At 51.7% G+C, this 282007-nt stretch overlaps 7 protein-coding genes and 2 long non-coding RNA genes across 27 annotated transcripts; 4 read left to right on the plus strand and 5 right to left on the minus strand.

Moving 5' to 3' along the window:
- Nucleotides 1-11277: 11277 nt before the first annotated feature.
- Nucleotides 11278-20451, minus strand: LOC120384390. Of its 9 annotated transcripts, XR_005588830.1 has the most exons (7): nt 20434-20444; nt 20005-20044; nt 19875-19942; nt 12913-13002; nt 12633-12707; nt 12281-12396; nt 11278-11997 (listed from the first exon to the last, which is right to left on the minus strand). It is a non-coding gene; the product is annotated as an uncharacterized LOC120384390 (long non-coding RNA). The 9 variants fall into 9 exon arrangements; XR_005588829.1 differs by having other exon boundaries at nt 19875-20044; nt 20434-20451; XR_005588833.1 differs by lacking the exons at nt 19875-19942; nt 20005-20044; nt 20434-20444 and adding exons at nt 15149-15318; nt 15709-15745.
- On the minus strand, nt 15764-19316 carry LOC120384405. Its single transcript, XR_005588860.1, has 4 exons — nt 19239-19316; nt 18894-19030; nt 15918-16307; nt 15764-15788 (listed from the first exon to the last, which is right to left on the minus strand). It is a non-coding gene; the product is annotated as an uncharacterized LOC120384405 (long non-coding RNA).
- A 42752-nt stretch (nt 20452-63203) lies between the features above and the next one.
- On the plus strand, nt 63204-68229 carry LOC120384376 (neural cell adhesion molecule L1.1-like). 2 transcript variants are annotated; one of them, XM_039503055.1, is made up of 6 exons: nt 63204-63464; nt 63836-63907; nt 65213-65527; nt 66235-66306; nt 66977-67081; nt 68146-68229. In XM_039503055.1, exons 2-6 carry the CDS (start codon nt 63865-63867, stop codon nt 68166-68168), a joined length of 558 nt encoding a protein of 185 aa, XP_039358989.1. In that variant the 5' UTR covers nt 63204-63464; nt 63836-63864; the 3' UTR covers nt 68169-68229. The 2 variants fall into 2 exon arrangements, with proteins under 2 accessions (XP_039358989.1, XP_039358988.1); XM_039503054.1 differs by lacking the exon at nt 63204-63464 and having other exon boundaries at nt 63675-63907.
- A 7447-nt stretch (nt 68230-75676) lies between these two features.
- LOC120384657 lies at nt 75677-88988 on the plus strand. The gene is made up of 7 exons (XM_039503638.1): nt 75677-75740; nt 76593-76907; nt 78906-78974; nt 84616-84702; nt 85060-85125; nt 85594-85685; nt 88776-88988. Exons 1-7 carry the CDS (start codon nt 75677-75679, stop codon nt 88926-88928), a joined length of 846 nt encoding a protein of 281 aa, XP_039359572.1. The 3' UTR covers nt 88929-88988.
- A 9709-nt stretch (nt 88989-98697) lies between these two features.
- CIAPIN1 (cytokine induced apoptosis inhibitor 1) lies at nt 98698-116383 on the minus strand. Of its 2 annotated transcripts, none has more exons than XM_039503052.1 (9): nt 116253-116383; nt 109046-109221; nt 108172-108324; nt 107083-107159; nt 103626-103794; nt 102705-102778; nt 102304-102419; nt 101141-101213; nt 98698-100157 (listed from the first exon to the last, which is right to left on the minus strand). In XM_039503052.1, the coding sequence occupies exons 2-9, from the start codon at nt 109200-109202 to the stop codon at nt 100047-100049; spliced, it is 930 nt and encodes a 309-aa protein (XP_039358986.1). In that variant the 5' UTR covers nt 109203-109221; nt 116253-116383; the 3' UTR covers nt 98698-100046. The 2 variants fall into 2 exon arrangements, with proteins under 2 accessions (XP_039358986.1, XP_039358985.1); XM_039503051.1 differs by having other exon boundaries at nt 116211-116315.
- Nucleotides 116313-131311, plus strand: COQ9 (coenzyme Q9). Of its 2 annotated transcripts, none has more exons than XM_039503043.1 (9): nt 116313-116464; nt 120129-120300; nt 120916-121051; nt 121701-121843; nt 122140-122224; nt 123210-123314; nt 126655-126810; nt 127621-127674; nt 130376-131311. In XM_039503043.1, the coding sequence occupies exons 1-9, from the start codon at nt 116395-116397 to the stop codon at nt 130409-130411; spliced, it is 957 nt and encodes a 318-aa protein (XP_039358977.1). In that variant the 5' UTR covers nt 116313-116394; the 3' UTR covers nt 130412-131311. The 2 variants fall into 2 exon arrangements, with proteins under 2 accessions (XP_039358977.1, XP_039358976.1); XM_039503042.1 differs by lacking the exon at nt 116313-116464 and adding an exon at nt 119815-119998.
- Nucleotides 131312-131561: 250 nt separating this feature from the next.
- POLR2C (RNA polymerase II subunit C) lies at nt 131562-142762 on the plus strand. The gene is made up of 9 exons (XM_039503053.1): nt 131562-131714; nt 134715-134764; nt 135397-135465; nt 136712-136764; nt 136899-137027; nt 138230-138281; nt 138848-139016; nt 140742-140816; nt 142145-142762. The coding sequence occupies exons 1-9, from the start codon at nt 131629-131631 to the stop codon at nt 142287-142289; spliced, it is 828 nt and encodes a 275-aa protein (XP_039358987.1). The 5' UTR covers nt 131562-131628; the 3' UTR covers nt 142290-142762.
- Nucleotides 142763-144695: 1933 nt separating this feature from the next.
- On the minus strand, nt 144696-189109 carry DOK4 (docking protein 4). Of its 4 annotated transcripts, XR_005588769.1 has the most exons (10): nt 188917-189107; nt 175534-175800; nt 158682-158789; nt 157631-157745; nt 154913-155032; nt 154415-154604; nt 151633-151774; nt 147720-147843; nt 146733-147311; nt 144696-145371 (listed from the first exon to the last, which is right to left on the minus strand). XR_005588769.1 is itself a non-coding variant. In XM_039503046.1 (9 exons), exons 2-9 carry the CDS (start codon nt 175597-175599, stop codon nt 145361-145363), a joined length of 876 nt encoding a protein of 291 aa, XP_039358980.1. In that variant the 5' UTR covers nt 175600-175800; nt 188917-189109; the 3' UTR covers nt 144696-145360. The 4 variants fall into 4 exon arrangements, 3 of the variants coding, with proteins under 3 accessions (XP_039358980.1, XP_039358979.1, XP_039358978.1); XM_039503046.1 differs by lacking the exon at nt 146733-147311 and having other exon boundaries at nt 188917-189109; XM_039503045.1 differs by having other exon boundaries at nt 144696-147311; nt 151633-151771.
- An 11771-nt stretch (nt 189110-200880) lies between these two features.
- CCDC102A (coiled-coil domain containing 102A) lies at nt 200881-256541 on the minus strand. Of its 5 annotated transcripts, none has more exons than XM_039503003.1 (10): nt 232841-232857; nt 230751-231782; nt 225394-225611; nt 224201-224309; nt 223405-223521; nt 218517-218726; nt 216555-216725; nt 216394-216445; nt 213911-214132; nt 200881-202099 (listed from the first exon to the last, which is right to left on the minus strand). In XM_039503003.1, exons 2-10 carry the CDS (start codon nt 231345-231347, stop codon nt 201690-201692), a joined length of 2106 nt encoding a protein of 701 aa, XP_039358937.1. In that variant the 5' UTR covers nt 231348-231782; nt 232841-232857; the 3' UTR covers nt 200881-201689. The 5 variants fall into 5 exon arrangements, with proteins under 5 accessions (XP_039358937.1, XP_039358942.1, XP_039358938.1 ...); XM_039503004.1 differs by lacking the exons at nt 216394-216445; nt 232841-232857 and adding exons at nt 254290-254380; nt 256437-256541 and having other exon boundaries at nt 201829-202099; nt 213911-214014; XM_039503007.1 differs by lacking the exons at nt 200881-202099; nt 232841-232857 and adding exons at nt 254290-254380; nt 256437-256541 and having other exon boundaries at nt 213911-214014.
- Nucleotides 256542-282007: the final 25466 nt, after the last annotated feature.

A 282007-nucleotide genomic window follows, 5' to 3' on the forward strand; every position in this document is an offset into this window, starting at 1 on the left:
TTTGTATGGCTTCATTCATATTTCACTGTGTGGTACTGGAATGGGGGAATGGGTTTGATAGTGAAGGTTCATTTATCTAGGCTTTAGAGGTTTTTAGAGGGCAGTCCTGGACAAGATAGTGGGGTGAGTGGTTTTTGGGTAGTTGGTGGGGTTGGTCCTAGGGTGTAGGTCTGGTCCTCTGGTCTTCTCTCTTTCATCCCTGATATTCTGTGATTCTGTGATTGGGATATTGTGGAATAATGACCACACCACACACATAATAATGAAATAATAGTGAAATATAAAGCGAGACTGTGTTCTGGAAATAAAAGCAATGTTTGAATTCGAAACAAAATATTCAAAAGCTGAAAGTTGATTTCAACTGCCTTGAAAGATTGTATCAAATTGTGTCATTCAACAAACACCTAACGCCAACCAATAACTCTGCCCAATAACGGTTTCACTGACCTGGTGGTGTCATTGATCCATTGCTGCTATCTATGGCTTTTTTTTGACCTCCAGCTGATCAGCTTCCTTAAGCCCCTGTGCCAGTCAGTCAGTAGTGCTAAAGCCAGCAAAGTGAGCTGGATTCTGGAGTTTATTTTGGTTTCTTTACTACGTTACTACAAATAACAAAGAGATCCGTCTCTTCCTTTCCTTCCTTCCAAAAAACCAAACTGACCAAACCTGGCTCTGGCTGTATTATGCTGACATAGCTGAGCTATTTGCTGTTTTACCCCTACCTCTCCTCTCCTCCCCCCTCTCCTCTCTGCCACACCCTAGCTCCCCTTAGACTCCATCACTCCCATGCACCCCACCCCCTGTGCACCACAGCTTCTCCCTTCCCTCCCCTGTCTCTCCTAATGGACTCATTTCCTCCATTGTCTCCCTGCTCTGAGAGATTTGTTGCCCTTCCTCCCCCCATCTTTCTCAGATAGAGTCAATGATGCCCTGCCCTGCCCGCTTTGTACTGCTGTGCTCTGGTCCCCCAGACCCTGCCTTAATCTGCCTGTGCCGGCCCAGCTCCACTGGGAAAGCGCAATGCTTTGCTTTCCAGCTCGGGGGCGCTTTGCAGCTCCAGGCCCTGAGGCTGTGTCTGCCCTGGGGATTTCCATGTTAGACAGACTCCAGTGAGCTGGAGTGCAACAGTGGCCGCCCATGGCGGGTGAATTGCTGTGACCTCTCCGTGTAGACAGAGCCCAGGGATTGACTATGCCATGTAAGGATGGAGCTAACCTAAGCCTTGTCTGCATCTGAAACGTCCTGTTTGACAGCCCCTGAGCTGCTCTGCGTATGTCTGCACCCATGCTCGGATCAGCCATCATGCGCCTCACCGAGATGGCTGATCATCTCCTCAGCCTGGGGGCTGGGTGAGGCCGTGCAGATGCAGCTGTGGATCAGATGCTGGTTTTCTATACATTAAAATAACAATCAGCCACACCTAATCAGGTTATGGATCAGCAATGTTCTCTGCCTGTTCCCATAAAGGTTCACAGGCAGGCTCTACCCATTCTCCTCCTAGTTGTTTCTGTCACCAATTCACCATTGTCTTCCTGACCAGATTCTCCCTTCCCTGTCATGTTCCCATCGGCTATAAACAAGGCGTTCTATATTCGACAGTGGGCTTGACCTCAATATCGCAGCAAGATCCCTGTGGAGAGTTGGCTGGATGTGACCGAGTGAGCATCATATGAGTGCAAGGCAGCAAAAAAACCACGAACATCCCCAGCAGCTGTAGACAATAGACTACCCCAAACATGAGAAGTAGGGCATGGTCCTGTGGCTCCAGTTAACCACCAACTTTCTCAGAGGCTGCTGGGGTGGAGGCAGAGGTCTGGGACCTATGTCAGACCCCACTCACTCCATTGCTGGAAGCAAAAGCCGTGCTAAAGAGCTACAGACGGTACTAGCAGAGTGTCAGGAGCTGTACTAAAGACAGCATCAGATCAGTGTCTGACCAAGTCACCCCTTGGAAAAGAACATACTGACGTTGGGGAAGCTCGGTGAACTCAAGGACAATGGGACAATAGGGGGGGGTGATGATGATGATAAGATAAATACTACTGCAGTCCTGTCTAAATGAATTGCTACATTCTCTGGCTTTCCTGCCACTCTCATCCCCCTGCTGCCCCCCGGTAAATAAATCCTGTGGTGGTCAAAGTCACCCTGGCCCACCAGGCAGGCACTGGTGACACTGGGAGTTTTTCCCCACAAAAAACTCTGCTGAAAACTGTTTATTCTTTCTGTATGACACATTTTTAAATGGACACTCTGACAAAATGGAAACTTTTTCAAACAAGCAATGTTCTGTATGAAATGTCTTGATGGGGAAATGCGAGTGAGCTTTGAAATGCTGCACGCTGAGGAGCTTGCAATAGCTATGGCTGTTTTAACAGGGGATTCTTTTTAATTATATCAATGATTAATAAGGTCAGTACAGTATCCCTTGTGCTGTTGCATTTTACTGTTTTTATGCTGTTTCTCAAATTATAATTGATTGTCCAGCACAGTTTAGTATTAAAAATGCAAATGAAAATTGGGGAATTTTCTCACTAGTTCCCATTTGTGAGATAAAAACACTGGTTGGCTGTTAAAATACTCAGCAATGAAATAGTTAATGTAGACATTCACAATATGGTACAGAATTAACACTTCTGTTAAGATGCACTGAGCAGTTCACATCTCTGAGCTATTGTTTCTGCCTGCCTGCAGGCTCAGGATGGCAGCTCTGCAGTAGGAAGGGCTTTTTCTGACACCACAAAGGCTAGAACCGTAGGCTGGGATTGTTGAAGGCTCCTGGGAGAACTGTGACCAGGTGCCATCGGTGGCACTGTGGTGGCAGTGGCAGTGTTCAGTGCTGTCTGTTTCAGAAGTGAAATTGCAGTGAAGTCACCAACTGGGCCAAAGTAAATCCTAGGGCTGTGGAACAAAGGGCAGAAGGTGGCTGTCCTGCTCACAGAACTTCTTCCCATTCCCCATGGTGGCTCCTCCTCTGCTTTTCTCCCCACACGCCTGCCCTGCACATGCCAATGCGGTTTCTGAGTGTCACTAACCTGGGTTTCCCAGACTCACCATTGCTGGGAAATGGTGAGTCTCCCTGGGACCAGACTGTGTTGCTGTCATTCCCCTGCTGTATCTCCTGTGATGCAATATTGGGGGACAAGCTGCTGCCATCACAGGACTGAGTCATTATTTCTTGGGACATGGTAGCTCTGGGGCAGGAGGGTCCCCTCTGAAATCCAGGTCTCAACCGGTGACTGACGTCAGCATAAGGAACACAAGCATCAAGGGAGGCAGGGCTCCCTATTGGTTAGGACTCCAGGATCCCATTCCTGGCTCTCTGCTAGACTCTCTGTGGCTTTGGGCAAGTCACTTCTCCTTTCTGTGTCTCAGATTCTCCCATCTGTAAAATGGGGCTAATACTAGTGCCTCCTCTGTGCCCCCTTAGTACACGGCTTTCCGCTCCTGTGACAGGACGTGGGGCTGGTGGGAGTGTTCTTAGCAGGGTTCACTTGTGCTGGGACCTCACTGTGCTATGAGCCCATTTTCACGTCAAATGCCCTCACGAATGTGCAGGTGGACATGGGGTGGGGCTTCTTTACAATAGATGGAGACCCTGCTGGGAAGAGCAGTGACCCACCGAGCTGCCTTCAGGATCTTCAGTGGCTGGTCAAGCTGTGATCTTGGCTGCATGGCCCTTGCACGTGAGAACTTCCCTGGAGAGAACAGAAGCACTTGTGGCACCTTGGAGACTGGAGAGGGATTTCAAGGAAGTTCAGTTTGGGGAGAACCAAAGCAGAAACTTCCAGCTTCCAGGCTTCCCTCAGGGAAGGGTCTTGTCAATTCGTGTGAGCCCCTCCCCCACCTATCCCCGCTAGAGTGATCTCAGCTGTACGGGTGCTGTGTCGGGGCCCCTCACCAGAGTTCACTTCCCTCCACTGCAGCTTCAGCCAAGATCCCCCTCAATGCCGCCTCTTGCCGGGAAGTCTCCTCAGTGCCCCCTCTTTGCAAAGCCCTCTGTGGAGAGGGTGACAGGACCCCTGAGCGGAGTTCTTGCCACCAGGTAGGAGCCTTGTTCCTCTCAGTCTTGTTCTCTCTGTTCAGTCCATTATCTGACTGTAAGGGTCCGGTGTGGGGGCTCGGCTCTCTCAGGTGCAGCTGGGAGCCAGGCCGCCTCACTACAGGGGGCAACAAGCGACAGTTTAGGGCTTAGACCCGCAGGCAGGGGCTGAGTAAACAGTTCAGTAATTTAAGCCCAAACCCTAGGCCAGGGCGGGGCAACCAGCAGTAGTTCTGGGCTCAGACCCTCAGGCAGGGGCTGAGCAAACAAACAGTATATAAGTCCAGGCCCTGGGTCAGGGCAGGGCAGCAAGCAGTTCACTAAGGTAAGTCCAGGCTCCTACGCCTGAGCGTCGGGGCGAGGGGGAGATGCCACCCGTGAGTGGGGTGGCAGGGGGGACCCAGGCCCACCCACTCCACTGTGTCCCAGCCCGGGGCCCTAACAGTGGCAGTCAGTCTGCTGCTGTGTCAGTGGGGATCCTGGCCGCAACACGCTGACATTGGCTCGGGCTCGGCTGCAGCCAGACTGGGGTCGGCTACTCCCGGGCTACTTCCCATCTTCCCCTCCATTGGTACCTGTACATCCCCAGCGTCCTCCGCCGCATCCCACACCATGGGCTCCTCAGGATACTGAGCGCTGGGTAGGTCGGGCTGCTCCTCAGGACACTGGGCGAGGGGAAGCTCAGGCAGCTCCTCAGGGTACCGGGCTCGGGGAAGGCCCGGCCAGTCCTCCTCAGGGTACCGGGCCCGGGGCAGGCTCGGCCAGTCCTCCTCAGGGTACCGGGCCCGGGACAGGCTCGGCCAGTCCTCCTCAGGGTACCGGGCCCGGGACAGGCTCGGCCCAGCGGGAGCTCGGGCCCCAGCGTCTGTCCTCTCCAGCGGCCAGCGGTCAACTGAGCACTGGGGCCGGGCTTTTAGACTTCCTGTCCCGCCCCTTGACTTCCGGGGGCGGGGACAGGCAGCGATGGCTCCACCCACTTCGGCGGCTGTTCTGGCTCGGCCCTCTCAGGTGCGGCTGGGAGCCAGGCCGCCTCACTACACTGACCAACTTGGGGCTCGTGTATAGTCCTGGTGAGGACCCAAAATGTCACGGAGGGTTTCAGGGAGAAAGCTTAGGCCAGGGGTCGGCAACCTCTCAGAAGTGCTGTGCCGAGTCTTCATTTAGTCACTCTCATTTAAGGTTTCGCGTGCCAGTCATACATTTTAACATTCTTAGAAGGTCTCTTTCTATAAGTCTATAATATATAACTAAACTATTGTTGTATGTAAAGTAAATAAGGTTTGTAAAAAGTTTAAGAAGCTTCATTTAAAATTAAATAAAATACACAGCCCTCTGGACCAGAGGCCAGGATCCAAGCAGCATGAGTGCCACTGAAAATAAGCTTGCGTGCCAGCTTCTGCACCCGTGCCATAGGTTGCCTACCCCTGGCTTAGGCACTGAGTTCTCTAGCTGTACTTCCCCTGTTTGCTGACAGAGGGCAGCAGAGTTCCTTCTCTGAGCAGTTTCTGTGTATGGAGTTCTGGGTAAACAGCTGGTGGAGCAGCTATTGGCTGCTCTTTCCCCTCTTCACCAGTGGATGGTGGCGATGAGCCACATAACATCTGTGGTTCAGGCTGCCAGGCTCACACAATGCCTGGGCTGGGAGCTGGGAGCTCTGCTACCAGCTCCAGAGTTCCAGTGCCCTGGTGACTGACACTTGTAAAACAGGTTTCAGAGTAGCAATCCTGTTAGTCTGTATCTGCAAAAAGCACAGGAATACTTGTGGCACCTTAGAGACTAATACATTTATTTGAGCATCAGCTTTCGTGGGATGCATCCGAAGAAGTGGGCTGTAGCCCACGAAAGCTTATGCTCAAATAAATTTGTTACTCTCTAAGGTGCCACAAGTACTTCTGTTCTTTTTACTCATAAAACAGACAAGGTGGGTGAGGCAGGTAATCTCATACTGAACCAACTTTTCTGGCTTTCAAGAGCCAGAGAGCTCCTCAGGGCACAAGACGCTCCAAAGCTTGTCTCTTCCACCATCAGAACTTGATCCAGTAAAAGAGATTACCTCACGCATCTTGTCTGTCTGCTCCTGGGACCAACACAGCTACAACAACTCTCCTGAACTGAGCAAGTTAGATTCTGTTACAGTGGCTGGATCTGAGGTAGAAGCCAAACTCGAACAGCTTAATGGGACAAAATCGGAGGGCCCAGATAATCTTCATCCAAGAATATTAAAGAACTGGCGCATGAAATTGCAAGCCCATTAGCAAGAATTTTTAATGAATCGGTAAACTCAGGGTTTGTACCGTACGACTGGAGAATTGCTAACATAGTTCCTATTTTTAAGAAAGGGAAAAAAGTGATCCGAGTAACTATAGGCCTGTTAGTTTGACATCTGTAGTATATAAGGTCTTGGAAAAAATTTTGAAGGAGAAAGTAGTTAAGGACATCGAGGTCAATGGTAATTGGGACAAATTACAACATGGTTTCACAAAAGGTAGATCATGCCAAACCAACCTGATCTCCTTCTTTGAGAAGGTAACAGATTATTTAGACAAAGGAAATGCAGTAGATCTAATTTACCTCGATTTCAGTAAGGCATTTGACACGGTTCCACATGGGGAATTATTAGTTAAATTGGATAAGATGGGGATCAATATGAAAATTGAAAGGTGGATAAGGATCTGGTTAAAGGGGAGACTACAACGGGTCGTACTGAAGGGTGAACTGTAAGGCTGGAAGGAGGTTACTAGTGGAGTTCCTCAGGGATCAGTTTTGGGACCAATCTTATTTAACCTTTTTATTACTGACCTTGGCACAAAAAGCAGGAATGTGCTAATAAAGTTTGTGGATGACACAAATCTGGGAGGTATTGCTAACACAGAGAAGGACTGGGATATCATACAGGAAGATCTGGATGACCTTGTAAACTGGGGTAATAGTAATAGGATGAAATTTAATAGTGAAAAGTGCAAGGTCATGCATTTAGGGATTAATAATAAGAATTTTAGTTATAAATTGGGACACATCAGTTGGAAGTAACAAAGGAGGAGAAGGACCTCGGAGTATTGGTTGATCACAGGAAGACTATGAGCCTCCAATGTGATATGGCCGTTAAAAAAGCTAATGCGGTTTTAGGATGCATCAGGCGAGGTATTTCCAGCAAAGATAAGGAGGTGTTAGTACCATTATATAAGGCACTGGTGAGACCTCATCTGGAATACTGTGTGCAGTTCTGGTCTCCCATGTTTAAGAAGGATGAATTCAAACTGGAACAGGTGCAGAGACGGGCTACTAGGATGATCCGAGGAATGGAAAACCTGTCTTATGAAAGGAGACTCAAAGAGCTTGGCTTGTTTAGCCTAACCAAAAGAAGGTTGAGGGGGGATATGCTGGCTCTTTATAAATATATCAGAGGGATTAATAGTAGGGAGGGAGAGGAATTATTTAAACTTAGTACCAATGTGGACACAAGAACAAATGGGTATAAACTGGACACTAGGAAGTTTAGACTTGAAATTAGATGAAGGTTTCTAACCATTAGAGGAGTGAAGTTCTGGAACAGCCTTCCAAGGGGAGTAGTGGGGGCAAAAGACATATCTGGCTTTAAGACTAAGCTTGATAAGTTTATGGAAGGGATGGTATGATGGGACAGCCTAATTTTGGCAATTGATCTTTGATTATCAGCAGATAAGTATGCCCAGTGGTCTGTGATGGGATGTTAGATGGGATGGGATCTGAGTTACTGCAGAGAATTCTTTCCTGGGTGCTGGCGGATGAGTCTTGCCCACATGCTCAAGGTTTAACTGATCACCATATTTCGGATCGGGAAGGAATTTTCCTCCAGGGCAGATTGGCAGAGGCCCTGGAGGTTTTTCGCCTTCCTTTCATGGGGCACGGGTCACTTGCTGGAGGATTCTCTGCAGCTTGAGGTCTTCAAACCACAATTTGAAGATTTCAATAACTCAGACATAGTTTAGGGGTTTGTTATAGAAGTGGGTGGGTGAGATTCTGTGGCCTGCTTTGTGCAGGAGGTCAAACTAGATGATCATAATGGTCCCTTCTGACCTTAAAGTCTATGAGTTTATGAATCTATTGGTGCAGACAGCCTGAAAGAAAATTGTACAGGGACTTTTTGGGCTAGACCTGGTCAGAAACTGTTAAATATTTTCCACAAACTTTTAAAGGAACAAATGACTTTCTGAGAAATCTTTAGTTTTTATTTTTTTAAAAAATTCCCTAAACTTTTCAGTTTTCAAAAAATTGAAATGTTTGGTTCTTGCAATTCATTTAAAATGCAACACCTTACTGACATGTTTCCAAAGTAACTTTCATCAGAAAATTTTTGAACAAAGTTTGACCAGCTCCACTGGAGATCAGGGTTCCCTCCTGCCTCACTTGAGCACTGGACCTCTTGCAGCTTGGTGCTTGGTCTATTGTGAGGTCACTGGACCAGATCCACCAAGATATTTAGACTCCTAATTCCCAGGGATTTCCACAGGCGTTCAGGGCCTAAATACCTCTTGAGGCTACAGACTGTCCCACTCTGATTCTTCAGTCCTCCAAAGTGCTCTGCCAAAACCAGGGTAGGAAAAATCTGCTATTTCAAGAGTGAAATGCAAGCAAGAAAACCTTGTCCCAGGTCACAAACCCTATTCTGTTCCCTCTTCAGGTGAGCTCACAATGCCCCAGTGATGTAGGACAGTGCAGTTAATCCTAGGTAACAGGCTGGGAAATGGACAGTGTTAAGGCTGATGGGGGAAACGGACATTGTATCTCTAGTAACTTATCAGTATCTTAAGATGCAGAAGACTGGTTCCAGTGTCAGTCATGGGAGGCAGTGATCTGCCAGCAACAATTCTGCCTGTGGTCAAAGGTGGCAGCTATTAAATGCCCAGTGATGTTATGGGCTGAAGTGTCACCACCTGGAATCTGCTCCCCTCCCATGTGGTTGTGTTACATCCCAGCAGCAATCACAGGCCAGGGGTTAACTGACTTGGGCTCTAAGGTTGGCCAGTCAGAGAGTGATGTGACTCTCTCCTGAAGCTATTGAAGGGAGGCTGACACAGCCCATGCAGAAGAGTTTTAGCAACAAGCAGGCTGTGGAACAGAGACCCTGGAGGACTCTGCAGCACAAATGGCATTTGTAGCTGCTGCTGGTGGTACCTCTTGTGGGGGGGAGAGGCAGAAGTGATGGACTTTCCCTGTGCTGAATTCAGGAAGGATCAGGGACTGGCCAATAAAAAGGGCTATTAGTTGAATTTCCCAGAATGTCTCTGAAAAACCAGTTCTGTCCTGTCTCCAGAGGACCGTGCTTAATACTTCTGAAGTTTATTCAGGATTCATGAAAAGGGGTTCCCTGACCCAGGCGGCGCTCAGGGCTCTGTGCGGGGGGCATGGGGACTCAGGTGGAGTCTCCAGGGCCAAGGTGAAAGCCGTGATCCTCTGCAGAACAGGAAATGGGACACCTGTTTTATGGTTCCCGTCCTGAGGACTGGAGATGCCCCAGAATGACAGGAGGCTGCAGGATGGTTGCTGATGATTCAGTGACAGAAGGAGCAGGAGGGTGCCCAGCCTCTGTCTGTCCTGTGCCTTTGTACCGTGAGCCCCACACTCTGCTCGGAGTCCAGTGGTGTTTGACCCTGGCTAATACTTGGGGATGAAGTGTGTGTGGAAGCCGGATGCACAGTTAAGTTCTGCCCTTCTCCATGAAGGGAGGGAGCAGACTGTGTTGTGGGTGGGGCTGTGATCACCAGCACTGCAGAATGTGTCACATGTTGGGATCTGGGATTTTAATGTTGGTTTTATACCCCTGCAGCCAGCTCCTCCTAGGCAGGGTGTGTACAGACCATGGTGCAGTGTTCAGGCTAGGCTGAGATGGGCCGGAACCATCCTTCCACCTCTCTATGATCTCGGGGCGGTTATGAGAAAATAAAACCCTGATCTGACCTTCCTCTCCCACTACCCTTGGTTTGGGTTCATTTTGCCAAATAGAAGCTGAAATGAGATTGTTGCAAAACCAGGACCACGGCCTTCCCCATTTTGCTCTTCTCTAGTGTTAGGTCCCCTCCTGCACCACTGTTTGTGAGTGACACCAGTTCACGTGGTATCTTTGCACAGGATATCGCATTCTCCCCCAACCGTCTTCCCAAGGTATGAGTCACTTGTATTGTCTTCACCTTGGAGATGCTGTCTCCCTGCAGGGAGAATCGGGCCCCGGTGGCTTTCAGGCGGCTGGGTTTATAGAGGTTTGAGACCCCACAACAACGTTTTGGGCATTGCCCTGTGGTTTAGGTTCAGCGTGCGGCTGGGAAGCTGATTGGGGAGGGGCAGGAAGTGGATGCAGAAGTAACATGTTGCTGGCCCCTCTCCCTCTTCTCATCCCCTCCAGCCACGTGCTGCTAATACTGATCCTGTCCTGTGTCCCCTGGTCGTGCTCCCAGTCCCCTGAGGCAGATCATGGAGACCTGATTTCCCAGAATGCCTGCAATGAGATCTATGGACCCCATGCTGGGCAATACAGGGGGAATGAGCTCTTGAAGCCCAACCCGGCACCACCCTGAGAGGTGCCAGACTTGGAGGGTGGGTTAGAAGAGAAGAGGGCACAGCTGGAGCAGACTGCAGAGGGCACCAGGCTTCCAGCCCCCAGCACCTGGGAAAGGGCTGGCTGAAGGCAAGAGCTTCCTGGATACCCAATGGCCCTTCTGGAGCGAGGAGCAGCCAGAACGGAACCCGCCCTGGGGGACTATTCCCTGCTAGCCTGTGAGCCCAGTTCAGGTGCCCAGGGAGCGGTGGCCCCACCATGCCAATGGAAGAGTTGCTCTGGGGTCATTGACCTCCCCTTTCTGAGCTGCTCTTTGAGGGGCTCTTACGACCAGAGCAGCGGGGCAGAGCGCTTGGATGTGGCCGACCAAAGGCCTTGGCCTGGCCCCTGGGGGCATCCTGGGAGAGGAACATGGTAACAGTGCCGCTGTGCTTCCTGCTTTCCCCTCGACCGGTGCACCTGGCCATGTCCCCTCCCCATCCCTGGAGGCCATGCACACGGCTTTTCCCTCTCTGGGACGGTGGGCTGATCTCTCCTGTGCTGGGTCCCTGCTGGAGTGGGACAGTGACATGGGGGCCATGCTGGCACGGATGGGGGAGCAGTGCACCTGGGAGAGACTCTGCCCTGCTGCAGGGCTGGGACCATGGGCATGGCCGGGGGGCACAGGACGGGTTTATAGAAAATTCAAAAAACAAAGGGAGACAAGTTCTCTCTGATGGATTTTATTATGTCTGTTCCTAAATGGCCCTAAGGGCTGGTCCCTGCTCGATGCCCCAGAGGAAGGCGAAAAACCTCCAGGGTCTCTGGCCAATCTGCCCTGGAGGAAAATTCCTTCCTGACCCCAAACATGGCGATCGGTTTCACCCTGTGCATGCGAGCCAGGACCACAGTGGGGAAAGAACCCACTGGTCACTATGGTTACACACCCTGTCCCAGGCCCCTCCAGGATAGTGCCTGTGTCCCAGCACTAACCCGTCTCCAGGGCTTTCTTCTTTGCTTCCATCCCAGCAGCAACTTTTGAACATTGTGTCTTGAATATTGTCCACGCTGGCTCTTTCCTTCATCAAGCAAAACCAAAGCCACTGATGTCACTCAGAAGTGACAAGCAGGTTCACCACCTCCTAATAAAGACGAATCCCCTGACATCTGCCATCCCCCTCACATCCTCTTAGCTCCTGAGATGTCTGATCAGCTGTAACAAACCCTTTGGCACAACATAAGTTACAATCAGCGCTACAAAATTGCTATGCTCATTTCTTAGACTTCCCAAATGCTGCTTACCTCTCCTCAGAGCCAATCCTGTTGCTTTATTGAATGAAGGGACTTTCATATTTTGAGATCCAATCGTCCTTTAAGGTGTTGAATCTGTTCAGCTCCATTCCTATTCCTTTGTACTCAAATCCTGAGCATCTGTAACTCTCTCCTCCTGAAAAGACAAATCCATTTGGTAATAAGAGAATCCTAAATGCTCACCTCCTTGTCAGTGATGGTCTGCTGCATTGTGGGTTTGAAACGTGAAGGTGATAAGTGATTGTCTTCCCATTCTAGACAAGGAATGCAACTTTTTGCAGGTCTGGCAACATGCGTTTGTTTGTTCTGCAGTAATATGACTGCTTATAATCCTCCCAGGAGATCAGATCAGCTGCATTTCTTTCACCTGAAGGGAAACCAGATCCATCAATTTCTCCATTATGAGGTGAGTTCCTTACCTCTTGGTAACAGGGATGAGTTTTGCTTGTTTCCTTTCTGTAGATATCCCAGATCTTCTAGCAACTTCCTCCAGTTTTCACACCCTCAATGTTCAACTCATCTGAATTTCTCTCATCTGAAAGTATGAGAATCTATTCATTTCCACTTGAATGTTAAAGAAAGGTGCTTTATTTTCCCTCTTACCAACTGACATGCCTGGTTCAGCTAGTGGGATTTGCATTAATCCCTTCTAGAACACAACAGCCCTCTGGTATCCTTCCATCTGGAGATGCAATGTGAGCTAGTTTTTTGGTCTGCAAGTGTTGCTTTAGCACCAGATTCATTTAGAACCAGGGAAACTTAAATGCTTACCTCCATGTCTGTGATGTTCTGCTGACTTGATTCAGATTTGCGACTAGCTGAACTATTTGAAGTGGCTTTTTTTGTCTGTTATTTCAAGGGAATAAAAAAAGCATTTTGTCACTGGAGTCCTCAATGGATTGAGCAGCTGGCAAGTCCATGTTGCTTTGTCTTGAGTCTGCTTTTGACACTCTCCCCATGACAAGTAAGGTCATCCACAGTTTTTCTCCCTGAAAGCAAAATCCACACCACTTCATGTACACATGGATGTTTGGAGACTGGTATTTCTTACCTCCTTGCCCAGGACAGCCATGCCACTGAGCCTCACTTCTCCTTAGTAGGAATGACCACCTGGTCTCTTCATATCTCAGAAGAGCAAAACCTGCAATCAATGTTTGACAGATTTATTTATTATTACTCATTGCCAGCATTGAAGAGTCATCAATGGAGAAGGTTCCTTAGCATCCAAATCATTAGGCTTCTAGAGACCTTTCAGTGCTCACCTACTTGTCAGTCATGTTCCACCGCAAGGCTTTGATTCTTAGCGGTACAGCCAGCTACGCTGGTTAAAACCTAAAGCTTATAAATGGCTGCTTGCCTTTTTCTGAACTAGAAGTAAAAGTAAAAGAAGCTTTTCTTTCCTCTGGCCAGGGATCCTTACCTGTCTTTTTTTCTTAAATTCAGCAGCCTCTTATCATCCTCCCTTGAATGGTAAGACCTTCATTTCCCCTGAAAATAGAAACAGAGCCTTTAAGTCCTGCCCCCGTGCTTTGAGGAGGTGCGTTCCTTACCTCTTGATAGAAATGATCAGTTCCACTTAATTCTTGACATCTGAAAAAGAAGCAACAATGATCAATTAGGCACAACTAGAATCAGCTGGACAACTCCTCTCTGCAAATGGAAGAGCAGGCTCAATGCTCATCTTCACACTCTGGTTAGTTGCACTTGTTCTTTGAAATAACATCCCTGTTACATCCTTTTAGGAACAACCAATGGCCTTCTCTGGGAAAGGAAAAAGGAACAAAGATCATCATCTTTGGTTAGAATTACCAACTACTTTCCTTTCATCTGAACAGGTAGCTCCCATTTTAGTGCTTTATTCAGTACAGCAACTTCTCATGCTCTTTAGAGAGATGAAGATTTCCTCAGTTACCTTCCTTCCACCTGAAAGGATGACCAGAACCATTGACTATTATGGGAATGGTGAATTGTATTTCTTACCTCCTTAAAAGGATGGATCCCCTAATTCCTTCCTGTAAACGACAGCCATGTGTCATCCTTGCATCTCGAAATATGACCTCCTGCAAAGATCAATGTTTGACAGACCATATTTTTGTCAGGCAACAAATGTAAATGAATTGTCATTGGATTCATTTTGTAACAGGGAGTATAAATGCACACCTTCTGGTGCATTCTATACCTCTTGATAAAAAGGGAAACTGTTCCTACTTCTGACGGACAAGCTGCATTTCTTTCACCTGAAGGGAAACCAGATCCATCAATTTCTCCATTATAAGGTGAGTTCCTTACCTCTTGGTAGCAGTGATGAGTTTCGCTTGTTTCCTTTCTGTAGATATCCCAGATCTTCTAGCAGCTTCCTCAAGTTTTCACACCCTCAATGTTCAACTCATCTGAATTTCTCTCATCTGAAAGTATGAGAATCTATTCATTTCCACTTGAATGTTAAAGAAAGGTGCTTTATTTTCCCTCTTACCAACTGACATGCCTGGTTCAGCTAGTGGGATTTGCATTAATCCCTTCTAGAACACAACAGCCCTCTGGTATCCTTCCATCTGGAGATGCAATGTGAGCTAGTTTTTTGGTCTGCAAGTGTTGCTTTAGCACCAGATTCATTTAGAACCAGGGAAACTTAAATGCTTACCTCCATGTCTGTGATGTTCTGCTGACTTGATTCAGATTTGCGACTAGCTGGAATATTTGAAGTGGCTTTTTTTGTCTGTTATTTCAAGGGAATAAAAAAAGCATTTTGTCACTGGAGTCCTCAATGGATTGAGCAGTTGGCAAGTCCATGTTGCTTTATCCTGTGTCTGCTTTTGACACTCTCCCCATGACAAGTAAGGTCATCCACAGTTTTTCTCCCTGAAAGCAAAATCCACACCACTTCATGTACACATGGATGTTTGGAGACTGGTATTTCTTACCTCCTTGCCCGGGACAGCCACGCCATTGAGCCTCACTTCTCCCTGATAGGAATGGCCAACTCGTCTGTTCATATCTCAGAGCAAAACCTGCAATCAATGTTTGACAGATTTATTTATTATTACTCATTGCCAGCATTGAAGAGTCATCAATGGAGAAGGTTCCTTAGCATCCAGATCATTGGGCTTCTAGAGACCTTTCAGTGCTCACCTACTTGTCAGTCATGTTCTACCGCAAGGCTTTGATTCTTAGCGGTACAGCCAGCTACACTGGTTAAAACCTAAAGCTTATAAATGGCTGCTTGCCTTTTTCTGAACTAGAAGTAAAAGTAAAAGAAGCTTTTCTTTCCTCTGGCCAGGGATCCTTACCTGTCTTTTTTTCTTAAATTCAGCAGCCTCTTATCATCCTCCCTTGAATGGTAAGACCTTCCTTTCACCTGAAAATAGAAACAGAGCCTTTAATTCCTGCCCCCATGCTGTGAGGAGGTGCATTCCTTACCTCTTCATAGAAATGATCAGTTCCACTCAGTTCTTGGCATCTGAAAAATAAGCAACAATGATCAATTAGGCACAAATAGAATCAGCTGGACAACTCCTCTCTGCAAATGGAAGAGCAGGCTCAATGCTCATCTTCACACTCTGGTTAGTTGCACTTGTTCTTTGAAATAACATCCCTCCTACATCCTTGTAGGAACAACCAATGGCCTTCTCTGGGAAGGAAAAAGGGACAAAGATCATCATCTTTGGTTAGAATTACCAACTACTTTCCTTTCATCTGAACAGGTAGCTCCCATTTTTAGTGCTTTATTCAGTACAGCAACTTCTCGTGCTCTTTAGAGAGATGAAGATTTCCTCAGTTACCTTCCTTCCACCTGAAAGGATGACCAGAACCATTGACTATTATGGGAATGGTGTATTGTATTTCTTACCTCCTTAAAAGGATGGATCCGCTAATTCCTTCCTGTAAAGTACAGCCATGTGTCATCCTTGCATCTCAAAATATGACCTCCTGCAAAGATCAATGTTTGACAGACCATATTTTGTCAGGCAACAAATGTACATGAATTGTCATTGGATTCATTTTGTAACAGGGAGTATAAATGCAGGGAGTAGGAACACCTTCTGATGCATTCCTTACCTCTTGATAGCAAGAGAAACTGTTCCTACTTCTGACGGACAAGCTGCATTTCTTTCACCTGAAGGGAAACCAGATCCATTGTCATTGGATTCATTTTGTAACAGGGAGTATAAATGCACATCTTCTGCATGATGAATTGCTGGATTGGTTTATCTCTCTCTCTCCATACAATCAGCTGTACTGCTAAAAATCTAGTAGGTATAAGTGGTTTCCTTATTCTTGATTGGAACAAGTCAATCCTTTTGTAACTTCAGAAGCTTTGGTTATGTATCTTGCTTTATTCTTATGAAACTGCTTGTAGCCTTTGACAGCAAAGGATAGATTCACTTCCTTCACCTGAAAACGCTCAGATTGGTTAAGTATCAGAGGGGTAGCCGTGTTAGTCTGGATCTGTAAAAGCAACAAAGAATCCTGTGGCACCTTATAGACTAACAGATTGGTTAGTTTCCACTCCATTGCTAGGAGAAGGTGCATTCCTATTACTTAACTGGTACAATATGAACTTCTGACCGACAAGCTGCAGTGATCAAATCAACAGGAATAAGACCAATTGCAATGTAATCTCTTGAAAGGTAAGAACCAAGCTGATGCCAGCTCTCAGCTATGGTCACTTGTACCCTTTCCTTTTTGAATTGTACAAATACCTGCATTGTTAACCCCTAGTAGTTACATCCTGACAAAGGCAATCGGGATTCTAACTGATGCTAAAGAAATCAGTCCAGGTTCTTACCCCCATCCACTTCTTCCATGCTTCTCCTTTCTCTTCTCTTCTAGCCTCTTTGCCCACTCCTTTTCCATGTCTCTCCCCTCACCCATTTCCCGTCCCTCTTTCTTCTCTGTACCTTCCTCAGTTCCCTGGTTCTTCTTTCTCACTAACTTCTTCCATTTCCCCCCACCCCCTCCCTTATCAGTACCTCCTCCCTCCCCCGCCCAGCCTTGTCCCTGCCTTGTTTCCTTCCTCCTTACAAGAATACTTTCCTTCATCCTTCTGTGTCTCACGTTCCCTTCTTTAGCAATGGAAGCAGATTGGTCCCAGAAGGCCCTGCTCCATCACTCTGGTCCCTGTACTCAGACCCACAAGCAGCAGCCATGTGCTCTGGGCGACAGCCTGGTGTGAAATGCTGCGGCCCCTGGGGGCTGACCCAACAATCTCTGCATCACAACAGAGTCGCGGGTCATCACCACCTTGTCATTTGGGCAAAGTGACCTGCCCCAGGGCCCTCCAGGGGAGCTGTAGGGGGAAGGCTCTTGGTGACTCTAAACTCTCAAATGAGTCAAATTACACTTCAGATCTGGAGTCACCAGCTGGGGCTGTTTGTGACAGTGAATTCCAGGGTCATGAACGGCTCCTTTCCCTGTGGTTTGGTTGGAGTGGGATTTATGCAGCCCTCACCTATGAAAACTTACATCCCTAGTTCCCCCTCCCTGTCCCCACCTCTGTTTTTCTAGGTTACCATCCCTACGGTGGAATGTTCCACTTCCATCACAATGGGCCAATTCTGAGCAGTGCTGAGCTACTGCAACTCCCTCTGAAACCAGTGAGAGCTGCAAGTGCCCAGCCCCTGTCAGGACTAACCCTGTTTGCTGCATTTCATGGCACCGGGCTGTCCTCCATCTTGTGGTCTAGGCTGATTGCTGCAGACCCACCCGGGGACTGACAGCCAGCGCCTCCTGTGCAGGGGAGTCCAGGCAGGGATTTCAGTGTTAGCTGGAGATGGGAGATACCAGAACCATCACTCCACCCTTCCATGATCGCTGGGGGCTCTGATAAAAGGACACCTGTTATTGGCTGTGTGGGCCCATACGTTGTCCTGGCTCTGGCCAGGTAGCTGGCCCAGCAGACCTCAGTCAAACTGCCCAAAACACAACAGACTCATTCGGTGGCAAAGGCGCTTGGCCGGGTTTGTTGTTGACAAAGCACTTGTACTAGCACCCCATAGACTCTGCATAGACACCAGCTCAGTCCGCAGTGGGACTCCCATTGGCCAGATGTACCTTCTGTGACCCTCTTTATACACTAATACAAACAAGTTGTGTATTACCCCTCTCATGTGCTTACTTACCACCCTACACCCTGGACCTGTTAGAACAATCGAGTCAAATAGGTAGCACTGTGTACACTTATTCTCGTATTTAGAGCTGTAGTCCTAGAACTGAAGGCCAGAAGGGACCACAGATCATCTAATCTGACCTTCTGGATATCACAGGCCACTAAACAGCACCCTGAACCCCCACACTTAGCTCTGGGCCAAGAAACAGAACCCCGGTCATAACCATAGTAACCTTGAAGATGAAGGATCTGGTGCTGTGCTTGTGCAAAGCACAAGGAGAACGTGCCAGGGCAGTTTCCCCCTTCCCTGGTTCACCTGCTTTAGGCTCCAAGCTCCAAGCTCCCAGCCATCACCACTGTTGGGGAGAGACTGTCTTCCCCTCACACACACTCCTCCTTGAGTTGGGTTTGGTCCTGCGTTGAGCAGGGGGTTGGACTAGATACCTCCTGAGGTCCCTTCCAACCCTGAGATTCTATGATTCTATGATTGACTGGCATGTTATGACTGCAAAGCCCCCTGATTTACACTTTGATATTCTCCACAACCCAGCCTCCTTTCTCTCACTAGGCTATGCCCAGGGTAGTGCCTGCACTTACAAGTTACCAAACAGCTCTTTCGAAGTAAGCGCCTATGAGCATTACAAAGAAAACATTAACAACACTAAAGGAACCAACCCCCATGCTAAGAGGTTTACCAGAGGTCATCCCACCTTCAGTCTTGGGCGCTGGTAGTGGCCAGTCCTTCCAAACCCACAACTGGGTTTTCCCCATGGAAGAGTGTGGGTGCGGGGGGTAGAGAGAAGGTGCATTCCTTACCTCTTGATAGCAAGAGAAACTGTTCCTACTTCTGACGGACAAGCTGCATTTCTTTCACCTGAAGGAAAACCAGATCCATCAATTTCTCCATTATAAGGTGAGTTCCTTACCTCTTGGTAGCAGTGATGAGTTTTGCTTCTTTCCTTTCTGTAGATATCCCAGATCTTCTAGCAACTTCCTGAAGTTTTCACACCCTCAACGTTCAAATCGGCTGCATTTCTCTCATCTGAGAATCTGTTCATTGCCACTTGAATGTTAAGAGGGGGAAAAAAGTGCATTTCTTTACCAACTGATATGCCTGGTTCAGCTAGTTGGATTTGCATTAATTCCTTCTAGAACACAACAGCCCTCTGGTCTCCTTCCATCTGGAGATGCAACGTGACCTATTTATTTGGTCTGCAAGTTTTGCTTTAGCACCAGATTCATTTGTCAACCAGGGAAACTTAAATGCTTACCTCCATGTCTGATGGTCTGCTGACTTGATTCAGATTTGCGACTAGCTGGAATATTTGAAGTGGCTTTTTTTGTTTGTGTATTTTTCCTTTAAAATAACAGCATCTTGTCACTGGAGTCCTCAATAGATCGAGCAGCTGGCAAGTCCATGTTATTTGTCCTGAGTCTGCTTTTGACACTCTCCCCATGACAAGTAAGGTCATCCACAGTTTCTCCCTGAAAGCAAAATCCACACCACTTCATGTACACATGGATGTTTGGAGACTGGTATTTCTTACCTCCTTGCCCGGGACAGCCACGCCACTTAGCCTCACTTCTCCCTGGTAGGAATGGCCACCTGGTCTGTTCATATCTTAGAGCAAAACCTGCAATCAATGTTTGACAGATTTATTTATTATTACTTATTACCAGCTATGAAGAGTCATCAGTGGAGAAGGTTCCTTAGCATCCAGATCATTAGGCTCCTAGAGACCTTTCAGTGCTCACCTACTTGTCAGTCATGTTCCACCGCAAGGCTTTGATTCTTAGCGGTACAGCCAGCTACACTGGTTAAAACCTGAAGCATATAAATGGCTGCTTGACTTTTTCTGAACTAGAAGTAAAAGATGCTTTTCTTTCCTCTGGCCAGGGATCCTTACCTGTCTTTTTTTCTTCAATTCAGCAGCCTCTTATCATCCTCCCTTGAATGGTAAGACCTTCATTTCCCCTGAAAATAGAAACAGAGCCTTTAAGTCCTGCCCCCGTGCTGTGAGGAGGTGCATTCCTTACCTCTTCATAGAAATGATCAGTTCCACTTAGTTCTTGACATCTGAAAAATAAGCAACAATGATCAATTAGGCACAACTAGAATCAGCTGGACAACTCCTCTCTGCAAATGCAAGAGCAGGCTCAATGCTCATCTTCACACTCTGGTTAGTTGCACTTGTTCTTTGAAATAACTTCCCTGTTCCATCCTTGTAGGAACAACCAATGGCCTTCTCTGGGAAGGAAAAAGGAACAAAGATCATCATCTTTGGTTAGAATTACCAACTACTTTCCTTTCATCTGAACAGGTAGCTCCCATTTTTAGTGCTTTATTCAGTACAGAAACTTCTCATGCTTTTAGAGAGATGAAAATTTCCTCAGTTACCTTCCTTCCACCTGAAAGTATGACCAGAACCATTGACTATTATGGGAATGGTGTATTGTATTACTTACCTCCTTAAAAGGATGGATCCGCTAATTCCTTCCTGTAAACTACAGCCATGTGTCATCCTCGAAATATGACCTCCTGCAAAGATCAATGTTTGACAGACCATATTTTTGTCAGGCAACAAATGTAAATGAATTGTCATTGGGATTCATTTTGTAACAGGGAGTATAAATGCACACCTTCTGCGTGATTAATTGCTGGATCGGTTTCTCTCTTTCTCTCCATACAATCAGCTGTACTGTTAAAAATCTAGTAGGTATAAGTGGTTTCCTTATTCTTCTTTGTAACAAGTCAATACTTCTGTAACCTCAGAAGCTTTGGTTATGTATCTTGCTTTATTCTTATGAAACTGCTTGTAGCCTTTGACAGCAAAGGCTAGATTCACTTCCTTCCCCTGAAAGTACACTCAGATTGGTTAGTTTCCACTCCATTGCTAGGAGAAGGTGCATTCCTTACCTCTTGATAGGAACAGGTTCTCTTACTACTTCTGACAGACAAGCTACAGTGATCAGATCAACAGAAATAAGAGATTACGTTGCATTTGGTCCTGAAAGGTAAGAGCCAAGCTGATGCCAGCTCTCAGCTATGGCGAATTGTACCCTTTCCATTTTGAATTGTACAAATCTCTGCATTGTTAACCCCTAGTAGTTACAACTGGCTGCTTTGACCATATCCTGACAAAGGCAATTGTGATTCTACCTGATGCTAAAGAAATCCGTCTGTGTTCTTACCCCATCCACTTCTGTGCTGCTTCTTTCTCTTCTCTATTAACTTCTTTGCCCACTCCTTTTTTGTCTCCTCTCCCATTCCCCTTAGTTCCCTGGTGTTTCTCACTAACTTCTTTGATTTCCCCCACACACACCCTCTCCTCCCTTATCAATACCTCATCCCTCCCCCCCGCCTTGTTTCCTTCCTCCTTACAAGAATACTTTCCTTTATCCTTCTGTGTCTCACGTTCCCTTCTTTAGCAATGGAATCCAGTTGGTCCCAGAAGGCCCTGGCCATCACCCTGATCCCTGTACTCAGACCCACAGGCAGCAGCCATGTGCTCTGGGCAACAGCCTGGTGTGAAATGCTGCAGCCCCTGGGGGCTGACCCAACAATCACTGCATCACAACAGTGTCACAGGTGGTCATCACCTTGTCATTTGGGCAAAGTGACCTGCTTCATCCCCTCCCCCCCCCCCCACCAGGGGAGCTGTAGTGGGAAGGCTCTGGCTGCTTCTAAACTCTCAAATGAGTCAAATTACACTCCAGATCTGGAGTCACCAGCTGGGGCTGTTTGTGACAGTGAATTCCAGGGTCATGAACGGCTCCTTTCCCTTACGCAGCCCTCACCTATAGGGTGACCCGATATCCCTATAAAATCGGGACAATCCTGATTTTTGGGTCTTTTTCTTATATAGGCTCCTATTTACCCCCCACCCCACTCCCTGTCCAATTCTTCACATTTGTTGTCTGGTCACCCTACTCACCTGTCTCCACCTCTCTGTCTAGGTCACCACGCCTACGGTGGAATGTTCCACTTCCATCACAATGAGCCAGTTCTGAACAGTGCTGAGCTCCTGCATCTCCCTCTGAAACCAGTGGGAGCTGCAGGTGGGGTGACCAGATGTCCTGATTTTTATAGGGAAAGTCCTGATTGTTGGGTCTTTTTCTTATATAGGCTCCTATTACCCCACCACACCCTGTCCCGATTTTTCTCACTTGCTGTCTGGTCACCCTAGCTGCAGGTGCCCAGCCTCTCTCAGGACTAACCCTGTTGGCTGCATTTCATGGCACCGTGCTGTCCTCCATCTTGTGTTCTAGGCTTATTGCTGCAGACCCACCTGGGGACTGACAGCCAGCGACTCCTGTGCAGGGGAGTCCAGGCAGGGATTTCAGTGTTAGCTGGAGATGGGCAGATACCAGAACCATCACTCCACCCTTCCATGGTCCCTGGGGGCCCTGATAAAAGGACACCTGTTATTGGCTGTGTGGGCCCATACGTTGTCCTGGCTCTGGCCAGGTAGCTGCCCCAGCAGACCTCAGTCAAACTGCCCAAAAGACAACAGACTCATTCGGTGTCAAAGGCTCTTGGCCAGGTTTGTTGTTGACAAAGCACTTGTACTAGCACCCCGTACACTCTGCATAGACACTAGGAGATGTACGCCCATGAGAATGGACCAGCTCAGTCAGCAGTGGGACTTTCCACTGCCCTCTTGGCCAGATGTACCTTCTGTGACCCCTCTTTTATACCCTGATACAAACAAGTTGTGTATTGCCCTTCTCATGTGCTTAGTTACCACCCTACACCCTGAACCTGTTGGTTCGAACCCTAGGAGGGGTCAGTGTGTCCATCTTCGGGGAGTGTATTTCTTCTATAACTCTGTAGCGAGATATTCTCGTACTACCCTTCTGGACTGTGTTTAGTGACTAGCTGGTGCCTAGTATTTATTAGGAGTGTCTCTGTTTTAGCAACACCTGCCCCATCCTTACCAAGTTCATGTACTGGACAATGATGTTGTAAGCAGGGCCTGACTCTGGCTGATGTTTGGTTCAGGCCTCATCTAGTACCAGGCTCTGTGTTTCAGGCTCTTTCTGCTACAACCCCCGTATCCAAACCACCCCAGGTTTGGCCTTGGTTTTCCCAGCAGATGAGTTTGCAAAACCAAGACCTGAACCATCTCCCCTTCTGTTCTGCTGTAGTGTTAGGGGCTCTGCAGCCTTGTTTGTGAGTGACCCCCCCACCACCCCACCCCTGTAACTTCAGTTGATCTGTTGTTCATCCTGACCTCCTGATTTCCACTTGGCGACACTCTTACCCTGCACTCAGCATCAAGCCCCAACCCTGCTGGCCTGAAGCTTTCAGGAGGTTGGGTTTATAGAGTTTGCCAGTGAGCAAAGAGTCAGAGCTGCAAATTAATTCCACTGCAACAGTTTGTACTTCACTGGGTGGTTTGGGTTCAGTCTGTGACGGTGTAAGAACAATGTCTGTGAGAAGTAGAGACGTGTCCACAGGAAGTGGAGATGAAATAGTTGTTTAGCCATGTTGTAGAGGGGAGGTTAATGAGAGCTAGAACTGAAGGGAAGGGAGAGGGGAAGACAGATCTCTCCATGGTCTCAGATTATCTCCCTCAGAAACATAATTCCATAAAACATAAGCAGGCAAGAAGACAGAATTTAGCAAAACACCACTTCTGCTAGTTCAGGATGTGCCCCAGTGTTCCTTATGACTGATTTATGGAAATATTGGACACTGAGGTTGATGCATGGGGCATATTTATATCGTTACCAAAATCCTTCATGCGGAAAAGCCATGAGTCACTGGAAGACCTGATGACTGTTGCATGAACAAGAAAGGAAGAGGGAAGACTGGACAAAGGAAGGGGTGGATAAAAGGAGGAAAAAAATAAAAATGACTCAATTTAAACTCTCACGGAAAACAACAATAAAACACATTCACAACTGTAACAGATTTTGGTTCTAGCACTTGTGTCAGGTGTCAGCCTGTAATGGTTGAACTGCAGCCAGCAGCTCTTAGCACCTTAGCTCTTCTCCCGTTCTCAGAGGCAGCTGGAGCTCAGAGAGACTAGAAAGGTGCAGAGGCTGAGCTCTGACATGGTGCTCAGTGGACTTGCCTAAGTCCCTTGTTACCTGGGGCTTACAACACTGGGCAGGTAGCAAATTGCTGGCATTGCCCAGGGATGGTCCCTTGGGTTCCCGTTCCTGTCCCAGACAGGTTCCTTGCTGTGATCCCCCCTCACACACGTAGGTTCCTGTGTCAGTTGTTTGCTTTCTTCAGAGATGTGAAACTCTCTTCCAACTATGGAGCAGCTGTGACCTAAGCCCCTTTCACTCATCAGCTCCTTTTCCTCCAGTTCCATTATGTTTGTGCCATTCCATGTCTCTGGGGTTTGGGATTTCCAGGGTCCTGAATCTCCACTCCCTGGTGAGATCTGACCCTTCCGAATCCCTGATCTTGGCTGGGCGCTGATTTAACATGAGGTCTGTAATGTCTGAATCCTGACGGAGACAGCAAGGAGAGGAAAGGGTGAACAGGCTTCCTTGAGAGGGAGGGAAAGTACCAGACGCATTCCAAAGGTTGGGGGGTGGGGGCAGGTGAGCTATCCATTCTAGGAGGAGAGATTGAAATCTGAGCATCACAGGGAAGCACACTATTGCCAACCCTTGGTTTTAAAAATCATGAATCCACCTCCCCAAAATCATGAGCTTTGTCTTCATGTTTTTGACCCTTTGCGGGGGGTCACATTTTCAAGCTTTCCTCTGCAACCATGAGGGCTAGAAACCATTTTTTGTAAACAAAAGCAGAGATTTGCATGTAAACCCGTGACTCTAGGGGCTGGGCCTCTCACTTCATCCTGTTTGAGCTCCTTCCCATTCATGGGGAGGACCAGCACTAGCTCCCATGAGCTGCATCCTGTCCCAGCTGGCTGCAGAATGAACTCAAACAATGGTTTTAGTCAGTTTCACTTGCAGCCTGTGGTGTACGTACCTGCAAGGCTGTCATCTGTCCTTTGCACCTTAAAAGAAAAGCAGTGGCCCCCTTAATCTCTCTGGGGTAGCCGTGTTAGTCTGGTTCTGTAGAAGCAGCAAAGAATCCTGTGGCACCTTATAGACTAACAGACGTTTTGCAGCATGAGCTTTCGTGGGTGAATACCCACTTCTTCGGATGCAAGAAGTGGATATTCACCCACGAAAGCTCATGCTGCAAAACGTCTGTTAGTCTATAAGGTGCCACAGGATTCTTTGCTGCTTAATCTCTCTGCCACTGTCTTCCCTGGGCGTTAGTTCAAATGCCTGTACCTACTGATTCACATGTTGTGATTCCCGCCGGGATGCTTTACCTTTGTTCGTTGTTGGTTTCCTCAAACTAAAATGGATCATTCAGACTGAAACACTCTCTGGGTTTTGAAAAAGTGACCCAGTCCCTGTGCAGGACCCAGAGCAGGAACTGGAGTGGCTCAGAGAGCCTGGGTATGTGCAAGAAACTTTGTTACAGAAACAATGTTTTTGTCTCTATTTCCCTCACACTCTCTCCTCTCCCTCTGTGTGTTACTGGGCATTGCACGTACCTTCTGGAGTCGGGATAGGAGATGCTAATTTTTTTCCTCTGTCATCAGCCCTTTGAACTCTCCCCCCTCGGAGAGCTGCACAGATACTACTTCAAACTGGATTCTCCAGGGGCTAATAGACAAAGGGTTTTTGGAGAAATAGCCTGGTTTTAAACTGGCTCAGGGCCTTCTTCCAGCCAATGGGCAGGACCCCGGATCCACAGAGGGCCCCAGCCCTGAGGGAAGGGTTGGAAGGACGGGGGGGCTTGTCCAGACCTGAAGCTGTGATGAACAAAGAAATCCCTGGGGTGGGGCCAGAGCCAGGGCCGCCGGGGGGGGGGGGAAGTGGGGCAATTTGCCCCAGGCCCCGGGTCCCGCAGGGGCCCCCACGAGAGTTTTTCGGGGCCCCTGGAGCGGGGTCCTTCACTTGCTCCGGGGGCCCTGGAAAACTCTAGCGGGGCCCGGGCCCCCGGAGCTTCTTCGCTCCCGGTCTTCGCTGGCGGGGGGTCCTTCCTCTCCGGGACAGAAGGACCCTCCCACCGCCGAATTACAGCCGAAGCGGGACCCACTGCCGGAGTGCAGCCAGGTCTTTGGTGGTAATTCGGCGGTGGGGGGGTCCTTCCATTCCGGGACCCGCCGCCGAAGTGCCCCAAAGACCCGCGGTGGGGGCTGCACTTCGGCGGTGGGTCCCGCTTCGGCGGGCGGCGGGGGGTTCCCGCTGTGGTTCTTTGGGGCACTTTGGAGGCTGGTCCCGGAACAGAAGGACCCCCCCGCCGCTGAATTACCACCGAAGCGGGGCCCCCCACCGCCGAAGACCCCGGGCCCCCAGAATCCTCTGGGCGGCCCTTGCCAGAGCCCATGTTAGGGTTGGGTGATCGCTGGGAAGCTCATTACCACGTGTGTTGGTTCTTTTGTTGTTTTTAATGGGTTTTTCCCTGGAGTGTTTTGATTTAAAAAGAAATAGACTTGCGTAGTTTGACTCCCCCTAGGGCACAAGCGGTGTCCCCGTCGCTCACTAGCCGGGAGACCTTTGACAGCGCTTTGCAAGTGAACAGTGAACCCCTCCAGGCTCTGTTCACTCTCAGCCACCAGCCTCCAAAGTGAGGCCCAGCTGAATCCACGAATGCTACACCCAGCTAGTCATGAATAGACACAGGGCGGCACCCGCACATCCCTCAGTCCCAGCCTTGCACCCCAGAGCTGTGCATCGTGTACGGCTCATGACCCCCCGACCCCTGAATGGTGTCAACTCATTAAAAGTCCATCGTTCCACCAAGGGGTGATGAACATGCCCCAGCCTTTAACGTGCGTAGAGATCCCCCGAACACTCCAGTCCAAAGCAAACTGGCTTAGAAAAACAATGAAACAAGCTTATTAACCAGCGAGAGATTTTAAGTGAGAGAGGCATAAAAGTCAGCACTGGTTAGAAAGGAAAAGATTGTGGTTGTATCCTAACTCCTAAACGTTACCAAGCTGAATAAGATTTGAAAGCAAAAAGGTCTCTCTCTCCCCGAAACTTTCCGCAGGCCGTTCTGACTGGGAGGCTTTTCGGCCAAGACCCCTTCCTCCCCCATCCCCTCCCACGCACACTTCAGTGATGGTTCTTTGTCTTTCTCACACTCCTGCCACCATGTGTTGAGATGGGGAGGCCAGGATGTGGGGAAGCCATTGCCTCTTATTTTATACCCTCCTCCTTTCGGTGAGGATGACCTGCACCCCAGCAAGGGGAGGAGACAATCAGCCTGTGGTTTATGGGAGATTCGAAGCATCTTCCAGGAGAACTGTAAATCTTTTGTTCACACTGTCTTTGTACGTGAGGGATGATATATGGAGATACGCCGATCTCACAGAGCTGGAAGGGACCCTGAAAGATTGTCGAGTCCAGCCCCCTGCCTTCACTAGCAGGACCAAGTACTGATTTTGCTCCAGATCTCTAAATGGCCCCCTCAAGCATTGAACTCACAACCCTGGGTTTAGCAGGCCAATGCTCAAACCACGGAGCGATCCCTGCAGAGGGGCTGTTTGGGGACGGCCCTGGGGAGCAGCGCACTGCAGAACCAGCATCACAGCAAGCGCCGGAACTGGAGCCGGAGCCTGGAAGTTTCTGCCGCTGTGTCTGCTGAGGCCAGTGCAGGGCCTCGCTGCAGGCCTGTCTGAGAGGAACGGTTAAGGGAACAGGGGGAGTGAGGGCTGCTCTCCTGTGGAGGAGGAACTCCCAGCAGAGAGGCTGGAGGGGTGGGCGGATGTTCCCCCTGGTTACCCTCCGGCTGGGGTGACTATCCAGGCCGAAGGACAGGAGAGGCCGGGTGTGGTGGCGATGCCAGAGCAGGATGTGTGCTATGTCACTAGACGAGATGGTGCGGGGTTTTAAGGACTGTGTGCCCTGGGGATGATAAATGGACCATGTGTTGGGGTGTTTGTTACAGGTCAATGCCCCATGTCTGTGATATAAACTGATCCCAAGGAGGGGGGCACTGAGGCCAGGGATCCTGTCGTGGAGTCCTTAGGCCAGTGGTCCCCAAACTGTACAGGACTGTTCGGGAGGTGGGGGGCACGGTGGGGCCAAGGCCAGCCCCCTTGGGGGTCAGGGAGGGAGCTCTCCCCAGCCGCACCAAGGGCCTGGCTGCGGGCCCACTCACAGCCCCGGTGGTGGGTCCACTCCTAGCCTCATCCCCAGCCGCAGCCCCGGTGCCAGCCCCCAACTCCTGCCCCCAACTCCCAGCCCTGCTCCTGGCTGCCGCCCTGGCCACAGCCACGGCTCCACACCCAGCCATGGCTCCGACCCCGGCCTCAGCTCCCGGCCCCGACTGCAGCTCGGCTCGCCGCTCCCAGCTGCAGCTCCCAACCACGGTTCCCGGAGAGGGCCCAGACACGTTCCATTATGGGTAAGAGGGTGTGATGGGAAAAGTTTGGGGACCCACCTTAGGGAGCTGGCAGGGGAAGTGGGATGAGAATCCTGCAGTTAGCTGCCAAAGGGGGCTGGGGCAAGGTGGAATCGTTCCCAATGGGGCTACTCAGCACGAGCAGGGGGGGCAGAATCTAGGGCGATCGTAAAACAGTTTCTTTATCAGCTTTGCTGACACGGCGGCCAACATCTCCACTGATTTGTTCCCACAGCCGGCAGTGGAGTTGTGCCAGCCGTGAATTCAGATCAGTCCATTGTTTTCTAAACTAGGACCTGGTCTGTGCTAGAAAAGCTTTGCTACTCTAACTACACCGGCAAACCCTCCTCGAGCAGACACAGCTCAGAGCAGGGGAACGGTGCTCTTGCTAGGACCGCGTCCACCAGCTCCTTCAGCACTATCAGCTACCCTGGCCACAGGACTTTCCGGCTGGTAGAGCATCTACACTGGGGCATTTGCTGATGCAGAACATCATAAAAATCACACCTCTCAGTGACAGCGCTGTGCCGGCAGGAGTTTCTAGTGCACACCTGGCATAAGAAGAAAATGCTGTAAATTGATTTTCAATGATGATGCTCAGATCAAAACCAATAACACAGTCGTTACCTCTCTACGCCCTTTAATTCCACAGAAAGATTTGTTACAGTTCCTCCCTCCTTCCCCCGAAACACTCGCTTCTCTGAAAGAGTCAAACCCCACAAACTCACCCATCCACGGAGACAGGAGAAGCGGCCAAAGCAGAGAGAGCCTTTCCAGCTGGGCTCTCATGGTCCTTAGAGAACCTTTCCCTGGGCAGCGCTGCCAGGGGCCCTAACTGAGGAGGTGTCAGATCTGCTGCTAAAACAGCCGGTGCTCTTAGTTCTTGCAGCTCATTGGCTGAGGTAACCCCAGAGCCATTGCTGCACTCTCTCTCCCCGTCCCCTTTCCGCACTGTCTCTTGGGAACGCTCCTCTGCTCGATGGTATTTTTATCTGCTGATTCTTTGTTCCATGTGTGAGCTTCCTGCCAGTATCCCCTGCCCAGTTCCCTAGTGTTTTCTCACATTCTGTCACACTGAAGGTTCTCAAATCACATGGGGAATTTAAAAATATTGCTGTTGAATTAATTTTTAAACTTCCTCTCTTCTCTATCAAATTCTACACTGACCCGGCCTTTCAAAGTTTGACAGGATCAGACCAGCAACGTCCCTGGCCCTGAATCTCCCTCTTCAAGGTGTGAGTCGTTTCTATTCCAGTTGTATCCTCTCAGAGGGGGCGTGGATCGGGGTCCAGAATAACAAATATACCATGTAAAATACAGGGGTCATTCCCAAAGAGTGGTGCAGTGGAGTTGTAGTACAAAGAGTGAGCAAAATGGAGGGGCTGTTTTAACTTTGCTTTGCCAAATCTCATCAGGTTCTATTCCCCTCTGCAAAACTAAACCCAAACCCAGCCATGGGTCACACCTGAGTCCTATTTTATCTGAGCCCCCACAGATCAGGAAGGGTTTGGCTGGGCAGTTCTGCTGTTGGCCCATCAGTCCCTCATACTGACATGCTGCCTGCATATGGAAGGCCTTGGTAGCTGCAGTATTAAATCTGTGATTAAGAATGAAAATCCCCAATTCCTGATACATGCTGCCACATCCAGGAGATGGCAGACCCAGGTGCACAGATGTGATGTCCCTTCATACAAAATGATGCCACTTAACTCTGCACAGGAAATGACCCACACCTGACAATCTAAGTTTAAAAAGAAGAGTGTGTTTTACTTACCAGAAGAGCAGTGCAGCGTCCATTGATAATAAGCAATGCCCCAGTGCAGGGTAAGCAAAGCAAGGAGCCACACCTGTGAAGGGAGGAAGAGAGCAGCTGTACCTGGTGTGATAAGGAATGTCCCTGGTGATCGTGTTTGGGAAGAAGGCAACACCATTGGCCATACACGTCTAGGTGTGAGCAATGCAACAGGTCTCAGCTGTCACGAGGGAGGCAAGGAAGTACGTCACACCTGCCAAGAGGAAGGCAATGCAGCTGGGCAAAAGGAAATCTCATGGTCCTTCAGCCAGACTAAGGCGAGATCTACACTAGTGGCTGTATTCTGTGTCTAGGCGAGTGGTTGTGCAATCACCCTCCATTGTCCCCCCAGAACTAAGTGTCTGCAGGCAAACAGAGAGCGAGGGAGCTAGGTCACCTGAGGGGTGCGATGTACATGCCTCCGGCTGTGGCCTGGCCCCGGCCCCGCTCTCATGCCAACTGGCAGCATGGACGGGATAAAGGGAGTGTACCAGGTTTCGAGTTTCAGTCGTCCTCCACTCCCAGTCCCACAATGTTCTGAATCCTTTTCTGCCTGGTCCTTCCCCAATCTGTAAAGGGCCGTGTCCCCCGTTTTCACCAGTAGACATGAACGGCGCTGACCACATCAGAACAGCTTTCCGCTGCGCTCTTACTACCCACTTACAAAGAGGCGCTGCACAGAACAGGGCTGGAGTCTGGGGGTTAGGTCCAGGGAGGGGAAGGGGACACTAGTTATCCAAGAAAAAGTTAGTCCCAGCAGTCTCATAGACTCATAGGCTTTAAGGTCAGAAGGGACCTTTATGATCATCTAGTCTGACCTCCTGCACAATGCAGGCCCCAGAATCTCACCCACCCACTCCTGTAACAAACCCCTAACCTATGTCTGAGTTATTGAAGTCCTCAAATTGTGGTTTGAAGACCTCAAGCTGCAGAGAATCCTCCAGCAAGTGACCCGTGACCCATGCTGCAGAGGAAGGCGAAAAACCTCCAGGGCCTCTGCCAATCTGCCCTGGAGGAAAATTCCTTCCCAACCCCAAATATGGCGATCAGTTAAACCCTGAGCATGTGGGCAAGACTCACCAGCCAGCACCCAGGAAAGAATTCACTGTAGTAACTCAGGCACTTAGCCTCAAAGCGCGCTGCCATGCTGCCGCTGCAGCTAGCGCTGCTGGAGCTGCTCTCCCTCGTCCGCACTCTGTCTCCTCCCTCCCTCCGGGAAAGGCGGACAGCGCTGGCCGCCGCGCTCTGGGGGGGGCACCACACACTGGGCGGCAGCGCGCGCAATTTTAGCGCCAGCCAGAGAGGTGTGTTTCACACTGCTGCCTGCTGCAAATTTGTAAGTGTAGCCAAGCCCTCAGATCCCACCCCATCTAACATCCCTTCTAACACTCCTCTCTCCTTTGGAAGATGACAAAATTCTCCTACCCCTGTCCCTCGGGTCTGGCTTCTCTCCGCACTGAGCCATGCTGCACAAGCTCAGAAATGAGGGTGCGTAAGGAAGCTGGTCTGGCAGTTGGATAAACACAGTGTAATGGCTTTTGCTATGGAGAGGTGAGGGGCTTGTGGTGCTGCTCTGAATCTCCAGGGAACCAGATAAAGGGGCAGTATCTCTTTCTTTCCCTGTACTTTTCCCTGTTGTTAGGCAGGCACAGAGGCAGGATTTTCTGGTGATGCTGGGGCAGGATGGGACAGGGGGTGGTCATAGCATGGAAACTCCATGTGCTTGATGAGGATATAGTCAATTTCTAGTCGAATTGCCTCCCAGGCCTGTGAGCACATTTCAACCAATTTGTGGTGTAGCAGAAGCTGAAGCTGGGTCTTGATGGTCAAGGGCAGTACATATCTGCTTAATCCACCTTCACAGCCGATCAAAGCCCTCCATTAAGTGACATGTGGAGGGGTGACCATTTGCAGAAACATCTCTCTGGCACAGAGTGCTGGATCTCCTCCACCGGCTTGGAAAGCCATGTCCTTGTTCCATGCTTGTACTTTGACAACCTCTATTTTCTCCAAATGTTGGCCGGCCTTTAAAGAAGAAATTGTGAGCTGGTAGCATTGCCCCTGGAATGAACGGCCCCTCCCCGGCCTTCTGAGAGTCTATGAAAAGTCTAAATTTTTAAAAAACCTTAATACATGTATCTTAGTACCAGTAGCCTCTGCTCCTTCCTCGTGGGCTGCGAAAGGTATCTGGGAACCAAGGATGGTCTAACAGTCACATTCCTGGAATGCTGAAAAGTATCAATATTGTGGCCTCCTTCAGCAAATTATGATAAGGGGGAAGATTTCTTGTTTTTTTTCCACCAAAAAAACCCATATAATGCTACCCTTGTCTTTGAAATGGCAGGGCCTTCAGCTTCCTGGAGGGAAACCATTCTGCTCGAAGGGCAGGAGCAGCACCCCAGAGACAGCAGAGGCAGACGGAGTCAGACTCTGTAGCACCTGGTTATTGGCATGCACAGGAGGAATCAGGAGCAGTTTGAGTTCCTCAGGGCATGGGAGGATCTGACTCTTCAGAAGCAAAAGACACCATGTGCAGGGGTGGACTACTCCAAGAGGCTGCTTGCTGGAGGCCTCAGTGTCCTTCCACATCTATCCCAGGAAAGGAGCAATAGAGGAGACCTCCAAGCAGCCTAGAGTGGCTGCAGGTGAAGCAGCCAATGAGGGCCCAGGAGGGCCCTGTAAAAAGGAGCTGCAGAGGCAGGACAGTCAGTTCCTTGCTGGAGCTAGAGGAGTGCACATTGCTCCTGGCTGGCCAAAGGGAACTGCAGCACCACAGACAGCTCAGTGCTGGCAGGGACTGGGGGAGCGAGAAAGGGCTCCTGGCTGGCTGCTGCACCTAAACTTAATCCTGGGCTAACCTTGCTGTAAAAGCTTTCGTTAATATTTAAAATCTGCTGGTGAAGCAATTCATATTCTTAAGTGGGTAGAATCCAGGGAAGCTTAATTCAAGCCCAGAAGGGACCGTCTAGTCTGATACAGGAACTCCTCACTTAAAGTCGTCCCGGTTAACGTTGTTACGTTGCTGATCAAGTAGGGAACATGCTTATTTAAAGTTGTGAAATGATCCCTTACAACATTGTTTGGCAGCCGCCTGCTTTGTCCACTGCTTGCAGAAAGAGCAGCCTGTTGTAGCGAGCTGGTGGGGGCCTGGAACCAGGCTGGACCGGCAGCCCCCCCATCAGCTCCCCACTCCCCTAAGTTCCCTGTGCAGCAGCCGCCCAGCAGGCTATCAGTGGCCGGCAGTTCAGCTGTCCCTTCCCCCACTGCCATGTGCTGCTCCAGCCCTCTGCCTTGGAGCTGCCTCTGGGAGCCTCCTGCTTGCTTTGTGGGGGGGAGTAGGGGGAAGAGGGGGGCTGTCAGGGTGTCCCCTCCCCCCTGCTCCTGCCCCCTGCTTACCCCATCTCCGGGGGGGGCAGAGAGAGGGGAGACATGACAGGCTCAGGATGGAGGGAGCTTGCTGGCGGCAGCTGCTGTCTCAACTTCCTGATCTACTTAAAAAGGCAATGTACTTAGAGTGGGGTCAGTGTATTTAAAGGGGCAATGCACATCGCTCTCTCTTTCACACACAGAGGTGAGAGTCTCTGTCTCTGTCTGCCATGCTGTCTCCCCTCCCTCCATTCGTGCTGCCTTGTAGATTGTGAGGCTACATTAACAACAATGGGTTAACGCTTTAGGGCTCAGCCAAGTGCTAGCTCATCATTTAGCAGCAAGGCATTCCCTGGGAAATAGCCCACCCTCTTCCACCCTCTGACTTCACCACCTCAACCAAGCTTCACAATCATCATTGCTGTGTACAGTATTACATTGTTTGTTTAAAACTTATACTCTGTGTGTGTGTGTGTGCATATATATATATAGATCTAGATTGATAGATGATAGTCTTTTGTCTGGTGAAAAAAATTTCCCTGCAACCTAACCTAATGGGGGGTATTTACATTAATTCTTATGGGGAAATTGGATTCGCTTAACATCGTTTCACTTAAAGTCACATTTTTCAGGACCAGAACTACAACGTTAAGCAAGGGGTTACTGTATTGAATTCCCTGTAAATATGGGTCCTTTTGTATAATACAAGATGGGTTATTGTGAACTATGCATATGTAAGGGGACTGTTGTCCCCTTATTAAAACTCAGTGGGGGTGTTTTGGTTGCTAGCTCCCAGTACCAAAAGGGGAGGGGTCGATGGGAAATCAGGACCCTGAGACTGACAGCCCCCAGGAACAATGGGGAGAGGCCAATGCTCCAGGTCAGCCTGATTGACAGGACGGGCAGACTAATCAGGGAGTCAGGAAGCCAGGGTGGGTCCCATCATCCCTGTGAGCTGGAATTGCCTGGGTCAGACAGAGAGAGTGGGGCTGAGCTAAGGAGAGAGCAGGGGCCCGAGCTGAGCTGGGCTGCAGAGCCAGGTCAGCCAGAGGGAGCCAGAAAAGCAGCCCAGGGAGCAGATCAGTGCTGGGAGCAGAGTCACAGAAGCAGCCTGCAGAGCAGACCTGTGCTGGGAGCAGAGCTGTAGCACCCAGAGCCAGAGGGGCCAGAGAAGCAGCCCAGGGAGCTGGAAGCAAAGCAGCAGCAGCCGTGCTGAGGCAGAGTGGAGCTGGAGCTGGAGCTGGGGCTGAGGCTGGAGCAGTCCGGAGCCGGGTGCGGTGAGCAGCTGGGGAGGGGAGGGGGACCTCGGGCGGCAGGTCTAGTGCAGGGAGACACCTCAGCCAAGAGGACCTGCAGGCCAGACTTGGAGGGGGATCGTAACCCCGGATGCTGGGAAGAAGGGTCCTGCCATCTAGAGCCTGAGGGTGTGTAGCCACCGCCAGAGCAAGTGTCCGACCCGCAGCGTCCCTGCAGCACAGCCAGGGCCTGGGCAGGAGGCCTGGGACGTGTGAGGAACAGACTGAACTTCCCTGATGTCCCCGTGCCACAGAGCGGGGTGACGGGTTTTCCTTTCACCTTTCCTGTGTTTTCCTTATTTTTTATAATTGATGGCTGTTTAATAATTGTATTTGCTTTGAACTGTATGTAATGACCAGTGGGTCAGGGAAGCATCCAGTGCAGAGAGCACCCAGGAGCATAGGCACCAACTTGCACCCCCTGCCCCTGGCCCTGCCTCACCCCCATTCTAACCTCTTCCTCAAAGTCCCCGCCCCCTCCCTGCCCCTACTGGACTCCTTCCCCAAATCCCCACCCCAGCCCTGCCTCTTCCCCAGGCGCACCGCGTTTCCCCTCCTCCCCCCTGCCTCCCAGCGCTTGCCACCGCAAAACAGCTGTTTCACGGCGGGAAGCTCTAGGAGCTAGAGGGAGAAGCGGCATGCTCAGGGGAGGAGGTGGAGGCGAGCTGGGGCGGGGGGGCCCCCTTCCAGCCCCGGAGCACCCATGGAGTCGGCGCCTATGCCCCGGAGTGGGGACATCCTAGCCCCTGCCCAAAATGATCACGATAAGGTTGGGGGGGGTCAAACCACCCAGGAACCCTGGGCCCAGCCTTGTTGGGGTTACGAGGTCTCTGCCACATGGGAGAGTAGAAGGGGAGTCCTCGAGGTCAGGCAGGCCTCTGGGTAAAGAAAGTGGGAGCAAGGACTCAGATCCTTTCGCTAGCCCATTTCACCGGATCAGTGTCTAGGACAGGAAAGTTCCCCACAATAGAGGGACCATTCCCCCGCTTCCTCATACATTCTTGCAGGAATAGTCCGTCTGCTCCCCTGATCTGTGAGTTGCCCCACTGCCCTGTCTCTCTGGGCTTTTAAAAAAGTATTTCTTCAAGACTCAAATAAAGACAGATTTAAAAGGATCGCCGTGAGATGCGTTCGTTTCACCTGCTTCTGATAAACGGAAGTAACAAGCCTTTCAAAATTAATTAACTTAAACTGTTTTTACTCTCAAGTCATGAGTGGAAAGCGGTGGCTTACATAATCACCCAAATAGGGTTTAAAAGAGAACTGAAAGCGCCTACACCCTGCTCAGTGTGGAGTTTGGGGTGCTGGGTTTCTCCTGCATGTTCTACTGTCCTTCCCCAGCCACCAGCAGTCTGTGGATGGGAGGTGCTTTAACACTATAAACTGATAAGAGTTTCCTCACATCTCACTTAAAGGATCGTATCCTCCACATAGCCCCAGTGCTGGTGGCATGTGAAACCCTCCCGTGCCGCGGCTAAGCCCCCTGTCATAGTTAATGCTGGCGGCTAGCTCCTCGGCTGGTGTAAAGCAGGGCAGCTCTATTGACCAGAATGAAGAAATATCAGTTTACACCTGAAGAGAATCCGACCCCTTGTGTCTTAATTTTACTGACCTAATGGTTTCTCCACCCTTAAAAAAAAAAGATTTAAATAGCAAGGTCACTGAAAATAAACGGCAGAGCCCTGGGAAAGGCTAAAAGCCTCGTATGTGACTGTGTGTTTGGGGCTGACACAGGAAGAGACCAGAATAGGACACAAACCAATGCAGAGGTGAACAAGCCCCTGCCTCTCAGGCTGGAGCTCCTAGGCGATGTGCTACAGGGTAGCTCTGCGGAGGTGGATGTGAAGGGTAGTCACCGGTTACGCTCAGCTCTATTAAAGGGAGTTGCGGCTGTGGCTAGACAGCTCTGGGCACAAGACTGCAGACCACACACTCAGTGATGTGCTCGGAGGGGAAAAAAGGGGAAGTGAGAGTTTAGAAGCTGTAAAAGCTGAGCAAGCAAAAGACTCCATCTATGTCTACCCAGCCGCCTATGTCAGCCTAACTTATGTCGCTCAGGGATGTGAATAAACCACCCCTTTGAGTGACACCAGTTACACCAACATAAGCCTTCGTGTGCACAGTCACCAAGCTTCTCCCGCTGTACACGGAGGTGATTTTTTCATGCCGACAGGAGAGCTCTCTCCCATCGGCCCAGAGCATCTTCACCAGGTGTGCAGCACCGGCGCAGTTACGTCGGTACAGCTGCGTCGCTGCAGCATTATACATGTAGACATGGCCTCGGTCTGATGTCAAAGTGCTGAAGAGAGAGTCAGTGACAGCAGCAGTGAGGGTGGGACTTGGAAAAGGGGCACGTCTTTCTTAGCGGCACTTCTTTGTGTGTGCGCAGGTAAGAGGTCTGCTGCATTCGCCTCTTCACTGCAGTCCTGGGCCCGGCGTCATGCTGTTTTAAGAGGCAAAATTCTCTCCTCTGAGTCATGTGACACATGGGAAAGGAACATCGAGATTGATTAATGTCAAAGTGTTACAACACTCCACACTAAAAAGTCACGAAACTGGGACTCAGGAGATCTGGATTCAATTCTCTGCTCACTGTGTGACCTTGGGCAAATCATTTTGGTGGAGGTGAACTAATTTTAATATGAACTGCGTGTCTAAACCTGCTAGCTACCTTTGAACATCTCAACCTTCATCTCTCTCGCTCAGATTTCACAAAGGGATGGGAGGCACAATTAGATTCCTTTTTCCTTCCAGGTGTCTGTCTTATTTCTCTAGATAGTACTGTAAGCTCTTTGGAGGCAGAGATGGATTGTCACTATATGTTTATACAGGGTCTAGAATAAGATGGCCCAGATCATAGAATATCAGGGTTGGAAGGGACCTCAGGAGGTCATCTAGTCCAACCCCACTGCTCAAAGCAGGACCAATCCCCAGACAGATTTTTACCCCAGATCCCTAAGTGGCCCCCTCAAGGATTGAACTCACAACCCTGGGTTTAGCAGGCCAATGCTCAAACCACTGAGTATTCCCCCCCGGTAGAAAGGTATAGATGTACTGTAATGGTAATATTAATCTCTTGCAAAACTAGTCAAAAACCACACACATTTTTGTTTCTATTTTGCAAGGTTCCAAGTTTTTGCAACACTTTTATCCATATTTTTTAAACTTTAGGCCAAATGTTTGAATTTGTTGGCAAACTCTGTACTGAACATGGCTTTTTTCATATATGCAAATGAAAGATTTTTAACTTGAGTTCACTGAAATTTCTGATTTCAAGAAATAGACAAAAATGTTGCAAAAACTGCAAAAAATATAATTTTCAAGATTTCAAAAATTATCACAAAAAGTTTTCTTTTCAATAAAGCCCCCCACTCCCCACCTTTTTTTAAAAAAAAGCAGAAAATATTTGTGCAAAAAAATGTGATTGGATCTAACAAATAACAATCAATAACACTGGGCAGCAGGGGATGCAGTCACATGCAAGTGTCACGATGACCCTCCCTGGGAGTGGAAAATAGTTTTCAGTGGCACAGTGTGGAAAAACCGCACAGTGCCCTGTTTTGTTTTTAAACTAAGCTCCCACACCATCCCTGTTTAATCTCTGGAGAAAGTCCAGAGAAGAACAACAAAAATGATTAAAGATCTAGAAAAACACGACCTATGGGGAAAGATTGAAGACATTGGGCTGTTTAATCTGGAGAAGAGAAGACTGAGAGGGGACACGATAACAGTTTTCAAGCACATAAAAGGTTGTTACAGGGAGGAGGGAGAAAAATTGTTCTTCTTAACCTCTGAGGATAGGACGCTATAGATATGCACAGGAGGCAACTCAGGCCAGTGAGAAGGGGCCATTTTTGTACAGTTACCTTTTAAGCTTAGAATTGCACTTTAAGAGTTAGATTTCAAAGTGATCCAGCCACTCCCAGTCCCTATTCCAGCCCAAATGAATGGTGTTAAGTTAGCAAATGAATTGTAGCTCTGCAGTTTCTCTTTGAAGTCTAGTTTTGAAGGGTGGCTACTTTTAAATCTGTTATTGAATGTCCAGGGAGATTGAAGTGTTCTCCTGCTGGCTTTTGTATCTTACCATTCCTGATGTCTGATTTGTGTTTAGATCGCAGGTGCTGTATGGCTGTCTATGAGTTCTGGTTTCTCATACCAGGCCCATCTGCATGGCACGAGCCCTTGCGTTAGACACCACCAGCGCGCTGACTATATGATATTGTTTAACATTTACACTGCGGCAGCAGTTAAAGACCTCAGTCAGGTTGTGCCCCATTGTACAAACATATAATAAAGAGCGTCCCTGCCCCCAAAGAGTCCTAAACACGTGTGGTAACACCAGTGCAGCAAGGAGGGGTGGGGGATTTGTGCCAGCCAACACTGAAGGTTCCCCTCACATCCTTACCTCACCAAAACCCCAAAGACACACTTAAACTGAAAACCCTAACTGAAAGGAACACTGGAAAAAACACTGACGGGGAAGAAAGACCAGTATGCTCCGTATTTAACCAGTAAAGAGTGCATGCTCTGGTTCAGGGAGGAGCTGAAAGACAAAATGAGTATTGAACAAACCTGACTGTCTAAACAGAAGGCGTGGCACTATAAAGATACTTGGAAACGCCTCCCTGTCACTAGACTTGCTGTCACTGTTAAGTCTCATAATACAGAGTTTGTTGCTCGTGGTAAACCTGATGAGAGAGAATTTGGTACTGATGGTAAATCCCATGAAAAGGTGTAACATGCACAATTTTTGGAAAAAGCTTTTAAACATGCTGGGAGTAGTATCAAGGAAGCCCTAGAAGGATACTGCTTCTCAGCTAATACCTGTAAATAGGCTTAGAGTTTGACACAGCAGGGCAACCATAACAAACCTAGCCTGCTGTGTGGAAAGGGAAACTGAGGCACACTGCCTCATGGCATCGGTGGCTAAATGCCAAGACACCTACACTCTAAAACCACAGTTCTCAAAGTTAGCAACCCAAGGACCCCCATTTTGATTTACATTTTTTTCACAGACCCCCAAGCCTCCTGCTCAGCCTCAGACCCTGCCCCCACTCCTCCCCTTCCCCCAAGGTCCCATCCCCACCCCACCTCTACCTGCCCTGCTCCACCCCTGCCCCTCCTCTTCCCCACCTCTTTCTGCCCCCTCCCCCGAGCGTGCCCTGTCACCGCTCCTCCTCTTCCCTCTCAGCGCCTCCTGCAAGCCACGGATCAGCTGTTCTCAGGCATGCAGGAGGCACTGGGAGGGAGGGGGAGCAGTTGCTCAGTGGGGTCAGTGGCCCCAGACATGATTCGGCTTCCTCCCCTGAGCACACTCCATCCCCGCTCCTCTCCCTCCCTCCCAGCGCCTCCTGCACACCGCGGAACAGCTGTTCCCCCGTGGGCAGGAGGTGCTGGGAGGAATTGAGGGAGGGGGAGGAGTTGATCAGCAGGGCCGCCGACCCCCTGGAGTACCTTCACAGACCCCCAGGGGTTCACGGACCCCGGTTTGAGAAACGCTGCTCTAAAAGAGTTGGCTATCTGCATTATGTTAACAATGTTACATTGCGGGCCACATGGAAAATGGAAGACAGAACTTTGCAAGAACACCTGTGAGTGACACTACAATGTTTGGTAACACTTGGAAGTTGTAAAGCCAAAACCTGAAGGGAACCTTAGGCAAACAGCCCCCGCATTAATCAGTGACTGACCCTCTGGCAGTAAACTAAGCAGGGAGGCGTGACACTGCACCCCATATCCTTCGTGGTTGATTATGATTATGGCATAATTATGATGCATTTTGTACAAAATGGGTCATGTCAGATGTCCCACTGATCATATCCCCCACATACATCATATCCCCAGGCCATAAGGAGGGGGTCGTGTTATGACCCTGGGCCCTTAGCTTTGGCTAAGACACTTGTCACACTTAAAATCTTGTTCCAGATCCTCATCCGCTGTAAATTGGTGTCGCTCCGTTGAACCCAATGGAGTGGTACCAGCTTACACCCAAGGAGGCTCTGGCTCTTCATTTTACTGCCCACATGGCTTGTCCAAACACAGTCTCAAAAAGCCTTAGACTAACAGGGATATCTGAGTGGAGCCAGACAGAGCCCTGGGAAAGGCTAAAGGCCTCTGTAAGAGACCACAGTCTGGAGCAACACAGGCAGATACCAAGACAGGAAACAAACCACGGCAAATAAGAACAAGCCCCTTTCTCGTAGGCGATGTGTTCCATGGTAGCTCTGCAGAGATAGATGTGAAAGAGAACTCACCGCTTACACACCGAGAACTATTTAAGGGATTTCCGGGTGTGGCTAAACAGAGTTCTGACTACAGGCAGCGAGATCACACACAGTCACACACTCGGAGGGGGAAAGTGGAAGTGAGCACTCAGAGGCTGTAAAACTGAACAAGAGAAAATCTCCCCCTCATGTCACCGCTCTGAAGAGACAGAGTCAGCCACAGCGGCGGCGGCGAGGGTGGGAAAGGGGCACTTCAGCCATGGAGAGAACATCGTTCTTAACAGCACTTCTTTGCCTTTGCTCGGGTAAGAGGCCTGCTCCATTCTCCTCCTCGGTGCAGTCCTGGGCTTGGGGTGGTGCTGTGTTAAGGGGCCAGATTCTCTCCTCTAAGTCACTTTGCCTGTGGGAAGGGAACACCAAGATTTAGTAACTTTAAAGGGCTCCACCTTTCGCTGTGAAACATTACGTCCAAGGCACTAGACTGGGACTCAGAAGATATTGGTTCAATTCCCTGCTCACTCTATGGCCTTGAGCCAGTCATTTGGGTTCAGATTAATTACATTTTATGGGGGTTAAATCTCTGAATCCTCTAGTCAGCTTTGAAAATCCCAACCTTGATCTCTCTGTGCCTCAGGTGCCTATCTGCACATCAGGAATGAGATCTCCTGTGTCCTACCCGTTGCTGTCTTGTCTCTCTTGATTGTTCAGGGCAGGGATTGTCTCATCTCGGATGATCTGTTTGCACAGTGCTAGAATAATGTGCCCCGGAGCTTGGTTGGAGCCTCTAGTTGATTCTGTACTAGTCCTAATAAATATTATTGGTCAAAGACTGAAAGCTGTTTAGAAACGTTGCACAAATCTGTTTTCCATTTTGCAGGGTTCACAATGGGCCTGTTTTCCATGTATTGTGAAGTCATTCTTCATTTTTGTTTAACCAAATATGTGGGTTTTGATCGAGAAAGTTGTGTTTGAAGTGGTTATCAAAACACTGTTGACCGTTTAACCATTTGTTTCACTTTTAACTGGAAAAACCGTGTGTCAAAAATTTCACCCGGCTCCAATAAACAAGAGCAGGCAGCTGGTGCGGCTTCCACATAGGCAAAGTCACCCAGCAAGCCCACCGAGGAGTGGAGAAAGCCGATCTGTGAGTTGTTCTGGTTTATGAACCAAGCCCCCAGACCAACCAGGATTTCCTGGGTACAGAAAGCTTGAACCATGGTCAGTTTGGTCTTCAGAATTAGTTGCCGGCATTACTAGACTCATAGATTTTAAGTCAGAGGGGGCCATCGCCATCATTTAGTCTGACCTTCTGCATGGTACAGTCCACAGAATTTCACCCAACAACCTCTGCGTGAGGCCCATATCTTGTAGCTGAGCTAACGCGTAACTTGATTTAAAGCAATGGAGAAACCACCACGTCCCAGGGGCGAATTCTTCCAATGGCGGTTTGCGCTGCTGCAGCTGGTGGGAAGATGGGGTTGAGAACACAGGAACCACCTTGAAAATCTAACCCTTAAAGGGCAGTTCTATCGTCCAAAGAGTGACTGGGTAAAAATGGTGAGTTGTCACTGGGCTGACGTGCCCCCCGGGTGTATTGAGAGGCCTACCTGGGGGGCACGGAACTAAACTGGATGTTGGGTGCACTTTACTCCTGGAAGCCCAGCATCAAGTCCATGATGTCACCTTTACAGAGAGACCTTTCAGAGCCGAGCAGCGATATAGAGTGCACCAGTGAGGTCTGTACATTGAAAGGGTTACAGAATAACCCCTCCGCAAGACACTGTGGAGCCGCATGGTGCATATCCAGCCAGGATAGGCCTTTAGTGCCCATCTCCACCATATCTAAGCACTGTTGACCACTTTTACTCCTGCATATAGGAAGACAGGATTACTGGAACTGCCAGAATGGATTGTACCAATATCAATCTAGTTCAGAGTCCTCTCTCCAGGAGGGGCCAACACCTGGCACAGAGGAAGGTGGAGGAATCCCACGATAGGATAATTCTGGAATAAAAATATTAAATAGTGTAGAGCCAAGAACCAATTCCTGGGGGACTCCGCTAGGAACTGACCCACTCAGTGAAGGATTCCCATTTACAGTTGCATTTTGGGACCCATCGGTTAGCCAGTTTTTAATCTAGTTCACATGTGCCCTGTTGATTTGGTATCATTCTAGTTTATTAATCGAAGTGCCATGTGTTTCCAAGTCAAATGCCGGACAGAAGTCAAAAATTAGATTAGAATCAGGACTCCTGAATCTGCCTAGTGCCCCATCCACTGCACCACAGAGCCCTCCTCCATAGCATAGTCGGGGTTACTGGTTATACAGTTGGGAATAGTTATCAGTCCGCAAGCAAATACTGCAATGTCCAGCCACCTAGGCCAGGCAGGATTGACAGGACATTATTAAAGATGATGGGGTTTTGTTTTCCTCCTTTCAGTTTCTAAGGACCTTGCTGCCCTGGATGTATATCAGACCCCGCTCTGCATCTCTGCGGCTGTGGGGACGGAGCCCAGTATGGAGTGCAGTTTCCCTCCCATGGAGGCAAGTGAAATAGTTTTTATCTCATGGTACAAAGAGGGGGAGACACTAAACTTATCAGACAGCCGCCTCCTACGGTCTGTAAACCTCACAGCAGGGTCTGGTACTCTCAGGATATCCTATGTGCAGGCTCAGGATGCTGGAGTCTATACCTGTGAGATGGGGAACAGGACCCACAGCTCTACCGGGAATGGCACAAAACTGGAAGTCCACGGTAAGTGGGTCCCACCCTGAGCAGTGAGTTCCCTTCTCTCATTTTTCCTCCCTTTGCTTTACTTCCCCTCCCGCTGGAACAGAGAGTTCATGGTGAGCAGGTGTCAGACTTTTCAGTGACTTTCCCCTGCTAGTGATGGGCTCCAGGACAGACTGATAACACTCATGGTACTGGTGAGAATACACTATACAGGTTCACGGTGTCGATCACAGGGGGCCCAGGGCATGAATGGCCTCATTGGCCAGGGAGTACTGCATTTCACTCGGTTTGATTATGCAACACAAACTCCTATTGGGTGGAAGGGATGCCATTTAATTAAGCAGCCAATAGAGGACATCCCTTCCACCCAATCAGCACTTGAGGGTAGGAATTTAAACACCCTCCCCCCCAGACCTCAAGCCAGACCTCAAGCTATGAGGACAGCAGAGTTTTCTGTGCTGCCACTCAAGACCTCGGCATATGCTCCTGCTACCAGCTCCCTTTTCCTCTCCAATGAGAAACACCGTCTCTCTAGGTGCCCATTTCTCATGAGTGCCCCTCCCCCAGCAGTTTCGCCTACCTCCCCTTCCACATGGCAGCTCGGGTCCCCCCACTACATTCTCTCCCCAGGAGTCAGCTGCACCCCAGCTGGAGCCCAGCACTTAGGAAGGTCTATCAGCTGGTGCTGTGAGGTCTTTGTGGTTCCCAATATAGCAACAGAGCAGTAGCCCTAATGCACCGGATCCAAGCTCCATTTTGTCTAGTATCCTGTCTCTGTCAGTGGCCAGCATAGTGGGCAGTTGGTCTCTGTCAGTGGCCCACAGTCGGCAGATTGAGATAATCTGCCACCATGAAGGACTCATCCTAATTACTCATTAGTAGGGCTACTATTTAGTCACAGATATTTTTAGTAAAAGTCATGGACAAATCACGGGCAATAAACAAAAATTCATGGCCTGTGACCTGTCCATGACATACTGTAAATACCTCTGACTAAATCTTTGGGGTGGGGGCACTGCAGGGGGGTGGGGTATCTGGGGGGGCCGCTGCTGGGGGACAGGGCCAGCAGCACCACCTGCTGGGGGCAGCTGAGCAGCGGCTGCTCTGGCTGCTACCGGGACCACTGTTCAGGTGGTCCCTGGGGCCAGCAGCCGTGGCTGCTGCTCGGGTGGTTCTCGGGGCTGCCAGAGCAGCGGTGGGTGTGGCTGGCCCTGTGGCCACTCCAGCAATGCCTGCTCCGGTGGCCCCTGGACCACTGCTCAGGTGGTCCCAGGACCAGCTGCCCAGGGCTGCCTGAGCAGCAGCTGGTGCGGTTGACCCTGGGGCAGCTCCAGCAGCAGCTGGTGTGACTGGCTGCGGGGGCCGCCCAAGTGCCTGGATCAGTCACACTGGCTGCCGCAGAAGTCACAGAGGTCACGGAAAGTCACAAAATCTGTGACTTCCACAACCTCCGGGACAAACACAGAGCCCTACTCATTGGAGATTTGTGTGAGCCCTGTCGCATATGAGTTTCCATTCCTTCCCAACACTCTCATGCTGTTCACTAGGGCTACTGGCTACCCGGGCTGTGTCAGTGACCATATGGTGTCACATCTGCTCCGTGTCTCGGTGGCTAAAGCAGTTGATAAGTGAATAGCTAGTAATGCTCTGTCACTATGAAGGGGGAAACCCCTAGAATTCATGAACATCCCCATGGATGCTGCTGTCTGGCTGAATATGGCCCTTTCCAGTGCAAACCAATGGGAGAAACTACTTGTCTGTTATACAACAGAATACCAGGGTTGGAAGGGACCTCAGGAAGTATCTAGTCTAATCCCCTGCTCAAAGCAGGACCAATCCCCAGACAGATTTTTGCCCCAGACCCCTAAATGGCCCCCTTAAGGACTGAACTCACAACCCTGGGTTCAACAAGCCACTGCTCAAAGCACTGAGCTATCCCTCCCCCAATTCAGTTCAAGGAGAGCTGAGACCTCTGCCAGGGGGCTCATGCTTAGTGACAGCATTTGTCTTCAGGCAGTAAAATCCCTATATCTGTGGGGGCATCAACCAAGTCATTCCAGCCCCTCTGATCCCCAGCAGTGGCACAAAGAGGGCTGGAAGCCATCAGACCTCCCCAGCGGATGGTTCAGCCTACACGGGATGGGGGAGATCCCAGACAGCCTAGAGCCAGCATGGCCAGCTCCTGTGCCATCCCCCTTGTTGCCTGTGGCATAATGGGCAAGCTGAGGCTCTGGAGATGCAGGAGGGTATTTGTGGAGATTATAGGAAGGGAGACTTTGTTGATTTATGTTCCAGGTTCAACCCCACCTAGGAATCAATCTGCAATGGAAGGATGTGTTCACGTTACTGCACCTCAGGAAGAGAAAGGTAATAGCTTTAGTGTCAGGAAAAGCCTTTTCCTGTCTTGAAAGATCAAGGGCCTCTTGTGTTTTAAGACAAATTGAAATACGTTCATTTTCAGCTCTTTCACAGACTGTTCCTCACATGCAGCCTCTGCCCTTAGCAGAGTGTCATCTCAGGGGGACACTAGCGGCGTGTGCTATTTCCTTACACTGTCCCCATCACCAGCCCATTGCACACTGTTGTGAACACCACCACTGCAGTGACTAGTTATCGATGCTTAAACATTTCTGCTGAGGAAGCACCTAACGGGCTCAATCAGTTAGGCCCCATGGTGCTAGGTGCTGTGCAAACAGACTAGAGGAGAGTCCTGCCCCAGAGAATTTAGTGTCTAAAATGAACCGTAAGCGAGTATGGCAAGACCAACAGAGTCAGCAATAGCTCCTGCTCAGCCCTACCCATCTGTCAGCTTTTGTGAGAAGGAATGTTTGCCCCCATAGTGGAGTCATTCCTTACAGCTTTCCAGATGCGTCGGGGGATGTTTATATTCCACTTGGACAAGCATCAGAGGTGGCACATGGGCTGTGGTTGAAGGACTCACCTAGCGATGGGCTTTGTATTGCGGTGTCTGCAGTACCTCACTAAGCATGAGCCCCTGGCAGAGATTGCAGCCTCCCTGGATTGAATTGCAACTATTGGCAGTTGAAGTTTGGCTGAGACATTGTCCCCTGGAGGTGGTAGGGAGCCAATTCTAAGGAAACTCATTTCCCCAGGGCTCAAGTTTCTTTCAGTTTGCTCCCAGTCTATCAGGAATCCAAATGTTAAAACAATTTCTTCCCATCTTCTGTATATTTCAGTGGTAACATCTGTAGGCATTAATATTCTGCTTCTCAGAAACGTCGCTGGAGGGCAGCTCTTGTTGACTCTAGTGCTTGCGGTCGTCATCGTCCATTTCATGTCAGGTAGAGTTCAATCGGCTCGTGTTCTCACATATACATTAAAATGTGGCTGCTTCCTCGCCTCTTACTCCTTGGTCACAGGTGGGGAAGTACATTTTAAAACTTTTGACTTGTGGCTCAAGGAAAGATCAACCGGATGTGTGGACAGGACCGTAGATAACAGTTTTCACTAGCTATAGAACTGCTTCACTCTTAGGGGTTAACAGAGCAGCATTCATTGTCCTTGTTCGACATCAGTGTAAAGAAACTGAGAGGATCAAAGATGGGAGGGAAAGTGTGGCTAGACGACTGGTAGCCAGAAATCCTGGGGTCTCTTCCGGACTCTGACACTGACTAGCTGTGGGACCTTGGGTATCCCCATGAGCAAGATAGGGACAGCGATATCTATCTACCTAACAGGGGGTTGGAGAGACTCCATTCTTCTCCAGAGCACTGGGCTCCTTGGATAATAAGAACATAAGAATGGCCACTCTGGGTCAGACCAAAGGTCCATCTAGCCCAGTATCTGTCTACCGACAGTGGCCAATGCCAGGTGCCCCAGAGGGAATGAACAGAACAGGGAATCATCAAGTGACCCATCTCCTGTCGCTCATTCCCAACTTCTGTTACAGAGCATGGGTTATTAAAGCATTGCCTTTAATACGGGCTCTGTAACTCCTTAGAGGAGGAGCAGTCCCCAGCCAGCCACCGAACCACCAAGTGGAAGCACCAAGTCTCTCTCACCTTTTTATCACAACCTGGGGGGAGAGTTGGGATTCCAGAGCACCCAGCTAGGGGGAGCTGGCCTACACTGTCACGGGGTAACCTGACTAATGACATTGCTTATAAAGGCAGCCAGCGTGAAAGCTGGAACTAAGCCGCTGAGCCTCACCTAGACAGGCAGTTCAGAGACAGGCAGGGCCCTTGGCTGACGTCGGAGACAGGTGATGAGGAAGATCAGTGTGAAGGGAAGAAGCTGGTGCCGAGTGGACGGCTCTCGCTGGTGGTCCAGAACACGGTTCATTTGATGCACATTTCCCTTGTTCCCAGGTCTCACTGGATACTCAGAATAACCCGGCCTGCTGGACGCATCAGGACAGCGAAAGGAACAAACTCTTTGCTCTGCTCCGCCCAAAATCAGCAGTGCCCTAGACAGTATTGACCTGCCAATCTTGTCCCACTAATGAGAAAGGAAAACCCAACCTTCCCTTCCCCTCCCCCTCCAGAGCACCTGGTCACCAGCAGCTCCTGGCCATTCACCAGCAGGTGTCTCTCCTAGACTACAGCTACAATGTCATTTTCCCTGAAGAGAAGACACCACCAGGTTCATTAGTTGGAAGCCAATTCCCAGCTGCCTCAGAAACTCACACTCCTGCTGAAGCTTAAGTAGCTCCCAGCTCTTCCTGGCATCCAGTCTGCAACCTGCGCCGAAATCCACAGGATCCCCCCTATGGAGCCATACCAGGGACACCATGGTTACCCCGTTACTCCTCCCAAAATGTTCTGATTTTTCCAAAAGCTCTTTCCAGCTAGCTGGATTCCCGGGCAGTAAATAACTGTCAGTAACACAGAGAGCATCACTATTCCCTGCGCCCAGTCTGTGACCAGCGCTGAGCAGAACAAGCAATGGTTAGTATTGCACGTAGGCTTCCTACCCTATGTCTCGATCTTTCCCCTTTCCACATTCAATTTGGTTTTAAATGGCTCAGTCTTGCACACAGTCTCTGGATAAATAGGATTCCAGGACAGTGATGATGGGGAAACTGACATTAGCTGAGACAAAAAGCGGGAGGGAAGAGTTATATTGGGCCTCATTATCTTTTGGAGCAGGAGTGGAAGGGCTGGTCCCAGCCAGCACTTCTCTGGGCCCCTCACACCAAATTCCCTGTGAATATGAGTCCTGTCATGCAATAGAAAATGATGATTATTAACACAGAAGGGTCTATCAACCAGTGTATGTGTTACTCAGCTGCTCAGTGGATTAAAATTATTTGTATTTCTCTCTTCCTTCAAGAGTCAAATAAAGACAGAGCTGATGGGAGCCCGGTCAGGTTTCTCTGGTTGACCTCCAGCCCCTGGTTATTCCCTGCTTTGGGCTGGCATGACCTGACCACCATAGAAGAAGAGGTGAGGAGGGAAGAAACGAAGCAAGCCAGGCTATCTAGCAGTACTTACAACAAAGACATATTGGATTTATTTTACTAGTGTTTTTACACCCATTTTACTTTTAGACCCGAACCCTGTAAGTTCTGCATACCCTGCATTTCTCAAAGGAATTAGTCTCCCCCCCCCCCCAGCAATCTGAAGTTAAATTATTTCACAGGCGAGAGGCCCAACCTCTCCCTGATTCGGTACCTTCCTTTCCAAGCTCTGTCACGTTCTCACTGCTCCTTGCTTGGACTTCTCCCTGGCCTTGCTGGGTTACTCACCAGCCTCCACACTCCAGCTTTCAGCCACTTCTCCCTCATGCACCAAACACCCCACCCTCTTTTTGGAGTTTACTCTCCTCCTCCTGCGGTGGGCCTGATTTCTATAGGCTCCACCCCTCCCTGCTACCAGCAGATCTGCTGGGGTTAGAGGTTAATTAGAGTCAGCTGGACAACACTCACTTCTCATTGCCTGGGGTATTCTATGACCTGGCTACAACTGTTTCTCAGAGGAGTTGGGGACCATTTGTTTTCTTTACCCCCAGTGACCAGTTACCTTGTTACAATATCCCTACATTCAAACCAAACTTCAGATAATTAACTTATAAACGGGTTTGACCTCCACAATCATGAGCAGAAATCGCATGTGGGGGCCTAACAAGAAGAAAAGAACACCAGTGTTTGCAAGACCAGCAAAAAGAGCCTTGTCCGGTGCACCCAGAGGAGAGTTCAGGATCCTGTGTTTCCCATACATATTCCACTCTCCTCTCCCAACCTTTGGCAGGCTCCAGCTGCCGTGGCCTTTGGGATCACAGGGTCTCTTTGGGGCTTGTCCCATTAATAGTACAGTCTGCAGGCAGGACTCTCTTTAGAAATATAAACTGATTAAAGTTCCCTCACATCCCACTTAACTAATGGCCACATCCTCCACATACAACAACCGTGTCATGTTAAACCTTCCAGTGCCGTGGCTATGACTCCTGTTGCAGTTAATGCAGGGGCTAGATTCTCAGCTGGGGTGAATTGGGGTTACTTTATTGAGTCTAATGGAGTCCTACCAGTTTACACCTGAAGAGGGTCTGGCCCTGGTGTATTAATTTTACTGACCAAATGGTTTTCTCCAAATGCTCACAGCTTTAAAGAATGATTTAAATAGCATGCACGGATATCTGGCAGTAGACAGAGCCCTGGGAAGGGCTAAAGGCCTCTGTCCATAATCGTGTTTGTTGGGTCAATGTACGACGGTACCAATATAGAAAACAAACCAGTGAAAAGAAGAACAAGCCCCTGTCTCTGAGGCCGGAGCTTCTAGGCAATGTGTTACGTGGTAGCTCTGCAGAGATGGGTGTAAAGGGTAATCACTGGTCACGCTCAGCTCTATTACAGGGATTTGTATGGCTGTGGCTAAACAGAGCTCTGGGCACAGGACTGCAGACCACACGCTCAGTAATGCAGAGCCTGGGGGAAGTGAGAGTTTAGAACCTGAATAAGCAAAAAGCTCCTCGTGCCGCAGCGCGGGTGGGAAAGGGGCACTTCAGCCATGGAGAGAGCAGCCGTCTTAGCAGCACTTCTTTGCCTTTGCTCAGGTAAGAGGCCTGCTCCATTCTCCTCCTCAGTGCAGTCCTGGGCTTCGTTTTGTGCTATTTCAGCGGGTGAGATTCTCCCTGTGACGGTCGTCCTACAGGGTGCTTGATAGGAGAGCGTTGCCTACTGGTCAGGGTTTAGGCCCATGACATGCAGAGGGGTTGTTGGCGGGGCCGGTGCAACCATTTAGGCGACTGGGCACTAGGATTTGGGGGGGCGCCATTTTCTTCGGCAGCGACCATGTTGGCCGGATCTTTGGCTGCCCCAGTTGCCGCTGGCATTTAGGCGGAGGGAGCTGGGGCAGGGGAGCGCAGGGAGGGCCGCCTGCAGCAAGTAAGGGGGGAGGGGGGCACACAGGGGAACTCCCCGCCCCAGCTCACCCCTGCCCCACCTCCTCCCCGAGCGCGCTGTGGCCGCTTCACTTCTCCCACCTCCCAGGCTTGCAGCACCTAAGCTGATTGGCGCCGCAAGCCTGATGGCAGGAGAAGTGAAGCAGCCACGGCGTGCTCAGGGAGGAGGCGGAGCAGGGGTGAGCTGGGGCTGGGGGGTGCCTCAGGGCGGAGGGGGGGAGCTGCCGTAAGGGGGGTGCCTCAGGGCGGAGGGGGGGGAGCTGCTGTGGGGGTGGGGTGCCTCAGGGTGGGAGTGCAGGGGGAGGCGCAAGGTGGAAGTTTCCCATAGGGCATGAAACATCCTTGCACCGGCCCTGGTTGTTGGTAGTGGAGCACAGGCCTGCCTGCTCCACCAGGCTCCAACCCAGGGCCTTTTAAGGGCTTAGTGATCAGACAGCCCGGGACGCTTATGGCTGCCCTCGCTGGGCCATTTCCTACCCTCCCCCCCCTCCGCGACTTTCCCAAGCCGCTGTCCAGGTTAAGGCGGCGTGAGGGATGTCTGCTCACCACAAGGCACTCTCTGGGGCTGCATGTAGCAATGTCGCTCCCATACTCTCTCAGGAGGCTACTGCTTCCTCCAGCAGCATGGCCCACCCTCCTGAGTCCTAGGGCTTTGCCCCATGCCCCAGGGTAGTGCGAACCAAAATAAAGGAAATTAACCAAGTCTGGAGTCTGTATGAGAGGGAGAGGGGCAAGCCTTACATAAGAACGGCCGTGCCGGGTCAGACCAAAGGTCCATCTAGCCCAGTATCTGTCTACCGACAGTGGCCAACGCCAGGTGCCCCAGAGGGAGTGAACCTAACAGGCAATGATCAAGTGATCTCTCTCCTGCCATCCATCTCCATCCTCTGACGAACAGAGGCTAGGGACACCATTCTTACCCATCCTAGCTAATAGCCATTTATGGACTTAGCCACCATGAGTTTATCCAGTCCCCTTTTAAACATTGTTATAGTCCTAGCCTTCACAACCTCCTCAGGTAAGGAGTTCCACAAGTTGACTGTGCGCTGCGTGAAGAAGAACTTCCTTTTATTTGTTTTAAACCTGCTGCCTATTAATTTCATTTGGTGACCCCTAGTTCTTGTATTATGGGAATAAGTAAATAACTTTTCCTTATCCACTTTCTCAACATCACTCATGATTTTATATACCTCTATCATGTCCCCCCTTAGTCTTCTCTTTTCCAAGCTGAAGAGTCCTAGCCTCTTTAATCTTTCCTCGTATGGGACCCTCTCTAAACCCCTAATCATTTTAGTTGCCCTTTTCTGAACCTTTTCTAGTGTTAGAATATCTGTTTTGAGGTGAGGAGACCACATCTGTACACAGTATTCGAGATGTGGGCGTACCATGGATTTATATAAGGGCAATAATATATTCTCAGTCTTATTCTCTATCCCCTTTTTAATGATTCCTAACATCCTGTTTGCTTTTTGGACCGCCTCTGCACACTGCGTGGACATCTTCAGAGAACTATCCACGATGACACCAAGATCTTTTTCCTGACTCGTTGTACCTAAATTAGCCCCCATCATGTTGTATGTATAGTTGGGGTTATTTTTTCCAGTGTGCATTACTTTACATTTATCCACATTAAGCCTTTCTGCAGCAGGCCCTCCCTTGCCTCAGGGAGGGACCTTTGCGCTGTTATTTAGGGAGAGATTCTACCTTCCCTCTGTTCTCCTCCCCTAGAGCTGCAGGTCACACATCTGCTCTTCCCTCATCTGCCCCCAAACAAGCTGCTCCCCTGCTTTGTCACTCCTCCTCCAGTTGGCGCATTAGCTACAGCTGTGGCAGAGCAGAGCTGGGCCCAGAGTAGTTCCTCATGCCCTTGTTTCCCGGTGTGGGGTTTGTGCACCCCATCACACTCCCCCCTCCCACTTTGTGTATGGAAGGGAGCACCAAATGTATTAACACTAAAATAGTCCACCATCCACAATCAAACTGATGGCTGGGATTCAGGAGACCTGCGCTCAATTCCCCACTCCACTATAGCCTCCCTGTGTAGCTTAGGGTGAAACTAATGTGGCCCAGATCTTGATCAGAACTTTGAGTTGCTGTCTCCTGCTGTTTTCAGGTATTTGTCCTAAAAACCCCAATCAATCTTTTTTGGATTTTGAAAACTGAAAATTTTGGACAGGTGGACAAAAATGGTTATCCTACCAGCTGAAACGTCTTCCACAGACCAGAAATTGCTTAGTTTCATCAGTCTCAACATTTTTTATACAAATGTATCCAGAAACAGGTCCAAATGTCTTCAGATTCATACAGTTTGCTCTTTATTTCACTAAACTATGTTTCCTTTGGCTGCTAACTCAGTCAAGCCATAATGTCACTGCTCTATTCAGGGCATAAGCGTACTTTTCCATTTTTTGTAAAGTCAGGCGCTTGGTGGTCCTTGCAGACCTTAATTAATTGATTAAACCCAGTTTACAAGGTAAATAACCTAAGATATCATTTCAGATGAAGTTTAGCTGCTGAAGGTGAGCACTATTTTAACTCATGTTCTCCTCTGTCCACAGCAGCCTGGCGTAGGATGCTCCCATAGCATATCCATCAGGGTTCCTTTTTTTTTTTTTTTTTTGCAGCACCAACATTTAAAACAGAATATTAAATCTGCCATTTAAAAGAAGCAAGTGTCAGCAGAGTGTGAGGATCAAGGCAGGGAAAGAAAGTATGGCTAGCAGTGAAAAAAAAAATTGGTAGTCAAGTCCCTCCTCCGCTCTGTGGCCCAGTTTCACAAAATGGAGGTACTAATACGCACCTACCTCGTAAGCCTGAGTCTCATTCAGAGAGCCAGTTAAGAACCCTGCAAGAACCTGGACTGACGTCCATGAGCCGCTGAGCAATCCCCTTACTATGATAAGAGGAGGAGCAGAGCAGACAGCAATCATTGATGGTGCGAGTGCTTCACTAGGTCCACTAAGGGTTTCAGATCATTGCACGTTTCCCTAGTTTTCTAGGATCTGTAACCCGACCTGCTGGAAGGATCAGGAGAAGGAGAGGAACAGACTCCCACTGCTTCACGTAGTGACCCAAGCCTTGCTCTGCTCACCCCAAGTATCAACCCTACTCCGCACAATACCGACTTGTCATTCTTGGCCTCACTAAAGAGAAAGGGAGAGACGCCCCTCAGGTGGTACATCTAGTAAATGACATGACACCGGGTACCTCAACAGCTTCTGGCCATTCACCAGCCACCATCCCTCTTGCACTACAGCACCTGCTCCAGCGGCCCTGAATGGAAGGTGCCTCTAGCATGAGCCCAGAGATGGAGCCCAGTTCCAGCCTCGTTGGTTCATGCCCCATGTCCCACGTCACTGAGCGGGAGGCAAAGCCCAGCTGCCCCAGATACCAACTGAAGCTCCAGCAGCTCCCAGCTTCCCCATTCCAGACCCTGTCCTCGAACCCTGACCATCCCCACAGAGCCAGCCCAGGGTTGCCATGGTTACCTCTGATGGCTCCTCCTGGATTATTCTGCTTCTTCCAATGATCCTTCCTGCCGGCCAAATTCCATTGCAGGAAATAATTGTCAGTAACACGGCGAATGTTCCCATCCCTGGGCCCTGCCTGTGACCAGCGGCTGAACAGCAATGAAGGAGAGGAAACCAAGAGCTAAGAAAGATGGCTTCTGGGTATTCTACGTTATGTGATGTTCTTCTCACCTCATTTCTCTTTCACACACACTTCACCCCTTTATAAAACATTCTCCTTATATCATCTTTTTAACAGTTCTCACTCTTACTCGCCTGCGCTCCTTGGTTAAATGACCTTCCAGTACAGAAATGACCAACTAAAAGAAACATCAGGAAGGAAGAGAATTCCAGTGGGATCAGATACATGGCTCATGATGTCTCACTCTCTATCTTGCCATTCTCCTCAGTACCACACTTCATTTTTTAAAATGGTTATTTGACATTTCTCTGCTTGTCTCTGATACCAAACATCCCCATTGAATAGGGGTTGTTTCATGCCACACAAGGAGGAGAATTGTTGTTTACAGACACTTTTGTGTCTAATCTGTGTGTTATGCAACTGCTTGGTGTTTGAGGTTTTCTGGTTTTTGTTTTTAAACTTGTTTCTTATTTTAAATCAAGGGTCAAAGAAATACAGAATTCACGGGATCACTAAGAGGTCTCTCATTCATCTGCCTCTATGAAACTGAACTAAAGAGATTTTCACAATTAATTGACTTATTAAACTGTTTGGGTCCCAATAAAATCACTTAAAGAAGAACTGAAAGAGTCTCTACCCTGCCCAGTGCAGTGCTCAGGTACTGGGTTTCTCCTGCATGTGCCACTCTCCTCTTCCACCTGCCAGCAGGGCTCCAGCCACTGTTTCATCTCAGATGGAAGGGTCTGTTGAGGACTTGTCCTACCCACAAGACTGTGGGTGGCATGTGCTTCAAAAAAATGAACCAATAAGAGTTTCCTCCCATCCCACTCAACATATGATCATATCATCCACATACAACACCCAGGCCATGTTAAAATCCTTGGCCTTGGTCAAGACTCTTGTTATACTTAAAGTCTTACTCCAAGACCCTCATCTGGTGTAAAGTGGCACAGCTCTATAGAACCCCACGGTCTGGAGTTACAAGGCGATCTTCACCTGGTGTAAAATGGCTTCTCCCAATCATCTTAGAAAGACTTTGGCTACCAGGGATATCTGCACATAGAGCCCTGGAAAGGGCAAAAAATCTCCATATATCATCAGGTTTGGGGCAACATAGGAAGATACCAAGACAGGAAACAAACCACTGCAAATGAGAACAAGCCCCTTCTTCTCAGGTTGGAGTGCTAGGTAATGGTAGCTCTGCAGAGATAGATGTGAAAGAGAACTCACCGCTTACACACCGAGAACTATTTAAGGGATTTCCGGGTGTGGCTAAACAGAGTTCTGACTACAGGCAGCAAGTTCACACACAGTCACGCACTCAGAGGGGGAAAGTGGAAGTGAGCACTCAGAAGCTGTAAAGAGGAATATCTCCCCCTCATGTCACCGCTCTGAAGAGACAGAGTCAGTGACAGCAGCGGCAGCGAGGGTGGGAAAGGGGCACTTCAGCCATGGAGAGAACATCGTTCTTAACAGCACTTCTTTGCCTTGGCTCGGGTAAGAGGCCTGCTCCATTCTCCTCCTCGGTGCAGTCCTGGGCTTCGGGTGGTGCTGTGTTAAGGGGCCAGATTCTCTCCTCTAAGTCACTTTGCCTGTGGGAAGGGAACACCATATCTATTAAGGTTAAAGGGTTCCACCACTGCATACTAAGCAGTAGGGCCAAGGCACTAGACTGGGACTCAGGAGATTTGCATTCAGTTCCCTGCTCACTCGAAGTGGCCAGTCATTTGGGTTCAGATTAAAAGTTTGTGTGGGAGTTTTGTCTATGAATCTCCTAGTCAGCTTTGAAAATCCCAGCCTTGATCTCTCTGTGCCTCCGGTGCCTATCTGCACATCAGGAATGAGATCTCCTGTGTCCTACCCATTGCTGTCTTGTCTCTCTTGACTGTTCAGGGCAGGGATTGTCTTGTCCCAGATTATCTGTTTGCCGGGCGCTACAATAAACATACCCTGGAGCTTGGCTGGAACCTCTCGTTGCTTCTGTGCCAGTGCTAATAAATATTATTGGTCAAAAACAGCAAACTCTTTAGAAACATTAAACAAATCTGTTTTCCACTTTGCAGTAAACATCACCCAAAAGAGCCACAGTGGTGTGAATTCATCGTTTCATTTATTATTTTTATATATATATTTGTTATTCTCACAGCAAAATGACTGACCAAATATTATTATTTTATCAGCTACAATTGGTTAATAACATAGGGAAAAGATCCTGATTGGTTAATAACTTAGGTTTAATTATTAATCAATCACAGTATTTTAATATAATATTCTTGGACAGCTCCCAATTATTATTCACATTGAAATGAATCATCAATGTTTTCAGCTTTGTGAAATCATAGAAATGTAGGACTGGAAGGGATCTCGATGTCCAGCCCCCTGCACTGAAGCAGGACAGAGTATACATATATCATCCCTGGAAGAGGTTTGTTGAATCTGTTTGTATCAGGGTGGACCCCTGCTCCTGCCCTGAAGGGCTGGCTGGAGAAAGCAGCCTCTAGGCTGGGCTGGTTGGGGAAGTGGCTGCAGCTGGGGCCATGCCCCAAACTGAGCCACAGGGCCGATAAGAAGGCCAGGGAAACCAGAAGCCAGATAGTCTCTCTCTGCCTGTAGAGAGAGATGGGCCTGGCTGTAGGGAGCTAGAGCGGGTACCTGAGTGGAGCAGGGCTGGGGAAAGGCAGAGGAGCTGGGGAGCTCCTGCCTGGAAGGCCCCAGGCTGCAGCCTAGCTTTAGGCCAAGAGGTACTGGGGTTGAAGGGGGCAACCCAGGGGTAGGCAAAGGCAGCAGGTCCAAACCCCTTTGCCTATGATGAGAGGCTGATACTGCAGTCTGCCCCAGTGAACAGGGGCTAGATGGAGACTGGGCAGTAGCCAATACTGAGGCAAAGTGGGGATAGTGGGGTGGGGGTTCCCTCGGGAGGGGGAGACCCAGTTAAAGGGGCACTGGGGTCCTGGGAGGGACATGGGGGGCCAGTAGCTGGAAGGCAGATCACTGGCCTGCAGAGGGCCCTCCAGAGCTGGAATGATTTAATTCCCCAGAGTCACCAGCAGGAGGCGCTGCAGGGGTGAATCCAACCCATTACACTATTCTTAAAAACTTCCAGTGCCAGAGATTCCACAATCTCCCCTTGGAAACCAGTTCTGGTTCTTAACTACCCTTCTGGTTAGAAAGTGTTTCCTAAAATCTAATCTAAATCTTCCTTGCCGCAAATTAAACCAATTACTTCTTGTCGTAGCTTAAGTATGCATGGTGAACAGTTTATCACTGTCCTCTTTACAACAGGCCTGAACATATTTGAAGACTGTTATCAGGTCCCTCCTCAGTTCTCCATCAAGCAGAAACATGCCCAGTTTTTTTAAAACCTTTTCATCAAATGTCAGGTTTTCTAAACCTCTGATCAGTTTTGTTGCCCTCCCTTGGATTCTCTCCAACTGGTTCAAATCTTTCCTAAAATTTGAAATTGCCCCTTTTAAACCATCAAATATATATTCTATAGGATTGAACTTTATTCTGTTTGCATGTCACAAATGTATGTCATGATCACTTGCACCTAAGCTACCACTAATGTTTAGGTCTGTGATCTATTCCTCTTTATCGACCACGGCGTGTTTCATTAGCAACCAGTATAGTCACCTCCTCCTGGGCTTCAGCAGGTAGGGTTATGACTCCACTGAGAACCAGCACTCCTTCTGGGAGCTCTCCCTCGGTTGGCTGCTCTACCACAGCTAATGTTCCCTTACTGCCTTTTAGGCGGGTACTCCTGACAATCACCTCCTTTTCTGACATTGCGGGCACCACTAAAGGGACCGGGCCCGCATACCTCAGTGCTCCCACTGGTAAATCAGGCATCACTTTTTTTGTGTCCTCAATTTTTCTGTAGGCCGCAGCACAGTGTATGTGTATCACCAAGGTATTTAGATATTGGTCTCCTGCTTGCTGTCTGCTGTAATCGGCAAGTATCCTAAAGAGGCTGGAGTTGGTCCCTATTAGCACGGACACATCAGAGGCTCCTTTGGGGTCAGGGCATATTAAAGCAGCAGTGTCCACCTCCTGTCTTACCCCAGCAATCTCTTCTGGGAATTCCAGGTGTACTATGACGTAGCCCTGATAGGGGTATTCATCCATGCTGAGGCCACACAAGCCAAGTCCTCTCAGGGGCCGTATAGGCAGATGCCCAAGCATCTTCTGGTAGAAAGACTGGAATATGATGGTCACCTGGGATCCCGTGTCAAGCACTGCTCTACATTCTGTTCCTTCAACCTTTACAGTGACCTCCGCTCGGGGTCCTATCAATCCTGGGGGGATTCGGGCTGCATGGTTCCTTCCAGGGGAGCCTCCACACCCTGGGGCCGTTTCCCGACTTTCCCCAGGTGGTCCTCAGCTTTTGATATACCAGCATGGGGTTCTCTGCATTCTGACACCTTGCAGCAATGTGCCCACCCTGGCCACACCGGTAGCAGAAGAAGGATTGTCCTTTCCCTTGCTGACGGGGTGGTGCAGAGGTTCTAAACGTAGTCCTCCAGACCGGGGTACCAGAGGGTTCCTTGCACCTCGAAGTCTTGGCTGAATCGAAGGTATTCTCTAGTTCAGTCACTTTCTGTGTCAGGGCCTGCACTTGCTGGGTAAGTTCCTCTTGAGGATTCACCATTAGTGCCTTGGGTGTCCGCATGGATGTTGTGCCAGTTGCCTGGTGTTGCTGCACCTCCCAAACCTCGCCAGCTGCCTGCCTCTCTTCTTCCTTTCGGACCTCTTTTATTAGGCAAGAGTAACTTGGTGGATTATCTTGCCATTCCCTTAATCGAAGGTGGAGAAGGATTGGGTTCTGATACTGAATTCCTCTCACAATCTGAGCCAATCTAGTCCGGTCCATTTGCTCAACTGCTACTGCTCCCCTCATGATGGCTCTCTGTAATAACTTCTCCAACCTCTGGATATAGGCAGAACCCTTCTCTCCCTTTTGTTGCCTTGCATTGAGGAACTTGCAATGAACATCCTCTGGACCCTCAGTTCTCCCAAAGGCGTGATCCAGGGCCTCCAGGCAGTCCTTCACCTTGACCCCTGGGTTACCGAGCTTTAGGGTGCAAATCACATCTAGGGCTGGCCCCCTGAGACACTCTACTAGTCGCCTTCTCTTTTCAGCATCAGGCACCGCCCACTCCTGCAGCATCTCAGTGGTGTGCTTCAACCAGGGCTCAAATGCTTCCTCCCCAGCTATTGGGGTGGGACCCCCCAGAAAACAACCTCAGCTTACGATAGGGGCTTGACTCAGGGTGGGGTGGCATAACTTTCTCTAATGCTCACCCCAAAGCCTTCACCCACTCATCAGGTGAAGGAGCAGGCTCCTGTTGTGGGGCTTCCAGCTTAAGGCCCAACAGACCCGCCATATCAGCCAAAGTTTTTCCCTCTTTCCCCAAAAAGGCCGACATTTTCTTTAAAAACTCTACATCAGGGGTAGGGGCTGGTGAGGGCTGGCTCCCAGTGGTTATTACCTTCCACTCACCATCTTCCATTGCTATCGTGCCTGGAACCTGTAGAGGGTCCACAGCCGAGGGCAGCTCACACAGTACAGCCAAAGCCCCCTCCTCCCTCACAAACATGCGCCCACGAATTTTGCACTTACGCAGGTACTCAGTGGATGACCTTAAGGTAGGTTCTATTGATCCCTCATCAACTGCCTCCAGCACCCCCGTTACCAGAAGACAGTTCCTGGGGTCAATATTCATCCCCTTGCACCAGTGCTCTAACAAGAGTAGGGCCATTATACAAACTCTAATCTGTTCCAAATACAACAGGTCAAAACAACAAGGTAATTTGGGGTTTTCCCAATTCAATGGATCACTCAAGATGTGCTTGCGAGGGGTACTGACCCAGGATCCCAGACGAGCCCCCAAAAATGTAACCCTTCTGCCAGGCCGAATTGATAGCAGCAAGGGCCGGGTTCAATATATAGGGGTCCCTTCCCTACAACGTAATGCAAAACCAGCTCGAGCCCCTACCCAGTGACCTGGGAAAATCTTATACACACCCCTGGGCGCCTCGAAGAGGGGGGCAATACTTCCCCTCTCGCAAGCACAGAGTCTCGGTGTAGCAGAAAAGGTTTAATTACATGAGAGAAACAAGAAGCATTAAATTGGGAAAACACCTCAACTAGAGTTCCTAGATTAAACCGTGAGCAAAGACCCACCCCAGGAAATTGGGCCATGTTCTTCTCCCTGGGCTCTTGAGTCCAGCAACCCCCAAATCACCCACACTCCCAAAAGTCCCACAATCCAAAAGTCTCTGTCCCGGGTCAGTGCAGCCCCAGAGTTTGAGAGTCTATCTGCAGAGGTCCCCCTCCCCAGCCTGGGTAGAAAGGGGCACCTTACGTGGTCCGGGGCCAACTGCCCTGCCTCTTCGTGGGGTTCTGCTTCCACCAGCCATCCCGTGATCCACTCCAGCCATCCATGCAAACTGCTCGGCTCCGCTTGCTCCGTGGGCCGCTCCACTCATCCCACAGCTGCTCCTCTCTGCCAGCTGCTCTGGTCCACCAGCTGTCCTGTGATTCACTCCAGCCATCCTCACAAACTGCTCGGCTCCACAAACTGCTCTGCTCCACAGTATTGCTTCAGGCTCCCCCACTAGTTAGCACAGTACTAGTGCTCTCAGCAATTCCAGTTCTTTAGTGATTTCAGCTCTTCGTGATTCCAGCTCACAGTAGGGGAGCCCCAGTGCCAGTGCACCATTAGCCCAAAGTGAGCTCAGCTCAGTAACCTGTATCTATATTCTTAAGGGAATCAAAAATTAACTCTAATATTCCACAGTGGAGAGAGGCATAGGTGGAACTGGTGCTTCTGGCTCACACAAGGAGCCTGCTCCACCAAGTACAGATACCTGCCCCCAGCCTCTCTCAATTCACTGGGTTTTGGAACCCATGTCCCTTGTCTAGCAAGTGCTATTTAGTTGATAATGAAACCTTTTATCATAAGACAGTTTTGTAGTTCCTCATTTACTTAATCAGGGTGACAACATTTTATTCCTCCTGCCCCAATAACAAAGAAATTGGGGATCCCACAGCTGTGAAAATAACCATCCCAGGCTGCTGTGAACTATGCTAAGTGGAGTGGGTTTGCCAATGCAAATGCCTGAAATTCCTTTTCCCACTCCCCATAATTTACCACCAGATGTCAGGGTAGAGCTCATCCTGACTCTGCTTACATGTCAATGTGAGGTTTAATAGAGAATTCCCCCAGCTAGATGCAACACTTCATGGATAATTGTCGTCTATCATATTTAGGAATTCCAAGGGCTTTTTCATACTGGCAGCATGAGACAGGTGTCACTCAGACTGAAGTCCCCAGTGCTCATGCAGCTCTTTTCCCTATACTATATAGGAAGCTGCTTAAGGAGCTAGACATCTCTAGTGTGATTGGCAGGCTACAGCACATACCAACTAGTACCTCATTTTGTGCTTTATCAGTTAGAACATAGATCCACAAACATTCAAGTTAATTTGCTTCCGAGTGGTCTATGAAAAATGGCTTTCCCAAGCCACTGAGTGCAGTGCTCCCTCTCCCCTTAGGCCCACTCCATCCATCCTAACGAGGGGATTTAAACACTCCAGCCATGCAAACGAGGGCCCCGTTGTGCTAGGTGCTGGGCAAGCACACAAGAGACAGTCCCTGCCATGAAGAGATTACAGGCTACATAATGAGACTGACAAAGGGTGGGAAAGGACAGAGAGGTCACGTAGCTCGCCCAAGGTCACACAGCAGGTCAGTGGCAGAGCCAGGATTAGAACCAGGTCTCCTGAATCTGCCTAGTGCCCCATCCTCCTCCACACCACACTCTCCTCCTCCATATTTGGGGGGGGGGCAGCTGGGTGTGCAGTTGGGAATAGTTATCAGTCCAGCAAGCAAATACTGCAATGTCCAGCTGCCCAGGCCAGGCGGGCCAGGCAGGATTGACAGGACATTATTAAAGATGATGGGGTTTTGTTTTCCTCCTTTCAGCTTCTAAGGACCATGCTGCCCTGGGCATCTATCAGACCCCGGTCTGCATCTCTGCGGCTGTGGGGACAGAGCCCATTATGGAGTGCAGGTTCCCTCCCATGGAAGCAAGTGAAATAGCTTTTGTCTCATGGTACAAAGAGGGGGAAACACTAAACTCATCAGACAGCCGCCTCCTACAGTCTGAAGTCCTTGCAGCAGGGTCTGGTACTCTCAGGATATCCCATGTGCAGGCTCAGGATGCTGGAGTCTATACCTGTGAGATGGGGAATATCACCCACAGCTCTACCGGGAATGGCACCAAACTGGAAGTCCATGGTAAGTGGGTCCCACACTGAGCAGTGAGTTCCCTTCTCTCATTTTTCCTCCTTTTGCTTTACTCCCCCTCAGCCAGCTCTTCCAAGAAGGAGATCCCAAAGGTGAGGAGCCCGAGAACTGGACACCTGGAAGAGGGATAATAGTGGGGAGAAACCCCTGCAAGAACAGGGCTCTACCTAGCCAGCTCCTGTGACCCTTGCACTGTGACCTCACCAAAGCCAGGCAGATATTTAGCTCAGAGATACACGACCCTCTGGCTGTGCCACCGATTTCCAGCCACACCGGAGAAAGAATCCAGGCTCTGATGGCTGTTGGGAAGCTGAGAGTGGATGGAACCAGGCTGCCTTTGCAGTGCTGACTTGCACCTGGAGGGCACGTAAGGGACAGTCAGGAAGTGCCGGGACAGTACGTGCGAATAGCTGCCATCACAATGTGTGATGCGCTTGCAACAGCATCTGTCTTCAGGCAATAAAATCCCTATATCCGTGGGGGCATCACACAAGTCATTCCAGCCCCTCAGATCCCCAGCAGTGGCACAAAGAGGGCTGGAAGCCTTCAGACCGCCCCAGTGGATGGTTCAGCCTACACGGGATGGGGGAGATCCCAGACAGCCTAGAGCCAGCATGGCCAGCTCCTGTGCCACCCCCATTCTTGCCTGTGGTATAATGGGCAAGTTGAGGCCCTGGAGATGCAGGAGGGTATTTGTGGAGATTATATGAAGGGAGACTTTGTTGGTTTATGTTCCAGGTTCAACCCCACCTAGGAATCAATCTGCAATGGAAGGATGTGTTCACGTTACTGCACCTCAGGGAGAGAAAGGTAATTGCTTTAGTGCCAGGAAAAGCCTTTCCTGTCTTGCAAGATCAAGGGCCTCTTATGTTTTAAGACAAATTGAAATACGTTCATTTTCAGCTCTTTCACAGACTGTTCCTCACATGCAGCCTCTGCCCTTAGCAGAGTGTCATCTCAGGGGGACACTAGCGGCGTGTGATATTTCCTTACACTGTCCCCGTCACTAGCCCATTGCACACTGTTGTGAACACCACCACTGCAGTGACTAGTTATCAATGCTTAAACATTTCTGCTGAGGAAGCACCTAAAGGGCTCAATCAGTTAGGCCCCATTGTGACAGACTAGAGGAGAGTCCTGCCCCAACGACCTTCCCAGCTAAAATGAACCGTAAGCGAGTACGGTAAGTCCAACAGAGTCAGCAACAGCTCCTGCTCAGCCCTACCCATCTGCCAGCTTTAGTGAGAGGGAATGTTTGCCCCCATAGTGGAGTCATTCCTTACGGCTTTCCAGATGCACCAAGGGATGTTTATATTCCACTTGGACAAGGACCAGAGGTGGCACATGGGCTGTGGTTGAAGGAATCACCTAGAGATGGGATTTGTATTGCAGTATCTCCAGTGCCTCACTAAGCATGAGACATTGTCCCCTGGAGGTGGTAGAATGGTATCCAGGGACGGCTCTAGGCACCAGCAAAGCAAGCACCTGCTTGGGGCAGCCCATTTGCAGGGGCGGCAGGGAAGCTGAGAACCAACAGGGGGCTCTGGGAGCTGTAGTTCCTTGGTTAGCTCCCTTCCTATAGAGCCAGCCTTGGAGCAGGGAAAGAACTACATTTCCCAGCATTCCCTTGGCCACTACCAACTGGAAAGGAAGGAGGGGGACCTCATGCGGCAGCGTGCTGTGAATGGTAGGGACACCACATTTTAACATTCAAAAAACAGGACACTCCAGGGGGAGGGAGGGCCCCGTTGTGCTAGGTGCTGGGCGAGCACACAAGAGACAGTCCCTGCCATGAAGAGATTACAGGCTACATAATGAGACTGACAAAGGGTGGGAAAGGACAGAGAGGTCACGTAGCTCACCCAAGGTCACACACAGCAGGTCAGTGGCAGAGCCAGGATTAGAACCAGGTCTCCTGAATCTGCCTAGTGCCCCATCCTCCGCACCACAGAGCCCTCCTCCATGGCATATTTGGGGACAGCTGGGTGTGCAGTTAGGAATAGTTATCAGTCCAGCAAGCAAATACTGCAATGTCCAGCTGCCCAGGTCAGGCGGGCCAGGCAGGATTGACAGGACGTTATTAAAGATGATGGGGTTTTGTTTTCCTCCTTTCAGCTTCTAAGGACCATGCTGCCCTGGGCATCTATCAGACCCCGGTCTGCATCTCTGTGGCTGTGGGGATGGAGCCCATTATGGAGTGCAGGTTCCCTCCCATGGAGGCAAGTGAAATAGTTTTTGTCTCATGGTACAAAGAGGGGGAGACACTAAACTCATCAGACAGCCGCCTCCTACAGTCTGAAGTCCTTGCAGCAGGGTCTGGTACTCTCAGGATATCCCATGTGCAGGCTCAGGATGCTGGAGTCTATACCTGTGAGATGGGGAATATCACCCACAGCTCTACCGGGAATGGCACAAAACTGGAAGTCCATGGTAAGTGGGTCCCACACTGAGCAGTGAGTTCCCTTTTCTCACTTTTCCTCCTTTTGCTTTACTCCCCCTCAGCCAGCTCTTCCAAGACAGAGACTCCAAAGGAGAGGAGCCCGAGAACTGGCCACCTGGAAGAGGGATAATAGTGGGGAGAAACCCCTGCAAGAACAGGGCTCTACCTACCCAGATTCTGTGACCCTTGCACTGTGACCTTACCAAAGCCAGGCAGATATTTAGCTCAGAGATACACGACCCTCTGGCTGTACCACTGATTTCCAGCCACACAAGGAAAAAGACTCAGGTCTCTGATGTCTGTTGGGAAGCTGAGAGGGGATGGAACCAGGCTGCCTTTGCAGTGCTGACTTGCACCTGGAGGGCAGGTAAGGGACAGTCAGGAAGTGCCGGGACAGTACGTGCGAATAGCTGCCATCACAATGTGTGATGCGCTTGCAACAGCATCTGTGTTCAGGCAGTAAAATCCCTATATCTGTGGGAAGCCCCTTCAGATACCCAGCAGTGGCACAAAGAGGGCTGGAAGCCATCAGACCGCCCCAGCGGATGGTTCAGCCTACATGGGATGGGGGAGATCCCAGACAGCCTAGCCACCCTCCTTGTTGCCTATGGCATAACGGGCAAGATGAGGCTCTGGAGATGCAGGAGGGTATTTGTGGAGATTATAGGAAGGGAGACTTTGTTGGTTTATGTTCCAGGTCCAACCCCACCTAGGAATCAATCTGCAATGGAAAGATGTGTTCACGTTACTGCTCCTCGGGAAGAGAAAGGTAATTGCTTTAGTGCCAGGAAAAGCCTTTCCTGTCTTGCCCTTAGCAGAGTGTCATCTCAGGGGGACACTAGCGGCGTGTGATATTTCCTTACACTGTCCCCGTCACCAGCCCATTGCACACTGTTGTGAACACCACCACTGCAGTGACTAGTTATCGATGCTTAAACATTTCTGCTGAGGAAGCACCTAACAGGCTCAATCAGTTAGGCCCCATGGTGCTAGGTGCTGCACAAACAACCTAGAGGAGAGTCCTGCCCCACAGAATTTAGTGTCTAAAATGAACCATAAGCGAGTATGGTAAGACCAACCGAGTCAGCAATAGCTCCTGCCCGGCCCTCCCCATCTGCCAACTTTAGTGAGAGAGAATGTTTGCCCCCATAGTGGAGTCATTTCTTACGGCTTTCCAGATGCGCCAGGGGATGTTTCTATTCCACTTGGACAAGCATCAGAGGTGGCACATGGGCTGTGGTTGAAGGACTCACCTAGCGATGGGCTTTGTATTGCAGTATCTCCAGTACCTCACTAAGCATGAGACTTTGTCCGCTGGAGGTGGTAGAATGGTATCCCTGAGAAAACTCGCACCCCAGGGACTCAAGTTCCTTCCAGTTTGCTCACAGTCTATCAGGAATTCAAAAATTAACAAATTCTTTCCATCTTTTATGTTTCAGTGGCAACATCTGTAGGCATCATTATTCTGCTTCTCAGAAACGTCATTGGAGCAGTGCTCTTATTGACTCTAGTGCTTGCGGTCGTCATCGTCCATTTCAAGTCAGGTAGAGTTCAATCGGCTCGTGTTCTCATACATCCATCAACAAAAACTGGGTCTGCTTCCTCGCCTCTTACTCCTTGGTCACAGGTGGGGAAGTACATTTTAAAACATTTGACCTGTGGCTCAAGGACTGATCAACCAGGTGTGTGGACAGGACCGTAGATAACAGTTTTCACTAGCTATAGAACTGCTTCACTCTTAGGGGTTAACACAGCTGCATTCATTGTCCTTGTTCAACATCAGTGTAAAGAAACTGGGAGGATCAGATTTGGGAGGGAAAGTGTGACTAGAAAATTGGTAGCCAGAAATCCTGGGGTCTCTTCCTGACTTTGACACTGACTAGCTGTGGGACCTTGGGTAAGTCACTTCTCCATGTGCCTTGGTATCCTCATGAGCAAAACATGGATAGTGACATCTACCTACCTCACAGGAGGTTGGAGAGAATCTGTTTTTCCCAAGAGCATTGGACTCCTTGGATAATGCTCTGTTACAGAGCACTGCTTACGACAATGGGCAAGGCATTGCCTTTAATAAGGGCTCTGTAACTCCTTAGAGGAGGAGCAGTCCCCAGCCAGCCACCGAACCACCAAGGGGAAGTCCTGTGTCTCCCTCACCTCTTCTTCACAACCTGGGGGGAGTGTTGTGGTTTCCAGAACACCGAGCTAGGGGGAGCTGGCCTGCACTGTCACGGGGTAACCAGATTAATGACATTGCTTATAAAGGCAGCCAGCATGAAAGCTGGAACTCAGCCGCTGAGTCTCACCCAGACCGGCAGTTCGGAGACAGGCTGGGACCCTTGACTGATGTCTGAGACAGGCACAGGTGCTGGAACGAGGGGTGCTGGGAGTGCTGCAGCACCCCCTGGCTGGAAGTGCTTTCCATTATATGCAGGGTTTACAGTTTGGGGCAATGGCTCTCAGCTCCCCCCACTATACACATTGTTCCAGCCCCCCTGGAGTCAGGTGATGAGTAAGACCAGTATGAAGGGGAGAAACTGGTGCAGAGTGGACGGCACTCGCTGGTGATCCAGAACGGGGTTAATTTCATTTCATTTCCCTTGGATTTCAGGTCCTAGTGGAGACTCAGAATAACCTGACCTTCTGCAAGGATGAGGACACCGAAAGGAACAAACTCTGTGTGACGTTGCACTCCATATGATTTTATGAAAATATGCTAATAAGTGTTAATATAATGTAACTGGAATATGCTTCATGCAAAAGGTCTCTTGTAATGTGTCATTACAAAGTATATAGTCTACTGAGTGTGTTCATCCTATTTTTATGAATGTATTATTCTTGTATCTTAAACTAGAAATATAAAATATAGCTCTGAGGTCCTACTGTAGTTGTGCAAAGTGTGGGCCATTAATGCAACATCACTATTCCCTGGGCCCAGCCTGTGACCAGCACTGAGCAGAAAGAGCAATGGTTAGCATTGCACGTAGGCTTCCTACCCTATGTCTCAATCTTTCCCCCTTCATTCAATTCTGTTTTAAATGGCTCAGCCTTGCACATGGTCTCTGGTTAAATAGGATTCCAGGACAGCAATGATGGGGAAAACTGACATTAGCTGAGACAAAAAGTGGGAGGGAAGAGTTATATTGGGCCTCATGATGTATCACTTTATAATCTTGAGGGTATTCGTTAGTGTTATCTTTTGGAGCAGGAGTGGAAGGGCTGGTCCCAGCCAGCACTTCTCTGGGTCCCTCACACCAAATTCCCTGTGAATATGGGTCCTGTCATGCAATACAAAATAGATGATTATTGACACGGAAAGGTCTATCAACCAGTGTGTGTGTTACTCGGCTGCTCAGTGGATTAAAATTATTTGTATTTCTCTTTTCCTTCAAGAGTCAAATAAAGACAGAGCTGATGGGAGCCGGGTCAGGTTTCTCTGGTTGACCTCCAGCCCCTGGTTATTCCCTGCTTTGGGCTGGCATGACCTGACCACCATAGAAGAAGTGGTGAGGAGGGAAGAAACGAAGCAAGCCAGGCTATATAGCAATACTTAGCGTTTTTACACCCATTTTACTTTTAGACCCAAACCCTCTAAGTTCTGCATAACCTGCATTTCTCAAAGGAATTAGTTTTCCCCCCGCCCCCGCCTCAGCAATCTGAAGTTCAAGTTATTCCACAGGAGACAGGCCCAACCTGGGCCAAACCTATCCCTGATTCAGTACCTTCCTTTCTAAGCTTTGTCACGTTCTCACTGCTCCATGCTTGGACTCCTCCCTGGCCTTGCTGGGTTACTCACCAGCCTCCACACTCCAGCTTTCACCCACTTCTCCCTCATGCACCAAACACCCCACCCCCTTTTTGGAGTTTACTCTCCTCCTTCTGAGGTGGGCAGGCTCCACCCCTGCCTGATCCCAGCAGCTCTGCCGGGATTAGTGGCCGAGCAATCCCCTTACCATGGTGAGAGGAGGTGCAGAGCAATCATTGGTGGTGTGTGCCTGTGTTCCCCCTCTATGATCCACAAAGGGGACCCACTTGGTGGTTTCTAGCTCCTCAGCCATCACCTTTCTTGGCCAGAGTCCGGTGTCTCTTTTCCTCCTGACCAGAGTGTTTAAGGCTGCACAGCTCCTGGCTGGGGTGATATCCCCAGCAAGCCAGACTGCCTAAAGGTCAGCACCTCTGCATTGCTTTCTTCCCTGAGGCTATGCCCACAGTTGTAAGTTACCACACAGCTCTTTCTAAGCAAGCACATTTATTCTTAAGGGGAAAGCATTACAGAGAAATCACATTAAAACAAAGAACCACCTATACGAATGCTAAGAAGCTTACCAGAGATCACCCCAAATCCAGCCTCTGGCTCTGGAATGTGTCAGTCCTCCAAAACCCAAACGTGGGTTTTTCCCTTAGTTACAGGTTCATAACGGTCTCAGATTCAGAACTGGAACTGATCCTGAGCAGATCAGCCTGTTTCTTTATACTCTGATTCTGTAGAGTAGGTGACCTCTGCTAAACCAGTAACAAAATACCGAACCCTGTCTGTGCATCTGTATTTCTGTTATGCTCATCGCTGGAATCCAGGCACCATGTACATAGATAAGTTGTATCTATTTCTGTCTGCAAGAGGACCTGGCACAAGGTGTTGCAATACAAACAAGACAGCCAAGTGCATGCACTAAAAGATTAACCATTTGATGATTACTCATTTGTAATAAATAATAACACTACTGTGCCTATGGAGGAACTTCCTGGGTATCATTTTGCTACTAATTACATCCCCTCAGAACTGCATCTTGGGTAAGAACTCAGTTCTCCCTGCACCAAAAGCACAGGCACATACCACAGGAGCCAAAGGAAACTCTCCACTAACTATGAGCAATATAGGGTCTGTGATACACAGTTGAGCAGTGCAGATGCCATCCAGGAGAAGACAATGGTGCAAATGCACAGTGACCAGCTCCTTAGAACAGTCCATTCCGAAACAAAATAACTCATCACTTATGCAGCACTTCACATTTTCAAGGCACTGCACAAATATGCACTATGACTTAATTACCTAGATATAAGGACTAATGTACAATTAATCTGATCAAACCACATCAACCACAGACACAAGTTACAAAAGCTTGTAAGTTAGATGTAAGTGGAGTGCATCTTCACCCCCATTACCGCCCCTGCAACTACAGGAGCTGGGGAAGGTGTCAATTAGTCAGCCTCACCTGTGTCTGGAAAGAGTCCCCATTCTCCTTTCAGTCCCCATAGTGTACATGTGATCAGATATTGTTTGTGTTTCGGAGAGTGTTCAGAATGTAGTGACTAGTGTGCAGTTGCAGGGAGGGGGAGTAGATAGTAGAATCTTACAAACAGAATTCCAGCGGGTTCGAAATCCTGTCAGTGCCCCTGGTGAAGAAAATGAGAAATAAGCCCACACGGACATAGCCACGAGAGGGAGCCCACACAGCACAATCAGTGTCAGAAACCATGAAACATTTAGGCTTTGTCTACACTAGCACTTTTGTCAGCAAAACTTTTGTCCATGAGGGGTGTGAAAAAAACACACGCCCCGACCGACATCAGTTTCACCGCCAAAAGCGCCAGTGTGGACAGCACGGTGTCAGCAGGAGAGCTCGTTGGGGGTAGTTTAATTAGGTCAGCCAGGGAGCTCTCTCCTGCTGGTGCAGGGCGGCTACACAGAAGACCTTACACCGGCGAAGCTGCAGTGGCACAGGTGTGCTGCTGTATGGTCCGTAGTGTAGACACGGCCTAAGCAGAAAAAGAAAGTTTATTTTCTAACACATTGCAAAGAGCGATGTAAATCTGACTCCATTTCAGTCAGGAGACGACCCATTTAATGGCTGTGCATTATTAAAATCACCACTTATTAGCATGCACCATAGTGAGAGGATCTGTCACAGAGGGTGAAGTTCCAGTATTTGGAGAAAATCCCAGATTTTACCATCAGATTTGCTCTAGTATGGATAGAAATGGCAGCACCTGTCAGAGAAAGCTGAAAATCACTACTAGGAAATCAAAGTGAGCTGGGCTCGAATCAATACCCTGGATCCCGACGCACAGAAATGTGTGTCTGAGTGAGAGAGAGACGTGTGATAAGTGTATGTGTAAAAATCCAAATCCAGATTTGTTCCACAATCTCACATGTAGGTGACCCCTATCTTCATAATGAACCAAATTAAAACCCCAGATCTACACAGCCCTGGGGGACTCTGGGGTGTTTGAAAACTGGATGCAAAATAACTTTAAGTTTAACACTAAGGTTCATACAACTGGCCAGCTCTCTCCTCCCCTATGGAAGACCAGGGCCCAATCCCAGTCCCAGCTTCTCACACCAAAGGTAAGTACAACAAGCAGCCAAGAAGAGGAACAGGTCTATGGATGGCAGTGAAGGAGAGGAATGTACCTGCCACACAGAGAGCCAGAAGAAGACAATGTACAACCAGTGCTGGGGTCGGGGAACAGGGAGCGAGTTACCTTTTCAATGGTAAAAGCATCCAATAGTGTTTGGCCGCTCAAATCCCTGCATGCACAATTGCTCCCTTGACAGAGCAGTTAGATTATAACCCATGTCAGGCCAGATCCTAGATGCACTGAGCATCTGAAGCCCCACACTGACTTCAGTGGCAATTGCTGGGCTATGGTTCCTCTCAGAAGTGGCCCAGGGGGGTCAGATACAGGCTTTCACGCAGACAAACCTAGGTGCTGATAAATATTTGCAGAAGCATTTTTAGGGCCCAGGAAAACATTGGATGTAAAGAAGAACATTTTCTAAAAAGCAAAGTTTTTTTTTTTTTAATGGTGACGAAGGAATAAGATTTAACGAAAGGAATTAAGCAACAGGGAACAGGGTTGGAGAAACAAGTTAGTAACTATAATGATTAAAGACTGACACTCAATTCTTGCTGCTTAACTCAGTAATTAGTTTTTATGAAAATCTCATTTTGGTAACAGTGCGTAGTGAATATTAATAGATCTCCTATTAATATTGCATTTTGATGGCGCAAGAAGGGTTATGTTAACTATAAATACACAGAGTAACTAGCTTTCACACTAAAGATCTTGCCTGCTGAATAAATCACAGAGGCTGATTCAAAATGAGCTAATTTGCCTCTGTTTCATGGTTCAGAGTCTAACTAAGAAGACACTGAGCATAAAACAAGCTTGGTAAGGAGGTATACGTGATCTGTGTTCTACTGTAGAACTTAGAGACCTAAAAAGCAGCTACTCAGAAGATCCAGACCCAGAAAGTGGTATGAGAAAGCATGATGTAGTGGTTAGAGCAGGAAGTCAATGCTTAGGGTTAGGGTTGTAATAAAGGTGCAAGACACAGGAGTGCTGGGGGGAGCGCGTGGGGGAGGGGGTCCCAGTCACCTGACATGGGCCAGGGTTACAAAAGGGTAATACCACCCTGACATGGCAAAGCTCAATATCCAGTAACTCCAGGTGTCTCTCTCCTTCTTGGGTCTCCAACCGAATGGTCTCACCTGGTTCATTGAAATGACAATGGGCCTTTTCCAAGTGACGTTGCCTGGGTCACAGCACTCTGGACATTTCTGCAGGCCTAGCTAGCCATTTGCGGTGCCCTTGCTCCCACAGGGACATGCTGTCGATCACCGGTGATTCCAGGCCTGGGGCAGTCTGGATGCTTTGGCCCTCTCAGATTTCTCTACTATGATCCTTGGCTCCAGGAGAGTCTGGAACGCTGCGGCCCCCTGCTTAGCTCTCTGCCAGGTTCCTGTCTGGACTGGGATTCAGGAGCCTCATTTGTTCCATTTTTGCTCCGAGGTGCAGTTTTCTCCTGGCACCATGTCATAAAGGATTGGTCTTTATTTCCTGGCCGCAATCACATGACACGAATGTTCACGTCAGTTACGGTCTTCACTGGCTGCTGTGGCTACTGTTACACAGACTGCTCTTCGGACTCTGCACTCCCCAACCCCAGCAAGATGCGGAGCTAATTCTGTACACCCACCGCATTGCCTGAGCTGCACCACAAACCACTGTCTCTCAAACCACCATCTCACAAGTGCTCCTTCCACATCTGCATCGCACTCTCAGACAGAAAGGAAGGTATTTCTTCCTCCTGCGGCCATGCTTAAAGCATCAGAGCTTAGATCACCATTGCATCTAGTCCGCCGCTGTCAGAGTGCAACCTGGTGGTTACTGGGCTTTATTCAAACCTCATGCAGCAGTGTCTTCATCCAACTGGAGGTCACTCCTGTGAGATATTGGCTTCAGACCAAGGGACAGGTCAGCTGCTGGTGTGAGTCAGTAAAACTCTGACAATTTACACTCGCTCAGAGTCTGTCTCTAAGCCCTTAATTCTCTCCTGTTACACCAAGCCTACACTTGGGTAACTCTGTAGAGTCACACAGCTGTAAAGCTGGTAACAACACAGCAGAAGATCAGACCTAAATGATTATCTGCTATAAGGTAACAGAGTTTTAAGAGTGTACGAGAAAATAGAGGGGAAATAAGACAAAGGATTCTGGGCCAAATCCTCAGGAAATGTAAACTGGCCTCCATGGAAACACGTCAGTTCACACTAGCTGAGGATCTGCCCCTTGCTCTCAAGCTCTGGCATTGAAGGGCTGGGAAACACAGCTCCAGGGCATAGCCCTGGCAGACTCCCCAGAGCAGAGTCTGGCAACCTGGACTTGACCTGTGTCCATACTGTAAAATGCTTGAGCTTTGAGCCATGTCATGGTGGGACTCGGGCTCGGACCCACCTGCCCTAGCAAGGTCTGCAAGAGTGAGTACAGAGCAGTTCCCCAGGTCAGACTAATTTCTGGATGGATGGATGGAAGGAAGCAGGGTTTCAGCTGAAGCTTGCGTCAGAGCCCGGGCTTAGTGTGCTGTGCAGCCAGACCCAAAGAAACCACCTCAGAAAATTCTACATGAGTAATCTGGCACACACTGGTCCGTCAAGGGTTCCTGACAGATTACAGTACAATGAAAGGCAAAGGCGTGGTCCAGGTAGCGGTCATGTGCATTACAGGAGATGTCAGCTTGTCTCCTGGTGAGCCTCAGATAGGACACACGTTAAATCTGTGAACAAGTTAAATCGTTCACTTACAAGGGGGTGACTGTGGAGTACTGCCCTGCCTTCTACTTCAGGAGCGTTACTCCAGAATTATGCCATAACTGAGAGCAGCCTTAACTGCTCCTCTTATAACAGGGGCCTTCAGGATTTCCATTCCCAGCATGCAACATTCCATCTTCATCCAAGTTCTGTGGAGAGGAACATGGAGCACTGCATGCTGGGAATGGTCGTCTCTGTAGGCTGCAGCTCCACACTGAAGTGTTATTCCAATAACGTGCCTCCTTCAGGCTTCTACCAAGTTGCCAATGTAGCCCTCCTGCTGGGCCAGCTTCGAGCCTGACCTTGAAGCTATTTGTAGAAGAGCTTCTACGGCTCATTCTCCATTGACTCGCACCCCGACTCCCAGGTAGCATCTGAACCAGGGGGACCTTTCTCTTGCTAGCCCGGTCATGAATCTAAAGGAACAATTTGTTTTAACAAACAAAGCAGTTAGATGTGAGCTTGCCCGTGTCCCCTCATTACAGAGATACTCTAACCTGCCCCTTATTATTATTTATAGTATAGTGTGCAAAGGTCTGAGCTGTGATCAGGGCCTCTGTTCGTGCTGTCTGCTGGATCACAGCCCAATTCCTCGACCTCAAGCCCAAACTACCTCCCCTCTGCTGCTTCTTGTTAGCAGAGCTCACAGAGGTTCTCTTCTTTAGTAAAGTCTTTGCTTGCCAGATGAGGCGTCTCACGCAGGGAGAGTCTAGCAGCGGCCGTACTATTTTGGTTGAGATTGGCCTTGGAGGCTATATATAAAGATACACACTCGCTGCTAGACGCACATGGACTACTGTCACCTTGCTCCTTCATGGCAGAAAGGCAGAGCGAGACATGCACCAGAACAAGTCACAGCCTTTGAAATAGCTCTGTTGTATTAAGGACACCACAGCCCAGGAGGAGCAAAAAAAAATTCTCATACGATACCACAGCTGGTTCTCTTAAAGGAACCGGTGAAGGAACTGAGAGTTTGGGACTGTAAAACTGAAAACTCCCCCAGAACCCTCTTTCAACAGAGAACCTGCTGAGGAGACAGCACACAGCCAGGATGAGCGAGGTGTCTGTCCTGGAGAAAACAACCTTCCTACTAGGACTGCTTTGCCTTTGTACAGGTAAGAGGCCTGTACCGTTCTCCTTATCAGCACTTCCATTTAGCCACCCCAGTCCAGTTATAGGGGGTTTGCTCCGGGTCTGACAACTCTGGAGGCTGGAATCTTCTGTTTATCACAGAGCAGGAGACAGCAGTGAAAACTTCCCCACTCCAGCCATGTGCATTAACCCTGCAGTGGAGGGACTCCCCTCTAGCAATGCCAAGGTACTTCGGCCTCTCCTCCCCATTCGTTCCATGTTCCTCCGCTACCTTTAGCTTTCAGCATCTTCCCTTCCCATCCCTCAGTCACTTTACTGTGAAAGGACCCAGCCACATTTACAGCCCTGGACAGTGCAAAGGCCTTTGATCTCAGCTAGAACCAAGGGATGATATTTTAAAGTACCCAAGTGACCACTAGCTGCTGAGCAGTATCAGTGGCGCACACTGTGCAAACGTAGACATGCTGCTGCAGGGGTGACTTTCCTGAAACTGGACCTCAAACAATCCCCCACAGCATTGCACTGATGTAGTTGCCTCATGCATTTAATTTGGGGTCCTGTGTTTTCCTTCCCCGATGCCCAAAACAAGCATCAGCTCATGAAGTTGTTGTGATGGACACGGTACTAAAAACACAGCTAGAGTAGGGATCTCTAACTTTCTGTATCCCTCTCCCCCTACTAGTGTGCCAGAACAAATTCATCCCATGCTCCAATCAGCTGCATGCTCCCTAGTGACACACCCAGCCCTGCCCCACTTAGGGGGTCCAGCTCCTGAGCTCATAACTAGAAACAGATTTAGAAAAACCTCAGTGGGCTTGGAAGATAAAGTGTTTCAGGACATTATTTTAAAGGATTATTTTCTCTTCCTCTTCTAGGCTCTGCAGATGCTGCTGCCCCCAGCGTGTATCAGTCCCCGCCCTGCATCTTTGCAGCTGTGGGGTCAGAGCCCATTATGGAGTGCAGCTCCCCTCTGATAGGGGAAAGTAAAATATTTTTTATCTCATGGTACAAAGAGGAGAGGAAACTGAGTCTCTCAGACAGGCGCTTCATGCGATCTGAAAACATTACAGCACGGTCTGGTTCTCTCTGGATACCCCGTGTGCAGACTAATGATGCTGGAGTCTATACCTGTGAGATAGGGACCACCACCCACAGCTTTAATGGGAGTGGAACAAAACTGGAAGTTCACGGTAAGCAGGTTCCAGCCTGAGCCAGGAGTTTCCTTTACTCATTTCTCCTTGCCAGCTGGTGAGCTGCAGAGTGGGAGTAGAGGGGGCATTGCAGGGAGGTAATGTGGGACAGCCTGATGGTGGGTGAACTATGGATGGGAGAAAGGGGAATATTGAGGGGGTGGGGGTGAAGGTGCATGCTGGGGGTCAGATAGGCAAGCTAAGGAGAGGCACTGGCTGAGGGAGCCACCTGCTCAGACAGATGTCATGTGACAGCCATCAGAGATCATAACCCAAACCTCAATCAGTCCATGGTGCCCAAGTGTGGATGTAATAGCAAACCTTATCCCAGCTGAGAGTGTGGACACACTCAGTGGCAGATGCAGCATCAGTATTTGAAGCACAACTGATTGACTGCTTTAGTGTAGACAAGCTCTTAGTGTTGATTCAGTCTCACTTGGATGATTCAGTGGTCAATTCGGTGCCTAATATGAGTTACCCAACATAGAAAATTGGGTCAAAGGTGGCAAATAGAGGAGCTGAGGACACACAGAGGGAGTAGGGCTCATTCTGTGCCAGTTAGGAAGGTTGGAAACCAGACCCTGAGTCAATTCCTCCTTAGCTGGGAGAAGAGACCCGCCTGCAGATCAAAGGTAAAAACCACAGACCATGCTTGAGATCTTAATTCTTTGAATGGGGAAAGGTAATTAAAGCTAATTCCAAATGCTGGCTACTGGGGAGAGCCCTGAGAGCCAGGGGGGCGTGTGTCCCACCTGCTTTTCACATGGTTGTTTTGGCCTCATTTCTAAACCAAACCTCCAGGGGCGGCTCTAGACACCAGCGCGCCAAGCAGGCGCTTGGGGCGGCCGTTTCCCGGGGGGGCGGCATTTGGCTCCGGTGGAGCTCCCGCCGGCATGACTGCGGCAGGTCCGCTCGTCCCGGGCTTCGGTGGACCTGCCGCAGGCATGCCGGCAGGAGCTCAAGCGGAGCCGCGGGAAGAGGGGACCCGCCGCGGGACCGGGGAAGGGCGGCGCAGCGCTCCGTGCTGCTTGGGGCAGCCCGATTTCTAGAGCCGCCCCTGCAAACCTCATAAGTCCCATCAGAAGCTCTTGTCCCCACTGAGGGCTCTGTCGAGGGCAATGTTTTGAGTCTGCAAAACTGGGGCTATTCATACGAGCAGGGGCCCTGAGCTTGACCATGTCAAAAGAAGCCCTTTAAATTATCTGAGGGCCAGGAGAAGCAGCTGAGAAGTGTTTTAGCTGGTGGCAGACACCTTCCTCTCTCCCTAAAGCTCAGGTAAGCCCAGAGCCCACCACTCACTGTTAGGGGTTAAGAAGAAACGACCCTGGGGACAGGTGTGAAGGGGTTACTCACTGGCCAGCATGCTCCCTTGTGGCCAAGTGTGGTACAGCAGGCTCTTCGCATCTGGTGCCCTTGCTCACAGCCCCTCTAGCCCTGTGGGTGTTTGCCCCATCTCACAGCTCAGCCCTCCGTCCAGGACACTGATCGTCCCAACCCTTCCAGGGTAGTAAAAAGCTCAGCCAAAGAAGAGTGTCATGACCTTATGCCAGGCCTTCAGCCCCCTGGGCTCAGCGTCCTTGTCCCCCTTGCACCAGAGGGGCTTAGACATCCCTTTCCTTGGTGGGTCAGTAGAAGAATGCAGGCCAGCCCGAGACCCTGTATTATGCAGCTAAGATCTGCTGCTACCTCAGCCTCACTGCTACTGTCCTGGGCTACTTCCTACCTTCATCTGCCTCCAGGCCTTTCACAGAGCAGCTCCCACCTCCATCTGCCTCCAGGCCTCTCACAGAGCAGCTCCCACCTCCATCTGCCTCCAGGCCTCTCACAGAGCAGCTCCCACCTCCATCTGCCTCCAGGCCTCTCACAGAGCAGTTTCCACCTCCACCCCTCTTCTTGGGCTGCTTCCTGCCAGTCTGTGACTGTGGCAGAGCCCACCGAAAGAGCTTTGAAAATCCCAGAATCCAAAGTGAGACTCTGTGTTGCTGATTTATGTTCTAGGTTCAGGTCAGAAACTGGAGAATCAAACTGCAGCAGAAGGGTGTGTTCATTTTACTGCGCCCCAGCAAGGTAATCACTGTTGGGAGGGCGTGGGTGTGGGGGAAGGGATACCTAACCTATTTCATTACCGAAGATGGTCAGTTTTAGAAAAATAAGAAACAAAATAGTGACACAAACAGATTTTCAGCCATATGAGGTGTCTAATTTGATCTTGCTCAACCAGATAACTACTTTGTGCACAAAATTATCCCTTGTGCATGTGTAGTAGTGATAACTGCACACGCACACACACACGCAAACACACAGACACAATCACATGCATGTTTTTCAGGTGCAGTTGCACATCAGGCCCTGAGGCTATACTTTTAAAGATGAGCTGGATTAATTGTATGGAACAAACAACAACCCTTCACTGAACACAGTTAAACACAGGCCGAGCTCTACAGCTAGTGTAAACTGATGTTGTTCCATGGACGTCAATAAAGCGACATCACTTTATAGCAGCTGAGAGTCTGGCATGTGAAATCAGTTCCTCCCTCCATCCTTGAACCCCGCACTCCTCCACCTCCCGAAACCTGAAATATGCTTCCACGAGTGAAATGTATGTAGTCAGCTCTGAAAATTCACTCTTCGTTCGTATTTGCCCCAGTATTAGTCATTCAGATACCAGAAGGCCGGATGGATGAACTCTTTCTATAGAACACTCACAGAAAACAAACACGGCCAAGGCTGTAAACACAGTCAAAGCAAATTAAAAATGTAAACTTGTATTTACAGAAATTATTTTGCAGTATTTAGCCAGCTCTTGAAATGACATCCTGTGCACTTAAACTCACCCTGCATTGTGTGTAGTGTTTTTATGCACTGTAAGACAGCTGTTGCATTCCACCTCAGAGGTGGCTGCATTTCAGTCATGCGCAAAGCTTCTCCAATAATTTACAGGGTATAATTTGAGCAGTCAGCCAGAAAAGCACTTTAGGTTTCATTTGGATGAAAGGTGCTACATAAATGAAAGAGCTTTTAATCCTGGGGAATTTCCCTAGTCAACATGAACCTTAGCGCTAAGCCTGGCCTTGTCTACACTACAAAGGTTGACATAGCCTCTTTACGTCAATCTAGCTGTGGATGCATCTGCATTTAAATTGGTCTCCCACAGATGTAAGTGCCTCATCATACTGACATAGTAGCACGACCTTCCCAACCAGGGCTGAGCCAAGGTCAATGTACAGAGGTTGACGCACTGCAAGTGTAGACACTGTGTTACTTATGGTGACCCTACCAGTCTTCCAGCAGGTGTCCCACAATGCCTGATGCTGACCGCTCTGGTCACAATTGTCAGCTTCGCTGCCCAGGGGTCACATAGCCTGGAAACCCCTCCCCCCGCTTTAAAGCCCTTGTGACTTTTTGAAATGACTTTTCCTGGTTGCCTAGAGCTTGGTGGACACACCTCTATCCACTCTCCGCTGCTGTGTACAACTGACCATGGCAGCTGCATGCTTCAGCCACGCTCCTCCCTAGATCAGACAAGAGGTACTGGGACTCCTGGCAGGGGCGGCTTTATATTTTTTGCTGCCTCAAGCACAGAAATCAGGTGGTCTTCACTGGCATGCCTGCGGGCAGTCCGCTTGTCACACGGATTTGGCGGCGTTTCTGTGGGTGATCTGACGGTCCCATGCCTTCGACACCCGTTGCTGAATTGCCGCCGAAGCCGCGGGACAGGTAGACCTCCCGCAGAAATGCCACCGAAGACTGCCTGACTCCCACCCTCACGACAACTGGCAGGCAGCCCCCCACAGCTTGCCGCCCCAGGCATATGCTTGCTGCGCTGGTGCCTGGAGCCGCCCCTGGCTCCTGGGCCTGTGCAGGCACAGAAACATTGACATCTACCAGCAGATTGCTTGGGGATGCAGGAGGAGGGGTACCACGGGGACCGGTGGCAGTGCAGCGTGAAAGCCAAGGAGCTGCAGCAGGCGTACCAGAAGACCAGAGGTCAACAATCAATCTGGTGCCAAGCTGCAAACCCGCTGCTTTTACAACAAGGCGCATGCCATCCTCAGCAGAGACATCCCCCGCACAGCACCAGATACCTCCAAGGAGCCCAAAGTCACAGGCCCCGGCTGTGAATAGTGGAACAGGAGGAAGTGGTGGAGGTAGAGGCGGCAGCATATGAGGGACGGGCAACTGGGAGATCCAGCTGTGCAACAAGCCACAACATTTTTGACTCCACCACAGTGTAATCAGTCTAGCACAAGTGAGCCCGATGCAGGGGAAGGAACCTCGGGTAAGTGTGTAAATAAATTCTCCATTACAGGGAAGCAGTAAAATAGCAGGACACAGCTTTGGACTTTAATTAATTTACTCTTGCTAGAAGAGGCAGTGGTACATCCAAGAGAGGCAGAGCTGATATCTGCTTTTTGTTCACGTCTAGAGTTACGAAGGGCGGTAGGGCATGCAGAGTGGTTTGTTTACGTACACAGGGATGTCCCTGGAACCCCTTTGAGAGATCTCCATGACCCTTTCATGGAGGTTCTCTGCAGTCCTCTGCTGAAAGTTTCTAGGGAGGGCAGCCTTATTTCTTCCTCCATGGTAGGACACCTCCCCACACCAGTCAATGATAACTTTGGCAGGCACTAATACAACACACAGGCTAGCAGCATATGGGCCTAGGGGGGCTTTGGGACCCCAGCAGCAGCTGTGCTGTCTGTGCCTTTGTTACTCTCAGAGTTGAGATATCAGCTAAAATTACCACCACCTGTGGAAAATGCTGTCAGTCTTCAGTGCCTTTTCCTTATACTCACAGTTTTATGCAATGGTGGGTGAATATTGCAGACTGTACGGAGAAGGAAAGACAGGGCAGTAGAAAGGCACAGGAGATGCTCCAGGACATAATGTAGCTTCTCTGACAGCAAACTCAGATGCTGCAGGGTTTTGTTGACCTCCAGGTTCAACAATCCCGGGCTCACCTCCCATTGCAGTCAGTGGAGAACTGCAGCATAGCTCCTCCCTACATGCCATCTCAGCTTTCCCCATGGCCTGAGGGCCTACCCCTACCACTCCACACTGGGGGAAAAGCATGGACAGCCACAGCTTCATCTACATTGACCTGTGAGAGCCACAGTTGATGTAGGTGTAGCTACAATGGACATCAATGCTCCTTCCTCTTGTTTATTTACTAAGGTTCCTCAATTTTGTAAGTTAAAATATATTTGCCTTGAAGTTGTATTATTTTTGGAGCTGTTTTTGTTAGTGAATAAAAAGGTTTTCTTTTGAAAGTAATGCATCATTATCAATTTACACAACAGAGTATATAATGCCTGCTGGCAGTGAAAAGAGTGTCTTGTACACTCACAACCCAATGGGTCAGTACCAAACACTATAGTTGTCATCAATGTACAGCAGACCCCGCCCCCCAACATTAATTAAGGCCCGGCTTGACAAAGCCCTGGCTGGGATGATTTAGTTGGGGAGTGGCCCTGCTCGGAGCAGGGGGTTGGACTAGATGACCTCCTGAGGTCCCTTCCAACCCTGATATTCTATGATTAATAGGTACTGGCACTGCTATATGCACAGATGTGCAGTAAGCACCTCACAGCTGCTAACAGCCTGTCATCAGCCTGGCACCCTAGGTTGAGCAGAGTATACCACAGCTTGCTGTTAACGTGCTCTTTCAAAGCCTCCATAAGTCATATAGCTCCTCACTGAGCTCTTCTGATAGCCCTTGTGTCTGGCTGTTCAAACTCAGCAGACAGCCACTTCATGTCCACTTCTGCTGCAAATTTTCCCCCTTCGCTTCACAAATATTATGCAGGACACAGCAGGCACCTATAACCACTGGGATATTTTTCACGCTGAGATCCAATCTGGTGATCAAACAGCACCAGCGCCCTTTCAATCTACCAAGAGCACATTAAACTGTCATTCTGCACCTGCTGAGCCTGTAGTTGAATCGCTCCTTGCTGCTGTCGAGGTGGCCAGTGTGTGGCTTCATGAGCCAGGGAAGTGAGAGGTTGGCTGGGTCCCCCAGGTTATTACTGGCATTCAGGGGCGCTCTAGGATTTTCGCCGCCCCAAGCAGGGTGGCACACCGCGGGGGACGCTCTAGCGGTCGCCGGTCCCGCGGCTCCGGTGGACCTCCCGCAGACGTGCCTGTGGAGGGTCCGCTGGCCCCGCGGCTCCGGTGGACCTCCCGCAGGCATGCCTGCGGATGCTCCACCGCAGCCACGGGACCAGCAGCCCCTCCGCAGGCACGTCTGCGGGAGGTCCACCAGCGCCACGGGACCAGCGGACCTTCCGCAGGCATGCCTGCAGGAGGTCCACCGCCTGCCGCCCTTCCGCTGGGATGCCGCCCCAAGCGCGCGCTTGGCGCGCTGGGGTCTGGAGCTGGCCCTGCTGGCATTTCAACATTGCCAGTGGTAATCTGCCGGTCGGAAAGAAGGTCCCTGCTTGTAGCTTTCTTAACACTTCAATGTTCTTAAAAGATGCAACTGTCATGCACCAACAGTGATGTCAGAGAAGCATCCCCAGGGATCCACCAGCACTTGCATAGCCATGGAAAAGAAGGTCAGTGCAGTTCTCACGTTGGTACCCCTGCGCTGGAAGAGTGGGGTGAGCGTAGTGCAGAGGATCCAGGAATGTGACCTTGCGCATCCAAAAATTATGCAGCCACTGCTCATCATCCCAAACCTGCATTATGATGTGATCCCACCGGTCAGTGCTCATTTCTTGGGCTCAGAAGCGGCACTCCACTGTTTGCAGCTGCTCTGTGAGCACCAACAACCACCTTAAATTGGTTCTCGCTATGTCCTATATTAAACCGACTGCCAGGAAATCATCATGTTCCCCGTGAGTCTTCTTCTGGCTCTGCAAATACTTGGAGGATCCTCCATCCTGTACTTGCAACGCTCATGACAACAGTGCAGAGCTGTGCAGGCTCCGGGCTTCTGTCAGAGATGGTGGACAGTGACGGGTCCCACACGGATTCATGGAAAAATCAAAAACAGGTGTGAAAATGATGGGAGAGAGAGATATTAGGGCTGGACAACATTGCATTATGGGAAGCAGACCTCTTGCTCCCAGCCACCACTGCATGAATCATTTCTGCCCCACCATGCATTCCCAAAAGACACTGCACTGGATGGTGGCAGATTGTTCACTGGGATAGCTACCCAGTGTGCACCACACTGTGCATCAACACAAGCACTCCTGGTGAGTACACACTTCACCAATGCAAGGAAACACGTGTGCACAGGCACAAGCGATGTACTTTCTGCAGCAGCTGTATGCCGACTTAACTTGTAGTGGCAAAACTTGATAGTGTAGACATGGCCTATTAGTCATTAGTAGAGCTGATCAGACAGAAATGGATATAAAATCATTGAAAAATGTTATGATTTTTTTCCCTGTTCTGGGGAGGTTTGGTTGCTTGGTTGGGTTGAGTTTGGTTTAATTTTATTTTCACTTTGAAATTTTAAATGAAATTGACCAAATATAACTAGACCAAAAATGTGGGAGAAAAAGTTGGCAAAATTATTAAAATATTTTTCCTTTAAGAAAAAGGTGAAAAATTGGAAGCAGTTTTGTTTTATTTTGATGACTGTTGTGCGTTATTACAAGCCCAGCCATGAAATAATTTTACCTCGTGTAGTTATTTGTTCTCACTTCATCAATGTGTTCTTGACATGAATACCGTCTCTCATCTCTGCCCGACACAGAACACGTGGCTTTGACAGTGGGTCTGCCTCTTCTGTTCCTGCTGACAGCGAGCGTGCTCATCATCTGCTACTTCAAACGGCCAAAATGTGAGTTTGCTCCTCCAAGCAAAATGCAGCCTATCCAATGAGAGCAACATGCTCACTTTGGATCTTCATCTTAGACCAGGTCCAGAGAGCGTAGGTAACATGTACCGCAGACTTTACAGCCAACATCAGAAATTGCTTTGCCAACAAAACTTACAGCCAGAAATCCACAGTCTCTGAGCAAACAAAATATGACCCTTACAGAGGACCCTACCAGTGAGGGCACTGGGGCTTATTTACACACACAAGTTGCACTGGTTTAACTTAAATCAGTTAATTATTATTCTTATTTATCTGTATGAATTTGTTGTTTCTATTTTGTGCTCCAGGACACTCAGTCTGCCCGTTGTTTGTTTGTAGGGTTCCCAGCTGAGGAAAGCTTTAGGAACCAATTGGATACGCACAGAGAGACGCCAACACAACAAGGCAAGAACTCACAAGAAATTGCTCCACTTTTTGTCCTCTTGAGGCCAGAGGAAGTCACTGTGGCCTCTTCTCTAGATGTGTTCAAGCAGTCAGGTGACACACACAGGAGTCAGGTATAGAGAATAATCCTGTGCTAATGATCCCAAGTGGTCACTTCCAGCCCTATTCCAGACAAAGCCAGTGATCCACAGAGGCTAAGGACTTCATTTCAGCAAGTCAGTTCCCTCAGCCCTGGACTCAGGAAGAGTTAAGGGGAGTCACAGGTGCTCAGCTCCATTGAAAATCAGGCCCTACATTGCTGTTCTACAAGATGCTGAATGCTTCCTAGGTGCTCAGGCTCCTTCAGGATCAGGCCCTACCTTAACCCCACTCTGTATCTCTGAGATAGGGGGCAGGGTTTCTTCGTGAAAAGGCCACAGTCACCATTCTGTGTAACTTACATACTAATTAGTGTTTGTTTGTTTTAAGAATTAACCACAGAAGTACCCCCCGACTTGTATCACATGCCAAAAAGCACCTCTAGACTCGCACACCAGAAGGAAAGACAACTGCAACCTCAGGTACAAAGCTGCTTTTCCCGTCCCACCGAGCATTACAACGTCAAGTACCCTGCTCAGCTTCCTGCCCCAAAGCAACTGTCCTGTGATCAAGGCTTTTCATGATCACTTTCCAGCAGCTGGGATGTAACAGAACCTGTGTTCCAGGAAGAGGAAACTGCAAGGGGAGTAGGTTGCTCTGGGTTTGCAGTAGGGCTCTGTTAGGTTTAGTTCTTTATTTTCTAACACTGAAACACTAACTTGCATTTAAAGGGGGGTTAAAGCTAGAGGGGGCCTGGATCAAAATTAAGTGTCCCCCAAAACTAGGTGATACTGGCTGGTGGATAAAACTCACCTCAACGTTCAAAACATGGGAGGGGAAACGGAAGGTAGTCACTATCTTGGGAACGCAAGACGTGCGTCTTCAGGGGTGCGGCCTTAACTGACCGATAGCTCCTTGGATAGCTAAGGCCTCTCTGTATTTGCTAAGCAGGAGAGGATCGTATGTCTCTGGCTAATGGACAGAGTCAGAAGTGACATGTGTGTGTGTGTGTGGGGGGGTAACTGCATATCAGTAAGCAGGGGTGAGTTGCAGGGAGCGGGGCCACCCAAAGGGGGGGCAAGTGGGGCAATTTGCCCCAGGCCCTGCAGGGGCCCCCACGAGAGTTTTTCGGGGCCCCTGAAGCAGGATTCTTCACTCACTCCGGGGGCCCTGGAAAACTCTTGCTGGGCCCGGGGCCCCGGAGCAGCTTCCGCAGCAATTCGGCAGCGGCAGGTCCTTCCCCTCCGGGACCCACCGCTGAAGTGCCCCGCAGAGGCGGGTCCCGGGGTGGAAGGACCCCCCGCCCCTGAAGACCCCAGGCCCCCTGAATCCTCGGGGCGGCCCTGGCAGGGAGTGGTAAATAACTCGTTGAAGGGGTGCTGGAAGATGGTATTAGTCACATTGAGGGCTTGTCTACACTACCGCGCGGGGTCGATCCAAGATACGCAACTTCAGCTACGTGAATAGTGTAGCTGAAGTCGATGTACTTAGATCTACTTACCGCGGTGCCTTCACTGTGGCAAGTCGACAGCTGACGCTCTCCCGTCGACTCCGCTTGTGCTCCTCATTCTGGTGGAGTACCAGAGTCGACAGGAGAGCACTCAGCACTCTATTTATCATGTCTATACCCCTGCTGGAGCGATTGCTACCTGCGTAGTGTAGACAAGCCCTGATATATACACACACATACTAAATTCTGAATTTCCCTTATGTCCTTTAACCCAGTCCAAAATGAACAGTGTGTGAAGCATTCATGCCTCCCATTCTATCCCATCTGAGAAATAATGACAAATAAGCGACTCAAGATCCACATGAAAGCTAAAACCAGCTCTTAGTTTTTATCAAAAGCCCCTGGCAGACTGCAGCCTGCCAGACACGGAACTGCCTGACTTCTGGCTCAGCCTCTCTCTCCTGGTCTTTCACATACCAAAGCCCCAAAGTTATGTTGATTCCCTCGCACATCTCTTCTGCTAAGAGTTCCTTGTAAACAAACCTTATTAAAAAGTCTCCTGCTGGGTTTGGAGTGTATCAGTGAAGCAGAGCTTGGTTCTTTAACCCTTTGAGATCATTCTCAAGAGCATCGATGACGACAAAAAGGCATATGAGATGGTTCCCACATTCCCACTGTGCTCTTAAAGCTGATCTCAGAGGTAATGCAGTGGGCTTTGTGTTCTGCCCCAAGAGCTGGGAAGGAGCCTCTAATTCAGACATTATTGCTCAGTCCTGAATAAAGAACCATCAGCTTTATTAAAACATATCCATCGCAGATAGCCACCCCTGTAGAGCTGGGCGGGATTCTTCTGGAGATGCTTCTGCTTCATTCATTCCGGGTTCCAGATCCAGAACCCCGAGATCAGGTTTCATGGAGTCTTAACTCACTGGGGCTGGAGGAGAAAGGGTGGATTAAAAAAAGCAGGTCTCCGTTATTCTTTCCTGGTTCTATGATAGCGAAGACCGCCATTATCGCACTCTGTTACTCCGAGCTGCCATTTTGCTCTCTTTTATTTCTCCAGCTCCTCCCTGCTAAGATTGAGCCATCTTCATTTTAGGGCCGCATCCTGAAAAGCGCTAAGCACCTCCTGCAAGGTGTGGAGCACCCTCAGCTCCCATTGAGGTCAATGGGTATTCAGTGCCTCTCAAGAGACGTTGATTTCAATTGATTCCTCTTGACTTCTCTGGGAGTCAGGCATCTAAATACCTTTCGGGAGCTGGGCCTGAGCACGCTGCAGTACTGGGCTTTCCACAACCAACCTGCTTTGGTGCTCAGCTCTTTTTTAAAAGGCCAAGTCTGAGAAACTGCTTTAAATTTAATACATGTCCTTTAAAAAAGCCGTGGGCTGATTTTGTGTTTGTAGACAGCGTCACAAAACTACATAGGCAGGCACGCTGCTTTAGGCACCAGCTAAACCAGGGGTCGGCAACCTTTCAGAAGTGGTGTCCCAAGTCTTCATTTATTCACTTTAATTTAAGGTTTCGCGTGCCAGTAATACATTAACATTTTTAGAAGGTCTCTTTCTATAAGTCTATAATATAGAACTAAACTATTGTTGTATGTAAAGTAAATAATGTTGTTTTTAAAATGTTTAAGAAGCTTAAGTTAAAATTAAATTAAAATGTAGAGCCCCCCCCGGACCGGTGGCCAGGACCTGGGCAACGTGAGTGCCACTGAAACCAGCTCACGTGGCGCCTTCGGCACCTGTGCCATAGGTTGCCTACCCCTGAGCTAAACCAACATCTGCAGGGACTAGCATCCTCCTATCCCAGCTCCCTCTCTGTGGTAGAAGCAAAGGAAAGTTTGCTAAGGGGCAGATTAGAAACTCAACAGTTACTATTGCCCTTCATCCAGGACCACGGCCTCTAACAAATCTCATGAGAAAAAAGCATTTCAAGACGGTTTTTCCTCATGAGATCTGAGGAGACTTTGATCAGCAGCCCTGTCTAATTAGCCTTTGCTTAAAGAACATTGGTGGAAGAAGGACTCAAGAGGCAAAGGCCAGCTCTGTATTTGCTGTCTTCATTCAATGTGATCCTCAGACCACAGTCATGTATGTGTTTTGTTTTGAATGTGCCAGACTCCCGCGAACCCAATCGAAGACGGCCTGAATTATAGCTCTATGTACTTCAGCCAGGAATATCCGGAGGCTGTACAAATGGATGAAGAGAGAACAGAACTATATGCACCAGTGAAGAAAAAGAAAAGTTCAGCCTCTTATGCAGCGTACTAACGTCATTAGACTAATCAGTGTGGTCCGAGTCACGCTGGGTGGCTTATCCCATTGGCAGACAAGCCCCAGTTTTGTCCTGTCTGCGCTTCAGATCTCACTTGACATAAAAGTGCTCGGCCTCCTATCAGGCCAATTTGCAATTCTCTGGGCAGAAACATGGGTTGCAATGGGACTGTTGTCTTTCTCGCTCCGATAATTCATTGACACAGAAGTGTACCCACAGTCAAATCACTTTTGAATCTCTGTCCATAGAGGCATAAAGATTTTCAAGCTTAATGTTCCTACTGTCTGAGGCTGAAGACGTGTGTGCAGGTTTTTTTATACTGGTCACAGCCACCAATAAACAGTAACAATTGCCAAAGTTTCATTTTAATTGTTGAGTGAAGTCCAGCTGTGTTCATATTCCATTCACAGAACTATCAGTAGTAGGAGTGGAATTATAAGAACACCTACAGGCCCTGCTGAGAACAGGCCTTCCTTGTGCTAGGGGCTGTACATGCACATAATTAGAGACACTCCTGGCCCCAAAGACCTTACCGGCTCAGGGGAGCAGGAAGCAAGCCATGGAGAGATTAAGGAATCTGCTCAAGCTCATAGATGTTAAGGGGACATTCGCTCACCAAAACTTTCCCAGTGCAAGGTGGGAAACTGAGGCAATGGACACTGCCCAACACACTGTGGGATCAGGTTTGCTTATGGTCACATGCTTTTGAATGTCGTGGTGGTGTTTTCCCAGATTAATGCTGGGTTCCCTTTCCCCTTTTTGATAAAGGTCCTCCTTTGCCACACACTGACTCAGTGCTTGCGAGTGGGGAAGTACGGCCCCTTGGAGGTGCCCAGGGGGGTGCTGGGTTTTCCCAGGTTACTGGATAGGGGCCTGAGCCAATTCTGTTTTGTATTGTCCATAGGAACCCCTAGATACTGAGCCCAGGCCTTGTTGCTGCCAACTCCAACCTGGAGGAAGGGTCACATTTTGGTGTTCACAGAGGTGCGTTCACCTTCCGCCCCAGGGGCGGAGGGGGGGTGGGGTAGGGAGAGACATTGAGAAATGTCTCTGCAACTAGCTCACAGCTGCCACCGCTTTTCTGCCATGGCTGGCTGCTGTCTCTCTGCTGCTGCCACTGGCCACCGTCTCTTTTCCATCACTGCTTCTCTGCCACCACAGCTGTTTCTCTTCCACTGCTCCTGCCATGGCTGGCCACTGCTGCTGCTGGCCACTGTCTCTACTGCCACAATGTCATGTTCTGCGGTTCCACTACTTAACCCAGCTCGTAATGATCTGAGCTCTCAATGATTTCAGTAGGGAGAGGGGGAACCTCACCCCCAGTGCAATCTCTCGGTTGTCTTTCACTATCCCCACACAAAGTCAAAAGCTTAGCTCCTAGACCTGCTCAGCAGTGCGGTCAGCTCTAGGAATCATGAACCAGAAACAAGGACTCTCAATTGACTCTAATCTGCTCTGTCATTAAACACCAGAGAGGGGCAAGTCAGATGGTGTCTAGGCAGAGTCCACACCACCAGGTAAGAAGCAAAACTTACCAATGACTTCTATTTTCTGAGCAAATGCAAGAAAACAAAACATCATGCCCAGAGCTCTGACCATCTACAACCCTCTGATCACTATGTACAATTCCCAATATGCTGAACAGCTCTGCAGAAGGACTTCAGAAAAACTGAGGAACCACTTACTGCACCTCACATATTCCAGGAGGGACCCCCTCAAACAAGAAATTATCACACGCTCCCACACACTGGAAGGAAAAAAAAAAAAATCAGGAAAGTTACCTGGATAACATGGAAGAAATCCAAACCAATGATGAAATATAAACCCTGCTGACAGACACCCACTCCAAAAACAAAAAAGGAACCAACTACAACTTCTTCACAACCCACAGAACACCACCTCCAGGAGAAACCATGGCTCCAGTACCCACCACATGAATAGACGAAGTTCAGGTATTGTGGAGTCACCATTACAACTACCCCTAACTGGAGATGAATTATCTGTACTCGCTAAGGGACTGTGTGATGGGATCCCTGGGGTGCAACTGGGACTATGGGACCACTGTGCCTCCTTAACTCACTAATCTGCGCTGTCTCTCACAAGGACTTTGGGTGACAAGCAGCAAACCCCTCCAGATGCTGTTACCACTCAGTATAACCACATGTGGAGCCTCACAACCAGCTAGATTGCATGAATGCTCCCAGAACCACCTCACAAATCACACAGAGAAAGGCACCAGCTAAATGCCCCCAGCTCCCAGCCTTGTACCTCAGGAATATACTGTCTTGCACTGCTCAAGACCCTTTCTTGAGCAATGCACGTCTATTAACTGGTTCACCATTTCATCTATGGAAAGTGGGCATACACCAGCCTTTGTGACCTAAGCAGATTTACCAAGCACTTCAGTCAAACTCACTGGTAAAGATAAACAGTAAAACAAGTTTATTGATTATAAAAAATAGATTTTAAGTGATTATATCTGCTAGGCAAAATGTCAAAGTGGTTACCAAAAAAAAAGCAAAATATAAACACAGTCTAACCTCTCAACCTATAGATGGGATAATATCTAGATTAAGCAGTTTTTCTCACCCCACTGGATATTACCGTCTTTCATATGCAGGCTTTCCCTCTTAGCCTCAGGATCAGTCTCTTCAGCACCAGCATTCTTGTTGCCTTCAGTGTAGGTGGGGGATAAGAGAAAGGACCAAGCATGAGGCCACTGTGTTCTGTTTTATACCCTTAGTCCATGTCTTGGAGAGCACCAGCCCAGGCATGTCTGGTGGGCATTGTTGAGGCAAGGTTGAGCAATTCCCCTGGTGTGGCCTTGTCCGAGTGAGTCATTGAATTGTAACTCCCTTGCTGGACAATGGCTGTTGATGATTGTTCGACACTCACCCGGGCATTGGTTAGCTCCCTTGTTCTTGTCTCTGGGAATCTAATATCTGGGCGATTCCCCAACTCACAGCATATTTTAGTGACAACCATACCACAACATCTCATAACTTCATATGCACTAATGATATGCACATTTAGATAGAACAATGGCTTTCAGTAGATCATAACCTTTCCCATAATACCTTACATGGCACACTTTATATGATATATCACAATTATATATAAATAAGGAATATGGGGTGCTCCCTGAGGTACAGAGTATCACAGACTCAGTTTCTGCCCACCACAGAGCCAGGTACCATACTAACTCGTGAAGAACTAAAAGAATTCTTCCACTGACTCTGCCTCAAGTAATTATTCCACAACAAAGATGACACCACTCACAATTACCACCGGCAATCATAAGAAAAAAGAATAATCTAATCCAGGGGTGGGCAAACTACGACCTGTGGGCCACATCCGGCCCACCAGCCGATTTAATCTGCCCCTCGAGCTCCCACTGGGGAGCGGGGTCTGGGGCTTGCACGACTACTGTGCTCCAGCTGAGGAGCTGGGTCAGGGCTGCTCCGCCTGGCTCCCGGAAGCAGCAGTATGTCCCCTTTGTGGCTCCTACATTTAGGGCCAGTCAGGGGGCTCCACACACTGCCCCTGCCCCAAGCGCTGCCCCCGCAGCTCCCACTGTCTGGGAACTGCGGCCAATGAGAGCCGAAGGGGCGGCACCTGCAGACAGGGCAGCGCACAGAGCCGCCTGGCCACGCCTCTACATAGGAGCTGGCGGGGGACATGCTGCTGCTTCCGGGAGCTGCGTGAGTGCCACCCAGAGCCTACACCCCTGAACCCCTCCCATGCCCCAAGCCCCTGCCCCAGCCCATATCCCCTCCCACCCTCCGAACCCCTCGATCCCAGCCTGGAGCACCCTCCTACACCCCAATCCCCTCATCCATAGCCGCATCCCAGAGCCCGCACACCTCCAGCTGGAGACCTCACCCCCCTCGCATCCCACCCCCCCGTGAGCATTCATGGCCTGCATACAGTTTCCATACCCAGATGTTTGCCCACCCCGATCTAACTGGACACCAAAGTGAAGATTAAACCATACTCTTGGTCATTCCATTGATTGCTTGAGGGGAAAAAATTGATTGTGAAATCCTCAACAGAAATCACATCACCACAATCTCTCCACCACCAAAAGGATGGTGGTACAGTCCCTAAAGTCAAACCACCAGATAGTGATCAAACCAGCGGACATACTGGGAACTATGATAGTCCTCAACCATAATGTCAAGTATCAGAGGGGTAGCGTGTTAGTCTGGATCTGTAAGAGGTGACCAAAAAAAAAAAAAAAGAGTCCTGGGGCACCTTATAGACTAACAGAAGTCATGTCATGCATCTGACGAAGTGGGTATTCACCCACAAAAGCTTATGCTCCAATACTTCTGTTAGTCTATAAGGTGTCACAGGACTCAGTCCTCAACCACGATTCATCCTTTAACGAGGCCAATCATCAACTCTCTGACACCACCTACTATGAAGAACTCCAGTTTGTCCAAGAATTTAAGGATAACATCAAATCCCTCCCCAAATCACTCCAAGAGAAACTCTACAAACTCATCCCACACAAACCTCCCCCAGGGATCTTCTACGTTTCCCAAGATACACAAATAAGGAACCCAGGCAGACATCATATCTGGCCCCAGCACTCTTACAGAAGGAATATTGGGATTCATAGAAACTATCCTCAAACTACTCACCACACCAAGGGCCAGGTGCCTCCAGGACACAAATGACTTCCTCCACAAAACTCCGCAACATTAACAGCTTGCCTCAAAACACCATCCTCGCCACCATGGATGTCACTTCCCTATACACCAACATCCCTCAAAATGACAGCATCGCTGCCTGCCTCAAATATTTACACAACAATGAACAACCCTCAGATATCCACCCCAAAACACATCGCTGGACTCATCCATTTCATCCTCATCCATAGCAATTTTACATTCAAACACTTTGTCCAAACCATGGGAACAACCATGGGTTCTAGGATGGCTCCCCAATATGCCAGCCTCTTCATGGGACACCTTGAAGAAGAATTTCTGGGCAAATGCACCACAAAAACCAATGATACACCTGAGATACATCAATGATATTTTCATCCTCTGGACAAACTCCCTCACATTTTTCACCACAACTTCAACCACCACCAGTCCACTAAATTCTCTCTAGGACACTCCCACACTAGCTTCAACTTCCTGGACACCACCATCAGCTTCACAGTGGGATCCTACAGACAACCCTAGACAAGAAACCCACAGACCACCACACCTCATGTCATAAACCCAGTAACCACCCCAAACAACCAAAGAAAATCTGTTATCTACAGCCAGGCACTCAGATACCACAGAATATGCTCTGAGAAGAAAGTCCGAAATATACACCTTAATACACCCAAAACCTCCTTCACAAGCAAGGACACTCCACCAGAGAAGTAGATCACATCATGGAATGGGTCCTCCCAAATACCCAGAAAGAACATGCTTGAATACACAAATAAACCCCCCTCTGACAGCTCACTGCTAGTTGTCACCTACCACCCCACACTGGAATCCATACAGGATATCTTCAAAATACAACCCATACTCGACAGGGACCCCATTCCGGGGGGGAAAAAAAAATCTTTCCTGAACCACTTCTGACCTTCAAACAAGCCCCCAACCTCATCATCTGAAGTAATCTCTCCACAGACCAGGACACACCAACTCAAAGTGGCACCAGACCCTGCCGTAACAACAAATGCAAATCCTGCATCCACTTCTGGACACCACACTTTAGGAAAGATGTGGACAAATGGGAGAGAGTATGGGGGACAGCAACAACACTGATACAAGGTTTAGAAAACTTGACCCATGAGGAAAGGTGAGAAAAACGGGGATGGGCTCCCTAGGGCTCTATTAACTCCTTGAGCCCATTATGGGGCACGTGACCCATCAGAGGGTACTACCAAATTCACAGTCCATTCTGAGCAATTTCATGGCCAGAGGGTTTTTTTAATTAGTCAATTTTATATTTTCAGATGTTTACATCTGAAATTTCAGGATGTTGTAACTGTCGGAGTCCCAACCCAAAAGGTACCTGGAGGTGGGCCTGATCTTCCCCCCGAGAGCAGCCATGCAGGTAAAGAGGAAGTCCTGTCCCTCCCCAGCCCAGCTGAGACTGGCAGCAAGGAGCCTCCAGCTGAGGTGCTCCCAGCTGCACAGGGGAGATCAGACCCATCTTCACCTCCGGGAACCTCCTCCGGCTGTAGGAAGCTCCATGGTGGCTACCTTCAGAGCCCCTTAGTCATTTCTTTTCCAAGCTGAATAGTCCCCGTCTTTTTAATCTCTCCTCATATGCTGTTACATACCCTTAATAATTCTTGTTGCCTGTCTCTGTAGCTTTTCCACTTCAAATATCTCTTTTTTGAGATGGGGCAACCAGACCTGCCCACAGTATGCAAGGTGTGAGCATACCATGGATTTATATAGTGGCACTGTGATATTTACTGTCTTCTCTCTCTCTTTCCTAATGGTTCCTAACATTGTTAGCTTTGACTGCTGCAGCACATTGAGTGGATGTTTGCAGAGAACTATCCACAATGACTCCAAGATCTCTTTCTTGAGTGTAGCAGCTAATTTAGATCCCATCATTTTGTATGTAGAGTTGGGATGATGTTTTCCGAAGTGCGTTACTTTGCATTTATCAAGGTTGAATTTCCTCTGCCATTTTGTTGCCCAGTCACCCAGTATTGCGAGCTCCTGTTATTACTCTTCATAGTCTCCTTTGGACTTAACTATCTTGAGAGACAAGGTGGGTGAGGTGATATCTTTCATTGGACCAACTTCTGGCGGCGAGAAACACAAGCTTTCGAGCTTACACAAAAGCTCTTCTTTGGGTCGAAAACTTCTCTCTCTCTCACCAACAGAAGTTGGTCCAACAAAAGATATTACCTCACCCACTGTCTCTCTCTAATGGCCTGGGAGGGACACAGCTACAACAACACTGCATTAACTATCTTGAGTAATTTTGTATCATCTGCAAACCTTGCCACCTCACTAGTTACCTCTTTTTCCAGATCATTTAACACCTCTCGAGATCCCTTTCAGCCCTATGTATCTATGATTATTGTAGTCACAAAGGCACAAATGTGCTTTTGCCAGTATAATTTATTTCACTGGGGGAACAGATAGAACCTATTCCACAGCACAAAAGCACTCTTTTGGCAGAGTAAGCTGTGTCTATACTGGCAAACCTTGCTAGTGTAAACCTGGTTCAAGTCACTTTTGAAAATAACAAAAGTTTCAACACAGAGACTTTTGAAAATTTTACCCTACACCAGAAAATGCCACCAGTGCAACAAACAATCTAGTTTGTTGTTTCTTTACCCCCCAACCCCATCACAATTTATTTCTTTATTTTTACCTCTCAAACTATCAACATAAATATTATTGTACGCAGCTACAGCTATCCTCATTCTAATAGAAAATTCAAGCCTGTTACAAAGCTCTTTGGTGTATGGCTTAAGCCAGATGTAACCTTTTAAAAACCAGAATACACACACAGCATGCCATTAACCAGCACATAAAAAAAACTATAGAGTTTTATTTGTAAACACAAGGTTTTATTTACACCAGCTTTGTCTACGTGCATTTCAGCTTTTGCTGTAGAACCATTTAAAAAACCAAACACCATAACAGCATTATGTAAATACTGCACAGACACTGCAACACGCAAACACGCTGACCCATTACTATTCACACCAGTTGCCTTTAACCACGTATCGTTTTTTGATCGTCAAGCATTCTTCCACAGAAATATTTTACATGCAACCAGTCTTCATTGTATTTCTCTTTAAGGCCCCATTCTTGCACACACAGGCCCAGCATTGCGGCACTGGGGTCTAACTTCGTACAGGCTCTTCATGCTGTAGGGAGGGTGCACAGCATTTAAACAATCGCTGGATACCATCAATATATCAGGGCATGTCCCGCCCTGGGATGTTCAAAGAGCTTCTTTCCAGTTTCAAACTATTTTTATAAGCACTATATGTGTTCAAAAGGTACTTTTAGAAACCAAACAAAAAACAGTTCCCAACATCTGAAACAGCCCCCGTTATGGATCCCCATGAAAAGGAGCTCTGTTCTCCTTTAAACTCGGAGGATAGGACAAGCAGCAATGGACTTAAATTGCAGAAAGGGTGGTTTAGGTTGGACATTAGGAAAAACTCTCTGTTAGGGTAATTAAACACTTGAATAAATTACCTAGGGAGGTTGTAGAATCACCATCACTGGAAATTTTAGAGAACAGGTTAGACGAACACCTGTCAGGGATGGTCTAGGTAATACTTAGTCCTGCCATGAGTGCAGGGGACTGGACCCTCTCAAGGTCCCTTCCAGTCCTATGATTCTAGGAGGAAAAGCCCAGGAGATGCTCCTGCTGAAACACTGTCACTTCAAAAAATACTACTGTGTAGATGAGCAGCATAGAGGCTAACCAACCTTTCGCTCTATAAACTGCTTCAAAAAATAAACCTCTTGGCTTTGCCAGGCCATTTCTCTGCCTGCAGCAGACCAATTCACATAGTCACTTCACACTAAAGCCTCACTAGTAGTTCTACCACTTCTATATCTGAAAAGGAAGCAAGACTAAGATATACTGAAGCATTATGTGGTGACCTAAACAGATGACTCATTAAATAGCTCTGGTGGGCTATTCTCCACGTAGTTACTGAAGGAGTTTTAAGATGTTTTAAATCTATCTACAGCCATTTCTGAAAACTAAGAGTCAGATTCTCCCCTCTGTTGAGTTCATCTGTGGGAGGATTACCCCAACACAGAGGGACCCTTTGGCAGCATGAAGCTGATATAGCTCCTAATTCACCCCCCTCTCCATTCCCGTGTCAGCATAGTGGGCATGTGCCTTGCAGTCTGTGTAAGTTAGATCACGTCTCACTTCAGGGAACCAGCTCAGCACACAGCCACACAGGATCAGGGATGTCTAAAAGCACAGTGCACATGTTGCCCACACCGGTTCTAACCCCCCAAAACTGTAAAGCGCTTTAAAAGAAAATCTCCCTGGTAGTCCACAAGGTAACAGAGGCTTTTCTCTCCTTTCCTCAGACTATGAAGACCTAGGAGAGTTTTTAGGTTGTTGCAATTTTCCCTGAGTTTATCTAACTTGCCAAGAGAACAGTGTTTCCTCTGGAGTTACTAGAGAGTTCATGACAGAACCATTTCTCCAGCAGTGGAGCTAGGAAACTGTTCCACATGCCCTTTGCCAGCCGGCAGCCTAGGCAACTGTCATGGTGTTTAGTCACTTGAGAGGCTGCTGTATCACCTCAATCTTTCGTATTTACCTCTGGCATCTAGCTGGAGCTCACACTGAATAGCACATAGCTCACACCATGGCCTATACTCACAAATCAAGTGTAGGGACACTTCCCCTATCACCAGGGTTCACATCCTCACATACTTCCTGTTGATAGAGAATTAGTCACCTACCTTTATTCCTCCAGCTGCAAGCCTGACTTCACTCTTCCTCTTACTCCAAAATTATGAGACAGCCTCCTTTCGAAACGCATGAATAGATGTTCAGTGGAGAAAATTTTGTATTTCTTCTTGAAGTCTTGATTCTATTCTTTCCGACACCGAGTATAATGAAATATGTGCGTGTGTAATTTTTGCTGGAACAGTTACTGTAGGAGGACGGCTACCAAGGTGTGCTCGGTGTCTCTGCTTACAAATAGCTCAAGCAGGCGGAACAGAGCCAACCCAACAAGAATCAGCCGAGAGTCAATGAACAGTTTTAAACCACATTTAAAGCTCCACCAAGACCAATTTTTAACAAATGTTTTATTTGTGGTCACAGCCTTTAAAAACAGAACATCCCTTAATCCTAACCCACTACATGAGCTTATTTCAAGTCAGTGCAGGGTAATGACAAGAATGTGAAGTTGCATCCTGTACCAAAGTGGCTCTATGTAGGATGATTCATTTTCATACGCAAAAGAGTTGATAGGGGTGTGAGGTGGAAAACCAAGGAAAATAAACCTGATGAACAACAGGGAACGTCTCAGGAAGACTCCCTTGTCCTGAAGCTGCAGGGAGGGGAGGTTAGCTACAGCCCTGAAAATCATTCACACTGTAGCACCACGTAGGTAAATAAATACTAACACACTGTCAAAGGTCAGCTTCTCTCAGGGAGGGGAAAGATGGTGGCACATAGCACCCCAAGATTAAGATAATTCAGTAGTTATTGCTAAGTCTTAGTTACCTACAATGGTCTATAACTATCTTCTTTTTAATGAGTATAAGATATTCACTAGCATTAACCCTTATGTTCCTGGTGCTTATTGAACGGAAGAAGGGAGAGCAAGGCAGAGACTCCATATATAATCCACTTCCTACCTTACAGGCTGGACTGTTCTCAAGCTGCTTGAATGAAGTTTTACCTTTTCATGGAAGGAGTGAGGGCAGGGAAAGGACAGAAAGTTTATCACTAGCAGCTTCTCAAGACACTTGGCAATCAATGATGTTTGCTTAATTCTGCAAGGGACTTTCATAGGATTCTCTTTGCTAACAGTTCCTACGAATTCCTTTGTGTACATCACATGGAATGACAAACCAGCTCCATGTTTTAATACACTAAGCCCCAAAGAGAGCAGGAGATAGGTGTCATCTGAAGAGACTTGAGCAAAAACTATTCCTGGGGAGTTAGCGTAAATATGGCAAAGAGTGGTCTGATCTGAGCTCAGAGGCATTAGCTGGGGTTCCAGATACACTCAGATAAGATCAGCCTGGCATCCGATTCCCATTGTACATACCCCTTCTGCCAATAGCACATATTATGACGGCCAGCGCCTCTCAGTGTTCAGCCGATAAATCTGAAAACCTAACATTAACAAGTCTGTAATTCATACATGACAGGAAACCAGACATCACTGCAGATTATCAATTACCCAAAAGTTAACTAAGTCTATTGAGATCACACTTTTAGTTCACATCAGCTCCACATGCCCCCCAACATCCCAACCCACCCCCACTTCTTCTCCCCTCCCCATAAAGAAGCATTTCCCGGAGAGGGAAATTTGAGGAGATGGGAGGGGAGAGGGGCTGACGTAAGCTCTGAAGCCAGTGAGCTATGGAACTGCTATGCGCCAATGGTGTCTTTGTAACATCCCCCTATTAGGCATCATGAAGATTGTTCTCAGCCAGGAGTATCTTCTCTCCAGGTTTAAAGGCTGGCATCCCCATGTAGGGGCAGCTGGCACAGCGGAATGCATCCCCCAGGTAACACTGCCAAGACACAGAGGCAACAAAAAAGTCATCTCGTTACCAAGGTCAGACAAAAACAAAGGGTGGGGTTTCCTGGTTTCAGTTTGCTTCCCAATGGGAAGTATTTTGCCCTACACAGAGTTACAATCTGCCCACCAGAGAATAAACCAGCACCAAAAGAATCTGCTTGCAGCCTCTAGCAATCAGCACAAACCTGGCTGAGTCAGGACTGAGGTCTGAAGTTGCCTGGGATTGAATGAACAAAGAATGCGTTTTCCCTGACCACACAAGGTGGCAGTCTCTTCAGATCAGGGCTAAAGCCCATCTGCTGTAACATCCAACTCTTGGGGCTCTCAGTTTCTCCAAACCATTCAGAAAATCCTGTTTCACTTTAAAGGCAGGTGGCTTCAGGGAAAGGAGTTCTCTTAGTAAATACTGAGCAGCTCAATGGACTCAAATTCAGCTCAGGTAGGTCATGAATGAGAATCATAACTATATGGAATTGGGAGACTTCAGTCTAGCTCTTCCTAGAGAGGTATCCATATAACAGGGAGTGAATGTGCAGAGCAAGAATTTGCTGCAAACACAACTGACGTTACTACAGACCCATCGAAGCCAAATATTACAAGATCTGATAGCCCTGCAGAGACAGAACGATTGCTTCACCACAAGTACTGGTTAGTAAAGTCAGCCCATAGGGAGCACTGGTTTTTTAAACTAGTTCTCAGGGCTTGGCTACACTTGCAGATGTGCAGCGCTGGGAGTTACAGCTGTCTTCACCAGCGCTGCAATAGTTATACCCGAGGCAGAGCAGGAGTACAGCCAGCGCTACAGCGCTGCATCTCCCTGGCTGTATGTGCCTTGCAAGTGTGGACGGTGTGTAAGCTGCAGCGCTGTAAACCCACCACCAGTGCTGCAACTCTCCACTCTAGCCAAGCCCTCAGATAAGAATATACTCTTTCCCTGCCTGTCTATACCACAGGATAGATGGGAAGGATATTTACATTTCCACAAGCAGATTTGGGCTTCAAGCTCTCTTTCTTCTCTTGCTCCAGGTCCTCCGCGAGGCCACACGTGCTGCAGAAGAAACAGGACTCATATTAAACCTGTCTGCAATGGGGTTAGCCACTGACTCTACCCACTCCACCCTCTAACATTTCTTCCTTGGTCCTCCACCCACACGAGATTACAGCCCCAACATATCATTCCACAGACCAGGCTTTAGCGCACGCGCAGTCCCTCTCTCTCTCACCCCCACACACACCCCTACCTTTATTATCCCGTCAGAGCCCAGAGCCGTGGTTCTCAACCTATTCACCATTGTGGGCCGCATATGCAGCTCTGTGTGTGTTCTATTTATTGTGCGGACGTGGCCCACATACTACCGGCATGGCCCTGAGAATGTCGCATGGGCCGCAGCTGTGTGCTGATTAGGACGCAAGCGGCCCGTGGGTTGCTGTTTGAGAACCACTGGCCCATAGGACCATGTCAAATGTCCCAGTTGCTTGAACTTCCCTCTCTCCACCTTGCACATGGGGAAATGCTATCAAATACCAAGCTCTTATTTTAAAATCTGCATGCAATACTTCTCTGGAAGAAAACTGAGGACGAGTCGTGTTATAAAAAGAGACTGCATGAATCCTGTGGTTGCCCCCAAGTGAGTCTGTGTGTTGGGGGAGGACTATTCATCTCACAGGGGAATATTTACGCCTGGGATATAAGTAAACTGATTTTAAAACACTAGTTACACCAGCATACACCCTTAATGTAGATTCACTTAAAAGAAGTTTAAATCTTCCTTAAAACAAAAAACAAACAAAAAAAATCAGTTTAGCTTTTTTCTTTTTTTTAATTTCTAGTTATACTATTGCAATTTTAATACACAGAAGCCCTTGACAAAATTTAAGAGCTGTATACCCTAGAATCAAGTTTTTGAAAAATTCTACAAAAAGAAATTCACTTGGCTAACAGATTTCTGAATGTGTTTCTTAACTAAATATTGAAACATGGACCTACATACACTAAGGGTTAAAAAAATAGTAAAGATACCAGCCAAATGAGTAATTCTTTGGAGAAACAGCACCATGCCTTGCTGTTTTTAAAAGGGCAATGGTTAAATCTGATTTGAAGTCAGCACATTCACCAACACATCAAGTCTAGTACTCACCAGTTCTTGCAGGCTTTCTTTTTACCCGATTCCTTACAGGATGGAGCTTTGAGGGAAGATGGATCTGGCTTCTTCAGATCCTCAGAATCTAGCAACTCATCTGAGTCCAGGAGATCCTGAAAGAGACAGCATGGAGGAAGAAACAACAAAAGAAGGAAATTGGTTCACTAGGGAATAGATACACTGCCGATTTAGATTCAAAGAAATGACAACACCTGGTATAGCTTGGACCCAATGTCAAAATTATGGTCCATGCAATAAACCCCTCGTCATGTAATATTAGAGGAATTTTTCCATATGGCTCTCACTCCACCCTCTTATCTGTAAAGCCTTACTGAGTACTGTGGGTTAAATTTCATGAAACTTCTAATTTTTGTGTGGAAAACTAAAACAGAACTTACCATTCCCTCATCATCCATATCATTGGCAGAGAGAGTCCATAGCTTTGCAGCAGCAGGGTCCACAGCAGGCTTGCCTGGGGCCAAAACGAGACATAGACGATGATCACACATAGCATGAATCAGACCAACTCCCAGCAAAGAAAAGGTTCCAATATCACTCTTGAAAAACTCCCTCCCTGTGCCGTGGTGCCTTTTATCATACTGCACCCTACCTGTGGAACACGCTCACTGCTCTCAGAAGCCAAGCACCCACACTCTCACTCAAACCCATCTTTAAACCTGATTTGTGCAAGGAATCCTCTGTCCACTTCTCGTCATCCTTCATCAAAGATCAGTTATGAAAAACGAAGTGACAATATCCTCCCTGATACACCCATTTGAGACACCAAAATGAGATGTCATTTATAGATGCGGCATCTCTTCATAATATGACCACCTCTTATTTCTTGTTTGAAATGCAGTGAAATAGTTAGCTGACATTAGAGCAGGCACTGATGCTGGGAGCTGAGTAGCTGTAGCTCCAGTAATCTAATCGCCATTCATATCCTTCAAAAGATCTCGCATAAACCTTTTTGCACAAAGGAAGGAAGGAAGGGATTGGGTAGTACTGGTGTTTCTAATAAGGTTAACAACAAAACAAAAACCCCACAGAAAATCCTTTATGCAGCTCTCTGTACGCATTACAAAGCGACAGGAAAGGACACAGGTTTCCCTCCTCCTTTGCTTTGCAGTTAACCTTTGAAACAGAAATGGAAGCTTCCAACGGATACAAAATGGCTGTTAACCAAGATTATGTAGAACCATGTTTTCAAACATCCTTCTTTATTAAGCATTCAAAATTATTATGCTCTCCACTGTACAACGTAAGGAGCTCATACACTCCCAGCACATATACCAGCCTTCTCTTCTCTTCTCTCTTACCTGATGAAGCAGATTTCTTAGCAAAGGAAAGTTTGAGCTGACTTGAGGATCCCACTTCAAAGTTGGGTTTCTTGCCTTCCATTTGAACAGACAAAAGGTCATTGCCTTGGTACCCCAGATGCTCTTGGACTGACTGGGTCTCCTCAGGGGTCAAAGGCTCCTTCAGCAGCTGGAAAGCAAGACACTGTGTGTTAATCCTTGTACAGAACTGCCATATTCCAATGCCCTGTGTGGTAACATCATACCATACAGCGAAGGTGCCTGTACACGAATGCAAGGAGCCTGAGAAACAAGCAGGAAGAATTGGAAGTCCTGGCACAGTCAAAGAACTATAATGTGATTGGAATAACAGAGACTTGGTGGGGTAACTCACTTGACTGGAGCACTGTCATGGATGGGTATAAACTGTTCAGGAAGGACAGGCAGGGGAGGAAAGGTGGAGGAGTTGCACTGTATATAAGAGATGGGTATGATTGCTCAGAGCTCCAGTTTGAAACTGGAGAAAAGCCTGTTGAGTGTCTTTGGGTTAAGTTTAGAGGCGAGCGCAACAAGGGTGATGTTGTGGTGGGGGCATGTGCTATAGACCACCGGACCAGGAGGATGAGGTAGACGAGGCTCTTTTCAGACAATTAACTGAAGTTTCCAGATCACAGGCCCTGGTTCTAATGGAGGACTTCTATCACCTCACATCTGCTGGGAAAGCAATACAGCAGTGCACAGACAGTCCAGGAAGTTTCTGGAGAGTGTTTGGGACAACTTCCTGGTGCAACTACTGGAGGAACCAACCAGGGGCTGCTCTTCTCTTGACCTGCTGCTTACAAACAGGGAAGAATTGGTAGGGGAAGTGAAGTGGGTGGCAACCTGGGCAGCAGTGACCATGAGATAGTTGAGTTCAGGATCCTCACAAAAGGAAGAAAGGAGAGTAGCAAAATATGGACCCTGGACTTCAGAAAAGCAGACTGACTCCCTTAGGGAACTGATGGGCACAATCCCCTGGGAAGCTAATATGAGGGGGAAAGGAGTTGAGGAAAGCTCACTGTATTTTAAAGAAGCCTTATTGAGGGCACAGGAACAAACCATCCAGATGTGCAGAAAGAATAGCAAATATGGCAGGTGACCAGCTTGGCTTAACAGTGAAATCTTCGGTGAGCTTAAACACAAAAAGGAAGCTTACAAGAAGTGGAAACGTGGACAGATGACTAGGGAGGAGTATAAAAATATTGCTTGAGCATGCAGGGGTGTAATCAGGAAGGCCAAAACACAACTGGAGTTGCAGCTAGCAAGGGATGTGAAGGGTAACAAGAAGGGTTTCTACAGGTATATTAGCAACAAGAAAAAATGGTCAGGGAAAGCGTTGGACCCTTAATGAATGGGGGAGACAACCTAGTGACAGATGATGTGGAAAAAGCTGATGTACTCAATGCTTTTTTTGCCTTGATCTTCACAGACAAGGTCAGCTCCCAGACTACTTCATTGGGCAGCACAGTATGGGGAGGAGGTGAGCAGCCGTCAGTGGTGAAAGAACAGGTTAAGGACTATTTAGAAAAGCTGGACATGCACAAGTCCATGGGTCCAGATCTAATGCAACCAAGGGTGCTGAGGGAATTGGCTGATCGGATTGCAGAGCCATTGGCAATCAGGGGAGTCAACTATAGTGCCCATCTTTAAAAAAGGGAAGATGGAGAACCTGGGGAACTACAGACCAGTCAGCCTCACCTCAGTCCCCAGAAAAATGATGGAGCAGGCCCTCAAGGAAACCATTTTGCAGCACTTGGAGGAGAGGAAAATGATCAGCAACAGTCAACATGGATTCACCAAGAGCAAGTCATGCCTGACCAACCTGATTGCCTTCTATGATGAGATAACTGGCTCTGCGGATATGGGGAAAGCAGCAGACACGATATACCTTGACTTTAGAAAAGCTTTTGATACGGTCTCCCACAGTATTCTTGCCAGCAAGTTAAAGAAGTATGGATTGGATGAATGGACTATAAGGTGGATAGAAAGCTGGCTAGATTGTCGGGCTCAACGGGTAGTGATCAACTGCTTGATGTTTAGTTGGCAGCCAGTATCAAGCGGAGTGCCCCAGGGGTCGGCCCTGGAGCTAGTTTTGTTCTACATCTTTATTAATGATCTGGACGAGGAGATGGATTGCACCCACACCAAGTTCGCAGATGACACTAAGATGCGTGGAGAGGTAGATATGCTGGAGGGTAGGGAAAGGGTCCAGAGTGACCGAGACAAATTGGAGGATTGGACCAAAAGAAATATAATGAGGTTCAACAAGGACAAGGGCAGAGTCCTGCACTTAGGATGGAAGAATCCCATGCACTGCTACAGGCTGGGGACCTACTGGCTAAGCACCAGTTCTGCAGAAAAGGACCTGGGGATTACAGTGGATGAGAAGCTGGATAGGAGTGAGCAGTGTGCCCTTGTTGCCAAGAAGGCTAATGGCATATTGGGCTGCATTAGTAGGAGCACTGCCAGCAGATCGAGGGAAGTGATTATTCCCCTCTATTCCAGACTGGTGAGGCCACACCTGGAGTACTGCGTCCAGTTTTGGGCCCCCCACTACAGAAGGGATGAGGACAAACTGGAGAGAGTCCTGTGGATGGCAATGAAAATGATCAGGGGGCTGGGACACATGACTTACGAGGAGAGGCTGAGGGAACTGGACTTGTTTAGTCTGCAGAAGAGAAGAGTGAGGGGGGATTTGATAGCAGCCTTCAACTACCTGAAGGGGAGTTCCAAAGAGAATGGAGCTCGGCTGATCTCAGTGGTGGCAGATGACAGAACAAGAAGCAGATGACAGAACAAGTTGTAGTGGGGAAGGTCTAGGCTGGATATTAGGAAACACTATTTCACTAGGAGGGTGGTGAAGCACTGGAATGGGTTACCTAGGGAGGTGGTGAAATCTCCATCCTTAGAGGTTTTTAAGGCCCAGCTTGGAGGGATAGCTCAGTGGTTTGAGCATTGGCCTGCTAAACACAGGGTTGAGAGTTCAATTCTTGAGGGGGGACCATTTGGGGATTGGCCCTCTTTTGAGCACGGGGTTGGACTAGATGACCTCCTGAGGTCCCTTCCAACCCTAAATCTTCTATGCTGGGTTTCCCCTCTGTCCCATGATGTTGCATTATACTTCAGACGGGCTCATTCTCCCAGCTTGCACGAAGTAGATCACGGTTCTGGCTGTTGCACAGCTGGCGATATTACACAGCTTACTGCCACTAGTCCTTTGAAGAGACCTGGATTTATTTTTTTTTAATTGCAAAGAAAACTCTTATTCATGCAGTACTAAGAGCACAGTTTTCGTTGCTGGTTATGCTGCCGCATATTTCAAGGCACATTAAGATGGCTAGGTAGTGAATAACCAGCACCTCTTTTGGAAGCCTCTTCCCTACATTATACAGTCCTGAAAGGGGAGCTCTCGGGAGGTGGTTAGTGCATATACACATACCTCCTTCACTTCCACCAGCCCGGAAAGCGTCAGAGCCGTGAGGAGCCTGGCTGCTGTCTTGATTTGGCTGTTGTCACCTGGGAAACATGACAGGGAACGCAAAACAAAGTTAATTATTAAGAACTAGATGTGTTGCTCGTAACGTGAAAGGACTGACAGTGCTTTAGAAGACAGCATTCCAGCTAATCCCTTTGTTTACATGCTTCTTTCCTAATCATTCCAGGCACATCTGGGAACTCAGCCATTCATCCATTCAAACAGGCTCGTCAACTCTGAGACTATTAATTAGTTCAAAATTATGCTCTTGACAAATACATTAAGATCACAAAGGCTTCTCCAGCATCCAAGAAAAAAAAAAAGAAATCTCCACCTACTAAAGAAAAAAAATGGGAGCTCCCACTTCGACAGGCTCATGGAAGTCCCCAAAAATATAAAGTCCTAAAAAGTCTAAAGTTCAGAAATATACATTAAAGAGCTCACTCCAGAAGGCATCAGGTCTTACACCGACTGATTTAGTTAACAGCTTTGGTGCCTCTGTTTTCCGTTGGGTAGTTGGCATTACCTACTAGTAATACTCCATTCACATCTTTTGTAAATTGTGATAGGATAAGATGCACCGTCTTTCCTAAACTTCACTATCTTTTTTAGATTATGCAAGTACCTACAGGCCCCAATAAAGATCAAAGCCCTGTTGTGCTACAGAGTAAAAGATGGTCCCAGCCACTAGCAGCTCATGACCTAATTTTACTTTCACAGAGGCCTCAAAAACCTGACTTAGGTCACTACAAACTCTAGCATCAGCTCAGTGCATCCACTAACGATAGCAGTATGCTTACAAGAATAAGTCTCTTTCTGCTCTTACATTTTTGATACAAGATGGTCATCAGCAGAGATTCTAACATGACAGTGATAAGCTCAGACACAAGATCACATCTTGCTGCTTACATTAATGAATCACAGGAGCAGAACTACTCTTTATGTTGACTGACATTCAAAGCTCTTGGCCCTTCAGCTTTGGCCTAATCCTCCATGAAAGTATGTTTGGTTGTCTCAGATCCAGGGGCAAGAACATAACAGACTTGCTCTTACCTATTTGCGAAGACACTGGTTCTTTCAGAAGGACACAACCCCCGGGCTTGAGTATCCGAGCTATTTCTGCCAGCACCTCCGCACTGTGCAGTATCATACTGCCTGGTACCATGCCTGACAGAACCACATCAAAGCTGGACTCTGCATGAGCCGCTGAAAAGAAAGAAAGATGGAGAGGAAAAAAAAAATACCCTTGTCTAGCTTACCAGCTATTCCCTCTCTGATCTCCTTTGTACACATGTATGTGACAATCACACCATATGGCACCAATTAATAAGGCTACGATTTTGTCATGGAGGTCACGGAATCCATGACTTCCAAAGACCTCCATGACTTCAGGCCTGGTGCCTGGGAGTTGCAGGGTCCCGCTGCCTCCCGCAGCAGTAGGGAGTTGTGAGGACAGGGGGACCCCTGCGGCTCCCAGCCGCTGCAGGGGGTGGGGAGTGCAGGGGGACCCCCGCAGTTCCCCAGCCACCATGGCAGGGGGGCCCTACAGGTCTCTGCTGCTGGGGAGGGGGCAGAGGGATCCTGGAGCTCCAAACCCCCATGGGTGGTGGGGACCCTGGAGCTCCCAGCCAGCCCACATTTGCCCAGTCCCTTTGCATTTTATCATGGATATTTTTAGTAAAAAAGTCAGGGACAGGTCATGGGCTTCAGTGATTTTTTTTTTTTTTTAAACAAACATGACTAGGGTGAATAGTTTTCTTGTATACTACTAGCAGTATAAGTCACAAAAGGATTTCTACCTTTATATTTAAAGATGCCCTAGGTTACAAATCAAGGAAAATGGATGTGAGCTAGCATTAACATACCCACAGACATGACACTGCCCTTAAATCAAAATGTGTGGTAAAAATTCTATCCCCATTCTTACAATGGGACAGTTGGTCAATATTTTCCACAGATACGCGTCTCTCAGGTCCCACCAATGCCTGAATCTTAGCCACCAGATTCTTCAGTCCTTCAACAGGTGAGGAGCTATCCCAGATCACTACCACACGCTGGCCAACTGAGATTCCATACTCCGCCATGTCTGCTGTATCACTGGACCTGAAAGTGCCAGATTGAGAAAGGAAGAAATCAGTGCTAAAACCACCATGCAGAACGTGGATTTTCACTTAATCCACAGGCTTGCCCTCTTTTAAGAGCTAGGATAATTCTTTGGGCACTGAAAACAGAGTTCCCATATCTGCATGTTAACAAATCATGAAGAAATACCATCACTCTGTCTACGAGCATAATTCAGTTTCTCTCAAATTGTGATGCTTGCTTCCTCCAGGAGGATCTGCCGGTGGCAGTGCAAACCAAGTTTAAGGGACATGGGAGAAAAAAAAATTTATACAATCTCAAGCTAGAAACGAAAAGGCAATATGAAGTGCTCAGCAGCCACTTCTGCTTGTGACAGTGACCCAGCAAAGATGAAGTTAATCAACTCCCCCTGCACATGAGGAGAACATACATCTTAATTTCAGCATCCCCAATCATCCAAATAGAGGCCCTTTGCTCTCCTCCTGACATCTCTTTTTTTAAAGAAGTGCTTCCATTTGGGGAAACTAGAGTATGGGGAGAGCAAACAAAAGCATCTGGGGTTAGCACAGAGGAGATCCACAAGCCAAAATAAAGAAATAACCTGATCACATCTACCTAAACATTCCCTATCCCAATGAGTCCTGCGAGGTATGGAAAAGTTTCTTTACCCATTTTAAAAGTTCTAGCCTTCCCATTGGCTCTTTTGGTCAGGTGTCCACTTTTTTCCCCCCTTTACCTGGGGTACTTTTTAACCTTTTACAGGTAAAGTAAGTAGAGAACAGGTTTCAGAGTAGCAGCCGTGTTAGTAGAGAACAGTTACCAAGAGGGATTTTCTAGCTAACTGGCTGGCTTGGTGTCCATCAAAGGGAGCTACCCACCCATCTTTATTTATGACAGGTGTGCCTTCATGCTAATGGCTGTGCATGAGCAATGCCTGGAGGGGCTACTTTTCACTAGTAAAGCAGCGTGAGAGGTATCCTGAGCTAGAGAGTTAAGGGGGCACAGATTCCACAGTACAGCTTGTACCCTGGGAGATGTCACAACCAAACATTTGACTATGTCAAAACCAGTAAAAGTAAAAAAAAAAAAAAAAAAAAAAGATGGCAGGTCATTTGGCTTTAGAAGAAAAAGGGAAGGTTCTTTTCAGTTACAATAAGGTTTCTGTTGCACTACACAAGGCATATCAGATAAGCGGCTACAGGACTAGGATTCAGGGTGGATAGCACTCTACCCTACTTCTTCGGTCTTATCTCAGTCTCACACACATTTTAATCAACTGGTCTCTGAATTCAAGATTGCTCCCTCCCAAAAACGGGCAAGAAAAGAATCCCGAATTGGAAAAAGCAGCAAAACTACAAGCCTCTAACAACTGAGGAATTCTTCAGCAGACAGTGAAAGCTGGACACACAAGGTGCACTGCTCACCTCAGTTGAGTTACACATATTGAAAAATGCAACACATTTTCCCTCTTTACAGAGAGGAGTTCAAAGCAGTTTCCCTAGATTTCTACATAAAACTTCTGGAGGAGAATCATTTCTCCATCTTCCCAAAATTCATTGCATTGTTGTCCTCATTCAACTGAGCCTGAGCACGGGCACGTATGCCAGTAATGCACTTTATCTTTCATCTCATAGGCCTGAGTCACTTGTGTGTGTGTTCAAATTGGAGGCCCACCCCTTTTTTTCCTGGAAAAATAAGTTGAAACACTTAGATGCAACTAAAATCAGGTGAAAATTAAAGGTCCACTTTTTGTTAGTATTTTCATATATGGGTTCCAACCCATCCAACTTTGAAAAAAGGTTTCTTTTACTGAAGCATGTTAAAAATCATTCAGGGAGGTAATTGTACAAGTATATCAGAACTCATTATTTCAGACTTACAAAAGCATGGGACTTGTAATGGAGGTGAAGGATTTCTTATTCTAAAGGCATGGTCAACATTTAAAAAAAATTATACTGGCATAACTGGCAGTCAGGGGTGTGACTCCCCAGAGTAGATGCCTTGTTGTTCGCAGAGGTGGTGTTCCCACACCAGCACAGAAACTGTCGGCGTACACCCCATCTACACTAGGGGGCTATGCTGACACAGGCACTGTAGTAGATTCGAATTAGCCTCAGGCTACATCTGTAAGAGATGGGGTGAGATTCCCAGAAGCATGCTAGCTCTCATCTCCAGTGGCATGCTGAACACAACCATAACATGGGCAGTAGCAGCTCATCCTAGCTGCCCAGCATCTGTACCTCCCATGGGGTTTGGGCAGGTTTGTACTCAGGGCAGCTAGCACGTGCCATTGCTGCTACCACAGTTACCCCAACTATTTTTGTGCCAAGTCAGAAGTATGTTTACATGAGCATGGGATCACACCGCTAGTTGGCAGTGTAGACGCAGCCATATTCATGTGGATCAAATCCAGCTCAGGTAAGTAGTGAGCAAAGTCACTGCTAAGCAGTGACTCTTTGGTAACCTTCATGAAATCAACTGGTAGTCTCAGTTCAATTCCTAGAGGACATGTATATGCAGCACCAAAACCACTGCCACAACGGCCACTATTTTAAGCAATCTCAGAAGAGAGACCAAGGAATGAATGGACACAGACTGTGTTCTCATCCCTTGGGGAAGATGACTCTCTAAAACAGGAAGAAGCATATTAGCAGTGTTCTGCACTGCTTTTGCCCATGCTGTCTGCTGCAGGTAGTATTTAAAGTGAAATCCTCTATCATTTTGCATCAGTCACAACCTATTTTTCATAAACCCTTACACATAACACTTAAAAATTCCAAATTAAATTTCCTAGAGCACAATAATGTGGTGTATCAAACCATGGAGCTTCCAGCGGCCTAGAACTAAGCATCACTGCAGTGCTGCAAGCTATTACTGTTGTTGGTGAGCATTTTAAATACATTCCCTCATGCAGATCTTGTTAACAAGAACACAGGAAAGGGAGGATTGAACCTCTTGGAGGAGCAGAGCCAGGCAAGTGCTTACAGGGATTAGGAAACAGCCACATGAAGGAATTTCACAGCTGGGATGCAAAAGCAGGTATTAGTGTAACTGGGAATAAAACCATTTTCTCGAGGGATGCTGGAAATTTTCCAGTTCATTCAGAGCAAAGGGAAGATCTGGTCAGTGGAGAAGTTACTGGCTTTATTCCTTATCTGAGAGTCTTATGGGCACATAACATTTATAGGAGTCACATATGCACATCAACAGGAGAGAATCTGTATTTTGTGGCATTAGCCACAGAAATTCCATGCCAGAAACAGGTCTTGGGACACTGCTCTTCCCAAAAAGCTTCTTTATTCACTGAGTCTCTGTTCAGTTTTTACCTCTACTTCAGACAGATGCATAAAACCTTTGATCTTAAGCTACGTTTTCTTACCAACCTAATACTTACTGTCTGACTACACTTCAGAAAGACTGCTGAGAGGAATCCACTGGGAGCAGCACAGCTTTCTTTGAAGCTTTCTTTTTACTATCTGCATTACACAGTACTAAACTTAAAGTTTTATTACGTGAATGCCTGTCATGTCAGCAATTAGGAAGAGACCAAAACACCTCTCACTACTGTGCTTCTCTTTCAGACTAAGGATGCAATATTATGCTCAGGGAAAGAAAGAGAAAGTAGGACATGCCCACAGTTCACCACACAAAATTGTTTCAAGTTGGTAATAGATCTGGCACTTAGAAACATTAAAACACAGAAAACCTCTTTCACACAACAATAAAATAGCCCCCACCAGCAATTAAGTTGCCCAAGCCACACTTCTTTCTAAAAATACAGACAGAGCAGGAGGAGGCCTTTAATAAGGCTTCCAGATATCTGGGGGTGGAGCGGAGAGATGGGAGGAGCATGCTGGCAAATCAAAGGAACATGATTTCTTAGGTGCTTCAGAGCAATTCAGACAGTCAAGGGCAGTAGAGGTAGCAAGAATCAGATCTCCAATGCCCAACTGCAATATGGTTTTCAGAAGGGCTGTCGATTAACCGCAGTTAACTCATGCAATTAACTCAAAAGATTAATCACGATGCTTAATCGCACTGTTAAACAATAGAATACCAACTGAAATTTATTAAACATTTTAGGGATGTTTTTCTACATTTTCAGATATATTGATTTCTATTACAGCACAGAATACAAAGTGCACAGTGCTCACTTTATATCTTTTTTATTACAAATATTTGCACTGTAAAAATGATAAACAGAAGAAACAGTATTCTTCTATTCACCTCATACAAGTACTGTAGTGCACTCTCCTTATCCTGAAAGTGTAATTTACAAATGTGGATTTTTTTTCTGTTACATAATTGCACTCAAAAACAAAACAATGTAAAACTTCAGAGCCTAGAGTCCATTCAGTACTGCTTCTTGTTCAGCCAATCGCTAAGACAAACAAGCTTGTTTACATTTACGGGAGATAATACTGCCCGCTTATTTACAAGGTCACCTGAAAGTGAGAACAGGTGTTCGCAAGACACTTTTGTAGCCAAAATTGCAAGGTATTTACGTGTCAGATACGCTAAACATTTGTATGCCCCTTTATGCTTCGGCCACCATTCCAGAGGATGTTTCCATGTTGATGATGCTCGTTAAAAAAAAGTGTTAATTAAATTTGTGACTGAACTCCTTGGGGGAGAATTGTATGTCTCCTGCTCTGTTTTACCCACATTCTGCCATATATTTCATGTTATGGCAGTCTCAGATGATGACCCAGCACATGTTCATTTTAAGAACACTTTCACAGCAGATTTGACAAAATGTAAAGAAGGTATCAATGTGCGATTTCTAAAAGTAGCTACAGCACTCGACTCAAGGTTTAAGAATCTTAAGTGTTGTCCAAAATCTGAGAGGGATGAGGTGTGGAACATGCTTTCAGAAGTCTTAAAAGAACAACACTCAGATGCAGAAACTACAGAACCCAAACCACCAAAATTGAAAACCAACCTTCTGCTGGTGGCATCTGACTCAGATGATAAAAAACGAACATGCATCGGTCTGCTCTGCTTTGGATCATTATGGAGCAGAACCTGTCATCGGCACAGACACATGCCCTCTGGAATGGTGGTTGAAGCATGAAGGGACATATGAATCTTTATTGCATCTAGCATGTAAATATCTTGCGCCGCCGCCTACAAACAGCACCATACAAAAGTCTTTTCTCACTTTCAGGTGACGCCGTAAACAAGAAGTCGGCAGCACTATCTCCTGCAAATTGTAACCAAACTTGTTTGAGTGATTGGCTGAAGGAGGACTGACTGAACGGGTAGGCGCTAAAGTTTTACATTGTTTTATTTCTGAATGCAGTTATTTTTTGTACATAATTCTTCATTTGTAAGTTCAAGTTTCATGATAAAGAGATTGCACCCCATTTGTAATGGGATAATTGAAAAATACTATTTATTTTGTTTTTTACAATGCAAATATTTGTAATAAAAATAAAGTGAGCACTGTACACTCTGTATTCTGTGTTGTAATTGAAATCAATATATTTGAAAATGTAGAAAACATCCAAAAATATTTAAATAAATGGCATTCTATTATTAATAGTGTGATTTATCATAAATTCATTTTTAATCATGTGATTAATCACAATTTTTTAAAATCGCTTGACAGCCTTAGTTTTTAGCTTTTGTTGTCCTAGGCAAGGGGTTGGCAACCTTTAGAAGTGGTGTGCCGAATCTTCATTTAGTCACTGTAATTTAAGGTTTCATATGCCAGTAATACATTTTAACATTTTTAGAAGGTCTCTTTCTATAAGTCTATAATATATAACTAAACTATTGTTGTATGTAAAGTAAATAAGGCTTTTAAAATGTTTAAGAAGCTTCATTTAAAATTAAATTAAAATGCAGAGCCCGCCAGACCAGTGGCCAGGACCTTGGCAGTGTGAGTGCCACTGAAAATCAGCTTACGTGCTGCCTTCGGCACCCGTGCCATAGCTTGCCTACCCCTGTCCTAGGCGGTCATCCAGCCTCTGGCCACATAACCAGGGCATGACAGCTGTCAATCATATTATACAGTGGGTGTAAAGAAAGGGGCATTGGACTAGGAGCATATTGAGGTGGACATGCTGCAGTGAAAGCAGGCATGGTATGCTGGTATCCTACGCATACACACCAGAAGAAACAGATGGGAACCAGCATCAAACTAAGAGCAGTGTATTGCCAGTCACAGAACAATGGAGGAGAAAGGAAAATAAAAAGGGTCTCTCCCCAGAGATAATTAAGCTGGAGAGGCCAAGATCACACCGAAAGTTCTGCGCCAGAAAACAAGATATGACTGAAGCAGATCAGCCTAGCACGAGGCAATGACTGAGCAGATCTTATGCCAGGCTGCTAGCTGAGGGGAGGGGGAAAGCCCTCATGCCAGGCAATGCCCAGGTGAGACGGTGCCTTCATGCCAGGGAAGAGGGACAAGGAATCGTGCTCCTCCTGACTCTGGGTGGGGGCAGGGTGCCATAGGCATCCATCGCCCCCAAATGAAGGTATTCGCAGCCCAGCAGGGCTCATGGGGGAGGGCCCCAAAGTCATCACTGGGGGGAGCAGGACAGAGAAAGGGAATGGGGGGGCAAAGGGCCCCCCTAAATAAGTCTCTTGGGGGAGGATGGGACAGAGGCAACAGGGGGAGAACAGGGGGAGGACAGGGGGCGCCCAAAGGAGTAACTGGGGGGAGGGGACAGAGAGAGGGAATAGGGGAAGGGGCCCCCAAAGGAGTCACTGGGGGGCAGAGAACAGAGGGAGTAGGGGGAGGGCCCCCCAAAAGAGTCACTGGGGGGCAGAGAACAGAGGGACTAGGGGGAGGGGGGCCCCAAAGGAGTCACTGGGGGGAGGGGACAGAGCGAGGGAGTAGGGGGAGGGGCCCCCAAAAGAGTCACTGGGGGGCAGAGAACAGAGGGAATAGGGGAAGGGGCCCCCAAAGGAGTCACTGGGGGACAGAGGGAATAGGGGGAGGGGGCCCCCAAAGGAGTCGAGGGGAGAGGAGAGGAGGGGAGGGGAAGGGGCCCCGTAGCTACCTCCGAGCGAAGGGGGAGACCCACGGGGGCTGCCCCGCTCACCTCTCCGCCACCGCCGCACTGCACGTCTCCGCCACCCGGCCCGGCCCGGCCTTTTCAGTCCCGTCATCGGCCCGCGCCCTCCGCCCCCACGGGCGCGCCGCGCTGATGGCCCCGGCCCGGCCCGGCCTTGCCCGCTTCCAAGATGGCGGCGGTGGCGGCGGCTGCGGGGAGCCTGCGGCGGGCGGGCTGGGGGCTGCTGCGCCGCGCGCCGGGTGAGGGGCGCGGGGCCCGCCCGAGGGGGTGGGGAGTGACGGGCACCGAGGGCGCCTGGCTGGCTCCGGCCCTGGTGAACCGGGCGCCGGGGTTACCCGGCCGGCCGGCGCCGGGCCGAGGTGTGTGTCCCGGCGGGCTGGCGCAGGCGGCCGGCGGCGTGCGGTAGGGTGGAGAGCGGGGTGGCGTTGGGGAGAGTGGGATGAGGGTGCTGGGTGCCAGCGGGGTGGTGTTGGGGAGAGTGGGGTGAGGGTGCTGGGTGCCAGCGGGGTGGCATTGGGGAGAGTGGGGTGAGGGTGCTGGGTACCAGTGGGGTGGCATTGGGGAGAGAGTGGGGTGGGTGCTGGGTGCCAGCGGGGTGGCGTTGGGGAGAGTGCGGTGGGTGCTGAGTGCCGGCGGGGTGGCGTTGGGGAGGGTGGGGTGAGGGTGCTGGGTGCCAGCGGGGTGGCATTAGGGAGAGTGGGGTGAGGGTGCTCGATACCAGCGGGGTGGCATTGGGGAGAGTGCGGTGGGTGCTGGGTGCCAGCGGGGTGGCATTGGGGAGAGTGGGGTGAGGGTGCTGGATGCCAGTGGTGTGGCATTAGGGAGAATGGGGTGAGGGTGCTGGATACCAGTGGGGTGGCATTGCAGAGAGTGCGGTTGGTGCTGGAGACCAGTGGGGTGGCATTGTGGAGCACCATTTACAGACACAGCTGGCTGGTGTAGGTGCCCTGGGGGGCGTCCTGCCAGCTCCGTGGTTAAGGCTATGTAGAAGTTTTCCATTTAACTAGACTGATATTTATTTACCAAGCACCAAGATGGCCCTTGACACTGCACAGATTAAAAGCGATGGCTTCTGCCCCCAAGGAACTTGCAAACAAACGCTGCCAGTAGAGCTCAGACACCTCAGCTATGTAGGCGGAAGCTCTGAGGAGGCTGTGTTTAAGTGATTATCTGTGAGTGCCAGTGGCACAGTGCTAGTATTTGGATCCATCTGGTACTGGGCCGTGAACCAGACATTCACTCGGCTTCAGTATATTCTGGGTATCAGTGCATAGTTGGGGGTCAAATGGCACTGAGACATTATGAGTGTTAAAGAGAAGCAGGTGCCTAACTGACAAGGGGGTACTCCACATGCTAGAGTTCTCAAACTGGGGGTCGGTAACCTTCAAGTGGTCACGAGGTTATTAGTTGGGGGTTGCGAGCTGTCAGCCTCCACCCCAACCCATGCTTTGCTTCTAGCATGTATAATGGTGTTAAATAGATAATAAAGGGTTTTTAATTTATAAGGGGGGTCACACTCAGAGGCTTGCTATGCGAAAGGGGTCACCAGTATAAAAGTTTGAGAACCATTGTGCTAGAGTGAATTAGATGTTTAACCGGTATTCTGGTACCCTGAGCCCTGCGTGTATCAGCTGTAGCTGAACCACTAACAGGAGCACAGCAAGCTGTCAGTGCCTGTCTGTGGAGAGGAGTAGAAGCCTCACTGCGGTGTCTCACGCTGACACCAGAACTCTTACGCACTGTGTACCCTTCGTGCTGGCTTTAGTGTTAGGGTGCAAGATCCTCTGAGCTTTACTCTAACCGTGGTACGTGTGGCTGGCTGTGTCATTGGGACACAGGGCACAGTAAGGGCTTGACATGGTGAAGAACACCAGCAGGTCACATACTTTAAGGAAGATAAATTGCTGTCTCTAATACCATGAATCCAGAACTAGTGCAAGTTTTGGGTTAACTGGAGCCAAGTGGCTCAGACAGTGGTGATAAAGTGGTATGAACAATGAGGGAGCCCTGTTTGACCGCAATTTATGTACAACTGTTTGCCAGTTCTAGTCATAACAAGTAGAACAGTGTGAAACGTGGGGGTGGGGAGAGGAGTGATGGCTGATAAGAGCCTGTTGTGGAAGAGGAAGTGCTGGGTGAAGGATATTGAAAGGAGGATTCTGCTATTAAAACTTCTTGGCTCTTGGGACCTAAAGAAAATCTCCTTTAGGGTTATCAGGTCATCCCATTAATCTCTTCCCGCCCCTCCTCCCCAAAAGGGGAACTGAGTAAAATTGTCCCAGATTGTGTATTTTCACCTAAGGGAGAGCTTAGAAGGTGTCTGAACTGTGCAGCCAATGGCTTGTCTATGCACTGGCTTTGCAGCAAGCTGGGGTGTAAATCTACCCACACTATCCTGCTGTGTACCAAGTGTCCATGCAGATCCTGCTGATGCACACTAACAGCTCCTTGGTGTGCTTTGATTTACTCCCATTTCAAAATGAGGAAGATCAGAGCACACTAGGGAACTGTTAGTGCATGTCAGCAGGATCCACAGGGACAGCTAGTGCCCAGCTGGCTAATGTGTGGTAGATTTACACACCAGCTTGCTGCGAACTAACTATTTGTGTAGACAAGCCCTATGGAACTGGTTCTTTCTAAGCCAAAGACGGGCAACTGTGTTCATGTACTAACCTGTAAACCCCATTCTGGCCAAGACAAAATTTAATTAGTGTCCAGTGGAAAAGCCTTAAATAAAAGCCTGCACTTAAATAGCTTGGTAGTGAGGCTGAAAATGAAAACTAGTTTCCTTAATAACTTTCCTTGGCCCGTTGCTCCCCAGGCATATACATAATAAGGCCATGTACATTCTTTCCAAAGTGCAATTTGGGGCATGACTATGATCAGACCCAGAAAGGAATTTAGCAAAGTAGCAGGCCAGCTCATTCATATCATCTGGCACTGGGTGACATTTACCAGGGGAGGAAGCCAGTTTCAATCTCAAGTCAGATGAGCTGCTTCGTCAGTGAACCCAGATTTTTTAAAGTGCAGTCTGTCAGATCAGCAGCATGCCCCTGTGGGAAGGACACAGAATATACATATACACACATTAAAATAAAAAAACAAACAAACCTCAGTTTGGCTAAAGAAAAACAATTATTATGGGATAGCCAAATTAGAGAAGCATTTTGTCTTTAAACAGGTCACTTTAAAATTAAATGTCCTAGTCTAAGGGCTGGTCCACACTAAGAAGCGGGGTCGAACTAGGGTACGCAAATTCAGCTACGTGAATAGCGTAGCTGAATTCGAAGTACCCTAGTTCGAACTACTCACCCGTCCAGACGCCACGGAATCGAAGTCCGCGGCTCCAAGGTCGACTCCGCCACCGCCTTTTGCAGTGGTGGAGTACCAGAGTCGACCGCGGCGCTTCCGGAGTTCAAACTATCGCGTCCAGATTAGACGCGATAGTTCAAACTCCGAGAAGTCGCCGGCTGGTAAGTGTAGACTAGCCCTAAGTGTAGCATTGTCAGGATTTGGTTAGTCTGTCTGTCATAAGCACTACCCAGTCGAGTTCTTTATTTTAAATTCCCTGGCTCTTTACTTTCTTTTCCTTACTGGTTTCAGCATGGAAAGACAGGAGGCAAGTCATGCTGTGGTGGCCTTCAGTCAGTGTTTGCTTGGCTTCCAGTGCAAGGTTGTGAAATCCTCTGCTGTCTGGAAGAAGATCACAAACTGCAGGATTTTTTCCTACCACAAAACGTCTTCCCTTTATTTCAAGCACACAAATATTAGCTGTAGGTGGATGGATATTTTTCTGGAGGAAAAAACTAGTCCCCCCAATAGCTGTTTCTGTTCTCATTCACCCCTGGTGCCTCCTCACTCTCCTTTAAAGGAAACCAATGACTTTTGTGGTTTCCATTTCAGTGGTCAGATGCCCGTTGTACCCAGCCCAGCGTGCGTTCCAGGCCTCAGCTCTGCTGAGGAGAGTCTCAGATGAACAGAAACAGGAGCCGCCACCATCTTCCTCCCAGCAGCGTTTTGAATCACACCCACCAGGTGACCAGCCTGACCAGGAGCCCCAGCGCTCACACCACAGGTAACCTACATAGCCAGTACCAGGTCTGGCCTGCTGATAAGGGATTGGAGATAGCATTTTGCCAAATGTAGAACCCACTCAAAAATCATGAATTCCAGGTTTAACCCAGAACTTGATATTTCTGAGGTTGGCATTCAGTTTTGCTCTGACAAAATGCACGTTCTCTTGACCATCAGAGAGGCAGAATAGGAACTGCTTCCAAGTAGGAATTTCTCTTGTTTGCATAGCACATGCTTCAGTTTTAGATTTCTGCAAACTTGGCAGTTATGGTTGCCTTATATACTAAATACAAGGCCCGTGACAAAACCATTTACAGTTACACAAGCAATATTCAAAACTGGGCAGTCACCATGTAACCATATACGTCCAGCCCTCCCTTTTTTCCCTTGCCCCTATATGAACTGTGGTTAATTTAAGGATCATTTTTCCCGGAGACAGGAAGGATTTTAGAGAGACAGGGTTTTTTATTAAAAGAGCAGAACCATAAAGCTCTCTTGATCCAATATGTATCTGGATCAAGAGAGCACCTGCCAGTGGTGACAGAATAGGATGTAGTGTCCTGGTTTTTGATATTTGATGGTAGAATTCCCTCGCTATAATGACACCTTCTTGTAGTTACACTGATCAGGGTGGTGAGGAGTCTGAGGACTATGAGAGTGAAGAGCAGCTGCAGCAGCGAATCCTGACAGCATCGCTGGAGTTTGTACCTACTCACGGTTGGACAGCAGATGCCATTGCAGAGGGAGCCAAGGTATGTGGCAGGAGAAACCGAGAGCATGTAAGAAATTAGAGAGAGATGAAGTTCAAAGAGACCCAGGGCCAAATTCTTCCCTTACACTTGTGCAACCTTACGGAAATCCGTGGGGTTACTCCTGTCTATAAAGCAGGGCAGAACTGACCCACTGTTTATACACTGACTAGAAGATAATGTTAAAGTTAGACGCAGTGTGGAGCAGCAGGGGCACAGAAGGGTCTGGGAAGAGAGGTTGGTAGAGGAAGAGCTTTATAGAATCATAGAATATTAGGGTTGGAAGAGACCTCAGGAGGTCATCTAGTCCAACCCCCTGCTCAAAGCTGGACCAACACCAACTAAATCATCCCAGCCAGGGTTTTGTCAAACCTGGCCTTAAAAACCTCTAAGGATGGAGATTCCACCACCTCCCTAGCACCCATTCCAGTGCTTCACCATCTCCTAGTGAAATAGTATTTCCTGATATCCAGCCTAGATCTCCCCCACTGCAACTTGAGACCATTACTCCTTGTTCTGTCAGTAAAGTAACTTCATTCTGTTTTGAATTCATGTGATGTTTTGTACCAAATCAAATATCGAACAGCATTCCCTACATGGTGCCTGTTCAGCAATTAGTGACCTACTGAGTCTTTCTCCTTCCTTCCCGCAGTCTCTTGGCCTCTCTGTTGCTGCAGCAGGGATGTTTCATAATGACGGCAGTGAGCTGATACTGCATTTTGTGTCCCAGTGCAACTCCGAGCTTTCTAATCTACTGGAGGAACAGCAAAAACTGGTGCAGCTGGGCCAGGCAGAGTGAGTATCATGTGCTGTAGTTACTAACTATACGCAGAAACATATGTCTTCCTAGGTGCACAGGCACCAGGGTGTAAGACAGAAGTACTGTCCAGTGACACACATGCTTCAGAAGAAAATTTATTCATGTGCAAATGAACCCGTCCATACAGACATGTGCTTGTATAGGTGAGCCAGAATTAGGAGATGGGAAGGATGCACCTCATCTGCTAAGTTTGGATGGAAGTTAAAACTTGAAAAATGAAAATTCAAAGTTGAATCTTTAGCAGATAGATGTATGGTTTTTCTTCTTCCAGAAAGAAGAAGACAGACCAGTTCCTGAGAGATGCTGTGGAAGCCCGACTGAGGATGCTCATCCCATACATTGAGAAATGGCCCCAGGTACAAAATGGACCTGCAGATTCTCTTTTTAAATATGTCCTGAAGCCTCTGGATTCCCTAGCATATGTGTTCTTTAATCTGTCCAACAGATCAGTCCAAAGCTGTGTATGAAATCCACACTAGATAGTTCCTTCAAGACATAGGGGGATGTCCTTGGAGGGTAACAGCTAGCAGCAAAGATTGATGTTGTCTTTTCTTGCAATCCCAAAATGGCAAACATCTCACAATGCACCCCTTCCATTCTGGAACTCCAAGGAGAATTCAGTCTCTGTGCTGGATTGCTCCTGCACTCAATTTGCAAGTCAGGTTCCTTGTAGCACTGGTCCTGGGGCGTGTTGCATTCTGCTCATCTGATGCTTGGAAATGGTGACGTGAAGTGGTGCTTATTTCACTATATTGCATCTCTAGCGTGCTAACGATAAACCTTCAAAAACACTAAGGTGAACCTTCAAAAACACAAACTAAGGTAGCTTGATGAGCTTGTTGGAACTTGATGCTGCCTTGCTGAACATCCAAGTTTAATTCTTGGATTTAACCTCTTCCCTCCTTGGGCCAGAAGAAGACTAGGAGATGTATGCAGGTGAGGTGGTCAGTTCCAGTGGGGGTGAGTATAGCTTCAGTAGCTACCAGCTGATCTAGAAGCATCACTGCTGGATTGGATATGTTCATCCAGCTTTCCCCACAGAGAGAAGGAAGAGAGCATTAATATATTAATTGTGTTGTGAAGGAAGATGGAGGCCTCCCACAAGAGGGTGGGAGTGTTTCTTTCTTGCAAGAAAGAGCAGCACCAATAGCCCTGCTTCTCAAGAAGAAGCCACATCAAAGAGACCATTGCTAGCTGAGTGGGACTGGGAATGCCTCCTGCTCGAGGTGGAGACAGGACAATAGCGACATGGGAGAAAACAATCAATGCATGCACAAGATTGTGTTGGTTTGTTTTAATGCTGTGTGCTTCTCTCCACTTGTCTGTCTCCTTCCTTCTCAGGCTGTAAGCATTCTGCTGCTTCCACACAACATCCCTTCCAGCCTAAACCTCCTCACTAGCATGGTGGATGATATGTGGCACTATGCAGGAGATCAATCCACTGATGTAAGTCCTGGTGCCATGCAAATGGACTAGTTGTAGCTTTAGCACTACATAGCAACGTGAAGTATTGAAGTGTGCGTTGTAATCCTGTCTGTTTCAGAGCAAAGCCTTTATCCTTGTTGTAGAATTGAATGACAAAATTTTCAGAAGTGCTTAAGTTCCCGTTTTCAACAGTGACTTAGGAGCCTAAGTTCTGTTGAAAGTCTGTGGGACCTAGTGGGATTTTTCAAAAGCCTACCCGCATCTCTAGGTGCCTAAATACCTTTACAATCTGGCTGTTTGGCCCATTTACTTTCAATGAAACGTAGACTTTTAAGTCACAGCTGAAAATGGAACATCGTCTACTCCTGGGGGCATTCTATGCGAAAAAATTAAAAATTCTGCACACGCTATTTTAAAGTTCTGCACAATTCTCCACAATTTATTTGTCAAAACAACCCTACATAATCACACCAGTTTCAGTTATTTTGGTAACTTACTTGCTGACAGGTATTTTGAAATATGTCTGTAATAATACAGACACACACACAAATTCCCCCAAGCATAGAGTTAAAGAAACCCCTATGACAATCCAGTTACTGTTTCTCTACGCCCTTCCCCTGCAGAGCCCAGCCGGGGGGGGAGAGACACACACAACTCCCCCCACCCAGCCCAGCCCAGCAGCGGTGCTCCCCCCACAGCCAATACACCCTCCCCTTCCCCCTGGCAGTGTCTTCTATGTGCAAGCTGGGCTCTGCTGGGTCCAGCGGCCCTTAGTGGTAGCCAGTAGCATTGCAGCCCATTTCTGTGGGCGAAAGGAAATTCGGTGCACACAACATTAATTTCTGCAAAATTCTGCATTGCGAAGTGATGCAGAATTCTCCCAGGAGTAATCGTCTCTTAAGTAACTTATGTGCTTTTGAAAATTGTACCCTGTGTCTTTATAACTGGCTGTAATTGGCATAAACTAAAAGGTGTCTCTCTCTTAGACTTTGTTATAACAATGTTCTTTTTTTTAGACCCAACCACAATTTGAGATTTTATGTGAGTGTAACTCAGGGACAGAAAAGTTGATCCAAACATTCACCAGCTTAAAAGAAATGTTTCTGTTCAGGCTACTGTCTCCACCATTGATGATAGCATGTGCAGATTCTCCTCAAGCCCTTCAAAGCAGCTACCTAAAAATACCAGTAGCTTATTAAAGCCTTCATCTTTCTGGCAGGAAATAAAAGCAAAGTAAATTATAACTTTAATTAAAGCAATTAATAAATTATTTTAATTCATGAAGACATCGGTGGGGAGTGGGGAAAGTTAAATGAGCCATCTTAACAAACTACTTTAATAAACTGCACTTATGAGTATAAAATAGCTACTGCAGTGGAAAATAAATAAGATGACAGAAAAATTAAAGAAATAAACCAGAAAGCTGCTGAAAGGAGGTGATCACACCGGGAAATCTAAGTCCCTTATGGAGTTGGAAAGTGATTGATGACATTTCAGAGCTGTTTCAGAAAGTCTCCCCGGCTTTGAATTGGAAGAACCTCTCTTTCACATCCTCTATCTATTCATCACTACTTCTGAGGGAGTCATCAAGTTGTCTGTGGGGAGCTGTGAAGCTGATCCCATTCCCTGTTTCCCTAGGAAGGCGTTAGCTCAGTCACTTGCAGTAGGGCCATCTTGAACACAAATGGAGCTCTCCGTCACCTACTTTTGCATGGGGGATTCGTCTGGTGCATGCTTTGAAGCAGCAGGGGAACAAGGGCAAAGAGTGGGATGCATCTGATACAAGTGGCTATTTGGGGTGGGGGGTAAAGGTTTGCAAGCTTCTAGTGTAGCTGGTAGAAGGACATTCTATCCAACCAATATTTTGCCAATTTCTAACCATGTTTTCGCAACTCAAGTCCCATGTTTTTTCTGGTGCTTTTAATTGTGAATGGAGCGAACCACCACTTCACCTACCTCTGCTGCAACTTGGGGTTTTTAATCATGAAAGCAAACAAAGTTGAAAAGTAAGAGTCCCTTTGCAGGTTTTTTTTTTGCTTGTCATGGGAATTATTCAAGTAGGATAGACAAACTGGAGAGTTTCAGGGTTTCACCCTTGAACTGGTATACCCTGTTGTAATGCATCTTATGGCATTGCTAGCAGCAATATAATGACTCAGCATGTAGTATCAGTACTCTTTATACCTGTTTGAATCCCTGGCAGCTCACAGCTGGGGATTGGTTCTGAATATAGGATTTGTTATACTGCATTGTAGAATCATAGACTATCAGGGTTGGAAGGGACCTCAGGAGATCATCTAGTCCAACCCCTGCAGGACCAATTCCCCAACTAAATCCTCCCAGCCAGGGCTTTGTCAAGCCTGACCTTAAAAACCTCTAAGGAAGGAGATTCCCCCACCTCCCTAGGGAACCCATTCCAGTGCTTCACCACCCTCCTAGTGAAATAGTGTTTCCTAATATCCAACCTAAACCTCCCCCACTGCAACTTGAGACCATTGCTCCTTGTTCTGTCATCTGCTACCACTGAGAACAGTCTAGCTCCATCCTCTTTGGAACCCCCTTGCATCAGGCTATTAGCATTGCATTGGCTGATACACATGCCTTACGAAAAGGTGAACTCTTCCACAATGCATCTGGCTGACTGGGCAGCGCAGAATAGGCTGAGGTTGGATTCCTTCCTGACCCCTGCAGCAACCTATTTGCCTCTGAAGCAGGTTGTGGTGGTGTAACTTTTGGTCAGCAATTTTCTACATGCTGCTTTTTCGCTCTCTCTCTTGCTCAGAACCAGGTGGTCACGGTAACTGTGATATCAGTTTGGTGCCAGGAGAGCAGCTGCAGTGTCTGAGGGTGGTGGCTACTGCATAAGCACAATTTGCACATTAATACTAGTTTAAGGCCCAGAGCCACAAAGGTATTTAAGGTTCTAACGTCCGTTGATTTCAATCTGTCTTGTCTGCTGAGCTGTCCCTTCACCCTGGATCAATCACTTCCCAGCTGGTAACTTGGGAGAGATTACCTCTATTCTACCTCTCCCCTCCCCAGGTCAGCTTATGAGATCTGCATTGTACTGGACAGTGCTTAACCTTGTGTCTCATGATTAAAGCTACAATTATGTCACAGAGATCATAGAATCCGTGACTTCCAGAGACCTCAGTGACATTTTCTGCCCTGAGGCTGGAGCTCCCAGCCGGTCCCCCCGCAGCTCCCAGGCCCCTGCCCTGATGGGGGGACCCCCTGAAAAGTCAGGGACAGGTCACAGGCTTCTGTAAATTTTTGTTGATTGCCCGTGACCTGTCCATGACTTTTACTAAAAATACCCGTGACAAAATCGTAGCCTTACTCATGATTCATGTCCTTACAGATTAATTGGTACACTCGTCGGACAGTGCTGGCTGGCATCTACAACACTACTGAGTTGGTGATGATGCAGGACTCGTCTCCTGACTTTGAAGAGACTTGGCGCTTCCTGGAAAACAGAATAGCTGATGCCATGAAGATGGGTCATACAGCTAAACAGGTAACACTATATCTATAGTTTATGGAACACAGGGCATGTCTATACTGCATTCATGGGTTGGTTGCAGCTTGAGCAGACATACCGAAGCTATCTTTAGTCTAGCTAGCTTGGGCAGTGGACCCGTGAAGCTGCAGCAGCATGAGTTTAAGTGCGTTCTGGCTGCCTGAGTAATTACCCAGGATTCCACACAGGCTTCTACAGCCCATGCTGCCTCGGCCTCTCAAGCTGCAATCAGACCCCATGATTTCAATGTAGACGTACACAGGTGAGGTGAGGTGTGTGCAACTGGACGTGGTTCAGTGCTAATGCACAGCAAGCGCCTAGGTGGAAACCAGCCAGTACACACACACATGGAAAATATACTGACGGGCGAGCCGTGTGCACTGTTAGTACAATAACAACCAATGTGTGTAAATCACACAGACAGTGAATTACATGTGTATGCCTCTCCATGTAAATCCAGCAAAATAGTTACACTGAGTCATGGTGTTTGATGCCAGACTGGCCCACTTCGATAACATCACTGGGAGCATTCCAGGCGAGTCCCTCCTCTGCTTTTGAACCATTCCTGTGTTATGGTTTTAGTATATTAGTCTGTGTGTGTCACCACTTGGCCTGTGTACTGGTTGTCCATGTGCTCCACTCTGAACCTGTGTTTGGATGTCACCTTTCTGCATCACTGGGGGTATGCAAACACCTCCATCACAGCAACACATGCTTGCAATGAGCTACATGTGTGTAAACCTCTCCTGAGAGCCTATACAAGTGTAAAATCAGCAGAAAGCAATAGTGTGTTCTTTTATTGCCTAGGTACAGTCAACGGGAGAAGCACTCGTCCAGGGCCTAATGGGAGCTGCAGTTACTGTAAGTAGTGTTGAAAGCAGAGCATCTAAAGAGGGTTGTTTCTGTTCCTCACCCAGACTTGATGTTGGTTTCTTCATCCCAAGTTTAGAACCCAGCTGAGAGAGTGTCTCTTGAGGAATTTCTATCAGGCAGATGATAGTTTAGGGCTTGGCTACACTGGAGAGTTGCAGCGCTGGTGGTGGGTTTACAGCGCTGCAACTTACACGCCGTCCACACTTGCAAGGCACATACAGCGCTGCATCTCCCTGGCTGCAGTGCTGGCTGTACTCCTGCTCTGCCTCGGGTATAACTATTGCAGCGTGGTGATGCAGCGCTGCTCCTCCAGTGTGGCCACCAAAAGCGCTGTAATTGCCCTCCAGCAGAATTTTCCCATAATGCTTTTAATTAAAGAACTCTTTGTTTTGTTATGATGCCTCTCTTTGTTTTGTTGTGAACTCGGGGCTCCCGGAGCTGCTTATCTAAAAAAACAAACACAGCTCCTGTTTGCTGTGAATGAGGCAGGCAGGGGGATGAATGTCTACAGCTAGTGTTTGCCTGAGGAGAGAAACAGCACGGCGGGGCGGGGGGGGAGGGAGTCCGTCGGAGCAGCTGCTTATCTGGTCTGCAGGCTATTTGCATTTAAGAGTGAATGAGGCGTTGGGGAAATGGTCAGAATTTGCAAGGCAGGGAGCTGACACAGTGTCGGCTCCAAAAATCCACTCTCTCTCTCTCTCCCCCCCCCCACGCTCCCTGTCACACTCCACCCCCCCCCCTTTTGAAAAGCACGTTGCAGCCACTTGAACGCTGGGATAGCTGCCCATAATGCACCACTCCCAACACTGCTGCAAATGTGGCCACACTGCAGCGCTGGTAGCTGTCAGTGTGGCCACACTGCAGCACTTTCCCTACACAGCTGTATGAAGACAGCTGTAACTCCCAGCGCTGCACACCTGCAAGTGTAGCCAAGCCCTTAGTGTCAGTCAGCTTCTTTACTGGTGGAGCTTCAAGTCACGAGCATCTTGAAATGTTTTTTCTGGGGAGGAAGTATTTAAATGGCCTGCTGATTTCCCTATGAAAGAACTCACAATACAGTGCCAAAAAAAAAAATGCAGCTACAGGTTGGATGTTTGAGGATTGGGGGCAGGAAGGAGGAGAGGAAGAGAGGTCAGAATAAATAATTTATCAGTCTTTTCCCCCTGTAATGTCTTTCCTGGTCAGTGACCGAATTAGAAATTAGTGTTTGGTTAAACAGTAGGGAGTGCATTTCCCTCTGAGTCAGTCCTGAACTCCTGCTCCAATTTTATGGTAGGAGATACTGTGCTCTGAAGAGGTCTGTGCTCAGGTAAGATGTAAAACCAAGTTCCTGACCACTTGTGATGACTAAATATCCCCTGGTGCACTTATTGTGAGAGTCAGGGTGCTTGTGCCAGTGTCTTGGCCAAACTGCTAGTCGAGGGATTATGTTCTGGATTAAATCACTTCTACAATCTCATTTGGATAAAGTATCCTCTTTCACTAAAAAGAGGCTGTGTTTCACCGCCGAGGTGGTAGCATGTCTGCGATATATGAAGTGTTTCCTCTGTGCCTGTTTATAACTGATAGTGTTTTGAGTTCCTTTGGGATGAAAGGATGCTAAATAAATAGATTATATTATACTATTATTTTAGCAAGCAAAGCTTGTCAGCACTGTGTTTCTGTACTGGATTTCTCTACAACACAGATTACACATGCAACAAAACTACCTTCCCACTCATAGAAATAAGCTTTTCTTCATGTTTAAGACTGGAGCATTACTTGGGAACAATTTTTACTGTTGTTGCAGTTAAGGATTAATCCCACCCTCCTAGACTGGTCCTGCCATTTGTTGAAAGGACTCCAAGATCCTCTGCCACAAGAAATCTGCATGCTATATTAGAGTTACTGCTGCCAGACTGCGAATCTCATCACTGTAGATTAACTCTGCTTGCACCAGGTGTCAGGGCACATCCCATTGTTGAAGATTTAGTGTATTGAGGCATCTTTTTACCATCAGTTACATTACTCACAAAGTGGGAGAGGTTTAAAGAGGTTAATGGGGTCATTGAAAAGGAAAAGGACCAAGTTCAGTAGTTCAAAAGCAACACATCAACGATGGGAGGAGTCCAAGTCCAGGTGCTGAGATTGTTCCTCCCAAGGCTGGAGTTTACTACACGGGGCACTAAGACCCTGGAGAATTAGGAAAGGGGGTTTGTACTGCTTTCCAAGGACACCTCTAGCCAATTCAGGAAGTGATGTTGATTGTGCTGTAGAGGAAGCCACGGTGCAGGTGCAGTTGTGTTGAGAAGGCTTGACACCAGTGCAAGAGAGGAGAGGATGGGTGTAATTCCAGAGAACAGTTAGGTTAGATTGCTGCAGTGGTGAGCATGTAATATCTGGGAATTCTTTCTGTAATCCCAGTCTGCCTGATATCTGCCTAGTCCCTTCCCACAGAGACAGATCCCCAACCACCTGGAAGGAACAGCTGCATGTAGCCACACTGAACATCCATGTACCACTGGTATTAATTTAGGGTGACCAGACAGTAAATGTGAAAAATCGGGATGGGGGTGGGGGGTAATAGGAGCCTATATAAGAAAAAGACCCAAAAAATCAGGACCGTCCCTATAAAATTGGGACATCTGGTCATCCTATAATTACTTTCATTGTCTTTTCATTTCTGTTCCATTCTCTTGGTGTGCAACAGATAAAGAATCTGGCGGGACTGAACCAGCGGCGGTGAAGAGAGAGGGAGCTGAGTCTGTGCCATGCCCTTTGCCTATAAGAAGATTGAAGGCAGAATCCTCGTGCGCACAAGAATATAGAGCCATCACAACAATGAATGTCCCCAGCACTGTTAAAATCCCCACCCCCTCGGCAGAAGCCTGTCTAGCAGAATGGCACAAGCATCTATATTTGCTGGGATTTGTAAATAACTTAAGACAGGGCTTCCTATTTGTGCTGCCTATTTTGAATAGACTTTCCTAGTATCCCAGGTGTAGTAAAAACACTGATTAGTGCATTATTAGAAAATCGTGACGAAAGGTTGATTGAACTGAATTAGTCCAGCCCCCAATGCCATCTTTCAGTTGCACTCCCCCCTGCCCCAGTCCTGCATAATACAGAGACCACGTGTGCCTTGAACCCCCTAGTGGACATCATGTTTTCACATCGCTAATGGAAATAACACTTTCAGGAAGAGCCCTCACAGCAGGGGCCAGTTGGCATTGTTAGATGGTGCTCTTGGGAAGCCTGTCATTGGGGTTATCCTTTCACTGTTTTTGCCTGTGTGAACTCATTCCTGGATGTGTTTCTTATGGGAGTAATGCAATCAAAGATGGTCATGACGGTGGTTGCAGAGGTTGGGGATACAGACTGCCCCCAACCATCCACTAGTGACTGTAGCTGTAAAGCCTGTTGTGTGATCCACCCGGCTGCTGGGCTCCGGCCAGGGCAGCCGGCTGACTTGTTTGTAAATTAGTTGGAAACGATTCTGTAAAGAATTAAAAAAGTCCTATTTAAAGTGGGTCCCTGTGTGGTGTCACCCTACGGCTCCTTTGCTGCACATCTGCTTCCAGTGCCTCTGGCTTGGCCAGCTCCAGCACCGGGCTAGTCCCAGGATCAAAGGCAGGAGGTGTTTGTACAGCGCCTAGCCCCTTGGGGGCCCGCAGATGCTATGATCACAGGTGGGGGGAGATGGGGGAGCCGGGTTTGGGTGCCCGGTGCATCCTCCAGCCCGGGCGGTGCTAGAGCTGCCCTGCCCCTGCTCGGGCCCCGGGGCGGGGCGGGGCGGGGGGAGGTGCCCGGCGCTGGCTGTGGGCGGCCCCGCACGGCTGCGGAGCGGGGCGTGTCCTCCCGGGGCGCAGGGCGGCGCGCGGCCGCTGGGGGGCAGGCGCGGGGCGGAGCGCGGGGGCGCTGCGGGCGGGAGGGAGCGGAGCAGGCCGCGGCGCGGGGCCCGCCATGCCGTCCGCCAACCAGCCCACGGTGCGCATCACCGAGCTCACCGACGAGAACGTCAAGTTCTTCATCGATCACACGGACCTGGCGTGAGCGCGGGGGGGCTCGGGGAATGGCGGGAGCGGAGCTGCAGGGAGTGGGGCACTCAGGGAGCGGGGGGGGCTGCGGGGAGTGGGGCACTCAGGGAATGGCAGGGGCCTGCAGGGGATGGGGAGGGCTGTGGGGAGCAGGGGGGCTGCAGGGAGTGAGGCACTCGGAATGGTTGGGAGGGCTGTGGGGCTGCGGGGAGTGGGGCACTCAGGGAATGGTAGGGGTTGGGAGGGCTGTGGGGAGCAGGGGGCTGCAGGAGTGGGGCACTGGAATGGTTGGGGGCTGCGGGGAGCGGAAGAGCTGCAGAGAGTCGGGGGCTGCAGGGTGTGGGACATTCAGGGAATGGTTGGGGGCTGCAGGAAGTTGGGGATGGCCGCAGGAGTGGGGCACTGGAATGGTTGGGAGGGCTGCGGGAGCGGCGGGGCTGCGGGAGTGGGGCACTCGGAGCGGGGGCTGCAGGGAGTGTGACACTCGGAATGGTTGCAGGGAGTGGGGGCTGTAGGCAATGGTTGAGGGGCCTGCAGAGCGTTGGGGGCTGCGGGGAGTTGGGCACTCAGGGAATGGTGGGAGGGCTGTGGGGAGCAGGAAGGCTGCAGGGAGTGGGGCACTCAGGGAATAGTTGCAGGGAGCGGGGGGGGGGGCTGTAGGGAATGGCTGAGGGGGCTGCAGAGGGTTGGGGGGCTGTGGGGAGTGGGGCACTCAGGGAATAGTTGCAGGGAGCGGGGGGGAGCTGTAGCCAATGGTTGAGGGGCCTGCAGAGGGTTGGGGGGGCTGCAGGGAGTGGGACACTCAGGGAATGGTGGGAGGGCTGCAGGAGGCTGGGGGGTGCTGTGCTGGATAGAGCCGCCAGGCTCGGGGGAGGGGGAGACACTCCTCCCTTGGGGAGGATCCTGATTCCCTTGCCCCACATCTGAGAGGGCCTGAGCCGCATCCCACACTCACTTTGCCCCCCCTCCATTCCTCCTGGGGAGAACAGGGCAAAGGGCTTCACTGCATCTCGAGGTTCCACCCACCCCTTCCCCTCTCAGAGCTTTTCCCTGCCCACCTTCCAGCCTTAGGTTCCTGCCCTCCCCTGGCTCTAAGATGCCTGAGGGGTGCCCAGCTAGGTGGGAGAACGAGACCCCCTAGTGCATGGTGCCCTCTCCCCTCGGTGCTGCCAGAAGGTAGGATGGTGCTGGGGCTGAGGCACAGACCTGTCTGCTGAGGCCCCGGGGGCAGGTGACCAGGCTGACGGACTGCTGGGGGCTGGGCAAAACAAGGAGACTGCCACCCACACGGGATGATCCAGGCACCACAATTCGCACTCTCCAGCTCCATAGATTGGGCCAGCTGCTCTGGTCTTGACCTTTATGTGCCTTGGCTGGGGGAAGACAAAGAAATGTCTCCCTGTAAACAAACCCTGTCTCCCCCCAACTATCTGTGCCCTGGCTCTAAAGGTTCATTCACAAGTCTGTTTCATCTTTACATTTTGATGTTTAGCCTGATCCTTGGCCAAGTATATTCAGGGATCTGTGCACTCCTCATTTTTGCCACAGAATTGTACTCCAGAATCTATTTTCCTTTTAAAAAATAACATTTCTAGTTTTTGTTTGTGAAGAATCCCTTAAAAACATGGAAGAAATGTGACCCAAGCCATCACTGCGGGAATCTGTAGACAGCCTGAAATCGTACCTCCGAGAGGTGTGAACTGCCCCATTTATTTCAGTGGAGCTGTTAACCTACAGTTCAGAATTTAGATGTCAGCATTGTCTGCCATTTCACTGCTGGTTGTTTTAGTAGGCCCAGATAATGTGCTTATCCCACGAACCCAGAAGACCTCCCATGCCTACCAGGATGCCAAAAGGGCCAGCTATCCCTACCTGGCTGCCAAAACCTCTAACCTCTCCCCTCCAGAGAAAGAAAAGTCTGTGATGCATTATCAGTACAAAAGTCTGTGGTATGGTGAAAACATAGGGAAAAGGTGAAATGAATGGCCCCCACACATAAGTAGGAGCTAGGATTCAGATTATATTTTCATATTTAATTTATTACTCTCCATTTTTAATTTAAATTAAACTGATCTTCAGCCTGCCACGCTAGAGTCCCACATAATCCAGGGACCTTGCTGCAGAATCTAGGTCCAGTGTTCTGCTGAGCACAAGGGGCCGTGAGTGCATTACTGTGTACACTTCAGTTTATGGCACTGTGACCTCTGTAAGAATTTCACCGATAATCATTAGCACGTCCTACTTTTCCACTAGGGCCTCTCTCCTCAGTAGGAATGGCCAGTCATATTAGCCTGGGGGTGGCTTGTTATGAGGAGACTGTAAAGAGTCTGATTGAGCCTCTTATTGTGAGTGGTCAGAACAGGGGTCGCAGATGAAGCTCTGGGCTCTCTTTATAGGCTGCCCGCTATTAACGAAGGGCAGTAGCACTAGGCGCAGGGTTGGGAAAGCGGCATAGAGCCCAATTGGGTTTACTCTTATCAATAAAGCTTTGCTGGTGGGCAAAGAAATCTAGCGGTGGATGAATGGAGAATGAAAAGGATCCAGGGAGCAGGTATCATTAGTCTTGGCAGGCTGCACTTTGGCCATGTCTATTTGGAACAAACCTTGTCTCTTAAGACACTCAGGCCTGATCTATGCGTGAAAGTTAAGTCGAGATAGCTCACGCCCCTTATCAATGTAGCTGTGCCAACCTAACTTTTAGTGTAGATGCGGCTGTGCCACCAAATGCATCGCCGTGCCTGCCATCGTTCAGAGCTGTGTCAGGACAGCCTCCGCAGTGTAAACGTACTCTCCCTCGGATACTATGATGGTGGATGTGGTATCAGGCTAGCGAGAAAGAGACACCCTGAATGTCCCCGTCCTCATACTGAGCTCTTCTTTGCGTATAGTTTGTGTTAGCTGAGATCAGGGTAACTCCTCATGTCTGTCTCTCTCACACGGGATTATGTGCATTTTGATGTTCATTACTTGTGTTTCTCAGTGTCTCAGTGCTGGTTTTCTCCTCTGTTACAGGGTAGCGAATTCCATCCGAAGAGTGTTTATAGCCGAAGTTCCCATAATAGGTATTTTCTTCTTTTGTTGTCTGTTCATGAAGAAGATCCCGTAGGGGAACATCTGCACAGCAGAGGGGATTCCTAGCTTGGGTGGTCAGACGTGTGCTAGGTCTGCTTGAGTGACCACACTAAAAATAGCAGCGGGGACACAGTGGCATAGGCCGTGGCTTGGGCTAGCCAGCTGAGTGCAGTCCTGGGCATCCCCTTGGGCAACTAGCCTGAGGGGTCACCTGTGCTGCTGTGACCCCACCCTGCGATTTTTAGCACAGTCGCCCAAGCACAGCCAGCACGTGTACTACCTGAGCTGGGAATCGTCCACCAAACTGCCATGTAGGCATATCCTTAGACTCAATCAGCTGCCATTGTCACTGTTCCTTCGGTTCCCAGCCACCCTCTCACCTGTGCCAGACGTCCCTGTGCCCTTTGTATTTGGGGAAAGGTACGCAAATGAATTGCTAATGTGCCTGAGCCTTTAACATTTAGTTAAGTTATTTTTATTAGGTTTTGCACATGGGACCTAATACCATCAAAACTTTTCAGCCTCTCTGAAACCATATATCATCATGGGGGTAGAGGTCCCATGAACTCAGTGTCTTTCTACCTCCAAGAGCTTTGATTACTTGTTTCTGTTCTGTTTGCAGCCATTGACTGGGTCCAGATAGATGCTAACTCCTCTGTGCTCCATGATGAGTTCATTGCACACAGATTGGGTGAGTAACCAACATCTTAAAGAAAGGAGGAAAATCATTCTGGTCCCTAAGTATGTCTAGAATGTATTGTAGGGAACAAGCCTAGAATCATAGGGCTGAAAGGGACCTCATGAGGTCATCTAGTCCAGCCCCTTGTGCAGAGGCAGGACCAAGTAAACCTAGATCACACGTGTTTGTGAGCCTGTTCTTAAAAACTTCCCTTGGTAACCTATTCCAGTCCTTAGAAAATCCTTTCTAACTAGCAGGATCGTTAATATTTAACTTAAATCTCCATGGCTGCAAACTGAGCCGATTACCTTTTATCCTACCCTGGGTAGTTACGGAGAACAGTTCATTGCCATCTTCTTAATAACCGTCCTTGACATATTTGTAGACTTATGTCCCGCACCCCGAGTCTTCCCTTGACTGTTTCAACCTTTCCTCACAGGTCAGGTTTTCTAAACCTTTTTTCATTGTTGTTGCTCTCCTCTGGACCCACTCCAATTTGTCCACAACTTTCTTGACGCGTAGAGCCCCAAACTGGACTCAGTACTCCAGCGGCGCCTCACCAGTGCTGAGCAGAATGGAGCAATTACCTCCCTGGTCTCGCATCCAGTGCTCTGTTAATACATCCCAGTGTGACATTCGCCTCTTTCCCCAGCAGCAGCACCACACTCTTGACTCATTCGCGATCACCTATAACCCCCAGATCCTTTTCAGCAGCACTGCTGCCTAGCCAGTCAGCCCCCACTTTGTATTTGATTTTTCCTCCTGAGTGCAGAGCACTACACTGGTCTGTGTTGAATTTCTCTTGTTGATTTCAGTCCAAATCTCAATTTATGAAGATCATTCTGAATTCTAGTCCTGTCTTCCAAAGTACTGGCAACAAGCAGATTTTATAAGTAGGCTCCAGCAAAGTCATTAATGAACATATTGACTAGTACTGGACCAGGACAGACCCCCCAAGGGGCTCCCCCACCCCCTTGATAGGTCCTCCCACTTCGACATTGAACCACTGATAACTATTCTCAGTACGGTCTTTCAACCAGTCATGCACCCACCTTACAGCAATTTCATCAACACCGTATTTTAACTCTGTTGGTCTTTTCTGTTCTCTAACTACTGACGGGACCTTTTGTGATGGTGAAATGCCGGGAGCTTTGTCCCTCTCTGGTGGTCTCACTGGAGGGGTGATCGGTCCCTTGGTATCACTTTGATGTATTTCATGGTGTTTTCTGCACTCCCCCTAACTAACCTCTCTCTCCAGGTCTGATCCCACTCACCAGCGATGACATTGTGGATAAGCTGCAGTACTCCAGGGTGAGTTCAGAGATACGCCAAGCTCTCTTTGAGAGGGCTGTGTGGGGAGAATGGCCCAATCTGACATGGGATGCTACACATTCTCACTGGCAGAGAACAGTGATCCTGACCTGTTTCTTACCCCCTCTCCCTAGGATTGTACATGTGATGAGTTCTGTCCAGAGTGTTCTGTGGAGTTTACCCTGGATGTCCGGTGCAATGAAGACCAGACTCGTCACGTGACATCCCGTGATCTCATCTCCAACAACCCCCGGGTTATACCGGTCAGTATAAGATCAACTCAGTCAGTAAGGTCTCTTCCCTACCCTTTCTCTAAGCAGACAGAGTAAGGCTCCTGTCTGATAGATATGACGTCCTTACATTTTAGGTATCCTAGCTCAAGCTCGTACAAGGCTTTAATGTATTCTGTCTGTCTTCCCCTCCACGTTCCAAGTGCGCACTCTCAGATCATCCATTGCCAAGTTCTTCCTAGACAGCCTCAGTGTTACATCACCTAGACCTGTGTTCTAAATCATGATGGCTGGGGGGCTCTTTGGAAGGGCTCTCAGAACCTTCAAAGGCCTGGCAGAAATTCTGCTGCCTGCAAGTTTGCTTGTTGGCCCTCAGCAGCGCTAGGTAGCAGCGGTATCTCAGGTGAGACACCAGAGCCGTGTGGCTCTTGGCAGGCCTCTGAGAAGGATGTTGAGAGCCCCAGGAGATTGGATTCAATGGGATTTGGTGGGGCGAGTCTTTAAAAGACAACCCAATCAGGGATCCCTAACCAAGGGGAGCAGTCTGAAGGCTGCCCCTCGTTTTCACAAAGTGGAGCAGATCACAGATGTTTTCCTTTTTGAAAAATACTGTGTCAAATCTTCCTCTGAGCAGCCAGGCCACTTGGATTATGATGGAGCACTGCATGCTGGGATCTGTTGTCTGCAGGCTAAGCCTCCATATCAAAGATAGAGCAACTCTGTGCAGTGTCGTGGAACCACAGTGGTCACACTTGGCCTACAGACTGCACCACTCGGCCATCCTGTAATATGGGAGCGCTGGAAAGATGTATAGGCTGGCTCTTCCTCGCTATACAATCACCAGCCTAAGCGTGTCGGGCTGGAAGGGACCAAGAGAAGTCATCTAATTAACCCTCTTGCGCTGAGGCAGGGCCAAGTAAACCTAGACCAACCCTGACAGGTTTTGTCCAACCTGTTCTGAAAATCCTCTGATGGTGGGAATGTCACAGCCTCCTTTGGAAGCCAATTCAAGAGTTTCAACGATCCTTATAGTTAGAGAGTTTTTCCTAATATCTAACCTAGATCTCCCTTGCTGCAGATGAAGCCCATTATTTCTTGTCCCACCTTCAGTAATTCACTACAGGCTAAGTCTGTTTGCAAGGACTGGCCTCTTACTTTAGTGGGTGATCCGGGGTTTGAAGTTGGGAGAAGGAGTTGGTCCCCCAGTGAGCTCATCTGTGGCTCGTTCTATGCAGGTGACATCCCGGAGCAGAGACAATGACCCCAATGACTATGTGGAGCAGGATGGTAAGTGAGTCACTGTGTAGAAGAGCTGCAGAGAGAAACCGATTTTCCTCTTTGACCCATACCCCAAAGTACTAGTCCGTTAACCCTGGGGCAGTTGCAGATGTGGCACTGACAGGCAAAGCTGGCAGTGTGGAAATGCCAGTGTGCACAGGATTAACTTTTTGTTCCAGTAAACAGATGTGAACTCTGCATTTACGGCTACTTTGGAGTTAGAGTGTTTGTTTAGGAGGTAAAGAAGATCCTCTCTCTCTCATGGTTATAACTGGGTATTAGAGCAAAGATGCCAAAACAGCTTCTCCCCATCTGCTGTGGTCTAAAGGCCAAATCATGCCCTCAGCCATATGTACCGCTCCCATTTTTCCATCGGTGGGAGTTGCATGGCTGATATCCAGGCACAAATAAGACCTTCTAAGATTGTAAATGAGCTCCGCTTTCTAAGGAGATTTCCCTATGCACGAATAGTTCCCCACTCACTCATCACTCAAATGCAAGCATGCTACCATGTGAGGATTTCTCCTTTGCAGCCACTCTCCCACCCCGTTTGACTCAGTGTTTGTGCTTCTCAGATATCCTCATTGTCAAGTTACGGAAAGGCCAGGAGCTGCGATTACGAGCGTATGCCAAGAAGGGATTTGGCAAGGAGCATGCCAAGTGGAACCCTACGGCAGGAGTAGCCTTTGAGTACGATCCAGACAATGCGTTGAGGCACACAGTCTACCCCAAGCCGGAGGAATGGTATGTTCTGGTTTGAGAATAGCATTGGTTGAGTGGCACGTGTGATCACAACCAAGAGAAAATATTCTGTATTCAGTACAAGAGACAACATTAATGCAACACTGTGGCTGAGAAATTAAAACCACAAGTCATGAGATTACTTAAAGTTAGGATTCCCATAGCATCTGTATTGTTCCTCCAATAAAGGTGGTCATCTGGGTGGTTAATGCTACTTTAAGCTTGAGATAGTCCCGTAGTATTAGGCCTGGGTGATCCTTAGTTTGACAGTTTAGTGTCTCCCCTTCTAAATATTCTTAGTCAAACACGTGTTCACTACAAACTTGATTTCATTTCCTTTCACATCATGTCCAATGGCTGGTCAAGTTCCAGCCCCAGAGGTAATTTGTAAGAATTTGGTAAGCGACTGACAATAGGGGTTTGGAATGAAAATGCCAGCTCGCCCGTAGGCAGAGCGACTCCTGTGCAATGCTAAAATAGTGTGTATTTGAGTGTATTTGAATAGAACAGTGGTTCTCAGTTATTTTTGTGGAGCTGCCCATGGTGTGAATTGGCCAGTGAGCACCCCCCACATCCCCACACACACCTCTCCTAGTCCTGACACCATGTGCTGACAGTTGCTGCTGTCTCTCCATTTTTCTGTTCCTTTTATCTTAGTACTCCACGCGCCCCCATATTCTTTGCAGACATTTTCCCCTGTTCCTCTTCCTCACACCCTCCTACACACACCCCCACTAGAAGGCTCCCTGCTGCTGCAGGTGAGGAGTGACCATTGGTGCCATCCAAGGCTCAGCTGAGTGCCAGGGGAACAGAGAAGAGGCACTTGGGCTGGCAGGCTGCTGCTTGCAGCCCTGTGCTTGTGAGCTGCCCCCACAGATGCGCAGGGAAGATTGGGTGGCTTTTAATGAGACATCTTGCAAACATGGCAGCTTGTTTGCAGTCTGAGTGTCGGAGGCAGGAAGTGAAGCTGGGTCCTTTCCCCATCCTCTTAGATCCTCTCCTGTGCCCAGCCCTGAACTAGCCTGGCACCCCCTTCTCCAACGGCAGGCCTGTTCTTCAGGTTGGGGAACACAGTTAAGAAAGTATAGCAGTAGTTCTCAACCAGGGGTACGTATGCTCCTGGGGGTAGTCAGTGATCTTCCAGGGTGTGCATCAACTCATCTAGATATTTGCCTAGTTCTACAACAGGCTACATAAAAAGCATTAGCGAAGTCGGCATAAACTAAAATTTCATACAGACAGTGGATTGTTTATACTGCTCTGTATACTGCCCACTGAAATGTAAGTACAGTATTTATATTCCAATTGATTTTACAATTATGGTAAAAATAACAGTGAGCAATTTTTCAGTAATAGCGTGGCTGTGACACTTGTATTGTTATGTCTGATTTTGTGAGCAAGTAGTTTTGAAGTGAGGTTAAACTTGGGGGTACGTAAGACAAATCAGACTCCTGAAAGGGGGTACAGTCGGCTGGAAAGGTTGAGAGCCACTGAAGTACAGCATCCATGTAAAGTCGTGCTGGCTAATGTCTGTTGGCAGACTGTATCGTGCTTTGGCCATTGGACTCTTCCATCTCTGTAATCTTAAATACACTAACGCCATCCTCCTGCCCCAGTTCATTCAACTGCTGAATGTTGGCCATGGGACCAAACTGCTGCCCGAAGTGGGAAGGAGCCGGTGGGGAGGTGGGTTTCAGCACTAACCTTAATTGCTGTGTTTGATCCTAGGCCAAAGAGCGAATACTCCGAAATTGACGAGGATGAGGCCCAAGCTCCCTATGACCCCAATGGAAAGCCAGAGCGGTAAGGAGCTGGCTGTCTGCCACAGCGCACGGGGAAGGAGGAGGGCATTTCCAAACGCCACCCAGAAGCGCCTCAGCCCGTTGTCTGGGCCTTTCTGGTGGGGTTCAGTGACTTTGCAGAACAATTTGCCAGCCTCAGGAGCAGGTGTTTCCTGGGGAGTAGGTTGGGGCCCATTGATGGAATAGTGAAATGGCAGCCAGGACTGGCTGACTTCTCCCTCCAAGACAGCCTGCCCTATCAGGGAATGGGAATCCACTCAGTGGGGCAGTGCAGGACTCAGTGAGCCTCTCCTCTCAGATCAGAGTGCTGCTTCCACGCCGCAGCGGGGTGGGACCACGGTGCTTTGGGGCTCATGACAAACCAGCAGAGCTCTGTTGAGGGCTCTCATCTCCTGGGGAGGAGGAGTCTCAACTGCAGTAATCCCCTTCAGACCACAAGCCTGTCCCAGGTAACAAAGTCAACACAATCGTCCTGCCCCAGGCCTACCTTCCCACAGAGAGGCTCCAGGGTGTGGTTGTATCCTGGCCCTCAGCTGGGCTGTCCTTCAGGAGCTGCCTCTTTCCCAGCCTCCTCTGAGCTGAGCAGGCTCTCTCCTTTTAACTGCCCCTCCACGCCTGACTGCTCCTGCAGGTGAAGCAGGGCAGGGCACATTAAGCCCACAGAAGCTCATTAACCCTTCCCCAGACAGGGCGGGGTGTGTATAACCCATCACAGTGTAAATGAGGCTTCTCTGGAGGCATCGGGAAGGACTAGAATGAATATGGAGACCCTGGTGTCATCAAAAGCTTGCTGGGGAGTTGGGCGAGTGGTACGGAGATGTCGCATTCATGTTCAAATTGAGACATTTGTTCACCTTCCACTGGCTTCTCTGCCCTGGCACTTGAGTACAGTGCTGCATCTTTGTCTGCGATGAATGTGTTTGAAGCTGGGCAGGTGAGCTGAGATTCTGGGACATACTGGTATCCCCATTTCCAGTGCTGAAACGATTGCTAGTGAGTTGTATTGCGGTAGTGGCAAAGCTGCCACCAGCCCAGTCAGATCCAAGCCCATTGTGCTCGGCGCTGCATAGCATTTGTGAGCAGATACAGACATTCGGAGCGAAAGCTCTCTGAGCGACATGCAGTAGCCTGTGACCTTACAAGCCGTCGTTTTGGATCTACGGCTGCTGTTGCAAAGGTGGGTGGAAAGGAAGGGCTAGCCAGACTCCCAGGAGCTGAGAATGAGCTCTCCCTGCAGTGAAGTACAATAGGGTGGAAACACACTGCAGAGAGAAATCTCCAGTTCTTTGCCTTCCTGTCTAAGAATCTTAATCTCCTCAATACCCTCAGGTTTTATTACAACGTGGAGTCCTGCGGCTCCCTGCGGCCGGAGACCATCGTTCTCTCGGCACTGTCCGGGCTGAAGAAGAAATTGAGCGACCTCCAGACCCAGCTAAGTCACGAGATCCAGAGTGATGTCCTGACTATAAACTGAGCCCTGCCCCTTTCCTGCAGAATCTCCCGTGTGACCAAGTCACACTGATGTGCCGCACTGTTCACGGAGCCACCTGATTTTTTCCTGGGGCAGGGCTAATCGTAGTCAAGTGAACATGGAGCCCTGTTCCTTGTGTGCTGAACCTTCAGGCCTTTCTGGCACTCAGCTGGTGGGGATGTGATGTGTATTGAGATGGCTTCCCACCAGTCACCCTTTAGAGCATGGAAGCTGCTCTGCAGGAGCAGGGGCGAGATTTCCAGCATAGTGCAGGGATGTTCCTGGTGAGCCCCAGGTGTGGTATATTATTGTAATGGGGAGTGGGGGGGTGAATCTCTGTAAATGACCCTAGCTCTTGCCTGTTTTCACTGGACTCTGGCCGTCCATGGTTTGGGATTTGGAAGCATGTATCTCAGCTCAGTTGCACAGCCATGTTCTGTTTGTTACCGTGCTGAATAAAGCCTTTTTCCTACATCCAGCTGTCCCTGAAAGCGTGTCTGAGGCTGTGGGAGGAGAGGGCCCAGCCATCAGTTCTCTCCACCAGACATTCATGGAATGAGGTCTGCTTTGGAGGGTTGGCTGCTCCTGACATCATCTGCTATAGAAACCAGCCCCCAGCCCTGGCACTTGTAAATAACGTGGCATCTGGGGCTAGGGTGAGTCTGTCTGAAGCCGGGCTCGGGGGCTGAGCTGCTGCAGAAGTCAGTGCTCCAAGAGAGACCCTGTGTGCCAAGGAGGCTTAGCAGGATTTAGACTCCTTGGGGGTGTGCTGTATGGGAGCAGTATGTACCCTGTATGGGGAACGGGGTAGCTGGGTGCCTGTCACTGATAACCCCTCTGATTCAGCGTCAGACCTGTACAACGCCGGGAGATCAACACCTATCAAACCGTCATCGCAGGTGCCATGGCTGAAATTCCCCCAGACACAGTCACCCAGCAGGACGTTAAAGATGAGAGTCTAAAGAAATGCCATTGGCTCCCTGGGGGCAGGCTGAGGCGAGACAGTGAGCTGTGTTTAATTATTCCAGTCAGGGAGGAGGGGCATTCCCAGCGCAGCATCCAGGCTCGATGGAGATGGAAACAGGCAGAGAGCCACTTGCTCTGGTCACACCACAAATGTGTGGTGCAGGGGTCTTGGCTGGGTAACACTGCCTCCATGTCCAGGCCTGCCCTGATGCTTTGCTGTGGCATGCCCTAGATGACCAAACCATGGTGGGGGATAGACTCATAGACTTTAAGGTCAGAAGGGACCATTATGATCATCTAGTCTGACCTCCTGCACAATGCAGGCCACAGAATCTCACCCACCCACTCCTGTATCAAACCTGTGTCTGAGCCAAGGAAGCCCTCAAATCATGGTTTAAAGGATTTCAAGGTGCAGAGAATCTTCCAGCAAGTGCCCCGTGCCCCACCTAGTAGCTCCTTGCGCTGTGAAAAGAAGAGGCAGCATGTTTTCCGGGTGGGGTTGGGGGAAGCTCTGGACCCAGCCTGTAGGGTTCAGAGCCTAGAATGTGCCTGAAACTCCATCTGTTGCCTTAACCACCCAGGGATTCTGCCCCTTTCCTTGCTTGCAAACAGAACAGTCTGGCAGGTGCCCAGGCCAGGCTAAGCCCTTGTCTGATGAAGTGAGCTCCTAATGGGTTTAGGAATGCAAGTACTGACCCCTTTCAGTGAGGCCTGTGCTCTGGTACTTCTGAAAATTTGAAAATTACCCCCTTAGCCTCTGTTCTGAAGAGCCGGGAGAGAACATAATGAGCTGCAGAACAGCTGGGAGCAGCAGTCACCCTGTTTGGGTCAGTCTGGGGAGGGGTTTAGGATCGTTTGAATCACTACAGTGGACAGAGGATTACATAGCTCCTCTTTCTGTAACCGTTACGTGCAGATCACTCAAGCTGGAAAAGAATGTCCCCCTCCCCCCACACTCTCTGGTTTAAGACTTCATTGACGCACACGGGAAATCACCTGTGTAATGACCCTTTACACACTGCAGCCTTGGATCTAATTCAGTCTTGGAGCATTTCAGATGTTAGGAAGCCTTCCCTGGTAATCAGTACCTTTGGCTGCTACATGGCGCTGCCGGCTGCGCGGCAGCAGCAGCTCTGCCGGCAGCGCTTGCAGTAGTCAGCCAAGTCAGCCCCAGCGCTGCTGGAAAAAGCCTCCAGCCGCATCTCCCAGCCCCAGTGGGGGAGGGGTGGACAGTGGTGGGCCCCAGCGCTGGGGCGCTGGGCACTACACTACACAGCGGCGCTAGCGCGCAATTTTGCAGCGCTGCAGAGGGTGTTTTTTCACACCCTGCTGCAGCGCTGCAAATTTGCAAGTGTAGCCATAGCCTTTGTCTTCACTGCACCATTATTCTTATGTATCCCTCCTTGCACCCTGTCCTGTGTGTGGAGTTAGTAGACAAACACGAAGGGTGAGTAAAGTTTGTTTATTGATTGAGCAGTTCCTTTAAAAAACACAACATTTTTGGCAATAACTGCTATGTCCTCGCTTGCCTGGCTTAATGCATCTGTGCATCAAATTCCTGAGGCAGCCTAGTTTCTGCTAGTTCCTGCTCGAGCTTTCCTGTCCCAGCATTTAGCAGCGCCACACCTCGGGGCAGGGCCTGTCGTTGGGGGATAGCCCAGCACTTCGGCTCTAGTCTTACAAACACTTTTCAAAGTTGACAGTGTCTCTCTGCAGCGATGTGTTAAAGGCACAGGGCCAGAGACTCAGCTGGTGCATTAGAACCACAGCTGAGGACTTGGTCTGCTCCTGGAGCCTGAACAAAAGCATTTTATCCTAGTGCCTAAAACGAGCGACTAGCCAGGGAACCCAGCGAGGCGTTTAGACTGGGAAATGATAGCAGGTTACACCTCATCCAGGAGGACATACAGCCATTAAGCTCATCTGGTCCACTCTACCACAGAGTACGTGGCCTAGACTTGAACCGGGGTGGTTCCTGTCACTCCAGCCACGTGTCGTGGGGAAAGGGCACTGAATTTAGTGGGGCTTGCAACAGGGCAGTTTGGACAGTTGCTGGTCTCGTGTGCCAGGACTTTGCCAGCAGATCTGTCTGAAAGGTCGTCGTCGTCTTACTCATCATCTACACACACAACCAGAAAACAAGAATATTTACAGGTGATAGTCCACAGGGTCTCCCCATCCCCAAGAGACAGTACCTCACGCTTTAAAAACAAACCAACCCACCCCAGCGTTGGTACTGCAATAAAAAGATAGCCCTTCTGAAAGGTATTCAATAAATAGCAGAACTAGAAAATCAATTGCTTTGATTTGATTTCAGCATATTAAAACCAACTTCCACATGCCCAGGGGTTCACTAATTATTCTCAGGAAGTGACCCACTGGCACCATGGGGGGAGGGAGGAGCTACAAAGACGATTGAAATGGGCCTTGGGCTGCCCACCAGCCCTCTGCCAGCATTGGCTCCTTGAGGCTGCCGGGTATCTAGTGGAAATGAAACCTGGGTCCTCCCCCATCAGCTAGAAGCACAAGGTCCCTTACAGGGAGGAGGTCATGTGACCAACTGATTGTCTCTGGCTAGCCTCTGTCCATGGGATTTCAGCACTGCTGCAGGTGAGAGCACCCCAGAGGAAACGGGGGCCACTGGCCGACCCGGGGAGGTAAAAGAAAGGGAACTTCTCAACACGGACGCATCCCAACAAGGCTGGCTCTGCCAAACAGGTAGCTTGGGCAGGTTGCTACCGTTGCTTAGAGGCAATGCAGTATTTAGTGGCTGTGTATGAAGGGTGGGAGGGGTGTAGCCCTGTAGAGACCCCATCCCTTGTGACTAAACTGCCAGGCTTTGGCTATCTGGAGAGAAGGGCTTGGTTTGGAAAGGAAATCCACGCTGCAGCCGCTGAGCTGCTAGAATCTGAACTGAGGACACGCAGCTAATGGAGCGAAACCCCGCTCAGCCGGTCCCCAGCCCACTGAACGCTGCCCTCTGGAAGCTGGGGGAGTTTGTGCAGAAGTCACAGTTCGGAAAGAAAACCAGTTTCTCCTGAGATGTCAAAGTTCCCCCATGTGTGTTCTGGTATCTTCGAGAAGTGCAAAATGAGCGTAGACTTGCGAGTCCCCAGTACTCCCTCTCCAAGGGAGAGCGCTACTGGATTCAGGAGGGAGCATCCATTCGCAGCCTGGGCAACCTATGGGACTCTCCAGGGCACCTCTGGCCTTAAAGGAACAGGCCGGATTTGCAGCAGCCTCTCCAAAATGTTCACTTCAGTTGCCCCGCTTCGAGTAACACTTCATTGCTCCCACTGGCTGCCAACAACACCCGCAACCCATGGGCCACTTGAGAAAACTCTGTCCTTCCGCTCTGAGCCTTGCTGAGGGGATCCTGGGGGATTTCCCTTCCCAGCAGAGGCGGTGGGGCATCTGCTCTGACTGGGGCTGGGTTTCCCGCACGATGCCACCCTAAGGAAAAAAGAAAGATCCACCCACCCAAGAATTAAAAATCTCTGGTGTCTCATCTTCCCAGTGTCTCTTCGGTGGCTAAGAAACTTGCATTCGTGTGAGAAGGAAAGTCTCTTAATACAGAATATGTATAAGCAATAGATAGTTAAAATCATGTAACAACACAGAGCTAGACCTCCTCTTCCCTATCGTTAGCGCCTCATGCTCGGTCTGCTAGAACGGCATGGCCAGGGCTAGAGTTCCAGCCCACCTGGGGCCATCTCCAGCCTTCTTCCCAGCGCCAAGGACCCAGTCTCACACACTCTCCCTGCAGGCTGAGCTCTGATAACTTCTCCAAAGAGAGGGGAGGGTTCCCAGAACTTCAGCACCCTCAGGAAAGGAGGGGAGGGGGGCACTGGAAAACAAATGTCTCCTGCACGTAACACCCTCTTTCTCCAGCCTGGCCTGGCCCGGGGGGGTCTCTCCACTCAGCACACGGTCACTGAGAAGCAGACTTGGGCTCTTTGCTGTCGCTCTTGCCGCTTTTTGCAGGCTTTGGCTTCAGTAAGATGAACCTATTCAGGAGGTCTGTGTCCGAGCTGGCCTGGGCCCCCGAGTACACTTCACCTACGGACAAAGCAGAATTTTGTACTGTTTCGTGGTCCTCACAGTATTGCAAGGAACCTCAGTCGTGTCCTTCAGTGCCTCCTGCTGGGGGAGGCTAGGACTGGAATATTATGGAGCTCCTGCAGTAATCTCTACACCGCCTCCTGCTGGAAGGGGCTGGGACTGGAGTAGCAGGAAGGTCCTGCACAGCAGCCCACTGGGAGAATCTGGGCTTTGAGTGACTGCCAGTGCTCTGACCGCATTCCCCCTACAGTGGCTTCAGGGACGAGAAGCTGGGATGGGAAGCACAGAAAGCTTCACCAGCCCTGTACAGAGCCTATGGAGCAGCAAACCAGCCCCTTCAGTAGAGGCGGTTAGAGAAGCTCTGGGCCGGAACAATCCCACAGGAGGAATGACGGAGACACTCACCGGCGTAGCTGGAGGACTCGGCGATGTTCTGCGATCCGGTGATGTGGTGCCAATAGGCGCTCCGGGGCAGCATGGTGGTGGGCGTGCAGGGATAGGAGTAGTGTTCTGTGCCCTTGTTCAGCAGCTGGAGCAGAGAGACAGAAGGTGGTGGGGACTATTTTAAACATCAGCCTAGAAAATCCAGTTGCTTTCAGCTCCACCGAGTTAAATACAATTATTGTCTGGCCAAGGTGGCATGAGCTGTCGGGCCTGAGAACCCTCTGACAGCAGCCACCGGAGTCAGCGATTCTGAACTCTGGCATGTGGTGGGGCGTCGTCTTTCGTAATCCCAAGTGTGTTGGGTGACTGGGATCAGGAGAGATCAATTTCTCCATGTGTCACCTTTATAACTTGGGCTCAGAAACCTTGGGCAAAACAATGGAGCCACCTGAAGCCCCCTGGATTCCTCAGCGTGGAAGGCGACATGGCCGGGACTTGGAACGGGAGCTGCAGAACTCCCAGATTCTCCTGGGAACAAGTGGCATTGCAGAGAAAGGGCCATATCCTCCATGTTGCTCCATGGGGCAGGCCCGGAAGCACTGGAGAGCTATAATATGGCGCAGCGGGAGCACAAAGGGGACGGCACATGGCTAGACAGTCACGCGGCATCCCTTGGGAAAGGTGCCTTATCTTCACAAGGAGTGCGGTGAGACCAGTGACCTTCCCGTTACAGACCTGGACAACAAAACTAAGCCATGGGAACGTGAAGAGTCTGCAGCTGGCCTAATTAGAGCTTCCGTTGTTTGCGCTGTAATGGATAACGAGGTTCAAAGGAGGTTACCGCGAGGAATGGACTGTATTCACACAGGACTGGGCAGCGAGAGAACGGAAAATGCAGAGCAAGGCTCCCTGCAGGCAAGGGTTAATTCTGTAGGGCCCATCACATACTTTGCTTCAGGAAAGCAGCTAAACCTGGTCAGCCAATCAGCTCCCTCATTTTGGCTACACTTTCATAACCGCCGCCTGTTTTTATGAATGGAGATGTCCCCTCACGTGAGGAAAAAGCCCATGGACTGTACCAATCTCATGGTGGGGAGATGGACTGTTTTTCTTACTGAAAAATGAAATGTAAACCAACGTGCAAGTGCTTTTAAACCTGTTCACAGGGCTTCCTTTTCCTTTCTAGGCTTTTCCGCGGGGCTTGTCACTTTGGTATCTGCCATAGCTGCTCGGGTCTGGTGCCAGGAAGTGGTTTTGCTCCCTGGCTGGGTTTTCCCTGCGGTTTGTGGAACTGTGCTGGGCATTAGCCAGGCAGCTCCCGAGAATTCTCTATAGTTCAGAGCAGAGGAGACAGGGAAGTGGCCCTGGAAATACGGTTAAGCCCTACGCAGAGGTCAGGCATTTCAACGTGCACATCGGGAAAAGAAAACGCCAAGCCCCACTGTGACCCCCATCCATCGCAGCACACGAGTAAAAATGTTAAGCATTTGGGTTAGTCCCGGGGACTTCCTGCTTCAGTGCTTTGCTGGGCCAGGGCCTATAACATTAACTCATCCCCATGTATTTGTGATCTCTAGGTGCACTGATCATGTGTAGTGATCCACATCAGTGGTTTTCCAAGTCCCGTCGGCGGTGTTGCCCGGCTGAGGCAGGCTAGTCCCTATCTGTTCTGACACCGCGCTGTGCCCCGGAAGCAGCAGCAGCAGGTCCGGCTCCTTGGGGGGAGGAGGGGAACCATGGGGCTTTGCGCGTTGCCAAGGCCGGTGCAACCATTTTCCTAGGGCACTAGGATTTGGGGGGCGCCATTTTCTTCGGCAGTGACCGCGGTGGCCGGATCTTCAGCCGCCTCGGTCACCACCGGCATTTAGGCGGATGGAGCTGGGGCAGGGGAGCGCAGGGAGGGCCGGCTGCAAGTGTGTGTGGCGGGCGGGGGGGGGGGGCACACAGGGGAACTCCCTGCCCCAGCTCATCCCTGCCCCGCCTCCTCCCTGAGCACGCCGTGGCTGCTTCACTTCTCCCGCCTCCCAGGCTTGCAGTGCCTAAGCTGATTGGCGCCGCAAGCTTGGGAGGCGGGAGAAGGGAAGCGGCCATGGCGTGCTCGGGGAGGAGGTGGGCAGGGGTGAGCTGGGGGGGGGCGCCGCCACGGGGGGGGTCCTCAGGGCAGAGGGGGAGGGCGCAAGGTGGAAGTTTCGCCTAGGGCACAAACATCTTTGCACCGGCCCTGCGTGTTGCCCCCACTCTGAGCACCGGCAAGAACCGCGCGCCTCCGCCTAGGAGCCAGATCTGCTGTTGGCCGCTTCCGGGGCGCAGCGCGGTCCGTGGTACCAGGACAGGCAGGCTGCCTGCCTTAGCACCCCCACTGCGCCGCTGACCAGGAGCTGCCCGAGATAAGCCCACATCCCAACCCCAATCCCCAGCCCTGAGCCCCTTCCTGCACCCAAGCCCCTCATCCCTGGCCCCACCCCAGAGCCTGCACCACCAGCCCAGAGCCTCTCCCACACCCCAACCATCTGCCCCAACCCTGAGCCCCCCCAAACTCAGAGCCCCCTCCTGCACCCCAAAGCCCTGACCCTCCCCTGCACCCCAACTCCTTACCCCAGCCCAGAGCCCCCTCCCACACCCTGAACCCTTCATTCCCAGCCCCACCCTACAGCCCTCACCCTCGCACCGCAACCCTCTGCCCCAGGCCTGAGCCCCTCCCACACCCCAAACCCCTCAGCCCCAGCTCCATTGGGTCACAGGCATCAACAATTTCCTTCAACTGGGTCGCCAGAAAAACAAGTTTGAAACCCACTGCTCTACATAGCACGTACAAGGTAAGGTAGTGTTACAGGGGGACCCTCACCCTTTTTATTGTCCAAGCCTTGTGCACTGAATTTGTAGCTAGTCACATATATAACCCTATGATTGATTAACTAATGTATGGCTGCTAGATTAGATTTGAAGTTACAGGTTTAAGGGGTAAAGAATAGGTAGGACCACACCACAGGGGGATAGGACTGGTGAGTGTGGATTAGGTATATAAGTGAGATAATGTGCTGCAGGCTTTAGGTCTGTAAGAGAGGTGACTTGGCCTGAAACAGGCTCACATGACTAGCTGAGCCAGGGAGAACGCTGTAAAGTGGAAGATGACAGTACAAGATGTTCTGGAAAACATGCCGCAGTGTACCAGGTACTACAGCAAGAAGCCGGAGAGTAACATTTCGGGGAATGCTGTACAGTAATAACCTCAGGTTGCTATGGTAACTCACTGACAGAGACGTTAATGAGAAGAAGGGGAACTAAGTGGGTAGCCTATGAGAAATGGAACACCCTAAAATTCGTGGGGCGTGGAAAATAAGGGAAAGGGGGTGAAACTCATGCACATGCATGAGCGTAGTGGGCATACAAGAAACTCAGGATAAAAGGTGTTGCCTAATCAAAGTGGGCAGAGAAGCACATCCGGAAACACCGAACGGGATGGCCACCTGTCTGTTCATCTCCCCCATCTCGGTGTTTCCATGGGGAAGGGAGTATGAAATCGTTAATGCTGGCTAGCTTCTGGGTTCTCTCCCCTCTGGATGTGTTTCAGTGTTTGTGAAACATCTGCTTTGTACATCTGCTTAATAAAACTCTTGATGACTTGTCAGCGTATTACTTGGGGGTCACCCTTCCTCGTGTGTGCCGAGCGTCTCCAATCCTCATGATCTTCCCAAGGGTGAGTCTCACCCAGCTAATTCTGACACGGTCGTCATTCGGGAGCTCGAACCCTTGGCAAAGGTCACTGTGGGCTCAGATACCACTGGTGATACCAAACCATCTGTGTCATAAAGGCTACAAATCTGTGTATTTCCCCTGGACAACGGCTCTGCTAACATGACTCCCCATCCTGTGCCCTGATTTCCTACTGTGCTTGGAGCTGGTTCACTAAGGGGTCCCGGCCCCAGGTACTCACCCTGACGTTCTTCTCCATCTCCAGCAGGACCCTCTTGTGCTGTTCTGCGATAGCCAGGGTGGCGCTGTGCACCCGCTGGTAAATCTGCTCTCCCTCCTGGGTCTGGAAGGTGTAGAGCCCTTCCCCTGCGTCACACATCCTGCTGAACAAGAGGACATCAATGTACAGTGTCACCCAGAGTGTGGTGTTCTCCCACGGCGCTCAGATACGCTGTGCATGCTGCGCCCAGGCACACACTGACACACCACAGCCACACTTACTGCCATTCACATGCTCCCCCTACACACACACTATTCCTACACCTCACACATGTGCCTGCTATGCATACATGCCCCCAGCTTGCACACTGTGTGCATTCACATAGAGACATTGGATCCACACTCACATGCCTCCATGTACACACACACACACACACACAAACATTACTTAGGCTCTTGCAGCATTATCGCTGAACGACACTACGCCAGAAGCAACCCGACCAGGGTTTGTTTAACAAAACGACGTGGATACATCTTGGCAAGGGATCATTTTGTATGCACTAGCCTTTGGCCTATGGGAGGAGCATAGGGACAAAAGAACCAGTTTTCTACAGCATCTGAAAAAAATGTTGCGTGGGACAGCACGCTCTCTCAGCCACCAACAGATATCCCTCCGCCTCCTACACCAACAGGAGAAAGAGAACAAACGGGCTCCCTGTTTCCAGTGATAAAACTATACTCCAGTAATTCAACAGGGAATTTAAGTCCTTCCCCACCTTTACAAATAAATAAATAAATCGCCAAACAGATTTCAGTTCAAGTTTGGTAAAAATACACGAAAATTGGAAGTGGTAGAAATTACTTTAAAATGTTGACAATTTTTGCAGGATTTTTTTTTTCCTTTTGCTGTTTTTTACTGGCTCTAAAATAATCTACTAAGATGCTCAGTTGTCTGAGTGTTTTGATGGCACCCGTCACCTGGGAATAGCAGTGCTCGTAATTATTTATTGACTCCCCATAATAACCCATCTGCTTTGACGGGTGAGGTTGCTTTTGGCGAGTTTCACATTGGACAAAAGTTACCAGGTGGTGCTGAAAGTCGGACCCTGGTATTAACTCCCCTCTGACCCAGAACATGGCGCCGGGAGCGGATCAAGGAGGGGTACGAGAGGCACATCAAAGCCAAGTTGAGATCACTCATTTCCCCCCATTACTCAATCAAGTTTAGCCCTCAAGGTGGGCAGCTTGAGTCCAGCAGACGCAGGCTTCAAATGCAGCTTCCCCATCCTAAGCCAGGCTCTTGGGCCAGACTGGATATGGATTCGGCATGTCCGGCTGGAAACACGGTGGGTCTGATTTCCAGAGGGGCTCAGCCTTCCAGCTCTTGTTCAGCTGGGGATGTAGGTGCCTAGCACTAGCGGAAGCCAGGCCTACATTTCCAGCGGTGGCTAGTGATTTGGGGTTCCCAGTTTGAGACACCTTAAAGGGGCCTGCTTTTCAGAGATGGGAGGATCAGCACTTCCTGAAACTCAGGTCCCCCTATGGCAGTGGTCCCCGAACTTTTTACCTCACGCCCCCTCTTACCCCTGTCCACGTCCGTCCCTCCCACAGCGGGGAGCAGCACCCCAGTCACAGGGCTGGGGCCAGGAGCAGATCTGGGTGGCACTCCCTCCCCGCCCCCCGAACATTCCTCTGCACCCCCCTAGGAGGGCGCACCCCACAGTTTGGGGAACTCTGCTCTATGGCGTCTCAAGTTAGCCCTCCCCATAGTCACAGCCCCTTAGTGAGAGTCTCGTTCCCCAGGTACCTCTGATCTCTAAAACCCAGAGAAATCCTGATCTGGTGATCACCTTTTTAACCTATAACACTGAAGCCAATTTTGCCAAGTGGCCCACAAAACTCCATTCAGCCATAGGCCCCTGACACGATACCACAGCTGACAGGCATCGGTTTAAGTCTCCGAATAAATAATCCGTTCCCTCTCAATTGTAAGGAATCGGGATCCACCCATGCTAGGGGACTAAGCGAGGTGCCCTGGAATAGCACGGTCTTATTCACAGAGCGGATGGGATGTTCCCCAAAGAATCACTGCCAGATTCTGCTGCCAAAGAAATAAGCAGCTTTTTTCTTGCAGGCGCCAGTTCAAAGGCTCCAGGGCACGGCAGACTGGAGAGGATGAGGGTTTTTCTCTCTCTATAAAAGCCTAGTGTGGTGAGTCAGCAGATGGGAAGGTCTAGTATGAAAGGAAAGCTCATGTTTCTTTCCTCTCTAGCAGGTAATTATCTGGAGTCCCTAATATAGTCAGGCCTGGCTGATCCAAGTTACTTTGCAAACGAAGTTGGCACAAACCTTCAAAGGGGGGGAACGTGGGTGGTCAGGCAACTGCACTTAGACATCTAGAGACGCTGGTTCAAATCCTGCGACAAGTTGTAATTGACAAGCGTTCTTGTCACTAATCCCTACTGCAAAAACCACCACGGCAGGATTCCTTCTCCTTTCCATTCCGGAGAGGCCCCGGGCTGGAACCGAGGTGCATTGGCAGAGCAGTGAGGGAATCCTAGCCTGGTTCCTGTCTCTCACCCTCCCTCACTTCCACAAGCACAATTATTACTGGTATTCACCCAGCGTGTCTATAGATGTCTCAAGCGGCTCAGGATCCTGGCCTGCCAGAGCTCGCCCCTCATCTGCAATCGGACCGCACTGCCCTGGCACAGCCGCAGCACTGTAGCTCCCTGCCCGGTGCTCCCAGCAGGCCGGGCAGAGCTGCTGTGCAGAGCATGCAGAAGGAGAGAGGAGCGTCCTACCGGCCGGCCTCGAAGGTGAACCTGGTGGCATCGCGTCCGTAGCGGCGCAGTGAGCACAGGGGCCAGGAGATGAGCTTCACCCGGGGGTTGTGCATGTCCCAGAGGTAGATATTTTCGTGGGTGATCTGCAGTTTACACTCCCCGTACACGTCCAGGTTCGGGCAGGGCAGCAGGAACACGTTGAACCGATCTGCGGGGGGAGACAGGCAGCTGAAACCAAGGAAGGCACCATCCCTACTCCCCCACCCTCTCAAGAGAGGCAAGTCCAGGCCCCCCCATCCCATCCCCAAGGGGGGACGAGCCCAGGCCCTCTATCCCAGTGTGGACCCTCCACGCGCAACCCCCACTGCCACGGTGGGACAGACCCCAGGCCCCCTCCCAATGCCCCATCATACTCCTAAAGGAGGGGGGAGCCCAGCCCCCTCTCTCAGGGCGTTCCCCGTCCCAGCTGCCTTCTGTTCCCCAGGGCAGCCTGCCAGGCGCCGCCAGCGCTCTCACCTGTCTGCTCACACTGCACCCCGGGAGCCAGGAGGTCGGGCTCCCCCAGGCTGATGTCGTTGAGACGTGCTCCTAGACACTCAATGGACAGGGTCTTGTACCACTCCTCGGCCTCCAGCTCTGCAGGGAGCCAAGAGCTGCCCGTCAGCCCCTGCCCCCACAGCATCCCTCGGCTCCCCCAGCACAAGCCAGCTGGGGAACGCCCCGTTACACAGGATCCCCCTCCCCGAAGACAGGCCCTGCACTATGGTCACACCTTGCAGCGTGCGTCCTGCTGGCTGGAACAGAAATGCACCGTGGGGACGTCCCAGCTTGTAAGGCCAATGTGATCACCCAGTCCGGCCTGCATAACCAGGACACCTGGACTCCCCTGAATGAATTCCTGGTTGATCTAGGGCATCTGTTAGAAAACCAGCCAATCCTGATTTAAAAATGGCCAGTGCTGGAGAATCCACCACGAGCCCTGGTGAGTTGTTAAAACATGGCACTTTAAGCCTGAATTTGTCTAGCGTTAACTTCCACCCATTGGGTCTTGTTATACCTGTGTCTGCTAGATCAACGGGCCACCTATTACCCAATCTGTTCACCCTGGAGCACCCCCAAGCCAACCCAGGGCTCAGCCTGCACCTCCAGAGCCCCATGCTCGACAGACTGAGCTGGCCAGGCTTCTGACGACCGCCCCTTGCCCTTCTCTAGCCCCGTTCATCACAAAGCATCCCAAGTGCTGTATGATGGGCCAGTTCCCGGAGTCCATGCTGAGGAGACTCTTCCTTTGTGCTCACAGGCACTTGGTGCCCAGTGGGCATTTTGCCACAGGAAGGGCTAATGAGGGAGTCCGGATTGTGGCCCAGTCCATACAGTAAAGAGATCACTCGCCCACCAGTGAAATGCAGCCACCTCTGGGGCGGAACACAGCAGACATTCTGCACCAGCAATACTATAGAGTAGTTTTTAACCAGTGTAGTGGAAAATTACTTTTCCAGTGGAAAATCCAGGGAAGATTTTGGGTTAGCAGAAACTACTCCGGTTTGAATTTGACGGTGACCCCAAAGTTAACACCCCTCCTCATGCGAGCTCCAATAACGACAAGTGCTCAGCACCGGGGGGGGGGGGGGGTGTTTACACCTTATTCCCAACACAGTGCCCCATGGCAAAGACTAGTTTTTTCATGGACAATTTCAATCAATGTCATGGCAGAGGTACCAGAAACGAGGCCATGTCACAGAAAGGGGGGGAGCGAGGGGCTTGGAGGAGGGCTGGAGAGCGATTCCAGCCCATGCTAACTCCGCAGCAGCAGCTCCTGTCCTGCGGGGGGCGCCAGCTCCCTGCTCTGAACATTGTGACCTGTGCACCCAGCACCTCTCGGGGTTTGGTGCATCCACCCCTCCGGAGATGGAGGTGGAGAGCCAGGTTTGATTGGCGTTGCCACCTAGCGCATGGGGCCACCACGCCTCTGGGGTTTGGCACATCTCCCCCTACGAGGAGCCACCACCACGCGGGCCAGGTCGCAACGCCCAGAGGGGAGAGAAGCTGCCCTTGCGGAGCACACGGACTTCAATCAAAGTCACGGTTACGGGGAACACCGTGACCTCCAGGCTAGGATGGTAGCCGGGGCAGGGCATTGGCTCAGCACTGACTCAGCGGGAAGAGCATCACCTACCCCGCCGCCAGCACCTGGGAGTCCCCCAACCCTGCCTCGCCGGGGGGAGCAAAGAGGCTCCCAGCAACGGTGTGGAGCTGTAAGCCAGAGAAGGCACAATGCCTCTGAAGGAGCTCTCCCGCCTTCCCCCGGCCAGGCCAGGGCGTCAGGATCTCAAAGCGCTTTACCCACATTGACTGATTGACCCCATACGAGGGGCGGGCTAATCTCCCTCAAGCCCCCCGGCGTGCCGCAGCAGGCTGGCTCCCAGTCCTGCAGGCAGCTTCCTGCATTGGGTGGCAGGCTGGAACTCCTGAGCCAGCTTCCCTGGCATTCAGAACGAAGGGATTTAATTAACGAAGGAGAATTAATCCTGCAATCAGCACAGTCGCCCCGGGGTTATTTCTGCTGACCTCCGATTCTGTCCTTATGTTGCCCCCATGTTTTCACTGTGCACCAGATTTTGGATCAGAAACAGACAGTTTCAGCAGCTGGCTAGGGACGGTTGGGCCCCCCAGAAAGGAGAGGGAGGGGATTAGGTCTGTGGGGTAAACGTATTAGATGGGTGTTGCTGCTAAAAATGACCAGTTAACAATGTAGCTATTTAAATGGTCTTTAGCCCGTGGAGGTGACTCTGAGCCCTAAAGAAGAGGTGAGGGGATTGCACCAAGCGAGCGGCGAGTTCAGGCTCTCTGCTGACTCAGGCGGACGCCAGCCAGTCAGGCACATTTTAAAGCTGACTGCAACCACAAGGCCTGGGAACGTTGTGTTCATTGGTGAAAGTGGCGATTCTACACCACACTGCCCTGGCAGTCACAGGGGCCTCGCTGCACAGACAGGGCGACAGGCACCGTGGGCCACATTCTCCAGAGGGCTCCACCCCCTTCTGAAAGCCTGGCCCGGCGAGATGGAGTGACCTGTCCACCGTTACAGATGGAACCAGAGGCAGAGCTGGGAGGAGAACCCAGGCGTCCTGGCTGCCAGTCCCAATCTCTACGCATGCTTCCCCTGGCCTTTCCCCAGCCCGGCAGCTCGCGACCGTGCCAGCTCCAAGCCGAAACCCACACACGTCCTCCTACCCGAGTCGCAGGTGAAGGTCCTGGCCGAGTCGTCGGTGAAGATGATGGCCACGGCCTGCCTCTTGGTCTCTTTCGGCAATCGCGTGATGCACTTCACGTTGCTGATCTCCGTGACCTGCAGAGGGAGACGCGTTCCCGAGCTGCTGCCATCTGCGTTACGCACCTCACCCCCTCCTCTCCTTTTCTGCACCGAGTAATGGGGCTCCCTCAAAGTCTCCCCTCCTCCACCCGGCTCCTCTTGGTTTCTCCACAGCTCGGCACTAGATATTCAGGGGGAGCCTCTACCTTCCCCAGAGAGAACCGCAGGGGACTTAGCATGGGGGGCATAGAAAGCCACGTGAGAACCTGTATTTCAAGGGAAGAGTCCCACAGCTATCGGAGATCAATTGCAGCAAGAAAACATCTGGCCAGAAAACGGTTCCCCTCAGGAACCCAGGCTGGGGAAGGAGAAGCGTAAGCTCATCGGGGCATAGGCAGGTAAAGGGCCATGACACTTGGATCCTGCATAGCCTAACATACCCTGCATACCCCATAACAATCACCCTGCCCGAGGAATTCCTCACCGCAACGTACTTTTGACCAGGCCCCAAAAGAATCACTGTGACAAGTGGGGAGGGAGCGCTGACTATGGGGGAGCGCCCAGCTGCTCCGCTCCCACCCAGCAGGAGTCGCTGTCGGGAAGCGGGTGAGAGCGCCGGCTGGGGGCGGGAGCTGCTCCGGTCCCACCCAGCAGGAGTCGCTGTGGGGAAGCGGGTGAGAGCGCCGGCTGGGGGCGGGAGCTGCTCCGGTCCCACCCAGCAGGAGTCGCTGTGGGGAAGGGGGTGAGAGCGCCGGCTGGGGGCGGGAGCTGCTCCGGTCCCACCCAGCAGGAGTCGCTGTGGGGAAGGGGGTGAGAGCGCCGGCTGGGGGCGGGAGCTGCTCCGGTCCCACCCAGCAGGAGTCGCTGTGGGGAAGGGGGTGAGAGCGCTGGCTGGGGGCAAGAGCTCTGCCTCGGTGATTTATTCAGCTGCGTCAGAGCAAAGGGGCAGCAGATAAGCAGAGACTCTCCAACCTTTGGGCATCCGCGCAGGCACACTGACTTCTCGTCCGGATACTTCTCTAGCCGCTGGGGCCCTTTACTGGAGGATTTCCTGAACACCAGCCAGCACCTCCGATAGATCTGCCAGAGAGACACCAACACAGAGGCTGCAGCATGGACCGAGCACCCCTGCAATTGCACAGGGACATCTCGCAGGGGGGCATTTTTCCCAGTGATCAAACGCCCCCTGACTGGGGTTTTCCTGTCCCCACGAACAGCATCCAACATGGAGCAAAGTAAGCGACACTCAGCACCTCCCTTTGCTGACCGTGCCCGGGGGAACTGCTACATCCCTGAAGAAGGGGCAGCAGCGGGTTACGGTTAAGCCCTAAACTTGAGCAATGACCAAACCTCATTTCTAGCAAAATCCAGGGGAAACGTCTTGCAGTGAATCCCCGTTTGCTTCCTATCACGGGCCACTCCAGCTTCTTCTAGGCCGAGGAGCTGTGAGCATTATGGCCACATCTGTGGGAATCTGAACCAGTAACTGGGCTCAGAAACTGCACGGCCTGGGCCCTAGACAAGACAGTCAGATCGATCAATCGATCCAGTGAGAAAGGACCAGACACCACTTCGCAGCAGCCTGTTTTGTGGAGCCGTGTGATGCAGACTGGACCCTGGACTGCAGGGAACAACCCCGCAGGGCAGGAGCGGCAGGAGGTCCCTCAAAGTGGGGGAGCCAACAGCGCTCGAACCATGGCCCCGCCCCATCTCCCTGAGGCTCCGCCCTCGCACCACGCCTTCTCCCCAAGACCCCGCCCCCTGCTCACTCCTCTCTGCCCCATACCTCCCATCGCTCGCCCTTATGGTCGGTAAAAAGTGGGACGGCCATGAGAGGGTCGCACACTCGGTTGCTTTCGCAGGCCGAGCTGTACCCCTAACATGACAGCCACTGCCTGTGATGGGGCAGGCAGCAGCAGGGGGCGCCAGAGAGGTGTCCCTGCCTGCAGCATCAAACAGGCGCCCTGTGGGCCTGACTCTCCTCCCGCTCACACCAGTGGAAATCACGTTTTCACGTTTGCTCACTTTCACCAACATCAGCAGAGTCCTTCCCGCTAACGCCCAGAACAGCCCCCGAAGTTCTGGAGCTGGGCAGCTGCAGCGTTCAGCAGTTCCCGCGTTCCAGACAAAGACAGACAAACAGAAACATCAGGCTGAGTCTCGACCGGGCGACGATCTAGGCTGGACATTAGCAGCAGGTTCCCCCACGTCTAGGTTCACTTGACGGTGTGAGCTGCCTGGAAAGGACAGTCTGCCCCACACGCTGGCTGTGGAAATCACTTACTGGCGACCAGCGGTTCTCAAACTTTAGCAACCACACAACCCCCATTTTGAATTAAAATTTTCCAGGGACCCCCAAGCCCCTCCACTCAGCCCTTGCTCTGCCCAATTCCCTGAGACCCCACCCCTGCCCCACCCCTTCTCTGAGGCCATTCCTCCCGCTCACTCCATCCCCCCACCCTTGCTCACTTTCACCAGGCTGGGGCATGGAGTTTGTGTGCAGGAGGGGGTGCAGGCTTTGGGAGGGAGTTTGGGTGTGGGAGGGGGTGTGGGCTCTGGGCTGGGGCAGGGGGTTGGGGTGCAGGCTCTGGGAGGAAGTTTGGGTGCAGGAGGGGGTTTGGGGTGCAGACTCTGGGAGGGAGTTTGTGTGCAGGGGGTGTGGGCTTTGGGAGAGATGCAGGCTCTGAGCTGGGGCAGGGGATTGGGGTGCAGGCTCTGGGAGGAAGTTTGGGTGCAGGAGGGGGTTTGGGGTGCAGGCTCTGGGAGTTTGGGTGCGGGGTGCTAGCTCTGGGCTGGGGCAGGGGTGCGGGAGTGGATGATGGGTTCAGGCTCCAGTTGGGTCGCTCCCAAAAGCAACTGGCACATCCCTCTGGCAGCAGTTCCTAAGCAGGGGGTCTCCACATGCTGCCCCTTCCCGCAGGCAGGAGGAGTTGATCAACGGGGCCGCAGATCACCTGGGGAATCCTCAGGGACCCCCAGGGCTTCACGGACCCCCATTTCAGAAATGCTGCTGTGGACAATAGCTGGGGCCCTACCAAATTCACAGTCCATTTTGGTCAATTTCAAAGGATTTTCAGAGGATTTAAAAATTGTAAATTTCACGGTTTCAGATATTTAAATCTGAAATGACACAGTGTTGTAACTGTGGGGGTCCCAACCCACAAGGGGGCTGAAGGGGGTGTCACAAGGCTATTGTAGGGGGCAGGGTATTACCACCCCCACTTCTGTGGTGCTGCTGGCAGCAGCGATGCCTTCAGAGCTGCGCTCCCAGCCAGCAGCTGCGGAGCTTCTTACAGCCGGAGGAGGCTGCCAGAGATGGGACTGACCCGGCCCCAGGAGTGGCCCCTGCAGGGGAAGAGGAAGTCTGGTCCCTCCCCAGCCCAGCTGGGACTAGTATCTGGAACCCTGCGCACGGTAAGAGCCCCCAGCCCTCCCCCTCCCCTACACCGGCCAGATTTCACGGGGGAGAACAGATTTCATGGTCTGTGGCGCGTTTTTCATGGCCGTGAATTTGATAAGTCCTAACAGAAGCACATGGCCTCTTTTCATCCCATCCGGGAGCCCCCATGAAACACCTTCTCAGGAGAGATCAGAGCCACCTGCCCATCATCATACAGAGTTCACGCGGCAAGACAGGAAGCCCCTCAACCCAACCCCAACCCGGAGGCGATCTCTTAAGCTCTAACACCAGCCCCGCCCTCCTCTCCTGTCCCTTCTCTGCCTGCAACTGACACTCTGCTACACTGAGAATCTAACCCCAGCTCAAGGCAGCAGGACTGAGTGGTTACAGCAGGGGTCTGGGAGCCAGGCGCCACAGCTTCCAGTCCTGAATCAGGTCACTAACTTACTATGTCAACTTCTACGAGTTCCTTAGAGCCTGATTTTCAAGCCTCCGACCTTCCATCAACCTCAGCAGGTGCTCAATAGCTTAGACAATTCAGGCTCTTTGGGCCTCAGTTGCCACATCTTTCAAATGGGGTGAGCACCACCCACTTTCGCAAAGCCCTTGAAGATGGAGGGCAGCAGGCTCCTTGTGAAGCCACACCCACCCCTAGCATTTCACGTATGAACTGAACTCCGCGCAGGCCGGCTCCAAGCCGATTCCCTTTGATTTCACTGCCCGGCCCATTAGAACACCACCGCTATTGGTGCTGTTTGTGCAGCACCTGGGCACCGTAATGCAATTTTCCTTCTTCTTGGCTCTCATCTCATTCCCAGGGATCCTGGAACCTTTTTCTTCTCACTCCAGGCTTTCAAACGAGAAATCCCAGCAGCTGGATGGCAAGGCCTTGCAGCTGCATTCCCGCAGAGGTCAGAGCTGTGAGCACTCATTGTAGAAGCCAGCAGCCGGGGGGACTTGGTTACTTTCTCGAGTCTACCCAGAACAGGGGTATCTGCCTTGCCCCAGGACTCGTAGCTCAGCCTGCCAGAGTCATCTCAGCGACAGGACACTACGCTGTACGTGGAGCGAGGGAGCAAGGGCCTGACCCAAGCTGGACTCAACGGGGTTTGGACCCAGGCCCCCAAACCCCAGCCTGGCCACGCGGTGGGGTAATGCTGGGCAGTGGGCAGCGCTGGGGGCAGCAGCTGGGTAGGGTCAAGATGGCACGGTGCTCCCGGATGGGCTAGGGAGAGAGCAAGGAGGGGACTGTCAGTCAGGCGCTGGGCGAGGCTGGTCTGGCAGGAGGTTGTGGCTGGGAACAGAGCAGGAAGCAGAGGCAGCGCCTGCCAGCTGATGCCCAGATGGAGGATGGCATGGTGGCGGCGTGCCAGGGGTAACAAAGCCACGGCGACCTCGAACCCGCCCCGTGCCACTCTCCTGCCCCCCACGAGGTTCTGCTGAGCGGCTGTGGGTAGAGAGGGCAGAACTAACTCCAGGAGGATCTCCACTAGCTGTTAGCAGTACGTGGCCTATGAGACAGTGGAGCACATGGTCCCCAGCACAAAGCATGGGCCGCTCCATCCAGGGGGTCCCCAGGCCAGCATGTCAAGGCAGCAAACAATGGTAAAGTAAGGACAGGATGGGCAGCGCTCGGCCGCACCCCCTCTTGGTATCCCGGATGCCAGGTGGGCACCCGCCTCTTTCCCACCTGCTCGCACCGCACGCACAGCCTCATGCCTATGCTCTCCCGCAGCGTCCCCCCTTCCCCCAACATCCTCTCATCTCTGCAGCCCCACTGGATCACCCCCTTGTCTCCTCGCCGCCCCTTGTGAGCGTGCCGGGCTGCCATTCCTCAGGGCGATCGATTCATTTGCACCCACAGCCAGGGCAGCCCTCTGCCAGTCACAGTGCACGGCCCTGACCTGATAAAGCATCGGGTGCCCCAAGCACGGCGGCCCAACGCAGGAGCCACGGCCCAGTGTTACGGAGGGCAAGCAGAGAACGAGGGCCGATCGCAGGCCCCGGAGGGCAAAGGGCAGAGCCAGCAGCTGGTACGTGCCGCTCAGTGTTTGCAAAGTAACCACTGCACGAGCGAGGAACCGCCCCGCACAGCGCCAAGGGGAAGGACCTGGTGTCAGCGCGCTGGGAAACTATGTCTTACAGCTCCACGACCACGCCCAGCACCCTAGGAGCCGGAGTCTGCTCCCACGGACCTGATTTACAACCCGGTGCGTAACCGCCCTGGGCCCCACGGAGTGACTCCCCACTTACACCTCACGCATAACCGCCCTGGGCCCCACGGAGTGACTCCCCACTTACACCTCACGCATAACCGCCCTGGGCCCCACGGAGTGACTCCCCATTTACACCTCACACATAACCGCCCTGGGCCCCACCGACTGACTCCCCACTTACACCTCATGCGTAACCGCCCCGGGCCCCACCGACTGACTCCCCCCTTACACCTCACGCGTAACCGCCCTGGCCCCCGCGGAGTGACTCCCCACTTACACCCCGACATGTAACCACCCTGGGCCCCACCGACTGACTCCCCACTTACACCTCACGCATAACCGCCCTGCGCCCCGCGGAGTGACTCCCCCCTAACACCCCGACACGTAACCGACCTGGCCCCCGCGGAGTGACTCCCCACTTACACCCCGACATGTAACCGCCCTGGGCCCCACCGACTGACTCCCCACTTACACCTCACGCATAACCGCCCTGCGCCCCGCGGAGTGACTCCCCCCTTACACCTCACGCGTAACCGCCCTGGCCCCCGCGGAGTGACTCCCCACTTACACCCCACGCGTAACCGCCCTGGCCCCCGCGGAGTGACTCCCCACTTACACCCCACGCGTAACCGCCCTGGCCCCCGCGGAGTGACTCCCCACTTACACCCCGACACGTAACCGCCCTGGGCCCCGCGGAGTGACTCCCCCCTTACACCTCACGCGTAACTGCCCTGGCCCCTACGGAGTGACTCCCCACTTACACCTCACACGTAACTGCCCTGGCCCCTACGGAGTGACTCCCCACTTACACCTCACGCGTAACCGCCCTGGGCCCCACGGAGTGACTCCCCACTTACACCTCACGCGTAACCGCCCTGGGCCCCGCGGAGTGACTCCTCACACGTAACAACCCTGGGCCCCACGGAGTGACTCCCCACTTACACCTCACGCGTAACCGCCCTGGCCCCCGCGGAGTGACTCCCCCCTTACACCCCGACACGTAACCGCCCTGGCCCCTGCGGAGTGACTCCCCCCTTACACCTCACGCATAACCGCCCCGGCCCCCGCGGAGTGACTCCCCCCTTACACCTCACGCGTAATCGCCCTGGCCCCCACGGAGTGACTCCCCCCTTACACCTTACACATAACCGCCCTGGCCCTCACAGAGTGACTCCCCACTTACACCTTACGCGTAACCGCCCCGGCCCCCGCGGAGTGACTCCCCTCTTACACCCCGACACGTAACCGCTCTGGCCCCCGCGGAGTGACTCCCCACTTACACCCCGACACGTAACCGCCCTGGCCCCCGTGGAGTGACTCCCCACTTACACCTCACGCGTAACCGCCCCGGGCCCCACGGAATGACTCCCCACTTACACCTCACGCGTAACCGCCCCGGCCCGCGCAGAGTGACTCCCACCTTACACCTCACACGTAACCGCCCCGGGCCCCACGGAGTGACTCCCCACTTACAGCCCGACACGTAACCGCCCTGGCCCCCGCGGAGTGACTCCCCACTTACACCTCACGCGTAACCGCCCCGGGCCCCACGGAGTGACTCCCCACTTACACCTCACGCGTAACCGCCCCGGGCCCCACGGAGTGACTCCCCACTTACACCTCACGCGTAACCGCCCCGGGCCCCACGGAGTGACTCCCCACTTACACCTCACGCGTAACCGCCCCGGGCCCCACGGAGTGACTCCCCACTTACACCTCACGCGTAACCGCCCCGGGCCCCACGGAGTGACTCCCCACTTACACCCCGACATGTAACCACCCTGGCCCCTACGGAGTGACTCCCCACTTACACCCCGATACGTAACCGCCCTGGCCCCCGTGGAGTGACCCCCCCACTTACACCCCGACGCGTAACCGCCCCGGCCACCGCGGAGTGACTCCCCATTTACACCCCAGTGCGTAACCGCTCTGGCCCCCACGGAGTGACTCCCTATTACACCTCACACATAACCGCCCAGGCCCCCACGGAGTGACTCTCCATTTACACCCCGGCGCATAACCACTCTGGCCCCCGCGGAGTGACTCCCGATTTACACCCCAGAGAATAACCATCCTGGTCCCTACGGAGTGACTCCTGACTTACACCCCAGTGTGTAACCACCCTGGCCCCTTTTTTAAATCAGAACCAAGTCCTAAATCCACAAGGGTCCCTTTAAGAGCCACTTTAAACTTCCTGAACTGGAGCTATGCCGATTTACACCAGCTGAGGATGTGGCTGGCAGTGGTTCAGTGGCTCAGAGCAATGCTCCGCTGCAGTTCAGGACGGGAAGGGAACCAGCCCCAGGAGGCCGCTTCTCCACCGCCCTGCCCCGACGCCGTCATCGCAGATAGCACGGGTGCAAACCGCTCCCAGCCAGGATGCAGGGCCGGGGGGGGGACCAGACGGCCCGGACACCTGCAGCCCAGGAGGCCGCTGTAGCAGAGAGATGGCACAGAAACCAAAGCAGCCACCGCTGCTCATGGTGCTCGTCAAAACCCAGGGGACATTCAAAAATACTGATCTGCTTGTTAAGGAGAGAGCCTGCGCCACGGCCAGTCGAGTTCACACGGGCCCCAAGAATCCTGTAGCTGGCAGCGGAGGCTGATGGCAGCTGGCAGAGTTGCCAACTCAACCATCAGCTGGCCGGGAGCACCCTGTTCAAATTCAGCCACCAACCCGAGCTGTGGGTGGGGCAGGTTTCCCTGCCTTCGGTGGAGTGGTTCCCCTGGGCATTACCAAGTCATCCCACCAGGAAGGGCTCAGCCCTGGGACCCACCCAGAAACTTCTGATGTTCTTCACCCTTGCAGTGGATTAAATTGCACTTTTACTGAGGTGGGAGGGGAGGTATTTAAAATTCCCAGGAAGTTTCTCCCCCGCGTCCCTCCTCACCCTGTTCCAAAAGACAATACTAATGAATCCCTCGGCACTTCCCAAACGAGGGCAGGATCAGCATCCCCATTTTACAGATGGGAAAATTGAGGCACAGGGAGGCAAAGCAACTTGCCTGAGGTGCCCGAATAGAACCCAGCTCTCCCAAGCCCCAGCCCATGCGCTAGGCCCCACCTGCCTCCCCCAAGCCAGGCTCTGTGCTCTACTAGCCACGTCCTGGAGAGAATGGTCAGGAACAACGTGCAACCGTTTCTAGTCTCTGTCTACCCCACGGGGCTGCATCCTCGGGGTTTATGGGGGTGAGCGAGCCTGTGTGTGACTGGAGAACGAAACGCTGCCCTTTCCCCCGCCCTGCCAACACAAGCGTAGTCCGTTCCAGTCGGGCAGGGGCTGCGCCCCACCAGTTACAGCTTCCACCGAGCAGCTGGGCCCAAGCGGCTCATGTTTCAGCCCGGACCATAAACCCGCCGGGAGAGGTGGTTAAAATCCCAGCAGCACAGCACCCAGCCAGTGCCTGGACATCTCCGAACAGGGCGATGGGGCAAAGCTCGTCCTTTGCTGTGCACCCCACAGGTCCCTCCCCCAGCTGCACCGGCCGCTCGCCCGACAGCACCGCCATTGTAACGTCCCCGCCGGCTCCCAAAGCACCGCAGCCCACGTCTGGAGCTGGCACGGGAGGAGGGGACAGGGAGCGCCAGCCTTGGCACCAGCACAGCAGCAAAAGGGTTAACGCCAGGGGCATTTCGAAGGGGCATTCACAGCGCACTGAGAGGAACAGGTGACGCTCCCTTGTCACCAGCTGCCACCGATGACGGTTTCTCTCCCAGCGAGAAAGGCGCCCTGCCAACAGCCAGCACCGCACACCGCCACGGCAGCCTTCCTCCGAGGATCTCAACGCGCGGTACGAACGTGAGGGACGCCAGCCTCCCAGCGAGGAGACCTCATCAGCCTCAGTTCACAGAGGGGAGACCGAGCCACAGCAAGGGGCAGAGACGCATGCAAGGAGTCAAGAACAGAACCCAGGAGTCCTGGACCACAAAGGTTGGTGGGGTTTAATGACACATTCTCCACGACGCGCAGGAAGGCGGAAGATCCTCGCCATGCCCACGAACGCCTGTTGTCTCCGCTCGGAACGGACATTCCTCCACGCCGCCATTGTCTGTCTCCCATTGCGCTGCGCCCTCGCCCGCTTCCCACCGGGCAGAACCGTGCACAGCCGCCGAGCTGGGCTCTAACCGGCCACGGCAGCTCAGAGCCGCCTGCTCTGCCTTTCTGCTGCAGCCGGACACGGCGCATCTCGAGGCTCTTCCAGTGCCACGTGGCTGCTCCTTCTTCACTTCCTGTCCTGAACTGTTGTGGAGGGATTAGCAATCTCAGCCCGGGACCAAGGAATCAGCAATGCCCGAGCCACGGCCCCTGCTCTGGCCCTCCCGTGCCTCAGTTTCCCTGGGGGATAATACCACTCGGGGGTGGCGGGATTTAACTCATTAGTGTCTGTCGAGCACTCTGGGCAGGAGGTGCTACAATAGGAATCCAGTTAGTCCAGATGCCAGTGACCGTGGGGGGCAGACTGACGGGCTATTGTGGTCTGGCTCCTCTCTGGAGGGTAAACGGGCAGCAGGTCCCTCCCTGCCTGCGCCAGCGTCTGCCCTAGTCCCTGCAGAGTCCCAGGACTCGCCCTGCAGGCTAATCTGGATTTGGGGGGAGTGGAGGATTTACAGCTTCTCCTGCCCCACCCCCTGCTCCCCTGGGGTGCTCAAGCCCTGCCCCTCCCCCGTCACTCTGCCAGCGTTAACTGCAGCACAGTCTCACTTAATGAGTGGCAGCCGGAGCAGCGGCCATGTCTGCCTGAGTGCGAGTGCTCCCCCGGGCGGGCACACACCTGCCCCCTCTGCCTAGCACAGGCCCTTGGCTGCTTTACCCTTCAGGCCCCAGCAGCCCCACTCCTGGTCCTCTCCCTGCAGCAGTTCGACCCCTGCTCCCTCCTTCCTGGTGGTTTTGTTCAGGGGGGGGAGCTGCCCCCTTTCCCCCCCCCCCTTCTCCTCTCCCTGCCAGCCCTCGGCATCACTTCCCTCCCAGCCATTCACCTTCCCCGCCTTTGTTCTCTGTAATTCGCATGAAATTAACCGGCTCCTGCTCTGCTCCCTGGCTGCTGGAGGAAAAGAGATGAACTGGCCCTTCCCTGCTCTGCTGCTGAGCCAGAGGGTCTGTCTGTCTGTCTGCCCACGGAGCTAGTCCCAGGGACTGCACCCTCGCACCCATTGCCCGCTCTCAGCGCCAGCTGCTGGGCCAGAACCAGGCCAGACTGCAGCGAGCTTCCCCCCAGCAGTGCCCTGCCAGAGCCAGGCCAGACTGCAGCGAGCTTCCCCCAGCAGTGCCCCGCCGGAGCCAGGCCAGACTGCAGCGAGCTTCCCCGCAGCAGTGCCCCGCCAGAGCCAGGCCAGAGTGCAGCGAGCTTCCCCGCAGCAGTGCCCCGCCAGAGCCAGGCCAGACTGCAGCGAGCTTCCCCCCAGCAGTGCCCCACTGGAGCCAGGCCAGACTGCAGCGAGCTTCGCCCCAGCAGTGCCCTGCCAGAGCCAGGCCAGACTGCAGCGAGCTTCCCCGCAGCAGTGCCCGGCCGGAGCCAGGCCAGAGTGCAGCGAGCTTCCCCGCAGCAGTGCCCCGCCAGAGCCAGGCCAGACTGCAGCGAGCTTCCCCCCAGCAGTGCCCCGCCAGAGCCAGGCCAGACTGCAGCGAGCTTCCCCCAGCAGTGCCCTGCCAGAGCCAGGCCAGACTGCAGCGAGCTTCCCCCCAGCAGTGCCCCGCCGGAGCCAGGCCAGACTGCAGCGAGCTTCCCCCCAGCAGTGCCCTGCCGGAGCCAGGCCAGACTGCAGCGAGCTCCCCCCCAGCAGTGCCCTGCCGGAGCCAGGCCAGACTGCAGCGAGCTTCCCCCCAGCAGTGCCCATCCAGAGCCAGGCCAGACTGCAGCGAGCTTCCCCCCAGCAGTGCCCGCCAGAGCCAGTCCACACTGCTGCGAGCTTCCCCCCAGCAGTGCCCTGCCGGAGCCAGGCCAGACTGCAGCGAGCTCCCCCCCAGCAGTGCCCTGCCGGAGCCAGGCCAGACTGCAGCGAGCTTCCCCCAGCGGTGCCCATCCAGAGCCAGGCCAGACTGCAGCGAGCTTCCCCCCAGCAGTGCCCGCCAGAGCCAGTCCACACTGCTGCGAGCTTCCCCCCAGCAGTGCCCGCCAGAGCCGCCAGACTGTGCTGATCACATCTCCTCCCGAGTTTGGTTTCGTATAACCAGACTTGCTCTGCACCCGTGTGGGAGGGAGCGCGGTGAGCAATCCCTGCATCTGAAGGATGAAAGCCTGTGCGAAACAACCAGGTTTCTGGACAGCCCAGACGCAGGGAGCCAGAGCACCGTAGCTTTGCAGACACATAACAAGCCCCCTGGGAGTGCAGCGGCTGTTTGGCACGTAGCACTTCCTCCCAGCCCGGTCGCCCAGGCCCGCCTCCGGCGAATCTCCGGCTGCTCCTAAGAAAACATCCTTACTGAGCTGTCTGGGAGAATTAGCCCCCGATGCAGATTTCAGAGCCCGTGACACCCACAGCTAGTGAGGCTCTGAGAGCCAATTTGCAGAGAGGGCTGGTCCAGGGAACACGGACTTCCCACGACCCCAGCGGGCCCAGTCCTGCAGCCCTCTGCACACAGAGCGCCGGCTTACAGGATCCAGGCCTGACTGTTTCTTGCCTCCAAGGTGGGTGTGTCTGCAGCACCTGGGCGACTGGAGAAGTACCAGCCCCTGACGGGAACAGAACCTCCTTTCAGGGGGTTCCTGACAAGCAGCAGAAGTGTCAGAAATGGGCTCCAGCCCACTCACACTGAGGCTACAGAGAAGACGACGATACCAGAGGCTTCTGTGAGTGGGATGCTAGTCTAGGTCTGGACACGGCTGGCCCGAGCCCTGCAGTAGCTAAGCGCCTCACACACACCAATCAATGTGCCCATTTTACAGATGAGGAACCAAGGTCCAGATTAAGTGACAGCGCAAGGAACTGATCCCATATGTCCTGTGCCGGTCATTTTCCCTGGCCGTGGCTGGAGTCAACCGCATTGTCCTGCCACATCCAACAGGCTCCTGTCAGCCTTTTATTTTAAAGGAGAAAAATAAATAATCAGGAACAAACTACAATGAAGGCTCCACAGGAGAGAGCACAGTGTGTGTGTCATGCCGCAGCTGCCTCCACAGTCAGCGCGTGTAGGAATTTAAAGGAGCAGTACTCAGAAAGCAAAGGCACTGCAGTTTTGCAGCTCCATGCACCACAGATGGCTTCAATGAGAGCAGGAGCCGGCTGTCTGTGCCGGCCTGGGTGCCTGTGACAGAGGCCCAGTGGGGGTTCGCTACTTTTATCAGCAACTTGGCAGGCCGGGCATACTCACTACACCGAACACGCTGTGGTCATGATATATACCCCAAAGGTGGCATGTCATACGTCATTGGAAAACTAATCACTCACTGATCATTAATATTCTCACACGATGTACGTACGGTAAACCCCCAAAGGACCTCAGAGATTCATGCTGCAAAGATGTCCTTAAAATGTATTTGGCCTAAGCCACGCCTGTCGCAGACAAAGGAACGTGTTCCACCTGCTTGAAAGCGTCTCTGATGTAAATTAGGCAACATGTGACCAGAGACAACGGAAGGTCAATTTACATAAAAGGTGAGGAAAGGCATCTGCCTAGCGAGTAGGGGAGACAAAGACAGGGGGTCCGAAACTCAAATGAGAAGCAATTGAAGCAACTGACTGTATACGATGTTACTGTATTACAGCAGCAAATGGAGTGAGGTCTTTTGTAAAAGCCTGTGACGCACTGCTGATTATCATTGTAAAATGCAGACACTAACACGGTAGGAGGATTTATGGATCCTCATTGATATATTGTGATTTAAAGTCTGAGACCAAACAAAGGGAGAAACAGGTTCTCCCCCAGACAGGATGGGTGGCCACTATCTACCTGTCTCCAATGTAAATTAAGCAGCCTGGAATCAAAACGGTGGAAGTCCCTTTGCACACGCATCAGCAGGAGGATGGGACGTCCACAAGAAAGGAAGATAAGCAGGAAGCTTGAAGAATGAACTTTGGGGTGATACAAGGGGAGCAAAAAGACACCGGGGTGGGGGGCGTCTATCACTTGGGGGATTCCAGAGCTCTTAAAAATCGCAGAGCGTTGGCTCCGTCGCCCAAAGAGGCTGACGTCTCGGGGAGCTGAGTGTAGGTGAGAAACCTGCTTATCAATAGGGAGACCAGATAGCAAGTGTGAAAAATCAGGACAGGGGGTGGCGGGTAATCGGATAAAGGGTCAAAAATCGGGACTGTCCCTATAAAATTGGGACATCTGGTCACCCTACTTACCAAAGATTGTCCCTCTCTGAAACAACGTTGTGCCTTAGAAGTGTATTTTCACTTCTGTTTGCTTGTAACCTGCGTCTATCCTTATTCCTTATACTTGGCATCACTTAATCCTCTCTGTTGGATTAAATAAACTTGTTTTACTTTTGATCCAAACCAACCCAACGCTGGGATTGAAATGAGGGCCAGTTACATTAACGAGCTGCCGCACACTGACTCTGTAAAGACGCAATGAACTTACTAACGGCTGTGAGTGTCCCAGGAGAGGGCTGGACAAGACCCAGGCAGGCGGACTGGGGTAAATCTGGGACCGGGGGCAAGGCGTTGGAGTCACTCTGCAAACAGTAACCGGGCAGTGGAAGCCAGGCTGTGACCCGCATGCTGGCAGCTGGGATCCGGGCTGTGAGCCACAGCAGCACACCATGAGATGCCCCCAGAACGGCAGGGCAGGTGAGGACAGAACCCCCACTGGTCTGGGTTGAACCCCAAAACCTCGCAGTGTTGTTAAGTGGCAGTAGCAGGCTACATGGTGCCAGACCCAACAGGAGACACAGCCCGCCCTGAGGAGCTCACCATGTAACGGGGCAGATAATGCCAACCAGGAGAGCCAGAGGCAGCCACAGGCCCAGGGCCGCATTGTGTCCTTAGGAGGAGGAGGCACCAGGCCACTGCCCCATGCGTTAAGAGAGCGTGGCGGATGCTCGGCTCTGCACATCAGCATGGGCACCCGGGCTGGGCCGAGTCCTACCCAGTCCTGCAGAGGGCAGCACTGACACCGAACGGCCCTAGCACGACAGGCAGCGTGTATCCGTGCCACACGCACGGCCAGCCACACAGGACTGGGGGACCCACTCCCGTCTGCCAGGCTGGCCCCAGGCCCACCCCTCAGAACCTCGCTCCCCTCAGCACACGATGCCGACGGCAGCACTTGGCCAACGCTCGCTGGCTTCACAGCAGCCGTGCCCCTTAAAGGAGGGCTTTGAATGAGGACAGGGGAGCCTGGCACACAGGCATGAGGCGCCAGGAGCAGGAACCATGGGAAGGAGGCTGAGGCTGCACCAGCATGGAAGATAGTCAGACGTTCTCCCTCCATCCAGCAGCACAGCTCCAGAGGCGGGAGCAACGTTAGCCGCGCTTGGCCTCCGTGCTCAAGACGCCCGGCGTCCCCACAGCTGGATCTCAGCTGCCCCCGGCTCCCTCCCCTGAAGCTGCCCCAATGCTGGAGCAGCGCGGAGAGAATTGCTGACAGCTCCCGGCGTCGATAAGGCCTCTGTCAGATCCTGAGCATGCAGGGAAAGCTCCAGGAGCGGCCACTGGTTTCAGATGCCTCCGGGGACCCACCCGGATGCCTCAAGCAGCCACTCTGGGAAAACATTGGCCTGTCCCCCTCCCTCAGCTCTGGGGCTCCGTCTCCCCAGCTGCATAAGGGGGCTAGAGATACCCATCTCAGAGGAGAGCTTGGGAGGCTGAATCCCTCACGTCGGCGAAGGGCAGGTGAATACGTTACAGAAGCACTAAGCCATGAAACCTCTTTTGTCTCACTTGACCACGCCCAATATAGACACAGATCCACCACATGCACCCGACGGCTCCAGTCCGGTGGCTCAGCAGAGGGCCGCACCCACTCAGTGGCAAGAGGAGAGGATCGCAGCTGGCAATGGTCAGCAGGGCACAGCAGAGATCCGGCTGGTACAGGGCCCCGGGACGACCAACAAGGCCTTTCACCCTGAGGTCGCCATTCTAATCAGCCCCAAGTCGGCAGTAAGTGCCAGGGAGCGTGGGGAGGCCAGGCTCCTCCCTCACCCCGTAAGGCAGGGGGCAGAAGCTGTTCCTTTCCTGTGGCACAGGCTGGAGCCCAGCAGCAGTAACTCCACTTTAAAGCCAAGACCCACAGGCAGTCAGTCCCTCGGGAGGGCTGGAGCTCTGGCTCCAACATGGGGCCATGAGCACAGATGCAGGAACAAGCTGGGCCCAGGGGCAGCTGCGGGGTGGACACTTGGGGAACATCAGGATGCTTGCTGGGCTCCCCACAGCTCCTGTTCCCCACGGGCGGGACCCAGGGCAGCTGGGGCCGGGATGAAGAATGTGCCCAGGCGGGTTGGCTGGGTGACATTAGCTAGGGATGACTTAGGGCTGATGGAGCTGGCCAGAGCCCGGGCACTGTGCACACCCTGCCCTCAAACAGCTCAGCCAGGCCCAGCCGCAACCCCCCAGAGCCGAGACGTGGGTGCCCTGCGATTCCCACCCTGCCAGGGCCCTGAAATCCCAACCCACCGCTCCCCTTTCTAGCCCAGTGCTTGGGCCCAAACCCTCAGCTCCGCTGAGGCCCCGCAGCCCCCCCCCTTGCTATTCCAACCCTGGTCCCCCACACCAGAGTCCATCCATCCTGTGCTGCCCCAGACCTGACTCCAGCCCGAGCAGAGGTGCCACTCAGGGCCAAATCATCTGTGCGATGGTTTATTTAACAGCCAGACTGAGATCTTGCCCTTGCCACGAACCAGGGCTTGACCTCCTTTTGCAGGGGGGAAAGGCCCGTGCGCCGCCCCACAGCTCCACCCCTCTCCTCCGCGCCCGGCTGGGGGTTTCTTTGTCTCAGCAACTGCAGTTTGACCCCTTTAAGAACAGATCCCGGTAGGGCGCCTCCCCATTGAAATGCAAAGCACACCGGCTCTCCACCAACTCTGCCTAAAATATGGGTCAAGCCAACCAGCTGGGGAGCCCCAGTCACGTGGGATCACCTGCCTCTCGCCTGACAGGTGGAAAAATGAACTGCTCTTTGGGGGAGGGGCAGGGTGGAGCAGGAACTTGCACCTCCCTCTACCAGCAGCTCCCCCTGCCACCCCTGCGCCTCGGCTCCGGAGGGGCACAGCGCTCCTGGGACTCGGCCCATGCGGCGAGCGCGACGCCCGTAAGCAGATCGACGACCCCGGTTCTCTCGCTAAGGACCCAGTCCTTGGAAATCACCTCAAGGCCCCACTGCAATCCATGGGAGCGGAGCATGCCCGGTTTTGGGCCCGAAATCAGTGACCTGCTAACACATTCCCCCCCGCCCCCCCATCTCCCATCCCCCTCAGGGCTACAGGGAAGTACAGCACCATGTACACCTCCCCTCCTCCGACTTCCACCCACACACTCCTCCGGCTGCACAACCAACCTCCCAGGGATCCCAGGTGATGCACAGGCTCGGGACCTAACGGGAGATTTAACTATTCCCTGGCTGGTGCTGACGTCATGTGCAAACACAGTCAGTGGCACAGAAGGGGCCCAGGGGTGACCAGGGTGTAGGGTTCTGGCTGGGTTTGGCCGCTAGGCCTGAATCGTGGCTTTAAATCCGCAGCCTCCTGGTCCGGACAGCACAAGCACAAACCACAGTGCCAAATTCCTCCGGAATTACACAGAAAGCAACAAGTGCAAAGCCATCTTCTCGCCTCTCCCCCTTAGCCTATAAATAACCCAGGGGGTCAGATGCTTTTTAAAAAAAAAAATATCCAGGCACAGCTTGTCTGCTGGGCTGATCCAAATTCAGCCGAGTTTTGCTCTCGGAGGGAGATTCCCACAGCTGAATTCAAAGGACAACCCCCCTCATTCCCCCCCCCCCCGACTTTTCAGTGGAAACGCCACTGCTGCAACTTTACCCGGCCCCAGGATGACCGGCGACAGCGGCCAGCCCCTACGCACGGCACAGGAGTGCTGGGAACGGGTGCTCAGAGCAAGCCGGGGTTGGGGAGGATGCTCGGGCATAACCCAGAGACAGAATCTCCTGCAAGGATGCTCTCAACACAAAAGAGGAACGCGGGGGGGAGGTCTTTCTGCATTTTGCAGCTGCCCCGGTGTTTCAAAAGCAGGGAGAAGGGGGGGAGAGACCTTCAAAGCTAACGATAACGAATCATGCATCACAATCCCCGCGATCCCCTCCCCACTTACCCCCAATTTCCTGCTCTTCATTTTCACGTAGCCCTGTTTGACGATGTCGTTAAAATTCGTAGCCATGGCGTAGCCCTCTGCAGCCGGGATCCACTCCCAAGGCGCTCCAGGCTTTTCCCTCGCCTGCTTTCCTTCCGTCCGTCTTTCCCCCCCACCCTCGCTCCTCCTTCTGCGTTCACCTGTTTTCAGATCCTCCCCGGGGTCCGGGTCGGGGTCCTCCTCAGCATTGTCCTAGCAGCCTCACGCTCCCCTCCTCCCTGGCACTGGCTGTAAAATAAAAATGACAGATTAGAGATAGTGACATCTTCCCCTTGGTCCCCCCTCCCGCTTTCCTCTTTCTGGCTGAACCATTCGGGAAAAACCAAGGTGCATCACACAGAAGAGGAGAAATGGAACAGTCCAGTTGTTAACCCCTCGATTCTTCCTCCAGCTGCACAAGGAACAACTTTCTCCCATGCCTGTGAATCTGCTGCGGATCCAAGAGGGGAACGGAGACAGGTGTGTGGGGATGAGACTTGGCGGCAGGGATGTAACAGGGGCTGACCTCCAGGCCGCTGAGGGCCCTGGGGAAATCATCTCTGATGAAGGCTCTCCAAAGCTTTAATGCACTACCGAGGCAAATCAAAGCGCAGGGGTCGTCGCAGGACAGCAGGAGGTTTGAGCTAATAAATAATGACGTCATCTCCCAGATCTACAGCCCTTTTCGTCTCCAAAGATCCCAAAGCACTCCGACCAAGTGAAGAAGCCGACTGTATCCCAAGACAATCCATCTACCACTGACCATGGGAGCCAGCAAAGTGCTGGCAGAGATGGCACATGCTCCATAGTGAGTACCAGCCGATCAGGCCTGGACGCTTCTGACAAACAGGGGATCAAGCCCCCAAACGGTGTGTCACTTGTTCCTCTCAGACAGATATTTTTTTAAAATATACCTTTGCACCACTTGTATGCTTTTTCATGCCAGTCAAATCTCATTGCATCAAAATGCAGCCACCTCTGGGGTGGAACACAAGAGCTGTCTGACAGCTTACAGAACAGGCCCGTCTACATTGCGAGAGCAACCAAGTCACAACACTGTGTCGTGTCTGAAACATTGTTCCACCCCATAGCACGGACAGGACCTAAGCATGCCTTTCAGTCTGCCACGGCCCCAACATGGAAAGCAGTGCCTGATGAACCCCCAAAATGACCGGCACTTAAACATGGTGTATGTAGGAAACTTAAACTATGTGGGCTTCCCTTTAGCATCAATCACCCTCTAGACTCTCTGGAGCACAAATCTTTATTTCTGTCAAATAATTCTCCGAGAGTGGGGCATGTAGGACATTTTGGGATGAAAATGAGTGACAGCTCTCAAAAATGAGAGACATTTGTTAGATACCAACCCAAGCATATCTGATCCCCCGTCACTGAACTGTGCGGCAGGAGGGCTGCAGCAGACATGGGTTTAGGTCCCATCTACACGACAAGGCACAACAATATTGGAATTGTGTCAGGAGACAAGCGGGATGTAGCCAGGTCCAGTGACCCAGCTGATTTTGTATTGTAGGCAGGCCCATAGGCTGCACACGACACTTTAGGACAGGAAGTGCAGAATGACACTACATTGAAGGTGGTGGGGGGAGGGATGACTTACGCAAGCACAACAGAATTACGCTGTTTGGAATAGGACCAGGACGCTGGAGCGAATGCCCTGGCTTTTAGGAAAAACATTGTGGGGTCTTTCACAGCCACAAGGGGTCAGCGCTAGGAACTCCCATTCAAAGGAATTGCTGACACTACAATGGAGTGACCAACATACAGTGTTCTGCCCTGAGATGGAGTTATGGGCACAAGCACGGAGAGGCTGGCACCGTGACCGGATTACCAACCCCAGGAGAAAGCAGACAGTGCCAGAATCCCATGGCCAGAGACGGGAGGAAGATGCCAGCACATGGACAGATGGCACAGAACAATTCCTGGATCTCCCCCCCCCGAGAGGCACTCGCTTCTATCCAGTGCTGCCATGCCAGTGCCAGGGTGGCTACGGGCCACTGCTACGTGACCAGCCCTCGTGCACACACAGGGCCAAACCGCAATCAGCTGACGTGCCAGCAGTCCCGTCGGGGCCAAAGGGGCTGCTTGCGTTTGTGAAATGATCATAACGTTGGTTTTATTTTTTCTCTGTTTCAGGGAGGAAAGTCGGTCACTGAAGGTTTGCTGCTCAGAGCTCTCTGTGTGTCACACACACACCCTGCTTCTTTCCGCTGGGGAGCGGAGCCGGCAGGCAGCCCTGCACTGAGCAGTGCTATGCATATCTAGTGCCAGGGTGGAGTAACGGCACAGAGCAGGATCACGGTACTGGCCCCGGGGGTGCATGACCGGTGCCAACGTTGTATTGCTAGCTCCGGGGCGGTTGGGTTAGTAGTGCCAAGGCTGAGTTACCAGCAGCTGGGTGGATTTCCTGGCGCCAGAGCTGCTTTAGTGAATCAGAATCGGGTTCCCAGTGCAAGGGTGCAGATCCCGGTGCCAGGAGTGGGAGAACAGCAGCAGGGAGGGAGGAGTTCTTGGCATGAGGCATGAATCATCAGAGCTTATAACACCACAGCGGGGTTCCCGGCGCCAGGTAGACTAGCAAGGCAAGGGTGGGACAGGGACACCAATGTCTGTGCCATGAGATTCTCTCTGCCAGAGCTGACAGCAGTGCAGCATTAATGAATCTCTCCGAGACCTCAAGCTCCTAATGAGGAACAGATGGGATGGCCTGTTTGGCACATTCAAGCAACGAGAGTGGAAATGCCAGGAGCTCAAGTGTGGTCCTGCAGCTTTCCACCTGGCGCATCTGTCCACCCCTCCATCTCCGCACATCATCTTCCTGTCCAACCATCCACCTCTCCGTTGTCCCTCAAGACCTCCAGCCTGTCTCACTGGCCCCTTAACACCACTGAATTGCAACCCTCCCTGCTCTGACATTTCCCTCTCTCCCTTTTCTTTCACCGCCGCCTCCTTTTTGGCTTTGTCTCTCTCTTATGAAGCCTGACACTAATATGCTACCTCTGCGGGAGAGTGAAGTCAGGGACTGAATTGGAAACAAATGTCGTGGTACTCTCCCAAGCTACAAACCAAGCCCCACCCCCTGGACACTCAAACTAGACTCCACTCACAGCAGGCTCCATAATTTGTGAGACTGTTTCCTTTACTGCATGCCTTGATCAGCCATGAAACAGCTGACAGTTAACCAGCCATTGTTAGGTTTCAGAATCAACATCTCATCATCATCATCTCATTCAGATGAATGGGGAAGTTCAGGCAGCCCAAGGCAGATATCGCTACAGCACTCACACTCTGGTCCCACTTTGAAAGTTCTTTGCAATCACAAGGGATTTGAGACTTTTTGAAAAAGGAAACTTAGATCCGGGTGCACAAGTCCCAGCTCACCAAGCCACTGCCACCCAGCTCGCTTGGGCGGTAACACCTGGCATTTGAGACGCCCTCTAAGAAAACACAATGTTTCGCAGATAAACCTTCACTGTTGCATCATTATTCTGTGTAGGATTGGCAAACTGGCCTGGGTAGAACAAGAACCAGCCCAAAATTACTCATCCCAGACCTTCTTAACTCACATTTTAAATCACTTTTCCACTGTGGCGCTACCTGATTTTGGCTAGGGCCAGAAGTGGAGCTGCTGTTATCCCATGAGAATGGTTTTTCTCTCTCAGTTTTCCAACCCAGCCGCATGCAGGCAGCACCAGATACTCAGCAGCATGTTCCGTGGGCTGTGTACACTGGAAATGGCGATGCCTGTTTTCTGCCTCCTGCACTTTTACATTTCTAAGAAATTCATCTACTTGCAGAGGCAGCAGCCATATTGATCTCAGAGCTGCTGCTGCAGCCTGTTCCAGAGGGGAGGCACACACCATGCTCTTTCTGACAGAGACTTTACTTTTGTTCTTTCTTTACATTGTTGTTCCTTAATCAAACAAAGGAAACCATTTAACACAGGAAGTGTGCAGCTGCCCATTCCAACACCGGCATGCTGGAGCTAAAGCTCTCAGGCTTCAGGGACGTTTAGATCCAGATCTAAACTCTGATCCACAAGTGTCTCAACAGGAAATCTGCAGAGCAAAGAGCCTCTGAGAACTCCCGGGAAGCCCCTGACCACCTGGACACTTATCTGCCCAGAACCCATACAGCTTTTGGCAAGAGGAACAGGCTGCGATGGGGAAGGGGTGAATCTTTATTTAGCCCAATCCTGGATTGTTATTGCAAGAGGCACCGTTATCTTGTGAAACGGGCTCTGTTTTACCCCAGCGCAGTCCTGTCTGCAACACACATTTCTCTTGCATTTAAGACATAAAACCTGTGGGTGGTTTTTGTTTGTTTGTTTAAGGGGCACTGTCAAAGGAGGGGAGGGGAGGAAACGTACCAACAATTTCCCCTTTTTTCCTGACACCTGTTGTGACTCCCTAGCCGCCTTGTATCTCCCAGGCAAAGGCTTCCATGACCGTTTCCAGGAACAGGCAAACAGCAGCAAACCACTGAAGGCAGCTCAGTATTTATAACCGACCCTACAGCAACAAACTAGGGCGTGCCACAGCCCATACCTCTGTGCATCGCTACAAGCCAGCGCGTGGCGCTCCGTCCTTATGTGCAACCCTACAATAACAAACCAGAACACGGCGCCTATGACCAACCTGGCAGTGACAAACCTCAGATGCAGATCAGGGTTTATGAGCACCCCTACAATAGCAAACTAATGCATGGACCTCACGGTTCATGACTAACCCTACCATAATAAATGTGGGATGAAAGGGAAAAAACAATGGAGACAAGGAAACAGGGCTTGTTTTCCTGCCTCTGCAGGGCATTCTGCTGTTATGAAACATGCCGTCCCCTGCATGGTTTAGAGAGCTGTACGCAATTATCTTCCAAGGCAGCGTCTGCGAGTCTGCGGCCACGGCCCCACACAGCGTACGGCCACGTGTGGTTTTCCCCGCGTGCTCTGAATAAAGCGCTCGCAGCGCTGGGTGGGTTTGCCGAGCGCACCCAGCGCTGGTGAAGAGGCGCCAGATCCAACAGCCCTAGAGACGAGAGGCCTCCGTGCCCTAGAAAGGCATGGGGCAGTGCCAGCTTCCCCGTGGGCATTCACCACCCAGTGCTGCTGCTGAGAGCAAAGACACCAGTCGTGATCGCAGAGTGTGGGGGGGATGATGTTCATTCCCAAGAGCCCGATCCTGACGGGTGCCAGGCTCCCCGCACGCTCCGCAAAGCCAAAAGGGAACAATGATGCTCGGGCACCAAACTCATTTCCTATGGACCCCCAAGCAGCCAGGAGACAGCAGTGATATCCCAGCCCTTGTCTCTCTCACCCACAGAAGTTGGTCCAATAAAAGATATCACCTCGCCCACCTTGTCTCTCTCAGGGATTGTAGACTGTGCCCACCACCGCGGTATCTGATCTACCACGTCCTGCGGCCAGTCTACCTATGGACGTTGCCTTGGGCCATTCCTAAGGAGGCAGCAAGCGTTTTGCTTTCTTCCTAAAGGCAACCGCCATCTACCGCACACACCAGCCTGCCTGCGCCAGCCCAGCTGGAGCCTCTCACAGCAAGTCACGGAGTCTGCACGTTAAATAATTCATGCAATTCAAAGCGCCCATAAAAACCAACAGAATCACTCAGAAGCCAAACACGGCCAGAGGCGGCGCTGCGGCTTGGGTCTCCGTTCCAGGGTCCATGGCAAGAGAATTCCAAAGCTGGTCTCGACCAGCGGTGGGGAAACCTAGGCCCTAGCTGGGAACGGAGCGTGTGACCCGCCGGCAGTGCAGTGGGTTCTAAACGCTGGTTGCATCTGCAAACCACGTGGCTCATACTCAATTCAGTGCCTCAGCAGGTGAGAACCTGTCTTCACTGCTGGCTGGCACATGATTCCTGTTAATTGGTTCAGCACAATATCTATGCTGCAAAATGACACTACGGAGAATAATATCAAGCTTTTCTATAGGTCAGTATCATTATCCCCATTTTACAGATGGGGAAACTGAGGCACGGAGCTATGGTGTGACTTGCCCAAGGTCTCCCAGCAGGCCAGTGGCAGAGACAAGAATAGAACCCAGGTCCCCCAAGCCCAAATCCAGTGCTCTGTGCACTAGGGCAGCCAGCCTCTCGTGTAGAGAGCTCTGGAAGCCCAACACTAATGACATGACTCTAATTGTGCCAGACTATCTGAGCAGGCCATTCCTCCCTTCTCAGACCTCCCTGTGGCAGAACGTCCCACAATGCATTGCCCCATGTTGCTGGTGCCATGTGCGTACATCCTCTAGGCGTTCTCCCCATTGCTAGGACGCCGTGGGGTAGCTGCCCCGATTTTCCCAGATGCACAGCTACAAAGAGGAAGTGTGGTAGCTGAGGATACACGCTCTAGACAGACACAGCTGTGTTGTAAAACTCAGCTGTTGTGTGCAGCGGCAGATTAGCCACTGGGCCAACGGGGTCTGTGCCCAGGGGCCTCAGAAAAATGGGCACCCCCGTGCCCCAACCCACTCCGCCCACCCAGCGTTCCTGCCAGGGAGTGGAGACTCACTCCGGATGAGTGGGTGGAGCGGGGGAAGCCTGCTGGAGCACGGGGGGAAGCCGGGGCAGGGGAGAATGCAGGCAGAAGGGGTGGGGAGGGGCCCACACTTGCTCTGGCCAAGGGCCCACAAAACCCTAATCTGCCCCTGGCTGTGTGGACCCAACTCAGCCAAGTTGGTTGGAACCAAGTCAGAGGTGAGAATCCCAAACCGGCTTTGAGTGCAGTGGAGACAGGGCTTTAAAACTGTGGTTTGCTCTCGCAGCCATGGGCCTGGGAGGAGCATTAGGGGATTTGAGCAGCAGCGTTAATAGGGTGAAATGAACAGGGAGAAAAGGCTTAATGTCAGGGAAAGCGATCTCCTCGGCCTTTACCCTCTACCAATTACCATGTCGGAGCCCAGCAACGTCCCACCGGGACTCCTTTATAACACAGCAGTGCCTGGACAACTTGTGAACCAACCGCGTCCTCTTGACTGTGTAAGCCCCACGTTACCAAACCACGCGACAGCCCTGAGCGGCACTTCTACACCCATTTGCTTTAGCTGCATGGGGCATTTCCAGGGTGCAACCAGCTCTCCCAGCAGGCCTGGCTTTCTAACAGGACCCGGGAAGGGGTGGGAACCCCACTGCCCAGCGCCTTTGCATTGGATCTGGCCAGAGCGCTGGCAGCCGTGCAAGAGAGAACGAGCTACGGCAGGGGAAGGAGTCAATGGGACTGGTCCGGAGCCCCAGAACATATATTGCTTGGCCAGGTCTGTTGCTTCCTGAAGGTGCCCTGGGCTCAGCTGCACACGGACGGGGCGGAACGAACGGTCCCCGGACGCAGCGCTACCGTACCAAGCACCGGGCGTCCGTGTTCGCTCTCACTGACCCACGGCAGGGCACTGAAGAGGCTGGTTCAGGCTCTCGGGTCCCCAGAATCCTGCCGCCCAGCCCAGGCAGGTGCCCAGCTGCGTTAGGAGGCGTCGGCTCAGTACAAACCTCTCTCACTCCACCCAGAGAGGAGCAGGAGACAAAGCCCGGAGGGGAGCCTGCTAGCTCAATTTCCTTCCCGGGCTCTGGATCAGGATTCAAACAGCCTCTGTTGTGTCTACTCCCCTGCCAGGAGCTGGCCTTGGCATCTCTGCCCAGCGAGGCCCCTGCATTTTGGCCCTGACACTACACGTGACCTGCCCTCTCTTTCCCTAGGAGCACGTCATTACCCAGCAGCAGGCCAAGGTGGCAGTAGCCTCTCCTCTGGAAGCCCCCGCAGCAATGAGCACAGCTGAGACACCCAAAAGCTGCCCCCTCCCTGCACTGTAAGACATGGAATAGCTTCCCCCCAAGAAAACCAGGTCATCATGAGAAGCTGGGAAGGCAGAGTGAAGCCGCCTGTCTGGATTCACTCCCACCCAAGCCCCAGCATCCCCGGTAGTCGCTGCTCGGAAGGGGGGGGGAGCCGGACAAGCCGATCCGCAATCTCTGCTCAGGATGCAAGAAGCTGGAGCAGGGGCCGACTGCACCGGGTCAGGGCTGCGCTGAGATATGGAGTTATCTAACCCACTGGGACCGGTCTGAGCTCGGGGCAGTGAGAAGAGAGGCCGGCAGGCAGGTGTGGAGGGGCTGTGCAGAGAGACAGTGGCAAGGGGCAGGGGGAGGCAGAGAACATGAGGACACTGGGGGGGGGGGGCAAATCGGGCAGGAAACAGCGAGAGGGGGCGCATACAGCACCCCTAAGCTCTAGAGGTCAGGCTAGAGTGGCTGGCGAATGCCTCTGCTCACAACCTGTGGTCTGGGGGCCTCAGATAAACCGAGCTTCTGAATCTCATCCACCCCCTATTTGTGCAAACCATTAAACCACCCGACCGGTGCTCAGCATGGGCCGCCTCTGCTCAGGTGAGAGCCGCCTGTGCTCGAGCAGAGGGCACGGTGTGGGGCCCCGGGGCTGAACTGAGGGGCATCTGCAGGGGTCAGGGAGGGAGGCCCCGGGGCTGGGCTAGCAGGGGGGCTGCAGGGCAGGACTGAGGGGTGTTGGCAGAGCTGGGGGGGCAGGGCTGGGATAGCAGGGGGCTGCCGGGCAGGACTGAGGGGTGTTGGCAGGGCTGGGATAGCAGGGGGGCTGCAGGGCAGGACTGAGGGGTGTTGGCAGAGCTGGGGGGGCAGGGCGGGGATAGCAGGGGGGCTGCAGGGCAGGACTGAGGGGCACTGGCAGAGCTGGGGGGGCAGGGCTGGGATAGCAGGGGGGCTGCAGGGCAGGACTGAGGGGTGTTGGCAGAGCTGGGGGGGCAGGGCTGGGATAGCAGGGGGGCTGCAGGGCAGGATTGAGGGGCGTTGGCAGAGCTGTGTAAGGGAATTTTGCACAGCGCCTGTCTGGCCCCCTATGCTGCTGTGCAGGCAAATCCATCAGCCCCTTGATTTCACAGCTCCCGTTTAGGGCCTGCTCCTGCTCCCGTGCAGCCAGGAGGGTTCGGCCCCTGACTTACACACGCGCAGAACTGGAGTCACAACAGCAGAAGGAGCCCACGAGCGACAACTCAAAGGGGAAACCGGTGCAGCGGCACCTCTCCAAATGGAGACCAGCGGCTTCCAAAGAGCAAGACCTCAACGCCCACGGCACACGTGCAGCCAGTCTAAGCTTGTGAGAGCAACACCAGCCAGTGCAGGCTTTAAATTGTAAACACCTTCTGGCAGGGCCCTATAATAAATATATGGAGACATACCTATTCCATAGAACTGGAAGGGACCCTGAAAGGTCATTGAGTCCAGCCCCTGCCTTCGCTAGCAGGGCCAGGTACTGATTTTGCCCCAGACCCCTAAGTGGCCCCCCCAAGGGCTGAACCCACAACTCTGGGTTTAGCGGTTTGAGCATTGGCCTGCTAAGTTATCCCACCCCCTGGGCCTGTCTGCTACACTTAGGTGACTTGTAACCAGTTACGGATCACGATGTCTAGAGGGTCTGGCAGTCCCCAGGTGCTGTCCCCCTGCCTGATACACGAGTGATTTCTCCTTGTGGCATAGGACACCATCATCATGCTGCTGATGCAGGGGGTATAGGGAAGGGGGTATTTTCCCCCTACAGCTTGTTCATGGAGTAAGAGGGGACTGGGGGGAATTTGACGTAATTATTAGGCAGGGGTGTCTCCGAACCAGGAGAAGAGCCTGTCCAGGGGGGACATGAGAAACAGGAGCCTCCCACCCGAGGCTGGCTAGTTGGCTGGTTGTTGGGTTTGGCGTGCAGGGCTGGGTGGTGTTGGTGGCCTGTGATGTACAGGCGGTCAGCCTGGATGATCAGGTTGTCCAGTCTGGCCTTAAACTCTATGATTCCAGAGTCAACGTCTCAGGTTGCGTAGCTCCCACTTCATCATTGTGCAGCAGGTTTTGTTACAGGCAACGAGTGCAGAATTTCGACGGTGCCCATATACCTCAGCTTGGTTGGACTCCTTACATGGACAGCTCAATACAGCGAGCTAAGAGTCCCTGGGCCTCTCTATAACAAAGGTGGCCACCAAAAGCCAGACCCCCTTTGGAGACCAAAGCTGCAGGACTGTAAGGAGGACGACGCGGGTCCTGTTTGCCTACAGAGTCTCCATTCAGCAGGCCTCTGGGTCTTAGTCTCTCCTCCGCTTCCACTCAAGCCTAGGTTTTGAGAAGAGGAGGGGGAATTATCTAGTCTGACTGACGGCTGGGGCGTGACTAGGGCTCAGGGGATGGAATTATGAACTCTCACTGAACGCGGCTGTATTCAGTGGGGATGAAGCGAATTGGGTGCTATGGAAATGGCTCAGTGAGGAGCTCCCGAATTTCCAGGAGAACCTTCTGCCTGCTCTGGATTTCCAGAGGTGGTCTGGAGAGAGGGCGGGGTCAGTCCAGGGGAGCGAAAACTTCTCTCCCATGCGGGAAGGGCAAATGCAGCCGGGCCATCAGGACGAATCCTGGATTGAGGGCTGCAATGAGCTGGGGCCACAGTCTACCATGGGAACCCCGGGGCAGAGGATTTTTAAAGATAGACACCACAAAGCACTAAGGACTCTCCCATAGAGAACAATCCTGTACTGGAGAACTGGACCGGACAATAATGGGTCTCTCCTGTCTCCAACATCTATGTTTCACAGGATTAGCCTCTTACAGGCCTCCAGTCTGGGTCAGCCTACACTGCGGCAGAATCTCAAGCGCTCTCGCTAAAGCCTCCAAGAACAGCTGCAGCTATCTGGTGGGTCGCCCCCGGAGACACCCCCTCTACGGACAGGGGTGTCCTTGGAAGAGACACAAGGGGCTGTTGTTGGAAGCAGCAAGCACTCCCTTCACCCGCCCAACCCTAGTGAGGTATCATACGGCAGAGTGGGACCTTTCCCCCACCACCTGCCTTCCGGCCACTAGCGGATGGAGCTTAGGAAGGAGCTACGGGTCACATCCACTGCAGGGTTCTGACACCTTCCTCTGGAAGTCCAGGTGCTAGCCCCGGTCAGAGACAGGCCCCCCGCCTAGACCGAACCCTGGTCCCATGCAGCAGGGCTAGGTTCCTCACCAGCCCGACTCCCTTTTACCCCAGAGAATCCCGTACCTGGGCTCCTCCTGGGTAGATTGTTTTCTAAACAAACACTATTGCCAAGGAATCCTGCAGGTTAACCAATAACCTTGGGAGAGAAAAGAGCCCGCAGCAGGGTGATCTTATCTTATCAGAGGCCTTTGGAAATGCCCAGGCAGGGCTCCTGCTGTCTCTGCTGAGGGCCCCCAACCCCCAGCACATTGATCTTATCAGGGTTTCTCCTGGACTAGGAAAGTAAAAGCCACACATCCAGCTGTCTGCTCCCCCATCCTGTCCTATCACCAACCAGGAACTGTCATGTCAGCAGGGTTTGTGAAACCTGTGTGCTGCCCACACCCTTATTGTCTCCACTGCAGAGTCACATCCTAAAGCAGCGTGATCTTATCAGGGTGCGACCCACAAGGTGGTGGGGAGAGCGGGTACAAGGAGTTACAGGTTCCTTAAATGCATGTCCTGGGAGAGAGGTGGGGGGACTCCAGCTGTGACCCTGCAGCTCTGTAAGGTGGGACCCCGTCTCTCTAGCAAGCCAGATGGAACAACCCCAGGTGGGACCCAGCTCACATGTCTGCAGCCATGGGAAAAGTTCAATGCAGGGTCCCTGAGATCCTGGGAAATGCGCCTTCATCCCCTGGCTGTGGCACTGCCTCAAGGAAAAGCACAGATCAAATTCTGCCCCCGAGTCCATCCTGCCCACTCACAAGCTCTGCCTCTGCCTCACTTTGTGACCTTGGGCAAATCACTAACTTCTCTGTGCCTCGGTTTCTCCATTGGCGCAATGGGGATAATACCACCCAGAGGTGTTGCGTGTCTTAACTAGTTCCCGAGTCCGAAGTGCTTTGAGATCCTAGGATGGACGGTGCTATGGAGAGGCAGAGCATTACTGCCACTCTCCTCACCGGGTCCCTCTCTGGGCTGGTGGTTGTGGTGAGCTGTGCTGAGATCGGGGGAGGTGAAGAGACTCAGGCTCCTGGCCTGCTTTCACTGAGCGGGCACCCAAACAACTCAGCAAGACTCAGCACTGAACAGATCCGCTCTGACACACAGCAAAACAGGAGGGACTCGGACTGTGGGCTAAGTGAATTAGGAAACAATCAGTGATGTGATCACCCAGGGGTCACAGAGGAATCCCCCCATCTGGAGCACCTTTCTGGAGGGACTTTACCCACAGCTCTGGTGCTGGGGTGGAAGGACTGCTCCAACCTGGGAAACCTTTAGCAAGGCCTGAAGCTCAGAGCTCCCCAGAGAGAGACGTTTCTTTCCTGGGGCTACTTTAGAAAGAGGAGACAGGCCAACCCCCTGGTGTGAGCTGACAGACCCCTAAGGAGGAGAGACCTTCATCAGGCCCATGGTGTTAGAGGGACCGGAAAGGTCTGGGGGACCATTGGAAGGGGAGTTCTGGACTCTTTCTCCAGCTCTGGGCTCCTTTAAAAAGAAACAGCCCCAAGGCCTCTACATCCTGCTGTAAAGAAACAGCCCCTCTACACCCGGCTGTTGGGATGGAAAAGAGCATCCTGATCCGGTTCCCTATAGCAGGGGATGGGGCAGTGGGTACCCCAGGGGAGTGCCCTGATCCAGTTCACCTATAGCAGGGACAGAGAAGGTGGTTACCCCAGTGTGTACCCTGATCCGGGTCGTCTATAGCAGGAGTGGGGGCCATGGGTACCGCAGGGGGTGCCCCAATCGGGTCCCCTATAGCAGAGAATGGGGCGGTGGTTACCCCAGGGGGTGCCCTGATCCAGGTCCCCTATAGCAGGGGTGGGGGCAGTGGGTACCCCAGGGGGTGTCCTGATCCAGGTCCCTATAGCAGGGGATGGGTACCCCAGCGGGTGCCCTGATCCGGGACCCCTGATCCAGATCCCCTATAGCAGGGGAGGGGGCGGTGGTTACCCCAGGGGGGTGCCCTGATCCAGGTCCCCTATAGCAGGGTGGGGGCAGTGGGTACCCCAGGGGGTGTCCCGATGCGGGTCCCTATAGCAGGGGATGGGGCGGTGGTTACCCCAGGGGAGTGCCCTGATCCGGGTCCCCTATAGCAGGCGTTGGGGCGGTGGGTACCCCAGGGGGTGTCCCGATCCGAGACCCCTGATACGGGTCCCCTATAGCAGGGGTGGGGGCGGTGGGTACCCTAGGAGGTGCCCCGATCCTGGCAGGGGATGGGGCGGTGGGTACCCCGATCCGGGTCCCCTATAGCAGAGAATGGGGCGGTGGGTACCCCAGGGGTCCCGTCCTTGGCGCTCCCCGGGGACTCCCGAGCGCCCGGCTCCTGCGGGCTCGGTGCCCCGCAGCGCGGCGGCGAGCGGCGGCTCCTACCTGCCCGGCCCCGGCGCTCCCGGCTGCCCGTCTCCCGAGCCCGCTGCGCCCCGGCTCCAGGGACGCCCGTGGCCGGGCCGCGCCGCCCGGGGCTGGGGCGGGGAGCTCGGCGGCGGCGCTACGGGCAGAGCGCGGCGCCCTGGCCCCGGCTTCCCTGCTCGGTCCCGGGCACGGCCCGGCCCAGCCCAGCCCCTCCGCCGCCGTATTCCTCCGAGGAGAGGGGCAGCCACACTTCCCCGGCTCCCGCGGGCGCGGCCCCCAGCTCCATGCAAAGGGCGGGCTCAAGCCTGACCCCTCCCCTTTCGGCCCCTCTCCTCGGGGGTATTTTAGGGTGGGGGCCCTGGGGTGCCAGGCACTGTACAATACAGACTGAGCCAACCCCTGCCCCCACCAGCTCTCTGTCTAGACAGAAAGGACGGGGTGTTATCCCACCCCATTTTACAGAGGGGAAACTGAGGCACGGACCCATTCAAGGAGTCTGCCTCGGAGCCAGGAACCGAACCCCGATCATTAAGATCAGGGCCCCACTGGGTTAGGTGCGGCGCCGGTAGTACAGTCCCCACCGGAGGAGTTTACAGTCAATCTCCTGGGTCCCAGTCTAGTGCCTGAGTCTGGAGAGAGTCTGTTCTCTTCACCTCACCTCTTACCTTCCCCATGGAGCAGGCGTAGCTCCCACTGGACCACCAGGACTTGTGGGCACCTAAGAACGGTTTCACTGGGTGGCCTGACACAAGCCCCCTGCCCCGCTCTGCGCCTCAGTTTCCCCATCTGTAAAAGCAGTGCTGTGAGGTTTAGGCAGGTAGCGTTAAGCATTTTGAGAGCCTCAGATCAAAGGGGAAAGGGAACATTATTAATTTATAATGATTATACTGCATGGTAAGTGAGACGCAGTATCAATTACTCTGGTTTCTCCCATCCCATAATACTCAACAAAAAGGCAGATTTCAAATAATTCCACCAGCTACTGGTTACACTGAGCTGTGGAAGAACAGGGTGGCAGCGAGGTGACTAACCTCAATTTAGTGCATTTCAAAACCAGAGGGGAGATTTCCATGAATTAGAAGAGCAGCTGCAGATACACTAACCAGAAGGAGATTCACCAGCTCAAACAACTGCCATGGGCGCTTTAGGGGGGAAAGTGTTTCCTAGCTGCAGGGTCAGGTAGGGTTACACCTTCCGCATCAGGTACTGGCCCCGTCACACGTGAGATGAAGCTTTGGTCTGGTCCAGCAGGGCAACTGTTGTGTCTGTCCATGTCATGTACTTCTAGGTCACCCATTACCCGTGCCCCCTCCTAACATGTAATACATTTACCCTCACCCCCCTCTGATATAGGACAGTGCTAGTATCTCCATTTTACAGCTGAGGGGAAACTGAGGCACAGACTAGGTGACTTGCCCAAGGTCACACAGGAAATCTGTGGCAGAGCAGGAAATTGACTGCAGGTTTCCATAGTCCTGGGCTAGTGATGCAACCACTGGAACATCCTTCCTCTCACTGGGGCGTTGTCCAAATTGACTTTATCAACTGTGGGCCAGGTCCTCGGTGCACAGCATAGCTCCACTGAGCTGCAGCACTCTGCTGATGTAAACACGCGGAGCATGTGGGCCCCTATTTTATGATGATGTTATAATGCACATACAAACTCAGCTTGTCGGGGGCTCTGTTTAATAACACACGGTTTCTTCTGCATACATGTTTAACACCAACAACATCACAGGAATGACTGGGATGTAGAAATACTTCAGAGATGAGACATTTGAAACAGCCGCCATCTGTTTTATCTAAACAATGGACCGAATCCTCAGCCAGTGCAAATCAATCGACATCACTTCATGAACTTCAGTAGAGTTGCGCCGGTTTGCATCAGCTGAGGATCTGGCCAGTGATACATAACGCAGCATTGTGGGGTGTTTCCTTCAAACAAATTTATAATCGGCCAAGGCTGTTGCTTTATTTTAGTGTGCGACTGATTGATTGTTGCTGGTGGAACAGATGCTGCATGTGCAAACTAACCACTTTACGTGGGAAAATAAAATGCCCGTTGACCTAACCCATGAAGTCAAATGCCCTTTAGCTTTGCCTTACATAGCATCTCCGCAGGCTGCTGATTCAGTGTGAGCCTGTGCAGCGTGCACTGGACTGGGACTCAGGACTCCTGGGTTTTATTTCTGGCTGTGCCACTGACATGCTGATTGACCTCAGGAAAATCACTTCACCTGCCTGGGCCCATTTCCCCTTTATCTGACTGCTCCATTAGGTTTGCACAGGGCCTGGCACAGTGTGGCTTGGTCCGGATTTCGAGTCTCAGCTGTGACACAAACAACACCCTGCAGCAGCTGGTCCAGATTCCAGGAGAGTCAACCTCCATCTACAGCAGTGGTTCTCAGCCTGAGGCCCAGTCAGCACCCAGCTGCGGCCCATGTGACATCCTCAGGGCCACACAGGTAGTATTGGATATGGCTCACAATGGTAAATAGGTTGAGAACCACTGGCCCAGCCCAGGAACGTTTCTGGCAGTGGATGATGCTCTGCCTTCTTACACCAGGATCGAATTTGGCCCTAAAGGCTGAAATGACCCAAGCAATGTGGCAGCTTCTCTCTGACTCCTCACTCCCCCGGAGCACTGGGAGTGGGAGAACCAGCATCTACATCTTAACCCAGCGCTGGAGGACTGGGGAAAGTCCTGGCACTGTAACACCCCCAGGGAGATTGATTCCCCACTCATCCCAGGTTTGGGCTGGGCTCCTCCATCTGGTGGGCAAGGAAAAGGGAGGGAGCCCTGGAGCAGGGGAGTTGCCTGGATCCCACCCCACCCCCCTCACTCAGAGTGTGCCAGGCATGGTGCCCGCAGACCACGGACTGTAGCATGCGTGCCGCTGGCACAGCTCGGCCTAACTCCGCCACTCTCGCCTACACAGAATTGGCACCAATGGGCCACACGCTGCCAACGGCTGCCGAACGAGGAGCCCCACTCCCTCCCCCGTCCAGTCTCCAAGCTGCCATCCTCTCGCTCTTCTCCTTCTGTGCCCAAAACAAGGCAGTGCCAACTCCCTGCCAAGGCAGCTCCCTTCCCTGCCAGCAAGCTGGGCAGTGCCAGCTCTCAGCCAATTCCAGTACCCTCCCAGGCCCAACTACTGAGCACTTCTGTTGCCCCACTGACGCCGGTGTGTGGGCGATGGCATTGCTGCTGTCACAGGGCCCTATTAACCAGCCATGCTCCATTAGCTGGGCACCGCCAGCTCTGCCCTTTGGGCTGCCCTATCAGTAGATGGGACTAGTCAGGCCTTTTCTCTCCCCTCCTCTCTGGGCACCACTCAGAAAGGCCTCATCAGTGTGCTAAGGATATGCCAGGCCCTGACTGGCATTCTCCTTCCCTGACCGCCATCCAGCCTGATCCCCCATGCCAGCCTGTCAAAGCGCATGCCTGCCCGGGAGCACCCCCTGCTAGCCGAGCCTGGCTCCGCGTAAGCTTGCCTCAGTTTCCATTTCTCTCCGGGGTCCTTAGTAAACTCCACCCAGGCTGCCTCATGGCTACCACCACCCTGGCCTGGAGCTGGTTGAGCAGCACAAACAGTTCAAAGAAACCTTCCAAGTCCCCCACCACAACACAAAAGCTCCCACTCTGCCCTAGCGTCTCCCACTGGCCTGGTGCTCGTCTGTCCCAGTCGGCTTTTAACCAGCCCCAGCCCCGCCAAACTAGAATTCAGCCTCCTCAGCATCCTGTCTTTGGCTCAGGGAGGCCAGCAGGCAACCACCCCTCTGCTGGCCACCCTAGTTCCTCAAGGTCTCCTGCTCACTGCAGCTTCCTCATTTCCTCCCGGGGTTAGAAATGGGTGAGCAACCCGCCTTCCCCTGCTGCCGTCTCCCACTGCGTAAGGCCCACGTGTCTTCCCTTGAGACCAGTTGGGCAGCAGGTCATGTTGCCGTGGACCCGTCCTCCCACATATGCACATACCCTCATAAAGGGCCCAGTCACCCTGTCACAGGTAAGGGCACTGAGGAGTAAGGTGACATCTGCCCACAGCCCCTCTTCCCTCTGTGGCACAGCTCTCAGCCGGGCCAGCCCCGCATTGCCAGGTAGGCCACAGAGAGGGGGCTGGATACCGGAGCTAGAGCTGCGATGGGATGGAGCTGCGGCTGCTCGGGCAGCACAGGGTAACTGGGGACCATATGGAGAGGCGTCCTTAGAAACCCTACAGCAAAGGCCATGAATGGAGTGACGCTGCTCCAGGATGGAAGGGTTACAGATGAATAAGGAATGCAGTGCAGCAGAGAGCCCGGGGAGGGGCCAGGGAGCTGGGGCCAACCTCCACTGGGCAGAGCACCTACAAAGGTGCCAGAGGCCTCGGCTCTGTCCAGACTGGTTGGAACCCATGTAGTTGGGAGTGCACCCAGTCAGTAATCAGGGCCCAGGATCAGTCCCCAGCCAGCACACATCCAGGCAGTAACCAGGGCCCAGGAGTCCCCAGCCGGTGCGCGCCGGGGCAGTAACCAGGGCCCAGGATTGGTCCCCAGCCAGCACGCATCCGGGCAATAACCAGGGCCCAGGAGTCCCCAGCTGGCGCGCGCTGGGGCAGTAACCAGGGCCCAGGATCGGTCCCCAGCCGGTGCGCACCGGGGCAGTAACCGGGCCCAGGATCGGTCCCCAGCCGGCGCGCGCCGGGGCAGTAACCGGGGCCCAGGATCGGTGCCTAGCCAGGCGCACCGGGGCAATAACCGAGGCCCAGGATCGGCCCCCAGCTGGCGCGCGCTGGGGCAGTAACCAGGGCCCAGGATCGGTCCCCAGCCGGCGTGCGCTGGGGCAGTAACCAGGGCCCAGGATCGGTCCCTAGCTGGGTGCGCCGGGGCAGTAACCGGGGCCCAGGATCGGTCCCTAGCTGGGCGCGCTGGGGCAGTAACCAGGGCCCAGGATCGGTCCCCAGCCGGCGTGTGCTGGGGCAGTAACTGGGGCCCAGGATCGGTCCCTAGCCGGCGCGCACTGGGGCAGTAACCGGGGCCCAGGATCGGTCCCTAGCTGGGCACGCCGGGGCAGTAACCGGGGCCCAGGATTGGTCCCCAGCCGGCGCGCACTGGGGCAGTAACCGGGGCCCAGGATCGGTCCCCAGCCTGGCGCACGCCGGGGCAGGTTTCATGAGGCACATGGGGTGAAGAGATGGGAAGCCCCTCGCTGCAGAACATTTGATTCTCCAGCACCTGAAGCCCAGCCAGGCCCAGATCAGGGCTCTGCTTCCTGCCAGGTGTGTGGGGCTGAGCCGTACTGCTGGGAGGATGAGGACGCTCTGTTCTGTCCTCCCACTGCTGCCAGCTCCCCATCGCCCCGGGAAAGGGAGCCGGAGAAGGGGAAAGCCAAGGGGACAGGCGTGCAGAGATGGATGGGGGCTGAGTCAGAGGTTACACAGAGTGCAGCAGGCCTGCCTGGGCTCCCCCACAGGGCCCATCTGGGAGGTGCTGTGTCAGCCTCCACAGGAGCCTGTGTTTCGCCCGCCTGTCACTTTAATAGAGACGGATGAGGCGGCAGAGAGAAAAGAAACAGACATTGGCTCTTTCCTGCAGCAGCAATGCAAAGAGCCCGGCCTAGCATTCCTCTCCTTAACCCTGTGCGGGCCGAAGCCCTGCAGCCAGGCAGGGGGCAGACACAGGGGCTCTGCCTACCCGAGGCCCGTGATCAGATCAAATCCTGGAGTCCCCCATCCTGTGCCACTGGGAAAACCCATCTCCTGCTGGGAGAAGGGAGCCAGCCCCTTTGTTCCCTCAGATCCAGGCCTCCTCCATCAATCCAGCCCCCTCTAATGCCTCGGGAAGAGAGGGACTCTACCCTCTCTGTGCAGGGCCCGGGACAGGGAGAGCTCCAGCCCCCGACTGCGGAGGAGCCCTGTGCGTTAACCTACTCGGAGGATCTCCTGCTTCACTTCTGCCTGGTTCTGGTGGTCTCAGCTGATGCTGCTCTGTGCACTCGGCCCCACGCCAGCGGAGGGAGGGCAGCTCCACGTCCGGAGCTGGGCGACACAAGCCCTTTTGCCAACACGTGGCACCAACTCCAAAGGCCGGCGTCCAAGGCGGAGCGCCGAGCCTGCCCCCAAAACAGGCCGTGCCCGCGTCCCACAGCATGCGGGAAGGAAGATCATGGAGAAAGGCTGGAGACCAGCTGCAGGCTGTTTATTGGTCCCCAGCCCTTCCGGCTGCTGCAGGGGCCGATCTTGCTGGTTTCCAAATCGGCAGCTCTTTCTTCACAGATAACTGTTCTCTGGGGCAGAGACGAGCAGCGGAGCCTCCAATAGGGGGCCCACAAAGGCCCGGTACACCCCACGTCAGTCATCATGACGTAACTAGCACCCAACACAACTCAGTGTCTTTGTGTCCCCAGCTCTTATACGGCACTTCTCATCTGTAGAGCTCAAAGCACTTTACAAAGGAGGTCAGCAGCATTATCCCCATTTCACAGATGGGGAAACCGAGGCACTCGGCGGGGATTTGACTTGCCCAAAGTCCCCCAGTGGATGAGTTGGGACTAGAATGCCGGTCTGCCATGTCCCCTGTGCACTAGACGACACTGCTGTTACCGCAGCAGAGCTGGATGATGAACTTGTTTGGCCTGGAAAGGTATTTTCCAGGATGCTTTCGTGCTTTTTGGGATCAAAGCAAGTGCTCAGCACCTGGCAGGATTGGGCCCTTAAAGTTATATCATCCCTTCTTGCACTGTCAAATCAGGCGTGTCCCATTAGGATGGCTCGGTAGGCAACCTAACTCAGGTGTCCTGCCATGCCAGCCTTCCAGAGAGAATCATTTCAGACCTCCTGGCTCTGCCATGCAATGACCTTGCCCCAGATGTCTGCAGCTAGCCCAATTCTTTATGGCTGCTGAAATTGCTGTGTGGATACCTCTGCCACTATGATCGGATTTGTTTGGCCATAAAAGAATTAATGTTCCCCGCAAATAAAAAAAAGGGGGAGGAGGTAATGCTTTTTAGACAATCAATTAAAAGCCAGAGAGAAAGGGATTAGCTCATTGAAATATCAATTTTTAATAACATTGCATCGCTGAGTTCCTCTAAACTTACACTTCTCTGCTCTGTCGTTCTCTCTAAATATGTGCCCTGCGACACAGACAGGATGGCGACTCTGATGCCAGGTGAAGTCGGGTTTCAGCCGGGACTGGCATTTTCACTGGCAGTGAGGGTGATTAACCATTGGCGCAACCCCCCAAGGGAATAGGTACACTCCCTCTCTCTCTCGATATCCTCAAATCCAGACTGGCTGCCTTTCTGGAAGATATGTGTCAGCCAGACACAAAATATTGGGCTCAGTGCAGCGGTAATGGTGAGATTCTCTGGCCTATGATATACAGAAGGTCAGACAGATGGGCTCTCCTGGCCTTAAAAGTCCATGGCTCAGCACAACTCCTTCTTTTCCACTGTTGCAAAATTCTCACCAAAAAATGAACTTTTCCCCCCAGAATTTTGTGATAAACGTTTCTTATATAGTTCAAAACTTCCCCAGTTCGCCCCCTTCAACTCTGATGCCCTCTGGATAAATAACTTCTCGGCATCCCCTCCGCCCCAGTTCTCACCCTCTGTGGCTTTAAAAAGAAATCAAACGCTAGTGTTGTTTTTCAAAGATTGAGCCAGATTATTCCTAGTCCCCTGGAACCTGGTGTTTAACCAGATTGAAAGTATCTGGATGGAAAACGATTGGAGTGACTTGGATTTTACATGCAAGGAAACAACAAAGAACATAAGTAAATTCCTATGAGAGAGAGTGCAGTGTGCCCCTCCTGTGACAATGCTGCATTAGTTATGCCCACAAAATGGCGGCCTCCATCAGAGGCCGTGAAATGTCCAGGTGCAGGGCACAGAAAACCAGGCCATAACAATACATAGCTGTATACAACACGGATGATAACTAAGGATGGGTACGAGAGGAGTGTGTGCTTTAAGGGCTAGTAGTTCGGCCAATCCTAAACCAGAAGTATCTCGTTCCCCTTGTACTCCCGTCTGGCCAACCCACACATTCAAAAATCATGCATCAGGCCCACCACATCATGAGACTCCCTCCCTGTCTACACTGAGGCACTGCAGCCGGAGGGGCTCAGGCCCAGATGAGGAGGAAGGGAAAGCCGCGGGGACGGGGCAGGAGCCATGAGGAGGAGCTGGATGAGGCTGGAGGCAGTGAGGCAGCATCCCCTCCCCCATGATGGGATGACTGACCCCAGTGATGCTAGAAGAACCCGGTTGCCCTTTGCTTTGGAAGCATCCGAGAGTTCACACCCGTGTCCAAAACCACCTTTGAGGCCTGCTCTGTCCCCAGGCCCCTACTCCTGCAGCAGCCTGCTCAGCTTCAGCCAGTTGCTCTGGCAGATCCCCCCCAGCCACTCGGCTCCCTTCTAGTAGGGGGTGACCTGGTGGCCCAGTGACCCAGGGACGAGGCCTTTGTGCATTCAAGGAAAGGGGAGGGCTGAACTCTAGCTCCGGCAGAGGGGTAGGGAAAGGTTCACAGTGGTTGAGGGGGCGGATTCATATTTAAACCAAGCTGGTTCAGCCCTAGCTAATTGCTACGGTTGTTAACAGAGGTGGTCTGAGAAATACACAGCGCCCCAGGCAGGAACGGTGCCCACCTGCTCGGCCAAGCCAGACTTTCCTGCTCCACAGGATGGGGCGCAAAGAGATGAATTTGCCTGGACCCCTGGCTTTCTGCCTGTGGGATTTCACACTCTAGGCCCCGGCTGCTGCTGCGATGAGTGGGCCTGCTCTCCTCACCAGCCCTGGCAGGAAGGGCAGCTCCTCACTCCTCTACCCTCAGCCTCTCCCAGCAGGAGGCGCTGTAGGGAGCAGGGGCTGAGTGCTGACGGGCTGTGGGGAACTCACGGCTATGCCAGTCCCACCAGGTCCTATGGGGTGAAGTACAATGTAGCCAAGGAGTCTGTTCGTCCTCGGCTTGTTCATCCTGCATCCTGCTCATTGACCTGCAGCAAGACCCAGCCTCCAGTGTGCCCAGACTCCTGACTAATCCAGGGAGCCCTCCCCAGAGTAGCACAAACACCAGCCCCCTCTGAAGCTGTGAGAGTGGAGGCCGGCTCTATCCTCACTCAGCCAAGGACCATGCTGCTGGAATACTCGGGGGGCAGATGCACCCGCTGAGGGTTCCCACCCTAGAGGGAAGGAGGACTAGGGAGGGGGCAGAGTTAAGGTTGATGTTGGAATCTGAGTTGTACATTCCTGCTAAGAGCAGGGCCGCCCGGGGGTGGGGGGCAAGTGGGGCAATTTGCCCCAGGCTCTGGGCCCCGCAGGGGCCCCCATGAGAGTTTTTTGGGGCTCCTGGAGCGGGGTCCTTCACTTGCTCCAGAGGCCCTGGAAAACTCTCACGGGGCCCAGGCCCCCGGAGCTTCTTCTGCTCCTGGTCTTCGACGGCAATTCGGCGGCGGGGGGTCCTTCCACCCCGGGACCTGCCGCTGAAGTGCTGGGTCTTTGGCGGCAATTCAGCGGCGGGTGCCTGCCGCCGAAGACCCCAGGCCCCTGAATCCTCTGGGGCTTCAGAGATGTTAGTAGGGTACGAAGAAGACAGGAACCCGTCGCTCTCCGTGGCCACTGAAGGTAGGCCAGCAGGTCAGTGGCCTAACCGGCAGGCTAGGGATTAGAAAAGCTTTCCATCGGCTAGTTAATGGGAGTCCCAGCGAGGCGGTGGAGGACTGCCCATCACTGGAGGTTTCTAAGAACAGGCTGGACAAACCCGGGTCGGGGATGGCCTAGGGAGGCGTCGCTGGTTTGCCTGGGTGCGGGGGGTTGGACAAGCTGACCTCTCCAGCCCCTTCCAGCCCTCGCCTGCGCCGATACTCTGAGATTGTGACAGGGAGGGAACCACTGTTTCAAAGGGCGATGGAGGCTCAGCCTGAACTCTACCACCTCTTCAGTCAGGAGCAATTTGGGTTTCTCAGACCCACTCCCACCCTTCCCCCGGCTCTGCTCTCCCATCTCCAGGTGACAAGCGGGATTCCTGAGCGCTGAGCTGGCCCTCTGCAAACAGGGGCCGCGGGAAGACCCAGGCGCTGTAATTACCCGCTTGCACAGACGCTATCTTGTTTTAGGTGCCAATGAGTCTGGAGCGAACTACCCTCGCATTCTGACTGCGTCTGCTGTGTGTCTGAGAAGGGCCCGGCTGGGGAGGGGAGTCGCCTGAATGCAGGATGGTGGTGCAGGGGCTTTGAAGATTATGGGCTAGATTAATCCTGGAGGGACTGAGACCAAATCCAGTGGGCTTAGCATGTCCTGGAGGGGAGGGAGAAAACCTGGGGCGAAAGGCAGCGAAAGTTTGTCTTTTCGCCAGCTTCAACTTCCTCTTTGAAATCCAGCGGGGGTAGAGTTTCTAGGAGCGCCCCCAAACCGGAGCTGCTGCCCCCCCTCCCGGAGCAGCCCCTGCTGGGAGATGCTGGGAGTTGCCTCGCACCGGGCGCTCCTGCATCGTGCCCTCCGGGATTCCTGGAAGCAGCCGACTCCGGAGGAAGTGAGCTCCTTGCCGTTACATCACACTCTGTTATGGGGGCAATAAACCCCAGGCTCCCTATAAAATTGTTATCACAGGCCATTATTGTTTAGGGGTTTTTTACTAGCGTTTTAGGCCCCTAGCCAAGGCCCTTTTCAGCTGCCCTGCAGGCTCTGCCTGGGCGTCACGGGAATGGTGAGAGCAGTGGTTCATTCATGGGCTGATCCAAAGGGAAAACAACATGATTCTGCCAGCGCCTGTTAATAGCCATGTCCCCCACCACATGCCACGTGTGTGTGTGTGTGTGTGTGGGGGATAACTCAGCCCGCCAGTCATATCCCTCTAGCATCCCACCATCACCTGTATTAAGAGACACAGGTAGCAAGCCAAGAAGTCTTCTGCTCCACCCAGCCTCTCACTTCAGGGCCAGGCTCTTCAGCAAGTAGCATCAAACAACGCCACCACCTTGCTCCCCCTCCTAGGAGTCTGAGATGCCAGTCTCTCTTCCCATCCCCCTTCTCTCTTCCCATCCCCGTCAGGACACCGGCCCACAGGGCCCCGTCCCTCCATTCCTCACCCCTCCCTAGGCACCACCAGAGGAGTGAAGCCTGGCTCCTGCAGCTTCATCTCTCTTCCCCTTATGGCTGGGTTGGTCTTCAGCCTGACCACGCTACTTCCCCCGCCCGCCTTATGGAAACCATCCCAGCTCGGCCTGCTCCTGAACTGAGCCTGACATGCCCTCCAGGTGCAATAGGCTCTCAGGACCCATTAACCCCTTATGATCCTGTGGCGGGTTCATACTTCTGATCTAGGCAGGCTCCCCCACTGGCCATCCCAGCAGATAACACCTCTAGTCACACACTTGCAGTGCTGGAATGAGGGGAAGGCGAGTGAGGCACTTGCCTCGGGTGCAGAAGGTGAGGGGCGCAGAAAGTCTCTCATTCGGCGGCAATTCAGCGGCAAGTTCTTCCCTCCGAGAGGGACTGAGGGACCCGCCATCGAATTGCCGCCGGTTGTCGGCAAGGGAGAGGGCGGCACGTCTGGCTCTTTGGCGGAAATTCGGCGGCAGGTCCCTCAGTCCCTCTCGGACGGAAGGACCTGCCGCCGAATCACCGCTGAAGAACGGGGGCAATTCAGTGGCAGGTCCTTCCCTCCGAGAGGAACCCGCCGCTGAAGAGCCGGACGTGCTGCCCCTGTCCCTTGCCTCAGGCGCAAAACTCCCTAGTTATGGCTCTGCACACTTGAGTTTATCATAAATTCAATTCATTACAGCCCCCCGCCCCCACCAGCTGTCAGACGCTGTCTGTAAACGTTCCCTGCCGAAGCAGCCACCTGCTTCCTGATCTCCTGTCTCCACCAGCCTCCGTTTCCACACTGCGGCCGGCCCCAGCAGGCGGGCGCGGTACAGAATAGCGCAGAGCGTTAACGTCACAGGGGCTAGGTGTGGGGGGAAAGGACGGCACCAGGCCAACCAAAGGGATCGCCTGGGCCCAAAGCTCTATATTTATAATATAAAACATATACAAATACATACATAGATATAAAATCCGTATATAAAATAGAAGGGTTTGCTCCGGTGTACTTGGCTCCTGCTGTCAGTGCTCCAGGGGCCGGGCTCATCCAGGTTAGCTCTGCCTGCTTTCTGCCTTGGACGCCCTCCGGTGTATTGTTGCAATGTCCACTCACGCTGTGAGGTGCATGTGTTCAAACGGGAGTGAGGGAGAGCGGCTGCTGGTGGACAGGGCACATGGGGAGGAGGCAGGGCCTAGTGCCCGAGGTGCAGGCCTTGGAGGTCCATGATCCTGGGCAAGTCACTGCGCTGCTCGGTGCCTCAGTTTCCCCATCAGTAAAAGGGAGGTCATTGGTTTCGAGGCTCAGTTCATTCGCGTGTGATGCTGAGATGCAAACGGTTCCCAGACTAGGCTAGAACCGAGGCGGGGGCGGGTGGCGTCAGAGATGGGACCTGTCAGGTGAAAGCCATGTGCCAGGAAAGAGCTAGGGAGGGAGGGACTGGCAGGAGGCTGGAATTGCAGAGGGCATTCAGGGCAGGGATGGCGAGGGGGTAGAGACTGCACCGTGTACCATCCAGTGCACAGACTCAGTCACTGTAGTGGCCTCCACAACACCTCAGCTGCTGGCATCATTTCTACAGTAGCGGCACCAATGCCATTGCTCTGCCCAGGGCAGCTAATTCATGCTCTGCAGCCTGGCTCCTCCCTACTCCTCTGGTTATCATCTGGTTACAGCCCCCTGGGGATTTCTCTTCAACCCACTCTTTGAGGCTTTATCTCCCTGTGTCTACGAAACCCACTGGGGTAGAACCGATCCTGCCCCCTGGGATGGACACTTGGCCACGGGTTTCTCTCCAGGACCCTCCCCATGACTGGCGGTGACACAGGCCAGCAGGGCCAGAGGCTGTATCCCCACACGTCCTCTGCTGGCTCTTGGCTTGTCTGGCTGCCCACGGTGAGGCCTGTGAAAGGGACCAGGCTCCTGCAGGTATTCTCCTCCCCAAGCGTCCAGCCCGCCACTTCCTTCTCTCTCCTCCAGCCACGGTCTCACTGGCCCTGCGCACCGGGCACTAAGGAACCTGGATCTGTAGATCTTCATCTTCATCCAGGTCACTGGTCCCATCGTCAGGGTCGTCGGGGCCAAATCGGGAGCTCCGGATCTTCCCAAAGAGCGGCGCGTTCTGCTGCCTGCGCAGCCTGGGCCGAGAAAAACCAGAGCAAAGGCAAACGTATTGGAGAGGGGAACAGAGACACCGCGAGCGCCCTGCCATGCTGTGTCTATCTAGCCCCAGATGTACACACCTCTCTAGACATCTGTCACCACGTTCCCCTTTCCCTCTGTCATGCCCCCCTCTCTGGCCGGTTAGGCTCTTGTACGACATCCATCAACATGGCACTGCCCCCCCCCCCCGACCTTTCTAGCTTCCCCTCTCCAAACCCCTCACGCCTGCCAGGGCCCCAGTGCGAGGCAGAACTCTGGGGCCGTGTACAGAACCGACAGCACATTGAGAGCTTTGCCCTGCCGCTCTGGGGTGGGTGCTGCTGTCTGCAAACTGGTCTTTGCTTTGCTGTTTCTCCCACGCTGGGATGAAAGCCGGCACCACAGGGGTGGCGTGGGGCAGAGTGGGGCAGACATGGGGCTGATAGGAGTGGCACTGGGCAGGCAGGTCCCTTTGGCCTCGCCCTCATTATAGACCCAAACTCCCCCAATCCCACAAAGACCTGCCAGAGTCGCCCTTCTACAGACCTGCTCTCGGCCCCACCTTTCCTGGGCAGATTCCCCAGGCAGCCCAGGTATCTGGCAACGGAGTGAAACCTGGGAAGAAGCACTGGCACTGGAGGTCAGTGCCCATCCGGAATGGATGCCAAGGCACAGCCCCTGGGGGAAGACCTGGCACTGGATTTCAGTGCCTGCAGTTTGATCCTGCAACGCCAGCCCCGGGGTCCCGGATCTGCAGCTAGCTATGTTACAAGCAGCTGGAAGCTGGCCATTCCCAGGGAGGGCTGGGCCTGGGAGAAGAACAGAGAGCTGTCTTCTCTCTCTGCTAAGTGGGTGTTACCTGCTGATAAAGCCAAATCCGAACAGCCTTTCCCTCAATGGCTCCAAGCAACACTTAATGGACTTTTGATTAAAGCAACCAAGTTCACTTAAAGCCTTTTTCAGATCCTGGGTACTTAACAGCAGCACATTATTGTCTGGAGCCATTTATCAGAGGGCGGAGGGGAGGGGAGGGGAGTGAGCAGCAGACTCAGCTCAAAGCTGTCATGACCTCCGCCTGCCTCCCCCAGATTAACATCACCCAGCCTGGGCAGCACAGCAGTCTGGGTGTCGCTAAGACCGGAACAGAGCCCGCACTGACACTGCTGGGAAGGCGTCTCCCAGCGCTTCCCTGATCAACTGGGATGTCTCCTTACAGCTCCTGAGTTGGATCCCTCGACCCCAGCCCCTGCCAGTCCCAGGGGAAGCTCAGATCCAGCCCCTGATTCCACAAGCCCAGGGCCCATCTCTAGGGCACAATTCCAGATGGGAGGGAGGGTCTCCGGCTCCTTGTGGGTGGGCTTGCATTTGGTTCTGACATTGGTTCGGCAGCCCTGCACCCAGAGCAGTTGCAGTTTGGCTATTTTCTGAGATTTTTGTTTCTCTTTAAAACAAACAGCCCTCACCCCCACCCCCACTGCGTCAACTTCTCAGCAGCCTCCAGCATCTCCTGATTCTGGGGCCAGTTCTCCACAGGCTCCAGCCCCAGCAGAGAGCGCAACTCGGGGCTGATGGAAGCTAGACTAGCTGGCTACTGCCCCGACCTGGCTGGGGATTGCAGCCATCTCCTCTCCCTGGTCCTGGCCTGGGGAATCCCTGGCTGGGTGGGGAGATCTGGGGGCTTTACACCCCTTTGAGCTGCCTGATCACGGCAGGGACTCAGGCCCATTAGCATGAAAAACAGAGACTTTTTGGAGGAGGGGAAATTCCTTTGATTTCCCCGCCAGGCCAGGCATCAGGGCGAGCCCTGGAACGCTGCTCCAGGCCAGGCGGTGAGGCCAGGTGGTTCCTGCTGTGCCTCCACAGGTGGCCTCTCAGCCTGGGGAGCCAGTGACTGAGCCCCATCCCAAACTGGATCGCCCAGGTCTCTACCCCCCTCGACCCACCCACAGGAAGTTTCCAATGCCCCCCGGGCAGCAGCACGTGGTCCCCCAAGAGGTTTCTAATCCCCTCCTGGGTGGCAATAAAATATCCCTGGCTGGGCAGCGCCCCTTGGGGCAGGTCTTCCCGCGGAGTTAGCCCAGGGGGTCAGCACCTGGGCTAGGCTAGCCCGGGAGTGAGCAGCCGCACTGCAGAACCCTGCCTGAGCTACTGGGTCCTCATGGGTGCTGCACCTCCCCGTGTGCTGCAGGGCGCTGAGCCGCTCCGTGAGCCTTTCCCAGTGACCTGGGGGAGAACTTCTCTCCTTCAGGGCCCCCGGGGGGAGGCACTAGAGGACTATCGGCACTCGAGAGCTTTGCCCTGTGTCCTCCCTGCAAAGCAGGTGAGTTACCAGCCCAAGGGACAGTTGTACCCAGGCTCTGGCCTCTATCCCCAGCTGGCCCAGTGAACCTGGGTTGAAAGCACCATCCAACGTGGCCGAGAGGGTTTTGTGTGCGGATGGGAGGGGGGCAGGGGCATTGCTGGGTAAGAGCCTGGCTTAACTCTGGTGAAGAGACAACCCCTCGTCACCGCCATGATGGCACAGGGGGTCAAAGACCGGGAGGGGAGGAGTTGAAGGCTCCCCACAAGGCGGCCCAAGGAAGCTAGAGGGTTGAACTGCATGGCACTTTTTCGACAAGAACCGTTTTTTTCCCTGATAAAAATAGGTTTTAACCCAAACTGGCTATTTTTTGGCAGGGAAATAAATCAGCTCTTCTTGGGAGAGGCTTCAGAGAAGCATGTGGAGGACGACGGTGCCTCCTGAACCACCTCAATGCACCTGTAGGGGAGAGTGGGGCACACCCAGGACTGAGGGAGTGTGGCGGCTGGGGGTGGTGGGGGTAAGGCCAAAATCTGTTACTGGAGCGATAGGAGGGAGGCCCAGAGCTAACGGGAAATGGAGAACCCAGTCTCATTGTGTGGCCTCCCACAGTAGGGCCTAGTAGACAGAGCACTGGATGCTGGAAATCTGCATTATATCCTAGTTTTGCCAGCAGGACTATATTGCTGTGTCTCAGTTTCCCCATCTGTAAAATGGGGTTAATGCTACTGACCTCCTTTGTAAAGTGCCTTGAGATCTACTGATGAAAAAGCACTGGGTAAGATCTAGGGCCCATCACCACAGCCTGATAGCAGAACAGCGTGTGGGAAGCCCACGACTGCGCTCACTGGTGACTCTCCAGGAGACAGGAGCAAGGGGGCCTGTACCCAGGCCCGCTCCTCATACATGGTTTCAGTGCCCACTGAGGTCGAGGAGAGGCTGCCCATTGGCATCAGGGGGCTTCGGATGGGGCCCGTGTTCTCCTTGTCAATGGGAAGCTGCTCGCTCTCCGGCGCATTCAACTTCATCAGCTAAATTTATGATTCAAATTCCAAACCCAAGCCCCGAGAATGTGATGGAAGCAGTTCTCCCGTCATCCTCCGGGCAAAAAGCACGACTTTGCTGCATTTTACTGGAAAGCATGAATTATTTAAAGAGGGGGCGGGGGAGGCAGGAGGAGATGAAGTCTCCATTATTCCTGTATGATTTAATGGACATGTCCCAGTAAAATAAAATCAGATTAAAAAAAAGCCCAGCTGCCTCTCCCAGGCACTTTGGATGGCGCAGAATCGATTTGTCGTGCGTCCATTTCAGGGTTTTATTGCTGGAGGAACGTACCAAAAAAAAAAAAAAAAAAAAAGCAACTTTTTAAGAGCAATAAAACCACAGCATCTTTAAGAGGACAAAGCATTTCTCTGGCCCTCTCCTCCCCCCCGGTGTCATATCGCGCCCAGTGCTCTCCCTCGAGCGCCCCTGCTCATAGGGAGCTTGGTTCGTTTTCTGCTGCGTGCTCCTGTGCCTTAGTGTGGAATCCTCTTCCAGCAGCAGAGTCTGGGGCGACTCCAAGGATCTTTGCATGGAAGGAGGGTGAAGGGGCCGAAACATTAGGAGCTGGTTGCCTGGCTGGGCACAGGATGGGGTGGGTACTGCTAGATGGGCCCTTTCAAGCCAGCCGAGTAAGAGCTGCTCTCTAGACTGGAACATCCTCCCGTGCTGAGAGCTAAAGTCACGCTCGAGTGAAGGTTCTTCCAGCCTTGGCAGATTATAATCAGGTTAAAAGAATAATTGTGAGCACTTCCACTGCATAGTGCAGCCATAGATCTCACATGGATTTGCACAGCAGGGTCAGTATAATTATCCTCATTCTTCAGAGGGGGGAAGATGAACAGAGAGTCATGCCTCAAAGAAGCAGAACTGAGCCAAGGCCACGATTTTCCACTGGGACTCGCGATTTTGGGGGCCTGTCCCGCTAGAAAGGAGCCTGGTTTCCAGAGGGCAGGTGCTCAGCTCCTTTAAGGTGTCTCACGTTGGGCCCCAATAAGTGAGGCACCCAAAAGCACTAGCACCCTCCCCAGGTCTGCCTCCGCTGGCTGCACACGGCTCTGGAGCCAGAAAGCTCCACTCGGCCCAGGCGCTGAGCAGGGCTTTCTACTACCTCCGCAGCCCTCTGGCCTCGGAGGGGTTTGAAATCTGAACCTAGCTCCGAACAACACAAAATCTTCCCCGTGGGCCAAGCCCAGACCCCAGAGCTGAACAAGCCAAAGCTGGGGCCACAGGAGCCGTTTGTGAAACACTCCTCCGGGCCTGATTCTCAGTTCACGGCTCTCGTTGTGTAAAGGGGCCTTAGAGGGGGTGTAAATAATAGTTTATGCCCCTTTGAAGGCCCCTTTAAGGTGCAAGAATGGGTGAGAATCAGGCCCGTCACGTCCACTGAATTGCCATCCTCCTGAGCGATTCCCATCGGCCTGCGTCTTGCTCCTGTTACCTAAGCACAGTCCTTTCCATGCAGAAAACAAGTGCAGTTTAATGGATCATGCACCTGGCGGCGCTTATACCACCAGCTGGTCAACACACCTGCTGCGGTCTCCTATTCCCCTGCTCCCCCTAAGAGCGAGCCTGACCCCAAATAGCCCTGCCCTCGGCCCTAAGCCTGGGCCAAGAGCCCGTCGTGTCTGAGTATCGGTGCTCGTCCCTGCCATGTTCCATCCAGGTGTCAAACCGAGGAAGTACTCCAGGAACACAGCAAGTAAATAATGAAGGACTCCCTGGACCCCTGGAAGTGATCCCAGGCAGGTTATGGCAATGGGGAAGATTGCTTATCAGCCTCGCTCATTACACTTCCTCCTCGGGCACGGCGGGTCTATCCCAGGAATGCCAGATCAATGGAGGAAGTACCCATGTGCTTTATATCATAATCACTAGCATTTCCATCAGGCCAAACCCTCTGGTGGCTGGCACCTTCCAAATGCCAGTGATGGATTAGATGCTACGTCCTCCCAAAACACGTAGCCTAAAATCCAAGACCTGCCCTTGCAACACTGCCTCTTCTGGGTGCAAAGATGCAGCTGTTGAAAAGTGCATCTACCTACCCAATGGCTCAGGGCAGGAACCGAGGAGCAAACAGACCCATGGAAGCGGTAGGGGAAATTTAGGCTAAATCTAACTCCCACAGGTTGACTTTGGCCAGGACACTGGGGCTAGCAGCTCGGGAATCTCTCGTGACTACTCATTAGCAAGGCCTCATTTTGACATGTCCGTAAGACAGTATCTCCAGCAGCAGAGTAACCCCATGCTGGGGTGCAGCCGGGTTCAGAGGGAAGCGCGCCCCCTGCTAACGCCCCAGTGCTACTTCCCATCACCCAGGGTGCTCCTTGGAAGTCTCCCAGCCCATTCCGACCCTGCTGAACTCGGGGGGTGCTGACGGGATCACAACCCAGGTGGATACAGTTGTAGACCACACGGGTAGTTCTAGGGGTTTAGGCAAGAGACTCTTTTTGCTCCTTGGCTTGTGCTATTCAACGGAGCTTGCTCCCAAGAGCACAATGGAGAGTATGCTCAGGGTGTCCCAGGCAGCTGCTCTTGTGAAGCCAGAAAACCTGCCTGTTGGAGGGGAGAAGTGGCTTCTGCTTCAGAAAAGCCTTGTGAGAGGGTGGCCGTGCCCAGCACCTCCGAACAGAGGCCCCCTTTCCCCTCAGGAAGGTACCAAACTCCAGGCACTGGTAGCTGAGGGGTGATCAGTGCCTTTCAGAGAGAATCGAATCCAGGGTCTGGAAACCAAACCCAGAGTGAATACAACTGGAGCCTCACCTCCACTCAGGGGTCAGGCCTGGGGCAGCTATACCACACAGGTGTAGACAAGCCCTGGTCCCACCTCGCCTAGACGAGGTGGTGTTGGCTAACACTCTCCTCAGCTGCTACCTTCATTCAGCCCACGGGCGGTGGCAGCAGAGAGAGGGTGCCGGGGTCTGGATTCCATGACCCAGCCTGCGGGGTTAGACTCAACCTGCTACAGCATCAGGAGGGGCTTGGCAGAGAAGCAGCAGCCAGAGACTTGTGGAAGTGTCACATCCATCTTGCTGGCCCCAACTCCAGGTCAAATGCTGCTCCTCATGGTGCCAGACACATGCAGCCCCTGGGGCAGTGGGGAGCCACCGGGGGATGTGCCTCCCCGCAACCTTTCAGTGGCCTGGCGCTGTTCAGTACAGCTGCAGGGCTTATGCCTTTTCATCCCACCACCTCTGCAGCTGCAGGAATATCCTGAAGCAAGGGAGCAAGGACCGTCCCTGTGCTCCTCTCCATCCCCAGCTATAACCTAGCATCTACCATATAACCTCTCTGCACTGTGACAAGGTGTCAGCTGGCCTGTGTGAACTGTGGCCGAACCATCTAAGGGAACCTTGATCTAACCTGGAGGCAGATCCTCTGCTGATAGAAACTGTCCTTCAGGGGAGCTAGGACAAGTGACAGCAGTTGGGGGATCTTCCCGCCAGCCTGTAACAAGGATTAGAACATGCCTGAGCCCCTGCTGTGTTTAACCCGGTGCTTGAAGGGGGAACTGCGGAGCAAAAAACAAACCCGAGAGCTGGCTTGGCTTCTTTGGGCAGCACAATCAGCCTCAACTTTCTTCCCCACCAAGCTTCTCCTTGCTTGTTTCTACAAGAGAAAAGCCAGGTCCTCACGTCTCAGTCTTCGCTGAGGGCTTGCAGCAAATCTTGGGAGGAGCTGGATAATGACGACACACCGGGCTTTGACCCGAGCTGCAGCCCTCTCCCTGCCTCCTAGACCTTGACAGGAGAGCGCCCCTTGGACACTCAGATGTGGGTAGGGAGAGTTGAAGCTCAGCCACCTGTGACATCATTATTGGGGTCCTCCGGAGATTCGGGCCAAGGTCCCCCAGAAGAGGGAGAGCGGGGAGGGTTCTGCTCCCAGTAGAAAAATAGGAAGTAAAATGGTTTGCAAAACCCGGGACAGTCTCTGTGGAGGACAGTGCAGCATGGTCTGACACTGCCAGGGCAGCAGGAAGAAGCCGGAAGGTGTGCGGGTGCTGCTGCTCTTGGCTTTCCAAGCTGCCAGGATTGAGGGAGGCTTCCCCTGGTTTTAGCTTCCAGGCCTCTCTTGAATGAAAGTGACGGAGAGAGGGGGCTAGCGCTGCCCTTGTGGATCCGTCACTACACACGCTGATCTTACAGCGGCACTGGGCCCCGATTCCCATCCTGACCCTCCCATCAGGAGCTGACAGGCAGCCCCTGCGGGGACGCTAAATGGATTAGCCCACTTTGGAAAGTCCTCTTGCTGCGCAGCAGCAATTTATCACTGGCAGGAGAATTCTCTCCTGCTCCACTTGATAAATAATTCACAGCAGATTCCGCCCCCACCTACGCTCCCTGCCCTGCTTTGGTACAATCCTCCTCCTTGTCCCCCCGCCATTTCCAGCAGAAGGGCTCAGACGAGCAGGAGTCCAGGGAGATGTGAACAGCTCCCTCCCTTAGCAGCACTTCGTTAGAGCGCCTGTGCTGTGCCCATCTGTGGTCTATGCCCCCCTAAGCGACTACAGGGAACGTGAGGCAGGTAGGGGGAATGAACGCTCCGGCCAAGCACCATGGACAACAGAGGCAGAAGCCCTGACTTGGCAGCTGTTCTCCTGAGCCTCCATCCCTCCTGCATAACAGTTTAGCTGGGCAAGCCTGAGCGCTTCCCAGGTTGGGATTTCTGACAATGCAAGTATCGGTCATTAGGGGGTTTGTATTTATTATATACGCAAATATAACCTCCCCTCCCTCTCCTCCCCCTGAAGAAAAAAAAGAGTGTCCCGATTTTTCAGGCTTGCTATCCTGTACCTTGCTATCCTCGGTGCAAGGTACAGGATCACACCAGCGACTGTGGGGTGAAAGAAAACCCAAACCAAACTTGTCTCTCAATGGCATCCCTTAGTAAAGGGCAGCTGCAGTATACTACTGTCTAGCTGAAATAAGAACAGCCGCACTGGGTCAGACCAAAGGTCCATCCAGCCCAGTATCCTGTCTACCGCCAGTGGCCAATGCCAGGTGCCCCAGAGGGAGTGAACCTAACAGGTAATGATCAAGTGATCTCTCTCCTGCCGTCCATCTCCACCCTCTGACAAACAGAGGCTAGGGACACCATTCCTTACCCATCCTGGCTAACAGCCATTAATGGACTTAACCTCCATAAATTTACCCAGCTCTCTTTTAAACCCTGTTATAGTCCTAGCCTTCACAACCTCCTCAGGCAAGGAGTTCCACAGATTGACTGTGTGCTGTGTGAAGAAGAACCTTATTTTATTTGTTTTAAATGTGTGCCCATTAATTTCATCTGGTGGCCCTTAGTTCTTATATTATGGGAACAAGTAAATAACTTTTCCTTATCCACTTTCTCCACACTACTCATGATTTTATAGACCTCTATCATATCCCCCCTTAGTCTCCTCTTTTCCAAGCTGAAGAGCCCTAGCCTCTTTAATCTCTCCTCATATGGGACCCGTTCCCAACTCCTAATCATTTTAGTTGCCCTTTTCTGAACCTTTTCTAATGCAGTATATCTTTTTGGAGATGAGGAGACCACATCTCTATGCAGTATTCAAGATGTGGGTGTACCGTGGATTTATATAAGGGCAATAAGATATTCTCCCTCTTATTCTCTATCCCTTTTTCATTGATTCCTAACATCCTGTTTACTTTTTGACTGCCACTGCACACTGCATGGACGTCTTCAGAGAACTATCCACGATGACTCCAAGATCTCCTTCCTGATTAGTTGTAACTACATTAGCCGCATCATATTGTATGTATAGTTGTGGTTATTTTTTCCAATGTGCATTACTTTACATTTATCCACATTAAATTTCATTTGCCATTTTGTTGCCCGATCACTTAGTTTTGTGAGATCTTTTTGAAGTTCTTCACGGTCTGCTTTGGTCTTAACTATCTTGAGCAGTTTAGTATCATCTGCAAACTTTGCCACCTCACTGTTTACCCCTTTCTCCAGATCATTTATGAATAAGTTGAATAGGATTGGTCCTAGGACTGACCCTAGGGGGAACACCACTAGTTACCCCTCTGCATTCTGAAAATGTACCATTTATTCCTACCCTTTGTTCCCGGTCTTTTAAATCAGTTCTCAATCCATGAAAGGATCTTCCCTCTTATCCCATGACAACTTAATTTATGTAAGAGCCTTTGGTGAGGGACCTTGTCAAAGGCTTTCTGGAAATCTAAGTACACTAGGTCCACTGGATCCCCCTTGTCCACATGTTTGTTGACCCCTTCAAAGAACTCTAATAGATTAGTAAGACACGATTTCCCTTTACAGAAACCATGTTGACTATTGCTCAACAATTTAAGTTCTTCTACATGTCTGATAATTTTATTCTTTACTATTGTTTCAACTAATTTGCCCGGTACTGACGTTAGACTTACTGATCTGTAATTGCTGGGATCACCTCTAGAGCCCTTTTTAAATATTGGCGTTACATTAGCTACCTTCCAGTATTGGGTACAGAGCCTAATTTAAAGGACAGGTTACAAACCATAGTTAATAGTTCAGCAATTTCACATTTGAGATCTTTCAGAACTCTTGGGTGAATGCCATCTGGTCCCGGTGACTTGTTACTGTTACGTTTATCAATTAATTCCAAAATCTCCTCTAGTAACACCTCAATCTGTGACAGTTCCTCAGATTTGTCACCTACAAAGGACGGCTCAGGTTTGGGAATCTCCCTAACATCCTCAGCCGTGAAGACTGATGCAAAGAATTAATTCAGTTTCTCTGCAATGATTTTATCATCTTTAAGCGCTCCTTTTGTAACTCGATCGTCCAGGAGCCCCACTGGTTGTTTAGCAGGCTTCCTGCTTCTGATGTACTTAAAAAAACATTTTGTTATTACCTGCAATGTGGCACCGATTTAACGGGAGGTGTGATTTTAGTTAAACTGGTGCAAAAGGCTGTGTGGACACTCTTATTTCGGTTTAGTTTAAATCGATTAGCAACAGGGTTATGCTGAACCAAAATAAGCCCCTCAAACTGAAACAACAGTGTCCTCAGAGAGGTTTAACTAACCTGGGGCACATCTGTATGTAAACACAGCCCTAACTAAATTGTCGCAAGTGGGTGTGTAGCCCTCCCTGAATCTGCCATTTAGACTAATCGCTGGGAATCCCAGCTCCTGCTCCCTCCCCATAGCCCAGAACTCTGACCTTTCCTCCCTTCCCGCTCGTCCTCTCGTCTCGTTCCTTCCTTTCTGCTACTTCCATTCATCCACCCACTTCATACCTTTGTGACGCTGGCAAACCAGGTGCCAGCTCATGCCAAGGCCACTCAGCTGAACACTGACAAATACAGAGTGGGAACCAGTCTGGCTCCCCCCTGGGTTAGTATCGTTAAAATAGGTATTAAGGGAATACTGAAGTGTTTGCTCTGTAACTGGAAGTCACCAGAGGAGAGAAGCATTACCAGGTGTGAAATGCTAGTTTCCAACAGGAGAGGTCTTCTGCCCAACAAAGGAGGCCCATCAACATCAGACCAACTATTGTGGAACATCAGAGGACAAAAGAGTTTGTTGATTTCAACTTCCACCCCCACCCCATGAAGAAGAGATGTGCAAATGAATTGCTCCCCACAGCTGAATTTGCAGAAGCAGGGGCGGGGGCGGGGAGAGGGAATAAAAAGCCTTATCAAGGAGGAACTGTATCTTTCATGCTGCTTGGACTAGGAGGGCGAGGGTGACTAAGAATAAGCAAAAGCTTCTCTGTGCTTGGCCTAGGTTAGCCCTAAAGGACATACAGAGCTTGTCCTTTTGGAAACTTAATATTGGAGAGAGAGAGAGAGAGAGAGAGAGAGAGAGAGATTACTTGCATTAACCTTGGAAATAACTCTCATTTCCTTTTCCTAGTTAATAAATCTTCAGATGCAGCAAAGAGTCCTGTGGCACCTTATAGACTAACAGACGTATTGGAGCATGAGCTTTCGTGGGTGAATCCCCACTTTGTTGGATGCATTCGTCTGATGCAAATCTTTAGATGGTTTATTATAGGATTGGCTACAAGTGTTGTCTTTGGTGTGAGATCTAAGGTGCAGTCAACCTGGGGTAAGTGACTGGCCCTTTGGGACAGGGATCAACTTGAACATTACCGTGATTTTTGGTGTAAGGGGCCACCCATCACAAAGGCAAGCTCAGCTGGGCAGCCACACAGACCGCAGTGACTCCATGTTACGGCTGTTACAGTGCTTGAGGAGTTTACACTTGAGAATTGGTTGGTGTATAAAACTCTGCCAATTTGGGGTTTGTGCCCTGCTTCCTAACAGTCTGCCCTGAGGTTAGTAACCGCGCTCTTGAGACACTGCAGGTCAGCTTGGCAGCCGCACCTGTCAGTCTTTCCACCCCAGCTTCCAACCTCATCTTGCCCATCTTTATTTCTGTCCTTCCTGCCCTCCCGCGTTCCAATCTCTGTCCCTCCTCAGGAACTCCATCCTCCCCAGCCCTGCTTCTCCTCACCTGGACTGCAGGTGCTCCAGTTGCACTTGGAGGTTCTCGCTTTGTTCCGTCTGCTCATCCAGGGACCTCTGCAGTTTCCGTGCCTGGTTATGGGCTTCATCGAGCTGCAAGGCAAACACACACAACTGTCTTCGCCGAGGGCAGCAGCTAGCGACAGCCGTGTGTAGTAGCCATCGTCCCCAGGCACTGCCACCCACATGGCTCGTAGGACAGCCCAGTGATCTGAGACGAGAGGAACAGGTGTAGAGCATAACTGAACATGATGGAGGCAGCTCTGAATTTCCTGGATTCTGTGGGTTGGTGTCTCAACGTATATTTCTTTTCTGCCATTCTCTCGTTACTGTCATGGCAGCGCTGACATAAGACTGGCCATGAGCACAGACCATCTCAAGGTGGCTGGTTCAAATCTGACCCAGACTCAAAGCCATTACTCTTTGATGGTGGCCGGTGACAGGCCCATGTAACAATTCCCTAATGGCGGACAGAGCTGTTCCTAGGGACCCTGGGCAGCATGGGGCCAGCAGCCCGGAGCCCCTGGACTTTAAGAGCTAAGCAGATCAAAGCAAGCATCTCTATCACACTGAGGAGATTTAAACTTCAAGACTCCTCATAAGAAATGGAAAGGGAGGTGGATATTTTTTGCTGTTTTTTAAAATTAAATTGGCAGCTAGAATTGTTTTTTAAATTATTACTAAGGACAAGGTTAAGCTTTGTTGTAACCTGCGTTGTTTGCCTGGACTGCTCAAGACCTGAATGTTTGTGTAGGAGGAACTCTCAGTTGGCTTCTTAAATCCCTTCCTGCTATTTCACATCTGATACTCCTTGAGGAAACATAGGAGCCTTGTCTTGTAACAGGCTTATTCAAAGCGATACAAGCTACGAAAGTGAGATCTCGGAAGAGTGTTGCGGTTCTCATAATGTGATAAAAATACTGTAATGATAAATAATAATAAATAGTGTGTAAACAAGCAGGTCGTAAAAACCAATTTTATATTTCCAAGATCGCTGCTTTGATAATTTATTCTCGGGTAAAGGAGAAAATCCCTGGAAATATTCATTTTGAGGAGGGGGTTCGCGAGACTTGATATTTTAGTGATAGGGGTTCACAGGTTGTTAAAGTTTGGGAACCACTGGCCTACACCATGTCAGCAGGAAAGCCAAGCTACCCTCGCGCCCCTAGAAGTGGCCACACTAGGCCAGCACTGAGGTGCATTGGCTGTTCAGCCACAGAACAGGTGCAGTATGGCCAGTGAGACGAGATACTTGCCCACAATGCACCACGCCTGGCCGGGAGGGGACTGCTCTGGGGGCGAGCAGGGAATTCATTCTTTACGCCTATCCAGCCCTTGCTAGCAAGAGAGGCAGGTAGTGACATGGACACTGATTTACTCACTAGGAACTGGGCTGAGCCCCATCAAACTCGTTCCACACAAGGCCGTCCTCTATCAGCCAGTAACTTGCAGTCACTACTGACCTAGGCAGGAGATGAGCTGGCACCAGAGGTGGGAAAGGCTCTTCACCTGGTTAGCCTAGCTCCTGAGCCACTCAGTCCATCACATTAACACTTAATCACCTTTTCTGGTTCCATCTTAGCACCTCTGAAAGGTTGCCAGGGCCATGACTAAGTGCTTGGCCTGCCCTTTCAGCAGGCCAGGACCTCCCTGCAGTGTGCTTAGATGCCTCTGATCTTACTTGCTGTGACAGTGCTACGGGAATGGATTCCTCTCACTGGGAAAAGGAAATGTTGATAGTTTGAGAGGTTCTTATCGTTGGGCTTCTATATGTCTCTATGTGGGAGGCAGTGTGGCCTAGTGGATAAAGCACTGGACTGAGATTCAGGAGACCTGGGACTCTATTCACAGGTCTGCCTCTGGCCTGCTGGGTGATGTTGGGCAAGTCTCCATGCCTCAGTTTCCCCATCTGTAAAACAGGGATAATGCTCCTGATCTCCTTTGTAAAGCACTTTGAGAACGACTCGTGAAATGCGCTCGATAACAGCTAGGTGTTATTCTATCTACCTGTGGTTTCATAGAACCCTCTTGCTGCAGCATCTGAGCATCTCCCAGATATTACGAATTTTATCCTCCCAGCCCCTCTGTGCTGTGACCGACTATCAATATCCCCATCACAGGTCGGGGGATGCAAGAAATTAAGTGCCGTGCTCAAGGTGCCCCAGGAACCCAGATCTCCCCGCGGGAAGCAGTGATTCTGCATCTCCAGACTGGCTGCCTTTCTGGAAGAAACGCTTTAGCCACGCGCCAGTTGCGGGGCTCCACACAAGGGTAGCGAAGTGAAACTGAATGGCGTGTGAGATACAGGTCAGACTAGATGGTGGTATAGTCCTTCCTTAACCTCTCTGAAGCGATGACTCTCCTGAGTCCCAGCTCAGTGCCTTGGTGCTGTAAGAGGATGGCTTTGGCTGTTTAACTGCAGGTGTTGCCACGACTGAGTCCCCATGTGCCAGCAACGCCTCGCCATATTACCTGGGCTGCCATCCGTTTCCCTCTGCTCAGAGCAAGGAGCCGCCTGCAGCATCTGCTGGTCAACGGTGACATTTCAGCGGCTGCACTCCTGGGTGCTGAAAACCCTCCTCCTGCCCCCGAGGCCATGGAGAGATAGGCCAGGGTGTGTGCCCCAGACTTGCCTCATCCTCCGCCTGGGCCAACTCCTTCTTCAGCTCCTCCACCCGCAGACGCAGCTTCTTCACCTCCGCCTCGTGCTGCTCCACCCGGCGGTTGGCGTGCGCCAGCTCGGCCGTCTTCTCCTGGTACTGCTTCTTCAGCTTGCTGTGGATGTGCTTCAGGTCGGCCAGCTCCTGGAGGGCAGTGGGAGGGGTTAGGGTACAGGCAGTGCAGGCTGGGGCACAGGACACTCAGGATGGGCTAAGCCAGCCGTTGTATTAATCATCTGCCCACCTCTGGCCTCTTTATCCAAGGATCTGAAAGCACTGAACAAACACTAGTGCATGAAGGCTCCGATCAGCCCTAGCAGAGGGCTAAGTATCGTCTCCCCTCTTTTACAGATGGGGAAGTGACTTACTCAGGGTCACACAGCAGGGAATAGAACCCAGGAGTCCTGCCTCTCCGTCCCCTACCTGCACCACTGCCTCTCCTCCACACTTCCTCTGAAAAACTTATTACCCCAGGTCTCTCCAGGTGGGGAGCGAGAACAGGTTTCGGGGGGGTCACAAGCACTAGGGAGAGAGGTTATTAGAGAGACACAGAGCATCATTAATAGAAGGGCTTTCTTTATGGCTAGAGGAGAGGGGCACCCCAAAACTCTGTCTGGAAGAGGCCCGAGCCCAGTGTTCTCTAGTAATGGGTACAGATAGGAATGAGTGAGCAGAACTCCCAGAGGTGCTCCTGCGGGTGATTGAGCTACTGCTGCTTTACACTGAGGGGTTAGACTGAACCTTCACCCACATCTCAAACCAAACTCAAACATTGATTTTTGAGATTCCCAAGTTCAGGAGACTTCCCCTCCCCCGAGCTCTCGTGTCTCTGCATTTCCCGATTGCTCTCCAAATACCAGCATAGCACAACCTCCAGGAGTTCCGGCCCAGCTGATGTCCAGTCCCTTATCTCCACCAGAAAGGTTTGGGAGAATGGCTGTTCCAGGGGAATTGCTAGTGGGGTGTCACAGCTACACCTGGACAAAGCCACCTTTGTTCCTTTCCCATCTGCCCACCCACAGGGCTGGAAACATGACTGACTCGCCAGGTGAGGAAGCACCCGATGACAGTTGAACCTCAAACAACAGGGGATTTTGTTTCAGACATGCAGCCCAAAAGGTGCATCCAGAGCTTATCTGAATCGCTGCTTATAAACCTCTCTGGCTGGAAACCTCAGGACTGGATCGTCTCGTATTTCAGCAGCTCCTCTCCAGAGGCTGCCAGGACCAGGGCATGGAGAAACACATGGACCTTGACCACTAACGGGGGAAAGGTTAACTGAGCTGTCTCACACCTCACAGCAGCAGCAAAAGCCGGGGTGGGGTTTATTTAATTGGATCTAGTTTTTCCATCCCTAAAATCATGTGGGTTTTACGTCCAAGGTAGCAGCCTCCTTTCCTCCCTCCCCCTGCAATGACACTGGGTGCCTGAGCCCAAGACGCTAAGCAACCCCCAGAAACCCCTCCTCCATGATCACTGTGTCTAACCTAGCCTGACTCTGGGCATTGTCCATGTGATGACTGGAGGTGTCACGGCTTCCCTCCCTGGATGAAGGTGGCTGGGTTCCTCTGATCCCCTTTCCACCTCTCCCCATTGTCCTCTCGGTGAGATCCCAAAGGAGCAGAGGAGAAGCCCACAAACACGGTTTAGCCTCCTGAGCTTGAACCCTGGCCTGAGGTCTCTCAGGAGAGACACAGAGTGGGATGGAGCGTGGAGAGGAGTTTTAATGGCTAGGAGCCTAGAGCCAACTGGGGTGTTACTGGGAGCGTTCCTGGCCCAGATGCTGTCTAATATCAAAGGGCCCAGTTCATCCCTGATCCATGGGGTTTCCTGAGGCAGGAATTCCGCCCCCCGCCCCAGGCTGTGACAGCAAAGGCTGACCACGGGTGCTTGCTGTGCCCCCGCTGTTACTGACGTTCTGCCCAACAGCCTCACCTTGTTCTTCTCAAAGAGCTCGGCCTGGATGGTTTTGAGGTCAGTGTCCAGCGCGCTGGCCGTCTGCCGGCGCTTCCGGGCCAGCACCTCCTCCAGGTCCTCAATCTGAGCCCGCAGCTTCTTGTTCTCCCTCTCCAGGTTCAGCTTCTCCGTCTCCAGGCGCTCGCGCTTCCCCCACTCCGCCGCGTTCTCCGCTTGCAGCCGCTCCATCTGGGTGAGGGGGAGGGGACAGACGCCACGTCAAACCAGGCGGTCATCGCGTGTTAGTTACCAACGGGCATCCTGGGGAGCCCTTAGCTATTCCATCTGAGAGTGGGGCCCCACACGGGTCATCAGCAAGGCTAGAGCCAGGGCCTGCAACTCACGCCTTAGCTGAAGTGGAAGAGGCCTGACTCCCTTGGCTGGTGGCAGTAGTAGACTCTTTTCTCTGTGGGTCATATGCCCACACCTCTTAGCCAGCGGTTAAAGTAACATCCCACATGGAGTAGCGCAACTCCAGCCAGAGCTGGCCTTGGGGAAGCTCCCCAGGGGCTCCCTGCTGAACTGGGTGTACGGGCGAGAGCGAGTGGACCCAGCCGGCCGTTGGTCCACTGGGTACCGGTGTCAGTACCCAAAGGGTGGATGTGACTCAAGACATCTCAGTTTGGACACGAACACAGATGAAGCCCCTCGTCTCCACCCTGCTGCACCGCAGCCTACAGGGCAGTCCCAAAGCAAAGTCCCCTTTCTCCCAGTGCTGGGCCCCTCCACACAGCTCTGCCAGGGGTCCTCGCTCCTGACTTGCCGCACCCTCAGTCGTTGTGGGTCCAAGCCTCCGCACCCAGCTCTCCCACAGCCCTCTCTGCTAGTCCTACGCAGCTCTGCTGATGGATCCAGTCCTGACCTGCAGCGCCCCCTGCTGCTCCAGCCTTGGGCCCGCACATTACTCTGCCAGCGCCCCAGAGTCCCAGCTACACCAACCCTCATGGCTCTGCCCATGCAGCTCAGTCTTGACCCGCAGCGCCCCCTGCTGGCCCAGTGCTCTGCCTCTTTCAGGAAGATACGGCCAACGAATCTGTTCAGTGGTGGCTTTGTGATGTGCAGATGAGGGTGGGGATCAGCCCTCCCCTCCTCCCACTAGCCCCTTTTGTTCCCTAAATTCAGCCAGGCTTCGCTCCCCCCTGCCCTGTGTCTCCCTCCCTCAGATCTGTGCCTTTCTCCCTGCTCCTCAAATGCCTGGAATCCTTTCTGCCAAGGACCCTCTGTCTCTTCCAAGAAACCATCAAAGCATTCAAGCCCCAGTGGAGAGATCCTGCTCCGAGCAGCTTGCCGTTGGCTTGTTCTGTTGGTGTTCATTGGTGCCTTTACGTCATGCAGCCGTTGGGGCGGGGACCGAGGCCTGAACTGGCACTGAGCTGCTACTGCCCAACACATATAGGAGGCTCTAAAAATGACTGGTAGGAAGAGACCCAGAGCAGGAAGAAAGGATGCCCCAGTGGCTGGGCACCCAACGGGCACTCAGGTGATCCAAGTTCAAGACCCTGCTCTGCCATTCTTGTGTCTCTTAGTCGGTCTGTACAATGGGGTAACAGCCCTGCCCTGTATTAAATGCTGGGGGGTGCTCAGACCACGGAGGGCTGTATAAGTATTTGGGTATTTGACCGGTCCCAAAATAATTGGTCAATTGAGCAGCCAAACAATGTAAAAAAATGGTCAGTACTTTAGAGCTGATTTATTAGAACAGAAACAACAGTAATGAAAGAGATTGAGGCTCTATGGCCTCCAGGAGGCTTCAACTTAGATCAATACTGATGCCTAATTACACAAAACAAGTTACTGAATCGAGTTATTTTAACTCAGAAAAATGCAAAACAATGATACGAAGAATGAAAGCACAGCACCACCCTGCTGGGGCACTCTTCTTCAGGGCCCTCTCGCTGCAGGGCCTGACAATATTCGACTGTGGTCAAATACCAGGCAATCAGCTGACCACTCAATTGACATTACTGGACTGGCTTGCCAAGCCTACCCTGTACCACAGATCATCATCCCCCTAAGTCAGGATTTGTACAGGGCTTCCCAGAAGCTCATACTTTAGTCAATTGCACCAGTCAATCCTGCCCAAAAATGCAGGCTGAGATGCCGCTCTGGCATTACGGCTCATAATCTTCATAGTAATATTATGATGATATGATTATGGCATAACGATGATGTGTTTTATGCAAGATAAGGCATGTGAGAGGTCACTGAAAAGGTTACGATTTGCTGAATATGGTTATCCAGTTTGTAGGCATGTATCATTTTGGTATCTGAAGTTAGGAATATTGTCTATGCATCTGTTACAAATGTGTTTGCATTCTGCCTAGTGGGTATTCCCCAGGTGTCATCAGTCTAGGTGGCTGGCTGAGAAGGGCCATTAGGGAGAACAATAGGTCTTAGAAGATGCTAATCTCCCACCAGGGAGCCTTCCTGGGGACACTACAAACAGGCTCTGACTCACGGCTGCTATGGCCCTACAGAGACATGTGACCAGGTCACCTGGTACTGGACTCCATCACAGAATATCCATTGAAAGCCGTGGGAACTAAAGTGGAAACAAAGGATTCCCGCCATTTGCAAAAGCTATTTTAGGCAGGGGAGTGACATCATCGTGGTTCTCCTTCACTGACACCCCCCGTCCCCTCCCCCATCCAAGATGACTGCTGGAAAAACCTGAGAAACAAGGACTGAACTGCGAGAGACGGGCTGAACCCAGGTTACAGGGATTTTTAACCTGTGAAAGGAAGACCCGGGGTTTTAAGCTGCAAGCAAGTGAAGCTCGCCCTCAAGAATCTCTGCAAACTGCCTAAACCAACAATTAGGGTGAGAATTTGCTAGTTATATTCGATTTCTTTAGTATATTAAGCTTAGATTGTGGTTTTGTTTATTTGCTAGGTAATCTGCTTTGATCTGTTTGCTATCCCTTCTAATCACCTAACGTGGATCTTCTGTAGTTAATACACTTGTTTTTATTTTGTCTAAAACCAGTGTGTAGAAATCATAACTTGGGGCAGAAAGCTGCACACATCCCTCTCCACACGGAGGGAGGGGGCGAATTTCATGAGCCTGCGCTCTCCAGTTCTCTGTGCAGCGCAAGACGGTACAATTTTCGGTTTACCCTCTAGAAGGGGGGGTGCACTTGAGTAACTGGGCAGTTCTTTAGCTGAGCCTTCCCATGCAGAGCTGATCTCAGCATGTGTGTGTAACGCTGCAGCTGGTGTGCCCTACCTGTATGTGTGCTGGGAACGTGCAGTCTGAAGCCTGGGAAAAGGCAGGGGCAAGGCTGCAGCAGCAGCAGCACACAGCAGGTTTCTCAGGGCAGCCCCTTGTGCCCTTGTGCCTGCCCAGGCTGGCAGTTAGTTTACCTGCCCCGTAGTCCAGGGTCCAGACCATCGTGGCTCCCGCCACAGGCCCAGCCTCTCTGGGCCAATAGAGGCTGCTGGGGCGGCGGCAAGGAACAGGCCCGCCGCCCTGTTCCAGCAGCACCCATTGGCCTGGAGCAGCGATCCGCCGCCAGTGGGAGCCGCGATCAGCCGGACCTGCGGACAGGGCAGGTAAACACACCAGCCCGGCCTGCCAGGGGCTTTCCCTACAGAAGCGGCAACCCCTGTTTGAGAAGCCCTGGTTTACAGGGAGCCCAGGCTGGTGGGTCAGGAGGGCTCAGTGGTACCCCAATTCCAGGTGGCACCCTGGGGGGAACCAGTCACCAATGAGGACCTCAGGAGGGAAAAAGTTAAGGAGAGGGGTTCCTGATTACCAGATCAAATTGCAGCTAGGTCACTGGTGAGCTATTAGCTAGAACTTTTTAAAACTTCCCTTTGTTTGTGTGTTGTGCCTCTCTGGGAAAGAGGGGAACAGAGGGCAGCAGGAATGCTGTGTAAGGCTTGAACCAGATATAAAAATTCATCTTCCATACCGAGAAGAAATTATTGGACAGGGCAGGTTTAAATAGACGCAATTAGGTTTTTTTTATTTTGGCTTGTGGATCTCCTCTGTGCTAACGCCAGATGCTTCTGTTTGCTTGTAACCTTTAAGCTGAACCCCCAAGAAAGCTATTTTGGATGCTTAATTTTTGTAATTGTTTCTTTTAAGATCTAGCAAAAAGCCTAAGTTCAAGATGTATTTTTTCCTCTTTTTTTAAAATAAAATTTATCTTTTTTAAGAACAGGATTGGATTTTTGGTGTCCTAAGAGGTTTGTGCATATTGTTTAATTAGCACAGTGGTTTGAGCATTGGCCTGCTAAACCCAGGGTTGTTAGTTCAATCCTTGAGGAGGCCAGCCAGATAGGGGGCAAAAAAATTGGGTCCTGCTGCTAGTGCAGGGGAGGGGACTCGATGACCTTTCAAGGTCCCTTCCAGTTCTAGTAGATTGGTATATCTCCAATTATTACCTAGCTGGTGGCAACAACCGATTTCCTGTATTTTCTTTCTCAGCTCTTCCCTGGAGGGGGGGTGAAAGGGCTTGAGGGTACCCCCCAGGGAGGAATTACCAAGTGCTCTTTCCTGGGCCCAAGAGGTTTTTTTTGTATTTGGGTGGTGGCAGCGTTTACCAAGCCAAGGTCAGAGAGAAGCTGTAACCGTGGGAGTGTAATACAAGTGGCCAGTATTAATTTTTAGAATCCTTGCAGGCCCCCACCTTCTGCACTCCAAGTGCCAGAGTGGGGATTCAGCCCTGTACCTGCATGAGGAAAGATCTCAGAGCGCTCTGTGCAGAGCCAAGACGACAGGAGCCATGGGTACCCAGTCACAATGCCCAATTCTCATTCACCTTCCTGTAAACTGGGTTTCCAGACATCTTCCGGAGGCTTTGAAAATCTCAGCCATATCCGGGAGATGCTGCAAGCCTTCCACACACCTCACTCGCTCTCACCTCCGTGCGCAGCTCTGCCAGCTTCTTGTCCATGCTTGAGCGAGCCCCCAGCTCGTCCTCCAGGTCCTCCGAAATCCGCCCTAGTTCATCCTGGTGGAGCTCCTTGAGGATGTTCAGCTGTGGGGAGACAGATGCAGAGCGGTCACCACAGAACCAAACTGGCACCAAGTCCCTGGGCTCAATCAGAGGGGGAAACAGGAAGCAGCTTGAGACTGATTGAGACCCAGAAGGGGGCCGGGGGTTAGTTGTACCCAAGGGCATTCAAATCCACTTCTCAGCCAGACCCACCTGTGATGCCACAACCCGTGCTGGCAACCCTCCCTCTCCCACAGACCTGCTATGGCCTTGTGCAAATAGCATACGCAGGGCCACTGGCACCCCAGACTGGGCTCAGAGTCACTGCACATGGCAGCAAGGAACATCCTCTGCACTAAGCCTGCCTGTCCCTCCTGTGCCTTGCGGCTCAGATACTACGGGCACGGCCGGCTACATACCTGGCCAGACTGATGGTGAGAATTCACAAGAGTAGAGCATCTGTGCAGCACCAGGTGGTTTTCCTGGAGCAAGGGTTCCCCCTAGTGGATATTAAGTACTAATGGTCTCAGGGCATGCAGGATGGAATGAAGGGTATGATGGAAACAGCCCCCCCACCCCACCCCGCAGCGTGGGCTGAGTTTTCGGCCATCTCAACTGGGCAGGCTTACGTGCGCACAAGTGAGATCGCTACACACGAGCGCCCTTCAGGGCGTGAGGGGCCCCCGCTCCTCTCCAGGGCCACAGAGACGAGCTCGCCCACCTGCTTCAGCACTTCCTGTTTGTTTTTGTTCAGCTCCTCGTACTTGATCTTCCACTGGCTGAGCTCGCCCTCCAGCTTCTCGATGCTCTTGCTGAGCGACAGCTTGTCCCTGGAAGAGACAACGGGGAGCAGGCTCTAGCAGGGCCGAGGCAAGGAAGGGCTCCAGACACGGGAGTGTCCAATCCATTCCTACAAGGGAGGGGAGGCATCTTTTGGAGGACACCTTAAAACCACAGCTCTGGCCTCCCGTGGCCATGAAAGGCTGCAGTCACCACCATGGAGTGATTCCGCTGCTGCTCTGTGACTGGAGGGAGAGACGATTTTCTGCCATGGGCCCCAGAGCGCTCCCAGCTACGTGGGCTGAGTGCTGGAGAAATCCTTTGGCCTTTAAAGCATTCAGCGAAGATCCTCAGCTGGCCTAAATCAGCCAAACACCACTGGCTTCAGTGGAGCTGGGCTGCTTTACAGCAGCTGAGGATCTGAGTTCTGAAACCGAGCTGGGGCGTCGGAATGCGGGGGGAGGGGGGCAGGGCGTTGGAATGGGGGGGGAGGGGGGCAGGGCCTCATCACTTTTAAAAATGGGAGGGCCATAAGGACGAGCAACGCGGGGGAAGAGAGGAGTGAGCGGGGGGCAGGGTCTTGGAGGGAAGAGGTGATGTGGGAGCAGGGCATGGGGGGGAGAGATGGCACGGGGGGCGGAGCCTCGTGGGGAAGGGAAGGGGCAGTGCGGGGGCGGGGCCTCGAGGAGAAGGGGTGGCAGGCAGGGCCTTGGCGCTGGCGACCCCCTCTACTTTTAGGGAGCTTCCACCGCTCCTGATGCTGAGTGCGCTGCATTTTCCCCCAGACGCCTGCTTCGATGCTGGGTTTGGTTTGCACAAACCTGCCCTTTGGGTTGATCCATGTGGATTTGCACCCTGTGAGTTTTGGGTGCAAATGGCTTCCCCAATTCAAAGCGAGACTCTGGAAAGCACCAAGCATCCCCTGATCTCAGGCCGAGACCATGAACTGGGCAGCCAGGCCACGTGGGGACGGTTTGAAGCTGGATTCAGATCCTCTAGAGGGGTCTGCAAACCAAAGGGAACCTGAGGCAGGTTTCAAGTCCAGCGCTTAGCTGCCAAGGCTAAATAGGAGCCCCCTGGCCTTCCCTGGGTGCCATGTGCGCGGGCAGGAGTGATGCAACAGGAAGCACTCACTCCCGCTCCTTGAGCAACACCTTCTGGGACTCATCCAGCCTCAGCTTCAGCGCCGTCACTTTGGTGGCATCTTCCTCGAGGACGCTCATGTCCTCCCAGAGCAGCCGGTTCCTCTCCGGGCGAGTGAAGGACGTCCGGACGCTGACTGAGCTCCGCTGGTCCCAGCACTCGGGCCCTTCCTGTTTGCTCTTCAGGATGTTTTCCATCAGCTCAAACTCCTGGAACGACACAGAGGGACAGGGAGGATTGTCAACAGCATGACCACGCTCCCGAGCCATTGGGCTTTTCAACCATCCAGGATAGATCCTGCGACAGACGCAGCCATCCAGCCACTTCCTTCCCAACAGCCTGTCTTCTCAGGCACCACCTTAGCCCAGCTCCTACTGGTCTGGCCCTGGCAAGCCCCTTTTCTGAAAGAAGTGGCCCACCAAGGTCCTTGCTCACCTGGGTCAATGCCTCCTGCAGCGTAGGAAACCTAAGGCCAAAGGAATACGGGCACCAGGCTGCAGGGGGAGGTGTGGGCTGTGCTAATACCCCTGGTATTAATAGTGCTTTGGGGACCAGATCCTCAGCAGCTGGAAATGGGGGTAGCTCCACTGAAGTCAGTTCAGCAATATCTGTTTACACCAGCTGAGGATCTGGCTCCATATCTTCAAAGCATCAGTTAACGCATGAATCCTCCCAATCACCCTGGCCAGGTAAGTCCCCTCCCTGGTTCACAGCTGGGGCACAGAGGTGTCACCTCTGGGACTTACCCAAGGCCAATGAGGGAGTCAAGTGCCCAAGAAGGGGGTCAGCACTCAGGAGTTCCAGCTCCAGCTCCTACACTCCGGCAACTGGGCCACACCACGGGTGGGTGAGGCTAAGCTTTCATCCTTGCCTGCTATACGTAGTGGCCTATAACCCTCCCTCCCCCCCACCCCCAATCTTTTGGGCTGACATTTTGTCAGGCTTCCCCCTCCCCCTTTCTTCTTAGAAAGGTTAAAAAAATAGCTTTTTAAATAACTGACTGTGAAACATGAGATTTCTTCAGCAATCAAGAGACATCTCAAAAGCATTTTTTGTGCTCAGGTAACCCGCAAGGGTTGGAGTGAACACTTCAGCCGTGGCATGTATGTAGCCTTCAGCTAAGGAACAAAGGCCTGGACTATGCACAAAGCTGTCCCAAGATACCGAAGGGGTGATTTTAGATGTTGTTAAAATGGGGCAGCTGAGAGGACACTCCGATGTCAGCTTGAACCTTCTGGCTTCATTGGTTTATCACGGGAACAAACTCCACAGGCTGTGACGGATGTGGAGCTGCTCTGTAATAAGTTACGAACACCATACGCGGTGTTGCCAATCTCAAGGGAGCAAAAACCAGGAGTCAGATCCCCCCGAATCATGAGATTGGCCCCACAAATCATCATTAGACTTTAATATCATCAGAGCATGCGTTTTCAGTCTGTCTAATTCTCCTCTACTCTGCCGGCGACGTGTGTCAGGTGATATCGGGCTGAAAAGGCAACGCACAATGCACGCCTCTCCCTGCCTGCTCACTTGCCCTCTCCTCACCCGAGCTAGGGGAACTGCCATCCATTTCCTAGTACTGTCTTGACTCCCCTGTGGCTTGTCCCCTTCCCCAGACCCAGCAGCACCACCTCCCTGTCTCCCCCTCTCTCCTCCTCCCACTGCCCCCCCAGATCCCAAGTCAAGCGGGAGACAGGGACGTGTTCTGGGACCCGGGCCCTGGACCCAGCAGAAGCTTCCCCGCCCCCCATGCCACCCCCCCCGCCTGCCTCCTGCTGCCCCAGGACCCTCTCTCTGCTTTGGGGTCACGCATGAAGCCAGGGCAGGTCTGTGTCCCCAGCCCCCAGGCTCTCTGCTGCTGAGCCCTGACAATCAGAGGAGCTTTTTGTGCCTTCACAACAGCGCCCCCTGCAGGCACCAAACACCTGTGAGTCTCAACACTTGCAATGCTGGAGCACTGCCTCCCCCTGGCCGCTCGAAGAGACGCCCCTTCCCCACTGCTCCCCCAGCCTGGGGGGAGTGGCCATCTTATCTCCTCCACACCCCCACCTCCCTTCTGCCCCCCACATCCCTCCCAGCCTTCGTCCTTGTCCTCCCACACCCTCCTGCCTCCCTGTGCCCCGAGCCTCCCTCTTGGCCCTACATTGCCCTGCCCCCAGCCTCAGAAGGGACTGTTCATGATCATCTAGACTGAGCTCTTTTACCAGCTGCCCCTATTCTAAAGTCCCCCCTGAATCTCACCTCAACCCACCTTAATAATGGCACCTGAAGGGGCCCAGGCTGCAGGCACCATCCATTGCTTTCAGGTGGCATGACAGACACCCAAGGCAGCTCTGGCAGCCACGCCGCTGGCTTCCAGCCCGGCACGCTCTATGGAGCGCCACTGCTCTTTGAGCTCACAGCCCCTGGGAAACCGGACTGGACAGTGCCCAAACACGTGCGTTTATTTAATAAAGCCACCCCCCGCCTAAGCTCGTCTGTAGCCCTTTTCGTCAGTAGAGCTCCGAGCGCTTTACAAAGGAGGCCAGGCTCATTATCCCCGTTTTACAGATGGGAAAACTGGGGCACAGGAAGGGGAAATGACTTGCCCAAAGTGGCCAAGCAGAGAGTAGAACCTTGGTCTCCTGAGTCCCAGCCCAGTGCTCTAGCCACTAGGCCAGTGGTTTTCAAAGTTTTTTTCTGGTGACCCAGTTGAAGAAAATTGTTGATGCCCAGGACCCAACGGAGAGAGTTGGGATGTGGGGGGAAGAGGGCTGCGGGGTGTGGGAGGGGGCTCTGGGCTGGGGGTGCAGGCTGAGGTGGGGATGGGGATGAGGAGTTTGGGGTGCAGGAGGGGGTCAGGGCTGTGGGTGCAGACTCTGGGGCTGAGGAGTTTGGAGTGCAGGAGGGGGCTCTGGGTATGGGGGGCTCAGGGCTGGGGCAGGGGATTGGGGTGCAGGAGGGGGTCAGGGCTGTGGGTGTAGACTCTAGGGTGGGGCTGAGGAGTTTGGAGTGCAGGAGGGGGCTCTGGGTATGGGGGGGCTCAGGGCTGGGGCAGGGGATTGGGGCACAGGCTTACCTCTGGCAGCTCCCGGTCAGCGGTGCAGCCAGGGTGCAGAGGCAGGCTTCCTGCCTATCCTGGCACCACGGCCTGGGCTGTGCCCTGGAAGTGGCCAGCAGCCGGTCTGGCTCCTAGGCGAAGGCACACAAGCGGCTATGCACAGCTCTCACCCGCAGGCACTGCCCCCTGCCCCCAGCTACCATTGGCTGGGAACCAGCCAAAGGGAGTGCAGAGCCGGTGCTCGGAGCGGGGGGCAGCGCACGGAGCCCTGTGGCTCCCCGCCTAGGAGCCGGACCTGCTGCTGGCCACTTCTGGGGCGCAGCACAGTGTCAGAACAGGTAGAGACTAGCCTGCCTTAGCTGGGCAGCACCGTCAACGGGACTTTTAATGGCCCAGTCATGGGGCTGACCAGAGCTGCCGCAACCCAGTCCCTTCCATGACCCAGTACTGGGTCGGGACCCACAGTTTGAAAACCACTGCACTGGGACCACATTGCCTAAAACCCATTTTTGAGGATTCTGCACTGTTTGCTTGTACAGAGTCCAATCAACATATTGGCTTCACACAGTTTGAACATAAGGAAATTAAATGCAAAAATCTTCATTAACCACGTCATGCTTGAGATTTTCCATACCCAGGTGTCGGGTGATTCGAAGTTACGGTCGCCACAACCTCTGCAACTGTCACATTACTCAGATCTAGAAAGGCATTCAAATGAACACCCACCCCATATAGAACCAGAGGGGGAAACACCATGGCAAGTTTCAACGATACAGTTCCCACAGCAACTGTATCGTTGAATGTTCTGATTTTTGCGCCTGTACAATCATCAGCTCAATGATCCCTTCAAACAGGCCTTGGCTTCTAATTCACAGCACCATGCAGGTGCATTTCTTTTGCTACAGGCCAGCTGGCCCTTTGAAGAGGGAGAATCCCTATTAATTTTCTTGAGCAAAATATCTATTATTTTTCACTCTGCTCCTGCAGGAAACAATCCCCATTGAGTGCGTTTCAGTGGAGTGGTAACAACTTTGTTTTTCCCCGCAGATACCACTATAAATAGCTTCCAAATGTTGGCCCAAGGGTGGAAGAGAGGAACAACCAGAATCTGTTTTGCAGAGGCACAAAACTCCAGTCCCCTGGCTGCCTTTCCAGATCTCAGACACGGTGTCCGTTTGCGTCAGCCTCCAGCTGGGAGAGGCCTCCCTCATGGCCAGCGGGTTATGAGGATGAAGGGGAATAGTCTGGATCAGGTGTCTGCCCCCCCACCCCCACGGGCTCAGGCTACAGCCCCTGCCCTGGCAGGAGGAGAACCCAGAGTGAAGTTCTTGCTCATTTCGGAAGGGACTCGGGGCACAGCCTTGCCTCTGGGAGAACTTCATTTCTACCCCCACCTGGAATGGGCTTTATATTTCAGGGCTGAGACATCACAGTGCCAGGTGTTACGGAAAATGCTCGGTACACCTGCCCCTTGGTGCAGACGAACCTGGAGCAGGCTCCGGGTACAATCACTAGGAGACTAGCCCAAAACAGATTTCCTCACCGCACGTGAGTGGACTTAGGCTAATCCCCAGCCAGTGAGGATCCTGAATTTGGTCTCTCTGGCCATCTGGGTCGAGAGGAGAATCTCAGCTGGGTCTTCTTAGTATAGATTTGGGGCACAGGCACCAAACCACCGGCTCCTTTAGCAGGGACAGGGCTGTTCCCTGATGACCACAATGCAAATACATTTGCTCCTCGACTGGAAATGTTACAGCTTGTAAAATCCCTGCTGGTCCCACCCCAGAGCCCCGCAGCTAGCCAGGGAGGAGAAGGTCCTAGCATCGGGCTGAGCAAGGGGAAGACAGAGGGGAAATGGGACAGAACCACCAGGGCGCGTCTGAGTCTAGCCTGCTTTGAAAAAACCCATGCCCTGTTCTGAGAGCGAATGTCACTCCCAAGGCCTGTGGAAGCTGTTCGGGAGAGGTTAGGAGCCAAGGAGAAGGGGCTGGTTAACTGACTGGCGATGCTGTTCCACACCCCCATCGCTGGCAAGGCAAAGCTTGTACACAGTTCTGTCCACAGACCTCAGGGCGCTTTATCCACAGGCTGATCATATGGACCCTCCTAGTCACAGATGGGGAAACCAAGGCATGGAGTGGGGAACTGACTTGTCCAAGATCACCCAGCTGGCCAGGGGCTGAGCCTGGGAACCAGGGCTTTCTCCACTGGATCATGCCGTGTCTACCTGCAGGTGCATCGATTTGCACACAAAGGTGCCGTGCATGTTCTGGGGGTGATGGAAACCTGTCCCCTTCTCCCCCCTCACCTTATTTTTACTCAGCTTATCCGAGCCCACATCCCGCACGGGTTCCTGCTCCTGGGAGCCCTCGATCTCCTTCTCCGAGGCCACCCTGTTGTCCAGTTCCTTCTCCTGCTCCTCCTCACCCTCCCCTTTCAGCCGCGCCACCTCCTTGCCAAGCTGCTCGTTCTCATTCAGCACCTCCTGCCGCTCCCGCTTGAGGCTGGTCAGCTCCTTGGTCAGCGTCTCCAGCTTCTGCCGCAGCTGGCGCACCTCCTCCCGGGCCTTGTTGCGCTCCGCCCGGACCTTGCTCCACTTCTCCCGCCAGTTGGCGGTGCAGTCCGACCACCAGCGCATGGTCTTCTCCATCTGGGCCGCTCGGGCCCGGGCCTCCTCCAGCTCCCGCAGCCGGAGCTCCTCCCGGCTCTCCCAGTCCCCGTCCAGACACACGGCTCCCAGGGGGAGCTGGGACGGCCCCGGCGAGGGCGTGCCACTCTTCGGGGTGGGGGGCATGGAGTCCGGCAGGCTCATCGTCTCGGGCTGGGGGCTGCCGAGGATGTTGAGGAGGCTGGTCCTGGAGAGCTGAGGTGAGTCTGCCAGGCGAGAGCTGGTGCTTTGACTCATGGCGGCCTAGGGGCAAGTCCACCTGTCCGATTTTGGGTTACAGCAAGTTCTCTGTCATCTACCGCCACTGGGCAAGCAGTGGGGAATGCTGGACCCAGACTCGCTGTGCACAGACATACAACAGGGAGCAGTTACAGCGTTAGATCAAGGGGAGCCCTATCTATCCCAGGTCAGAAACAGGCCAGGCATGATGGGCTGAGCAGCCAGACCCCCTCCAAAAGGTGCCTCAGACAAAGAAGGGCAGACATGATCCAGCCTCTGCTGCCTAGCCCCTGAGCGGCACCGCCGACGGCACCCCAGCGGAAGGGAAACGGCCTGCTACCGCCTCGCTGGGAGACAGCTGGTGGCGGAGGCCCGTCATGCTCTTGCTTTCGTGCGTGGGAGACGCTTTTCTTGCTGGGCTAGTTTCTCGGGCGACGAGATGATCCTGGAGCCCTGAAAGGAGGAGGAGAAAGATGAGACGTACGAACAGCTGCTTGTTCCTCAACCCAACCCAGGACTCTGCACTTCTCATCTCACACCTCAAGCTCCGGTAGCAACACCCCAGTGCACGGCTTTGGACTGATTGAAGGGGAGCCTGTCACGGGGAAGGGCAGGAGGCCACCGAGCACCAAAGTGGGCATCCTGGGAGAGAGGACAACTGGGAAGGGACATACTGGTGCTCTGCTGCTTCTGTAGTTGACACTGGGAAATACTGCAGCTATTGACAGCAACTAGTCACTGGTTCATTCACTAAGGCCCCAGGCCAAAAGTAACCAGTGATTCTGGTGGCCTCAGGTATTTGGAGGCCCAACTTGAGACATCTTGAAAGGGGCTGATTTTCAGAGGGCGGGTGCTCGGCGCTTTCTGAAATCATGCCCCTTTCAGGCATCTCAAACCGGGCATCCCTGATTGCTGGTCATGGTTGAAAATCTTGGTCACATTTTCAAGCGGCCACTAAATTTGGATACGCAAAACGAGATAGCTCGGGCGTCACTGCTAGGAGGTGCTGAGCAACCTCAACTCTGATGGAAGCCAGTGGGAGTTGTGGGGACTCAGCTCCTCTGAAAACCAGCTCCCAGGTGTCTCCAGCTGGACTCCGAAAAGCAGCCCCCAAAATTGGGAGCCCCCTTGTGAATGTGTTGATCTAAACTTTCCTGGGGTTCTATTATGGGATGGAATTTGGTTGTGTCTCACTCTTCACCCCAAAGTCTCTGGCAGCAATTTCCATAGGGATGATACCATGGTCTAGGTAGACTCTGTTGCCTCAGCACTGGGGCTGGACTAGCTGACCCCTGAAGGGTCTTCGCCCAATGCTTCTATACAGGACAACGGGACAGTATTAACATTTGCTCTCTCAGGAATTTCCAGGGTACAAGCTAAAACATGCCAGCCCTGCCCACTCTGCCTGGAATCTAGAAATCCAATTACAACCTTTCTACCCCTTCCACTACCAAGGGAAAAGATTCTCCAGTCAGAACTGAGCCTGCAAACCAGAACAGAACCTTACTCACCTTCCCAGGCTAAGACGACTAAAACTGTGTTATGCCAATAGAGTAGACACAAAGAGAGCTGATCAGTCATAGATTTCAAGACAGGAAGGGACCATTTTGATGATCTATTCTAGTCTGACCTCCTGCATTACACAGGCCAGAGAATTTCCCCCAGCGATTCCGGCAATGGAGGGAATTATTCTTCTCTCCAGCAACTTGTGGTTAAGCTAGATCGTGCCTTGTCAAAAAGCATCCCATCTTGATTTAAAGATTCAGGTGATGGAGCATCTACCCATCCCTTGGTGAGCTCTCCCAGCGGCTAATTACATTGCATCTTATTTCCAATTTGAATTTGTCCCTGTTCCAGCCGCTGGATCTTGTTTTGCCTTTATCTGCTCCCTAATATCACAGATTTTTATAGACCACCATCAAGTCACCTCTTGGCCTTTTTTGTTCAGCTGCTGCCTAACGAGGTGTCTTTTCTGCACCATCCCCTTTTCTGGCCCTAGCTGGAATCTCACAGTCTGCACCCATCTGCCGCAGCTCGGGGTTTCTTGGAAACGCCTTCGCAGCGCATCCAGCGGCACATGTGTTCAAGCCGTTCTGCATTCCACTGTGCAGCCAGGCCTAGGGGCCCAGGCCGGGAGCTGGATCAGGCTCCGGGGGGCGCAGAGAAAGCGGTGCTTGGGGGAAGGATTCTCAGCACACACACAGGAAGCAGCCCAGCGAGCGGGACGAGCAAATGCAGAGGGATATAAATGGAGCGAGTGAGAGAAGCACACACACGTACAGGAGGAATTGGCAACGCCAAGGTGCCATTTACGGCGAGCGAGCCTGCCAAGAGCCTGTCATTAGAGGCAGCCGCGCAGCATCTCTGCTGGCAGGGACAGAGGGCTGGCTCTGTGAGGCAAGGTGGGCTGCAGCTGCTTGGCTGGGACGCGTCTCTGGAGGGTTGGGGTAGCCTAGCCCTTCCGGGGGTGAAAGCCTCAGCTCACATTCTGGAAAGCTGATTGCTACAGGGGGCCAGGGCCATCCTTAGGCAGACGCAGCACCAGCCCTATCCCCTGGCCGGCCCCCGCATGGGCTGCACCCAGTGCAAGGGCCAGGGCTGTCCCTGGGGGGGTGCGGGGCCCCGGACAACTCCCTCCGCCCCACCTCTTACCCTCCCCCCCACTCTGCCCCCATTCCACCTCTTCCCCCAGCAACCCCGCACTTACTGGCAGCGGCGGGAAGCGGAGCAGCCCGGCCCCAGCCAGCTCGACTCCGCCAGCTCCCAGCCGCGGCGCTCCCCTTCCCGCCGCCAGTGAGTGCAGGGAGCTTGGGGAAAGGATGCCCCCCTGCACTTGCCGGCGTCGGGAAGTGGAGCGACCCCAGCCCGCTCCACTTCCCTCGCCCCAGCCGTGTCATTGGGGTGGGGGGTTAGGGAAAGGGAATTGACCTGAAGCAGGCAAAAGCAAAGGGTCCTAAATGTGGCTGGGCCCCAGGACCGGTGCGTGCACCCATGTGTGATGGGGAAGGGGGACAGGCTAAACACAGAGAATTGAGGGGCCTTTGGAAATGGGAGTCGGGGAGGGAGGCTGGATTCACGGCCAGTTTGGAAGCCTCATTCCAGCCACATGCCAGGATCTGCCCTGCCCTGCTGTGGAAGGAAGTGGTTCAACTTGCACGAGTGAAGCGGGCAGGGGAAGGTGCTTTGATCATGAACTCTCTTGCCTTCCCTCCCTCTTCCCCGCTCCAAGCTGACCTCAGCCATAGGCCAGCATTGCTCTGTTTCACTGTAACCAGGCCACTGATGAAAGCAACCTTTTCCCAAGGGGGTAGGGTGACCAGATGTCCCGATTTTATAGGGACAGTCCTGATATTTGGGGCTTTGTCTTATATAGGCACCTATGTCCCCCCACCCCGCCTCGATTTTTCACACTTGCTGTCTGGTCACCCTACATGGGGGTGGGGTTGTAACATGCCCCGGAGAGGTAGTGCTGTCGCCTCAGGGACAGGAGCTCTTAGCGCCAACTGTCCCACAGCAGGATTGGGGCTCGCTCCCAGCACGGACGCTGCAATGGGCCTGCACCCATTCAACGAGATGTTATATCAAGGTTCCTGCTCCCCATCTCTGGTGGCTGCCTGGGTCCAAGTTTGAAAAGCTCATGGCTTCAGAGGGCCCAGAGGCCATGAAACATCCCAGCACTATTCAGTGCCGGTGCAGGGTGGCAGGAATCGTGATCACACCTATTGTGATCACAAGTTTGTCCCACCACAGAGTTGTGCAGTGGTGTCTCCTTAGGGGGTGTCCTGCTGCGATGGGGAGTCAGGTGGCTTCTCCACAGGCAGACTCCAGTGTGCTGAGCAACGGCTCCCATGCAGTGCATCCTCACGTGCCTGAGGGGCCATTTCTGCACTGCAAACCTAGGGGTAAGTGATGGGGATAGCAGTGGCGTTGTGAGCATGCTGCGAAGGGAAACAAGGATACAAATTCCCACTACAACAGTCAATGGGCCCCACCCCTGCTCGGCCTGGTCGTCCCCAGCCCCACCAGGACTGCTCCACCCATGAAGAGCTGGTGACGCCCTGGTGACCCAGCAGCCTGCTCCAGAGAACTGGGGGTCTCTCCTCATGGCTCCACCACCCAGATTCCTCATGGGAGGCACAGCCACTGCGCAAACCTGCCCTTCCTCACGCTGCTCCTCACGCCCAGTTCTCCACCCTGTGCAACGCCCCAGCAAACCCTGAGCCGTGTGGGCTGGCCACCTGTCCCACTGAGCCCTTGGCCAAGCCCTGAGGATGCCACCCAGCAGCCATATTTGCTGCCTTTTCTGTATCCCCCCCACAAATGTGCCAGCCAAACAGCACAGGATGGGACCCCAAGGAAGTCACTAGTCAGCAATGCCTCGTGCTGCCCCATCACAGTGTCTTTAGGCCGGAGAACTCCATCTCCACAGCACCGCAGCCCTGGCCCACCCTTTATAGGGAGCAGAGTCCTCAGAGCCCCCAGGGCCACATGCTCTGCCCTTCCCTTAACTACCACCACCGCCCCCCAAGCCCCAGTTCAGCACAACCATCCCCCTGGCTGAGGAGAGCCGGGAGCAAGCGTCTGTGCCAGCCAGGGGGTGGGGAGGGATCCAGGCTTCCCCGCCCGGGCACTGAGAGAGATGTAGTATTTATGTAGCTCTCTCAAACCCCCAGGGAAGCCTCCCTTATTCTCCAGCCCCACCGTCCCCAGCTACAAATGCCATCGAGGAAATCCAGCAGCAACCTCACACCCCCTAAGGGCAGCTGAAGGGAGCAGAGGAAGCTCCTTGCCCTCCCTGGACAGCACTTTCTGACCCAAAGACCCCCCAGGACCGGGCTCTTCCCTTTCGTCCCGCCCCCAGTTGCAACAGTGGAACAGTGCTGTGCTACCTCCCCCCCTAGTAGTTTCAGTTCAGTGTTAGTGTAGATAGTTTTTTAGTTTAGTTCAGTTCTTGTGTTGTATATATATATTTAGTGTGTTTAGTTACGGAATTAGAGGGGCCATCAGCCCCTGACCTGAGGGCACATCAGGACCTTCTCCGAAAAAGTGGGCAAAGGCCATTAACGCCCATAGAGGAGTGAGTGCAACCCGATTACGACTGGGACGGGAGGGGAGATGACTGTCAGAGTGGCGCCCTGCTCATCTCATTCCATTCAGAAGAACAGTGCCACTATCTGGCAGTCGCAGGCCTCAGCAGATGGCTCTCTTATCCAGATACGCCTTTTAATATCTGCCTTTGCCTTGCGGTTCAAAGATCCCCGCCCTCAATTCCCAGCCTGCCCTGCTCAGGGCGCTCAGCAGAGGAGGGGCAAGTTAGCCTCCAGATGGTGATCAAGGCGGCCGTGGAGGCAAACGCAGGGAGCTCGTAGCAGAATCCGGGCGGACGTGCGGATGCGCGCATACACAGCTCCTCACCCTCACACTGTCTTCCCCACCACACCCTCCTCCCTCCCGCCTGACACACAGGGGCTGTTTTCAGAGAAAGGACCTGCAGAATCCATCGGATAAAGGATGGGGGGGTGACGGATACGTAACCTGGGTATGCACCACGCCAACACCGCAGAGGCGTTCGCCAGCCGCAGCGCCGCCGCCCTTCGCCCAGGCCAGGTCTCGCCTCAGCGCGCCCCGCTAACGCCCCGCCGCCCGGCCCCGCAGAGGGAGGGCCGAGGGACCGTCAGCAGGGGCGCCCCAAGGCTCGCTCCAAAAACAAGCGGCCTCAAGGGGATGCCCGCCACGGCCCATCACTCTCCCCCCATCCATCATCTTTTTTGTTTTCCATTCCCTTGCCTCTTCCTTTCCTTCGCCTATAACATCGCTATAACAGCTGGGTCTGCTACTCCAGCACATCCACCGCGGCTACAGTTTCTCGCCCCCCTCCGCCCCCCCCCTCCACCTCCTCTCCCCGGACCCCTCTCCCTCCCAAGTCCTCATACAGGCAGCAGGAGCAGGTGGCTCTGTTGTGCAGGAGTGCTATCGAGTGCCTCCCTGCAGATGGGGGCAGGGATATTTCCTCTCTTTTCTCATCCAAAGGAGGAAAAGAGGTCTTGGTCCCATCTTGGACCTCGAACAGATACATCTCTCTGCAGCTCTGATGGTGGTAACCTTGGGGTCCATTATCCCTTCCTGATCCGGATCCGGATTTGCCCGCTCTCGATGAAAGGATTTTTACTCATGTGGCCGATTTACCCCCCACAGACGCTTCCTCGCGCTCACGGTCAACGAGACCCACTACCAGTTGCTCAGTGTCAAGAGCACCTGTTCGGTCTCTCGTCCCTCTCCTCGCCTCCTCGCCAATGCCGAAGTCGACACAGCCGACACAGCACAGCGGATGGGAGGAGCGGTCCCCCACTCCACTCCAGGGCCTGCCTCCTGCCCCTTCTCACGAGGCGATGGCCTCGCTCATTTCGCACCTTGCAAGCCTTCCTTCCACGACCCCCTGGCGGCAGCAGCACTGGCCTCCCCTGCCTCGATCGATCCATCCCGATCCCATCATCACCGCTATGGCCGATCTCATCTCTCTCAGACTCAGGACCTCGCAGGCTTGTCGAACGAACCTGCAGTCTTACAGCCTGGTTCCTGAGGTGGTTGACGGACGGAGAGAGGGACCTGGACCTGCGTACAGCAAGTTCTCCTTCTCCTGAGGAAAAACGTCCTACCGCCTACCTACCTACCTAAAAAAAAAGAAACGCTTTTTTGCCTGTGCGATCAGCAGGTCTTAACCCCTTCTCCCGATCGATCCAGACCTCGACTCTACCTGTACCTGGTAAAAGCCAAGGTCTCGCGAGTCCCCCCCTCGAGGGTACACTGGGCGGGCCCCTTCCGGCCTGCTGTAGATGGTCGCCTGTGTTTTCCAACCCCATGGTGATAGGAGCAACACATCTCGAAGAACACCAGTTACTACAGGTGAGTAACCGTCTTTTCCAGACAGGAAGCAGGGGAGGGGGGGGCTTCGTAGAGAACCCTGTCCTAGTGTCGGCACCCCCGCTGACCTCAGCGTGCTGGGGTAACGGGCAGCCTCTCAAGGAGGGAGGCCTAAGCCTGTGAGCGCTCTCCTGCCCAGAGCCAACACCTGGTGCCACCCAGAAGCCAAGAGCCAGAGCAGGTCACAGAGCACTGGGCTACGTGCTTGAGGCAGGACAGTGCTTAGCATGGGGGCAGCGACGCTCTGTGCTAGCTTTAGCCACTCGCTGGCTTCAAGGCGCAGGCCCAGGCAGAGCCCAGTCTCCAGGTGCCAGACACAGAAGCAAGGAACCGTTCCAGCCTCCTAGCCAGCCAGAGACAATCGCCACCGTTTCTCTTGGCCACAGCTCCTGGCCCATGACCTCTCTTTGATCCCTGAAGCCACTTCCACTGGCTCCTCACCCCCTGCTTCCCAGGGCTGAGAAAACCACAGCTGCTTCCTGCTGCCCTCAGGAATCCTGCTTTGCATTTACAGCCAGGCCCGGAGACCAACACGCTGGAGTTTGCTGCCGAGTCCCTGGCTCCTCATCCCTCCCCATAGCTCGCTGCACAGGCTACTGCTGCAGCAACACGAGGCCAGGCCGAGTCAGAGCTTCGCAGCCCGGCTCCGTCAGCCAGGGGCCCTCTGCTCCCTGGCGGCCGGCTGTGCAGACGCTCTCAGCTTGTCCTACAGCATTTTCTGGGCCAAATACTGGTCCCAACAGAGTCGGTGGGAATCCTGCCATTGACTGCGGTGGGTGTCCATGGCCTTTCCTCCACACGAGCTGGCTCCTGTTCTAGCCCCACCTCCACAACTTGTCTCCATGCCCTGGCAACACCTCACCTCCCACACGGCCACCCCTTGCTCCCTGTGATCTGTCCAAACCACGGCTGACCAGATCCACTCTCCCCAGGTCAGCCCAGGGAATCTCTGCACTGGCTTCCCTTCCTCACGCAGGACAAGCTCTGCGCCTTGGAAAGGCTTCAGGTCCCCGCTCTCAGGTCCCCCTTTGTAACCTCCCCCTCTCAGGTCCCCCAGCCGCGCCCCTCTCCTCGCTGCTCCCGGCGTCTCCTTCTCCCATGCTCAGCTTCACGCCTCCACCGCAAGGGCAGATCCTCAGCCCGTGTACATTGGATTGGTCCCAGCGAAGTCTACAGAGGGAAGTGAGGTCAGTAGGTTCACACCAGCTGAGGGTCTGCACCAATGGCCTGGGCTCCCTTGCCTGCAGCATCCAGTTACGGCGCCAGAGGAGTAACGACCATCGGCTTTCCTCAGCATCTTCTTTCCTTTACCTCCCTTTCTCCCCAGTTTGCTCTTCCCCCTCTATTCCTCTCTCTCTTCCTCTGTTCTTCATACTGCCCCATCACCATGGCACCTCGGCCCCCTTCCACCTTCACCATCTCTTTGCTCACGCTTTGGCCATAAAGTTTTTACAGAGTCCAGCTGAACCAGGCTCTTCTATGTGGCTTTCACCCTGCCCCCCGCTCAGTCTCTCCCACCGCCCCCAGGATGCCAGGGGAGGGGCTGCTAGGGAAAGGTACGCTTGTTAAGTCTGGGGGCATAAATCACTGGAGGTAATACAGCTGGAGGGTGAATAGGCCTCATTCAGAGTGTGGAGATGGCAGCAGATGGCTGCTGAGACAATCACAGTAAAAACCGAAGCAATATTCTCCCTAACAGGAATGTGCCTGAGGAACATCAAAGCCAGGGATCTCCCCAGAGCAGAGACCACCGCTCCCCAGGGGGCTCATGCGGGGAATGCTGAGGGGAGCCAATCTGGGCTTACTAGCCCGCGGGTTGAGAGGCTCGGAGAGTGACTTCTGGCACGAGTGGATCTACGCTCAGATGCTGGGAGCATGGATCCAGACACTAGAGCCTGGGAGTGCAGCTCTTCCTGTGCTCGGGGGCTGAGTGCGAATCCTGGCACTAGCAGCCCGGGGATGGAGACTCCCGCTTGCAGCGGCTGGATACTGGTGCTCCAGCGTGGATCCCTCACCAGGCACTTACAAACCAGGCTCTCGCTGACCTGCCCCAAGCGGCTCTAGCTGGTGGTTATACAGCGACGGTCAGAGCAGTCAAATGTTCATCCGTCTCCACCTCTCCCCCTTGCTGCCCCCAGCAGGCCCTATGATCTCTGCCATCCCTAGACAGAGCAGGCAGCACTCCCCTGCCAGCCCAGCAGCCATGCACACCAAGCACCCACAGAGTGTCTGGCTGTGCCCACGCTGCCCATACCGCAGAGCTGCTCCCGGGCCGGGTGAGCTGTTTGAAGGGTGACACCCCTGCAGGACACCCCAAATGCTGGCCGCAGTGCCTCGCCCAGGGAGAGGAACCCCCAACTTACCTGCAGGAGCTCTGCCCCAGCCTGCCCCCTCTCCTCTTCTCACTCCCTTCAAACGCTGCCGCTCCAGTAAGTTACTAATTAATTCATTAACTCCTCCGTCTCCCCGGCTCTGGAGAACAGCTGTCACAGCACTGTCTGCCTTTGTCCAAAGAACAAACCCAGATAAACTCTCCCAACCTCTGACCCCCACTTTCCCCACCCCATTAAACCTGGGCATCTGGCCATTCACACAGCAACTCTCCCCATACTGACTCTGCCCTCGTGTCTGACTTGTGCAATGAGCGTGTGGGTTCTCTGCTCAGCTTCTCCCCAAAGGTCCTGTCCTGCTCCGCCTTGGAGAACGGGATCAAAGCCCAAAGGCAGGGGCACAAGGATAAGGCTTTTCCTTATTTATAACAGGTACATTGCCTGGCTCCAGGCTTTTCATCCAAGGATCTCAAAGTGCTCTGCACATCCCCTGCAGGACAGCTAAGGTTACCAAGCCCCATGAGGTCTAGGGAGATTATCTGCCTAGTGCTCCTTGATTATCGGACCTCCAGATTGCCCCACCATCCTTGGTATTGCCCAGGCAGCTCACACAAGCCGATGCTGCATCATTATCCCTGTTCTACAGCTGGGGAAGCAGAGGGTGAGGATGATTGGCCCAGGACGACACAGCAGGTGAGTGGCAGAGCCAGGGGCTATGATCACAGCCTTTCATACAGCACCTGAGTGCATCTCGCAGAATGTTGGCCAAGAGCGTCACCCACACCCCAAACTAGGAAGAGAACCAGGATTTCGGTCTCCTGGGGCCTGCTCTGCGCTTGATGATGGAGCAGGAAATAATGATCTTGGAAACATGTACAGCCCCATTCCCCCACCGCCGAGGAGCTCAAAGCCCAGTACAGACGATAATGAACCAAGTTTCCCCACCCCCTGCTGCACTGGGCATTACTATCCCCATCGTAATGGGGAGGAAAGAGAGGCACAGAAGGGGGAAAATGACAGCCAAGGGTGACGTGAAGATACCGTGCAGCTTGTGCAGGGAGAGGACACGGGGTTTAAATCAAAACATCCCGTTTCCTGCCCTGCGTCAGCACAAACATGCAGCTCGCTAACTGAATCCAACAAGCCAGCAGAACATGGGAGTTTGCACTGAGGGGTAACGCCCTAGGAAGGGACCAGCGTGTGCGGTAGACGAATGGTTAGGACTGTACTCCGAGAATGGAGGGCGCAGGAGGTAAACACGTGTCTGTGGCATATTCTCCTGATTGCACAGTGTGGGGAACTGAGACACAGAAAGGCCAAAAAATGGGCCCAGGGGGAGGCAGGGAGTTGGTGGCAGGGTCAGGAAAAGACCGCAGGTCTCGTGAATCTCGGCCACAGCTGTATCTCCCCCGCCCCCAGACAACGCAGCCTGTCTCACGCAGGCATGCAAGTGACCGTGCTTTGCATGGCTGAGGAGAGAAGACGAGTCCTCCAGGAGGAGGCCAGGCAGGAGAGGGAGCTGGTGAAGGTTCAAGGTAGAAGCTCTGCGGTGAAGCTGAGACTGGGGGACAGCAGAGCTTTAGGGACAATGGGGACTATTTCCAAATGTAGTTAGGCACCTTGTTCCTATTGAAAGGAAATGGGAATTAGGCACCTATCTTCCATTGGGGCCGCTGAATATCTCCCCAACACAATTTTCTTGATTCTAAACAGAGCTCCTTGTTCAGTGCCAGAAGAAAGCGACTCTCTGGGAAATCTGCCAGTGCCGTATGGTAGGCAGTGAACCACTTTTTGGCTCGGCGGACAAGGAAAAGAGAGGGGCATGTTGGAACAAGCTGTAGCTACTACAGAGAGGCTACGGCAAAGGTTAGTGGGACCATCAGAGGAGCTGGGATTTCCACAACAGAGAGCAAGCCAGATGTTCTAACACCTGCAAGCTTCACTTCACAGCTGGAAATTAACACTTCTTGTAGAGTCAGGACCTATTTAGATTGGAAGCTGTCTGGGGCAGGGACTCTCTTCATTATGTGTCGGGAAAGGGCCTAGTACAATGCGACCTGGATCCCTGTTTGAAGCCTACAGGCATGACCATAATAAATAGCAATAATTCATAATGTCCCCTGGCAGGACACATTGCTGTTGCCAACTCTCAGGGAACTAATTTTTAAAGCCCCAGCTCCTGGAGTCAATGGGAATCTCAGCTTTCTATTTATAAAAGAGAGAAAGGTTCTAGCGCTCATGGTTGCGGAAATAACACAAAGGGATGAGATGGAAAGCCCTGGAACGGGGCAGCTTCTCTGTCGTGCTGCAGTGCCAACATACAAGCCTGGGGAGAAAGGCAGAAAATGTGTGTGTGGGACAGGGACACGTGTGTATAAGGGGATGAACGTAGGGGAGGGGGAAGGAAGCCCATTGGAAGCCTCTCTTGGAATGGTTCTGCAGTGGATCAAAGCCCAAAACCACAACATAGTTTCCTCCTTGATACTCGACTTGGGGCAGAGGGCGCTCTCCCAGCGTTTCCACTAGAGCCGTTAATCCCATCGCTAAAGCCGGCGTGGGGCTGGGGGAGGAGGGCAGGCAGTCTGGCTGGCGCTGGGCTCCATCCCTGCGCGGAGGGGGAAGCGAGCTACCCGCAACTCACACTAATTAGTTGCAGATCTGCCCATTTCCAAGGAGTTTTGCCCACATGAAAGGACAGTGCCACGAGCAGCCAGACAGCACGCAGACATGGGGGAGGGGGGGCGCCTGGCCTGGGACGGAAAGGGGGTTGTGCCAATTTTCCACATTGCTTCAGCCAACTGCCACAACACAAGCCCCCCCCAACCCCCACTCCCTCCCAGAGGGAAGGGAAGAGGAGAGAACAGAGGCCTGGTGTTGCTCTCGCCTTCCTGCCTGCTATACAGCCCTCGACACTCTTTCCCCAGCACAGCTCAGCTCCCGGCACACACAGGTGCTCCCCGTCACTCCCGAAGGCTGAGCGCCAGAGACAGCTTCCGGGCTACAGAGCGGGACGCTTGCCCCATCCTGTGCACTTAGAACACAGAGCAAAGTGCTCAGCTGGCACGGAGCAGTGTAGCTGCACAGACTCAAAAAGCTTTACACTAGCTGAGAATCTGGCTCCCTGGTGGATTGGGACGGGGAAAATGGAGGAAGCTCAAGGGGCAGTGGACATGAAGAATAAATTATTTGGGCCCATTTGTCTTCCTGAAGCGTGGCCTCCTGTAGCCCACCAGCATCCCCCATGCAGAAGAGAAGTGATGGCTTCTCATAGCCTGCTCCCTTTCCTCCCACTAAAGAGATGTACAAAAGTGAGGAGGATCAGGCCAGGGGATGCTGCCTCTTTCCCCTGTGAATGCAAACCGCAGGAAGAGGTGCTATGAAGGGAAACAAGGATACTAATTCCCACTACAAGAGTCAACGGGCCCCACCCCTGCTCGGCCTGGTCGTCCCCAGCCCCACCGGGACTGCTCCACCCATCTCACCCACTGAAGAGTTGGTGAGGCCCTGGCGACCCAGCAGCCTGCTCCAGAAAACTGGGGGTCTCTCCTCATGGCTCCATCACCCAGATTCCTCATGAGAGGCACAGCCACTGCGCAAACCCGATCAGCCTTCGGGAGTAACGGGGAGCACCTGTGTGTGCCAGTCCAAGAGCCATCAGCTGCCAGTCTGCGGCGAGTTTCCTCATAAGAGCGTCGAATAGGATAATATGGCACCGGTCCCTGGCACATTGGGAAAAAAAATTGCCGGTTCCCCACATCAGCTAGCTTGAGCAGCACTGCTCTAAACGACCTCCCTGCCAATGCAGCAGAAATATCCAGCTACTCTGGCATCATGGGCAGAGCTTGCAACTGTGGGTAGAGTGTCTGACCCAAAAGCACAAGGGCAAAGGAAAGAAAGCACTTTAACACCATATTTTTGTCCCCATTTTGAGGGACTACTTTTGCAGCATAGGTGGAAGAATACCAAAATAAAAACGCAATGCGCACGGGCTCTGCCTCTGCCGTCCCAGAGCTGAGCCGGAAGACAGGTCACCTGCCACGCGCAGTGATCCCTGCGAGAACTCCGACAGCGCCGACCCCTTCGATGCCTCCACCCCCGCAGTCTCTGCCCGTTCTGCCCAATCTGCCCTGCTACGCCAGGACCTCGCTTCAGAGCCAGACAGGAACACGTCAGGGCTGCTGCCTGCTGCCCCAGGAGCCGAACGGACGTCTCAGTCCAAGAACCTGTGACCACAGCCCTGTGGCTCTGCCAAGCTGGGAAACCGCTCCAGGAAACCCCAATGGGAGGGTGCTGGAGAGTCCTAATTGGATAAGTACAGGGCCCTGAGGACACTCAGCCCACAGCTGTCACCGTCCCTAATCACTTAAAGCCGCTTAACTGCACTGGGCAGCCGAGAAGCAGATGGACCCGGCAGCCAGCTACAGGTCTCAGTCCTCCATACGAATGCCAGACGCAGGGAGATCTAGCTACGCTCCTCCCCCCATATACACCAGCCTGCACCTGCTAGAGGGCCCTGCTCCACCCTGCAGAAGGAGGCCAGGCCCGCCGACGGGGCGGGCAAAGGGGGCAATTGCCCAGGGGCCTGGGCAATTTAAAAGGGCCGGCAGCAGCCAGGAGCCCTTGTCCCTTTTAAATCACTCGGGTGGCTGCAGGGCTCCTAGGTGTGCATGCCTGCTTCGGGCCCAATACTTTGCTTCCCCCCGCCCCATGGGCCAGTGTGATTGGCCAGCAGGGTTGGTCCCGGAAGTGACAGGTCAGTCTTGGAAGTGACGGATTCGTCACTTCCGCCCCAGGCCCCGCAACCCGCTAGGGACAGCTCTGGCCCTGGGTCCCAGAATTGCTGTTGGCAGGCCTGACGGACACAGCGTTTAAGGCCAGAAGGGATTATTACATCACCTAGTCTGACCTCCTGCACATCACAGGTCCCTAAGTTTCACCCAGATACCCCCACACAGAGCCCAAGGACTTGGGTTAGACTAAAGCATTTCAGTCCTCAGGGGCCACAAGCAGAGAGCAGGTGAGACCAAGGTGCCAGCAAAGCCCGAGGCCCCTGCATCAGCAGAGGATTAAGTTGGCTATGCCCCGATGATCCCAGCAGGAGAATCGTGTCCCATGCTGCAGAGGAAGGTGACCCCATCCCACGTGGTCCCTGCCAATCTGAGCTGGGGAAAAATACCTTCCGGACCCCCGCTCTGGTGGCTGGTTTACCCTGAGCAAGACACACTAGCCAGGCATGTGAGAAAGGATTCTCTGCGCCCCCTCAGAACACTGGTCCACCCCGCCCAGTGGCCCCTCTCCAACAGGGGCTCTGCCAGACAGCCCTTGGAGGGGAGAATTCCCATCTGGCTGCATGGCTGGGGCCAGCCTGCGGAGACCCTTGCTCCCATTGGTGAGCACTTACTCATGCAAGGGGTCTCATTGGTTTCAATGGGGCAACGTGTGGCGTAAGGGGCTATTCAGAATGTCTAGCCCCGGTGATCAGTTTAGCCCTGTGCACGTGAGCAAGAATAATCTGCATCCAGCTCCATTTCTAGCCTCAGATTCTTTCAGTCTCCCAAGTCATTAACCCTTTGTTTCATGAATCCTAGTGTCTGCAGGGGCAGAGAAAGAACAGCAGGATCCTGGTCAGGTTACTCAAGGAAGTACACACACACCACTGGGACAACACATCACCCTCCAACAACCCCCCCACCCCCCCTGCAGAGAAATCAGGATTGATACAGGATCCCCAGGCATATGGCACATGAGATGTCAATGGAGGATTCTCACTGAGGAGATGAGAGACTGCTCCCAGATACCTCAGCCACTGTTCTGGTAATGTAGGACTGGGGGTACCAAGTCAGACCATTGGTCCATACGGTCTGGTACCCGGCCTCCAGCAGGGGCTGGGATGAGGGCTAGAGTTAGGAAGAGAAAGTTGAGAAAACATCCTACATCAGGAGTAGGCAACCTATGGTACGCGTGCCGAAGGTGGCACGTGAGCTGATTTTTAGTGGCACGCACACTGCCTGGGTCCTGGCCACCAGTCCAGGGGGACTCTGCATTTTAATTTAAATTTTAAAAACCTTGTTTACTTGACATGCAACAATGGTTTAGTTATATATTATAGACTTATAAAAGAGACCTTCTAAAAACATTAAAATGTGTGACTGGCAGGCGAAACCTTAAATTAGAGTGACTAAATGAAGACTCGGCACAGCACTTCTGAAAGGTTGCCGACTCCTCTCCTACATCATAACGCACCCAACCAGTTGTGCAACACTGAACTCAGGAGGAAATTTTCCTTCAGGACTCTCCAGCCCAGGGCATTAGTTTACTCCCTATGCATGAAGTTAGAGGATTTGGTATAGTGGACTGGTGCACTAGCCTGCCACCTCTGGGCAGCTGCCTGGAGATCCTACACTGGATCTTGGTTCTAATCCTAGCACCCCTAAATGTCATGGAAGCTCAGGGCCATCCATAAGAGATGCAAGTGGAATGAGTTTGTTAGGACTCAGCCCAGCCCCCCATCCATTCACATCACGAACTCGCCTTCCTTCAGAGCAGGGTTGGCCATTGGATGCTGATAGCATTTAGTGGTTGCAGCATGGAACCATGAGATAATGCCATGTACCCGAGAGCTCTAAATCCAGCTCTGGCATTACTCCCTATGTCACCTTTGGCAAGTCATTTTACCTCCAGGCACCTCAGTTTGCCCATATGTAAAATGGGATAATACTTCTCAGATCTACTGTGGTAATTAACTGGTTACTGTCTGCATAGTGCTTTGAAGAGGTACGTTCTCTATAAGGGCAAAATACAACCCTATGTGAGGCCAGTCCCAGATTGGAACAGGAGGAGGTGGTGTGGGTCAGAGCTGAGGTTAATTGGCAGAACTGTGATTGGCCTGGCAAACGATGCTTTAGGTAAGGACAAGCGCAATGACAGAGCCGTGAGAGCTGCCATAGCAGGGGTGATGCAGGCCAGAGCTGAGGTGCAGTGGAAGAGCTGGGTGGGGCTCTAGGACTGGAATAGTGGGAGGAGAGAAGGGCTGCAAGTCACAGTTCGGGTGCATTGGCAGAGCGGTATGGGAATCAAAGACTGGTAATGCAGATTAGAGCTGAGGTGCTCTGTTCAGGTGAGGATCAAGACCTCGAATAGCCAGGGTTGACTGTGTGTTGTGTGAAGAAATACTTCCTTTTGTTTGTTTTAAACCTGCTGCCTATCAGTTTCATGTAGTGACCCCTAGCAGTGATGAGCTGCCAAAATCTTAACCAGTTCCCTATAAAAAGTTCTGATTTAAGAGAGGGGAGCGGGGGAGGGGCCGGGGCAGGGGAAGACATACTCGTGGGGCCGGGGGCCCCTGCAAGGCCTGGGGCAAATTGCCCCACTTGCCCTCTCGGCAGCCCTAGAGCTTGCAGCCCCCTCCCCCCTTACCTTGCCGGCAGCTCAAAGCAGCAGGATGACTCCGGAGCTCAACTTTTTGTTGCCCTTTTCTGAACCTTTTCCAATATCTCTTTTTTGAGATGGGGCGACCAGATCTGCACACAGTATTCAAGATGTGGGCGTATCATGGTTTATATAGAGGCAATGTGATATTTGTCTTATCATCTATCCCTTGCTTAAGGATTCCCCACATTCTGTTTGCTTTTTTGACTGTCGCAGCACATTGAGTGGATGTTTCCAGAGAACTATCCACAATGACTCGGGGAGGGTGCCAAGTGGGGCAATTTGCCCCAAGCCCCACAGCCCCCCCCCCATGAGAATATAGTATTCTGTAATATTGCAACTTTTTTATGGAAGGGCCCCCCAAAATTGCTTTGCCCCAGGCCCCCTGAATCCTCTGGGCAGCCCTGCTCTGAGATCTTTCCTGAGTGGTAACAGCTAATTTCTATGTCTATCCCACGCCTAGTCATGCAGAGCATGCTGCAGGTCAGAGCTGAGGTGCATGGGCAGAGCAGTCTGGGGCTCAAGGCCTCGAACAGCCAGGGGTGCTGTGGGTCTGGATTCAGGTTCATTGGCAAAACGGGATAGGATTCAAAGCCTAGTAATGTAGAGAGTGCTGCAGTCAGACCTGAGGGGCGCTGGCAGCGGTGGAGGAGGAAGCTTGCAGTCAGCCTTCCTACATAATGTCTCTCTCTGGCCAGCGTTATGCCCAAGCACCACATCCTACTAGCAACCTCTCGCTAGACAAACTGGGGCTGGAAATACAAATTCAATCAGGAGCTTTTTCCATTACCTGCAGCCAATCAATAAATACCAACCACTGTAGCTTCCAAACAGGAAAGAGCTGGCGAAGCCACCTGGCTCTCAAGTTTAATGCCATTCCCTCCACTTAAGAGCAGACGCGTCTCGGGCCAGCTCCCAGGTAGTGCAGTTCACGGGCCGACTCAGCACGTTCCTGCTCGTGGGGATTTGCATGGAGTGCAGAGCACGACGCATGCCTGGCAACCCCAAGACTAGCTTGGAGCTGTTCTGAGCAATGTCCCTGGCTCCCAAACACCGCTGCCTACTGTACAGCTCGCTGCCAAATGGAGCCCGTGCTTGGCTCTGACTTCCTGCTTCTGTGCCCACTCAGGATGCTATAAACACGGCATGGTTCCAGATGTTTCCCTCTCCCTCTTTCCTAATTAAATAAGGAGCTTATGGGAGGTTTTTCCACACTGTACTAGATGTTGCTAGCAGGGGCATTTATCATTCAGATTGCAGTAAAATGCACAATTTGCTGGGTGCTTTCCAAGACAAGAGGAAGATGCGGCAGGAGACCCAAAGAAGGAATTATCCAAGGGCTGATTTTCAATGGTAAGATCCAAATTTTCCAAATATTCAGGAGGTGCTGTGTTGGTTTGAGCTCGTCTCTAAAAATAGAGGAGATGAATTTAACATGGTGATAGAAATATGCAGACAGAAAGTGCGGCAGAGATGGGACATAGGGCAAAATCCTCAGCCCTGCTCCGAACTCTGTATACCACATGTAAGGGCTGACGTGGGGTAAAAGGGCACTGAATGCACCAGGAGAGGATTCTCCCACTGTGGAAGATACCTGTCAAACTGTCTTCCAAGGACCCCCTGCAAGCTCCTTGCTATTCCTGGGGGAATTCTGCGCCAAAAAATTGAAAATTCTGCACATATTTTAAAATTCTGCAAAATTCTGTATTTTTTGGTCAAAATAATGCAATATAATCAAGTTGGTTTCAATATTGTGGTAATTTATTTAAGCTACAATACAATGGATGGAGAATGGGAGTGAGGGGCCTGGGAGGAAGTCACCAAACCCCCTTTCTCTAATAGAAAAGAAACTAGTTTTGAACCTTTACTTCTAGGTATTAGTCAAATACATGCAGCCATATGCTCCGTGTTGCATCACAGGCAACTGATGGGCAAGTGAAGGCTGGGGATTGAAACATATGATTTATACTGGCTACTGAGCTTCTCCAAAAAGGTCAGTAGCAAACAGTTCATGGAGAAATTTTTTATAGCAAATTTTCAGTCCAAAAATGTAGACCAGTTGTAATCAGTAAAGCACCATAAGCTTTATAAGGCCATACTGTCCTTTACAAGAAGGCTCCTTTACACCACTCTGGCAATGTAAAAGAGCCATAAAATGTTTACCCCTGTTTTATACTCCTAGGGAATTCACTAAGAACAACGGGAACAGGCAGAATGTGGCAGCCTGCCTGCTTAGTGAAGAGCCTGCCTCACACCTGCCTCCTCGGAAACACCCCAAAGCCCTTCCCTTCCACACCAAGTGAGCTGCAATAGCAAACGAGAGGGACAGAGTCTCTCTCCCTTCACATGCATGACTGCTGCCCCCCCTCCCCCCCAGTGACTTATGTCTATCAGCTGCTCTGGGTGCCCAAACCAACCTGCCTGCATTGCCGGAGAGGGGGTGCATGATCACTCTTGCGGCTTCCCTTTGCTTCCCCATCAGAAGTCATTTTTCTGCAGGGAAGCAAAGAAATCTGCAGGGGCCTTGAATTCTGCACAAGTGCAGTGATGCAGAATTCCCCCAGGAGTACTTTGTGAAGGACGTACTAGGGCATGCAGAAGAGATTCCAGGGGATGTTCACTCAGGGTCCTCTTCAACCCCTGAAGTATCCCAGAATCAGGATGGCACAAAGGTGGGTTAATGTCTTAGCCCCCTCTCCCACTGGGCTCTCAGTTCTTTGCTGTGCCTCTTGGAGGGGCAGCAGAGAATCTCACTCAATGAGAAATTCTTTACACATGTTCCCTCGCTCAACTTCCTATTTCATCCCAGTATGTCCAGTACATACAAAACCCAGTATGAAAAGAATATTAATGTTGGCAAGTCAAGCTCTCAAAAGTTAGGAAATGCCAGAATTAAGGCTGCCCAGTGCCTTGTGTGCATGCATTACGCTACAGCTTTACGGGATCCCCTGCTACCTTTCCCACAGGACCCCTGCCTCATTTAGTGCACAGGCTGGATGATGCTCACTGCGGGGGTAGCTATTCAATCGTTCTTTTTATCATCCTTCAAAGAGTGGCTGCAGGGCCTGTTTAGTGCATACCATCCATACCCTGCACTAAAGATAGAATGATTAACTTCTTAATTATTAATTAGCTTGACGTTGCAACCTTAACATTCTGTTAATGTAGTTTTGTGCAGGTAATTTCTTAGGTTTGCTTTTTTTCCAAAACTGAAAAAAACAAATTCCCTCATGTGGAACTATCAGCAGAAGTCACACCTTGAGAGCCACAGCACAGCCCGCGACCACTTGAACCTATGAGTAGTAGTAGTAGACTGTTATTCTTTAAGTGGACCAGCCGGGCGGGAAGAGAGAAAAGTCACAGCTTTTGCCACTGGGTGCAACAGCTATTTGCTGACAGAAATGGAATGTGGAGCCTCAGAATCCAGGGTTCAATTCCAGGTTCTGGAGGGAAATGTTCTCTGGTGGTTATAGATCCTTCTTTCCTAGTCCCACATTCCTGTGCCATCCCATAGCATATACCCTGCCCACCCATCTCTGCTCCCTTACTCTAGCCACCACCCCCAACCTCTCTGCCTGCTCCCTCCCACAGCATGTCTCTCCCCAGCCCCCACTTCTCCCTACTCTCACCCCATTTCATCTCTTTGTGCCTCTGCATCCCAGCCAGGCAGCTTCTTCTTTCTCATCCCCACTGCCTGGGAGCTAGCAACGGGAGCTTTGAGAGGACAGACAAGTACGGTGCCATGGTTGCCACTGACTGCTTACCCCAGTGGCCCTGGGCTTCAGCCTGCTCAGTGCAGATGGAATTCTTGAGACTTTAGCTGCCAAACTACCAAGTCTCCATTGGATGAACTGCGATTTTTCAGAGGCTTATAACTTGGCCAAATTTGGGCCAGTTTTCACAGGGAAAGCAAAAGGCACATCCCTGGCATGAGGGTGACCTTGCCCTGCTAAATTTCAAGTTCTTGCCACAAAACATGGGGGGTGTGTGTGGAGGGAGGTTGGGCTTCTCAATGAAAGAGTAGCAGTAATTGTTTAACATTAGCTAATAGTGTATTTTTCTCTAACTTTACTCTCAGAAACAGCTGAAACTTTTGGCTGAAACTTTCCAAAAAAGTGTCAGTCCCAAGCAGGCACCTGGTATGGAAAATTTCAGCCCGAATGGTTAAAGTTGAAGAACATTTTGTGCAACTGAAAACAGGGTCTTATAATGGAATGTGTCAGGCAACCTTAAGGCAGTGCTACCTGTTCCTCCTACAATTTACTTTTTTCATCTATCATAATAATGCCTAGCTCTTATACCAGCATTTTTCATCCCTAGATCTCAAAGTGCTTTACCAAGGAGGTCAGTATCATCATCCTCATTTTACTAGAAGGGGAAATGGAGGCACTCCCCCCACAGACCCAATCTAGACAGTGTGACACTGTGTGGACAGAAGAGGGTATTCCCCAACATTAAAGTAAAGTATAAACAGTCATGCATTCTCTCCTCTTTCTTTGGGAGTTAAACCCCTGAACATAGATCATTTAAGCTGAATTTTAACTTTCTTCAACAGTGACCAACATTTTGTTCGTTTTGATGAGGAGGGGAGGGGAGAGGAAAACTGCTGGTTTGTGTTCTGGTTTTATCCTGACAGATTTTTTTGAAGAAGAGTCCACCTAGGGTGCCAACTTTCTAATTGCACAAAACAGAACACCCCTGCCCCAAACCTGAAGCCCCACCCCTTCTCTGAGGTCCCACCCCCATCCCTCTGTTGCTCACCTCACTCAGTTTCACCAGGCTGGAGCAGGGGGTTAGGGCATGGGTGAGGGCTCTGGGGTGGGGGCAGCGGGTTGGGGTGCAGGGTCCCAGCAGCACTTACTGCAGCTCCCATTGGTCACAAGTCCCAGCCAATGGGAGCTGCTGAGCCAGCCTCAGGGGCAATGCACTGAGCCTCCCTGGCTGCCCATGCGCCTAGGGGCCACCTGGACCTGGCAGCCACTTCTGGGAGCCATGTGGCACTAGGGCAGGCAGGGAGCCTACCTTGCCCTGGGCCCCTGCTGGGCCACCGACCGGACTTTTCACAGCCCGATCAGCGGTGCCGACCGGCGCCGCCAGGGTCCCTTTTCGACTGGGTGTTCTGGTGGAAAACCAGCCACCTGGCAACCCTAGGCCCATCAGCTCTTCCAGTCTGGTCTCTGGTATAGCACAAGCCACTGGGGTGACCAGCTGGCAAATGTGAAAAATCCGGACGGGGTGGAGGGGTAATCGGTGCCTAGATAAGAGAAAGCCTCAGATAATGGGACTGTCCTGATTGGTCACCCTACAAGCCACCAGCGCCACCCAGAACCCACGCGCTAAACCCAACAACCAAAATGAGCCCCCAGCTGGTTAACACTTAGCAAAGGAGCTAAGCAGCAGCTGGGGGGGACAGGACACGTGCCCCGCCCCCCGAGAAAGCTCCCGCAGCTCACAGCGCTGCTGGCTCCCGTGAGCTCCAACCCCCGCGCCCCTCCCGCGCCCGGCGCTGCACATGCCCGCAGCTCGCGCCCTCGCGGGCGGACGAGATTTCCGCCAGCGCCGTCAATGGGCGCAGGACCAGCCAACCCCCCCCAGAGCCCGCCCCCGCGGCGCTCCCATTGGCTCCTGCTCCGCTCGCTCACATCCCCTTCCCCATTGGCCAGCCGGGCTCGCCAATCCTCGAATCACCATGGTGACTCCCCCCGGGAGAGCTTCGAATTCCTCTGCACCCCCCACCCCGTCCCCAGCCCCCCTCGCTAGTGTAACCGCAGCCCCCACCCCCGCAGAGCTGGGGCAGCCCCCATCCCCCCCTTGCAGGCACCGACCCCCCCCGCCCCGCCGCCGCGGCTGCAGCAACCACGTCCCTGCCTGTTCCCCCCCCGCAATGCACGGGGGGGGGGGGTTCGCCTTAACTCTGCAGCCCGGAAGAGTTCCCGGCCCGCCCTGCACCCGCGCCGCATGGAGCTCCTGCCACAGGCTGCAGGCCACAGCCGGCTCTGCCCGGGAAACTTTTCCAGGGGGCTGATCCGCTAGGGTGACCCCGCCTTCGGGGCTGCCGCCCCCCGGCTCCAAGGGGTTTCCATCGTATCCAGGGTTTACAGTTGGTTCAGTGGCTCTCAGCTCCCCCACTCCGCTTTAGTCACCCAGCGGCCCCAGTCGGGATCCGAGGCTGTGTCCCAAGTGTGGTCCCCACAGCTAGGCAGCAACAGTCCCGGTCCCGGAGAGGCGGGGGGGACCCAGTAAGCTCCGAAACGCTCCCACCGAGCCCCAGCGGCACTCACCCCCCCTTGCAGCGGGACCGAGCTGGCCGGGAAGCCGAACGTGGAGGAAGCAGCCAGCCCAAACAGCTCCGATTGCTGCGGTGCTGGTGACCTAGTAGAGAGGCATAAGAGAACTTAGTCTCCTCCTCCTCCCAGCTGGTTACAGAGCTGGGGGGCGGGGGAGGGGGAAGGGAAGTGGGAAAGGACTGGCACAGCCCGGACAGAGAGGGGAGGTGGAAGGGCACAAGTTACACACCCGTTCCCCAGGGTGAGCGGGGCCGGAGAGCAGGGAGCGTTGGCAAGGGAGTGATCTGAACTTGGAAAACAGTCCTGGCGGAGAATGGAAATATGCACACAAAGCTTGGATCAGCCGCTGCTTGCTGCAGGGGGGGAAGGGGGCTCTGCGCTAGACTTGGCACCGCAGCCTGTTTGCACTGGCAGCCGTGAGTGCGAGACACTAGTGAGCATCAAAGCGCAAGAATGGGAGCCACAGAGACCCATCCAAGGCCCCCGGGTTTGCTCTGATACTCTGATCAGTCACCTCTCTTCTCCTCACGCCTCCCGGTGTGCAGACTAGCCCTGAACATCAGCAAAGGGCTCTGCACTCAGCCAGAGACTACTGAAAACAGGCTGAGGGCAGCAGCAATTCCCCCCTACAGCAGAACTGAACCAGGCCAATCAATCACAAAAACCCGCACAAGTAAAACTGCAAACCCCAGAGGTTTTGGTGCAAGTACTCAGATTCTGACCACTCCCAAGTTTTTCTGTGCAGGTGTATTTGTGTGTGCACATCTCAGATCTCAGGTTTGGGTTTGGTCTCAGTCTCTTAAAAATAATAATAGTACCTAGAGCTCTTACTTTCATCAGTGGATCTCAAAGCACTTGATAAAGGAAGTTGCTGTTATCACCATTATGAAGATTAGGGCCATTTGCTAAACTCAGATCTGGACCTTTATTCAGATTTTGGGCACCCCTAAAACTCATGGGTGTTTGCATGAGTGGAAATTTGCCCACAACATCAGAGCAAACACCCTATGCTCTAGAAAGTCACCATGGGCTCATCAGTGGCTACAAGTGGTTAGGATAGGGCTGGGCAAGCTTTTTGGCCTGAGGGCCACATTTGAGTACGGAAATTGTGCAGCAGGCCATGAATGCTCACAAAATTGGGGGTTGGGGTGGGGAAGGGGGTGAGGACTCCAGCTGGGGCCAGAAATGAGGCGCTCAGGGTGCAGGAGGGGGCTCTGGTCTCAGGTGCAGGGGGGGTGAGAGCTCCAGTTGGGGGTGCAGCTGGGGATGAGAGGTTTGGGGTGCAGGAAGGGGCTCCAGGCTAGGACAAGGGGTTCAGAGGGCAGAAGGGGGATCAGGGCTGCAGCAGGGAGATGGGACACAGGAGGAGGTCGGGGTGCAGGCTCCAGCAGCTCTTATCTCAAGTAGCTCCTGGAAGCAGCAGCAGCAGGTCCCCCCTTGGCTACAGGAGCTGCAGAGCTGGCACTTGGGGCAGGGGCAGCATGCAGAGCCCCCTGGCTGCCCCTATGTGTGGGAGCCAGAAGGGGGACATGCCACTGCTTCCAGGAGCCAGGGCAGGTACAGAGCAGGGCAAGTCCCAGATCCTACACCCCAGCAGCAGCTCGAGGGCCAGATTAAAAAAAGTCTGACAGGCCAGATGCAGCCCCCAGGCCATAGCTTGCCCACCCCTGGGTTAGGACCCTAGTTTTCCATCACCTCAGAAAGAGGTCACCCCCAGAGCCCTCTTATACCACATGGGACTATTGGTTCAGGGCTACTAGGGGAACATGCTACCTACTCCCTCAAGAAACCAAGACAGCTTCTTACTTCACTGTGGGTTCTACTGAAGGCCACCCCATTCAACACTAGCCAAGCATAGCCTCTGTGATGGGGACATGGCACACACCTTTCACAAGCTCCCCCTTCTGCTCAGGTGTGTCTGCAGTCTCAGTTTATGGTGACCCATCAGTGGTTTCTCAGGCAGTTTTTCAGTGACTCAGCCCTCCAGCCAGGTCACATGGTGTCTGAATGTGAACCAGAGCAAACCCATTCTGGGGTATATAGTCTTTAACTTGTCCCAGTCCTGCTATGGGGCCATACCTCCAGGGCTTCCTCCCTGAAGACACTGTCTTCTTGCAGCCCTCCCTGAACCCACTACTTACTCAATCCCAGCAGCACCTCTTTAGCTCCCCCCAGTCCTTGCCCACACTGGGTTATCCATGGTCCTGCTACTCCATCAGCCAGGAACACAACCCTCTCTCCTCCACCTCCAGGTAGCAACTAACTGCTGGTTTACTCTGAAGCTCCCTTTATATGGTCCTGCTGGGCTCTGATTGGCTGCTCCCTGCACACTCTCTCATTCGCTGCTTCCCTGCAACCACTCTAGTCCCGCTTGGAGGACTTCTCTTCTACTCCTCTCTGAGGCCTCAAGCTGGGGACCTTTGGGCCTAGTCCCTCCATCACAGCCGCTGAGGGATTTGATGAAATCACAGCCCCAGGTAGTAGGGCCGGTTTCAGTACCAGACCCTGGGGAGCTCCAAACACATCCCCAAAGGCTGCCGAGGAAACACGATCCCAGCTCCCGCACCGTGTGTTTAATATTACCTTGTTTGACTCACCAGCCTCACACATCAGTGCCTGGAGGGCTAGGAGGTGCAGTGCTACCAAGGTGACCAAAGTGCAGCATTTGCTGCTGAGATCACACTGCTAACACCATCTCGCTCACGTATACCCCTCTGGCTCTGACTCTGCACCCAGGGGATTTGCTGGATTGTCTTCACCTCACCACTGCTCTGTCATTGCAGGAAGGTTAGAGGGAACCTTGATGCAGGTTCTTGGCATCATCTACCATCAAGATGTAGTAATGGTTGGATTAAGAAAGTGACTAGTGATGGGATAAAGAGCCTTTAATCTCTGCATTGCTGGTTGGACCCTTGGTCCAATCCAAGAGTGACAGGAAGGTGGAGGGGCTGGAAATCAGACACTGTAGAGCAGTGGTTCTCAACCTATTTCCTATTGTGGGCTGCATATGCAACTCTCTGTGTGTTATGTGGGCCGCACCCACACTATATACTACCGGAATGGCTCTAAGGATGTCACATGGACCGCAGCTGTGTGCTGATTGCACAGACACCAACTTCCTCTCTACTTGGGGGGTGCTTGACCCCCCACTCCACCCCTTTCCCCAAGGCTGCACCCTGCCCTGCCTTTTCCCCACTGGGGGGAAGGGGGGAACTGGCTGCCAATGGGTGCTAAGCACCCACTAATTTTTTTCCATGGATGCTCCAGCCCTCAAGCACCCACGGATTCAGCACCTATGGCTGATTGGGCTGCAAGAGGCCCGCAGGAAGAGAACCACTGGTGTAGAGGGACAGGAGAGGCCAGGGAGACATTCAGAATCGAAGCCTCCATGATCAGCCTTTGTGGAAGCCCTAGTGAAGAGCAGCCTCCAGCTTTACTGAGCTCCCCCAGCCAGGAAGAGCCAGGGCTGGCAGCTTGGCACTCACAGGGGCAAAGAGGGGCTCTGTGGCATGAGGGTAAGGTCATAAAGTGACTTTCTCCCACTGAAAACAAATTCCAAATAAAAGCAGAAAACCAGCAGCTTTGACTATATCAACCCCCACAAGAGCATCTTACCACATGGCCACAAGTGAATTATGTATAAAAGCAAAGGAGATGGATTCCTACAGTGGAAGCGGAGACCACTAAAGCAATCTGCTCTTCTGAGGGTCAGGATGCTCCGAGCCAATGCTGCTGAGAGCCTGGACTGGTCAGTGCTGGGACTGGTGTCAGTATCATGCCGGGTCCCCACCACTGTGGGAGGGGCCACTTGGCCGCTGGATGAGACCCTGAGGTCAGTAAAAATCCCCTGGTCCTGGCTGAAAGAGCCAGAGTATCAGCCTAGCCAAACTCCCACCCCCGCATCCCCCCATTACGTCACGTCCCTAAATGTCCCTGTTGGTTCTAAAGGGATAATGTATTCTTCATCTCCTTTCCAGCTGCGGTCACGCTCCTGAGCCGGCCGGGTGAGTAGGTAAACGCACAGCGTGCTCGTGTCAGAATTCCCACTGCCAGTCCCTAGGTGCGTGCACCAAGCTTCGCTCTCAGCCTCCAAGCACAGCAGGATTTACACACTCCAAGATTCACACGCCAGGCACAGAAGAAGGATACACAGCAATGCACCAGCGCCATGATGCAAAACCCCAGTCCTGGTGCGCAGGGGTCCTGTGCTTTTGTGCCAGGATTCCAAAGCCCTGGATCCAAGTGCAAGTGGATCTTCCCACAGAGGCTGCTTTTACGGAGCTCGGGAGGAGGGAGCTGAGGTTTTGGGGAACTGTCAGCAACTTCCGACAGTGTGGGCAGAGAGTATAGCAAAACAGCTCTTAAATGTAGTGCAGCGTGGGCCCCACCCCACTGGCAACCCAGGGCTACAGTCTCGGCATCAGACTAAAGGAGACCCACGTGCTCAGCACTAGCCAGCCCTCTATTTATGGAATGCGCGAGCCAGAGACGGAGGGAATGCAGAAACCAGAAGCCGCTTGAAATCTCTAATTTAACATCTTGTGTGTCAGAACGTTCACCCTCCCGCTCCAGACGTGGGAACGCAAGGCCCGACTGAAAGCGCGTTTGCTGCCCTGGTTTTATGGGTTTCTTTATTACGTTTTTGATTTTTGGGGACCCCTTCAGTGTGGGGCACACAGGGATCCCAGAGCTGCAATTCCCCAGGGCAGGGAGGGGCCCGTCTAGGCTCTGCAACACAAACATTGCCTAGTTCAACCCCACAGCACTCCTGCTAGTTTGGGAGGGAGGGCTTGTCCAGGAAAGAGAATTAAGGGCTAGTTTTTCGGCAGGCCTCCTTACCCTAGTGTGCACGATTTGGGAGGGACCCTGTTATGCTCGCACACACAACTTATATTCACATGTGCAAAGGCTGGAAGTACATGTGCAAAACACCAGTTTGTGCACACAATGACCCATTCTGTGCGTGTAAGCCAGTTGCACTGGGAAATCTCTGCAGGTGCAGGTATAGAGGCTACAGACAACGTGGCTCTGAAAATGTGACGTCTGGCTCCTCAAAGCGCCGTGCAGCTTCAGTTCACCCAGCATGCCTGCGTCAGCAAGAGATCCCCAGCAGTAGCGTTGTCAGAGAAAAATTACACCTAGGAAGGGTCCCAGGTGGAGAACTGGGGAGTTGGGCTCTTCCAGGTCCATGACAGGAGCAGTGTGTGTCCAAGCCTAAGAATGACTGTCTCACTTCCTCTATCAGAAAAAGAGAAGATAGTTTTTCCAGACTAGAATAAGGGCACGCTGCTCCAGGGTTCCCTGCTCTGGGGTTCCCTGTTCCGGAGTGGAATCGGGGCATGCTGCTCTAGGGTTCCCTGCTCTGGAGTGGAATCAGGGCGCTCTGCTCCGGGTACCCTGCTCCAGGGCGGAATCGGGGCGCGCTGCTCTGGGTTCCCTGCTCCAGGGCGGAATCAGGGTGCGCTGCTCTGGGTTCCCTGCTCCAGGGTGGAATCGGGGGGTTCCCTGCTCCAGGGCGGAATCGGGACACCCTGCTCCAGGTACCCTGCTCCAGGGCAGAATCAGGACACGCTGTTCCAAAGCAGCACTGGGTCACCCCTCAGCTCTCTCTCTCTCTCCACTTGCCTTTTCCAAAGACAGAAGAGCGGGGTCGTATCTAAACCCTGCCAGTTCCTGACCCTTTCAGAGGGAAAACAGGTTTATTGCGGGAGACGTTAAAGTCAAACATTTGTGCCTCATTTAGCAGGACTCCCTGAAACGTGCAGGATGAGATCACTCTTGGAGTGTGAATTTAGAACAGTGTCTCCTCCTAGCCCCAGCCTTCCCTCTTGGGGACCAGCTCGTTACGTGCTGTCTCTCTCATCCACCCAGGACCACCAATGATGCCTTTGGGCAGGGCGCCAGGGTGATAATCCACCTCCACCCCCGCTTCACCCACCACCTCCCTGCAGTCAATCAGGATGTATATGTAGAGAGATACAGCGAGTGATTCACGCAGCGCTGGAGTCCAACCAGAAGGATGCACAGCAGGGGAGGAGAAGGGGAGTGTCTGATACTGGACTTCCCTGCTCTGGGCTGGGCTTCTCTCTCCCTCTCGGACATGGACTGAAGCTTTGTGCGGCCCAGATTTACTAATGCAGGGCCCCAGACCTGGGAGCGGGGGCTCAGTCCTGTTTTCACCTGGGTTCCAGCAGGATTTCTCCAGTGACAGCTCAGGGCATTCGGGAGATCATTTCCCCTCCCCTCCCCCCAGCAAGGACACCTCCAGGCCAGCCAACCCTTGGGTTGCCGCTTTGCGGTGTCAGATTATTGTCCTCCCCCAGACCTCCAGCTTCAGCAAACTCCCTGGCTCCTGGCCCCAGGCGTCCCCATCCTCCCAGCTCAGCGGGTTTCTGCTCTTCCATTCTGCCTCTCCTGTGTGCCCAGGGCCGTCCCAGGGGACTAGGGTGACCAGACAGCAAGTGTGAAAAATCGGGACGGGACTGTGTGTGTGTGTGGGGGGGTGTAATAGGAGCCTATATAAGAAAAAGACCCCAAAATCGGGACTGTCCCTATAAAATCGGGACATCTGGTCACCCTATGGGGGACATAGGCACCGAGTTTCTATCTGCAGGGTGGTGCTCCTCCCCGCCTATGCCCAGGCCCCCACTCCACCCCTTCCCCCAAGTCCACCCAGTTCCACCCCCTCTCCCAAGCATGTTGTGCCCTTGCTCCCCCTCCTCCCCCCAGCGCTCCCGATGAAACAGCTGATCGGTGGTAGGCGCTGGGAGGGAGAGGGAAGCGCTGACTGGCAGGTCAGGCCGGCGGACGGGACAGGAGAAGCTGAGGGGAGGGGGAGGTTGGTGGGGGGCTCCTCCTCACCCCCCCCCCCGTCTGCCTCTTCATGAAGTCCCCAAAAGCGCAGGGCCCAGGGCGGTCGCCTCGGTTGGCAGACGGCTCCGTGTGTGCCCCTCCTCCATAGGGAGAAAGGAAAGGAGAGGCACACCTGGCTATTCCCTTGTTGTCAGTGATCCCCCAAGGTCGAGGATGATCTTCCATGGGTTTTATTTTTCATGGGTCCTTTAGTGACTGAGGAGTCCGATCCCTGAGCCACAGGCTCGTTGGCAGACGTTGCAGGTGGTTTTGGAAGACAGGGTTGGGCTGAGGTTGCTGCGTGACTGTTGTCTTCCCTTTCGTTCCTGGGGTTTTTCTGTGACCAGGGCAAGGAGATTTTCCTCAACAGCGGATGTTCCCTCTCTGACAAGTCTTTGGCAGTTCTCCCTATCCTGGGCTGCTGTCTCCCAGTGCGTGGTGTCGATGCCACATCTCTTTGTGTTTATCTTGAGGGTGTCTTTAAAGCGTTTCTTTTGAGACAAAGACCCTGGCTCCCCTAGCACACCGCTGGAATGGCTCCGTGCTCCAGGTAAGGGCAGCACCTAGGGACTGAACTGTGAGCCAGCTCCGTGCCTGCCCCCTGCACGGCCGCCCTCGCTCTGTGGGGCAGTAGGCTGCTCTGGCTGGCATGTCTGGGGGGCAGGGCACCCTCCTGCGTAGTAGGATAAATAGACTAGGGATCCTGTGTTGTCTCCGCTCTCCCCCATGCTGTGCCCCTCGCTGTGGGGAGCCCATACAGAGGAATCGGGGGTGGGTGTCCCGTGAGCTCGCAATCCCCTGCCTGGGCACATCAGGCAGCTCGTCGGGGAGCCCTTCCTGCACATTCAGGGCTTGGAGTTTTTGCACTTGCCTTTGGGGGAAGAAGCAGATTCGATATAATCAGCCCACGCATGTGGATTTCCTGCCGGCGGAGCTGCAGAGTTAGACTGGAACTCTGTGCCGTCTCTAGGAAGACTCCAGCTGGCCTGCCAGGTGAGCGTCCCTCAGGTAAATCGACACTGAGGTGTGGTCCAAACTCCACCAGCAGTGACGACTGAACCTGAGACTCCTGGGTCTAAACACATGGACCTCTACTGCCCGAGCTAAAAGACTTAGTTCTCGTAGGCTACAGGCTGTACAGACGCAAACCTCCTTATGTGGCCAAGCCTCTAAGAGGAGGCAGCCGCCACACTGGGTAAGCAGGGGTCACACACGATAAGCTCTGAAATTGTATGAACTTCCAAAGAGCAAGAATTCAGAGCCAGGTTAATTTGCAACACCAGGTGAGGACTGGAAGTGAGTAAGATGCTTGTAACCAAAGGGATACAAAATAATACAGACTATCCCCCCCCACCCCGCTGGAGCACTGTGTTCAGTTTTGGTTGCCACACAATAAAATGATAGGTTATACTGAAAAGGCCCAGAGAACACCAAAGCTGCTTAGAGGCTTGGGTGGACTTTACCTCAAACAAGGGATTGCAAGAGAGGATGGTGCAGAGAAGATGCTATTGAGGGATCCATGATTATGAGGCGCACATCGAAAAGTGATCAGTCCTCTTTATCTTGCCCAGAATATAATAGGAGACCAAAGGGACAATCAGTGGCAGGCCCATTTAGAGCCAATGGAAAGAAAGTCGTCATCTAGGCAGTGGCAATCCGGCCACAGGAGGTCATCAAATCAAATACTATGGCTGGGTTTTAAATCTAGCAACATCCCCAGCCGCACAGGAGACCCAGGTTCAATGCCTGGCCCCTGCCGTTTTAACGGCGAGCGTGATTAAGCACTGCAACAAGTTACCAAGGGCTGTGGTGGATTCTCCATCCCTGGCAATGTTTAAATCAAGATTGGAGTTTAAGAAAAAAAACGCTCAGTTCAGAGGTTCCCAAGATTTTTGGCTGCACCCCCGCATCCCCATGGGGATCACACAGCCTTCAGCTCCAGCCAATCCTGGGCAGACAGTGACTCGCTGAGGGGAGTGGGTGGCTCTCACCCGAGGCACCGACAGGACCCAGCTGAGTCCATGGCATCATGGTGTGGAGGGGACCAGGGCTCCTCACCCTCCCTCCCACCTGCCCAGCGCCTCTCGCTCCCACAGGCTCTGGGGGGTTTAAAATACATGGGGCCGTGGCTGGCTGGGTGTCCAGGCCAAGGCAGCAGTGGGGAGAGCACGCATGGACTCTCCAGCAGTGAGGGAGAGGAGAGAGGGGAGAACAGCAGGCTGCTGAGCTGGGGCAGGGCAGGGCAGGGCAGGGCCTACCCTCCTAACCACCGGCAAACTCCCAGTGTGCTCTGTGTCCCTGCTGCCAGGGCCGCCCAGAGGGGAGGGGGCAAGTGGGGCAATTTGCCCCGGGCCCTGCAGGGGCCCCGCAAGCCCTGGCCTGGCGGCGGTCTGGGTCTTCGGTGGCATTTTGGCAGCGGGAGGCCCTTCAGTCACTCCGGGTCTTCAGCGGCATTTCAGCGGTGAGGGCCCTTCAGTGCTGCCGAAGATGTGGAGCAACTGAAGCCCCCACCCCCCGCCGCTGAAATGCCGCCGAAGACCCGGACCGCCACCGGGTGAGTACACGCGCCGCAGCTCCCCCGCTTTGCCCCAGGCCCCCTGAATCCTCTGTCTGCTGCTGCCACCCTGTCCTGCTCCACCCCAGACACCTGACCAGCTGTAGCCTGGTGCCTGCCAATAGCCTCATCACACCCCCAGCGTAGGGGTCCAGTGCTGGTGTCCACAAAGTATGCTGATAAGTTGGAAAGCGTTGAGAGAAGGGAGTGAGGGAGGGATCGGAAAGCATGCCTTTAGCTGACGGACTCCAGGAGCTCCATCTACTGATCTTAACAAAGAGAAGGTTCAGGGGTCACTCAATTACTGTCTATAAGTACCTACGTGGGGAACAACTATCTCCAGTCTAGCAGAGGAAGGTGAAACATGATCCAGTGACTGGAAGTTGAAGCTAGAGAGGGTCACACTGGAAATGAGGTGTACATTTTCAGCAGTGCGAGTACTCAGCCACTGGAACAATCTACCAAGGGCTGCCCGTGGTGAGTTCTCTATCACACACATATTTGTAAATCACGACTGGACATTCTTCTAAAGGATCTGCTCACAGCGTTTGTTAAGGCTGATTCCCCACTCTGGCACTTCGAGTGCAGAAGGTGGGGGCCCGCAAGGATTCTAAAAATTAATACTGGCCACTCCAGGCTTGTATAAAACTCCCAAGGTTGCAGCTTTTCTCTGACCTTGGCTTGGTAAACGCTGCCACCACACAAATGTAAAAACATCCCTTAGACCCAGGAAGGAGCACTTGGGAATTCCTCCCTGTGGGGTACCCTCAAGCCCTTACACGCACGCACGCGGGAAGAGCTGAGAAAGAAAACAAAGGAAATTAGCTGTTGCTACCAGTTAATCAAACAACATATGCGCAAACCTCTTAGCATACAAAAACCCAATCCTGTTCTTAAAAAAAGGTAAATTTTATTAAAAAAAAAAGAAAGAAAATACATCTGGAACTTAGGCTTTTGCTATTTTAAAAGAGCAACTGCAAAAATTAAGCACCCAAACTAGCTTTCTTGGGGGTTCAGCTTAAAGGTTACAAGCAAACAAAAGCATCTGGGGTTAGCACAAGGGAAATCCACAAGCCAAAATAAGAAATAAACCTGATCGCGTCTAACTAAACATTCCCTGTCCCAATGATTCCTTCTAGATATGGAAGATAATTTCATACCTGGTTCAAACCTTACACAGCATTGCTGCTCCGTCCCTGCAGCCCAGAGAACAACAGACAAAGGGAAAGTTTCTTTCCCCATTGTAAAAGTTCTAGCCTGGTTCAAACCTTACACAGCATTGCTGCTCCGTCCCTGCAGCCCAGAGAACAACAGACAAAGGGAAAGTTTCTTTCCCCATTGTAAAAGTTCTAGCCTTCCCATTGGCTCTTTTGGTCAGGTGCCCACTTTTTCTTTCTTTACCTGGGGTCCTTTTTAACCCTTTACAGGTAAAGCAAGTAGAGGGATTTTACAGCTAACTGGCTGGCTGGGTGTCCATCAAAGGGAGCTACCCCCTCCCCCCCCCTTCATTTATCACAGCATTATTTTGGGGCAGGTCTCTGGCCTATGCTATACCAGAGGTCAGGCTAGATGATCACAATGGTCCCACCTGGCCTTGGAATCTCTGACTCTCTGAAACCAACAGGCAGGTGGGATCCAAATAACTGCGTGTACACAACATGCAAGGCTTGGATACATATACACACAGCTGCTCTGCCTGGCTTTTAACATACAGGGCACAATGCACCATTAGAGGGCTTGCCAACTATTTAAAGGGATACCACCCATTCCTGTACACTACAGCATAGACGCAGACGCAGCATATTCTTTTTAAGCCTAATTTTTTATGCACACTATACACAGAATTCTTGTTGTCGTTGGACGAAGACAAGCAGTAAGGAAAGCAGCAGCGGCAAAGCTTACAGACAGGTGGCTGCACTCTAAGATCTTCCAATAAATACAGCTGTAGTGTGTGCCAACATCAAAAATGTCCTGCTGGCTCCTACCCCCATCTCAAATATGCGAAAGAACTTGGGCCAATTCTATACTGGTGTAATGCCACTGCGATCAATAGAGCAGTGGATCACAGATGCTCAGGATGAGCATCCCGTCGCAGAGGAGGTATGTTGCAGAGCATGTGTTGTGTCCCAGTCTAGTGGCCGATCCACCAAAGGATAATAGCTTACTACTGCTAGTAGGTAATGCAATTATTCCCCCATCTCAAGTGATGGAGACGGGTGCTGAAGGTTCCAAGTTCAAGCATCGGTGGTGACCCATGCAAAGAGAACATTACATGAGCAGCACCATCCCTATGGATTGTACAGCATGCTTTCTACCTCCACACGCTGGTGTTGGGGAGAGGGAAAAGGCCATGCCCGGGCTCTGTCAGGATGGTATCATCCCCGGGAGGAGAGAAGGGCACAGGCCCTTGAATTCAGGGACGGTGGTTGTGCCCTGTCCCTCTGAAGGAATGGGGCAAGGAATGTCCCTGCGGAAAGAAGGAGCCAGGGGGAGGTATTGAGGACCTGGCATGTTCTATTGTGTGATATAGCACTCTTCTGGGCGACTGTCCCAAGGAACTGCTGGAGAATCCAACCAGACACAAGCAAGGCTGGGTGGGGATGGTTTTCCCTTTGTGGGAAAACTGTCAAGATTTCCAAACATTTCCCATCTCTAGTCGGGAAGAACATTGACAATTGCAAAAACTTTTGCAAACAGACAAACCAAGAACATTTCGGATTCAGTCAATCGAGACATTTCTCTGTGGTCGTTTCGACACATTTCATTTCTGACCCTTTTTTGGGCCCCTTTGTTTTTAGTGTAAATTGTTACATTTCAAAAGAAAAAGTTATTTTGAATTTGAAAAATGAAATTTCCCATTTCAACTATGTCAGAACGGGACTTTTTGACAATTTCAAAATGTCATGGTGGGGTAGGGGTGTCAGGAAATTCATCGACACTGATCCTTTCCCATGAACAGTTTCAGTTTTGACAAATTGGCATTTTTCATCCAGAAATGTTTCACTGAAAAATCCCTGATGGGTTCTAATTACCAGCCTCCAGAACCAGGGGGAGGAAGGGAAAGGACAGCAGGAAGGGTCTCCTGCCCTGCTCTGTGCCCAGGGTACATATCCCTTTAGTCCTCAGGGCAGCAGTACCTGTAGCAGCTCTGCAATGGGCCTTCACACTGGGGTGAATGGGAACAGTGCCGAGGGGGAGCGATGGAAGGCGGCAATGAGAAGGGGGATATGTGAATAATTGCACAGGGGAGTGGCGGGGAAGAACAATGCTGGAACCAGCACAATGGCGAGAGAGGCAGTTGAGGAGACAGAGCGCAAGCTCTTGGATTCCAGTCAGATTACGTCACAGCTATGGATCCTGCAGCTGGAGCTGTGCCGAGCGCCCAGCCCCGGGCATGTTAAGCAGAGCACCCACTGGGAGCAAACCAGCAGTGGGCAGGGGTTTCCTTCCAACCGGCTGCCCTTTGCCACTAGGAAAGCAGGGCTCTCTCCTCCGCTCCACTCACACACGCACTCATCCCTACAGAACACCTGCTCAGCCAAGCATAGCCCAGACAGCTCACGTCAGCAGCACTGCGCTTGGAGAGGCAAGACACCAGCACCTCTAGCCAGGAGCACTCGCTCATCCTCTCAGCAATGCAGTGGGCTTCTCGGAGGGCAAGGGGCTGGAATGGACTTGGGGGAGAGAGATCTCCTTGATCTCTCCCTCCCCAAAAGCCAGTGGCAACCCTCCCCTGCTAATTCCAGCAGCTGATCCCAAGGGGTTTCATGGCACTTGGACTGGGCAAAGTGCTCTTTACAACACTAGTCCCAGGGATGGCCGAGTGTCAGGTACCCGATAGCAATAGGGTGTTGAAATGGGAGTTACGCAGATACAGGGTGTGCTACCCTGCTATTGCAGATCTGCACAGCAGAGGGTGCTGGAGTGATTCTACGGATTTGGCCGCAGAGTTAATATTTAGCAATACACCCGTGGGATGAGTACGGGTAGTCTTGTAAATGGCCATCCGCTCAAGCACACAGATTGAATCACTTTCCTTTTCCTTTGCTGACGACAAAGAAAAAACAGATGTGATTTTACTTACCCATCAGGAAAAGCTGCTGCGAACGGGAATTCTGCAAAGCTGAGCTAAAGAGTAATGAAGGAATAATGAAGACCCTGTCTGACCGTTCATGGAGGCTGTCTCCCTTTGGACTGATTCGGAAGCTCAAGTTGACCCTTGCAATAGCTCTGAAGAGAAAATGGCATATTGTGGGCACTGCAGGGTTAGAATCACAGCCTCAGTGATCGAAGGGACTTCAAGGGGTCACCTAGAATCCATCCTGCCCCCTCTCTAGTCTACCATGCTGGTTTGAGCATTGGCCTGCTAAACCCAGGGTTGTGAGTTCAATCCTTGAGGGGGGGACATTTAGGGAACTGGGGTTAAAAAAAAAATTTGGGAATTTGCCCTGCTTTGAGCTGGGGGTTGGACTAGATGATCTCCTGAGTTCCCTTCCAACCCTGATAGTCTATGCTGAGGCAGAATTAAGTAAACCTATATCTTCCCCAATGGAAGTTTGTCTAATCTGTTCTTACAAACAAACCTCCAATGACGGGGATTCCATGATATCCATAGTAACCTCTCCTAGTGCTGAACCATACGCAGAGTGAGAAAGATTTTCCTGTTAACTTTAAAATCAGTAGCTGCAAATAGTTTGCCTGGCTCTAAACTTGTCTGTGAACGAACACTGACAAAAATACTCCATTCAGAAACCTGAGGAGGATGGTTTCCCCCTAGCTGATGATATGAACAAGGGGCAACCACACATGGGAGTGATACTCAGGGAATGTAGTAGGTTGGGTCATTGGTCGAGACCTCGGTTCCAATACTGACCCTCTGGAATATGTGAAAATGATTTTGGGGGTCTCTTCGCCTGCACATTCCCACGTGCCCGAACAGTCAGTCTCTGCTGTTTCTCGTGGCAAATGACAACCTCTTTGTCAGAGTAGACACATTCAGATCCTGAGCATTGAGGGAGGCTTAGACCAGGTCTACACTAGCAAGCTTGCAGCTGTACCAATGCAGACAGCTTTTCAGCCTGATTTACACCCCATTGTGAGATCAGAATCAGCCCCAAATCTCTCTGCATTACATTTGAGCAATAAGAGCTCATCCGATCAGAATTCCCGTTGCTCTCCTTCAGGAATACAATTTGTTTTCAAGTTTGGTTTAGTTAATATGCAAGTTTCCAAATGCTTTGCAGCAACTATAGAGCTGGTCATAACTACGGCTGTCAAGCGATTAAAAATATTTATCACGATTAATTGCACTGCTAAACAATAATAGAATATCATTTATTTAACTATTTTGGGATATTTTCTACATTTTCAAATATATTGATTTCAATTACAACACAGAATACGAAGTGTACAGTGCTCACTTTATATTTATTTTTTATTACAAGCATTTGCACTGTAAAAAAACAAAAGAAATAGTATTTTTCAATTCCCCCATTACATACACTGTAGTGCAATCTCTTTATCATGAAAGTTGAACTTACAAATGTAGAATTATGTACAAATAAAACTGCATTCAAAAATAAAGCAATGAAAAATTTCAGAGCCTGCAAGTTCACTCAGTCCTACTTCTTGTTCAGCTAATCACTCAGACAAACAAGTTTGTTTACATTTGCAGGAAATAATGCTGCCCACCTCTTGTTTACAATGGCACCTGAAAGTGAGAACAGACGTTCTCATGGCTCTGTAGTAGCTGGTGTTGCAAGATATTTACATGCCAGTTGTGCTAAAGATTCATATGTCTCCTCATGCTTCAACCACCATTCCAGAGGACATGGCTCCATGCTGATGACGGGATCTGCTTGCTAACAATCCAAAGCAGTGCGGACCAACACATGTTCATTTTCATTATCTGAGTCAGATGCCACCAGCAGAAGTTTGAGTTTCTTCTTTGGTGGTTCGGGTTCTGTAGTCGCCGCATCGGAGTGTTCTCTTTTAAGACTTCTGAAAGCATGTTCCACACCTCGTCCCTCTCAGATTTTGGAAGACACTTCAGATTCTTAAACCTTGAGTAGAGTGCTGTAGTTATTTTTAGAAATCTCACATTGGTACCTTCTTTGTGTTTTGTGAAATCTGCAGTAATAATGTCCTTAAAATGAACATCATGTGCTGGGTCATCATCCAAGACTGCTATAACATGAAATATATGGCAGAATGCAGGTAAAACGGAGCAGGGTACATACAATTCTCCCCCAAGGAGTTCAGTCACCGATTTAATTAATGCACTTGTGATCAATGTAGGGCAGGGGTAGCTCCCTTTAATGGACACCCAGCCAGCTAGTAGCTATAAAATCCTTGTTAGTAGCTGTTCTCTACTTGCTTTACCTGTAAAGCGTTAAAAAAAGTCCATAGATAAAAGGAAGGGAGTGGGCACCTGACCAAAAGAGCCAATGGGAAGGCTAGAACTTTTTAAAATTGGGGAAAAACTCCCCCCTTTGTCTGTCTGTGGTTGTTCTCCCGGCAAGAGGGGGACAGAGCAGCGATGCTGCAAAAAGCTTTGGGCCAGGTATGAAAATCATCAGCACATACCTAGAAACTCCTCATTTGAAACCCCAGGTATGTAAGTAGATCATGAAATGTCTAGGAAGACGCGATTAGGTTTATCTCGTTTATTTCTTTATGGCTTGTGGACTCCTCTGTGCTAACCTCAAGTGCTTTTGTTTTGCTTGTAACCTTTAAGCTGGACCTCAAGAAGCTATCTTGATGTTTAATCCTTGTCACTGTTTATTTTTTAAACCTAGCAAAAAGCCTAAGTTCCGGATGTATTTTCTTTCTTTTTGTTTTTAATAAAATTTGCCTTTTTAAAGAAAGGATTGGGGTTTTCTGTGTCCTAAGAGGTTTGTGCATATGTTGTTTGATTAGCTGGTGGCAACAGCTGATTTCCTTTGTTTTCTTTCTCAGCTCTTCCCTGGAAGGCGAGTGAAAGGGCTTGAGGGTACCCCACAGGGAGAAACTCCCAAGAGTGCCTTCCTGGGTTCTCAGAGGAGTTTTTGCACTTGGGTGGTGGCAGCATCTACCCATTCAACATCAGAGAAAAGCTGTAACCTTGAGAGTTTACTACAAGCCTGGAGTGGCCAGTATTGACTTTTAGAATCCTTGCAGGCCCCCCACCTTCTGCACTCGATGTGCCAGAGTGGGGAATCAGCCCTGACAGCACTATTTTTTTAACAAGCGTCATCAGCATGGAAGCACGTCCTCTGGAATGGTGACCGAAGCATGTAGGGGCATACAAATGTTTAGCACATATGGCATATAAATACCTTGCAATGCCAGTTACACAAATGCCATGCAAATGCCTGTTCTCACTTTCTGATAACATTGGAAATAAGAAGAAGGCAGCATAATCTCCCGTAAATGTAAACAAACTTGTTTGTCTTCGTGATTGGCTGAACAAGAAGTAGGACTGAGTGGACTTGTAGGCTCTGAAGTTTTACATTGTTTTGTTTTTGAGTGCAGCTATGTAACCAAAAAAACTCACAACGTTTGTAAGTTGCACTTTCACGACAATGGTTGCACTACTGTACTTGTATGAGGAGAATTGAAAAATGCTGTTTATCATTTTTAAAGTGCAAATATTTGTAATAAAAAATATACACTTTGATTTCAGTTACAACACAGAATGCAATATATATGAAAATGTAGAAAAAAATCCAACATATTTAATACATTTCAATTGGTATTCGATTGTCTAAAAGTGCAATTAAACCTGCGATGAATTGCAATTAATTTTTTGGAATTTATCGCATGAGTTAACTGTGATTAATCGACAGCCCTAATAAGAACATTTCCATTGACATTGCTTCTTCAATCATGACAAAAATTTCCAGTAACATTTTCCCCCCTTGGTTTGAAATTTCTTAACACAAAAATTGGAAAAGCAAAATTTCAGTTTTGTAAACATTTTTGGTTTAGTTTGATTGGGGACAAACCACTTTATCTTGGTTTTTAAACACTCCCCTTCTCCCCCCTTCTTCCCATGGGAAAAAAAAGTGAGGAAAAAGCCCATTTTCTCTCATTTGTTCTACAGTAGAAAAAGCGTGTCTTTTCCCTTCAGCCCAATGAATTTTTTTGAAAAATTTCACAAGGTTGTTGTTCGGAATTTTTCATTGAAAAAAAACAAAAAACCTTTCCAACAAAACAAAAACCTTTTACATTTCTTTTGATTTTTACTCCTGAAAACTTTGACAAGCTCTAATTACAAACAATGGGCCTGACCCCGAAATCGGTTCTTCAGGGAGAGCTTTGCTTAAATAAGAGCTGAGTGAAAGCTGGGTAAGGCCATCGGTATCTGGCTGTGTGTGTACACAGACAGGTCATTTGCACATGGCCAGCATAGGACACGGCAACTACATAACGGTGCTAGATTCAGGAAAGACTGGTTGGGTCTTTAGTTTACAAACTTAAGGGCCAAACACCCAGCAGATATAAATGTGTCCAGCTCCACTGAAATCAACGAATGAGACACAGCCATTTACACTGGCTAAGGACTAGACCCGACTTTGAGCGGGACTCAGGCTCTGACCCATTCCCCAGCAGGGCCCTAAGGCCCAGATCCTGAGTGCTTGCTGACCTGAGTCAGACTGATTTGCATGTAGACAGAAGCAGGGCTTGGGCTCAAACCTGAGTCAGATTCTGGGCTTATTGTGCAGTGTAGACACACCCAAAGTCTCTTCCTTGAGACTCAAAATAAAAAAAGTCTCTCTGGCCTGTTGTCTCTCCCATCAGGCTCAGGGGCTACCCAGCCCTCCTCCTTAGGGCCCATGTTTCTGCGCTCTCAGCAGCTCCCCTAGCTGATTCCTTCAGGAATCCTTGCAGCAGCTCTCTCTGTCATTCTTTCCTTTATCTCCCTGGGCTGAGGGAGGTCCATAAGTAGCCCTCCTTCCCTTGCTGCTGGCTCCCATTATCAGACCCAAGTGCCTTCTGTGATGGGTTTGGTCACAGAGACCCCCCTTCTGACTGTCACCTGACGTGCTGAAATTACCTCTGAGCCCATTTCCCTGCCAGCTTGGGACTCCAGAACCCTGCCTTGTTGAGCCAGACACGCCAGCCTGCTGCAACACAGACCCAGGTCTGGTCCACGCCCCCAAAGCTGCAGGCTTTAACCAAAAACTGCTCAGCAGGTCACCCATCTCCAGCACCCAAACACCCAGCTCCCAATGGGATCCAAACCCCAAATAAATCCATTTTACTCTGTATAAAGCTAATACGGAGTAAACTCATAAATTGTCCACCCTCTATAACACTGATAGAGAGATATGCACAGCTGTTTGCCCCCCCTCCCCCCGCCCCAGTATTACTTACTGACTCTGGGTTAATTAATAAACAAAAGTGATTTTATTAAGTATAAAAAGTAGGATTTAAGTGGCTCCAAGTAATAACAGACAGAACAAAGTAAGTCACCAAGCAAAATAAAGCAAACACAAAAGTCTAAGACTAATACATTAAGGAACCGATTACAGGTAATATCACCCTCAGAGATGTTCCAATAAGTTTCTTTCACAGACTAGACTCCTTCCTAGTCTGGGCCCAATCCTTTCCCCTGGTACAGGCCTTGTTAGTTCCAGCTGACATCTTAGGTGTATCTAGGGGTTTTCTCATGACTGGCAGTCCCCTTTGTTCTGTTCCACCCCCTTTTATAGCTTTGTCTCTCTGGGTCCCCACCCCTCCTTCTAAATGGAAAAAATACCAGATTTAAGATGGATTCCAGTATCATGAGACACGGTCACATATCCTGTGAGACCTCATTCTTCATTACCCACGGGCTGGCCCACGCATACAAAGGAGGGCTTGCAAGTAAATAAACCCATTCACCACCAATTGTCCTAGTCAATGGGAGCCATCCAGATTCTAAACCACAATTAATGGCCCACACTTTGCATAGTTACAATAGGACCACAGAGTTATATATTTATATTTCTAGCTTCAGATACAAGGATGACACATTCATACAAATAGGATGACCACACTCAGTAGATTATAAGCTTTGTAATGATATCTTACAATAGACCTTTTTCATGAAGCATATTCCAGTTACATTATATTCACATTCATAAGCATATTTTCATAAAGCATATGGAGTGCAATGTCACACCTTCCCTTAAGCCCAACTGGGCCACAGGTAATCAGTCACAGGTGCGCTGGATCCGACTCCCTCGCAAAGGGGCCAGTCACCCTGTGACAGGCAGTCAATGGCTGGGAGCATTTAGAGCAGGGCTGGGCAAACTTTTTGGTCCGAGGGCCACATCTGGGTATGGAAATTGTATGGTGGGCTGTGAATGCTCACAAAATTGGGGCTGGGCTGCAGAAAGGGGTGAAGGCTCTGGCTGGGGGTGCAGGCTCTGGGATGGGGCCAGAAATGCGGAGTTCAGGATGTGGGAGGGGGCTCTGGGCTGTGGCAGGGGTGCCGGGGGGGTGAGGTCTCCAGCTGGGGGTGTGGCTCTGGGCTGGAGCTGGGGATTCAGGGTGCAGGAGGGGGCTCTGGTCTGGGCAGGGGTTTGGGTGGGTGAGGGCTCTGGCTGTGGGTGCAGGCTCTGGGGTGGGGCTGGGGATGAGGGGTTTGGGATGCAGGGAAGTGCTCCAGGCTGGGACCGAGGGCTGTGGAGGGTGGGCGGTTGGGATATGGGAGGGGGTCAGGGGTGCAGGCTCCAGGCGGCGCTTACCTCAAGCAGCTCCCAGAAGCAGCAGCATGTCCCCCTCTTGCTCCTACATGGAGGCGTGGCCAGGCGGCTCTGTGTGCTGACCCATCGGCAGGCGCCGCCCCTGCCGCTTCTATTGGCTGCAGTTCCTGACCCATGGGAGCTTCAGGGGCAATGTGATGAGCCCCCTGGCTGCCCCTACACATAGGAGCTGGAGAGAAGACATGCTGCTGCTTCTGGGAGCCGCGCAGAGCCACGGCATGTGTGGAGTGGGGCAAGCCCCAGACCTCGCTCTCCGGTGGGAGCTCGAGGGCCAGATTAAAACACCCAATGGGCCGTAGTTTTCCCACCCCTGATTTGGAGCCTTGCAGACGAGGAACCAGGCTGGGATCTTCAAAGGCCCCTAAAGGAGTTAGGTACCCAACACCTATTGAAATTAAGAGGGATTTAGGTGCCTAATTCCCTTGGGCTCCCTTGAAACCCCCAGCCCCCAATTTTAAACTCAGCATGATATTCTGTGAAGAGCCAGTGGGAATGAGTGAGGCACGGCTGTGACATGCTCTCAATAGCCCATCTCCCTGAGGAGAACTGCTGCGTTCTGCACCTGGTGTAGCTTTCTCAGGGCAGATGCTTTCAAGGGTAAGAAAACTGCATCACCAAGGAGATGAAGGAGGTACATTGAGGCTAGGTCAGTAGTGACAGGGTGCTCTCTCTCCAAGCAGGTTGGAGATTCATTGTCACATCTCTAAGGGTTTGTCAAGACATGGAGTTATTCCAGAAGTGGATTAAGCTAAACCAGAAAAAGACCATTCTTATTCGGTAATAAGAGCGTCCATGCATGGAGTTAGTCCAGAATAGCTATTCCACTTTAAATTCACACCCTATCTTATTCCGGAATTACAGTCATGTTTAGACAAGTCCCACCATTCGTTGTCTTCCCTTAAACTACACCTATATAACAGATGAGCCTTCCAGTGGGTGTGTGATGCATCACTGCATGCCCTGTTAGATTACTGATAGGGCCCTTCCAAATTCATGTTACATTTTGTCAATTTCACGGTCATAGAATTTTAAAAATCCTAAATTTCATGATTTCAGCTATTTAAATCTGAACTGTCACGGGTGTTGTAATTGTAGCGGTCCTGACCCAAAAAGGAGTGGCGGAGGGATCGCAAGGTTATTGTAGGAAGTTGTATTGTAGTGGTTGTGCTATTGCTACCCTTACTTTTGCGCTGCTGCTGACAGCAGTGCTGCCTTCAGAGCTGAGCAGCTGGAGAGCGGCAGCTGCAGGCCAGGAGCCCAGCTCGGAAGGCAGAGCCACCACCAGCAACAGCACAGAAGTAAGGGTGGCATGGTATGGTATTGTCATCCTTAATTCTGCACTGTAGCTGGCGGGGCACTAACTTCAAGGCTGGGTGCCCGGCCAACAGCTGCTGCTCTCTGGCCACTGAGTTTTGAAGGCAGCGCAGAAGTAAGGGTGGCAATACTGTGACTCCCCCCTAAAATAACATTGTGGCCCACCCTGCAACTCCCTTTTTGGCAGGACCCCCAATTTGAGAAACACTGGTCTCCCCCGTGAAATCTGTGTTGTATGGGACAAGGGTAGGCAACCTATGGCACGGGTGCCGAAGGCGGCACGCGAGCTGATTTTCAGTGGCACTCACACTGCCCGGGTCCTGGCCACTGGTCCAGAGGGCTCTGCATTTTAACTGAATCTTAAATGAAGCTTCTTAAACATTTTGAAAACCTTATTTACTTTACATATAACACTAGTTCAGTTATATATTATAGACTTATAGAAAGAGACCTTCTAAAAAGATTAAAATGTGTTACTGGCACGCGAAACCTTAAATCAGAATGAATAAATGAAGACTCGGCACATCACTTCTGAAAGGTTGCCGACCCCTGGTATAGGATAAAAGCACACAAAAGACCAGATTTCATGGTCCATGCCGCGTTTTTCATGGCCGTGAATTTGGTAGGGCCCTAATTATTGATCTCAACACCATGATTACAGCATAGGTATCCGTGGAGCTACCCTTGATTTACTTTAGTGCTGGGGAGACAGGAAGTGGGACTGCCAGTCTCAGGGTGCATACACCCCAGCAGAAATTAGTATGATTTTTAAATAACACAAGTCATCTCTGACCTATCTTGCAATTGCAAAGCAATGATAAAAGGCAGAACAGCTGTCAGCAGGGACTGGGTTAGCTACTGGGTTGTTCATATGATAATTCTTGGTCTTGTGATAGACTAGTGTGTCCTGTAACTGCTGAAGGGGAATGGTGGGTTTTTGACCTTCTTATAAATCTATTGACCAAAACGCCAAAATCTGTCCTAGATTTCCCAGTGAAACGTACTGAGCCATTTCCTAGCTCCATATGAGCCGGCCTATATTTTTGTGTTTCAGCCCATTTTGTTCCTGGCTACAGGAGAATAGCTGAGTTTCATCATCTGCTAATCTTTAACCAAGGCCAGGATCTTTTGAAAACTACATAGGCCAGTTCCTCAGTTGGAGTAAATGAGAAAGTCAATATAGCTATAGATGAGTTGCACCCACGGAGGGTCAGTCCATAACAGTAAGGAACTAGCTAAGATATTCTCACAGATGAAGCAGTGAGCTCCAATGTGCCTGGGAGGCAGGGTGACATTTGGGTGGCTTGTTCCCGATGTGACCAAGCTCCGACCTTGTTTCAGTGGGTCCCGCACTTCCTGGCAGATTATACCAGCCTCAGAGGCTCACTGGGACCTTCCACGTAGCCTTCTCTCTCTAGAGGCGAGGGTCACAGCCTACTGAGCCATTTTCATCAGAAGTCAGAAAGGGAGGTGGGAAGAAGCAATCTTCCCTCGCACAGTCTCTGTTGTCTCTGTGATTAACTGGGGAGAGTGGAGGGGGGAGCCCAGGGCTGCAGCCTAGGGCCCCTAATAGTAGTAGCTATGGATAGCAGACTTTTTAAAACAGGACAAGTACAATTCCCTGGGCCACTTCCCCACAGCAGCCCCCCACTTCCTCAAATCTACTTCACCTTTACCTCAGGGCCTCCTTCCTTGTGCCTGATAGGGTTTGTACTACCCCATTTCTCCAGCAGTGCAGCTTCCTCCTACAGCTCCTGACACATTCCTAACTGACTAACTGGGAGGCTTTTAACTAGTTTCAGCCAGCCTTGATTGGCTTCAGGTGTCCCCATCAACCTAGCTGTCTCCACTGCCTTCTAGAAGGATCTTAATTGGTCCTAGGTGTCTTAATTGACCTTGAGCAACTGCCATTTGGTTGCCATGGTAACAGGGATTTGTTTAGCCTGGGGCTAATATACCTGTTTCTCACTACTTTCCTATAGCCATCTGGCCTTGCCCCGTCACACCGGCCAGAGTTCGGCTCTGGGATGCAAAGGCAAACCACAGTGTTTGCAAAGAGCTGGGCAGCAAATGCAGTCTCTTTCTCCTTATGTCAGAGCTGATACAAAAACAGCTGTTGGAGGACGTGATGAGGAAGCAAAGAGCACTATCTGGAGTAAAGTAAAATGCGGCAGGGTTGTGGCCCTTTTTTAACCTACACCAAGGAAGATAACGCACAAGGAAACTCCCCTGTGCAAATAACACAGGTGGCAGATTAAAGCAGGAGCCAACCGACTGGTCACTATGGGTCTTACACTTTGAAGGGGACCCTAAATTTTGCAAATTCACCTTCCATAAGGCAGGGTTGGTGTCCACGTTTCTGATTTATCATAGAAATGTACTGTAGGGCTGGATGGGACCTCAAGAAGTCATCAAATCCGGCGCCCTGCACTGAGTCTGGACCAAGGAAATCTATATCATCCCTGACAGGTGTTTGTGCAACCTATTCTTAAAAACCTCCAATGATGGGGATTCCACAGCCTCCCTTGGAAGCCTGTTCCAGAGCTTAACCACCCTTATAATTAGAGAGGTTTTCCTAATATCTAGCCTAAACCTCCCTTGCTGCACAGTAAGCCCATTATTTCTTGTCCGACCTTCAGAGAACATCGAGAACGTCGATCACCACTGATTTTATACCAGCCCTTAACATATTGGAAGGATGTTATTAGGTTTCCCCCACAGCCCCCAAGACTAAACATGGCCAGATGTTTTTAACTGTTCCTCATAGGTCAGGTTTTCTAAACCTTTAATCATTTTTGTTGCTCTTCTCTGGACTCTCTCCTTCCTAAAGTGTGTTCCCCAGGACTGGACACAGGACTTCAGCTGGGGCCTAACCAATGCCGAGTAGAACGGGGACAGTTACCGCCTGTGTCTGACATGTGACACTCCTGTTAGTGCACCCCAGAAGATTAGCCTTTTTTGCAGCTGCATCACATTGTTGACTCATTCAATTTGTGATCTGCTCTAACCCCAAATCTTTGTCAGCAGACTGACCACCTAGCCCGTTACTCCCCATTTTGTAGTTGTACCTCTGATTTTTCCTGCCTATGTGAAGTACTTTGCATTTGTCTTTACTGAATTTCATCTTGTTGATTTCAGACTATTTCTCCAATTTATCCAGGTCATTTTGAATTCTAATCCTGTCCGCCAAAGGGCTTGGACCTCCTCCATCTTGGTGTCATCTGCAAATTTTATAAGCACAATCTCCACTCCATTATCCAAGTCATTAATGAAAATATTGACTAGTACCAGACCCAGGACTGACCCCTGCAGGACCCCACTAGATACACCCTCCCAGTTTGACAGCAACCCATTGATAACTATGTGACGACATATCCCATAATGCTTTATGGGAATATGACATAACTGGAGTATGTTTTATGACACATGTCCCATGTAACATATATCTGTGAAGGTTATGGTTTACTGAATCTATTCATCCTATTTGTACACATATATCATTTTTGTACTTGAAGTTATGAATATTGGCTGTATACTTGCTTTCAAAGTAAGCTTTGTAAGGCATTTGGTCAGTTTCTTTCGAAAGGAATTCGCAAAGTTAAGTGCCCAATCAAGAAGCACTTAAGGAATAATGCATCTTGGAATGCTCCAATCCACATAAGAAGTCTTCCTGGAGACATACAAGATACCATGTGGGTAATGGCTTCTGCCTGTAAAGACTGTGAGTCATGGATGAACATGTGACTTGCCCAGGTGACTCCAGGACTCCATCTTGGAGCTGGACTTTGCATAGGAGTGAGGAGGGGGTCTCTATCCACAAGAGAAAGTCTATTTAAGCCCATGGGAGACCCCTCCATTTTGTGTTCAGATGGCTAAAGAGAGAGCCTCTGCACCCCAAGGATACCTGAAAGAAACTGGAACAAAGGACAAGAACCATAGGGAGTGTGAGTGATTGCTGGATCCAGACTAGCAGGACACTAGTCTGTAAAAGGAGCTTACTGGAACTGGTGAGGTGTTATTTGTATTCAGTTTCTTAGACATAGACTTGCGTGTTTTGTTTTATTTTATTTTACTTGGTAATTGACTTTGTTCTGTCTGTTACTACTTGGAATCACTTAAATCCTACTCTCTGTATTTAATAGAATCACTTTTTACTTATTAATTAACCCAGAGTCTGTATTAATACCTGGGGTGGGGGGGCAAACAGCTGTGCATATCTCTCTATCAGTGTTATAGAGGGAGGACAATTTATGCGTTTACCCTGTATAAGTATTATACAGGGTAAAACGGATTTATTTGGATTTAGACCCCACTGAGAGTTGGGCATCTGAGTGTTAAAGATAAGAACACTTCTGTTAGCTGCTTTCAGTCAAGCCTACAGCTGTTCGGGGACGTGGTTCAGACCTTGCTGCAGGCTAGCGAGTCTGGCTCAAACCAGGCAGGGCACTGAAGTCCTAAGTTGACAGGGCAGGAAAGCAGGGGCAGAAATAGTCTTGGCACATCAGATGGCAGCTCCCAAGGAGATGTCACAAACTATTCATTGGGTACGGTCTTTCAACCAGTTGTGCACTGTGGCAAAGTCCCGTCTCAGTCTCCCCAGCCTCTGCTGTTTTTAGCTCTGGTGAGACTGGCTAGGGTAATGCAGTCCCCCTTAGGACTCAGGGAAAGTCTGTCCCCTGTCTTCTCACCAGTCTTAATTAAAGTATTTTTACCCTGTCTTGTAGGAGAGTGTCCTGCCGCTCTGCCTGGGAAGGCTTGCTGCTTCAATACTCCTGGTAGCCAGGCTCCTTCTCTCTCTGCTTTCGCCCCCCCTTCCTTCCTCCCTCCCAGAAAGGGGTTTAAAAAGGTCTCAGGCAGCTCCAAGTTGTAACCAGCTGATCCTAATTACCCTCAGGTAGCTCCCCTCAGCTGATTCTAATTTGCTACCTGGGTAACCCTTTCTCAGCTGAACCTGCTTGACCTGTAGTTGCTTCAGTTGATAAGGAGGAGGGCCTTTTAACCCTCTGGGACTGACTCCTCTCCCCCCCTGGCAACTGTCTGTCCTGAGTTTATCACACATCCCCCCCCCCCTGCTCAACACTACAGGGTTGGGCTACTTGGGTCGGCAAAACAGTGTACCCTTGAAAGGCCATCCACGTTGCCATGCTTGATTCCAGACCTATGTTGTACTCTGAAGTGGAAGGGTTGTAGTGACAGGAACCACCTGGTCACTCTCGCATTTTTCTCTTTGTTTTGGTGCATCCACTTCAGGGGAGCATGGTCCGTGACAAGGGTAAACTTCCGTCCGAGTAGGTAATAGCGAAGACTTTCAATGGCCCACTTTACGGCCAGGCATTCCTTTTCAACTACGGCATATTTCCGTTCCCTGGGCAGGAGTTTCCTACTGAGGAACAGGACGGGGTGTTCTTCCGCTCCAACCAGTTGTGAAAGTACCGCTCCCAACCCAACTTCTGAGGCATCCGTTTGCAAGATAAACTCCTTCTCCCAGTCTGGAGCTACCAGCACTGGGTCAGTGCAGAGCGCGGTCCGCAGATCTGCAAATGCCTCCTCAGCCGCGCTAGACCATTTCACTATATCTGGGCCACGGGCTTTCGTTAGGTCAGTTAGCGGGCATGCCCTGGTGGCGAAGTGGGGGATGAACCGCCTGTAGTACCCCACCAGCCCCAGGAATGCTCTGACCTGTTTCTTCCGGACAGGTCGGGCCAATTCTGTATTGCCTCTAACTTGTTGAGTTGGGGCTTTACCACACCTCTCCCACTATATATCCAAGGTATTTGGCTTCTGCTAGCCCAATTGCGCATTTGGAGGATTTGCAGTCAGCCCTGCCTTCCTCAAGGTGTCCAGGACTGCTTCCACCTTCCCCAAGTGCGTCTCCCAATCCGGACTATGTATAATGACGTCATCAAGATAGGCGGCCGCATACCTGCCATGTGGGCGTAACAGTTTGTCCATGAGTCGTTGGAAGGTGGCAGGAGCCCCATGTAAACCGAACGGGAGGACAGTGTATTGATACAGTCCCTCTGGAGTTGAAAAGGCCGTCTTCTCTTTGTCGGCCCTAGCCAAGGAATTTGCCAATAACCCTTAGTCAGGTCAAGGGTGGACAAAATCGTGCTTTCCCAGTCGGTCAATTAGCTCATCTATCCGGGGTATAGTGCATCAAATTGGGACACCTCATTCAGTTTCGGAAGTCATTGCAAAACCTCATACTGCCATCCGGCTTAGGTACTAGGACCACTGGGCTTGACCATTGGCTATGAGA

This window comes from Mauremys reevesii, linkage group 16 (genome assembly GCF_016161935.1).
Source record: "Mauremys reevesii isolate NIE-2019 linkage group 16, ASM1616193v1, whole genome shotgun sequence".
NCBI lineage: Eukaryota > Metazoa > Chordata > Testudines > Geoemydidae > Mauremys > Mauremys reevesii.

What these genes read in the sequence shown, in the direction of transcription:
- CCDC102A (XM_039503003.1), bottom strand. Translation starts at nt 231,347, where the DNA reads ATGAGTCAAAGCACCAGCTCTCGCCTGGCAGACTCACCTCAGCTCTCC. An exon ending in GTGTTGCTCAAGGAGCGGGA is followed by an intron (nt 224,310 to 225,393) that starts GTGAGTGCTTCC and finishes TGTCTCTTCCAG; the next exon opens with GGACAAGCTGTCGCTCAGCA. An exon ending in GGAAACGGATGGCAGCCCAG is followed by an intron (nt 214,133 to 216,393) that starts GTAATATGGCGA and finishes CTCTCGTCTCAG; the next exon opens with ATCACTGGGCTGTCCTACGA.
- LOC120384376 (XM_039503055.1), top strand. Translation starts at nt 63,865, where the DNA reads ATGGAAGGATGTGTTCACGTTACTGCACCTCAGGGAGAGAAAG. An exon ending in TGCTCCTCGGGAAGAGAAAG is followed by an intron (nt 66,307 to 66,976) that starts GTAATTGCTTTA and finishes TTTATGTTTCAG; the next exon opens with TGGCAACATCTGTAGGCATC. An exon ending in CATCGTCCATTTCAAGTCAG is followed by an intron (nt 67,082 to 68,145) that starts GTAGAGTTCAAT and finishes CTTGGATTTCAG; the next exon opens with GTCCTAGTGGAGACTCAGAA.
- LOC120384657 (XM_039503638.1), top strand. Translation starts at nt 75,677, where the DNA reads ATGAGCGAGGTGTCTGTCCTGGAGAAAACAACCTTCCTACTAGGACTG. An exon ending in TTTTACTGCGCCCCAGCAAG is followed by an intron (nt 78,975 to 84,615) that starts GTAATCACTGTT and finishes TGCCCGACACAG; the next exon opens with AACACGTGGCTTTGACAGTG. An exon ending in AAAGACAACTGCAACCTCAG is followed by an intron (nt 85,686 to 88,775) that starts GTACAAAGCTGC and finishes TGAATGTGCCAG; the next exon opens with ACTCCCGCGAACCCAATCGA.
- CIAPIN1 (XM_039503052.1), bottom strand. Translation starts at nt 109,202, where the DNA reads ATGGCGGAGTATGGAATCTCAGTTGGCCAGCGTGTGGTAGTGATCTGG. An exon ending in AAGAAAGCCTGCAAGAACTG is followed by an intron (nt 101,214 to 102,303) that starts GTGAGTACTAGA and finishes TTTCTTCTGCAG; the next exon opens with CACGTGTGGCCTCGCGGAGG. An exon ending in CCAAATCTGCTTGTGGAAAT is followed by an intron (nt 100,158 to 101,140) that starts GTAAATATCCTT and finishes GTGTCTTGGCAG; the next exon opens with TGTTACCTGGGGGATGCATT.
- COQ9 (XM_039503042.1), top strand. Translation starts at nt 119,830, where the DNA reads ATGGAAAGACAGGAGGCAAGTCATGCTGTGGTGGCCTTCAGTCAGTGT. An exon ending in CCATTGCAGAGGGAGCCAAG is followed by an intron (nt 121,052 to 121,700) that starts GTATGTGGCAGG and finishes TCCTTCCCGCAG; the next exon opens with TCTCTTGGCCTCTCTGTTGC. An exon ending in TGGGTCATACAGCTAAACAG is followed by an intron (nt 126,811 to 127,620) that starts GTAACACTATAT and finishes TTTATTGCCTAG; the next exon opens with GTACAGTCAACGGGAGAAGC.
- POLR2C (XM_039503053.1), top strand. Translation starts at nt 131,629, where the DNA reads ATGCCGTCCGCCAACCAGCCCACGGTGCGCATCACCGAGCTCACCGAC. An exon ending in AGCCGAAGTTCCCATAATAG is followed by an intron (nt 134,765 to 135,396) that starts GTATTTTCTTCT and finishes TTCTGTTTGCAG; the next exon opens with CCATTGACTGGGTCCAGATA. An exon ending in TGACTATGTGGAGCAGGATG is followed by an intron (nt 138,282 to 138,847) that starts GTAAGTGAGTCA and finishes TGTGCTTCTCAG; the next exon opens with ATATCCTCATTGTCAAGTTA.
- DOK4 (XM_039503044.1), bottom strand. Translation starts at nt 175,599, where the DNA reads ATGGCTACGAATTTTAACGACATCGTCAAACAGGGCTACGTGAAAATG. An exon ending in GGTGCAGTGTGAGCAGACAG is followed by an intron (nt 154,605 to 154,912) that starts GTGAGAGCGCTG and finishes CTCCCCCCGCAG; the next exon opens with ATCGGTTCAACGTGTTCCTG. An exon ending in CGAGTCCTCCAGCTACGCCG is followed by an intron (nt 147,312 to 147,719) that starts GTGAGTGTCTCC and finishes CTTTGTCCGTAG; the next exon opens with GTGAAGTGTACTCGGGGGCC.